This window comes from Lichenostomus cassidix, chromosome 1 (assembly GCF_008360975.1).
Source record: "Lichenostomus cassidix isolate B80296 chromosome 1, HeHo_3.0, whole genome shotgun sequence".
Taxonomy (NCBI): Eukaryota; Metazoa; Chordata; class Aves; order Passeriformes; family Meliphagidae; genus Lichenostomus; species Lichenostomus cassidix.
Genome location: NC_139479.1, coordinates 67,597,636 through 67,885,993, shown reverse-complemented (window position 1 = coordinate 67,885,993; position 288,358 = coordinate 67,597,636). Strand labels below are relative to the sequence as shown.

General features: G+C 44.0%; 4 protein-coding genes, 4 long non-coding RNA genes and 2 other non-coding genes across 18 annotated transcripts; 5 read left to right on the top strand and 5 right to left on the bottom strand.

The window, feature by feature from the left end:
- The first annotated feature begins 18,532 nt into the window (after positions 1 to 18,532).
- On the top strand, positions 18,533 to 24,451 carry LOC146444832 (uncharacterized). The gene is made up of 2 exons (XR_014852612.1): positions 18,533 to 19,095; positions 22,189 to 24,451. It is a non-coding gene; the product is annotated as an uncharacterized LOC146444832 (long non-coding RNA).
- A 6,180-nt stretch (positions 24,452 to 30,631) lies between these two features.
- LOC146444831 (uncharacterized) lies at positions 30,632 to 43,770 on the top strand. Its single transcript, XR_014850800.1, has 2 exons — positions 30,632 to 30,690; positions 43,032 to 43,770. It is a non-coding gene; the product is annotated as an uncharacterized LOC146444831 (long non-coding RNA).
- A 32,516-nt stretch (positions 43,771 to 76,286) lies between these two features.
- KATNAL1 (katanin catalytic subunit A1 like 1) lies at positions 76,287 to 117,662 on the bottom strand. Of its 3 annotated transcripts, XM_085062081.1 has the most exons (12): positions 117,564 to 117,649; positions 109,651 to 109,734; positions 108,590 to 108,765; positions 99,491 to 99,651; positions 97,360 to 97,528; positions 90,754 to 90,878; positions 90,144 to 90,249; positions 85,398 to 85,556; positions 84,456 to 84,582; positions 83,347 to 83,481; positions 80,893 to 81,019; positions 76,287 to 79,389 (listed from the first exon to the last, which is right to left on the bottom strand). In XM_085062081.1, the coding sequence occupies exons 3-12, from the start codon at positions 108,749 to 108,751 to the stop codon at positions 79,191 to 79,193; spliced, it is 1,470 nt and encodes a 489-aa protein (XP_084918207.1). In that variant the 5' UTR covers positions 108,752 to 108,765; positions 109,651 to 109,734; positions 117,564 to 117,649; the 3' UTR covers positions 76,287 to 79,190. The 3 variants fall into 3 exon arrangements, with proteins under 3 accessions (XP_084918207.1, XP_084918200.1, XP_084918217.1); XM_085062074.1 differs by lacking the exon at positions 109,651 to 109,734 and having other exon boundaries at positions 117,564 to 117,662; XM_085062091.1 differs by lacking the exons at positions 108,590 to 108,765; positions 109,651 to 109,734; positions 117,564 to 117,649 and adding an exon at positions 104,833 to 104,853.
- On the top strand, positions 117,372 to 173,120 carry LOC146444829 (uncharacterized). Of its 3 annotated transcripts, XR_014852610.1 has the most exons (6): positions 117,372 to 117,578; positions 146,611 to 146,678; positions 159,941 to 160,044; positions 162,698 to 162,825; positions 164,870 to 164,952; positions 171,946 to 173,120. It is a non-coding gene; the product is annotated as an uncharacterized LOC146444829 (long non-coding RNA). The 3 variants fall into 3 exon arrangements; XR_014852608.1 differs by lacking the exon at positions 164,870 to 164,952 and having other exon boundaries at positions 117,380 to 117,578; XR_014852609.1 differs by lacking the exons at positions 162,698 to 162,825; positions 164,870 to 164,952 and having other exon boundaries at positions 117,383 to 117,578.
- Positions 173,121 to 192,091: 18,971 nt separating this feature from the next.
- Positions 192,092 to 200,783, bottom strand: HMGB1 (high mobility group box 1). Its single transcript, XM_085062062.1, has 5 exons — positions 200,603 to 200,783; positions 197,614 to 197,776; positions 197,188 to 197,333; positions 196,040 to 196,214; positions 192,092 to 194,059 (listed from the first exon to the last, which is right to left on the bottom strand). Exons 2-5 carry the CDS (start codon positions 197,761 to 197,763, stop codon positions 193,883 to 193,885), a joined length of 648 nt encoding a protein of 215 aa, XP_084918188.1. The 5' UTR covers positions 197,764 to 197,776; positions 200,603 to 200,783; the 3' UTR covers positions 192,092 to 193,882.
- An 8,318-nt stretch (positions 200,784 to 209,101) lies between these two features.
- Positions 209,102 to 243,637, bottom strand: LOC146444827 (uncharacterized). 4 transcript variants are annotated; one of them, XR_014852600.1, is made up of 6 exons: positions 242,934 to 243,537; positions 232,473 to 232,656; positions 230,574 to 230,645; positions 230,180 to 230,246; positions 225,151 to 225,294; positions 209,102 to 211,594 (listed from the first exon to the last, which is right to left on the bottom strand). It is a non-coding gene; the product is annotated as an uncharacterized LOC146444827 (long non-coding RNA). The 4 variants fall into 4 exon arrangements; XR_014852601.1 differs by lacking the exon at positions 230,180 to 230,246 and adding an exon at positions 216,740 to 216,843; XR_014852596.1 differs by lacking the exons at positions 230,180 to 230,246; positions 242,934 to 243,537 and adding an exon at positions 243,563 to 243,637.
- A 1-nt stretch (position 243,638) lies between these two features.
- USPL1 (ubiquitin specific peptidase like 1) lies at positions 243,639 to 260,960 on the top strand. 2 transcript variants are annotated; one of them, XM_085062022.1, is made up of 9 exons: positions 243,639 to 243,788; positions 248,270 to 248,436; positions 248,962 to 249,090; positions 250,302 to 250,956; positions 253,103 to 253,189; positions 253,603 to 253,732; positions 254,986 to 255,111; positions 255,773 to 255,933; positions 257,486 to 260,960. In XM_085062022.1, the coding sequence occupies exons 2-9, from the start codon at positions 248,338 to 248,340 to the stop codon at positions 259,387 to 259,389; spliced, it is 3,291 nt and encodes a 1,096-aa protein (XP_084918148.1). In that variant the 5' UTR covers positions 243,639 to 243,788; positions 248,270 to 248,337; the 3' UTR covers positions 259,390 to 260,960. The 2 variants fall into 2 exon arrangements, with proteins under 2 accessions (XP_084918148.1, XP_084918157.1); XM_085062031.1 differs by lacking the exon at positions 243,639 to 243,788 and having other exon boundaries at positions 243,813 to 248,365.
- A 2,825-nt stretch (positions 260,961 to 263,785) lies between these two features.
- TRNAV-AAC (transfer RNA valine (anticodon AAC)) lies at positions 263,786 to 263,858 on the bottom strand. The gene has a single exon. It is a non-coding gene; the product is annotated as a tRNA-Val (tRNA).
- Positions 263,859 to 264,094: 236 nt separating this feature from the next.
- TRNAN-GUU (transfer RNA asparagine (anticodon GUU)) lies at positions 264,095 to 264,168 on the bottom strand. Its single transcript has one exon. It is a non-coding gene; the product is annotated as a tRNA-Asn (tRNA).
- A 7,445-nt stretch (positions 264,169 to 271,613) lies between these two features.
- On the top strand, positions 271,614 to 279,403 carry ALOX5AP (arachidonate 5-lipoxygenase activating protein). The gene is made up of 5 exons (XM_085062007.1): positions 271,614 to 271,801; positions 275,375 to 275,474; positions 276,462 to 276,532; positions 277,846 to 277,927; positions 278,534 to 279,403. The coding sequence occupies exons 1-5, from the start codon at positions 271,732 to 271,734 to the stop codon at positions 278,694 to 278,696; spliced, it is 486 nt and encodes a 161-aa protein (XP_084918133.1). The 5' UTR covers positions 271,614 to 271,731; the 3' UTR covers positions 278,697 to 279,403.
- Positions 279,404 to 288,358: the final 8,955 nt, after the last annotated feature.

Sequence of the window (288,358 nt, the reverse complement as noted above, 5' to 3'; positions counted from 1 at the left end):
ACCATGTTGAACCTACACCCCATGACTGACAGTAAAAGCTTTCAGCCCAGTACTGTCCTCCAGTGTTTGCCCTTTGAGGCAGGCTGTGAACAGGAACATCTTCAGGAGAAGTAGCACACCATCAGGAAATTTCTTTTAAGGCGATTTCTGATTTGTCTCTGCATTTTCAGAACACCCTGAGAAGGTGAAAGGCTCCCAAGACAAAGGGTTTAATTCTTTGGGGTTTGGCCGTGGGACAGATCAGGATTCTTTCACTCTCTGGCAGCCACAGTGGCAAGATATCCAGGGCAGCAAGGAACACACCGGGTTACTCAACAGGATACTTTTAATACCTTTGTAGAAACACGTGACTTTTTATTTCTTAACTCTTACAGAGCTGAGTTTGCATTCAACTTGGTATGATTAGGTCACACTGAATTCAGGCCCCTTACAAAGAAGTGCTCAGGCAAAAAGCTGCACTGGAAATGAGGGCTGGATCCCACAGAATGCTTGCCACCCTCTATCTGCTCCTATTCACTATTGGTTTCTCGTTCTGGCCTCTGGAAAAAAACTCGTATTTTGTGTGTTCAGATTATTTTTGATTTTTTTTTTGTACTAAACTGACTCCTTTCCCCTTGGAAGAACATTGATTTTTGCCTGTTTGCTCCTTCTGTGTTAAGCAAAACCAGCATGTGGGTTCTATCAGCCTCTCTGTCAATGCCAGCAGGCTTCTGGGAACAACATTCCTCAGGTCCTCACCTTTCTCTGAGCCAGCAGGAAGGCAACAGAAGTACCTCTGAGATTTTGTAGAGTTTAGAATACACACTGCCAGGTGGAATCATGGTTTATTTATTTAAGTTATTCATCAGATTGATCTTGTTAGAAAATAAGAACACACAGCCGTTTAAACCAACTCGCATTGTTCCTCTGAATGCCCCAATATGCTTTAAGGATTTATCTTCCCTCTTCACATCTGCAGTACCCATGTACAAACAGAAGATGATAGGACACAACTGAGTGCCCAAGGTTATTCCTGACCTTCCTGATGCAGCTGAACCAGGCAGGAACCATGCTCTGCCAATCTAATGGGTGTTGCAGAGGTATGGCATAGTGGTGTTACAGTCACTAATGTCACTGATTATGTCAGGTAACTACTAAGAGCAGGGGTGAAGACTGATAGAAGAGGGTAGATGAGTGAAATAAGGAGAAGGAAAGAATCATGCAATAAGAACAAGAAGTCCCCAGGCCTGTTTTAGAGAGCACTACAATCACCAGAGTTGTGGAGGTGGCTTGACTAGCTGTATGTGTAGGAATTAACTGATACATATGTCCAGTTCATACAGAAAAACAACCCTGAGAATAGTTTGAAGAAGTCCCATATTTTATAATATGTAAGAAACAGGAAGGAAGGAGAAATTTTAGCAGAAAGGCTTCCATCCTGGATCAGCTTCCTGACAACAAGGGGGAACTAGGGGGAGCATTGAGGTAATGCTCCAGCTCTGAACTTGAAACTTGAATTTAACAAACATAGCAGTAAAACACTCTTTAATACCAGGAAATCAAATATGTGGAAATGAAGAAGTCCTCTACAACTGGTTGTAAGGGTTATGGTGGCAAAAATTATTAAACTTTGCCAGAGAACACAGAGGTCAAAGATCATGAAAAGTGCCATATCAAATTAAACGACAGCTCTGCAGAAAAAGGAACAAGAATCTGTGGCTTTGGGGAATGACTGTTGCGAAACTCAATGCTGCAAAAGAAATTGTCTAGAAAAGGAATGGAGAAAAATGTATGGTTAATGTTCAAGAGAAAACAGTAGAAGAGCACCAGTAATGAGTCTCACACGGATGAAGGATGTAGATGGAAAATGGCTTTGTAAAACTGTTAAACATGAAAGCTAAATCTCAGATTGCTTGTTGGTGCTACCAGGATCCCAGCTATTGTTTATGCCTTACAGGAACCACTGCAGCCCAAGGCTGAGTGTAGCCTATTAGTTGTGCAGAGCCAGAATCGGCAGGGACCCTGGGGTACCAACTGTGTTTTATCATCCCTCTGTCCTGCTGACTGCAGCAGGTTATTTTTTACACTATTAGGCAGCTAAGTTCTTCTTCTTTTCTTTTTTTTTTTTTTTTTTTAACCATAAGGGTCTCTATTGGGCAGCTAAACATTAGTGAGCAACCATGATAGCTCACATTTACTATTTATAAAATTAGTACTAAAAATACTAAATTGAAGTAAGAAATCATTTTTGCTTCTTTGATTTTCATGTCTGTTATCTGTACTACATTTGAACTACTCAGATTTTTTTAATTTAAGGACCTTCATGTGTCTGTAATTTCAGGCTGTTACTTATATGCCTGTGTATATATAACTTAAACATGTGTTTATAAAGCTCTCAATCTATATGCACACATACATATTAATACTCTGAACACTTTTTAAATGAGCTGGAGCATTCAGATAGATTACATACAAATCTAATTGTATACTACTTGAACTTAAACGAAAACCCATCTCAGAATGTGCAGAGGAGTTAATTGTTGTTTACATATGTTACGCCAATGTACTATAACATTTTATTTGCCTAATTTTCTATCATTCATTAGTCTTGAGATCAGGAACAATATCTGAATGAATCTGTGTCTAAAAATGCTATTTTTGTTTGGCTAAAGAGATTGGTTGACCTCTGGTAACTGGTTACTGTTGTTGGGGAGACTCTCCATGAGTGGTGGTGCATTGTTTAAACATAACAGGACAATAGTCTCATGTCATCCATAGGATATGCAGACACCACAGTTTTGTGTTTCTTTTACTTTATTACTATACATGTGAGGCACAATCGACAAAGACTTCCTGAGCATGAATGTTGTCAGTATATGAAACACTGAATAACTGCTTTTTGTTTTGATGAATGGTCCCCTTTCTTTCAGATTTAAAGGGGAAAATACAGAGGAAAAAAAAAAAAAGTAGTTCTAGGGAATGGAGTCTTGCAGTTAGGCCTTTTTTTTTTTGCAGGATTTGAGTTGCATTAAGTTCTTACAATAATTTTATATGACTTTGACTCCATTGATATAATCTAAATGATTCCATCTTACAATACGATGTTAGGGACCGAGAAAATTATTAGGAACATGAATTCCGTGTTAGTTCCAAGCTCACAGTCACTTGGCCCCTGAATGCTGCCAGCATTGGGATTGATTTTTTGTTTCTCTATTTTCAATTTTGCTCATGAGCATGAAACCCAAGAGACCCTAATTTCATTCTAGCCTCCCTTTCTCATTCCAGTCCCAAGCCCAGTATGGACAGTAGTAGGTATTTGTGTTGCAGAGACAACTGCTCCCAAAATAGTCAGCACTACAAGTCTTCTAATTGGTTTACTGTCAGCAAAAAAGCAACAGAATCTGAAAGACTGACTGGACAGGTTTTGCCACATTTGAGTTTGTTCTATGTATGTGTAGTTGCTGTGAAAGAGCTTGATTAATTTTTATTAATCTCAATTTTATTAATTTATTTAAATTATTTTAATTAAAAGTTAAATAAAAGGAGACTTCGTCAGACATCAGTATCACTTCTTGCTTATGTTGTGTGTGTCATTGGCAGTGAGCTGGTGCCTTGGGTGCCAGCTGCAGACATAACAGATAGATGAGGAGCAATAGTGTCAATTTTTGTCCGTGTGCAAAAGCTTGGGCCACATTTTCAGATTCCCTTTATCATAACTCTAAAGGTGGGATTCAACGCATCTAGATCTAGTCCTCTAAATTATTGGATCTCTTATCTAAGCTACTTTTGTAGCCTCCATCTGTCATCAGTAGAGCAAAGTATGTCCATCAATTTGACCTCTTAGATAAGATTCTTGGCTTCCTTCTGTTAACCATTTTAAAAGCCTACACAATTAGTTTAGTCTAGATGCTTAATTTTTATACTGCTGGAGATAACCTTTGTGATTTCTCTCCAATCTCTCTCACTTCTCCCCACCAGCATGGTGTTTTCACCTCCTCCTCTGCTTAGTTGAAAAGTTAACCAGGATTTGATGCTCAGGACAGTTCCACACCAACCCACCCAGACCCTGGCATTGTTCATGCTCCAGAGTGCTGAGATCTAATGCCAGGGAGGCTGCAAAAATTTATGGAGGACCTTCAGCATGAAAGTAGTGCCAGCATGGATGGAGTCAATGGGCACGGGCTGAAGGAATTACCTAACAGCAAGCAAAACTGGTTACGAACTTAGGCAGGTGCATAAATTTTGGCAGGATCAGGGCTTAAATCACCTCGAGGCAAGAAAATTCTCTTCTTTTGTTTCCTTTACAGCACAAAACTTTCTGTTATCACTTAATTAACTTGGTTTTCAGTCTGATGAGTGATGAATAACTTTGGGAGCGCCTGGAACACCTGACTGCTCTCCCAGGAGAGGTGAGAAGGTTATGGGCTGCCTGCTCTGCTAAATGAGGCTACTCGGTGATCACAGTGTGGGCTCTGGAGTCTGTGACATCCAGACTTGGGGACAGCCTGGCTGCTGTTAAACTGTATGGGCAGAGTCCCATTACCCAGGAGCAAGTCAGGTCTGAAAAACCTTTCATTTTTTCCAGAAAGATCCTTATGTAGGACACCGAGGACACAGTTGGGGGGCTGATTGTTAAAGGCTTGTTGAAAAAGAACAAGAAGAAGACATGAAAGCTTGGAGAAAATATGCCTAGATCTCTTTTTCTTCGTAGCTTTATTATGGCATGTAATGTGTGTATGCTTCCTAGTTCACTGCTGCAGATTTCTCTGTAGATGCAGCAAGAGGCAGTTCTTCAGCAGAGACTGGTTACACAGAATATTAGAGTATTTCAAGGGTATTAAAAATGCCACCAAACAAAGATCTTGTTCACTCGCCCTGCCCTTTCTGTGACAAATGACTGCAGTAAAAGTGAACTCCTGCTTTTCCTTATTTATGAAACACCTCTTCCCTTTTGTATGAAAAACTAATATTCCTGTGCTTTAGAAAGTGTATAAGTGGCGGTTGAGAAAGCGGGTGAAAGCTGTACATTAGAGAGGTGGAACAAGGCAAGTACCAAAAAACAAAAAGCTATTCAGATTTCCTTTTTTCCCTAAAAGAAAAGGAATGAAAACTCTCATCAGACTGAATTGTTCCACTCCTGATTACTGTGTGTAGCATGATGAGACAAAAAATGCATTTCCATTTTAGCTTTTGCAGGCAATATATGCCTGTAAACCTTTTGATAAAGAACTGATTTTCAAAGCAGCACATTCCTGTAGGCTGTCAGTGATCCAGCAGAGCTCTCACACTGCTTTGACTTTTCCACCTACCAAGAGTATCAGACCTTTACAATTCTTTCTAGGATCCTAGAAAATTTAATAATATAGGCAAACTTCTCCACAGATTGATTTTGGATTTACAAGGCTCCTGGCTGTTTACTTGCATAGATGTAAGCATGAGGCAGAGCCCATACATCAGTCTTGAAAAAAACAACCTCATTTACACAAAATAGATTTTACACTTCAACCTCTTCACAATCAAGACTGGCAATGTATCACATTTGGCCATAAACATTTCTTCAGGAAGGAACTGGTCTCAAATAAGACAGTTTAAATAAGATCAACAAAACCATCTCCAGTAATACCATCTGGTAACTCTTAATCACATCCGAGTCTAGAATATTGCAAATATGAGTCAGGTTAAAAAGACATGAGAAAAACAGTGTGAGCAGGGAAGTGCAAGAGTATTAACTTATTGTAGCTTGCAGCCTCTAGGATGGAGAAGAGCAATAAAGAGGAACATGTAGCAAAGCATTTAATAAACTCAGGGACTAAGGCAATACATTCTCATTAAAATGCAGCCATTTACCAACAGTACCCTGCCCATTCTAGCATCTGGTTTTGGCTTAGTCCTTATGTACTGCCCAGGTACTAATACAGGTTGAAAGATACTGCACAGAGTGAAAGATCAGTGAGTTATTCAGAGCTGAAAGATCAGTGCAGAGTTGAACATTTTATGTTTGCCATGATCTCACCACCACCAGACTGTCCCTCCCCTGTCCAGTGAGCCATGGCAGTAGCGTGTGCCCTCTTGAAAGTACACAAGAACTCATGAGCCATCATTGTGTCTGCTTTATTTTCTAAGCCATTGGCAATGTTTTGTAGAATTTGAACTTTCATATGTGAAGTGGTAAGGTTTTATTTTGTTTTCCACATTTGTTTTTCCTTTTCTGCAGTTGAAAATCCTTAAACAAACAACAGCCTGTAGCAACTGTATCAAGAGTAACAAGAAGGTGGGTGACACCTGTACTGGTTTGAAGAAACAATTTAAACAGTTTGGTTATGAATTCTTCTGCAAAGCAATTTTTTTTTCTGCTGGCATGCATTGTTAGACTGAGTTTCATTTCACTGTCTGCAATGCCATTCCTTCTCCATAATAAGCATCCAAGTGATGCATCACAGGATTGTTGTATCAGGGAATGTTGACAAATAAATAAATGTGCTGATTTCTTTGACATTTAAGCCTTTTATTCAACCTTCTAAGCTAAAGACAGGTGATTTCTTAAAAATGGATTTACATGCTTGCACATATGAATAAGCACTTAAAGTGACAGTAGAGATGAGATCTCTATATATTTGGTTGTTAATAGAAAAAAAGATTTAAAAGGTGAGAGTAGTTTTCCCATTTTAAAAATACTTTCCAATTAGTTTAACAGGATTTGATACAATGTTTTACAGGTTGATGAACAAGTAGCTGAATAGTTTGGGCAGCATGTGACTAATCTTGTTCTGAATATTTTGTTCTCTTTAAGCAGCTAGCAGAGTGTGTATCTGTCTCCTCATCACTGAGCTCCATTCTCACACTCTTTCTTTTCCTTCTTCGGGCAAAATATTTTTGCACATGCTTAATCCCAAGAACATCATTAATCCCAGGATGTTTATGTGTGGAAACTAAGCCCAACTTTCAGTACTTTATTGGCCTGTGCTGATACACATAGGGACACATCCCATAGGAATCCATCTACTCCTGGGAAAGTCTGTGCTGTGTGCTCTGTGCATGGGGCTGACTTCTGCTGGCTGAGGGTGGGGAGATGACATCCTCTCCGTGTGGCCATAAGGCAGCCGTCAGGTCACACACAGCATGACCTTGAAAATCAGGCTTAAGTACCTGCTCTGACAACTACATTCAGGTAACTAGTGAACTATTCAGTTGGTCTGTTCTACATGTCAACCTTAAGTGGTTGGTTGAAGTCCATCTTAGATGTTTCAGCATGGTTTCTCCTTGTAAGGTCTGTAGTGTGGCAGGTCTGGATGCAGCTCTGGTGTTTTTTCCTCAGATTTCCAGACTGAGTCCTGGCTTTGCAGCTGTGGAGAACAGGGATTTTGAAACACCCCTTGCCCTTTTGTCACACAGTTGGTGACAGATCTGTCAGAAGTCCCATGGGTAGTCTCTTCCCATTTGTGACCTTGACTCACTATTGGAATTTGTATAAGGTGAAGCAATGTGTGATGGATGCTCTTGTCATGTATTGATCACTTAAATCCTCCTGAGAGAGTCTGGGTATCCACTTCCTCCTACTGGGAACAGCAGCTCTTCAGCTGTTCTAAAGCCAAAGAAAAATACTGATCAGAGATGTGAACATAAAAAACCACATATATCAAAATATGTATTTATGAAGGTATATATGTGTGTGCATGAGTAAAGCCAGTTGTTTCTTTTTCCCATATCTATCGCCTGCAAGTGCTACACCTGGTGCTTGGCCCTCTGGATATTTTGCATGGTTGTAGAACTAATTGGCATGTTTGGTGGGGTCTTCTAGTGATGGGCATTTGAGGTATTTTGGTTAAGAGTTAGTTAGTTTTGTGAGTATTCTCTCTCATACAGAATCAGATATACATGTGCAAGCAAATGCAAAAAACCCTTTATGATTAATTTGATTGACAAAGTATGGGAATAGATAATTTCCTTGTCCTTGTACAGGACTTTTTCATTGTTTTTCAAGCACTTTTGTGAGCAAATGAATAGTTTAAATTAGATTCTGTAGAGACTTGTTGGCAAGTGGCATAAGGAAGCTTGTTTCCAGCTCTGCAGGGATAACTTCTTTTGTGAATCTACCAAATTAAATATTGGGTAGACTTGTTTCACGAGCAAATGCCAGAGGACATTCCAAGAGCCCTATTCTTTTACCCTCTTGCTCTCAGGCCTGTGACCACCCTCTCTTCCCTGAGGGGAAACCAGAATTCTGAGTTCTGAGGGATGAGTACAAACCTTTTCTGACATTCAAGTCTGTCTTGGAAAATACTGACACATGTTAGAAAAAAACAAATCAAGCCAGAAAAAAAACCCATCTGTTCACTTCTTAACAGGTTTCACATTTGTTTCAAGCATGCTGGTCAGAAAAACCCACCCCAACAACATAATCTAATGGAGAAAATATCAGTTCCTTACCTCAGAGAGAAGTCTTCTACAGCAACTTTGAGCACTTCCGAGTAGATTCCCCTCAAAGCCATCTGAAAGGTTGGTATTCACCTTAAGATTCAAATTAACTACAAAGAAAAGAAAGGCAGGAGCAGAGGGCAAGCCATCCCATCTACACTGGCAGCTATCTTCAGAGGGGTGAACCATAATTTGGCAACTGATCTCTCCTCTGAGCAGACAGACAGCCAACATGACTGGCTTAGATTAGATGCCCAACTCCTGAAAAGCTAAATTTAGGTGGTAGGAATCCCAAGCTTAAATTTTTAATTTTAAGACAAAGAGTGGCTGTTGGTCCTTCAACAGGGTTTATTGTTCCTTTTCCAAAACTCCAAGCACTTCATGCCATGCTAGATCAATTTTAAAGACTGGTTGCCTTTCAGCTGAGATGTGGTACTGTGGTATTCCTGCTGCCAGAGCATTCCTGCTTTGCAGATGATGCAAAAAATGAATGTCCCCTCCAGCTGCAAGTTGAACAGTGAGGAGCCTTGGGCTGAGAACAACAGAGTGCTCAAGTGATTTTGACCAATACATCCAAATAAAATAACATTCACAATATTTGAAAAACAAACCACTTTACTGCTCTTAGAACAACAAACCACTTGGCACACAGTAGCAAAGTGAGTTATTACTGTTGCTAGAGCACGGTGATATCTCAACAAGGATCCATGTCTCACCTCTCCGGCATTAATCACTGGAAATTTGCACTGTACCAATAAGCTTTTACTCATACATTGCAAAAATAATGGTCTCACCTATACACACCAAAGTCAGAGAGAAGGCAAATGGTGCAGACCCACAGGTAGCTTGTATGTCCTGCTTGAAAATAAAGACAAAAACATTCAAAAGCCACTTCTGGTACCATTGTATTTACTGCTTCTCACTTTGAAACCAGAAAGTGCTTGTGCCTTTTAAAAATCTAAACACACAGAAAGCAGAAAATGTAATGACTTAATTCTGTAATAAGACCCAGGCACAGGAACCCATGAGGATTTTCTTCCCAATGTTGAACTTCACATCTCACACCCAGAGAGGCCACATGCATCCTTTGGCTCCCAGCACTGTCCCCAAATGCCTTCCGGCTTGGAGAGGAGAAAGCCTTCTCTGGTTACCTTCAGACTTGTCCTTGGACTGCAGGAAGAGAGGGAAAGGACAAATCTATGTTGGCATCAGGAAAATACTATTGTCTGAGCCCTTTGCTAGAAAGTGAGAGCACAGCAATACAGACAACGCTGGGGTTTCCTTTAGCCAAAATGTAAGTGTCTGCAAAACCATTCCTCTCTCTGGAGACAGCAGCAGAATGTCCATTGCTGTTCCTACGCTCCTTCAGGGATGCTCTATAAAGGAAACATCGGACAGAGTAAATATTACCCATCCCACTCATTGCTCCATGCACAATGAAAATCATCTGTTTCTGCTCATGGATGAAACAAAAGTCTCATGGATTTGATGAAGAGCAAAGAAAGAAAGAGTAGGAGTACCCAGAGACAGATCCCTGTAGACACAATGCTTCTGGAGACATGATCACAAAGCTGCTCTCCTCCCTGGTTATTTTCAGAGCACACAAAGTTCTGCTGCAGCCAGCTCAAAGCATGGTTATCTGTATCTGGATGGACTTACTAGTGTGCCAGTCTTCACACTTACAGTCACGAGCCTAGATACCCTCTTTGTTCCCCTAATTCTTCCCAGTACATCAGTGTCAGGGAGGGGAGAAACAAGTACTTTCAGAAGAATAATTGGGCTAAGCCCAAAGGTGAAGGCTGGCTTAATGTGAGCACTATTTCACACAGAGTCAAGAAGAAAATGATCCTGAAGGCCTACAAAATTCCTGGTGCAGAAATCTCAGCTGCTGGAAGCATCTGTATGTTTTGGAACAACTCCTTGCCTTGTCAGAGCTGGACTTCATTCAGGAAAAGAAATTACTTTTTTTATTCCAGCAACATTCCACCCTGATACTAAACCTTTGCGGAAAAATGCTCCTCTCTCGACTTTTGTCTTTGTGTGTGGTACAGCTTGTGCAGAGGCAAAGGACACAGCCATGAGGCAGAAAAACATCAAGGTACTGAGGTGCTGCATGAAAATACCCAATGTGCTTTTGCTCCATTACCCACACAGAGGAGGTTCCAGGCTGTCCTAGCTGCCAGAGCCAGGCAGGGTAGCCAGGGCAAGGACATGGAGGGGATTCAGACCAAAGCAAGGATAAATGTAAGCTTCAGCCATGCAAACAGAGGCAAGAATCACTTTGCTGAAAGTCATTTCCCCTCTTTCAGCATCACCAGCTCCTGACATGTCACCATAGGCCTTGTTTGCAACACTGGGGAAGGGAAGCTGGTGGAGGCGATTTCCTTACATTTCTGGATCCTTTCAAGCCTGAACAAAAGACTTACTACTTCTGACATTGGATTCCTGTGTCTGATGAACCCCTGGCTTCTCTTACTTGAATAAGTAGTTTAATTCATAGCAGAGCTGATTTCAGTTGGTGGTGTTGAAGTGTTGTCATCACAGCATCGTTCAACACAGGATAGGAAGGTGACCAGGAAAAACTGAAATTAATAGTGTTTTCATATGGCCCTCCTAGAAGAGTGTGAACAAAAAGAAGCCATAACTGTAGAGGAAAAATTGCAACGTCTGTATGGAAAGGATTCATGCTACCGTTTGCTCTCTGAATCATTATATTTGCTTTCCATCACCACCACCACCCCTTTACTGTAAGATAATAAATTTTCAGAAACCTATTCTCCATTGACATTTCACCTCTGTTTCATTGGCTCAGACAACTTGAAGTGACTTGGGTAACATTTAGTCAAAGAAAACAGCCTGAATCAGATCAAATATTATTTTCTTTGACAGAACACTTAAAAGCAAACCAACAAAAATATATGTGAAATACATGCTTAATACCATCATATGTTCTTAATTTTGTTGCACTACTAAATTACAGGGACTGCAAAAGGAGACATTATATAAATCCTGTGTGAACATATGGCATTTTTTTTCCCTTCCGAGATTGCAGGCTGAATCTATGCAATCCTGTTAACAAAATGAGCCTTGTTGTTTGAGAAGTAGTGCTTAAAGACAGTTGTCAGTCATCACTAGGTACCACACTCAAGGGACATCTTGATACGCCTGTGACAGACAGATTAGATATTGTCTGGAGAGGGTTGTGCGGCTTGTGGGGTTGTCTTTTGTAAGAAAGCCTAGTGGAGAGGAAATGAGGATAAAAAAAAGAGCGAGGAAATCAGATACAGGTTTTCCAGCCCCTGATCTCTGGAGCAGATGATTCTTCTGCTAAGGTATGAGCCGTGTGTGTCTGAAGCTAATGGCTGGATGGGAGATGGCTGCTGCTGTGGTTTGACTTCACTCACCCAGAATCTCAACCTTGCTGTGATCAAACCTGGACAGATGAAAACCCTCTCTTCCCCCCAGATAGTTTGCCATATAATTGGTTTTCCTTCCCATTCTTCATAGTCTTTTGCACTGAGGGCAAATGGAATCAGCACAGCTATGTCTGAGGCAGAAAGAGACTGAAATCATTCTGCAGTTGTGACTTTCATTGCCAGCAGCAGGAGGTAGTGGAGGGATGCTGCTACCCATCCTTGTGCCCTGGAGGGGACTTGTTCAGTGCCAGCAGAAGTTCAGGAGTTGGCACAGGACCCTGCTCTTGCTGCCTGAGACCCTGAGGGCACCCCCACGGCTCCCAACTCAGGTACGCCTGCAGGGAGTGCCTTCCAAACAGCTCTTTCCCTCTGTTGTCCTTGTTAATTTGCCATGTGCAAACCAAAGAGGTTCAGGCGTCAGCTCAGGAGTCTATGCACACACTGCTCTCATGAAGATGTGCCCTAAATCCATGAATGACCAGAGACTGAGCCTGTCAACCAGAGAAAAGGCTTTTCATGCATTTCTAGTAATAGCCCCAAGGTCACTCAACATGGATATGGGCAGCAGGAGATGGGATTTGGAGCCACTGCTGCAAAAGTCCTTAATCTTTTTTCCAGCCAGGTCAAGTGAGACTGCAGAGCAAGAAAGACAAATGGGACACCAGCCCCAGGAGACCTGATGCAGGAGGCCAGTGGAGGCTGCCGAGACAGCAGGTTGTAGCACACATAATGCTGCTCACATAAAGCTGAGCAGTGAAACTGCAGGGGCCTGTAAAACTGCTCCCTGCTGCCTCGCTGGGACAGCAGTGATGATGAATTACACTGGCTCTGCAGGATGCCCAGCCCTAGGAACACTGCTCCCTGCTCCTGGATACTGCGGATATCTCAGGAGGCTGCAGCCAGCATCTCCTACAGTGAGCTGTTCCCCAGGGACCATATCTCTGCTTACAGGAGCTTTCTTCTCTTGTGAAGTCAAGAAACTCCATGAGGATTCATAAAGTGCAACACACCCGACTAATACCTTCAGTCTTGATCTTCATGTCCAGAAACACAGATATGAACATATACACTACAGAACAATAAAAACTGTTTAAAAAAGAAAGCAAATAAGTGACCTTGAATTGTGGAGGAAGCAAGAGAAAATTCAATGTTTAAAGTTAATTAGCCCTTGGACTGCCAGGCCCAATTACTTCCAGCAGGCTCTGACATTTTGAAGATTAATTAGGGAGTTCGTTGTCATGTCTCACAAAGGACCACCATTATTCCAGAGAAAAACTACCTGCTTTCTGCACACAGTGTCTTGAAATTTTGTGAAAAACTAATTGGGGACCTTTGATAAAAGCTTTCTGATTGTTATATCCTTTTTGAGGAATACACTCTATTTATATGCTGAAATACATCTGACAGCTTTGAAGGGAAGGTTTAAGTCATTGGTTGATGACTTTAAATACTTGTAGCTCCTGGGCAAAAGGTCCTTATATTCCTCTGCTTGTGTCACAATACTCTTGTTGCATCCAGCGTAGATTATGCTGCAGTGCTGTTCCCAGTATATATAATTACTTAGCACATTTACTCCCAAACAGATCCCTGCATGTTACTGTGTACCTGCCACTGAAATCAGCCTCCTGAATGATTTCTGAGCAGCAGAAATCCAACCCCACAAATTTAAGTCAGCAGCAGCCTCCTGCAGCAGCAAAAGCAAGCCATCTCCTGGGCTGGACCAGCAAGGCCATTGCTGGCAGAGCAGGGGATGGAATTCTTATACTGTTCTGTGGAGTTCATGGGCCTGGTGCAATTTTCATGCCCCCCAGTTCAAAAGACAAATTGGAAAATGGGAGAAGATGCAGTGGGTGGCTATGATGGTGCTTAGCAGGTTGGAAAATCCAATCTAAGACCCGGTTTTCAAGGGAAAGTCACACACAGTCAAATCCTCAGAACCTCCTTCCAACCTGTCCTTTTCTGGTATGATATGTTTGTTAACCCTTTGCTCTTCACCAGGACAGACCAGCTCCCTGCAGAGCTGGAGGGAAAGGCTATGTGCTGAACTTTCTGCTCACCAGTGCAGTGAGCTCTGCAGCAGTGAACCAGGATTCTACCTGCAAGTCTGTCTGTCTCATACCATTTAAAATGTTGTTGTGAGCATCTTAGGAGACAAAAAGCCCTCCCTGGCTCGTAACAAACAAAGTTTAAATCTTCCATGTAGTGAATCATAGATTCGGTCCTTCAGAAAAATTGGAACAGAAAAAAAAACAAAAGAAAGGAAAAGGAAATGAAATCCCATTTTAGACACAAAATGGTTTCTGGCTTACAGCCATGCAGATATTTTTAACATGTTCATCAATATAGTCTCTGTGCACAGCAACTGACTGATCTGTGGCTCGCTATTCATGCTTCCATCACTCCCCCAATGACCACAGGATGTCTTTAAAAGAATTATTTGGTCATAACTATTTTTATTTTCCTTTATCATTAGGGGATACTTATGTGAAAGCTGAGCTGTAGAGAGGTGGGACCTCTTGCCAGAGAGGTGGTAGATGTCCCATCCCTGGAAACATTCAAAGTCAGGTTGGATGGGGCTCTGAGCAATGTGATCTAGCTGAAGATGTCCCTTCTCATTGCAGGAGGGTTTGGACTACATGCCCTTTAAAGGTCACTTCCAGCCCAAACTGTTCTATGATTTTCTCGGGAGGTGGTTATTTCCATGGTCCTTTTGATGTCCATTGGAAGGGAGGTTCCATGGCCATGGCAGAGCTGTGTGCAGCAGCCAGTGTCCTGCACAGGCCCCTTAGCCCCAGCACAGTGAGCTCAGGGCCTGCTGGGGAACACCTTGCCCAATCCGTGCCACCTAGATGAGAGTCACTGACAAGCTCTCTGCCCTCATCCAGCTGAGGTATATGCGTACAAGCCAGTGCAGCTGCCAGGCAAGGTTCTGAAGAGGTTAAGAGTAGGACTCATCCTAATCTCCTTCAGCCATCTTAATATTAGGCAGCTAAGCCAAGTTGAGAACCTCTTTTTTAAAATTTTTTTAGTAGGTTCTCCCAAAAATACACTTGATCTCATCCCAAGATCTATGGGATGATTCACTCTCCACCATTTGTAAGGGGTATTTGTGGTATTTGTAGGGTCTGGCTTCAGAAATCAGGGGATGACCCTGACTTAGGGTTTCTGTCTCTGGGAGTTGGACTTGAATTTTTAAAACCCTAAACCAGAAGTTCTTTGCTCTCCTAGTGACCCATTCAAGGTCACAGAACTGGCAACCAGACCAGGAATTATGTGCCCCAGCCACAAGCCTGTTTTTTTCTCATATGCTTTTCTAACCATTTTCAAACCTACCAGGAACAAATCACAAATCACAAAGCAAACAAACAAACAAACAACAACCAACCAAACAAAAAAAAACCAACAAACCACCGCCAAACCTGAGATTCCTAATGCCTTCTAATCTTTTGTACCATCAATGCTGTGGTCATAAATACCCACTGGAACCAACCCAACAACGCTTTTCCATTTTATCTTTCCAGGTCTGTTTTTTTAAAAGCCAAGAGAAAAACTAGTTCCTCTACAGACAACAGTTAATCATTAATAGTGCGTGCAAAACATAACATGCTTGACCCTTTGAGGTGGTAGGAGCAGCATGTAAGTGGAGATGACAGGATATATTGGCTTACACTTCTCCCAGACAAATCTGCCTCGCTGTGGGAAGGGAGGAATTGAAATCTTTATCACCTGGGCTTAGTAAGGATGTTGCTTTTGAAAGGGATAAATTGGTTATTTTAAGGCTGCTAGCTTGTAGCCACTTCAGTAATTCTGCCTAATAAATGCAAAGTCATTCATGCTTTGTGGTTGATGTTCAGCATCAGACAGGGAAGTGCTGAGTCAGCCTTATTTTGCTGACTCACTGACTCAGCTTTTGGAGGCACAGCCCGTCTTCCCTGGGCTGTGCTTTGCAGGGTGAAATGTAGGAGCTGGCAGGCAGGCAGGCTGGGATCAGCATCCAGCATGGTTCTCTGTCACCTCACCGGCACTCAGAGATGCTGCATAAGAGATGTGTTCCTGGATCCTCTTGGAGTCTGACCCAAGGCACTGAGTACCCTCAGCTCCTCAGGTTAGGAGGATGTAAGGATGCTTGGCAAATTGCACATCCAGCCATTTATTTCCTGGGAATAAATGGGGCAGCATTCCTTCATTAGGTTTTGCAAGAACAGACTTTTAGAGAAAATTAGTATTTCTAAATGTATTTTGGAAACTTACTCATCAAATGCTTTGCAGCTTCGGGCTCACCCACACCTGAAAAAGAAGTATCAAAAACTGAACAAGCAGAGAGGGAAAAAAAAAAAAAGAAAAGCAGAGGTTTTTCTCGGTTTCCCTGGCCAGGGCGTTGAGAGTGGCGATGCCATCTGCTGGCGACAGAAAGCCGGGACCCCTCGCGTCCCCGCAGCTTGCACTGCACAGCCTTCGGTGTCACTGTGGTGATTTTTACCAACGGGGTGTGCAGCCGTGGCACAGGGTGAGTGTCGCGGTGCGAGGCTGCAGAGTGGGATGATCAGTCGTCTGTGTCACAGGTGATCCCCATGGGAATGACTAACCCCTTGGGGAGCAGAGGTCTGTACACCTGCTGTCACAAGGTGTAAGAGGGTAATACTGTACGTCTGGGTTTGGGGGCAATGGGGAGATGCTGGGCAGGAGGATGCTCTCTGCTCAGGCATGGGTGATGTATTCCCAATTTCTTCCTCTGTGAGCCCCTAACACACGGCTTTGCATCAGTAGCAGCTGAGGTCCCCCTTGGTAATGCAGGGGCTCACAAGGAATGATACGAGGAGAAACTCAGAAACAAGCCCAGAAGAAGGGACTGGAAATCATGATCCTCCTGCCCCACCAGGTCTGCTGCCCACTCAGCAGCGTAGTCACACTCCTCTTATCCCTGCTCCTGTGTCTCTTAGCAGAGGGAAACAATTTCAACAGCCACATGGGCCCTTCCCTGACCTTACATAGCATGTCCAACCAGGTGAGAAACATCTCTGAGATGTTCACAGAAGCTGTAAAGCTCCTTATTCCTACACAGCTGCACCAGCCATGCTGGAAGGGAAGGTGGGCATCATGTCTGTGCCAGGGCCCTTCCTGTTTCATGGGCACACCTTCTCCTCCAATCTCCCAAAAACCATAGGAACCATACAACATTCTCTCTGGCCACCAGATCATTTTGGCCACAGGCAGCCAGTGCTGCTTAGGAGTTCATGTGCCTGTGTATTATTTTACCAAGCACACACATAGGGTCAGAGCTGGGACTGAACATGCTTCACTTCTCATCTTGCCCTGGGAGGGCTTGGTTGTGCCTCTCTCCCAAATGTTTTGAACAGAGTATGTTGCTAAAAAGTGGGGGGAGGTGTAAGAGGTAGGCTTGGAGAGGCAAATACAGTAATTCCAGAGCTAAAGAAGATTTGACCCTATTCAGTTTGCAATGCACCTTGGCACCTAGAGCCTTCCCGAACACCGTGCAGTGCCCTGTGAGGGGTGAGGCACACTCTGGCACAGTAAATGTGAGGCAGCTTCTTGTTCAGAACAAATAGTTCTGAAAGAAAGATTTGATGGTAAAGTACAATCTGCAAAGCTGCCAACCGCCAGGCAAGACTAGGAACTCTTGAGAGGGCTGTCCAGGGGCTCTCATCTGCGGTAGAAGCTGAAAAAATCCTGGGTCATACTTCCAGACTTCTCGGAAGTGACCTTCCCCTTGAAGGAATGCTTTGTGCTGAACACCGCAGAGCTGAATGAGAGGGAAGGAAAGAGTGGGGTGGCACAGCCAGGGGAGGAGGCAGCCCTGTGCAGCCAGTGGCCACAGTGCCACCATGCTCTTCTCCTGGGTCATAAATGGAACAGCAGGGAATCTGGAGCATGAAACTCCAGCACAGGGCAGGGGGCAGACACCCACCAAGTGACTCCCTCCTGCTGTGCTGGGTGACTGAAACTTCCCAGCAGGGCAATGCGTGCCCCTGCCCACCAGCCTGCTGCTTTTCACAATGGTCTTGAGACAGCTTGAGTATTCCGAGCTCCTGGGAAGCCCTGGGAGCTGAAAGCCTGGTTCTGCCCTCGCCACCACCTTCCTAGGATCAGGGTGGCACAGAGGAAAGGGAAGAGAAAAGCGATGCTTCATGCCTGGACAGAGACCGGCCAATCTCAAGAGGAAGCATAAAAAGTAGTTTCTGATTTAAAATACCCTTAAACAATTTCTTACTGCCCTGTCTCATTGGTATGGCTGTGATTAATGGCAACAGGCTCCTGCTTGGCAGCTGGGATAGCCACTCAGAAAAGTGAGAGGGAGTGTGTCAGGTGGAGACAGCTTCTTCCAGAGAAGCCAGGCTATGGCTTGGGCAGTCAGTGAACACAACCACTTAAGCTTTCTGTGAAACAGCAGCATCTCAGCTATGACTTCTGCAAAGAGCTCTGCTGAGGACTGGAGTGGGGTGACAGCCAGGCTGCTCCAGCACCATATACGCAGCACTGGAGCTGGGAGGGCAAGTCAGCTGCTCCAGAGATCACTATCAGTATCAGGCTGTTAATTCTGGTTGGAAGATACCCTGCATCAAGTCACAAGATAGGAAATGGGGACAGGAGAGGGGTCATGAACTGTTTAATTTCTTGCCTAACTCAGCTGAGGAAGCTGCAAAGAAGAACTTGCCATTCTTGTCCGTTTGCCCCAAGGCTGTGTGCAGCTGGGGAAAGAAGAAGTGAAAGGAACAACCTCCTGCTTGGGTACCAGAGGGGAGCATGGTGCTGATAGAATGCAAAGCTTAAGTCTGCAGCAACCAGGCCAAAAATGCACACATTAGGTAACAGCCCTGAGGCAGTCCTGCCTAACTGTACATGCAATGGGAACATGCAGTGCCAAGGGGATCTGAGCTAATTGCCCTTCCAGCCTGCACTCTGACCCTGGGCAAGTCTCTTCACCTCTGTGCTCTGTGTTGGTCTGCTCAGATTTCAAAACCTCCAGGCTCTCCCCACACGTTTCACACAGTGCCTCGGACTGCTGCAATCCCACTGGTAATAAACTGGCAGTGAGGTCTTTTGCAATGTCTGTCAGCCCTGACTGAGCAAGCCAAGCCCATTATAACCTTGCTCTCCTTCAAATGTTCTGTTTTGTACACTCTTCTTGAAATGTTTTGTTTTATACACCTCTTTCTGTGAAGTAACTCCTCATTGTGGCATCAGAGACCTGAAAAATCTGATTCCGGATAATCCTTCAAATCCTGATGATCTACTTTATGTCTTGGAAGCCAGGCCGTGTCTAGAGGTAAGTTGTTAATGGAAAAAAAGTCAGATCTCAGTTATTATTTAGTACCAATTGATTTAATTCCTCAATATTTTATCAGTTGTTTTCTCCTTTGTCATCTTAGTTTGCATAAATGAATGTCTGGAAGGACTCTCTCTCCCTCTTGATTAATGTTAGTTCCCTGTGCCTATTAGCTGCCCTCATCTTGCCTATTTTCTGAATGGTTATGAGTTAATTTAAAAAGAAAATGCAGAATTATTTTTGGTTCTGGTGGGTTGACCCTAGCTGGATGCCAGGTGTCCACCAAAGCCACTCTGTCATTCCCCTCCTCAACTGGGCTGGGAAGAGAAAATGTAATGAAAGGCTTGTGGGTTGAGGTAAGGGCAGGGAGAGATCACTCACTAATTACTGTCACAGGCCAAACAGGCTTGACTTGGGGATATGAGCTAAATTTATTACCAATAAAATCAGAGTAGGATAACGAGAAATAAATGCAAGTCTTAAAAACACCTTCCCACCGCACATTGCTGCTTCCCAGGCTTGACTTCACTCACAAATTCTCTGCCTCCTTCCCCCAGCAACGCGGTGGGACAGGGAATGGGGGCTGTGCTCCATTCATCACACATGGTTGCTGCTGCTCCTTCCTCCTCTGGGGGACTACTCTTCTTACTCTTCCTCTGCTCCAGTGTGGGGTCCCTCACACAGGAGACAGTCCTCCATGAACTTCTCCAATGTGAGTCCTTCCCACAAGCTGTAGTTCTTCACAAATTGCTCTAGCATGGGTGCAATCCTTCAGGATCTCACTGCTCCAGTGTGGGTCCCCACTAGGTCACAGGTCCTGTCAACAAACCTGCTCCAGTGTGAACTCCTCTCTCCATGGGTCCATAGTCCTGCCAGGAGTCTGCTCCAACATGGGCTTTGCACAGGGTCACAGCCTCCTATGGGCCTCCATCTGCACTGGAGTGGGGTCCTCCATGGAATCTGCTCCTTCATGGGCTGCTGGAGAATCTCTGCTCTGGCACCTGGAGCATCTCCTCTCCCTCCTTCTGCACAGACCTTGGTGTTTGCAGGGCTGTTCTTCTCACATATTCGCACTCCTGTCTGGCTGCAATTTCTGTTGTGCAGCTTTTTTCCACCACTTCTTTAACCTGCTACCCCAGAGGCACTACCACTCCCTCTGGCAGGCTTGGCTTTGGCCAGTGGCAGGTCTGTCTTGGATCTGGCTGTCATTGGCTCTGTTGGACATAGGGCATCTTCTCAGAGAAGCCCTGTAGCCCTCCTCTGTAGCTATGCAAACCCAATACATCAGTTTATAAATGTATCTAGTGGTATTATATATAATTACTCTGGACGCAAATAATGGCTCTTACACCACTTCATGACCAGATGAAGCATCCTCTGTTGGCACACTATAAAAGCTCTTACCCAGCCTAGCTCAGGCCCTGGTGTGCAGCACATTGTGCTTGGGAGAGGCACTGGCTGTCCTGAGACCTGGAGGCTCCTTCCACCTGGGCAGAGCTTAGTGGGCTCCAGCAGATGAGCTCCTGCAGCTCTGGCAGGCTCTTTCCCAGCAGAGCTGCCTATCTCCCTGCAGTGCTGCCATGCTCTGAGGCTGGAGCAGCCCTCAAAGGTCGGAGCAAACCCAGCACTGACATATAGTCAAAAACCAAGCAACTCCCCTCATGCAAACCAGGTGGAGGATGTGGAAAACCCATGGCCAAACTCTCTTGGGACTTTTTTCTTTCTAACCCAGCAATAACACCATAGAATTCAGTGAGGCTATCCCAGCTCTGAGAAGTCCTTCATTAGTGGGAAGGACAAATGAATATTTACATTCCTCCAGAGACAAAAATTATCGGCAGAGATGGATACAGCTGAATTGACATGGACATGCTATGCTTGCTTCTGCTAACCAGGGAATAAATGGGGTCACTGCAGTATCCTCCAAAAGCTTATCAGAAATGCTAGGGCCAGGGTGAGCAGGCTACCACACCTTTATACCAGTTGTCATTTAAATTGAGGATTTTTATTTAAATAGTGGGCAGTGACAGCTCCTCTTGGCTTTCCTTTGGGTACACCACAAACACCAGTTTTTTTCTTACAGCAACCTCCATTTCCTTGGTGAACTGGTTCTCCGGGTTCTGGTTCTTTGTGGGGCACTTTGCTCTCGTAACCAACAGCAGTGTTTGGGCAGCACCAGAGCACTGCCTGAGCTGCGCAGACACACAGAGAAGTGCCAAACAGTATTCACTTTATTGCTTGGTTTTCTCATGGGTTGGGCCTCATAATCCTGTAACTTGATCATTATTATTGGCAAATGGGCCTCTGGGCAGGCTTTCAAGTGAGGTGCTGACAACCAGAACCGCAAACCCTAAAATATTTATCTTTCCAGGACAAGCAAATACAGCCTGCCTTATTTCCAAACCATTTCCCTACACATCTCACTAAACCAGGTAAAAATGGATTTTGTTGACCGGCTTTATGTCGTCTTGGAAATTTACCCAGCAAATTGTTCTTACATCTGCTCCAGGACAAGCTCTGTTAAGTTACTCCAACTCTTTATTTTGGTGTAAATATTGGCATGCTTACCTCCAGGTCTGTGCCCTTTTCTCCCCTGAGTTTAGTTCAATTTGCCTTGTGTGTTGTGATCATATGGGAAAAGTGTTGAGGCAAAACCTAGGTTTCTGCCAAGTCTGTTAAACTGCTGTATTCCTGATGTTCCACAAGGAACCAGATCAGCCTTGGGCTGAGGGTCTCTGACACCTGCAACCCAGCCTGCTGGGAGGAAGCTGTGAGACCAACAAAAGCAGCTGTTAACCTCAGTGCTAAGTACAGTGCATCCAATGGAAACCCACTTCAAGAACCTTATTTACTGAGAAAGAGGTAAAATAAGCTCCCTTTTGTACCGCAGGGATTTGTTTGATTGCTAGAGAAAGAAACAAACCATGATTGCAGGTGAGAAGTGTCTTGGTCTGAGTGAAAGAGTATCAGATGGAGGTGGGAAAACCTTATTGAGAGAATTATCTCAGCTCATGAGAAGAGAGTAAAAGGATGTTAGAAAGAATCAGTGGCTCTGTTTTCTTTTCTTATTTATTCTTTTAAATTTTTTTACAGATAAGATCTGTGTCTCATCCCCAGTGCTAAACTCAGGGTATTGGACAAGACCTTCTCCATGCCTGTCACAGTGGGAGCTCTTGGAAGAGTTTTGCTTAGTGCAAAGTGAGTCCAGACCATCAGTGATCACTGGGCTCAGGGTCTTCTGCAGATGAAGGTGGAGCAGACAGAACCCCTTGCCAGGACGTGCTCAGCAGGCCACGGAAAGTAGCTCTGCTGTCATCTCTGCAGACCAAGATGCTTGTGGGGCCCTGGATCTGCTGGCTGGGGACCCTGATTCAATAAGGTGACACCTTCTTGCATTCAGCCAAAGAATCGCTTTCAGGGTATCATGAAGGAATATAATTTTGGGTTTGGCTTTGGAGTAATAGTCAAGGACTGGTTTAGGTGTAAATCTTCTGGAACAGCTGCATCTGAAAATTTTCACATTTGGGCAAGACTTGCACTGCTGTAAATCTCTATTACTCCATTGAGCAGGAGAGAATAGAACTAGATTTTACACTACAGATTTAACCAGGATGAGGGCCTGGCTGGATGATTAGTGTCTTTGCTCAACTCGCACTTTAATGGCACCAGATTTGCTGCTGAGTTATGTCACAGAGGCCAAGCACCTTGACCCCTCTCAACCTGAGCATCTGAAAATAGAGCAACCTCAGCTGAAATTCACCTCATGCAGCATCATCTCTCCTCTATAAGGCATCCTGTGTCTATCCATGATTAGCACAGAAAAACAGGCATGGGGAGAGCATTGGCTCAGTGACTGGACACTAATCCTGGCTGCACAAGAAACAAGATGTTCAGCTGAGGCTGAAAGAAACTTTCACGTGGTGCAAGTTAAAGTAACCCAAACTCAAGACCAGAGGTCATACTTGGAAATTGGGACTGTGGATTTTATCTCGGATGCCATTGCTGTGGCCACCAGGAACTCGATGGGAAGCATATGGACCATCAGACAGCAGACATGAAACCTAAGGGAAAGGAAACACTGATAAAAAAATGAACATAACTGATAATTTCTCAGTTAAGGAGTCACACTGATTACTCCAGCATCCTTGGCCTGCTGGTATTTTAATCAGAGGGTCCCACAAGCACATTGCACTTAATGTGCACTAAACACCCCAGCCAGGAATGCAGGCAGCAGAGACAGGAACACTCAAGGATGAAGTGCCTCTTAATGTGTTTTCCTGTTTAAACAAAACCATGTACTCGCTAAACACATCTACGGAAGGAGGCAGCAGCCCTTGGCAAGCCAGCCTACCTGCGGCACGCTCTTGGCGCATGTTTGCTCAGTGGGTTTGAGAAGTGTACCGAGTATATTGACATTATAAAGCCATGCTCACTGTGTGCCCTGAGAGGCAGGAGGGAGGGCTGCCCACCTAGTCGCTGGCCCCTGAGTTACTCCAAGCCAGCACATCATTATTTCTTTGCAAATAGCTGGTGCTTGGAAGAACTGGATTAATTCCCAGGCAAATTTAGAAAGAAATTAAGTTCTACCACTAATCAAAGATCCAATCACAAAGCAAACATGGGCAAAAGTACTCGAAGGATAGACAAAGACCTTGTGTGGCAGCTCACAAGCCCTGCCTGCTTGCAAAGAGACATCATTACCCAGGAGAGATTCTGTGGTTGATACGCAGCACCCAAAACAGTACCTGGTTCTCAGGGAAGTCACAAAGGTCTGCCTGAGGCAGAACAGATGCCCCACTACCTCTCTTCCTGCATGGAGGCCAAACCTTATTAACAGGCTTAAGAGTCTCATCCAACACATTCAATATCATCCTGCTTTTGGGACAAATCTAGGTAAAGGCAGGATGGCCAACTGTCAGCATCCATCCATTTCCTTCCCATTACAAAGCTGACATTTGAAGCTGACATTAAATCCTGCTATTTGGAAAAAAAAATCACGTACATGGCAATTTCTTTGTTTTTATTTTTGGTTATGGTACATGTCTCATGCTGACCAGTCCCAGATGCTCGCCCCGAAATCCTCATGCTGCTTTACTGAGGCTTTAAAACCACAGAAATTAGACATCTTTCACAAGCTCTTTGAAGCCTGATGTTCAGGACTTGGAGTTTCAAGTTTTCTTCTCTCACACAGAAGAGAGAAAGAAGAAGATGTAATGAAAACTTGCAATGCAGCTAAAGCTGCATGACTGCAGCATTTTGGTCCTTAACAAAAGCTCCAGATACTGGAATTCAAGATGAAATGAATGAGATTGACAACATTGTATTAAAAGCACAAAATACATTTTCACTCTTATTATTTTATTTCTCTCTGTGTGACTGTACTTGTGATGACAAATCCTCCCGTTTAGATAAGGAGCTGAGCTTTGAAGCCAGACCTAGAATTAGGTTTTGGTGTCTTTTCCTTCGTAGGGAACTCCACCTGTTTGGTTTGTCTCTTTCCACATTGAAAAGAAATATCCTCAAACCAGGCAAGTTCCACTTTTCCCCCAGATCTCTTTCAATTCCAGCTCGTTCTGGCTCAGTGCCTCTTTGTGCCATCCAAAGCTTTGCCTGCAATACAAAGAACAGAAAAAGAGAAATCCATTTAATTTAAAAATGACATAAAATAAAAAGTGCTTTGGAGGGCAGGTGTCAGAGCTGGGCACTGTTCTCACTGTCTGGCTCTTGTGAGTTTGTTAACCTTAAGGATTATTAACAGAAAATTCATTTCCTGTTCTTACACAGATTTCATCTGCCATTTGTGGAGGCTTGGGGTGGGTTTTTTTTCTATTTTGAAAATGTTTTCTCTTTTCTGTGTACCCTGATAAATTCCCATTACATCTCCTGAGAAAAAGTAATATCTCTATTAAAGGACAAGCTGTAGTGCTCTATGAAGCCTCACTAAGGCAGAGGGGCCCTTTCTCTGGGTTCTGCTCTCTATTCATCATGAGGATTCCCTGGCGGCTCTGGAGCTCCTAATTTTTGCTAAACCTGGTATAGTGTCTGTTGGAGGAATCAGTATGCATATGGGCATTTCTCCAAAGCTGCCTCCTTCAGCATAGAGCAAATTAAATTCAGTGTCAGTCCCAGGGCTCCTTCCCTCAGGGCCCTTTGAAAACCCCAGCTTTTAAGTCCTGCTTCAGCCTTGCAGCGGTTTACTGTAAAGCTTAACAAGCTTAATTTGTTTGGTTTTCTTTCTTTTTTTCCCTAGACTTAATTTGTCTCATAGCACTGTCTTCATCATATACCAAAAGCCTGTTTTGAGCAAAAAGTGTGGCAACATAATATGAACACACAGAGACCCCTAAAGTTGTCCTTCCTTAAGGTCTCCTAAAAATTATACATGTTTAGCAAAGGGAGGTAGGGGAAGTTTAATGAGCTGGCCTTTTAGGGATTTGAGCAGGGGGTGGTGAATAATAAAATTTAGGTGTGGGGTTATGGCTTTGGTGGTCTTAGGGTAACCAGTGAGAGAGGGGGGAAGAGGAACCTGCACATCTCCAGTGGAAGAGGGGGTGAGAAGTGAGCAAAGAGGGGGTGAAAGGGCACAAACCCTGTGCAGTGATGTGGCCACCACAGCAAAGGTGGGATTGGCCAGGGGCTTGGGATACTCATCACCTCACACTGGGCTTGTGTGCAGCAGCGCATGAGAAGTTTATGAATATAATTCCAGGGAGGATCTGTCTGAAGTGTAAGCACAGGCAATTTCCCTAATTAGGGGAAGTTCATTTAAACATGGAGATGAGCCAGAGCTAATCTCTGCATCCGGTTACCACTCTGCCTGGGAAATGCCGGCGCCTCCAGGCTCGAGCACTGCTGCACACTGAGCAGCCATCTGCCAGGGGCCCACGCTGCCGGACACAGCAGGGCACAGAGGAGAGGACAAGGTGTGAGGAGCAGGGCCGTGCTTTCCCCTCTGGCAGCTCTCAGCACACAGGTACTGATACAGAAACACCCACCCATTCCCCCAGAAAAATGGGATGGGTGGGTTACCCTCCCATTTTCACCACTGAAAGAGGGAAATGCAGGTCTGCAAGATCACTCCAGCTCCTTGTGCTGAAGGAGGATATGGAGAATTGAACCAGACTCCTACGTGCTGGGTGAGGAGGAGGAGGAGGGCTGGGGCTGAAAGAAGAGGTGACAGCCTCCCCACCAGCTGGCTCTTTCCAGCTGAAACACCTGACCTCTGATGGAAAAACTGAATTGACTCAGGGTGCTAAGAAAATTGCTGGTTAGTAGCGGAAGCAAGAAGCTCAGGTAAAGGGCTGATGAAGAACAACCTTTAATTTCAGATGGCTAAAAGACCTCCCAGGGAAAGCCCAAGGTACAGTACAGAGGAAGCCAGAAACAATTACAGAGACAAGAGCTGCAGACAAAGGCATGGGTATACCACCAGCTCTCAGATATTGCATCTGCAGAGCTCTTCTTTCACAGATCAATAAAAAAGATGCAGAGAAAAAGAAAAGAGAGGAAAAAATCCACATTTTGTGGTGAATACTTCCTGAAGCCTCAGCTCTTAGCTGTATTACCTGATGCCAGCTCTCTCTGAAATTACTCCCCTTCCATTCACTGCCAATCAGTCGCCACTGACCCAAGTTTAATTTTCTGTTATTTCATGTTATTTTTATTTTAGTAGTGTGAGGTGGCAGGATTGCCGCTGTGCCGTGCAGTGAGAGGCAGCCCATGAGTAGAGGACATTAGGGACCCTGGTGGGAAAGGGGTTGAGAGTCCCATTTCATAGACACCGACCACTATTTGTGTGCAGTAACAAAGTCTGGAAACAAATTAAAGGATGACTCCAGGCTTCCCCACAATGGCTCTTTTGCACTTTTGCTACCCCAGCCAGAGCAAAACTTTATTTTCTCTCTTCTTCCACACTGGCATCACTGCTAGTAGGAGCCTTTAAATCCTTTAAAGCTTTTAAAAGCCTTTGCACTTTAACTTTGGATTTGAAATCTATATAAGTATGTACATATGTGTAAGTGTGGGTGTGGGCATATACTTTAAGCAACTCCTAAACTAAAAGGCTGTCAAGATTAGGTGCTAAATAAGCATTTCCCTCCATCACCCCCAGGCTGGTTCCCTTTCCTGGGGGCTGATCCTGTGCCTGGCATGGTGATGCTCAGCACACTGTGCAGGCTGCTGGCCCCCAGGCTCAGCCCAGCACTGACAGCACATTCCCACTACGCAGTCCTTGCGGCTCAGGCAGAGTCTCTCTGCCTGGACTTCTCTAAGCCCTTTGACAAGATCCCTCACAACATTCTTGCCACTGCCTAGGAAAGATATGGGATGGACTCTTAGATGGATAAGGTATTGGCTGGATGCCTCTGTCCAACAAGTTATAGTTATGTCCAGATGGAAGCCAGTAAAGAGAGTTGTTGTCCCAAAGGTCTGTACTGGGACCAATACTATTTAGTATCTTCATCAATGACATGGACAGTGGGATTGAGTGCACCCTCAGAGAGTTTGCAGACCACCAAGCTGAGTGGTGTGGTTGAGACGTTGGAGGGAAGGGATGCCTGGAAGGGAAGGAGCCTGGACAGGCTTGAAGAGTGCACCTCTGAGAATCTCATGAGGTTCAACAAGATCAAGCACAAGGTGCTGCACCTGGGTCAGGGCAACCCCTGGTATCAACACAGGCTGGGGGATGAACAGATTGAGAGCAGCCCTGCAGAGGACTTGAGGATACTGGTGGGTAAAAACTGGACATGACTCAGGAATATTCACTCACAGCCCAGAAAGCCAATTGTGTCCTGGGCTGCATCCAAAGTAGTGTAAGCAGCAGCAGGAGGGAGGGGATCCTTCCCTTCTACTCCTCTCTGGTGAGACCCCGCCTGCAGTGCTGCATCCAGCTCTGGAACTCCCAGTACAAGAAATACATGGACCTATTTGAGTGAGTCCACAGTAGAGCCACAAAACATGATCAGAAGAATGGAATAGGTGAAGAAAGGCTGAGAGAGTTGAGGTTGTGCAGCCTGGAGAAGGGAAGGTTCTGGAGAGACCTAACTGTGGCCTTCCAGTACTTAAAAGGGTTTTATAAGAGTAACAGAGAGCAGCTTTTTACCATGGACAGGATGAGTGGTAACAGCTTTAAACTGAGAGAGGTTAAGTTTAGATTGGACAAGAGGAAGAGATTCTTTACTGTGAGAGTGGTGAGACACTGGTACAGGTTGCCCACAGGAGGTGTGAATGCCCACACACAGTAAGAGCAAGGGCTGTGGCACAAGGACCAGGAGAGGTTCTGTTTTGCCCCAGAGAGCCACCCTGGCAGCACTGCAGAGCCTGAGCTGTGCTGTACACTCAGGGCTGCTCTGGCCTCTGCAGGTTTGGAAAGCGGCTCCTGCCTCTAGCTTTATTAGGGAGATGTTCCTAATTTTATAGACTGTCAAGACTGACGTTTCTCTGACCATTTGTCAACAGCACCACAGCAAAAATAGTACCATTAAAAATGGATCTTACCTGTGACTTGAAACTTAAAGCCATTATGTGGGCTACCTCTAAAATTTATGCCTTAATATTGTGAGATGGGTTGATAAAGGAGCTCCATTTCAGGTTCCCATTTTCATCTCTTCATGCAGCCAGCACTGAATGATTACAAGCACTTTTCTGACAGGCTCTCTCTTTACACCATCTCTTACTCATCCCTAAAAATCACCAAGTGAGTTTTCCAATATCCCATTAGTCACCTAGGAACACTATTCAGGCTGAAGTTCATTGCTTCCAGTTTAAGGAAGATCTGTGGCACATGGTAACTAAAGTTTGATTAAAAATCCTTTATTTCCAAAGAAAAAATGCATCCCCCTAACAATATTTATTAACAATTTTTAACCATCACCCAAAAAATTTCTTTTTATCAGCTGGGTACACTCAGCACACTCAGGTTAAGGTCACTGGTGATGAATGACAGGCAGCTGGCCATAATCTGTGCACTCACAATTCCCCAAAGGCTCTGCATACACAACCAGCAAAACCAGAGGTTTTTATTCCCAAAGACACACACATCTGAACATGTAATGCTTCCAGGCCCCCCGGAGAGGGAGGATAGTCTGTCACCTCCCTTGATGAGCCAGCAGGGGAAGCTGGGCAGGGAGAGCCCTTTGCCCTGCACTGGTGCCTGTCTCCTGCCTTGGGATGCACTCACTGCAAAAGCCCCGTGACTCCTTCAGCGCCTGCATTTGACTATTCTTACATTTGATTGTTTCTAAATTATTAACATGCCTAGTACTCTATGCTGTGGCTTTGTCTGAAGCCTTTTCCTTTGATCTCCATCGCCTTTGAAACTCTGCCTGTGTGTGTGGGCAAGCCACACTGCTTTCTGCAAACCACCACCCTGCAGGGTGATATTTCTCTCAGTGCAAAAGGTCCTGCAAACCCTCTGGAACTCAGGACACAAAGTGATGCAGTGTTTTAATGTTAGGGTATTTTTTAAAGAGCCTGGACATTCCCTTATGTCTCACAAGGTGTGAGGCATCTCCTGCAGTCACCAGCAGCAGGTGAGAGCATCAACACATCCTCAGAGGCCCACAGCATTTCCAGTGCTAGATCCATCTGTTGCTGCTGCTGGTTTATACCCTTCAAATATAAATTCAAGTTGGTTTACACCCTTCAAGTGCCATGCAAGAAAGCTCAAGCATCATCACTGCACACATTTGTATTGCAAAAATGCACATCTTGTGCCAGACCAGCAGCTGGGTTACCCAAAAATCTGTCTGTGAAGGCATGTCTCCTTCTGGAGGAGTGTCAGAAAAGGGATATGCCAGAGCAATCTTACACATGGTGTGTAGTTGAAGCCTCCAACACAAAGCCATTTAAAGATATAAATTATGAGGCTGGAGTTTGAATGCAGGCTTTGGCATGCAGGATGGATAGATCATTACTTCCCAGCTTGACCTTAAATTCTGGAATGTGTCAAAGAGCAAAACACAGGCACAGGAAAGCATCTGCTATGACTCTTAGCATATCCAGTGGACCAGCTGATTACCTGTTGATGAGCAATTTAATTTGAGCTGAATTATATGCTCTGGAAGTCTGGTTCTCAGGGAGGTAATTAACCTGCATGTCTGCCCTCTGATGGGGCCCAGCACACTGGTGTATGTGTAGTGTCCATCCACAAGCATCCCACCAGCTGGCAGGCAGCAGGCTGGCAGCACAGGGTGCTGCACAGGAAATGTCCTGACTGCTGTGCAGGGAGGAAGAGAGTCCTGGCTGCAGAGCATGAGGAGGAGCCACACTACTCGTCTTCTTATGTCATGGCACTTTTCAAATACCAGTTAATATGGATTGTTTAAGAATGCTTTTAAATAAAAAGAAAACTCCTATGTTTCAGCCATGTGCTGAATTAATTTGATTTGAGGGGAAGCCAGGATAGCCAACACCCCCTAACATTAACATGAGCTGGCTGGGGCCCCAAGCTATCACAATTTTATTTACTGGAGACTTTATCTTTCATGTCCGGTTTATATTTAGGACTGATTGTGCAAGGCTTTCCCTTGCTGCTGGGCATGCACTCATTTCCTCTGACATTAATGGCAGCACTCACATGAGAGAGGACTCGCTGAGGTGAGCAAAGGGGGGCTTCTGGGAGAAAAAGCAAAACTCCCAAAAAGGCAAAGGCCTTCCTCACCTTGGATGTTTTGGCTGGGCTCACACTGCAGCAACCATAAGGTTTGGTGGGGGATCCATTTTAGGAGAATATTGTACAATTAAAGGAGGATGTAATTCTAGCTCTGGTGGGAAGCCCCATTTCTTTAAACTCTTAACACCTCAACACTTTCTTAAACGCTTCTGTGTGGTCTTTGGTAAAATGTCTGAACAGCTGGGGTTTTTTGCTGTATTTTGTGCCCTGATCTTGCTCTTCCATAGCAAAAGGAGGCGGCATGTGATAAACACAACTGCAACAAGAGTTACACTAATGAGATTGCTTAAAAATCAGTAGCACTGGGGCATGTGCAAGGAGCCAAGCAGTTGGTAATTCTGAAGTGAATGAGGCCTTATATTGTTTTTCTCCAGGATCTACAGGAGCAAATCAAGTTTATATAGATAAAGATCACATCCTAGCATGCTGTAAAGTGCAAACAGTATTTGCCGTGAAATAGCTGGCAGAGCTTTGTGGACACAAAGATGGATTGTTAATTAGGAAAGGATATTTCTGCTGTTATGAGATCATATTTTGGGGCTGAAGAGATGGTGCATAACAAAACCAGGGTCTGAGCTCACTTCCACCTTGTGCAGCAGTACAAGGTTTCAGCAGAGCTGAAGCCTTCTCCAGCTTCTGTCCATCAGCCATTCTGGAGCAGGTCTGCTCCCTGAGCATTACCCTTGTCTGCCAGTAAACACATGGCTGCTTGCAGCTTCAGTATCTGAAACCACCACTTGACTGCCAAGATTTCCCAATGCAGCTCCTCAGAGGCATGTCTAGCTGTGCAGCTTCCTTTACTTAATGCAACAAGAAAGAAAGGGTGGGGGAAAAAAGATGATTATCAGTCAGATCTACGTGTCCTACATCTCTATGGCAACCATGTGCAGTTGGGAAACGACATAGGTATATCCAGGAACTCTTGTAACAGCATCCACCTCAAACTAGCAGCCTGCAAACAGTGCTGGAAATCTGTCTGGCACCCTGGGAGTAAGGCACAGGAATTAGAGGGCGAGTACAGAATTACCCTCCCAGGGAATTCTGATGCCTTTACTAGAGGGCAGTCAGGCACGAATCACGATGTTCCTCGCACAGCACATGACATCAAAGCAGCCACATTCCCCTTTTAGGTGAAGAAACACACATGGTCAGAAGGCACTCAAGTGACTTAGTGAGCATGTACGAGCTTCGGGGTGACATGAGGGTTCCAATAAGCAAGGGAAGGTGGGGATATGAGGTGCAGGTTTTGCCACTCTCATGTTTTTATGTAACCAAGCAGGTATCAAAATGTGCCCAACTTTCCCTGATTCCCTCTTCCACAGTTTTGGTGGAAGCAGTTTTGGGAGTGCTAGGTGCATTGGGAGATCAAGAAGCCACATCAGTGGGCATGAGTTTGTTGTAGCTTGAGGAAGAAGCAAAGGGCAAAAAGGGGGTAAGTTTTTGAGCTGGCTGGTCAGGATATCCATCAGCTGCTTGTAGAGGCTGTACTCCCCAGCCAGCACAAGCCATGGCCAGGTTTCCAGCCCAGCCAGATTTCCAGCAGTGCCAGAGCACTGAAGATGGTGGCAAGCAATGGAGTAGTTTGAAGATGAGGGAGAGCTTCAAAGGGACAGACAGGGCTTTTAGCTCCCAAAATGAGGGGTTATGCACAGGGGGAGGTCTCCGAGACACTCCTGCCCCAACAGTGCCTTCTCTCTCTAACTCCTTCCACAGCTATCCCTCTCAGGATGCTGGGGAGCATCACCACTTCCCAGGCTGGCTCCTCTGGTGGTCCATGGGGCAGGAACCTGAATTTTTGGGCAAAAGCATATAGGGCAAATTTGGGCAAAATTTTTGGGCAAAACCCATCCTGATGGATTGGCCAGTTTTTTCCACTTAAGCCTTAGGAGATCCTTGACATGAATGGAACCTGAATTTGTTTAATGCCTCCAATGAATATTTGTCCATACTTTTCTCTGAGGCCGAATATCTTTACAAGATTATATCCCCTTCCTTCTTTCTCATTTCTCAAGTCATGCTTTTAGTTTTATTCTAAGCAAACACAGGTTTTAAACTTCTTGAGAAGTCAATATTTAACGAACTCTCTCACTGATGGTGCTTTCCCTCCAAACTCTGCAACTAACACATCATTGCTTGTTTAGAGCTCTGCTACGTGGGGGGTGAGGGCTGGCCACCCATGGGGCCACATCAGCAAGAGAGTATGCAGGACATGGAGGGAAATGAGAATTCCCCTCTACTCAGTACCATGGGGCTGCATCTAGGGGACTGTGGGAGGGGACAGTCCTAGTGCAGTCTGTGAAGAGTACCTAGTGCTGTTGTCCATTGCCTAAAGGGCATTATAAGGAAGAGAGAGGCAGGCTCTTTCCAGAGGTACACACTGAAAGGACCAAGGCAATAGTCACATGTTACAAAAGGGAAAATCTGGTTCGTTAAAAGGAAAGTATCTTGCCATGAGGTTGGTCAAACACTAGCACAGATTGCCCAGTGAGGCACTGGGGTCTCCATCCCCAGAAAAACTCATAACTGGAGTCCTGAGGACCTGGTCTAGTTTTGGAGCTAGCACAGCTTGGATGCCTTCTCCCTGAAATTATCCTGTGACTCTGTAATTCTATTTTACACACTAAAAAAAAAAAAAAAAAGAAATAAAAGAAAAGAGAAAATTAAAAAGAAGGGTAAAGAGAAAATTAAAAAGAAGGGTAAAGAGAAACAGTTGTTTCTGTTTAACTTTTGATGGCAATAAAGAATAAAGCAGCAGGCTTAAGCACAGCTCTGGAATTATTCAATTTGATTAGTCTGCTGATGGTTGTGCCCGAGAAATACACAAACTGCAAAACACAGCTAAACATTGTTTATTCTAAACCTAACACAGGATTTATCCTTTTTTTCCCCCCATATGAGTTTTCAAATTCTCGCTGGACTCTTCTGCTCCCCTAATGCACACAAATCAAATACGGATTTTGCCTTGCTGCGTGAGAGCAGAGAGCTGGAGCTGCCTGTTTTAAGGCTTTTAAAGCTCCCTCAGGATGGCAGGGTGGCCATTTTATTTCCTTCAGCTTGAAATAAGGCCCTCTTTTTAAAGCCTTCTTTAGATTTCCACACTTGATCTGGGGTATTCTCAAGAACCAGAGCCTTATCACTACAATCATAGTGCAGATAAAAGGCCTGAAACCCACCCTCCATGAGGCCTTTTTGCCAGGAGAGCCAGGGGCACAGCTCTCTGCAAAGCAGCTGTTTTATTCCTGCTGCTTTGCTGCAAACTCCCCCGGTGCTTTTTGTGCCCCAGGTCCTTGAGCTGCCTGCACTGGGTGGAAATTCCACTCACAGCAGCCTTTTGGCTCATTTTCTTTCTTGAAATCTCTCAGGTATCTGATTCAGATTAAAGTCTCTCTCTTCCACCCAGAGCTTATTGACTCCTGATTTCTTCAGGAAGGGGTGTTTCTGGCTGCTATGATCTCTTGGGAACCTCAAGTCTTTTTCAAGCAGAGAATATACTATTTTGCAGGCATAAGGTGCTCTCCCCCCAGGTGGGCAATCCCAGCCTGCAGCTCAATCATCATTAAACTCAGCAAAATCACCCATTTGGGCATGTCTGACTGAGGTTAGACAGAGGCACATCCATGGGTTCTTTTCTGTTGAACTGGCCAAGGAGGTGGCACAGGGCTGCACCAGCCACAGGGGAACAGACAGTCCGTGATGAGACAGAGTGAACCTGTCAGCTTTCAAATAATAAATTCCCACCAGCACAGTGTGTTCATTCTAGATAAACTTTCTGTATCAAGGGACTGTGGCAGTTCTGGTTTGTTGGAAAAGTTCCAGAGCTCCACTCAGCCTCCTGCCAGGCACAAACCCAGAGGGCCCTTTCTGTCCCACCACAAGAGATTCTCCCAATACCACATGCTCTGGCAGCCACGCTGAAGGCATTGGCACAGGCATGGCACGATTGCCAGCAGCTCCTTACCACAGTGTGAAAGGGGCAGGTCTGAGAGTAAGCTGGGGTTTAAAGTGGCAAAGAGGTTGAGAAGACTGAACCCCAGAACCACCTCCCAACAGATCCCACATCATGGATCTCTATGGAAATTGCAGATGGCAAGATGATGGCACGATGAGCTCGGCTGTGCCATGCCATGGGCATTTCACTCACAGCCTCTGGGATGGTGACCACAGCCAGACAGCCCAGAGACCACCTGAGGCAGCAGCTGGAGCCATGGACAATTAGGCATATCCTCTTGGAGCCTACAGCTTCTGTGGAAGATCAAACTGCACTTGTGGCAGCTCCCACTGGCTGGTCTCTGCTGCCAGGAGCTTTCCCCTGCTTCTCCAAAGCAGTGCTCAGCTCCTGCAAACTCCCATGGGATTTTAGGCACCAAACCTCCTGAAGAGTAGGAGAGAAAACTAAAAGGGAACTTGGAAGTCTTCTGTGTGATGCTAGAAAGACAAAACAGTGGGTTTAAGGAACGCAGCGTAAAACAAAGTAGCTCATGGCTGCCAAGATGAATCTCCTGCAGGTTGCCTGAAAGCAACTCTTTAGGTATGGCATTCTTCTGTCACAGGAAAGGAGTCACGCTCTCACACATGACCAACAACAGTGATGAGAGATTAGGAAGGAAGAGAGCTATCATGGTGACAAGCTGTATTCACATGACATATTGCAGCAGAGATCCAGATGAGGCAAAAATAGCATCATGATTGTCTGGACACGTCAAAGGATGATTAGGAACTTGGGGGGGTAGTTTTCAGGGCAATTAGAGAGGTCTCTCTGCACCACCCAAACCCTTGTTTCTGTGAAATGCAGGTGGTGCTGGCTCTCATAGCTGGTCACAGAGCATCCCCATGGAGCTTAGGGGCAAGGGCTGGCACAGGGCATCAGGAGGAACATTGCAGTGGTCCACAAGCCACTGTCCCATGCCAGACAGGATGCTCTTCAGGGGTCACTGGAACACCAGGGACCTGCCAAGGGGACACTTGCCCAAGGAGTGGGTCAGATAGCAGTGCATGTTGCAATGGCTACGACAGCTCAGGCAGAGCAGGTGCCCTGTGAGTCATGGCAGGGTGGGGAGCAAAGAGTTTCCACTCCTCACCTGACAGCCCTGCCTGGGCACAGGTGGGTGGGAGGCACACAGGGCACTGCCATCTCCATATCCAAGGCCCTGGCAGCTGCTCCATGACACTGTCTTGTTGCAAAGGGTTCAGATTAGAGGTGACTCCTGGTCCTGGGCTCTTCATGCAGGTGGGGTTTGCCTCCACCTTCTGTACTGAGGGTGATGTGCTGTGAAAAGCAGACCATTCCTACACTCCTGTTCTTTGTCTTCTACTGTTTTTACCCTCGCAAGCTGAGAACAAAGCCAGGACCAAGGTAAGGACACCAACATCTCCCCAGAGTGATGCACTGGGGAGAAACCTGAGAGGTATCCACAGTTTGCATGGGATTTATATATACACAGAGAGAGACCCAACCCAGGAGATTTCTCTGCAGGGGCCAGCAGCATGCAGGAAAAGGTGACCATGTCTTGTGTCCTGCTCCCACCAGCTGCAGCCTGGACTGCTGGCACAGCCCATGGCTGAGCTGCTGGGGCAGGGCCAGGGGAGTTGGTTTCACAAGGCCTCCAGGCACTCCAGGCACAGCCTTTATCAGAGCTTCTCCTGAATCCTCTAGCATGCCATGTCCTTTATAATCAACAGGCTAGAGCAAGCCCCTGGCCCAGGAAATCACCTGTGTATTACAAGAGGGATATTGAGCCCACATGGCTGGCTGTTCTCAAAACTCTATTGCACAGAAAAGCCACTCAGCTCATCTGTTTGGCATGTTTGAGCATTGCCTCAACATCTTTAGGAGAGGAGAGAGAGAGAGAGGAGACTTTACTGATCACTAGGCAGGTAATGAGGAGTGAATCTGCCCACCTTTTCCCCAGTGCCTCCCTTAAACACTAATTGCTCAGGGAACCTAAGCTATATTTCCATTTTTTTTCTGTTTGTCACGGACATACACACAGAGCAATTATGGCACCCAGGGAAACAGTAGTAAGGAGTATCTATAGCAAACCTGTCCTCTCTTCTCCTTGAATTCTATGTTTAGTTTTGATCACTGCAATATAAAAAAGATATTCAACTACTGTAGCTCGTCCAAAGTGGGGCATGGTGAAGGGCTGCCTTTGAGGGGATGCCTTATGAGGAGTGTCCAAGGTCACTTGGTCTGTCCAGTCTGGAGCAGAGGAGACTGAGGGGAGACCTCATTGCAGTCTGCAACTTCCTCATCAGGAGAAGAGGAGGGGCAGACACTGATCTCTTCTCTGTGGTGACCAGTGACAGGACCTGTCACAGCCTGATGTTGTGTCAGGGGAGTTTTAGGTTGGATATTAGAAAAAGGTTCTTCACTCAGAGGGTGGCTGGGCACTGGAACAGGCTCACCAGGGAAGTGACCACAGCACCAAGCCTGACAGAGTCCACAAAATGTTTAGACAATGCTCTCAGGCACATAGCGTGACTCTTGGGGATGGTGCTGTGCAGGGCTAAGAGTTGGACTTCAATGATCCTCATGGTTCCTTTCCAACTCAGCATATCCTGTGATTCCTTTTTTAACTACAGAGTTGTATTTTAAGCTGGGTATTACAAGGCTTACTTACCACCTTATTTTTGATGGTAAAGAGAGTGGAAGAGCCCAAATGACTCATCAGCCAGCAGAAAGCTGTACCACTGCTCCTCCCTCCTCAGCTCTGGGGGGCAGCCCTGGGTCCCTCAGACATGGTGCTGCTTAGGCTCCTTCTGCCAGGGACATGTGAGCTCAGCAAAATACCAGTGTCTGAGGAAAAAACATTCTCAGTGCCACCAGAGAAGGAGCACACATATGAGGGTGTGTTTGTGCGCATGCAGACACCCCTACCTATGATCAGAGACTTGTTTCTGTGGCATAACAGGCGATGATTTGGGTATCCAGCTCCAGTCCAATGATGAGCTTCCTGAGTGGCTTTCACAGAATTAGTCTTTCTCCAGCCAGCAAAAGACAGATACTGGGAAGAAGGCAAACCCCTACTGACAGGAACCCACCTGCCCTTGTCCTCTTATCCTGGAGTGATGCTGGGGTGAGGGGCTTGCCCAAACTCACACTGGAGGTAGGAACAATTCAGATTTTAGAAAGTGCAGCATTGTGCTTTTTGCTAAGAGGGGTTTAAGCTGTAATCTTCCTTTGCCAGCTCTCACATACAGATCAAAGGGCAGGATACCATTCTGGCTTTCTTGGATGAAAGATGCTTTAAAAAGTAGAGAAGATTTATTCCTGACCCTTTTCCACCCTGGTTTGAAATGAAGGATCATGCCAGACTCACTGGCAGCCAGGCTGGCAAGGCAGCTTCCCCCAGAGGGAGATTTTACCACATGACATGTGTCTGCAGGCATGGGAGGAACGGTGATAGCATCAGCTGAGATAACAGGAGGAAGCCGTTATCCTGGCAGCCTGGAGGTCAGGAGAAGAGGCAGCTGAACAAATTCCAGCTCCAAGGACCCAAAACTCCACAATGGTTAGGTAGTGGATTATTTTGGAATAAATATACACATGCCACTCCCTGCACTCAATTGCTTTCCATCATCAATCTAAAAGACAGTAGGTTTAGATTAGATATTATGAAAGAATTCTTTATTGTGAGGGTAGTGAGGCACTATCATAGGTTGCCAAGAGAAGCTGTGAATGCCCCATCCCTGTAAGTGTTTAGGCCAGGTTGGATGAAGATCTGAGAAATCTGGTCTAGTGCAAGGTGTCCCTGTCCATGGCAGGGGAGTTATCTGGGAACTAGATGATCTTCAAGGTCCCTTCCAACCCAAACCATTCCATGCTTCTATAATTCTATGATCCTTCCTGGAGCAGTGCAGGGGCCACTCAGATCCTCCATAGCAGTGGGGCTGTGCTAGGGCTGCTCCATGTGCATCTGCAGGTCAAACCCACACCACAAATCCCTCCTGGAGACAAGGACAGCCCAGCCTCTGTGGCATGCAGAATGGCCTCCTCTGATAAATAAACCAGTGCAGCCTCCTACAGGAAGAGTCACTCTCTGCCTCATCCCAAAGTAGCAGGAATAAGCATGACCCAAGGCAGGCAGGTGTCAGCAGCCTGAAAAGGCTCTGTGCTCAGATAAGCAGGCTGGGAGCAAAAACAGGAGCTGCTGTTGTGCAGCTGGGAAGGTTGCAGAAAGGGATGTGAATTTAGGTCCATACCAAGTACTTCCATCTGAAAGATTTGTTGCTCTGCCTGGCAGCCATGCCCACAGAAAGAAATAAAACACCATCACTGGGGAGATGAGTGCCCACTTTAAGCATAAACTGTGCCCAACTTGTCCTCTCTGCATTGCTCCAGATTTGCCTGGGGAGCTTACCAGAGGAAAAAACAAAAAGATTTTTCTGTCAAATGTACCTGTTGAGGCAATTTTTCCCACCTGATTTGGCTGCAAAGTTCTGGATGCAAAACCAGGTGGGATCAGGTCTCTGCTCATGCTCTCAGGGGCCTCTGCTGTGGGGACCCCCTGGTCTGCATCCCAGCATGTGACACCACACTCTGAGCTTCCAGCCTTCTTCCCTGTAGACATGTACATGCCTGGGCATCTTGCTGCTTCTCTGCTCTCTTTGGAGTAATTTTTTACCTTACTGGCCTACCTCAGCCAAACACAGCATGAGAGCAAAAGTGACCCAGGCAGCCAGATTTGTACAAGTCCAGTAAAGTCAGCCCCCAAGGTAAGGCAGGATGCCCTCTGCACTGAGGAAAGCAGATAAAAAGCTGGCACCAGTGCAACTTCAGGAAATCCAGGTGGACATGATTGCTTATGTAAGCAAAATATGATGGGGGAGGCTGTGGGCTGATCCTAACTTTCATGGAAAAGGTTTTCCTTGATAAACATGCTGAGAACTGCAAATCCCCATGCATACTGTGTTCCCAGCCTGTTTCAAGGCCAGGAATTAAGCCAGCTTTGCAGGCAAAGCCATGAGGACACTGGGGAGCTGTCAGCCCAGCAGATGATTTAATAGACCAGCAACACCACAAGAAGGGCTAGGGCCAGGCTGGGGCATAGCAGCCACTCTTGTGGCAGCCCAGAATCGCCCTGGCTCCGTGCTAAGCCTGGACCTCTGCAGCCCACGCGCAGCCATATGCCTGAACCACAGCAGCAGACAGAGCATCTGCCACTGCCCTGGCCAGCTTGTCAAGGACTGGGGGGCACAGATCCAATGGGAACAGTTTTATTTCCCTGTCTGGAGAGCTTTTTCTCCATTTGGAAGAGGACTATCAGCCTTTTCTGACCTTCTTCCAAGGGACAGATGTTTTTGCTCTATCACTCATTCACTACTAAGGCTTCAGGCTATAGCTACTGCTAATTCTTTTAGGTTTTGGATTCAGCTCCACAGCAGCGGTCCCTGGCTAAGTTAGGCTCTTTAATTAGTTATTAAAATGGAAACACTTTTTTTTTATCATATCTCCTACCATTCTGGAACAGGTCCACTAATAGTAGACGCTACTCAGACAAGCATTTATTACTCTGCCTTGAATAGACTAAATCGTTTTGGCAAGTCAACTTTTCTCCTTTGAATTTGCCAGGCATCTGACTCCCTCTCACATTTGCTTTCAGGAGGGTACAGCTGCCAAAGGCAATGCAGCTGGACCAGGCACAGTACTCCGTCACCCCGACAGTAGTATTCCCACCTGGCATTACAAGAGGATATAGGGTTGCTCCATCTCTTCGGGGTGATGGTTCACTCTGAAAGCTGATTAAGTGCTTGTTGGAGGTATCTTGTGGCAGGATTTCCTGTTTATGTTGCCCTACACCTTGTTATTATCATCACACCTCCGCTGAATGTGCACCCTCATCCTGCAGCTCCGCGGGAGGAGGTGGTTTGGGAAGGTGAGTCAGGAAAGCGCTGGGGGCAATGGCTCCGAGCTGGGTGACAGAAAGGAGGAGCCATGTGGGAAGAGCGGCACTGTGCTGTGAGGGGACAGACCACAGCACGCCTCCTCTCTCCCCGGTAAACTCACCAATTTACTTTCCAAAAACACCCCAGGTGGAGGTGAGGGCCCACCATGCATTCATGTGGGATTTGGCATGGGGTACCCACAAACCAGGAGATGCTGGGAGCACATACAGATACTTAAGGGTCTCAGGCTGCTTTCTTCAGCTGCTTTTTGTCCTTTCATGCATTTTACCCTTCCATCACACTCCTTTCCCCAGCAGGAAGGTACTGCAGGCTCTGCACCATGCACACAGCCTCAGCAGGGTCGTGTCACCCTGGCCCCACCATGCATTGTGCCATCATGTCCTACACCAAATTAAGCAGTGACTTATGAGTCAGCTTGACACCAAGGAACCAGCCCTGGGTGCCTGACAGAAACAAATCAGTATTTCAGTGGGGGATGCAAGTGTCACAGATGCTCCAAGGCAGCATGAGGGAAGCCAGAACAGACCACAGAGTGAGTACTTTGGTTTATTGGTTTTGTGGCAGGCTGGTGATTAGCTTGGCCTTTGCATCAAACTAATGAGATGTCTCTGCACAAAGTGACTCCCACATCCCGCTCTGAGGGTGTGTGGGGCAGTGCTTCACATCACCCAGGCACAACTTTAAGCCCTTCTCCTTTAGAGGAAGAGTGATGATTTCTGAGTGCTCAACATCCATCTAACACTGTTCCCTTCCTTGGCAAGAGGTATTTCCATAGTATGGGATTTTTTCCTGGCAGGCAAAATGTGGAAGTACCCTTCCAGGATGTGCCAACCCCAACTATGCAGTGTTCCCACCACTGACATGCATGGTGGATGTTAGGATTAGCTTTTCCAAGGCACTTCAGAAAAGCTGAGGGTTTGCTGTAAAAAAAAAAAGAACAACAAAAAAAACCCCAAAAAAAACTATTAAAAGAAAGATTTTCTTGTCAGACATGAATATTTGCTACTGCAAAGAAAATAAGGAGTGCCTCAGGGCTACACCAAGCACCCAAGATTACCCAGTTGGTAGTATTTGCATGTTTGGCTGAGGCAAGGGATAAGAACACCATCTCTGTCTCCGTGCATCCTGCCACACCACCCTGGCAGCAAAATTAGCCATTTATCAGATCTGAAGACTGTCCCTGCTAAATGGATTAGTTTGTGCCTCTGCTGAGAGGGGCAGTCACAGGGCACATCACCCTGCCACTGCCACAGACATAACCCTTTGGAGGTGACATTTCATCAGGTGACAGAGCTGTGGACTGTGTTAAAGGGGTGGTGGGACTCACTATCTGCGGAAATTGAAACTCTGAGTCTGTCATGTACACCCTCAAAGCTGCAAAGGCAGCTTGGGAAGAGGGGCCATCTGGTCCCTTGATCCTTAAAATGCTCATGGCTGTAGTGCTCGTGGGTGTGCACCTCTGTGGGTGCTGTGATGCTCCCCTGTCATGGGTTCTGGGAGATGGGAAGTTTTACTGGGCCCAGCGCCACTGCCGTGCCCCAGGGCTGAGCACTGCCTCTGCCCTGGCTGGGGTTGCAGGTGTGTAACCCCAGAAGACTGGGGTGGTGCCTCCCCTGGGTACTGCTCCTGGCCCCCTGGTCCCCTCCTCAGGCTATGCCAGCAGAAGCCAGCCCAAGATGTGGGACTGGAGCTGCTGCGGTGGGTAGGGAGGAGGCGCAGGGGACACCCTGGTGAGTGCTGGTCAAGGTGAGGCAGGTGGGGAATCTCCATCCCCAGCCACAAGCAAGGCACTGTCACATCCCAGATTTACTGCAGGATGTGGGGCACGTGCTATCTCGGCTGCCTAGCAGCTGGCAGGGATGGGGACCAAGCCCTGTGCTGGATTGCACACCATGACATGTGGCATGTGCCCAGGCAGGGCAAGTGACACAAGCTAAGTCAGGAGGACGATTCCTCACTCACCACGGCCTCCACTCCCCCCATTACCTGTGAGCTGGGCTGGAGCCCCTCAGGCCCAGCTAGGCTGTGGCAGTGCTGCCAAATGCCTCCTATGCTGGAAGGGGCTGCAGGCAGCTCCACAGATGGACAGACCGCTGCTTCACGGCAGAGCTAACCCAAGAATGCTCCCACCAGGCAGCCCTGCAGCCCTGAAAAGCACCCATTTGTTTGCCTTGCACAGCACACAGTTCAGGGCTGTCACGCCCTGCAAAAACATAAAAATAAAATACGCCTGGGTTTCACCAGTTCTCCCTTGGTTGTGCTATCAGAAAAAGGGCATTCAAGGTAACAATGGAGTCTCTGGGCAGCTCGGCACTGCACAGGGAGCTGCACACTAAGCTCTCCCTCCTCCAATTTCCAGGCCAGATGGAGCTCAGGCAGGATGTGACACACCAAGCACCCACTGCAAGACTTTTCCTGGCTCGCTTCGGAAGGGATTACATGGTTGTGGCAGCAGGAAGAGAGCCAACAGAGGCCTGTGGCCAGACCATATGGGGCACCAGGCTGTGGTGTCCCTGCTCTCTGCAAGCCCAGAGCTGTCAACAGCTCCCTGCTAAGGAGGGCTCTGCTGACCCTGCAGCCAGCTGTGGACACCCTGATCCCAGCAGCGCACGGGTGGCCTCAGCTCATCCGCAGTGCTGATCCTGCCATAGGGAGCTGTAAGGAAAGCTGCTTAGTGGAGGCAATGCTCAGCTGTCTCTGGAGCTGGGCCCTGGCACCAGCCCCGGCTGACTTCACGTGGCAGGATGGCAGCAGCAGAGCAAGCAGCAGTGACAGCTGCTCTCTTCGCTTTGGGGATGCTGTGTTGCTCTGCCTCTGGGCTTGCCACCTCACTGTTTCTAATGGATTAAGTGCATCTCCCTAAACTGAAGCCCTGGCAGGACCAAGTGGACTCCCGTTGGTCTGCTTCACCACTGAGCAAGAGGAATCTGGCTTACCACCACTTGGTGGACCACCAAGTCACTGCACTCCAGGCATAGCAGTGCTCCTGTGGGGCCACCAAAGCTTTCCACCATGGCAAAAAAGTTATTTTTAAGCTTTTAATTTCAAGAAATAAAGTGTGCGTGTGGAGTATGCCAAGTCTCCACGTTACGCTCTCACCATGGTTTTTTCTGCATTGCAAAGGGCTGCCATTGCAGGGAACACTGCCTCACTCCTCCTCATAGCTCTGTCCTCACCTGCCTCTCCAGGGAAGGGCTCCTTGCAGCCAGCAGGATAGTCAGGCTGACCCCAATATCCCTGTCATCCTAATGTGGGCAATTACTGTCGTGACTGGGCTCAGTCCAGCCCCAGGACTGTCTCAATAACTGCAAATAGAGAACAGCTGCTAGTTTACTCATCCAAAAGCTGAATTTATGGAGAAGCTCCACAGTCCATTGCTGCCAGCATCAGGTCAGCACGGTGCAGGGTCACTTGGGGGAGCACACTGGGTAGGTGAGGATGCCTATGAATTGGAGGATGCTTTTATACCACTACAAGAAAGCATAAAAGGACTCCTGTCACAAGGCTGGAAGGTGTCATTACACAGCAGATAATTCAGTTAAAATGGTGGTTTGCTGTGGTGTATTATGAAATCACTACCATGGAAGAGCTGGGGATGGGGAACATGCTTCAGTGTTTCTCCTTGCTTTGGGAGGACTGATGAAGGTCAGCATCATGGCTGGATGGTGAGGGTCACCTGTAGTCTTTCCCTCATAGCAGCCATGCTTCTGAAGAACATTTTGAAAGGTTGGATCTCCCTAAAAATGGGGCTTGTTTGCAGTTTTTGCTGTTTAAGACCTGAAGGAAAGCTGAATTTAGATGGTGCTGTTCAAACAGAAAATAAGAGCTAATCAAAGTACTCAGAAACACTGATAGGTCAGCATTTTAAACCACTAGTTTCATCCTTCAGAACATGTTTCTACTAGCAAGGCACATGATATAATAAATAGTAGGTCTAGGGTACATAAATACAATATATTATCACTCTTGCTTACATGCACTTTAGTAGCATCCAAGTAAAGTTGCTTGTGCAGCTTTCACTTAACCTGTGGATTACGAAAATTAATTTCATGGTCACATACTGGAGATCAGCTGGAACACATGCTCCTATCTGTGACAGGAGAGACAATGCTCTGGGAACTTGTCTGGGCTGTGCACAGGAAAGGCTTCTGCCTTAAATATCACTGCCCATGTGATGCAGTTGGTAAGGAAAGAAGGGAAAGAGGAACAGTGACTTTTTAAAGTGACAGGCTGAAGGAGCTGATGGTCCTGCCAGAGAATGGGGATCTACCCTTGCTGAACTTGTGGCATTTCTATTTCTGCCATGAGTCCATCAACCCACAGGTCATCTGACTTCCCTACCTCCCAGAGACCCAGTGAGCAGGGAGAGGGATGTGTGATTTTGGGGTGGGCTAGGCATGCACAACTGCACCAAAATGTGCTCTGCACACTGAAATCATCCTGCCCTGAGCATCCCAGATGAGAGGGACAGACTGACCCCAGCCCCCTCACTGCACAACTGAGAGGCTTGCCTGTGCCTGCAAGGGAAGAGGAGACAGCAGCAGCAGCAGCTGCAAATTGCTGCCACACTGACACCATTCAGAAGGACCTGTGAGGAAATAAACCATTGAAAAGCCTGTACAGGGAATACCTGGGTGCACACAACCAAGCCACGTACTGGAGGCAGATAGTAAAGGCAAAAATGGGGTAAGTGAAGTGAATGAAGGTCCCAGACCCATAGCTGATGCAGGAGAAGATGCTGGGATATAGGAGGGACCTGGGGTGACCAGCACTGCCAGCCATGCTCATCTTCCTTCTCTCCTGCCACCTCCCTCCTCCTGAAAACCCTCATCCCAGTCCTGTGAACAAACTGGTGTGTCATGGTGCAATTACAGGCTGTCAACCTCTGCTATCCAGAGGTGGATGGGAATTAAGGCTCCACTGACATCGAGCATTTTTCTCATTTTTGACAGTCTGACTAATTTCAGTGTAATTTGGTGTCTTGTTGCATTCTGTCGTTTGGGTTTGGGTTTTATCCTTATTACTATAATTACATTACATTTATGCATGTTTCTGTTTGATTAAGCATCAAACAGTAAATATTCACATGTAGTAGTCACAACAATAAGAAATCCAGGGATCTTCTGTCTCTAGCTGGCCCTGGAGCAAACAGCACGTGACCCAGGACCTTCACCTTAGAGGAATGCATGAATTCTGGATATGATGCGCAGAGATTTGCCTCTGGGCAAAGCCAGAAAAAACAGTTTGCTCCCTGGCTCCACTGACCTTTAGGTTCCTACAGCAATCAAGCATCTTCCTTCCTCTCTTTACTCACCTTCTGTTTGTAGCTTAACAGTTGTGTTTACTTGTGAGGCATGAGTATGGTCTAGAATATGTATTTATACAATATCTTAGACATTTTAGAATGTTTCAGAGGCAGTAAGATACATGAGCACCACCAGCAATGCACGCTAAGGCATTACTTGACAATGGTCAAGATTTCTCTTTTTTGGGCAAGTTAGAATTCTTCATCCTGGGTAATAGTGGCACCTTGATTTAGGAAGTTAGTTGCACCGGCCAGCTGTGCTGCAGCAATTCTGTGTTCAGCAGAGAGTTTAAATTGAAGCATTTTCGGGTGCAGGAAGGGAAGCCAAGGGCACATGTGTAGTTCAGTGTCAATGGTATAAGCTGGTGGTGATGACATGGCTTTTGGTGGTGAGTGCCCACTTCTGGGTGCAGGGAGACAAGGAGCAAAGGCACAAGGGTGAGAATGCCAAAGTTCCCTCCATGCTGCAAATAGGCCACTGGGAAGCCCCTGGTCCTGGGGAATGAGCCCACCTAGTGGGAATTGCAAGCTGTTCCATGTGGACCAGGGGGCAGGTGCAGTGAGGGAGGGCACAAAGGAAGGAAGTAGTTAAAGACACAGGAGGTGTCTCACTGTGATTGCTGCTGGGGTGGGAGTCATCCTGGGACACAGTGCACACCCATGAGCTGTCCCAGCCTCAGCAGCTGGGTCCTGAGCACTGCTTCATCTTTTGGTTGGTTTACATTTCTCCCAAACCACTGAGGTGGCAGAACAAGACTCCAAAACCTCAGCTTACCACAAGTGAGATCTCCAATGCAAGGCTACCCTGACAAGGGCAAGGGGTGGATGTCATCACCAGGAGGCACCACGAGGGCAGGAGGGTTTGGGTGGACCTGGCTACTTGTGAAATGGCAGGCCTGAGGTCTGAGGTCTGTGATAGCAAACTGGCTTTACCAGGCAGGGACAGCTCTGGCTTGGCACAATTTCAGCTCTTCCAGAACAGCTCCCCAGAGGAGAAAATGTATTCCTCTTCCTTGTGACCTCAGATGTGATTTTCCTGCCCTCTCCAGAGCAGAGGATTTGCAAGAGGAAGGTCTCCAGACCTGAGATCCACAGGAGCTATTCTGGTTGGTTAAATGGGGGCTAAAGCATGCTCTCCCCCTGGGGTGGCTTTCTACTCTGCTTGTTGCCCCAGCACATCCCAGGGCTGTTTTGTCTTCCAGAACCAGCAGGCATTTCCTAGGGGTTTGACCCAGGAAGCATTTAACATGCTAAATCTGAAGTACATCAACAGGCTTAGTCAAACCCTGAGGTGCCTGGGTCAGGGCCTGTTTGTATGTGATACACGCAGTCTTCTTCCGTAGCTGTCACAGGAAGAGAATAATTTCACATCACTTATTATTTGAACATCAATTTGTGGCATAACAGGAAGAGCCAAAGAGGGGCATCTCGTGCCAGCTGCTCCGAGGAGGAATTTGAAGCAAACATGCCCATTTTGTGCCAACATGATGGCTCAGGGGTGATGTGAAGCTGCTTTGCTCTGTGTGGCAGTGTGCAGCTGCTGCTTGCAGGGCTCAGGGAGGGACACTGGTGACCATCCGTGCACACGTGCAGGCAGCAAATACAGGAGCTCACCTACAAGAAAATATGCAGAGACATTAAACCCGGGAGCTTTTCATCACCCCGGTCAGACCAGTCCCAGCCTGACTAACAGGAGGCCAAGCCTATATTTACTGCAATTTATATAAATCAAGAGAGATCCCATGAAAGACAGCCAACCAACCTAATTGCTCTAGGGACAAATTCCTTCTGACACATACATCTGATAACATCAATTACTTCCCAAACAGACTGATTCAAATGCTGTGGGTGTTTTCAGAGGTGATAAACATTATGGGAGGAGGCTGGACTGAGTCTGAAACACACTGGCAAAGGCATTGCCAGTGGACCTGTAAGGAACAACATCCATCAGACACTGTACACTCATGGGCAAGAGACCCCAGGATGACCCATTCATATCTTCCCACACACCACAGGCTAAAGAAAGCTTCCAGCACCTTATAACAAAATTCAGACTTATTGTTAAAAAACACAAATTGAAGCTAGACTGTGCAAAGGCACACTGCTGCAGCAAAACCTCCTGCAACAGCAGGAGAATGAAAAATGCATAATACTGTGTGGAGACAGCTCCCTGACAGCCCTCCTCAACAGATCCATCCTGCTCTCCAGCCGGGTGCCTGGTGCTCAGGTGATGGCAGGCTGGGCAGGTCAGCAGCAGGCCAGGCAGTGCCGGAGGAGAAGAGGATGACACTGCACCTATTACTATTCATTGCCACACACAGGGCGAATCTCCCTGCTGCTACAGATTCCTCTGCACCTCCACCTGCCCCTGAGGAGCTGTGGCTACCTGGGGGAAATTCTGCAGCAGGAGCTGGTGCAGGTTAGCTCAGACAACTGGAGCAGCACATGTGAGCACCCTGCAGTCTCAGGTGACTTTGTGCCTGAGCTGCTCAAGCCCTCACTGCTGGTTTTGCTTAGCAGGACTGAGCTCTGTGGCTGTGCAACACAGGCACCTCTCCATCTGATGGCAGCCACTTCAATCTCCTCCCTGAGCCAGGGACAGCATCCCCATCTCTGTGGGCAGGCAGTGGCTTGCTGTGCCCAGCTTGCTGGAAGGTGGCCTGGCCTCTCAGAGCTGGCCCAGGCTTGGAGTCCTGCACTGTGCCCCCACAGTCATTAAATGTAATTATTGTTTTTCCATGGTGTTCCAGTTCCAAGGGTCTGAAATAACAGCAGGACCATGTCATAGCCTGCCAGCATGGTGTCCTTTCATAGCAATGGGTGCCAAGGGTGTGTTTTGTGTGCCCTGGGGTGCAGCAGAAGGGCTTTGGGAGGCATCCAAGGGCAAGAATGGCTGCAGGAGTACAGCACTGGAGCACCATCAGGATAACTGGGAGCTGTTTGCAGCAGGCTCAGGAGGCAAATTTCCTGTTAGCTGGGTTAAACGGGGGGCACTAGGATGTTAGCCCTCATTTATGGTTGCATTTTAGGGCTAAGAACAGCTTCCACTCTCTGTGGACCTCTGCAGCTGCTGCCCACCCCAGTGAGTGTCTCACTCCTGGGAGGAAAAAGAGGTGTGAAAGGGGAGGAGGAGAAAGACTGGGCAGGAGTTCAGAGGACTTAATTGCAAGGTGAGAAAGAATGAGGCAGGACAAAAGTGAAAAGTAAATAAAGTCAATTGAAAGCAGTAACTGCAGAACACTTAAAGGAATTTGTAAATCTTGGAAATAAAGAGGGAGAATCACAGAGCAGAAAGGAAGCCTGAGACCTACAAAAGCTCTCCTGTGTCTGTGAGAAGTTGAGATCAAAGCAAATACAATACTGATCCTGTTCCTACACTTGGAAATGCTGCAGGAAACTGCCTCACTGTGAGAAGCAGCTGTAACTGAGAATGGACAAACTTCAGGTGGGAAGGACCTGTTGGTCTCCAGTTTTTCCCAGGAGCTGAAGAACCTACAGTCAGCCACAGCAACAGAGGGAGAGGCATCTAAAGCTAATTGGTTGTGATTTGAAAGAACTAAATATAAATCCTGGGGGAAGACCTCAGCAAGCGGCATGTCTCCAGGGGACGCTGACTCAAGCAGAAGTGGCATGACGCAGATGAACAGAGAGGCAAGACTGTCCTGAGAAGAAATCTCATTACAGCTACTTAGCTATTCCTGCTAAACTGCCTCCTATTTACTGCCCCAAGGGCTTAAGCAAAGAACATTAAGAATGAGATTAAGAAAGCAGAAATGTAGGCTGAATGTCTGAAAAAATTTCCCTGACACAGCAGGATGTGCCAAGCATGTCCACAGAGATCTCTGCCTGGCTGGGACAGAGTGGAAGCAGGCACAGTCCTGCAGCAGTGACTTCTCCAGCCCCAGTCAAAACTGCCTGGGGATGCTTTCCACCTGCAGGGCACCTCCGGGCTCCTGGCTGACAGGAGAGCTGAGGATGCAAGCTCCCCCAGGGCATCCTGTGGGCAGGATCCTGTGTTACATCCTGTGGGCAGAATCCCTGTGTCACTGCCCCCCAGCTGGGTCAGTTCCCCACTTGCCACTTGCCCTTGCTAGGGGTGGGGAGCAACCCACACACCTTGGGGCTCGGGTGGAGATTCCACAGGAAGGAGGGAACAGCTCTCTGTCCTGCATCCCACCACCTGGCAGAGGATGTGCGATATCTTGCAAGGCTCTGAGCGGAGGGGTGAGCCTGAAACACTTTTATATTTTTATTTGTGTAGCACCTCAGCTGCTCCCACAGCCCCCAAGAGCACTGAATCTCACACAGGACTGCATTGTAGCAGTGAAACTTGAGCATGTGCTCACCCAGCGAGCAGTTCACCATCTCTCACTCAACTCTGCTTTTGGTCCTCTTTCAAAGAGACAAACTAATTAGAAAATGAAGAAACACTGGGGCCCAAGCCTCTCTAATGCACAGCAAAGCCTTGCTCCCTCTCCTGTCCCTATTGCCACCCTCTCCAGCAGCAGAACCTGCCCTGACTGCAGGAAGCCTTTGTTGCTGGCAGTGCAATTAGAGGTTGGCATATGCTATCTGTCCTGGGAATTATGCACGTAGTGGGATCCACAGCGTTACCCACAGTCACTAGCCCCAGCAAAGGGCCAGCAGAGCAAGAGCACAGCTGGGTGAGGAGTCTGGCACCCACAGAAAATGTCACACAATGTGGATCAGAGCCTCCCTATGGAGGGGCTAGTGGGAAGTGGCTACAAATACTTGCCTTTATAAACAAGAGTTGAGTAACAAGTGCATAAATAATAGCATCTTTGTTCATCTTTCCCTCACTACTGCTTTTGCAGTGTAGCCATCTAGGCAGAAGTGGTGTCAGAAGGCCAGTTATCTCTGGGATGGGAAGTGCAGCTTCCAGGACAAGGACTTTTTTCTGAAATCCAAGGGAACAGAGCAGCAGCTGCTGCCAGGTTTAGGTGGATAAAAGTCCCACGCAATGTGAATAACTCTAGGCCAGAGAAGGCTGAATGTCTGTGAGGTCTGAACAAGAGAGAAAATCTCCAGCTCTCATTTAGACATCCTCGCATTCACGCTTTTAAGCAGATGCTCAGGTTCAGTCATGAGCTCAGGTTCCAGAACAGCAAAAAACACCTGTGGTTCACAATCATGGCAAGACCCCAGACCAGCTGCCACCAAACACCAGCCCCAGAGGTTGTCAGGAATTGATGGAGCTTCACCAGGCAGGAGATAGCAGTAATTCTCTCTTCTCAAAAGAATTTTGTCCTGAAGACATGTTTTCAACAGTTGATATATGTCTCTTCTGACAGGACCCGAGCCTTGGGACCCAGATCTCCACTGCCAAGGACCTTCTAACACACAGCAAGGAAAAACTGCCTTGGCAATGGAAATCCTGGTTCTGCAGCATCTCTCAAAATTGCCAGACTGGAACACCCTGGCCTCAAAGCCCAGGAGCTGGAATAGGGACATCATTCTCTTTCAGGCTCTACACTTATTGCTGTATTGTCTTGGGCAAAACAATAATCCGATGTCCTCTTACCACTGCAGACTCAGAATAACAACTGAAATTCTTCAGAAAAGAAAAGATCATCCTTTAACAGTGTCCTGCTTTACAAAAGGGTGAGAACCTAATTTTTAGCTCCTGTTTAAATTGCTAAAATAATTACTTACTTCTAGGCACTTTTAATTAAAACTGCTGTATTGCTAGTTATGTTTAAAACACTTAACACTGAATCACTCCATCTACAATTTCCTGAAAGCAGCAGCCACTGCTGCCTCTAGTATTCCAATCCGAAACCATCTTGGAAGAGTTATTTTTATTTGTACACTTCAGTGACCACTGGTAATTCTGCAGCTCAGATCAACATAATGCTTTTTCCATTCCCCAAAATGACACCAAAGTATTTGTGAGAATTGTAGTTGTCCAACTAAATTATCATCAATCACATTAAATTAGAAAGCATGAGTGGGACGGTTTCGCTTTAAGTCATCTTTTTTGTTCCAAGTAGAGCAAGAGAAATACAGTTTCTATTCTTCCCTGCTGGCATTCCCAGACTGCACTCCTCATTCTCTCTATTCCTGCTGCTGATGCTCTGCAGGCACCACCAGGTGTGGGAACTTTCCTTTGAGGATGACAAGAATTTGGAGATGTCATGGCATTGCCCATCCAGCATCCAGTGGAGCAGGCTGGGACACCCAGGAAGCTTCAGTGGGAGCTGAGCCCACTGGAGACTGCAATGGAGAGAAAACAGAAGAAAAAAAAAGTTCAGTAGAAGGAAGTTGCCTGCACAGAGATGCCACCACATGCCATAGCAGATCTGAGATCTCCATGGGATGCTGTGGTTAAATATTTCACCCAGGCATCTCTGTGCATCCTGGCTCAGCAGTGCTTCTGCCGCTCTGCTCTTCCACAGCCCACAGGCACCATGGCAGGGGCTGCCTTTTTCTGTTCCTGGCCTTCCTGGTTTGACTCATCGTTTATGACAAGTGAAAACTGCATTCCCAGAGCTCTCCCTCTATGGCCATTTCTTGGAACTGTGCACAGCTGGAGATTATACCCACCTGGACACTAAAAAGCCAGTTATCTTTCACCTGGTATCTCATTCCAGCCTCTGTCTGACATTTGCATGGAAAGAGGCTTTACAGAAAACCTGGAGTAACACTGCATCCTTGTGTCAGGTGAAGCTAAATAGCACTGCAACTTCAAAACTCAGTTTGTAGTCACAGCTGTCTCCTCCATTCCCCATTTGTCTTCACAGCTTGGGATGGATGGATATAGCATCACTCACAGCATCCTTGAGAAATCCCTTGGGAAGGCCTAGCAGTCTTCAGGAAGCTAGGAAAAAAAACAGATAGAGCTGGGACTTTGTCCTTCTGCTTTTTGGCCGGAGGGAGTAAAATAACCCAGGTTCTGGAGCACCCAAGCAAGGCATGAGCTATCAAGACCAGCTCTGCCAACTCAGCCAGCTGCCTTCAGGGCAGACAAACAGGAGACAACAGCATTGTCACCTGCGTGGTCACACCCAGGTTGGCTGCTCTGCCACCTGCCTGCAGTTGCTGTAGTTCTGCACTGCGCCTCCAGAACCCAAAATGCCAACAATGATGTTGGGTAAGTGGGAAGGAATTGACCACCTCTGCTTTCTCTGGTGCTCACCTGCAATGAAACACTGACTGCTGAATGCATCAGCATGACATCCCCAGTTCCCCTCTGGGGCAAAGGATGAGATTTGCTTTCAAAACTAGGATTTAGATATGCTTTTTAAATTCTATTCCAGGCACTTTGGACTTAGATCTGATTAAGCCAGATCTCCTCTGCCAGGAGCAGAAATGGCTGGGGATGACATAGACATATCAGAAAACCCAGAAGCGTAAGGAGCATCCAGGGACACAGAAGAATCTGAAAAATAGCACCAAGCGCCTCTCCACAAAATGCAGGTGCCCCAGCACCTACGGCTACAGTTTAATTTTCCCTGCTCATCGCACAATGGACGACTGAACCTGCGGAAAGGCAGGCAGAAACACGAATTCCGAACACTTCCACGGGCACATGTGGCATCGCACGGCAGCGTGGCTCGTTGCCAAGGAGCCCTGGTGGCCGCGGAGCACATCCAGCGGTGTTTTCCAAGGCGCTGTGCGGCGGGAGGCCGGCAGAGGGCAGCTGCACCCTGCCAAACGCTGGGAATGCTGTGCCAGGAGCGGCTGGCCGCGCTCTCCCCGCCGGGCTCGGGCACAGGGGTCGCGCCCCGAGACCGCCAAAGGAGCACGGGTGATGGCGGCAGAGCCTCTGCTGCCCTCAGCGCCTCTGTGCAGTGCGGAGCCCGCCTGCTCTCCCTGCCGGGAACCTTGGGATCTGAGGGACAAAAATGCTGCAGCCCTCCGTGTCTTCCGGGGCCGCTGCAGACCCAGCGTGGTCCAGCTGCCCGGCGAGGGATCGGTTTGGTCCTTGAGATGCCCCTGCTGAAGCTACTGCCCTTCTGCAGGGAAGGTTGGGTTGGGCAAATATCAACGCCTGTGCCTCTGTGAGGTCCCAGACTGAGGGTGGGTGACAGGGCAGCAGGGATGCGTCCTCATCCTGGCCCTGACGGGGATGGTTTGAGCGTTTCCTGCAAAAACTCCATGCAGCCCATGCTAGAAATTGGGTGAACGCATTTCACCTTCCCCAGTGTGGTGTGTTCACCCCCTGGGCAGAGGAGGCTGCCCCACTGTTCCCCTTTCCAAGCACTCACTGCCACATGGAAGTGAAGTGGTGAGCTGGGACAGGAACACACCATGCATCACAGAGACATAAGGAAGGGCACAACCTTGTTAGAGATGCATTTTCCACAAGTCATTCCTCAATAAATAGATCAGAGGAGCCCCAGCTCTAACATAAACATCAGTGAAGAGGGTGAGTGGGAGGAATTTTAGCCCAGAAATAATTTATAGCCATTCTTTCCCAATACCTGTGACCCAGGCAGTTTGTTAGGTGATCCACGTCCATGTGTGGCAAACAAACTTGGATTGGAAACTCTTGCTGGCTTCAGCAGTAATTTTATTATCTTCCAAAAGGCTAAGGTGTACTGCTGGAGCCCATCTTCTGTGTCAAATGTTCTCTTTCTCCTCTTTCTTAAAGTCCATTCCAGGATTTACATCCTGGCTTTTGTCACGCTTAATCTGCATGTAGGATACTTTCCCAGAAGGTTTGACCCTAAAAACAATAACACAGCCAACAGCAACCACAATCATCATGTTTCCATCTGCCACAAACAGTGCTGACGGAGGCTGGTGGAGACAGCCCATGTTTCCAAACTGAAAAGTCATCAGGTAAGAGGTCCCTGGGAAAAATAATTAACTATGACAATTAGTTAGGCAAACGCCATGGCAATTTAACACCTCCAGGATAGAAAACACACCTGCAGCTCATTTCACTGGTATTTGGTCATGTTCCTATGAAAATATGAGTGAAGGAGACAGTGCTCATCCCAAAGGTGTTGTGCACACCAGTGGGACCAGAGGCATGTCACACACATATTCCTGATCCGAGCTGTGCCAGAGCAGCACGGCCACAAGAAATTCCAGGTGCATCACAGCATGAGGAGCCTGGTGCACTCCCCTCTTCAGCCACAGAACCAGAGACTTCCTAACCCCTACAAGGACACTGACATCAAGTTAAGCAATCAAAAATAACACCAGCTCTTGGCACCAACCTACTGGTGTGGTGGCTGTGCCAGAGCAGGCAGTTGCCTGATGGTGGCTTGCGACACCATGGGATGAGTGTTTCCTGTCTGCTAGGGAGATGTGGGTCTGACACCTGGGGCCTGAGGCTGGGAAAACCCTGGGAAGGGGCTGGCCATGGTGAGCCAAGGTGGCTGCTTCCTTTGGTTGTTGACATTATCTTGTATTTTGAAGCCACAGACAGGGATGGGCACAGGCCATGGCACATCCCTGTGTTTGGCAGCACAGCCAGAAATTCACTGCCTTCTACAAGAAAAATGTGTGTTTGTGGCACTTGGGAAAATGGCTTTGTGGTGAAAGTGGCAGTGCTGGACTCCATGATCTTAGAGGTCTTTTCCAACTTTAACAATTCTATGATACTATGATTCTATAACACAATAGTCTCAGTGTTCATTTATGTGACACTACTCGTTGACTGTGACACAAATTCATATTCAGCTCAGCTTCTCTGATTTTCAACAAATAAACTATTGATGAATAAAATGTAACCTATCATATATACAATGAATTTTCCTGGCACAAACACCCACTTTGCAGTTGCCTCTTAAGCAAGCATTTCCTTAAATGACAACTTGGAATTATGTATAAAAGAATCCAAAATTTTACAGTGCAAGTCACCACTGTAGCTGTAATTATTTTTCACCAACACAGTAATGTCATTACAACATGATGCTTTCAGAACAAAGTGATGCCCAGCTAAGACTCTATCACAGGATGGTCAGGGACATTTTTAGCAATGAAAGCATGACAAGTTGCATTCTAATTTCTTTTTCCACTTCAGTTTGTTCTCATTTTCTCTTACAGTATTTAAAACTGTTTAACTTTTTGTGGTTTAAAATGAAATTAGGATATAATAATGTAATATTTTGTTATCTTGTTTATTCTGGACTAACTTGAGAAATCAAGGCTCTTATCATGTGTAGAGCATTGTAACTAAATCAACTATTTACAAACTAATTCTTATCAGAAATACAGATTCTACAGCTCTCAGGACAATCAATGCCGATGCTCGGTCACCCACATAGTGCAAAACTGTTTCCTGATGTTCAGACAGAGCCTCCTGTATCTGTTTGTGCCCATCACCTCCAATTCCGGGGCAAGGAATAGGCTGGCTTCTGCTGAGCAGTGCTGCCAGGATGTCTCACACACGGTATCACACACGTGTTAGTTACTCACAAAGTAAACCAGGAAGGGAAGCAGGAGTCCTCCTTGGCAGAACAAGGCCTGGAGGGGTGAAATGTTATAATTCCATCCCTGAGGCTGGGGGAGCTCTGGAGCCTCTTGGAGACTTGTTACACATCCTTGAAGCAAAACCAAGGAAGCCAATGATGCTCCCTCAGCCATGACAAACCCACTGAGCCTGAGCACCTGCCCACTGTTGCCATCTAGAACACATTTTTATTTCACTGTCTTTGAGCTTTTCTGCTCATGCATTTGCCATAGGGCCCCGAATCAAAGACCTCTGCAGTTTTAGAGGGACTCTACTCCACAGGAGCCAAGCTGCTTCTGCACGGACATCACAGCCCACAGGCTGAGTGAGGAGCAGATCTCCGTGAGTCATCGAGCTCTTCTCCCACAGAGAAGCAGCTCGTTCTTAGTTATGTGCCGGAGGTGCCTGTCTGCGTCTCCAGCAGAAGGTGGGAAAAGGAAGTTTTTAGCTCTCAAGTGTAAAACAAATGTTCAATAAATAGAATCACTTTTCAGCCATGAAAAAGCAGTCTTCAAGTCACCAGTACCCTGGAGCTATTTACTTGGCTACAAAACTGGCGGGTGTAGAACATAGCAGCTCCTGAGTTCTGTTATGCACACGGAAGGTTTTTGCTTGAGCACTTTGGGCATCTGTCTGGATTGCTTTTAAATAAGCATGAGGTGCAGGCAATGTTGTGGGGACACGGTGAATGGGGCAGCTCAAATTCAGACCTTCCTTCAGAGAAAAAGATCTGCTGGTGAAGTAAGGCAGAGAAATAGGTAAAGTTTGTTGGCACCATCACCTGTCCAGTGCTATCTCCCCCCATTTCTCTAAATTACTTTCCACAAATTAATTAACACATTTGAAGCCTCAGCCCCTTCCAGTTCCCATCCCCTGCCACCCTCTGGACCAATGTGTTGCTGAGAAGGCAGCAGTCAGTCGTGCTTTCTGAGACAAGAACTGCACAGGGAATCATAGGATCACTAGTGCTTCTGGTTTTCACAGGAACAAGTCAAAATGCACCTACATTGGACAGAAATTTGGAATATTGCTTCACATATCCTGTCAGCTGGATACTCTCTAGCTCCATCCCTGTTAGCACTGTGAGCATGGTAGGCAGTGTTCTGTGGGACTATACCTCAGAGGCCCACTATGGCTCATCCATGCTGACCATGATTCTTCCAAATCCTTCCAGGGGACACCCCAGCATTTCCCCTCAATGGGATGATGCCAGATCCTTGCCCAGAGATGCAGAGATCTGCATTTGGGTAGCATTTGCCCACAGGCCACCTCCCATGCCCTCCTGGGGAATTCCCCACTTGCCTTTGAGTCCCTGTAGGGTCTCTGCCCAAGGCAGCAGAGCATCCACAACCTTTCCCACATGATCATCCCAGTGCAGGAGTTTTGGGCCACATGCCATGGCTGGGCCATGGCAGGGACAATTTGGACTTATTCTGAATATAATTCTGGTGCATTTGAGTGGCTGTTTGGTATGCATCTCTCTCCACAGCTGAGCACAGCCAACAGGATACACCTTCTTCCTCCACTCCACGCCTGTCTAGTCTGAAACCTCATTAGCTTAATTTAAGAGGCTACTTTGTGAGAAAGACTGACCCATGCCAAAACTAACACAGGGAAAGAACCATCATCTGTTTCCTCTTTATGAAACACTATTACTATGCCAAAACCATGCCTCAAACCCCTAATGTTTGATCCAAGACACTGTCCAACAATGAAATCACTTATGGTTGTGTAAACCACCTAGTGCTTGGGAGGCATTCTCTTGGGAGACACTACTTAGGGAGACCTCATGCTTGTGAATAATTTGTTGTGCAAAACCCAAATGTTCCAGAGGAGACCATTTCATGGTGCCAGCATCACTATTCAGTAAATTGCACATGCATCCAGTATCTTCATGGAAAACCAGGCTGAAATAACCACGTCTGAAGAAGCCATCCCAGAGCAGCTGGCTGATTAAGTAAAGCAAAAATGGTTTTAGTCCTAAACTTATTTATTCAGAATTAAACGCTTTCACTTCAGAATGGAGTCCATGTGGGAGTTGCTTAGGTATAGGTATGCCCAGCCCCCAGTGGGAGGGAGCCAACAATTTCAACATGAGATTAAAACCCAAAATAAACGTAACAAACACAACATTAAAAAAAACAATAAATTAAAAATAAGAAATCAAAGCCAGTGGAAAAAACACCAAACAACAACTCCTGGAGCAGGTCCAGGAGCTGTGATATTGAACCAAGGTATCACAGCTAAGTCCCCAGCACCTACTGCAGGATGCTGCCCAATGTGGTCTGAGAACCCAGGGAGCAGGTGGGGCAAAGGCAATGGCAACCTGGCCAAGGTGCTCGTGGGGTTTGCTGCATCTGACCATGCACTTGCAAGCAGGCAGGGTGGTACCTGCAAGGGAGAAAAATGACACCTACAAGAAACTGTGACTCTGTCAAAGGCACCCTGTGTCTGTGGATAATTCTGACCTGCCTGGGCTGTCCCACCCAAAAGCAGCCCTGCTCTGGTTTGCGGTCTTTGGCAAAGAGACAGGACTCACACACAGTGTTTCCACTGCGTTGGCAGGAGGCACCCAGCTGAGCAGGTGGGGCAGCTTCTTCAGCCAAACAAATGAAATTGCTTCATCAGGCAACAGCCTCTGGATCCAGCCCATGCCTGCCTGGCTAGGCTCACTCAGGGCATGGCAGGGCAAACCAGCAGGGGTAAACAGGAAAACTACACGGGCCAAATGAGGATGCCCAGAGTCCTGCCCATGCCCAGCCCAGCCACAGCCTCCAGACTGCTCTGCAGGCTGTCATCAGTGAGCTGAGCTGAGCTGTAGCAGGGCTCAGGGATGCTGCAGGCAGAGAGGTTGTGCATCCCAGTGTCCAAAGGGCCACATGTGGCTGAGGCCTGAGCAGTGCCTGCTGCAAAGAGTCACGGTGGAGTGGGACGAGACAAGAGGGAAGTGGGGTCTGGTGCCAGCAGGGCATGGTGGGAAGGTTTATTCCTGAAGGCTTCGCCACAGGCACCAGAGCATCATCCCTGGTTATGAGAAAGATGTGTTAGGAGCAAAGAGATCAACTCTGAGCAGCCTGTGCCATGGAAGATGTCAGGGCTCATGGATAATATCTGGATTTTTGAGCTTCATAACTAAATGAAGTTCCTCTAATTTACTACCACATTAAAAACATAAACCAGCAACTTATTGTTTCATAATCTCTCCCAGGGGAACTTCAGCTGTTGCAGGATCCTGCAAGAGCTGCAGCGAATGTCAGAGGTTCGTCCAGCAATCTCACTGTGAGAGGTCTTCGTGAGATGCGACTCCAGTAACAACCACTGCTCCCCAGGAAATGCAGCTTCACACTGGCATGGTTACCTGAAGAGGAAATGATGTGCTGGATGGAAAATGCAGTCCAGGAGCAACATACCCATGAAGCCTGCAGCTCTGCTGGTCCTGCAGCTTCCTGGATAAGAGCCACAATAAAGCAAAGCTTGGAGCCACACAGCCACATTTTTTCTATGTCCATAGTGAACTCTCCTTGGCCAACAATCTCTTCTTGGCCTCTCTGTTCCCTTGATTCTCATTCCACAGAAATGCCTCCATTTCTCAGAAACTCTCCCTTTGCCCAGCAGTTTTCAAAGGAACTTTGGGACATTTTTCATCTCTTTTGTTTTCCCGTTCAATCCCATTTCTTCAGCAATTGTGTGATACTTAATGCAAATATCTTCATAGGTCAAGTCACTTCAGGTGCTGAGTTGCTGGAGATGAGAGAAGTAATAAGTTGTTAAGTCTGTTCAGTTTCTATGGCAGCGAGAAGAGAGGTTTTTCATTAGGCTCTGCTTTCAAGCCACCGTTTCCAGAGCAGTTCCCAGGCTCTGGCAATCAGCGGTCCCTGTCTGACCTGTGGCTTCAGGACCTGCCAGACCCAAGGACATGCTGCTGATGGAGCTGGCTGGCAGTTTGCATCTCAGAAGATCAGTATGGAGCAGAAGCCCCAGGGCTGAAGTGCTGTTGAGTAGCAATTCAGGGGGAGAATAAGAAAACTTGGTGAAGACAGTCCAGTGGCTGAGCTAAATGAACTAACATGTGTCCTCCCTAAAGCAGTCTTATGGGCAGAGGACACTGGCTCCATCCATAGGATCTAAAGCCGAAAGACTGACTTTTTACAAAGATACGAGACACTCAAAAAGGGATGAAACATTGTAATTCTTCATGACATTACACAGGGCTGAAAGTGCATGATCAGAAATTTAAAATCCAAGAAGAGCTTTGCAATGGTGGAACAATTTCTGTAAGTAACATTCCATTTAATGTACCCTGTGGAGCAAGCTCAAATCTGCTTTTCCATCAGTGCTGTTTACAATGAATGAAAGCGTGTTAGGTGTCAGGGTCACCAGCATTGCTGCTTTGTTATGAGTCCTGAGGGACACAGAGCCTTGCCTGCAAACTGCCTTCTCCTGCACAGTGGTTTGTCTGGACACTTGCAGGTATCCTCCAAAATGTTCTTTTGGGATTTCCACAGACGCAAAACCTCACATTTGTGCTGACAGAACACACCTTTTCTAGATGTAGCTCAACATTCTTGGCTTTATTCTCAGTCTTACTGCACTGATAGGCCAGAATAGGTTTTTTCTTGACCAAAACACAGGTTGCCTTTAAGAATCAAATAGCAATATGCTCTTCACTCTTCGAATAGCAGGGAAAGCTTTTCTGAAGTCTTGGGAGGCAGTCTCTGCAGTACATCATATGGTAGGATGGGCCTGGACAAGGAAGAGGCACTGCTAGCACAGGAGGAAGAGTCAGCAAACAAAATTATGGATACCATTTAGGAGAGATGCAAGGGACATTGGGGAGGTGTCTGGAATCAGAGAATGGAAGAAGGAATGGGGAGAGAATGATGCACATGGATGCCTTTGGTAGCTTGGCCAGGGCAAAGCAAGCTGAGGTGTTGTTTTTCCACTAAAGGTGAATACCTTTTTTTCAAGAAGAAACATAGCTCTTCAGCTCCCCAGTATGAGAAAATAGACTCTGAAAGAGAATTTCAGGATACTGGCATATGGCATCAGGAATTGGACTTCCCTCTCTATCTTTAGCCATATAACTCTGATACCATGAAGGCAATATATTGCCTCAGTGCTGAGATTGGCTCTCACAGGCACTTGGTCCCATCCCGGAAATGCTGAGCCATATGCAGTCTTAAGGTACACCTGTAATCAAACCCCAAAATGGGTTGTTTCCACTGGCCAAGTCTAAGGTGGTTGCCCCTCTAACCTCCAGATTAGACTCCCACTCTGTAGCCAATAAAGAAAGACAGTAAACTCCAAATACCATAACCAACACTATCAACTCAGCGGTCTTAGACACACACTTCAGGATGAGCTGAATCCTCCCAGGAGAGCACACCTCCTTCCACTGATGGAAGAGAGAGCCCAGTGAGCCAGCTGGGCTCCAGCCCTGCCTCTAAAACCTGAAGTGAGGTGACTTCAGGTCATGACTCCCACCTCACACAGCCTCTCACATCACCCGCGTCTGGCCAAATGATGCTCATTAATCTCCTCTTCATCAATGCCAGTGACCTGAGCATTAATTAGGATCACAGGCCAAGAGGTCACAACCATGGAATTCCCAGGTCTGTCCAGGTCTGTCTCCAGGGCCTTGGTGCAGCTGCTGCTTCTATGAGAGCTCCCAGCAGTGCTTGTAGGACACCTGGGGCATCTCTGCTCCAAGAGCCATTACCAGTACAGCTCCCTTGCCCCTTTGTGCATTGCCCTTGTCCAAGGTGAAATGCTGCTCCATAGGCTAGGATTACACTGCTTTCTTTAATAAAAGTGGTGCTGCATGAAGATTAAATTTTATCCTATTCCTACACCAATAAGCCATCTGCATAGCCTGGATTTCAAGGGATCATGGCTGTTGTCTCCTTGCTGCCATTGCCCTGCAGGTTACTTCAAGTGTGTCAGAATGACAGAATAACTGAGCTTGGAAGGGACCTCTGGAAGTCCTCAGGTGCCAGCACAGCTCTAAGTAGGTCCCTCCCACATGTGTCCTACAAGAAGCACATGCAGCAAGCACAGGACTGACAGTGCCCTCGGTGTCCAGCTTCCTGGAGCACCCAAACACCAGGGGTCAAAACACCAAACCAGCAGGTCAGCAAGGAAGAAGGAGATACCTTGTCACCCTCATTTTGAGGACAGAAACAGTGCAACAGGGTTTGCAGCAAGACAAACAAAAAAACTTAGGATGGGATCTGAGCATCTCATCAGCCCCTAAGATTGTTAAACCTATTTTACAGGTATAGAAACGAGGATGAAGGAGACTAAGGAACCATCTCACAGAAAGCCTTCAAAGACCGGGAGACTTGACCACTAGCACAAGGCACATTACCCTTGAGATGCCTCGGGGAATCCCTCAAGGGTTTTAGAACAATTGGGGTCAGGTCACTGTCTCTAATACAGGAAGGTGAGGCTTATGCTGAGGATGTGTATTGAAAACATATCTGCAAATGACACAGTGACTCTGCATTCGGCAAGTATCACCAGGCATGGGAACTAAGGAAACACCCTCCTGCCTGTGAAAGATTTTGAATGCAGAAGACAGAGAGCACAGAGGGTTGCGGGTGCTTTCCTTTATGCAGAGCCCCGATGGTATCACACAGTTTGCAGGGCAGCTCTATCCACACACAGCTGTGGGCTGAGCCTGGAAAAGATCAGAGTTTGCCTCACATCTCCACGGAGCCTGGAGGCACAATTTAGCAAGGGTCTCCAAGCACAGCCATGCGATTCTGGAGTCACTCATCCTCCCCGGGGCTGCCCTGGCACTTTGCGGCGCTGGGAGCACAGCCTGCCCACCACACAGCAGCCTTCACAGCAGCACAGCCTTGCAATAGGCTCTGAAGGGGAAGAAACTGTTTTCTCAGCATTTTATTTCAACTAATGTGTTCAGGCTAGTATCACAGTGTGCTATTAATCCTGCCCCGGTTTGTAATTCTGCTTTCATGTTGGCTCCATTTTTCTCTTTTTAATACCACTATCTGGCCTTCTGGTTCTCAAATGTGGGATCTAATTTTTTTTTTTTTTGTCTGCTGCAGCAGAATGAGCTAATTTGGTCCTTCAGTGCATAAGCAACGGGACTGTGAAGTGAACTAGAAGGTGATTTTATCTCTGTGTTTGTCCTTGGTCAGGTTGATACTAGAATACTGCATCCTGCTGAGATGCCATATTTAAAAGAGCACATCAAAAAATTGGAGCGGGTAAAGAAAAGAGACATAAAAAATGGTTTGAGAGCTGAAGAAAATCACTTCCAGGGAGAGACTTCTAGAGGTCAGCCTCTGTAACTTGTCAGAAAGAAAACTGAGAAGTGATCTGATGATGTGTATAAGTACATGTGTGGAGAGAAAATATGGGATGCTAAGGGGGTACTAAAAATTTAGTCTGAGAAAGGCCCACAGAGAGACAGTGATGGGCACTGGAGAACACACCGAGCTGAATTAGAAATCAGGCACAATTTTTAACCATAAGGACATTAACCTTCTGCAGAAATTGGCACAGTGAGTGATGGATACTGCACTTCTCGAGGTGTTTGAGATAAGATTAGATGCTAATTCCACAAGTCAGGATAAAGCCAGGGATTCCTAGGGGATGGAAATTGAGGTGACTTTGCCCAAATACAACCTGGGAGGTGACAGAATTCAGCTTCATAAAAACTAGAATTCCACATTTTGTTTTATATGCCCTTTTTTCCTGTTACCCATCGTGTTCTTGGACAAAATCCTGGGGGGAGGGGGGGGCAACTCAGTCCCTAAAGTATTAACAAACTATAAGCAAGCTAAGTGGTCACTTTTAAGGCTAGGGGGGATATAGTGAGGGAGAGCTGGGGTGTGAGGATGCGTGCTGTGAGGCTGCTGCCATGTGAACACCCTCAGGACTGCGGAGCACAGGAGTGAATGCCAGCACCCCAGAAGGCCCCAGTATTAACACAATGGCCAGCATGGTCCTACGCAGAGATACCCATCCAGTTGGGTGTGAAAAATTGTCACCAAGCCCCTGAAACTGAACTTCTCCCACTGCCTCTGCTGTAGGGTGCCAGCAGCAACTCCATGAAGCTGTGCTTATAAACTCTTGTATTCAGTGTACAAGAAAAGGGGAAAAATTGTAGCAGAACTCATCAGAACTAGATCCAGATAATCACTTAGTCCACTCTCCTGCTCACAGGCAGGATGGCTGCTCCAGTGTTGTTTGTGGGGGACAATTTTTAGTTCAGACACACCTCACTGGGATGGTATTCCCACAGTACTTCCAATTTTTGCTGTAGGAATGTTTTTATTTTTTCCCTTGATGTTTAACACAAATATCCCATACGTTAACTTGAGCCTGTTTCCCTCTGCCTTCCTCACAGTGGACATGAAGAATGGTATATTCTCTCCCTCTTCAAAAATATTTAGATTTTTAAAGATTTTTTGAAACTAGATTTAAAATTAGACATTTTAGAAAAATGTCAAGTTAACCTCCCTTAAAGTTTTCTTTTAAAAATTTAGTGACCCTCATTCTGAGCACCTTTCTGCACAAACTGTTTCTTTTTACCTCTTCTGTTTTTTCTTACTGGCTTTCTGTGGAGGCACTCAGATCTTGCATGTTCTCTTAACTGCACTGCCAGCACTGGCAACAGATGTCCAGGGAATAAGGACAAGAAACCCTTTCTTCCACCCAGAGAACAGGATGCTGTTCCCTTCACACCCAGCTGGTGATGCCCTGAGACACCCAGACCCTTCCCTGGGTCCACAGCACCCAGCTGTGGCTGCTCAGGTCATTTCCCTATCCTGCACATGTACAGTTCATAAATATATCTCCAATTATGCAACTCCTCTTTAGTAAACATGGGCCTTTTTAAAGACTCCTACACGTCTGCATCAGAAAAATAACACGTCAGAAAGCCGCAAAGAGAAACTTCCAATTAAGCTCACTTTGTAAATCATCTGCGGTTTCTAAACAAGCCTGGTGCATCACATTCCTCTTGGTTTTCCTCGTGATGGATGTTTGCAGTCAGCACTTGGTACACAAACCTTTGCAGTGGCTTTAAAGCTGAAGCTGCTCTGAGCAAGAGGCGCGTGCCTGAGCCCTGCCCCAAGGCCGGGAGCTGCAACCAGCCCCCAGCTCTGGCTGCTAGATGCACAAACAGAAAGCTGCTGGGCATGCAAAGCAACTGCTGAGCTGTTCCAGCTCTTAAAACTTCCTCAAAGGGCTTATGAATCTTGAAAGCAGTTTGAGTCCTTTCTTTCCTAAACAATTTCTTGCTCTCTTAAAGGACACATTTCTGCAGATGGCTGAATTAGGGAGGTTTCTGTTGGATCAAGGAGTCAAGTGGTCTTCAAGAATTCAGAGCTCAGCAGGACTCTCAATCCCTTCCAGCTGAGCTCTTATGCTTTGCAGCCTCTGTGCTTCTTAAGATTTCAGTATTTATCAATCCAGTGTGAGCACCACATCCCAAGAACCCTAATTCAAAGGGGTTAAAAACTCCATGTACATGGCATATAAAACACTCTTTGAGGGATTTTTGCTGGATTTTTGCTGGCTGAGCAAGTGTGTTTTGCACACTCAATACCTGCACATTCCTCTCTGTACAGGAAAATTACACTGAAAACTCCAAGGCTTAAATAAAAAACAAGTTTTAAATGTAAATTTGTAATGAGTCCTAAGAGACTGGAGGAGATACTGGAACATTTATTTCATGGCATGCTAAATCCATTCTTCAGGAAAAAAAAATTTGTTTCAAGGTAAAACTGAATGTGAAGAGCAGAGCTTCCTGGAGACACAAATGGTCCAGCTCTGTGCCATGTAGCAACAGCAGCTGGAAATCCTGGTGGGACCAGAAATCCTTCAGGAAGCTGAGCCAGGAGACGTTGTGCCATCTCTCTTTGGGAGCAGATGGAAACAGTCCCAATGTCATCTTCACAAAGAGCAGGCTGCCTGTGCTCCCAGCTGCCCATGACCCACAGTGCCCCAGCTGGGTCTGGGAGCTGCCCTGCCAAACTGCAAACCATCCCAGTGGTCCCAGGGGTCTGGAAAGTTTCCTTAAGCAAAGGCTGTGTTTAATCTCAGCCCTTGGAAGACACCATCTGCTAACAAGCATCAGGGACAGCAACAAGCGATCAGTACACCCTGGCTGCATCCATGATGGATCTCCCACCGCTGCTCTTGCCTCTTCTCTTACCCATCTTGGCTTGTCCCACTGGTGTCCCCAGTTTCTTGTTCAGGCTGGGGTTTTCATTCCTCTGTGCCTGCCCAGCACCTTACACAACACAGGTCTCTGAGGAGATGCAGTGCTCACAGAAACATCAATGGCTTTAGCAATACCCCTTTCATGGGACCCTCTGTCCCCCTCCCTTGAGAAGAGTGTTAGCAAAACTCACAGTTATGAGAAATCACAATTTAACCACCAAAGCCATATAAACTATGAGTCTCTTCCAAACTCATACTCCTGAGGCATCCATGGATCCTCACTTGGGCAGTTGCATCATCATCCCAGGACTAGCTCCAGCAGCAGGAATTTCTACCACTTATGTCTTCCTCATCCTATCTCCTGGTCCTCCCCTGATTGTGTTCAACACCATCTCAAGGAAGTGTGACTCCCATTTGGGAAGCTGTGTGGTGGGCTCTGTCAGGTGGGTTCAGACACAACCTTGTTCTCATCCTTTACCAAATCTGGCCATTTTTTTCTTAGGTGTGACAGTTTTTTTGTCTTCTTAAAACTACCCTGTACCATTAAACGAAAATACTGGCCAGGCATCCTGCAGGTAACTTCTGTCAGAAGGACTGAGAGTTGAAACACGGTGTAAAATACCTCTGGTTGGAAGAAGTCTTTGAGAAGCAGAGCTGCTGGGTCTCTAATGGGAGACAAAGCCTTTGCACTTCCAGGGCCCTCAAGCCCTCTGCAGCAAAGCTATGGTTGTCTACGCAGCCACTGCGGGCTGCTGGAAAACCCACACAGTCCCAGCAGAGCAGCACAACAGAAAAACCACAAAACAGCCCTGTCACTGAGGAGCAGAAGAGCAATAGTTTTATTCCCACCTTGGCTGTAAGAGCTACCACCAGATATGATGGGAATCTGTTGAACAGACTCAGTCTAAGTGGGTTCATTTTTTGCATAATAGGGTTTCTGGTGCCAAATGCTTAACAGCTCCCTTTGGGAGGCTGCAGTTTGGTTTTGCATCTGACAGCTCAAGAGCAAGGAGCATGAGTGCATGCAGAGTCCTGTAGCAGCAGGGTCCTGCACAGAGTGACTGGGTACTCATGGCAGTGGCGCCCTTCAGTGTGAACTCCTGGGCTCCAGGAGAAATGCAGAGGCAGGGAGACTGGCAGAAGGCAATTGCTATCCATCCTGTCCCTCCATACTCACATTCATTCTTGGCTACTGGTGGCTGTGCTACCCCTGGAGTGCGTTAGCTGGTCCCATATCTTTTCTTCCCCTTTGTCTGGGCAGCATCCACAAAAATGCTGTGGTCTCAAACCGTGTGGGTGCATGTAGCTGCATCCCCTGCAAACAGAACACCCACATCTTTTCTCTAGCCACTGTCTGGAGAGCTCCTGCATCTTCCACCACTTCCCTGAATACCCTGTAAACGTCTCAGTTATCTAATGAGCCCTGTTTGCTGTGCAATAACAATATACCCAAATCTTCAGCCCTCCTACAGGTCAAACCCAAATACTTGGTTAATTTGCTTGATTACAGGAATGCACCATGAGAGCATTTTTTTTTCTTTGCCTTACTGGGTAACTTGCTGTGTGTGGCTCATGGACCTACCATGTATGCTCCCGGTGATCTGTGTTAAATAAACAACAGGCTCAGTTGGAAGGAAAGGGTGCTGAGGAGGATCCAGCTTATACAAGAGCCTGAAGGAGCTTATACAGTACAACAAAGCACAAGGTGTTGCTTTATATGGTAAATATCAGGGAGTAAGAAATGCTTGTTAGACAGCACTATCAGCACAAGATCAGATGGATACAAATCAAGTGAGAACTTAGATTGGAAACAAGTTCCAAATCATCTGTGAGAAAACAAAACATCTGGATATGCCAAAGAGATGGAAAAGGCCTCCTGGGCTACAGGCTCCACTCCATCTTAAAACTGATGAGTTTGTAATTTTTTCCTTTGTTTTAAAGTAAATTTCCTGCTCTTCTCCCATCCACATCTATATTGCATGCCTGAGGGAATGCTGTTCTCTCTCCTCATGACTGAGTTCCCTGCCTGGGCTGGGTGGGCACCCAGGGCTGCAGCCCAGCATCCCATCCTACCCCAGCACTGCCTGAGCTCCTCTGCAAGCACCTCCCCAGCCTTTTGCTCACAGTGGCTCCCACAGGCTCCACTCGGGATTGTGTTTTACAAAAGCACAGCTACCTTGGAGGGTGAAGGAGGGGAGCCTGGACAGAGTGTCAAACATTTCCTTAAGCTGGCCAGTTCCCAGTTTAAATAAATCTGAATTCCCTGGGTTTAGAGAGGGAGACTGACCTGGCAGTGCCACTGGTGTGTGGCTGGCAGTCCCACGAGGGAAGGGGCTGATTGCCTGCCTTGTTCCCCCTGAGCTGAGGCACACAGATCCCTCAGGCAGAGGAGGAGCACAGGCACCACAGCTCTTGGCCCCTCAGCAAGAGGGAAGGAGTCTGGTCCCCCAGCACCACGGTAGAAATGTCTAATTAGATTCAACAGAGGAATAGATATGCATACTCAGGGACCTTTCTACATAAGCATAATTTAAAGAAAGCCAAATATTTATTTTAAATGGCTGTGCCATATGCTGATGAAATGCTGATCTGCACAGCAAAAAACACACTGTAAATAAACTCCCCAGAAGCACCTCACATTCACTGAGATTCATCTTTCTGAACAAACAAGTAGAAAATAAAATCAACAGCATCCATTATAGACTTTCTTCCATAAGAATTTCAGGCAAGTTTAGGATGACATGGGCCACTGCTTTTTGAACCATCATCTGTAGCCCACAGGAGCATTTTTTAAGGGTCTGCAGAAGGTATTTAAGAAAAACAAACTTGCTCTATTTAATTCACAATAAAGGGATCTTCAGCATCAGTGTAAAAAATGCTAGGGGGCTGCAAATCAAAAGCAACTGAAAAATGCTACTACCTGCTTTAGGGTTGGGAACTGGGAGTCAGAGGGACAGTTTTGTCTCCTCCACTGATCCCAGGACCTTCCACCCCCCTGCCCATCCTTCTACTGTCTCAACTCCCCATAAGCACTTGAAGCATCTCTTCTTGCACACCCAAATGGTACTCAGGACAACAAAGCCCCAGGACCCTAGAGAAAGACACCACTATTAACATTTCCTTATTCTTCCAGCCCTCCAACCACAACTCCAGTCCCACCACATGCCAAAGTCTGAAGACATTTAAAGATGAGCAGCAAGCTTTTAGGAAGTCAAATTTGATTATCTAAAAGGCAGCTTTTGTAGCAGCAGTAACAAACTGGCCCCTGGACATTGGCATGTTTTAAAGCAGCAAGGCTGGGTGATGAAACCTGTTGGCAGTGCCTGCAATTGGCTTCCTTTGAGCCACTTCCACACTCTTACATCCATTCTCATCACTGGTGAAGATGTAAAGACCCACATTTTTATCAATATGCATATTGTGGTGTTGTCAGCATCTCCTTGAGGTTATTCCCTTTTTCTTCCTGGTGGTATTTATAAACCCTGTGCAGAGTTGCTATGGTTTCTGTTCCCGCCAGTCCAATTGGTATTCAGAGCAGTTCCTCTCACCTTCACCATTTGGGTGACCTTTCCTTCACAAGGAAGATCTCATGCCATCAGCCTGTTCAGTCAGATGTCACACAACACGCTGTGCCAGAACACCAACCGCTAGGCAAAAGAGGGCTCTGTGGAACTGAAGCATCTGCAGAGGCTGTCTGAGAGACGGATAAACAATGGTAATTATTTCAAAACAAATTGGAAACAGAAAGCACAGCCCAGCAGTGCAACTGCTAGAAAAAAGGAAAGCCACAAAAAGAAAAATTGCAGCTCTCAATGACTTGAGTACTCTTGCGTCTTCCTCTAGGCAAATATTTTTCTACCTTTCTTGCTCTCCAGAGTCAAGTTCAAAAACTCTTAATTCCAAGACATTTTCTTTCACCTCAGTTAAACAGCATATGCAAGGGGCTGCTTACAAATGATAGCAACATAGTTGAAAGCTGGCAGTAAGAATTTCTTTGTCAAACAAATATTCTAAATATAATATTCAAGTGAGTTTGCAGTAAGCTATACTGCTTACTGTACAGCCAGACAGTCAGGCAGGATGCATGACAAGTTTCTCCAAAAGTAAGCCCGCTGGGAATGGGCTCAGCAGCTTCATGTAACATCCAGATCATGGGACCTCCAACTCAGACACTGAACAAATACCCCACGGCTTCCCCCTAACTCTGGGAAAGATGTTCCTGTACAACAAAGAAATCACAAATACACAAAAGCCAGAAAACAGGCCGTGGTCACAATATAACCCTAGCTCTGCCTGTGCAGGAGGAATGGGAACATTCCCACATTTTGCCACTTCGTAACAAAGCCAGAACTTTCCTTGTGGCACCTCCTTGGCTGCTGAGATAAGTTTTCTTGCATTGGGCAACCAGGCTAGCCAAGACATTTCATCCCATCTGCTTTTAATGCTAATTGGGGCCTTCTTAAGAAGAGGAGAATTGCCTGAATGTGTAGCATGTGCAGACGTGTAGAAGCATGGCACTTCAGCTGATCAAACAACAGTTCTGTATTGCACAAAATAAGCTCCTCTATTAGAGGTACTGAACCACCATGTCTGCAGTAAGTGGGTCACAGGAACAGGTCACAAAACAGCACACAAACCAGGCAGGCTCAGAAGGCAGAGAGGGTCAAGCATCTCTGTGCAGTGGGATGCAGCAGCTTCAGTTGCTGCTGCAGCTCTGTTAGCTATGGCTTGTGTGGCAGCTGGGCTCTGAACACTGGTCACAGGCATGCACAGCGATGGCCAAGCTTTTGCACAATGCTCTAGCGAAATCCCTAACGTGAGCAGGGAAATGACCATGTGCCACAAAAAAAACAACCACCACCCAACCACACCCACCAACACAACCACCACAACACCAAACCCACCCCAACACAACCACAACCCACCACCAACACCACCCAACCAAAACCACCCACAAAACCCCAACCCACCCCCACCCCAAACAACACACACCACAAAACCCACAACACCCCAACACACCAACCACACCACCCACAAACACCACCCAACACAACACACACCCACCAAACCAACACAACCCCAACCACACCAAAACCAAAACCACACCAACCACACAAACACCCCCAACCCAAAAACACCCCACCCCACCAAACCAAAACCAAACCACAACCACAAACACCACAAAACCACCCCCCAACCACCCCACCCCCACAACCACCCACCCTAGGAGAGAGAGCGGTTTCTTCCAACATTTCAGGTCAGGCACAGCCGTCCTTGACAATATTGAGTTCTCTCTGGATGCTAGGGATGGCATAATGCACCCACCACACCACCCACAAACAAACAACCAAAAACAAACAAACAAACACCAACCACACCCCCCCAAAAAAAAACAAAACAAACACCCAACACAAACACAACCACCACCAACAAAAACAACCAAACACCCCCACCCACCACCACAAACACCCACAAACCACAACCCCCCACACCCCACAAACACCACACAAACCACAACACCCCCCAACAACCAAAAAAACCCAAAACCCACCCCCACCAAACACAAACCCCAAAAAACCCCAACACCAAAAAAAAACACAAAAACAAACCACCAAACCCAAACACCACAACAAACCCCAAACCCAAAACCACACCACAAACAAACCCCCACCAAAACCCACCCAACACCAAAACAAACCACACAAACAAACAAAAAACACCACCCCCACACCACCACCACAAAACAAACCCCACAACCACAAAAAACAAAACAAAAAACCAAAAAACCACCACACCAAACCAACACAAACCCCCCCACCAAAAAACAACCAACACAACCACCACCCAACACCCAACCCAACCAAAAAAACACAACCCCAAAACACACCACCACACCACCACAAACCAACAACCAACACAAACACCAAACCAACCCCCACCCCACAACACCCCCACCAACAACACAACCACCCCAAACACACCCACCACCCAACACCACCACAAAAGGGTGAGGCTCCAGAACATCTGCAGTATATTGATGACATCATTGTGTGGGGGACACAGCAACGAAGTATTTGGGAAAGGAGAGAAAATCATCAAATTCTCCTGGAAGCCGTTTGCCATCAAGAAGAGAAAGTCAAGGGACCTGCCCGAGAGATCCAGTTCCTGGGAGTAAAGTGGCAAGAGGACGGCGTCAGATTCCTTCTGAGGTCATCAATAAGATCATCGCATGTCTCCACCAACCAACAAGAAGGAACGCAAGCTTCCTAGGCGCCATAGGCTTTTGGAGAATGCACATCCCTGAGTACAGCCAGATCGTGAGTCCTCTCTACCTCATAACCCGCAAGAAGAACGATTTCCACTGGGGCCCTGAACAGCAGCAAGCCTTCACCCAGATCAAACAGGAGATCGCTCATGCGGTAGCCCTTGGACCAGTCAGGACAGGACCAGAGGTAAAGAATGTGCTTTACTCTGCAGCCGGGAGCCATGGTCTGTCCTGGAGCCTTTGGCAGAAGGTGCCTGGGAGACCCGAGGCGACCACTGGGATTCTGGAGTCGAAGTTACAGAGGGTCTGAAGTCAACTACACTCCCACCGAGAAAGAAATCTTGGCAGCTTACGAAGGAGTCCAAGCCGCCTCAGAGGTGATCGGCACAGAAACACAACTTCTCCTTGCACCCCGATTGCCAGTGCTGGGGTGGATGTTCAAGGGAAGGGTTCCCTCTACTCACCATGCCACTGATGCCACGTGGAGCAAATGGATTGCCTCATCACACAGCGCGCCCGTATTGGAAACCCGAATCGCCCTGGGATTCTGGAAATCATAACAAACTGGCCTGAAGGTGAGACTTTTAAATTATCTTCAGAAGAAGAAGAGGAGAAAGTAGCACGTGCCGAGGAAGCACCCCCGTATAACGAGCTGCCAGAGAGTGAAAGACGCTATGCCCTCTTCACCGATGGTTCCTGCCGAATTGTAGGCACAGATCGGAAATGGAAAGCTGCAGTATGGAGCCCCACACGACAAGCTGTACAGGCTACCGAGGGACAAGGTGGATCGAGTCAGGTCGCAGAGCTTAAAGCCATCCAACTGGCTTTGGATATTGCCGACGAGAGAAATGGCCAAGGCTCTATCTCTACACTGACTCCTGGATGGTAGCCAACGCCTTGGGGATGGTTAGATCGCTGGAGAAAGGCTAACTGGCAGCGCAGAGGAAAACCCATCTGGGCCGCTGAGATTTGGCAGGACATCGCCCCCGGGCAGAAAAGCTGACCGTGAAAGTTCGACACGTGGATGCACATGTACCCAAGAGTCGGGCTAATGAAGAGCATCGTAACAAGAGCAGGTGGACCGAGCTGCCAAGGTGGAAGTGTCACAGGTGGATCTGGACTGGCAGCACAAAGGAGAATTATTTCTAGCTCGTTGGGCCCATGATGCCTCTGGTCATCAAGGAAGAGATGCGACATACAGGTGGGCTCGTGACCGAGGGGTGGACTTGACCATGGAAAACATCTCACAGGTCATCCACAGCTGTGAGACTTGCGCTGCAATCAAACAGGCCAAGCGGGTGAAGCCTCTGTGGTATGGGGACGATGGTCAAAGTACAGGTATGGGGAAGTATGGCAAGTTGACTACATCACACTTCCCCAAACCCCAAAACCACACCAAACAACCACAAAACCACCCCCCACACCCCAACACCACCAAAACAACCAACAACCCCAAAAACACAAAACCCACAAAACCCAAACACCCAAAACAAAAAAAACCACACCCCACACACCACCCAAAAACCAACACACAAACAACAACACCAACCAAAAAAACAACACAAACCACCAAACACAACACAACACCCCCCACCAACCCACAAAAAAAACCCACACAAAAAAAAACAACCCACCTCAGGCAAAGGCAAGCCCATCCGTGGGGTTGTTTTTGCCCAAGGACCTGGTATACTTGGTGGGTGATGAGGCAGATGGGGAAACCCTTGTGTCCCACAAGGAACCTTATCTTAAGTGAGAACTGTGTAGATGGTAATAGAATAAGGGGTGGATAATGTCCTAGGTTGCAATATGATGTAGTTAAGTATTCTATTACCACCAGCTGTGGGCCTTAGCTGCATCACCCACTCCGGATGACAGACAATGGGCCATCCGTAGCTTACATGCTAAGACCACCCCGCATGACAGGCAATGGGCCATCAGGGACCCACCGTGTGACCAGGACTTATCTCATCCCATTGTGGATGCTCTGCCAGGAGGGAGACCAGTGTTCCCACCTGGATATAACCTGGCCTGGAACTGCCTGAGCAGCCCTGTCTACTGGGTTCCCAGAGGACAGAGCTACACTGGATCTTCAGCTGGAGACGACCTTCACAGGATCACACTTCAACTGGACTACTTCAGTTGGACTGCTACTACCACCCTAACAGGGTGTTAGGTTGTATCTGACTTTGTCAGTGCTTTTCCTTGTATTATTTCACTTATTTTTTTTTTATTTCAGTCTTGACTTGTGATCTCTCACTGGTTTGTTTTCAAACCAACACACCATGTGAGACATTCTCTGCGCTGCATCATCTCCCTGCCTTTGCTATCACCAGCAGTCTGCTTTATTCCATCACAGCACTACTGAGATTACTCCTGTCCATCTTGGCTCCACTCTGCACCACAGTGCTGTTTGGTGGGCAGTTCACACAGGGGGGGTTTGCTGCCAACATGGTGCTGACACCCACTTCACACCAGCGCATAGCTCTGGCATTCCCAGGCTCCCTGCCTGCTCCCCAGCAGCACAGGGTCACCTGCGTGTTCATCCCATACCGGTCACTACAGCTCTGAAAAAATACCTCAATTCACAATCTGATTCAGGGTGGCTCTCAATAACAAACCAAAAAAAGGTCACTGTTTCTTCATCTGCTTCCAGCTCCTCATGCCTGGATTGTACCATGAAGCCTTTGCTCCTTTGATGGAGGACTTCTTTACAGCACACAAGCTCTTTCATCTTTCCCATGATCAGAACAAGTCAGTGCACCTTTGCTATTTCAGTCTCTTTAAAACTGGGGTGAGCTGAACTTTCTATGCAAAGATTTGACCTCTCCTGAAATCCCCTGATCAGCATTTCCCTTGCTCTTTCATGTTTGAGGCATTATGAAACACTGGAAACTCCGTTCTTTCATAAGGAAGTTAGTGAGAAATTCAAACAATCAACTCAGTCCCAGGAGACGTGGGTTGTCTTTCCAAGTTTGAAAGCTCCTTCCTAATAGAAGTTTTACTCTTGAAAGTCTCCTGGTTAGCAGGCAGCTGATGATATAGCTTCTCTGGAGCCTGATTATACTTCCAGCCCAACAGCAAGTAATAAAAAAGGCTGCCTGGCTCTGTGAGGTCTGAATCAGGTGCTAACATGGAACATCTGCTGGGGCCTCCACTCTCTTCTCCCCCACCCTCCTTCCATGTGCTGGGCATCAGAGTGTTCTCCATTTTATAGCTTGTGGCAACAAAAGGCCAATTTAGAGAGAAAGCATTGCTGACAGCTTTTATCCAAAACACCCAGACTCTGCTTTAACTGCTCTCCATCCAGGACCTTGATGAGTTCAAAAGCACCATGACATGCTGAAGAGATGTGCATTGTATGGCAGCCTTTGGAAGCAGTTAACAGCAAAGCACTCGTAGCCCCACTCGAGCAAGACGGACAGACTCTACATGCACATTTATTACTTCATACAACCAGACTGTGTATTATACAAAAATTAACAGTGCCACCCAAGAGGGCCTTCACAGATGTTTAGAAAACACGTAAACCCAGCTTTAAAACATGGTTTCTATGTAACCTAGGTACAACTACTGAAGCACCACCCACCATGTGCGTGTACCTCCACGTGTGCGCATGATCTCCACACAAACAGGAGCAGACTGAACATGTTGTTGCAGCAGGCTGTGACGTGCCTGTACACTGCTCTCCAAGGAATCCAATATCCTTACTCAAGGGTTTCCACCAGTGGGACATGAACTGGTCTTACTTTGGTATTTGGCAAGCTCATCCTGTGGACCTTGAGCTGCTGCCACTGTTGGCTGCCCTTCCTTCCTGGGCTGCTCCTTGCTGCATCCAATGCTGGCTCCCCTGGAGTTAATAATTCAGTCTCCAAGCCCACTACCCTGATATAGCAGGGCCCAACTCATGGCAGTAATCCTGGGGCACAACCATCATAAACATCTACTGCCTGAAAACTTTCACTTTTCTGTTCTGCAGCTGTAAAGGATGAATGATCCTGTACAGTAAAAACATTTCTGGGGTAGAAACCATGACCTTTAGAGAAAAAGACTGCAGCACCTGAATAATTCTGACTAAAGGGAATGCCCAGTACAGTGAGTTTTGCTTAACAGCCAAGAAGGAAGTTTAATGCCTTAAGGTTGAAGGTTCATCAAAGAGCTAAGGACTGACATTTTCACCAAGTGCTGTGCTTTCATCAGTAGGAAGGTCACTGCTGCTTGCTATGTGAAACTGAGCAAACTGGTACTTAGACCCTACTAAGCAGCAACTGCTAAATCCCAGCACTGCTCTTGGCCAGCTGAGCAGGGTTGTTACTGGCATTCATGTCTATTCCCTTGTACATCTTGGTTGCATAGGCTCAGATCCTTGAGCAGCAATGGTCTCTTTAGTGAGAGACCCTGTAGTGCTAATCTGGCATTGGCCACAGATTTGTGTAGCTTTACTAATTTCTACTGCAGTAAACCAAATAAACAAACAAAGAATAACTGCTGCAGCTTCAATAAGGAACAAATGACAGACCATAGCAATATTTTCAAAGCTTTCTCTCTATAAAGGTCATTTCCCGGGAGGAATCATAGAATCACTATGGTTGGAAAAGACCTCTAAGATCATCAAATCTGACCATTAACCCAGCACTGATGTGTTCACTACTAAACCATGTCCCCAAGTGCCACATCTACACATTTTTTAAACATTTCCAGGGACGGTAATTCTCCCTGCATTTTGCCCTGAGCAAAATAAGTATGTGATTTAAGGTTTTCGCCTTAGTGGTTAACATGTCATGGCCCAAGAGACCAGTGTCCTCAATTACTGACATTACTGGGAATTTCCAATAACTAATAAAAAGGAGCAAATAAAGATATATTCCCATTCAAGAGGAGGTGCTGTGTGTTTCTTACTCCAGTTCATCACATCTGTCTTCATCACTAGGAGTATCAGCAGAGAGCTGAAAGGCTGAACACCTACCAAACTGCATGGCAATTCACATCCACCAAGATACTTAAGGCATAGCTCACAAAATCACCAAAAACTTGAGAGCTTACATATTTATCTCTAAATCTGGTCCTTTGACCACTCCTTCACATTCCTACAAGAGGAAACCTTCATATGCCAGACTCACAGCCTGAGTCTGTGAAAAGCTCATAGTTAGTGTGACAGATATACGCTAGAGAGAATTTCTCATGTTAAGAGTTTAGAACTCAACCCTTCTCATCACTGTACTTGTACAAGGGAAAGGAAGAAACACTTAAGAACATAAATGAGATCATACAGATTATTTTCTAAATATTACTAAACCAGTAATATTTATACATTTTTAAGAAATCTTCATGAAAAAAAAAATTAAGCATGAACAGTTCTACAACATAAACAGGTACAAGTCCCATTGCCTAGTAGTGCCAGGGAAAAAATATCTTAACAGAAGTGGAAGTTCACAGCCATTTGTTTTAAGGACAGTCTTCTGTTTTAAATACAGCCTTGATATTAGTGTCTTCACTGTATTAAACTCTTAGTACTAAAATAATAATAATAGTAATAACAATCACATTTAGATAGCACAGACAAAGCATAGGATGATATATAAGCATAAAAGTGCAAGTTATAACCTAAGTCAAAGTGCCTACTGGTCAAACAGGTTCAAACTATATTCAGAGAACAAGCATAAACCAGACTGAGAACAATCCATGCCTTTTTCTTTCCCTCTCATTTCCATCAGAAGTCATTGCAGGTAACACTGATAACAGTCTGAAGTGACATCAATTCCAAATGTGTGTATATGAGAGGAGAGTCAGGCCCCTGTCTTGATGGAAAATTGATCCTCATTTCCTCTGTGTAATGCCAATTAATCCACAGGCTTTGCTCTGAATATCTGAGCACAGAGAGAAAGAATAATAACTTGGATGCCACATTCAAGGGAGGCAGAAGCAGCATTTAAGAGCAGGGGGTACAGTGAGCCCTTGTCTGTTCCTCTGGAGTCACATGCCCCAGCTGATTTATTGACTTCAGCCATGAAAAATGACTAGGAGGAAGTTAAGTAACACTGCTCTTCATTTGAAAAATAAAAAAAGACTACCCTCAGAAGTATGATTTTTCCCTTCCTGTTCGTCTTATTTTTCTATTTCAGAGATAAAGTATCTTTTACAATATCAGCTCGTGATTGTGTTCATTCCCTTTAAAGGCAAATAGCTTAAAAGAGCCTGTCACCAGACAGGGGTGGGATGAGGGCAGAGGCAGACCTTTTATTAAACCTTTAAAAAGACTTCTAACTCATTTTGCAAGTGAGAACAACAAAAACCATAAAACTCCAGCAAAGGAAAGCTGTCACTGAGATTAAGCAGATCCAAACTCCGCCATCCATTTTTCATACTTCTCCAGGTCAGCAGCAGAAACAGATTTGGAGATTTTCTTCAGAGCCAGCTCAAAGTCCCCCTTGGTAACCGGCATCTGAAGCTCCTCTTTAGAAAGTGCACGAATCTCTTCTGGAGTTAAGCCATTAATACGTCGTCTCATTGCCATTAAAGATGCATCCCTGGAAATACAGGACAACGCATGGGAGCTAATTGCTAGCAGAATGTGCCGTAAGCCTATGAATTTTGATTGTATTCTCTTGCTAGAAACCACTGTCAGGAACACTTAAGAGAGCATTTATTTACCATAGAAGATGCAGTTCACATCTTTCGTAGCTTACATGTTCCCAGATCACTACATTAATTCAACATAAAGAATGTATTGGCACCAAAACCCATCTAAGCATATGGTAAATGTGCAGAGATAATTAAAACTATAAAACTGAAAACCTTTTACAATGATTCATAGAGATGAAATTTTACAACTTTAGAGCAGGAAAGGGCAGGGTGGGAGACGAACCACACTCAAAGACTTTTTTTTTAAAGTAGTCTGGATTTTTACACCCCATTCCTTTTAGACTTTCTCCCTGCAGCGTAGCCCCAAAGGACAGTCAGCAAGGGTTCAGAGTGCAGCCCAGCTTGGCTACCTGCCTGCCTGCCCACAGCACCTGGATCTATGAAGAGCAGAGCAAGAGGCATCAGACACAGCATCATGTGGCTCTGCAGTGCTGAGGCCATCGGTGCCTGTGGCTCCTCATGCTCTGCCTTCTCTGTGACTCCTCATGCTCTGCCTTCTCTGTGACTCCTCCTCAGCTCAGATCCTGCTAGTGTGGCTCATTGGCACAAAGAACACTGCTCATTTTCTCACACTGTGACCCACAGGCAGTCTGAAATTACATTTTCTCTTTCCCCAGGTTTTTCCCAGCAAGGGATAACACAAGCCTTAGGGAGAACAGGTAATTTCACTACCACATGACACATGCCAACTTTTCAAATCCACTGAGTGATTTCACCTTTTCAGAAAAGCAGCACGGGGAGGAAAAAAAGATTCCCAAGCCATGTTCTTACAGAATCATTTCTCTTGACAGGATTCTTCAGGGACATAAACTTCCTTCAGATAAGTTTTTTCAAATACTATCCTTCACCAGAAAAGCCTCATTTGTCGAAAATGAAACAAATTGTGGGAACGGGACGGAAACAAATTCAATACTAATATTATAAATTATCTATATCCCTCTTGCACCTAGAAGATTCAGGTAGATACCAAGACTCTGCTGCACTGGGGACTGTCCAAACACTCAGTATACAAAAACCCCAGAAAAGTATTCTGTGAAAGGAATTTTTTGTATTATGGAGTTCTAGCTCTTAAACTAATGAGAAAAAAAAAAATCTATTTTGCACTCCATTAAAAAATGCAGACAACTCCAGTAAATGTAGCCAATTGTAACATGAGATTTGCTCAGATAATTTTTTTCACCTCAGATCCCAGAAAACCACATCTCACAGAAAGACTCCACAGTCTTTAGATCACTCCATATTTACTGTACTACATGATTATAGTAAATAGATTTGGGCCTCAAACACAGCCGTGTTAGCACAGCTGTAGTGGGTATTGCCTTTTATTGTATAATGCAAATTTTGACTTTCCATGCAGTTCTATTTGCAAATTAAGGAGAATGAGATACCTGCAAACATTAGTGATGTCAGCACCCGAATAGCCTTCAATCTTCTCAGCAATTTCTTCAAGGCTGATATCGGGATCTAGTTCTACTTCCCGAAGATTAATCTTAAGTAGTTCTGCTCTGCCTTTTGCTAGAACATAAAAATACTTGTTTGAAGACTTGTAAGAGTTACATTTAAAAAGGATATAAACGTTACTTAGATTTTTCAGTGAAAAGTATGAACAAAAGAGTTCAATGTAAGAAAAGAGAGAGAATAAGTCATAGTGAAGTGTGCAATCAAATACAGTAAAATATTTGGTTAAATGCAGTATATTAAAACAGCATGTTCAGAAGATGTTTGACAAAGTGGTATGTCATTAAAAATGTCTGTTATGTCTCAGGTGATAAAGCATTTAGTCGCACATTACCCAAGGGCACAAAAGCACAATCCTACGAATGTCTGTTTCATTTCACATCCCTTTGGATCCACTCACTGTTCAAGGGCTTGACTGCATATTATTCATACAGTTTCATTAAAACTACAATAAGGATTCTATTAAAAGAGCTTCAGACAGCACAAACCCTTTAACAACAGGCTGAATTTTAAGCATATGTTTAAGCAGTTTATTCAATTGGGACCCAAGAAATCTGCTGAAGCCTGATAGAAAACAGACACATTAATGCAATAAACATATACTAATATATTTACAATACCAACATCCTGGTATCCCACTTTCATACCCAGATGCAGTATGCACACAGTGATAACCAGCTGTGTAAATGAGCACTTATGCAGTCAATTAACCATTTCTCTTGCAGAGGGCATGTGCACATATGCACTTGAGTACGTATGTTAAGCAGCCTAAGCTTACAAGAGGGAATTCACATTTGATAGCTTAGGCCTCCATGTCACTCTGCACAAGGGTGGTAAGGAAGAGGATGACTGGCTTCCTGGCTTTCACTGTACAGAAAAAAATATGCCAGCTCAGCATCTTTATTCCCCAATAATCAATTTTTATGATCTATAAAAAGGACAACCACAATAGAAAAAGTAGCAGTAGGAAAGGCTAAAAGTCTTAAAGAAATATCCAGTAAAACACATTATGTTTTATTTATTGATGTCCCTAATTATTATTTCTTTTAACTTTTGGGGAAAGGGAAATAGAAAAGAAAACAGAAATCTTGTCTAAAGCTGCTGGTTTTGTGTGCTTTGCACAACTGTCAAGAGCACAGAGGTATTCATCACACACAACTGGCACTAGCTATAAAATGGGGATTTATTATTTAGAGAGCACAGCATACACACAGCATACCTGCAGAGTGTCCTGCATCAGAGAACATTCTTCTAATTGTTGCTGTGGGGCTAAGAAAGTCTGTGCAGCATTTTGAAAATTAAACACTACAGAATATATGCTTGCATCAAATTCCACAACATGCAGGTGTATGTATGCTACCATACCACTTTTTCAGTGAGAATGCCTGACTACATCAAATCACACAGCATAGTTATAAATGCATCACTCAGACTTGCCCAGAATACCGCGAGAGAACTTGCAGAATAGATACAACAGAACCTAAGATTGGAAATAACACCACATCACATCTCCTATGTTGTCCAGGGTGAATACACTGTGTTAAAAAACAATCTGGTTTAATTAGAGACAAGAGAAGAGCTGATAGGATTTTAAACTAATTGGTCATAAAGACAGGCATCCTGTTAGGAGCTGTTACTGCCTGTAAGCTGCAAAGACAAGCTGTAGAACTATTAAGTGTCCTTAGACTTGCTAAACTCAATCAAAACCGCTGTCACCACGGACACACATCTTGTTATCTTGAGTGCTCATGCAGGGAGATGAAGCATCCACTGTACCAAGAAGAAACGAAGCTATGCAAACTTCAGGTGATAGGAATCTCAAAACTAATAGGACAGGTGAATGACAGCTAGGAAAGACAATACAAGCTGAAATGTCTTAGGGCAGGAAAGCAATCAGCCTGCTGCATTCTGAGTGACTCAAAGCACGGTAATAAAGGCAAGCAAGCAGTGATTTGCAATGAACTAAGCCTGTAAGTGAAAATTCATGGATCCGCTTCTTTGCATTTGTCTGCAAGGGCGCGGAGTGCATTTGCAATATTTGTGAACATGTCCAAAGGCTGCCTTTGATGATCACTCAAGGACTGACTGTTAAACATTTAAAATAATTCCAGGCTCATTAAAACTAACTCTCTTTCAAAATATAAGAACCCATCAAGGGCTTGCAATGAAATGCCACAGCTCTTTGTTTTTAAGCCCCCAAGCAAGTAGTATTTCTCTTTCTCTCACTCTCTTTGAAAATAAAGCGATCCAGACAAATTATTAACCCCTGAATTTCACTGCTCATCACAAAACCATCAGGATTTCTCACAAACACAACAGTCCAGCAGAAATCCTAAAAACTCATCTTGTAAAGAAGGAAAGGAAAATGGTCTTCTCAAACATACCCGTGGGCAAAGGTATATAAATCCTCTTCTCCAGTCTCCGTCGGAGAGCTTCGTCAATATCCCAGGGAAAATTTGTAGCAGATAATACCATAACCATCTTGGAAGGGTCATCATTTTCCAGAGCACCACCTACCCCTGTAAGCACAACAGTTCAGAGCAATTTTACTCCGCAGCTCTTGTTGATTGAGATGCTTGCTGAGAAACATTGCACAGACAAACACAGATTAGACAAAGCTAAGCAACAGCTCTCTACAGTCCTGTGTCCCTTTCCAAAGTTCCCATAGCTTAGGTGTCATAAGACCATCACTATCACAGAGAGAGGGACAGTTTGTTCTTTTGCTGAGTCAGGGAATGGCTTTTTTTGACAGTGCTAATAACACAACCATATGTCAGTGTAGCCCTACTCGTCTCACTGACAGCATTACCTCTGTCGAGTCTGGTCAAAGAATAGGAATCACTCAGCTTACCAAGTGAGGACTGCAAAGAAATTAACATTTTGGATCAAAAGGTTTCCTATCCTGAGCTTATCACAATGACCCTGCAAATTTGAGAACATTTTAAACAGTAGTTTATATACAGTAGTTTATATAGCAGTTTATAACAGCTGCAATATAAAGGTGGTTATCAAACCTCTGCACCATACAACATTCCTCATATGGTCAGGCTTGTTGTGTGCACCTGCACAGCACAGGCACTAAATCTCACTGAAAAGGGTAATATTAGCTGCCACCACAGGATACAGCAAAAGTAGATCTCACAATGGGGTTCCATAGTTGGAGACTCTAGCAAAGGCCAGAATTTTGTTTAAATTGAATACAAATTAAATACCTGCCTTAAACTGCATAAATCTCCAATATCTGCTTCTCCTAGAGTCTGTACCTCTTTGAGTTTTTAAGTCACCCTAAAAATAGCCATTTTAGAAAAAATAAAGCAAAACACCCCTTTTCAGTTCTCTGCCATTGAACACTCCAAAAATACCCTAGTCTAAAGTTCTACTTCATTTTTCCCCTATCCATAGAGCCAGGTTTTCCAGATGGCTCAAGTTCTTACATTCTCATCTGCAAAGAAAGAGCATCCCAGCCCCAAACCCAGATCTAAGCCCTTGTTACCATCCATTTGCACGAGCAGCTCTGACTTGACTCTGCGACTGGCCTCGTGTTCGTCAGACGTGCCTCTGCGGCTGCAGATGGAATCTATCTCGTCAATGAAGATTGTTGTTGGCGCATAAAACCGTGCCTTTATTCAAATGAAAACATCACTATTAAGGCTGCTCAGCAAGCACAGGCCCTCATCAGACCACAACCCAGCCCTGCTAGACATACTACATACATATCTTCCCTGCATGTCACAAAGGAAGAATTCAAGACCTTGATTTATGAACTGTCTGTCATATGCCGAAGTTTATACACTTTAAATTGTACTCCTTGGGTCAGTGTTGGTTGGCTTTCCCCAGCAATGGTGTTGCAAAGGGGAAAAGATACACTACCACAACAGGATAGTGATTGTGAAACAATACAGGCAGTTTTCATGTCCAGGTCTTCTGCTGGTGAGGGTTAAGCACAAGGGACAGAAGGGAGCTCAGTGGATCTCAAGAGACACAGGTATAGCCCACATGGACATGTCCTTCACATACCCCACATGACTGCACCCACAGCTTCATTGAGAGGCTTGTGACCATCATTCAGAAGAGAAACAGAACTAAAACATGTACTGCTTCTAGAATAACTGTTCCAAACCCCTACCAATTTCAAATCTACTTCATATGGGATTGTTATCCCAATAACCAAACAAGTACTGAATTTCTGTTGAGGTCACAACTCTCTATTTAGTCTGGAAAATGCTATCCTAAACATGGGTGATGAACCATTTCCTTCTGAATCCTCAATAACATACCGTATGTGGAATCACAGAGATTATGTTTTTCTAATTGGTTGAGCGAGTGTCATTTCAATGAACTCCATGCTTCCAACATGCTACTGGAAGGGCAGGAAACCAAGAGTGATGTCCTTTCCCACCTTAATAAACTTCAGATCACATCATCGAGGACATACCATTTCAAACAAGAGGCGCACCAGCTTCTCAGACTCGCCTCTGTATTTCGATGTCAGTGTGGAGGAAGATACATTGAAGAAGGTCGTTCCACATTCTGTAGCAACAGCTTTTGCTAGCATTGTTTTGCCAGTGCCGGGAGGACCAACCATCAGCACACCCTGAAAGGTGAGAACAAAGTTAATGAACAACAAATAAAGAAAACTTTGCCATTGGTACTCTACACACATCCCAACATGAGACAAGATCTGGATTTAAATTAATAAGATAATTCTCATCAGTGGAAAACAGAAGACAAGTATCCTGCCTTCAAGGACAGTGTGAAAGTGTTCTGCCATTTCTTCTTACAACTCCACTCAAGCTAGAACCACAAAAGCCAGTAACTGGTGCTGCACCTAGCACCTAGGAAATGGACAAGAGATTTATAGCCTTGCTCAGAATCAAACAGAGTCTAGACTTGAACTTAGGCCTTCCCCAGCTCACAAGGGGCTGCACAAGCAGATGAAGACAGTAAATTCTCTTTTTGGAACAAAGGCCCTGGCACGAAGAAAGTTTTACAGAAACCAAAATACTTTTGCAGTAAGCTGTGTTCGCCCAGTAGAGCAATTTTCTGCAGGAAAACATTTTCCCAAAACATCTTGAAAATATGTATGAATTTGGTTGGTGTTTATGTGATGATGCACAAGAGCATTCACTGAATACATCAGTTTGTTATATTCCTTAATCATCCCATCTCAATATTCCTATGACCACATTACTGCATCTCAGCAATTCCTGGATGAAACACCATCCTCATCATGCTGCTGGATGACTGGACTGCACTGCTATTCCTATTTTACAGATAAGCCATCGTGGCTCATGTGGACTACTGCTTAGTTCCACAAAAGTCTAATCTGAACTTCAGTGATTATTCAGAAAGCTTTAAACCAGAAACAATTGTTAAGTCCCAGGTTGGTATTCACATCATTAGACTATCTTTCCATCTGTGGTCTCTCAAAGAAAGGAGCACACATGTCTGCAGCTCAGCACATTTACCCATCACTACACAAACAGGTTTTTTGCTCTACACAGAGTGCTCTCAGAACCCTGTGATCCCTACAGCATAGGGATCCCTAGATCATCAGAACCCTATGAACCCTAAGATCATATCACTGAGATGGGTTAATCACTCTTGATAACACTTCTAAATACAGCCATTTTTATGGGTAGTCTTTTCAACCCTTTCAGGAGCAGTGTTGAAGAAGGACAAAACACTGTTCCATGTCCTGCATAGCAGTAGAATAGGGCCCTGGGATTTTAAGTAAATCAGTGAAAATGTAGTGCTCAAGCAGCTTGGGGTATTTTTTCCCCTCCCAACGGCAAGATCTTATTACATGCTAACAAGAGTTTCCTAAAATTGTACTGTATTGCAAGGGTAATCAAATTAGCTAGAGTTAGAATTGCACATCATAATGTGCTTTGCAATTAATAACTTACATAAAATGCCACAGCAATAAAATATCTGTTAAATGCAAGCCATATAGCAAATTAGATTTCATCTGTTCCTCACAAAAATTTACTTCAAAAAGCATGAAGAATGACATGGAAGAGATCTATAAAAACAAATCAACCGGGAACACAATTATTCAAAAATGTACCATTCAAAAGCAATAGCCTCTCTGTACTCCATTTTCCATTAACTCTTAATACCTTTATTGCCATTTAATACTTAGCTAATGCAAGCTCAACATACATTCATCGCTAAATTAAGTCAGAAATGCTCACACACCATCTCTACAGCTAACAGTCCAAAGTCACTCCTCAGGCTGCCCAAGGTTTCCTAAGCTTCAGAGCAGCAAGCATAAAAAGTAAATGGACTCCCTTTTCTGCCCGTGAACACTTAGACATTCAGATTTGAGATGCTGCACAGTTATATTATAACAATATTGCAAATACAACCCTGGAGTGACTGGGTGAAAATTACTCAGCCTGTAATATGCAGGTCAGAGATGACTTACTGTTGTCTCTGATTTTCAAATGTGTTAGTATTTTAAAACAAGCTTCACCTCAATTCAAACTCCTCTCAAAGCATGTGTTTGATAAATGGTGTTTAGTGCAGGACCTGGTGATATAGGGAACTAATGACAATTTTTGGATATTGCTTCAGTTCTCCATCATTCTGGAAGGTCACATCCTGGCTTCAGGATTTTGAAGGATGCTGTTCAGTGCCAAAATCAAAGCCCATCATTTTACCCCTCCTGCAAAGTATTACAGGAAGTGTTACCTTGCACGTGGTACTGGTGGCATTCTACATGTGCATAACACAGGTGCAAAACAGCCACACCAGGGGTAAAGCCAAGAGAAAATCAAGCTCTCTGAGGATAGAGACAATAGAAATACCAGTTTAAAAATAAAAAAGAACTTGAGTTTGCAGCAAAACAAGACGTGCATGGCTGCAAACAGAAACACATAGGCTCAAGTTGCTCTTTTTGCAAACTAGGAGGCTGCCACTTACTATTTAAAATCCTTGACAAACACAAAGACTTCTTTATTCTTCCTCTAAGGCTCTGTTAATCCAAAGTATTCCAATAAGAAGCTGAAATGCACCGCAGGGAGTAAGTGTTCTGATGAAATCACTGCAGGGTTACTTCTTGTTGTTGTAACAATCACTAGCAGAGCAGTGGGAAGCACAGTGAGCAACCAGGCTTTCTTGGCACAAAACAGTTCAGAGAAAAAGAAAGAGCAAACCCCTGGACACTCAGAAACCCCTGGCTGCAACTACACAGCACCTGTGTTGAATCAGGGAAGACAGCTGGCTCCTTCAGACAAGGCACTGTCCTCTCAATACAGGCACAGACTGTGAGCTCTGTCTTGGGAATTGTTCTCAGGGGAGTCTGAACATCCAAAACCAGCTTTGGCTGCCTTTTCCCCTGAATTATTGTCCTGAATTCCTAGGCTCAACAAATGCCTGCTGCTACACTGATTACTGCAAGAAACAGCCTTCCCTTCAATACTTCTCATCCTTATAGCACAGTCAGAGGTCAACAGTAGGGAAAATACATGCTGTTCTGTGTGAAAAATAAATTCATGAGAGTTACAGCTTCACAAGTCACCAGGGAAAAGGCTAACAATGAAGCCTCTTCATAGCCTTGTCAGAAATCAATTTGCATTTCAGACTGAAGAGAGAAAATAATAATAGATTTTTTTTGTCCACATCTACAACCACCTGGTTTTCAGAGGTGACACTGCTTAGTAGGAAAAGGTAGTCTCAGGCAAAGAGGTGGAGATTGTCTTTAAAGGATGAAGCTGTTGCTCCTTTATCCACCGCCACAATACTTGGAGACAAGGCCAGTGGCATTTTTCACATTTCCTGCAGTCTGCTGAGATACCTGTCTTAAAGACAGATGGCTGCTACATCCTCTATGCATGCTAACAGGTGAAAAGAAAGCAGAGCAGATCTTTACTCCATTAGAAGTTTTTGAAGACTAGACAGATAGGGCCCCCATAGTCTATAATAAGGATGTGGATCACCTTCCTCTAAACCAAGAAAAGAAGAGATTCAGGAGTCCAAAATATACTAAAATGTCACCCTGCATATGTAACCCACAAAATCTAGGCTTGTCCAAGATGATAGCTCAGTTAGCCTTAAGGTTAACCTCAAAGCTGAGGTTACTGACCACAAGCCCTCTAAACTCCAAAGGCCCTATAGCATGGGGCTAGGTTTGAGCTGACTATATGTTTGGGCTCCCTGCCTCCAACTCACTAAAACCTTCATGAACAGCTCTCAAGCGGCAATCTCCCAGCTCCTGCTGGTTCTGACCTAAGTATAAGGCAGGGAAGCATGAGGACCAACCAGGAAAAGACAGAAGAAGTGTTGGTAGAGCAAGATCCAGCACACCAAACAAACTACTCACGTACACAGCATTCCCTACAGATGCCACTGCTTTCCAGACTCAGAATAACAGATAATTTGCAATAGTCTCTTTTCCCCAGTAATGCTTCTCAGTAACGAAAAAGGCCTTGTGTTGTGACTAGCTGTTCCCCCAACAAGCATCAATCCATCCCATATCAGAAGCAGGATAAGTTTGTTTGCTGTTTACAGAAATGCTTGTCAAACTCCCCCCTCCTCTTTCTTCTCAGCTCTAAGCAAGGCCCAGATTAGGCTCACTTCTAGTCAATCAGCCTAGTTCACTCCTGTATCCTTCCTGTTGCCCCACTTGCAATTCCTTCTCCTACTCTGACTTTCTCACTCCAGCTGCAACGATGCCCAGCTGCAAATGTACCTACAAAGCCAAATCGCCAGATTAGCCCCCTCTTTCCTTGCTTCCTTATACCATCCAGACTGCAGTTTGCAGTCTGAGCAAGAGATAGTTGAAACATTTGGAACAAAATAGTCCAAGGACTACTTTCTTCTGGGAAGTGATGACAACTGGCTACCATAATCCTGTGTGGAGCTGTCTATTAAGCATTTCTGCTTCAGTCAATACAACCTGCATGCCTACAGGTTGGCATATAGAAAGTATTATAATATCAACAAGCTGTAAGTGAGTAAATAAACAAAAAATACTGTTTATTGTAAGGGCCACATACAGTTCCAGCTGTTTCTTTCGGTGCATTTTACATGAATCATTATGAGAGGATTTAATGAACAAATTAATGATCTTTTCCACTTACTTTTTTAGCCTTCTGCTACAGGCATCCTCACATCACAGCAGGAGACACACACAGCTACAGCTTGCCATTTACTAAAACACCAAATAAATTCTCACCTTCCAAGGTCTCCTGATCCCTTTGAAAAAATCAGGCATCCACATTGGAAGAACAACAGCTTCTCTTAATAATTTCTTGGCTTCTTCCAAATCTGCTATGTCATCCCTGCACAAGACGAAGAAACTTGTATAAGACTCTCATACAACCATATTTCTTCTATTTTTATAAAAGAAAAATAGAAAAGCTATTCACTTAGTACAATTTCTTTTGGCATGCAAGCACAAGCCTCATGAGACCACTCCTATCATACTGTGACCTAAAATTGAATCCACTTTTGGAAGACAGGGAAAAAATTATTTTCAACTCAAGTTACCCAGAGCTGCTTAATTAAAAATTGTTTTGGACAATATGAACACCAAAGCAGTATCTTAAAAATCTCTGGAGTGTATGTTCATTTCAGCAGTTCCTGTAATGGATGCACTGCACATAATATCAATTAGCAACAAAAGCTTAACTTTAATCAAATTAATAAACTGTAAAAACAAAAGATCTTGGTTTTGCCTATCTGTAGAAGATTATGTTGTTTCCCTATTTTAAGAGTTTGAAGATGAGTAATTTCTCTCCTTTTCCACACTAGCAAAAACGCTTGAATTGAGAAAATCCTCATACCAATGAATGCTTGGATTCCTTGATACAATGTCTCTTTCGAGAGCTTCGATCAGGTCTTTGTCATAACCCGCTCCATCAAATTTTGGAATCTCCCCATCACCAAATTCCTGGGCCATTTTCTTTCCCTAGAAGTGAAAATCATACAGGCTTATAAGAACATTACACAACTGACACACTTCCTGGCCAACTGGAGGCATGAATACAGGAACAGCCTCACAAAGGGGGCTGGGTCATGACTTAAAGCTACGTTAAGTCCTAGCTGAGGACCAGAGCATCCAAAGCATATCTTGAAGATGCTACACTTGCCACATTACCTATCTGAGGTAAACACCTGACACTATCATCACTGAAAAGGAACAGGGAAGCTGTTACACACACTGTCTTTGATGGAGGAAAACTGAGATTCTCTCCCCTCCTTTCATTAAAGCCTTCCTGCCCAGCAATATCTGCTTTCCTCAGCTACAAACTGTTTATGTCTGGCCTCTCATTCGCAGGCCAGCTCCATAAACAATTAAAATGCTTTTAAAAGGTCGTATTTATTTAAGGGCTGCACCCAAAGCCCTACAGAAGCTCCAAATACACCCAGGCTTCTTAGACTACAATAATTTCTGCAGCACACCAATGCTAATTCAGTGATCAAGCCACACTGCCTCTGCCCCAAATGGCCCAGAGTTTCTGGTTAATATTTCCACAGTGCCGTTCAGCTTATGGGGGTGAAGTAACATTTTCCCTTTGAAGCATCAGGGCTCACGCTCCTCCTCTCTCAGTTCAGAAAGAAATCACTTCCCATCCAGGCGTTCACGGTGCCTGAAAAGCAGCTGCGCTGGTTTAACGGAGGGGGCTGAGTAGGGAGCTACTTTAGGACTCTTAACTCAGCTTCTAAACACTATCAGCAGCAAGTTAAAGAATCCCAGCTGGCTGGACAAAAGCATCCTAGACGAAGGCGGGCTGAGAGGCAGCTGGAGACACACAAATAACCTCGCAGTGGAAAAACAAAAAGGTAGCTATTACACCCCTCCCAGTTGCCGTTTGCCCACGATGACTGTGAGGGAGTAGTTTATCTTCCCACTACTTCTATTTCTCCCTTCCAAGAGAACTCTTGTGTTGTTTAGTACTCCTAGCTCAGCTTTTTGCAATGGCAACGAAGCTACAAGTTGTGTTTAAGCAAAAAGCTGATGTAAAAAATGTAATAGTCTGGTGTAAAAAGGAAACGGAGAAAGACGCCCTGTAGAGTTTTCAAGACTTCAGGAGAGATAAAACGGAATCCAAACGTAACCATTAAAAAAAAAAGAAAATAGAACATTAAAATGAAAAGTATTTGCTGTCTGTTGCATACTCCTCTTGTTCTGCAATGGACTGGCTTTCCTAGCAGAAATTTTTTTCTGCACATCACAAAACAATTGGCTCGTTTTGTTTGTTTTTCCTGAGCGAAACCGAGTTAAGGCAGGACTCAGCGAGCAGGAGCAGGCAGGGCGGCTGGCTGCAGCACGGCGGGGCGCAGGCAGGCAGGCAGGCAGGCAGGCAGGCAGGCAGGCAGGCAGGCAGGCAGGCAGGCAGGCAGTCCCTGCAGCCCCGCAGCCCAGCCCGGCCGGCACATCCCGCACCGCCCCTCGCCGGGCCGTGACGCAGCTCGGCCGAGCGCAGCAAAACAGGAATCAAAGCGGGAAGGAAGGAAGGAAGGAAGGCCCGGGGCCGGCAGGGAGCCCACAGCCCACCGCCCCGGCGCAGCCGCGGGGAGGCAGCACAGCTCCGAGCCCGGCCCTGCCGCCTGCTCCGGGGATGAGCTGTGCCACGGAGCGCTGCTGCTCCTGCCCCTGCCTTGGCAGGAAGGATGGAGAAGGGCGGCCAGCGGGGGGACGTGCGCTCAGCATCACCTCGGCTCTCACTCTAGTGACACTGACTAGGCAGCAGGAGTAAGCATAGTTTTTCCAGTCACCTTTTCTTCTGGTATTACTTTCAAAAAACAGCTTTAAATAAAGTTGTTGTGATGGGTTCTCTGTAAGAAGGTATGCCAAATGACAGGTATACAGGGGTGCAAAAGACTACTCCCACCCCTTGGCAATCCCGTCACGTAATTTCAGGCAATGAATTTCTGTCTTAAACATTTAGAAATCTGCTGTGCTTTCCATCAGGAAGAGCTATCAGACCTGCACTAACCCACTGGAACAAAAACCTTATTTCCAAAATTGATGTTATTTCTACTCTGGTACTAAATTTTTGCATTAGTTTTAGCAGTTTGCTCCTCTGTGTGTCCACCACTGTGATGTACTTGCATCATACTTTGTGTTCTCCCTCCTTTTACCAAACCAAGTGAGTCTCCTTTTGGAACACAAGCTGGACATAATTACACTTTGGCAACTCTTTTTTTCCCTCTCCCTCCTAATGTTAACATATCTGTTTTGAGCATGGTTGTACACAAAATACTCCAGCTGTTTTCTCACCAGATTCTTCTATAATGGCACGGGTATCTCTTCTCTCTGCTTTTAACACCTCACCAAACTGGGCCTGGGATTTTGTTTACATTCACATCCACAGCATTATCATTCTCCCCCCTTGAAGGCAACCTCAGAGAGATTAATCACACAGAACAACCCTGAGGGCTGTAATGACCAGAACTGGGCACTGAAGACACCTTGCTTTCGTGCAGGTGCTTCCCGCTGCACACAAATGCCGTGTAACAACCACCACATGCACTCTTCACTCCTCACTGCCAAAGCCAAGGGTGGCACCTGACTGTGCCTCAACCCGGCAGCCAGCCCTTCCCATCACCACCAGGAAAAGGTAATGTGCCAAATGAAAGTTCAGCCTGATCCAATTTCTGCTGATATATCCAAATCTGTCTTCTCGTCCTCTCCTGAGCTCCCAGCTTCTACCACAAATTCTTGTTATAGTCTCCAAGTACACAGCCTGCTGCTCCACGCCACTGAACATTATCCCATTTCCATGACTCCAGCACAGAGTCATCCAATTCTTCCTGTACAACAGCCTCATTTGCCTCTTCTGCTGATGGTGCTTCACAACTTGGTATCATCAGCAAATTCCTTTAATGCCTCCTTTTTGTGCCAAGTTAAATTGGCACAAAAATATTAATTTAAATATAAAACAAGAGTCAAAAATGATTTGCCAGTTGACTGCTACTTTTTCTTTCAGTACTGCTTGTTTACTTTTCCCCTGCTGCCTAATCCCACTTTACAATTCCTCTGCACCACACACTAGGTTAACAAATTGCTTCCCATGTGGTATTCACGTATACTAATTTCTCTCTATAAGACATTAGCTAGAACTCTAAAGAAATTCCTGGCAGAGGCAACACTTTTGCTTAAGAAACTGTATTTCACTCTATTCTACTTTTAAGTTAGCTCCAAGTCTTTAGCTTTTCATCCACTCCAAATTTGTTGTAAAACTCTTCAGATAAAATTAACAACTCCTGGATCACTTTTCCTTTCCCCTTCTCAATAGAGGCACTGCCAATATAACTTACCATTCACATGAGACAGCATCAGACCAAGTAAATTTTACTGTAAATGTGTGCTCCCAGCCCTGGAGCCCAATTTCACCTACCAGTTCTTTCAGTGTTTTCAGATGGAGATTATGCAGCCTTCCAGTCCCAATGCATGGAGGTCTATGCTTTCACTGAAATGCAACTATCTCATCTCATCTTACATTTGATGATACACAGGAGAATAACCAAGCAAAACTAATTTTTTTTTAAGTCATACCTTCATTGATTTTAATATTCACTTCACTTATTGGACTGTACAGTCCTTGGCTGTTTTATGTCCTTCAAAATATTTACTGTCATTATCCACTGACAATGTAAAACAGTCTAAAGAGTACTCGTAAAAAAGCATTCCAGTGCTTAGATATGGTATTATGCAATTTCTAAAAGACCTATAGGTAGCATTCATGCTGTCTCTTTAAGCTGAACTATTAAATAGAAGCTAAAACTCTTGGTAATTCTAATAATTTCCAGTGGAAATAAGATGGAAGAAACACTTGAAAGCAGTATTCTAGAAAAAAAAGACATGTAAATATAAGGATTTAGTGGATAGACACCATCTGGTGGGTGTAGCTCAAAATTATTTTATATAACACTAAAAATGGTAATTTTATTGGCCTAGTCAGGTTAAAATTACTTGTTCCAAGATGGTTACTGTCAGAATGAAAAGATGTTATGGTCTGGAGAGGAGAAACAGTGAAACAAGGCTTTTGTTTCAAGTGAAGCAAAGCACTTCCAAAACATACATACTATAATTATATTTACCTTGAAAAAAAATACATTTCATTTGGTACTATAGCCAAGACAGCATGCAACCTATTACACTGCAGTCAACATCTTAGGAAATGGATCGTTCATTACATGTTCTTAGTAGTCCTAATCAAGCACCCAAACCCCAAAACTACGGAGCTGAAACCTTTAGTATGAGAAAAGATACCTGGTTACTTAATTTGAAGCTTCAGTTTTGCCCTGTTAGTTTTAACTGAACATTAAGAGTTACCAAATCTCTTTGATTCAACATACCAGGCTGCTTGATGATTCAAACTCAGAAACTGAAGAACAAACACTTGTAAACTAAGAAAGGATAAAACTGAAAGGGAAGGTAAACCTATTTTTATGCGTGTGTGCAAAATATAGAAAGTTGCATCAACTTCTTTCACTTCCCACACCTGGCTACTTCTTTCATTCAAAAATCTATCTCAAAGGCAAATCATGGATCCCTTACAAGAATCATTATATCACACATGAGAATTTGTAACCTGGGGTGATTTTCACTTACATACCCCAGACAAAGGAACTAAAATAACCACCAAGTAGCTAGACAAAGGGGAATACAATAGCACATGTACTGGAATTTTTTGAGGAGTAGACATATTTTCCTTCTGCCACCTAGTGACCAATTTATTCAGATAAGAGCAGTGTTTAAAATGTACCATATTAAATGGAACACCTTCATGACTTTTCCTGCACCTCACAGCAGTAGTATTGCTAATTACATTATTCCCAGAGACAAGTATTATACCAGTCATGTTGTTGTAGGCTCCTTATAGTAAAGCCTTATAATGCTCATCACCGGAAAGCTTGGAGAGCAGAGTTCACCCTCATTAGAGCTAAGACTTTGAAGGCTGCCTTACACAAGCACATCTGGTGAACCTGTCACACACCATGACTCCAATTCCCCATATAGCTGGCAAAACTTTAAATAATTTCACAGATCTTCACGAGATTTTTATAGCTTGCGGGAGGCACACTTGTTATTTTAAATCTTACTGATCCAGGGTAGAGATTTCTAAAATGCTTGATCTGTACAGTCACTCAGTGGCACTGCTGAAAATGTGCCTGGTCCTACCTTCTGATGGTAATAAGGGCTAGGATTACTTAATATTTTTCCATCAGAAAACAATTTATGATGGAAAACCCATATATCTGAGTTATCCCTAAGCTGTCAAGTGTAATAGAAAGGTCATGAAGGGACTAACCAAATCTATTTGGATGAAAACTGGTCTAAATATTTTCTTATTCATCTATCAAGATCTGTACAATATTGTGTGCCCTCACAGGAAGGCGTGTCTTGTATCTTTGTCTCTCAGGAAAGTAATGCCACTTCAGTACACTCTCAACTTGTATAATTAATAACACAGAGTTCTTGGTTTCCTGGCACTGAGTGCACAGTTAAATTTAAAAAATACGAGTGTCTCAGAAACAGTGATTTGCACAATGACATTTTTCCAGCCTCAAAACAGTCCTGTCTTTGACATCACCACTTTGTAGTGAATCACTGTTTCTCCTATTCTTTCACTTCAGCACTGCTTCTTTTTCATGGATCTCCAGAAGAAAGCATCTCAAATTTAGTCTAATTTAATTAATTGCTTTTACTTTTAAAACAAAACAGTTTCAAGAAGCTTCTTTCTAATCATGATAATAAATACAAAACCCTTTTCATAAACCAAAGATGATGAAAGTTGCTATGAGTTTGCTTTTAATACATTTCTCTCATATAATTTTCAAATATGTAACTTCAAATAATTGGGCACAGATTTACCTAGCATCAATGCATTTATGGAACTGTTCTGGACTCTTAGGCACACTGAAATTATGCTATGGTATGGCAGAGGCAATGGTATTGTGGAACTCCATTCATAATGCCTGAAGTCTAGAGAAGGGCACTGGTCTCACTTTTGCACTTTTTATATTAGTATCCTTACAAAAGACCTGAATTGGACTCCTTTAAGGAAAAAACCCCACCAAACATGGGGGAAAAGGAGAAGGGACTTTATGCCTAAATGACACTTAGAAATTGGAGACCAGCCCATGGTCTTCACTCAAAGAGTAAGAAACCCTCAGCAACAGGATACTATGCTTCCCTCCATCAAAAAATCTCGCACCAAGACAGAGCAAACATGACAGAACTTCTCTTATTTTGGTGTCATTATTAATAAATATCAGCACAATACATGCTTTAGTCATGGGGGAAAAAGAAAACACAAAGCTTTCCTGCATTGGATTATTGTGGCTTTTTATTATCTGTGTTAAACTACTAAGAGTGGTTCCCTTTGCCACCTGCTGTATCCCAACACCTCCCTGCCAAGTTCTTTCCCACCTCTTACCTTGTCATCTCTTCCTCTAGCTCTGGATTCCCTTTCACGGCTGCCTGAAGACTTCTCCCCCTTGGACACCAGGTGTGCTCTGCCCGTGGGGCCACGGGGCTGCAGTCCTGGGGAGTCTTTCTTCAAAGATTTTCCATCTCGGTTGGGACGTTTTATCTGAGGTGGAGCCCTAACAACAAGCAACCACAACAAAAACATGCTAAAAACAGCGAAGAAAAGAGCAATGTTAAGAAGGAAGGACTCTAATATTTAGTAATCGCCTTAGTATATTATTATTAAAGCTGCCAAGACCCTAAGCCTTATTTCCCAATATCTGCAAATCCAACACCGTATTTCTGGTTCTGTCTGACAACCAAAGTAAGAAGAAAAAACACAAAAGAAAAAGTTAACATTATCAGATCAGTACTCCTAATCAATCTTACAACAAACCAACACCCATGTAACAAAAGAGGAAACAATTTAGTAGAAGTCTTCAAACTGTAAATTTCCTCTGACTCCAAACCAGGAGATTATTTTAGGCTACATTCACATGCAGAAATTCTACACAAACAAATTACATTCCTGGTAAAATAAAAATTTTAAAAATAGAGAAATAAAAAAAGAAAAGTGGCTAAAAGCTGTGACAGGCCCCAAACAAAAGAGGGAGGATTTTAAACAATCCGCCTACCTCTGACTTCATTCCCCTGTGTGAAAATGTCAAAACACAAAAATTGCCTTGAAAGCAAAAGCAAACAGAGCCAAACTGCAACGACCTATATTTGTGTACATCACCCACAATGTCAAAGAGTACTCAACAGTAGAATGAGGAGACAGAATCTGGTTTTAAGACAAGGTGTCATCATCATTTTTCTCTGAGGGATTTGATTTGAAATACAGAAGTAAAATAAACAGCCAGGAATGTCACCCAAATTTAATAAGTGTCTACTATTAAATCTTGTACTGATTCTTGTTTTGAGTAACTCAGAATTTGTTAACTCCAAAATGATTTTTCTGGAATATGCTTTAAAAAGAGCACGTTCTTAAACACACTGCTGGATACAACAGCAACATTTTGCTTTTCATGGATTTTCTTCAAATTTAGCAGCATAGAACAGTGGCTAAGTTTCCTTACTTATTTGCAAAAGATTTAAATTTCAACTTAAAAAATAAAAGCAGAAGAACTATAGGGGCTTAACCACTAAGTAAAATACGAGAATACATACATCTTAAACTTTATAGAACATTACCATAGAAAATCTGAGTTATTTCTACCTCTCACAAAAGTTATCAGCATTAATATTATTTTGCATTTACATTCTTAGGGGTTTGGGGCTTTTTTGAAAAGCAAGTATCTTTTTGATAATCATAAAGCACAGAAAGTTATAAATAAACTTGGCATTTCTTTCCATTAACCAAGATATCCCATTTCACTTTGCTCCTTTGCTTATATGAGTACACACACGTTAAAATTCTGTGCTCTTATGCTAGAAAAATGTTGGCCTGATAAATGTTATTCTTGTCTGTAAACTGGATCTGTTTCCAACAAGCTCTGTTAGGTTGAAAATAGGGATTTCAGAAAATGCACAAGCATCTATTTTAAGAAGTCTATTAGCTAAGTGAAGTTACCTCAAATATGGTTACAGAAGAGATATACCATGTGTAACAGAACATATTTAGCAATTAAACTAACCAATGGATTAAACACAGGTTGAATTATCTGCAGGTAGGCAGTGATTTCTGACTGCTATGTCCTTCAAGATCCTTCTAGTTCCAGATCCTTACAGACTCCCAGTCATCAATTAATTCTTTTGCTTAAATAAACTGAAATGGAAAAGTTTTCTCCTTGCAGATGAGAACATCAGCTTTCATCAAAAGCCCACTTACCTCTGCAGCAGATTCTAGTTCCAGGCACTTAGTTACTCCTACCAGAATAAAGGAGTGACTCTCTTTAGAATGTCAGCAATAAATCTGACTGTAGTTTAAATACTTTTTCCCAATTAATTATATTTACTCTTTATTACAAGTGACTAAATTAAATGTAGTAAATGTGTAAATTAAATGTGATTTTCACGTTACAAAAGGATTCAAAAACAAATATAAAACTTTGGTAACCCAACTTTATTCCACCCACTCTGCTTGAGCCTCTGATTACCTGTGTTCAGCTGGAACAGGAGGAGGCCAAACAGCTGGATCTCTAAAAGGCTCATCTTGATAGGATACAGAGATATCTGGAGGTCTGTCCATTTTAAAACTCTCTAAAGTGTTGACAATGCCCTTAACTTGTTCATATTCTTCAACTAGTTCTTGTCGGACCTTGAGAAATACATACATTATTTAAAAATTGTTACAATTCAAACTTTAAAAAGAACCAAACAAACATAGAAAGTTACCTCAAAAACATATGCTACCCTCAAAAGCAGGGACTCCCAAGCCTTTCTATTCACAAACCCTAGACCTATCAGGCTGATAATAGACCTTTAACAGCAACATAAACAATTGAATCTCTGTTGAGTTCATTTTCCTGCTTGTTAATGTCCCAACCAGACATGACTGCTAACACATGGATCACTCTTCTACAACGTGTGCTGATGCTTGGATTTATGTGTGCATGTTGACAAGTATGCACAAATGATCTCATACTAATAAAGGCATTGTTGGCAAATCTATAGTATATCTGCTACTATTCTGGCATAAAAGATCTCTGATTACAGTCTCTGATCTCCTAGTTATAAAACTGGCCAAATCATTAAAATGTAATATTACAAAATTAACTCTGTGAGGAGCACAACATGACCATACAGTTAAAAAATAGACCAACTCCTTGGTGGATTGAAAAGATAGGTGCAGAAAATGGTAACACCCTGTAGGATACTGTGATGTTCAAATGATAAGTAAGAAAAATAAAAATGAGAAGAAATTATTTCTCAGAAAGAAATCAGGTTGCAGAATTATGTAGCTTAATTTTATGTTTGAAGTTTCTATTGGCAGTAATCAGGGAATTAGAAATACTGCAATAAGTTCAAGATCACTTACTTGATATTTGTTCATTTCAATTTTCTTCCATGAAGCCTAGGAAAAGTAAAATCTGTATAGAAATTTGCTGGTTTAAGTGACATAGCTTGTTACAAGCTCAAATTTTGGATGCTAAGGTCACTGGTTCTTAGTATACACGAGCAGCCTTAAACTGCATTGTACATTCTTGTTCAGAAGCATAAGCTTTCTGTGCACTATCTTAGGATGTACCAAGATTCACCTGAGTGCATCTTACCCATCTTCAACCTATCACTCAATGATGCTTTCTATCCTGTGGGACCAACCTCCATGCTTACTTTGGTTTTTATCCACTTGACAGTCATTAATACCCAGATGTCATCTCTTTGCTGAAGTGTTGGTGCACAGCTAAAATGAATTCATGCACTGCTATGCACACCTGGAAAGCAGTATTGGCACTTAGCAGTTAGGATTACCTTAGACCAGTGTGAATCTTGCCTGCTACAGGCCCACAGATCCATCTGCAGAGACATCCTGAACCTTTCCTTCCACTGGGAAGGCACATAGGCTCTAGAAGTTCTCATGAAGAAACACTATGTTGAGGGTATTTCCAGGCTGCACATTTCCAGGCACACTACTTAGCTAGCATACCCTGCAAGGCTGAATCCAAGTGCAAGATCTGAAGTAAGCTTACAAGAAAGCCAAAGAAAGATACCAGGCATCCCACTGTGTTCATGTCACGCAACCATGTGCAAAAGAGCTGGGAAAAACATTGCCTGGGAATCCTGCAACCAGACTTCACCTTGTGGCAAACAGAAGGCAGCAACTGAGGACTATCAACAGATGTTAACAAAGTTGCCTGAAATCCAGACTCACTTTACTGTGCAGATTCTCAGTAATCAAGAGGATGAGGAGAATGGAGGTCTGCAAATACAGCCTGTCTGCTGAGGTTATAACACCAGCAAATCAGGCAACTCATATTAAACAGCATCACACCTTACGGCTATTCTTTCTAATGGTGTTTACTGGTGAAAAGATGTCCCCTCTAGCCTGAGATCTTCCCTCTCCCTGTGTGCTTGGAAATGAACTACGCTGGGCACATGGCAGGGTGCTCTGTGTTTCTGCATACTTTTAGAAGCATGCTTGTGGGATGACATTTAGGGGCTCGCGTTGATGGCAAGATGAACGTGAGTCAGCAGTGCCCTGGCAGCCAGGATGGTCAAGCATGTTCTGGGCTGCATCACGAACAGCATTGCAGCCAGGCAAGGGAAAGGATTGTCCTGCTCTGTTCTGCACTGGGGCAGCCTCACCTTGAGTGCTGGGGGCAGCTTTGGGTGTCACAGTATAAGGATGTCAGACTATTAGATGTGTCCAAAGGAAAGCAATTATGATGGTGAAAGGGCAAGGGCAAGACATAAGGAGCAGCTGAGGTCACTTGGCTTGTTCAGCTTGGAGAAGGCTGAGGAGTGACCTCACAGTGGTCTACAACTTCCTCAAGGCAGGCAGCAGAGAGGGAGCTGCTGATGTCCTCTTCCTGGGGACCAGAGACAGGACATGAGGAGATGGAATAAAGCTGCATCAGGGCAAGTTCAGATTGGACATTAGGTTCTTCACTGGGAGGGTGGTCAGTCACCGGAACAGGCTCCCCAGGAAAGGAGTCAAGGAACCAAATCTGCCAGAGTTGAAAGTGTGTCTAGACAATGCTCTTAGACATGTGGTTTAGTTTTAGGTAGTGCTGTGAGGAGCAGGGAATTGGACTCAGTGATCCTTATGAGTTCCTTCCAACTTGAGAGTTTCTATGATTTTATTAATATATGTGACTGTCATCAGCAAGATACTGGTATGGACAGAGGCAAAGAGAAGGGTAAATCACCAAGGCCCTGCACAGATCTTGCAACACTACATTTACTTTATCAGAAGCTTTATGTATGAGAGATAAGGACAGGAAGATCTTGATCATTTCATAGGGCAAAGCAGTGTTCCTGCTTATTTCAGATGGGGTAACTATATCTTTCCAAAGACACCAGGCATCCAGCTCAGGCAGGATTATTCCTGCCCTGCTTTGCTCTCTTTGCTTTCTCATCACACAATCAGTGGACACATTCCCCAAGGCGAGAGCTTCCAGCTGAGTTACAAATGTGATTGATTACTAACTTGGTTCCTTCAAACTGTCTTAACACACATCCCTCCTGTCCAAAAATAAATCCAGCCAAACAGCTGCTGTGAGGTACAAAGGAATGATACAGCATAAATCCTCCAGGGCACCACTCCAGAAGAGACAGCCACTTCCTATTCCAGTGCCCCGAGAGTACTGACAGGATTCCTTCTATCAGCCTTCCAACACATGCAGAGAAATTGGTGGAAAACAACTTTCTAGCACTGACAGCCAGCATGCTGTCATTTACCTCACTTGATCAGCAAGGAGGGTGGTGTCTGAAAACTGAGCGAAAATGACTATTTGATGCTTTGGAAGACAAAACCAGATTAAAATCTGCCATCCATCTCTTAGTCAGTCCTGAGCAGACCAAACTCTGAAATACACATCCTATTTCTCAGTCAGTAGCTAGCAAATCAACCAACAAGGAAACCTCAATGTGTGGACCACAAAGGAAAACCAGCGATAAACTCCTAGAGGCCTTAAAGAAACCAAATCATATGAAACAGGTGCAGAAAGACTTTCAGTTGAGAAAGAAAGCCAAACATGAGCCAAAAACGGCTGTGCCATAATTATGGAGTTGACTAAGCAGCGTCTTTGAGTAATCTATGCTACTCCAAAGCAACCTAGGAAGGCTGCAAACACGAAAATCACTGGTTTAGACTCACTCAGTCTCTTTGCCCCCCATCACACACCCCTATGTGCCAGGACCCTCAAGAGACTCCAGCTCAGGTTTTAGAAAGCTTGAAGAAAGCTTTCAGGTTATTTATGTTTAAGCAGTTTCAAGAGATAGTGTGGGCCAAATTAGCAGCTCACCACTGCCAAACAGGAAGAACTCACTTCACTACTTCTCCCCAACCCCACTCTGCCACTGCTCTTCTACATTCAATTTTGGCATCTCAATACAGTATGACAGGTTGGTAAAACTGCAAAAAAATTGGCCTAGGAGCACAAAAAGAAATTAAAGGACACTTCTCCTGGGCTAGCAAGCTGCACACGCACACTATCCTGTGATCAGGTGAATCCCAGGAAAAAAGAAAATGAGAGGGGGCAGAGGAGGGAGAGAAGCTGGTGCAGATGGAGGGAAGACAAGACAGGGAAGAGCTTTGCCTCTCTAGGTATGGCAGGATGCTAGCTGGACTCAGCTACCATGTGAAGCTGTGGGGTCCCCAGAGCCAGGCTCTGGTACACCAGTGTGCCCTACCAGCCACATCACCTCTTCCACAGAAGCAGCATCATGGGCACTGGGTGATGTTGGAAGGCCCAGTAAAAAGCCTTTCAGCGCAGGGGATGGCCCCACAGCTTTGTTTTGACATTCCAACCCCAAGAATTTCCAGTAACCAAGCAGAAAACACATCCTAACATATGGGTATAAAACACAGTGACCAAGAATTGAGCTCATTCTTTCTAGTGGTAGTTACAAAACCCATTTCAGGGAGTCCCTCTGTATTTAATTATCTGGCAACTGTTGTATCTTTTACATTACCAGCTTTTATTTCCTATGCTAAAGCTTTTATTTCTACACCCATTGCAATAAGTGTGAGAATTTATACCTCGGTAAATACAAAAAATGTGTGGGTTTTTTTTTTTTAATTCTATCACGTTGCAGAAAAACTGATCAAAGTTCATTTGAAAGTGTTTTCCAAACCTGAAATTACTGCCTGCAATTAGTGTTAGATATTCAACAAGTTCCATTTTTTAAAAAGTGAAAATAACAAGTCCATATACCATATCAAAAACAGATGCTCTGCAACACTGTCTGGTCCCATGGAGGGAAGGTATAGCTCCTATAATCACAGCTATTCATGAGTTACCCACAGAATGTTTCTTAATTAATCATGAAGTAACCTACTACATGTTAATTAAACAGTCATGAAACAAAAACAATAAAAGCACAGATTGACTGAAATGTGTTTGAAATAATTAAAAGAAGAATTCATCCTTTATTCTTTAAGCAGGAATACAGTGCACCTAGTAACCTGCACCAGTGACCATAGTCAGTCAGGATGCCTTGCTGGCTGCTCCAAGCATTCAGGGAATCCTTAGCTCCTGCCTGAGCTCCAGCAGAGGCCCCTGTGCTCTCAGCTCTTGTGCAACACCGAGCACATGGTTCTAACACGCAGCAGGTTGTGCTCGACAGCCGCCGGCCTTGTCGTAAGCCAGTGCTATCTCCCGGGGGCACGCTCTGCTGTCATTCTGCAGCTGCTGAACTGTCACTGAAGCAGCTCTTTCCTACAAGCCAGCTGTCTAGTAAAAACACTGCAACAGCCAAGAAACTCTCTCAGAATAAACAGGGAGAATGTCAACACAAGTAAAGTTCACAGCAGCGGTCATGAGACTAAACCTACCTTTTAGTTTTGGTAAGCATGAGTTGCTTCCGGTTTTGAATCTTTCCAGTCCCAGCCTGCATTCACGTGAATGAATATGCCCAGCTGCCAGCCAAACCTCAAAGCACAACAAAGTAACTTTTTCAAATGAGTTGACCAGGCCTAGGAGTGAAGATAAGAATGGAGCTACACTCAGCCAACCCAAGAGCCAGCTGGGAACTCCCTGGACGCAAAACAAGGAAGGGTCTCAAGAGCAGGTCACCCTTGATATCCCTAAGACAAGCCAGTCAAGAGATGATCAATGGCTGTGAATTTTCCATGGAGTCAGAGGAATTCTTATGCTGTCATGTCTCTGCTTTGGTGGATCCTCAGCATGCATCTTTTGCCCTGTTAAAGTTCTGCAGGGTGTGCCAGACTGAGTAACAAAATCCCTCTCCCCTGGTCAGCACTGATTTTGAATTCCCAGACGCAGTATTGTATCAAGTGTAACTGAGCCAGTCAGTTTTTCCTAAGGGAGAAGATGTTAACATGGTCCTATTCCTCTTCATCCCATCTATCAGCAACAAGTGAGAGGAATCCTTGTATCAAAGTGCCCAGTGGCAGAAGTTATCTGTGTGACGTGAAATACAGCCCAACAAATACTTGCACAGAACATCATTCTGTCCAGATCAACCTGTAGAAATTTGAAAATAATGACACCTAAGCAAAGAAAGATTGATCAAGAGCATTTGGGAATCTGACCCAAAGTCTCAACTACTTCTGGTTCACCCCTGCCTCTACATTGCTTAATAAACTGCTGGAAAAATCCACTGTCATAGAAAAGGCAACAAAACAGATCCAGCAGGCATGAGGTACCTATTCAGGATGGAGCACTCACTGTTGAGAAGAGACCAAATAGGAAGAACCTTGGTGCATGTAAGAGATGTGAGTTGGTCAGCTGCACAGCCACAGCTGGAACTGTTCTTTGAGATGTTCCTCAAATTAACATTTTTGTTTTACAAGGGAACATGTCCACAAACACACGAAACTTAGTTCACTGCTCAGAAGTACCCGCAGGACAAACACCCTGTTAGTGAGCTGCACACACGCATACAGAAAGGAAGGGGATGGTCCGTAACATCACTCAGCATCCCATGAACCCTTCAGAAGGTTCAAGATTGTGAATGTGTATGCAGACAGTACATCCCAGAGAAGAACTGGTTTAAGTAACAATCTTCTCCTTCGAGCACTTACTTACATGGATATTCAAGAGTAAAAGCTCTACCCACACAGAGTTAGTGACTGCTAAACTCCACCACTGAAAGTTACCAGTGGTATTAACCTCTCCAGATTCCTCAGATGATGGAGAAGCTGAAGAACCTGAAGAACAGGGTAGTTCCACATGCTAGAGGAGACAGAATTTCAGAGTAAATTGAACTGCATTAACCCCCTTAACCATGACCTAAGGGTTGCTTTGCTTCTCAACACACTTGCAAGAACCACACTGGTATGGGAATCTTTGGCTTCTGCATATTACTGGTACCAAGTAGGTTGGACCTGAACTTTTCTACATTTACATAATGTGTATGGCATAACTCTTTCACAAGAAAGATCTAAAAATAATATCTAGATATTACTTTAATATTGTGAGTGAATGTTACTTGTGATCCAACTTCTGGGTTAATTTTTTTCTGAACGGATTGTCTGTCAAGACAGCTACTTGTATGTGACTGACAGTTTGGATGTCGCTGCTGTTGGAGCTGGAAAGTAATGCTAAAATCCACATGATCAGACTCCCTCTTAGCCTGTGTCAAGGAGTGAAAAAGCACAAAAATTATTTATAAAAAGTGGGTAAGAAAGCAGGTCTATCTCTATAGGTCTCACCAAAACATTCAGGTTCTGGTATGGAAAAGCTAGTAGTTCCAGGCTACATTGTTTGCTCTTGGGCTGTATAATTTTATTCCCATAAACAAATGAGAGGGCAAACAAATTAGGGATGAAGTCCTTAATTTTTTTTTTTTCAGTCACACTTCTTACTTTTTGGTGTTTGTCACTGAGCCAAGACTGGCAACAATAACAACAAAGCAATATTCTGACAAAGCTCATCTGCCACTACTGTGTTGGGAAGTTTCAGAATTAGCATGAGTGCACAGTGTGACAGACGTTACCCCACCTGCTGCAGATCTTCCTTGGGATAGTTCTCTAAAGAATTTATGTGACATGGTCAGGGGCCATTCTTCTTTTGTCTAAAAGGGATAATTTCTGAGAAGGTGCCAACTTCAGATCCTCTGCTAGAGAGCCACCTGCCTTCCCCAAGGAATAATCCTGGAAACTGTGTTAATGGTCCTTTTGTACTTGAGGTTTGTCTCCAGTGTGCAGCACACACTCCATGGTGCACAGGCTTCTCCGAAGGAGTTCAAACAATACACAGTAACACGACTTGAGTGACCTTCACAACACAAGAGCTGTTAAAAGTTTATTGGAAGAATCAATGTCATCAGAGGAAACACTAAATACTAGATGTGAAGACAATGCAGTGGTTCAGCTGCAGAATGAGGAAATCCTCGTGCTCTACCTTCACATCAGCTACAAGTTTGGCAGGAACTAAGGACATGCAGTGGGCATGAACACCTTGTATCAGCACGTCCTGAGGTAGGAAAAAGCTTGAATACAAGTACTTGAATGTGAGTATCTCCTATAAAACATTCAGCTTACTACATTACTGGGAAAGCTAGGCACTATCTCTGCTGCATGTACATGCACATGCTTCACAGACAAGCTCTTCATAAACAGACTTCTACAGTTCTATGACAAACACCCATGAATAGTACTGATATTACAAGCGATTATTAACGGTGTTGTACCTATCAGTACACAAAATACTCTGTTAGTGTCAGATGTTTCAAACACAAACCCATAAACAAATCATCTGCTACAATAAAAAGGAAAATTTCCTTCTGTTTTTGAGTGATATAATTTAAGCATAGGATATTTAGAAAACCTCTTATTGAAATCATCTCTTTAGCTACCTACTGCAAAATTATATCTTTTATAGGAGCTTGTTACTCTTTCAAAACATAATATTTATGCAGCACAAATTCTTTATTCTAGAAACATCTTTTTATGGTTTTCCTCCTTTTTTATGTTTGTGAACACATTTTGTACCATGAAAAATGGGACCAAAAAATGTAAGGAAGACTTAAATACTAAAGTGCTAAATGGGGTTCTTACACTGGGAGTTCTTACATTTCACCTGCAGATTACTTCCATGGCTTCAACAGTACTCTGTCTAGCAGGGACATGGATGTGTGAAAGACTCAGGCTAACAGTATTGCTTGCAGTTTTAGAAACCAGATCCAAATTTGTACACTATAGTCTTAAAGTTAGCTGCTACTCAGACAACTGTTCTAGTGATGGTAACCCACCCACTCACATTTTAGTTTACTGGACATTAGATGGCCAAAAGATAAAAGGGGAAAAGAAAGTCCTCAGATTTTCAAAAGTATGAAATCGCAGAGAGTATGCACAGAAACAGATCAGGAATTAGACAGACATCCCAACTGAAAGCAACAAATGAATTGATTCAGTTAGAACAATAGAATTCCTTTAGAACACACCTCAAAAGTTATTTTCCCATGAATATCAACAAAATATTGTAAAAAAAATGTTGCAAACATCACTCAAAAAACATCAAAACATAAAAAAAATGTAAGTCCTCTACATCTTACAAGGTTTGTGAAGTATAGCATGGTTTTCAAATATCAAGTAATAGAATATAGGCAATGTTATTTTATCCTACCTGTTGCCATTTACCCTTAATTGCTGGATCTCTGATTGACTGGCAATGTCTCTGGATTTGCTGGATGACACCCTGGTAATACACCATAGAAGAGTCATAATTCCCAAGGAGTGCATATTCTCTTCCTTTTTTGGCATTATCACAAATCTCTGCTAAATTCATCTTCACTCGGAAATCTAAAAAAGAATATAATCACCAGAAAAATGAATTTTACATGCTGTAGAATAATTCAGACAGTGACACTTCAGTTTTGTTATTTCTCTCATAGCTGATTTGTGTCTTTCCAACCCCATTCCCATCCAGCCCTGCTCTTCTACAACTATTTACATCTGGAGTATCTCTTTACTAGCCTAAGGTTTCAGATCATGAACCATAACTCTTTTATAGTGATAAAAACCACAACTTCATTGCTGCCCTTGGCCCTAGTCCTGTTAAATTAATGCAAGAAAATTAAATGCCCTGCCCACACTGAACCTAACAAACTAAACTTTAATTTGTAGATCACCACAATATATTAGCAGCCATCAACCCATGAATCACAAACCCCACGAGGCATTAAATTGCTTTTTATACTGTTGTATTACATACATGCCTAAATGTGCCAACCAGCATCAGGGATGTCTGCACTTCACACTTTCAAGAGCCCTCACCCTAATGAGATTATGATATGGTTGAATGACTGCTCTACTATAGATGAAGTTGAGAGCCTCATTCTGTTTAAATATTCTTTCAAAGTACTCCAACATCATCATGCTGACTTGAATTTTTTCATTAAATTTAACATGTCACTTTGGAATTTATGGCAGAGTTAGTAATCCAAATTTAACATGCCTTAGAACAGTGATTCCCAAATTACAACCCTGCCCTAGCCCTAAAATTGCAGCATGACTTTAAGGCAAACCCATAGCCCAGCTTTTCCCAGTAACCATTCAGGAAAGCCATAAACCAGACATTCAGAATTAAGCTCTGTTGTACAGTGAAGTTTGTATTTAAAGTTCAAGACTGAAGCAGTGCTTGCCCTTTTATATGAATCTCCTGGGACACAAAGTTTAGGTCCTTACCACACTAAAAGAGAATCAGTTCCTTTCCCTTGTTCTCTGACTCAGTGTATGTGGAGTCCCTGACATTCACTCAGCTATAAACCTCTGGAAATGAAAAATAAAAAATTGCAATTCATAGCTATGCAATGCAGAGTGGTATTGACCAAGAGGGAGCAAGCCATCTCCGGAGGGCTGCCCACTAGCTGAATGAAGGGATTGACAAAACCAAGGAGGTGGAGAAGAAAGAGGGAAGGAGTGATACAGACAGTTCAGGCTGCACAGCTGAAATCTGCCAGTGGTACAGGGGTGCACACAGAAGGAACAGGTGACAGAAGCCATCCTAGTGCGTTATAAAAATATTAATAGGTTTTATATATATAGGTTTTATAAACAGACAAGAGCAAGATGGCATTAAGGAGGATGTGTCTTATGCTTTTGTATTCCCTCGTGCTGAGCAAAATTCAACCCCAAGGCAATTTAAACAGATGTCCACATGACATTCGTTCTGCCCTGAGCAAAGACACACTCCACCTCCCAGCGGTGCCACACTGATGGTCCTCACTGCTGCCTGCAGCTGCACACCAGGTCTGCTCCACCACCTCGTCACTCTTGCTCCCTGCAACAAAGCCATGGAAACCTGCCACCCTCACTTAAACCCACAGGTCACACAGCTTCCATGTGGCTGAATACTTTGATGGCAAGAACATGCTGCTGCCTCATGCCTAACACTCCACCAAGCACAGCAGGACATGCTGGGGCTTTACCTGTCCTCATGTTGTGCTGCACATTTCAGCTTGCATGTGATTCCCACCAGCTGTTGTAAACTCCTGGACAGGAGAAAATCTAAGGAAAGGGCGACAACCCAAATTTTGTTTCCTAACATAGCCATCATTACTGAGATCTAGATCTGAGGCAACTAAGACCATTTAATTTTTAAATACAGAAGATCAAAACTAATAGGAAAAAAACAGTGATGTCACTCACATTGCACTGGAAATGGATAAAATGGTAGGAACTGAAGATAGGTTATAACCCATTCAGATCTCACGAGTCAACTTATAAATGAACAGATCACCATTTGAGGCAGAATCCATTGACCTGTCTTCACACACATCCAGGTTAGGATCTGCTTCACAATTAGCCTGTTGCCGTTAAGGAAAATATTCCTCAAATCTCTGGAGGTTTTCCCCACACGTATTGAAAGAGAGAGAGTAAATAAAGCATTTCTAAGGAACTGCTGAATTCAGTTCCTAGAAATCCATTAAACAGAACACCTACTTGCTTTACAACCTCTCATGCCTCTTTATTACAGCTAGTTCCCACTCTCTGGGCATATTTAACTCCCTTCAGCCTTAAGAAGGCTGACACATCTACCTCCACTTAATTCCAGAAGAGTACCCTGTTCACAAGAGGAGACAACCTCCTCATCTCTCTCGGTGATGGACGCTGGGTCAATCCACAGGCAGGAGGCAAGCCATAGGAGCCATGTAAACATGTGCCCACTTCAGGACAGTGGTTAGACAACGAAGATGAGAAGCAGGACACAGAAAAATTTACATGGTTTTAAACCTGCAGAAGCAAATCAAACAAGATTCTCCCATTTCCTCCAGCTACCAAGAATCTGTAGGTTTCTAGCCTCATGCTGGTGATGCCAAAGCTTAAGCTTGAACTTGATGCCTGGTATGTCTCCTGGTGGAGAACTTATAAAACATTGGCAGGCACTGAAACTTGGAGCATGGAGAGAGGCTGGTGGATGTACACCTGTGTACCCACTGAGTGGTCAATACCTTCATAGCTAAGCTGACAAAAGCCTCTGGATCTTTCTTATGAATTCAGGCACTTTCATTTTTATTTATCACCTACCCTAGACACCAAAGCAGGTCATATAGCTTGAAAAGATGAACATAATATCACCCATGCACCTGAGCCATATTTGAAACAGCAGCTGTAGGCCTCAGTCCTAAAACAGTGTTTTCCTGGAATCCCAAGCAGTTCTCTGAGATTCTACTGCTATTTAAAACTAATGCTAAAAATGGTTTAAACAAACTACAAGCCTCTTATGCACACCAGTGATGGTAATATTACTTCAGAATAACCAAAGCAAATCAAAACAAGTAAGTCCAAAATCAAGGAAAAAATATTTTTAGGAAGGAATTACCTCCTGTGTTGTTTTCTGGACATCCCACTCTTCAGTGTCAGGGATGGGGAGGGGAGAAGTAACTAGAACTAGGTGGAGGCTTTGTCATGTTATGTACTCAGTCTTTATTATCTGTTCTACATATATCACAGAATTCATACAACATCAGAAACGTCCAAGGAACCAGAAATACAGAAATCGTAAATAGAGCATTTTGTTGTTTGTTACTTGAGGCTTTGTTTAGCTACTTAATTTTCCTACCACACCACAGCCATATCTTTTAAGAAAATATACAGCCAGGGACAACTGTTGTCAAGTACATTTAGAACAATTTACACATTACTTGTGACATCAGCTTTTCATTCCATCATTGTGTGTTTCTCTCCTGCGCTAGACCAAAACAGCTCCACTGCATGTCAAGATATCCTCGGAGATTCCTTAGTTCACGGATCATTGACAAGAAGAGACATTACAGACATTCATGTCGGCATAGCTGCCACACATGGGGTCTTAAGCCCACTTGTTAAAAACCCTGCAGCAGCCAGGCTAAAAGGTCACAGGGGATATTAATCTCTATTCTTTGGAGCATAAGCTGAGCTGATCCTTATCTGGGGTCAGAAAAGAATTTTTCTCCCAGAACTAAAGCAACGCACAATTGAGCAAGATCCAAAAGACAGTCTCTATTTTAACATTAAAGCTTTATACACACAGAAACCTATCCATGGGCAGATACAGTGACTGTGTGAATGACAGGCAAAGAGGGACAGCTTGCTTAGCACAGTACTCCAAACTTGCGTGCAACACCAGTGGGAATGGATACAGGACTGACCCCTTTCAACCCATCTCCCTCAGCATTATCTCACCACAATGCTACCAGAGGCAGTAAATGCCCTCCTCTACAGAGGAGGCGGAGCCCTGCACCTCTGCAGCAGGGCTTTCCCTCTTGCTTGATCCTGAACATTCACTCTGCAAGTGCCAAAATGGAAGGCATCTTCTACCGTTACATGTCTCATGTGTTTTGGCACAACCACTGACACAACTGCATCTCATTGTCTCCACAAGCCCTTGACTCTTGCCGAGGATGTATGACTCTAATTAAATGAGCCATTACTCACTTTTGCTTTACTCTCACTGCTTCAATAGTCACATCAAGCCTTATTTAATACCTACTAATCAGACTCGTCTCCAAATCAACTGTTAATTCCTCACTGAGAGAGCTATACCATACCTGGCTTTTTCTGGACGTGTGTTTCTCTGACCAAAATTTTACCCAGGCAAAACAAAAACATTCCACAGCTCCCTGAGATTGCTGGACATATGCTCTCACGTCATAGCAGCCCTTCAGTACTGCTGACTGGACAGCTGAACATCTGGAAAGGCCTGGACATATGCTGATGAATATTGGTTACTAATTCTGTTCCTCATTTTCTGTAAACCAGCCATGCATGATATTGGGCATCCCGAAATGCAATGTAAGAGTTACCACTAATGTCACAAGACAGAGAGTCACACTGTTAGGCACCATCTTCTGAATACAGTGCTGAGGTATGACTGTACATTTTCCACTTCTACAAGGCAGAGCCAGGATGACTCTCTGCCACCACACAATTCCAGAACAGGTCAATTGCCACACAGAACAAAGCAAAGCAGAGAATTCCGGCATTAAGAGGTTTTGATTTTTGGATTCATCCACTTTTCACGTGTACCCATTTCCATTACCAGAGTCTAACCAAGACACTGAAGTTGTTCTTTGCTCAAACTCCTCTTACTGCTTGGAAGCCTTTTGTTACAGTTAATTGAAACCTGCCCTTCTTAGGTTAAGGCCATATTGGTTTTGTAAGTCAGCTTTGACCAGTTTCAAACAGCTTCCTCTCCCTCAATTATGTCTTCCCTTGAAATAGCACAATGATCTGATTTTCAGTCTTCTCTTCAAACTTAAAAGTTGTTAAAAAAAAGACGTAACAATATGACCATGCTCTACCTGAAAGTGCATAAACAGCAACACTAACTGAAACATGGCCAGAGGTTAAAAAAAAGTGGTTTTCCTCACATGACATGTGATTCCTACTAGAAGCCTACAGAAATCAATTTCTGACTGAAATAGACTATATCTTTCATGTGCTTGATGCATTTTATTTTTTAAGAATAAGTTATTAAAAATTGCAATAATATTTAAAAATTATAAGTATTTCCTGCTTTATCATAAAGATTATCTCTTTTGTTTTGGTCTTGGGTGCAGAACAACTGATCTTCATTTCTAATAATTAACTGTCCCTGTTCAGAAGCAATCGCTGATGCTGCAGACAGTTATCAGGCATTACTTTTGCATGACAAAAACAACATTTTAACTGATCATTGTCAGATAAAATACAAACAAACAAAAGGCTTGCCAAGTTCCATAGCCAAATCCATCTTTCCCTGTTAACATGGCTTTGTTTAAACATGCAGCTGTGGTCCCATGGTCTGGTGTGGAAACTAACGATCATGACCTCACAGGATCACAACTCCTGTTAAAAACATCTATAAGTAAGGACATGGCTCAGTTGAATTTAAACTATATGTAAATGAATCAAAGATGAGAAATGTGCTATGCCAGTGCTGTTTTTTCCTTCTGCTGTGTGCATTAGCAATGACACGACTGGCTAGAATGGCAGCAGCAGCATCAGGGTTGCAGCAGGTGATGTCATTCTTCAAAGCAGCACACAGGCCAGGTAAAACACACACACACATACCATAGTCCAGGAAACCAAGCACCAAGGGATCTCTCAGTTCAGCCAACTGCTTTCTGCTAACTGGTTTTTGGCCTTTGTGCACTGAAACTCTGCTTGCAATAGCAGACATGGAGTTAATGGGGAAACGTGTATGGAAGTGGGAAGGAGAAGAAGCATGCATGCAGGCCTCAAACTATTTTTGTGTGCATTCTTCTGAGACTTAACTTGAAACAGAGAGTTACTCTGAATACAAGTGAAAAAAAACAATCTTCAAATGAAGTAAAGACATGCACCACAAGTTAAAAGCAAACATAAGAAAACACTAAATAGGTGGTCAGTGTTTTAATTAATTTAGAGACTTAAATTAGAGATTTCATTAGTTTGGTGAACCAAACAGAAAGCATCCTGGAGAATGAAATGGCCATTTGCAGAGCCTTTGAATTACAGTTTTCTGAAGTTGCAGAAAGAGGAGAATCAGAGACGGCTGTGCTATTCCTAAAACTGATTGTGAACTGTATCCTTCTCCAGGCACCTCATACAACAGCTTCAGACACATCCATATGGTCACATCACCATTATTTGGGGTGATGAGGTGTTCATCAGCAAGGCTGGATAACAAAAAGAGCTAAAACAAATGCTGTGGGGCACTCTGGGGAGCATAACTCCATACACACACTGGTCAGGCAGAGGGAGGGTTGCCAGCTTCTGTTGCATCTTAGCCCTGCTGGACCCAGGCTGGCTCCACACATCTCTCTCCTCTCCAGCACAGCCTCCAGGGCTCCTGGCATTAGTATCACATCAAATCCAAGCCTGTGTTCAGGTGGAACCAGCCCTGAGGTGGATTGGTCAACACCTCCTCTGACAGGATGCAGGGCCCTGAAGGACTCTGCAGGGCCTGTCTGGAGCTCAGCAAAGTGGAACTTGGCCCAAATCAATAATGCCTCTGGTCCTTTGTGGAGCCACTTCCTTCTCTGCATATCATGTGTGTAAGCACTTCTGGTAGAGCAAACATGCCATCAAAGGCTCCCAGGATGGGTCTGCGCAGAGCCAGCCAGTTCAGAGTGTTTCACAGGTCAGGCTCTGTGCCAAGAAAGGCAGTGAAACTGTTCCTGCACCTGGCCCTGGAGACAGCACACCCATGTTCCCCCCGTGCTGCAGCCCAGGAGCCTGCCAGACCACAGTCAGCTCCGCAAAGTCTCAGTGCTGCTGCTACATTCCCAGCTCAGCCAGTCTGCAACCCAGATAAGCTTCCCATGAATAATTGCAGGATTAATAGACTCACACATGTGTTTATAACCCTGACAGTAAGGTCAGAATTTTGGTAAGAATACTTTTCCACCTTTTGAACCCTACTCTGAATTTCAAAGAATTGGCTCTTTAGGACTAAGGATATGTATTACTTAAGTAGAATAGTATATATATTTTTATATACATTTATATGCATATTGCTGTTAGTGCTGCAGACATCAAGTCTTCAGATTTCTCAGCTTATCCCCAGAAGAATCAGCTTTTTTTTTTTCTAAATTAATTACACAGAAAACCAGATAAAGGCCTATTATTTTCTTGTCTTCCATTTACTTTTCTGTCTTTTGATTAGGATTAGGTCAGGCCAGGATCCATGTCTCCCCATTAGCTGCTCAAAAGCCCAAACATCCAAAAGCCAAGCACCCTGGAAGCATGCTGCAGTTGCAATGCTGACTTCTGCAGTCTGGCAAGTACCAGGAGCTGCAAGAAGCTGAAGCCTGATTAGGATATAGCTGACACAGGGGTGGGGGGAAAAGGAAGAAAAAAGAAACTGCTCAACAATCTGCAACTGCAATAAAAATCCAGCATCCATTGGAAAGAAACCTGTCTCTGTGAAATATGAAACTGTGGTAGGAATAGACATTCAATATTCATATACAAGGGAGTACTAATGCACTGATGCTTTTAAGATACAGGAAGAAAAAATGACACTCCCTTATATACTAATCATAAACGTGTATTTTAAGTATGATATGTAGAGAAACTGTAATTTTATTCCCCCTCATGGTTGCTGGAGAATAAAAGGTAAAGAATAACACTAGAACTGACATCAGAGGAAATGGAGACAGAAAAAGGACAAATGCCAATACTGACATCATGACAGAAATTTCTGGGGAAAAAATAGAAATGTAGCAAAATAATTTCTGAAAAGTAACAGTGTGTCTAGACCACCTAGTGCAACACGCTCAACAGAGCCTAAGCGTGGTGAAAGGCATGAAACTGGAAACTAGAAACACAAACTGGTTGGGTTAACTTCCCAGGGCTCCCTCAGACCACTGCCTCCTTTGTACCCATTCTCAGCCCCCGGTCTGCTCTGCCTTCTGCACGGCCCTCCCCGTCCATCTGCTCCATCGCTCCTCCTCGAGCACATCTCTCCCCTTCCATCCATCCATCCATCCATCCATCCATCCATCCATCCATCCATCCATCCATCCCCCTATGGCCCCATGCGCCCCTTTCCTTGTATTCTTTCTCTCCCCCACTGGCATCCACACGTCCCCTCACCGCAGGCATCCCCCGTGTTTCTCCCGCACGCACCCCCCGTTCCCTGCCCTGCCTCTCGCCTCCCCTCCGCAGCCGCACACGCAGCGCGCACCCCTCCGCCTCCCTCCCGCACCGCCCCTGCGCCCACTCCCCCCAGCCGGCCCTGCCGCACCGCCCCTCCCTCCAGCCCCTCCCGCCCCGCAGCGACACAGGGGCTTCTCTCCCTCGCTGTTCCGGAGGGAAGAGCCGCCTCAGTGTCCTCATTCAGAATGAGCCTCCCGTCCCCACAGGGGTCTCCTCCGCAGCACCCATCTCCCCCCTCTCCGTCGAGGGCGCTGGGGGCTGTAGTTCCCTCCCACCGCCTCTCCCGGCAGCGCCCAGCGCCCGGCGGGGGGGCGCGGACTACACTTCCCGGCACGCTCCGCGAGAGCTGGCCGCCCCCCCGCCCTCTGCCAGCCTCTACCGCTGGTTCCCCCCCCATCCCCGCCGCCTCTCTCAGCGTGGCGGGGTCCGAGCCGCCGCCCGCCGGGGGCAGCAGCGCCGTGAGGGGCTGCCCCGTTCCCGGGCCCTGCCGTTACCTGGGAGAGCCGGGGGTGCGTGTCCGCGGGCGGGAGCGGCGCGGGGAGGGGGCGCAGCGCTGCTGCTCTGTCAGAGCGGGGCCGGGGGGGGGAGAGGCGCGGGGGGGCGGGCGGGGAAGGGGGTGCGCGCGCGCGGCGACGGGCGGTTGCCATGGCGGCGGCGGCGGGCGCGGGGAGGGGACGGCACCGCCACTCAGGCCTCCGGAGCGCCTCCGCCTTGTCCTGGCGGCGGGGGAAAGGGATTTTCCTAAAGGAAAACCCCGCGGCACCGCCGGCGATGGCTGCGGACACCGCCGCCCAGCCCGCGCGTTGCAGCCCTCGGCAGAGCTGCGCGCTGAGCATCCCGGGCGGAGGCGGGCGGAGAGCGTCCCGCTCGCTGCGGGAGCTGGAGCAGCGCAGTGGCCGGCGGGGCAGGAGGGAGGGAGAGCCGGAGCAAAGCAGGCTGGCTGCTGGGTCACGGCCGTGCTCTGCGCTGTGCTGCGTCAGTGCTCGGGCTGGGGAGGCTGAAAAGAGAGTCACAAGGATGCGTCGGGCTGGACGGGACCACAGGGGGTCATCTGGTCCAAACTCCCTGCTCAAGCAGGGTCATCCTGGAACGCATGGCACAGGATTGCGTCCAGATCTTTCTTGAATCGCTCCAGTAAGGGAGACTCCACACCCTCTCTGGATAATCTGTTCCAGTGCTCGGTCACTCCACAGTAAAGAAGTTCTTCCTCATGTTCAGCTGGAACTTCCTGTGCATCAGTTTCTGCCCTTGCGTCGTGTCCTTGTAGCTGGAACCACCCAGAAGAGCTCTGAATTCACATTAGAGCTCATTCACACTCTGAATGCAAACTTCATCTGCCTCCATCTCGGCTGTGGGAGTGTCTAGGAAATGCAGAACATACGTTTGTCCTGCATGGGCACACAGAAGGGCACTGGACCATCTTTCCTATAGCACTTTAAGATGCTTTTATAGTACAGTAAAGGAACAGATTTAGGGATTTGCCCTGTTCCTGGACCAAAGTGGTATTTGGTGATCACAGGCAGCCTCATAGGGCGGCACCACCCAGTTTGTGTCTCCTGAGGGTGAATGTTACCTAGCGTTTCTGAATCATGCAGCTCACAGTTCAAACGAGCCGCCTGGTGTCCTGCGAGGGGAGCCATGCAGTTATAAACCTTTCTAAAGACGTAATTTCACAGTTAATGCAAGCCAGCCTGTATCCGTATTGCCACCAAAAGGGGCAGTCCTGCATTCCTCTCTGATCATGGCCATGCCTTCCTGTTTGTTATTTACACCGCAGTAACACTGATGATGCCATCTGGCAAGGCAAGCCTGGGATCTGATCTGGTGGAGAGCCAGTTATGCTCCTCCAAAAAATTAACCGAGTTCAGCTGGACAAAGATCCCAAATTAGCTGAGTCTGTAGAGCTGCTGCAGGCACAATAAAGGCAGCAGAGATGTGGAGGCAGGAGCAGCCCATTGAGATCCCAGCGGATCTGAGTTGTGTTTCTGTGTGCAGCTGCACCACTGCAGTGAGCCTTTACTGCTGGAACTGCCTTGTGACAGCTCTAAGAGTGTCCCAGTGATGATGATCTTGTGATCACACCCGATAGTAGTACGTGAAATTTCTGTGGAAATTTCTCTGGGAAATTTCTATTGTAGTTACTTTAAGGTAGCAGCATGAGGTTGTATCTTACAATATGGTTCTGCGAAATGCTAACTGACTCAAGTGAAAGAGCAGGGATTGAAACTAAAAGCCCAGTATGCCTCTTAAACAATACAGCATGCGTGAATGTGTCACTCATATATCTACAGACCTTGCCTCCCTCAAAATCATGTGGAGATTCTTATGTCTTTGTGAGGATTTTGGAACTGGAGCCAAAATCGTGATGAATTCATAACAGCTGCAACTCTGGCTTCCCCCTCTTCCAGATTTCTTCAAACTTGCCTACCCATGACATCAATTCCTGCTGGTTTTTCACATACCCAAAAGCATAGATGCTGTGCAGACCTTACAGAGTTCAGTGCTTCTAGGGGAGAACAGATGATTAGCAGCCTCATCCCAGCACTTCCATAATACTCCTTCCCACGAGACAACGTACCTCTTATCACATTAGGCAGCACGTTAACTGCTTTGTCTGAGGATTGTATACCCCAGCTAGGAAATTGTGACACAGAGAAGGTTGGTTGTTTGGTCGTAATCTCTGTTTGTCTGGTTGGGGATTTTCCCCCCATTGCTGTTTTTAGCAGTGATTGGCTCAACTGGGGCTGCTTCCTAGTGGCAGAGGGTCCCCATACTGCAGCTGACTTCCCCTTTGAAAAGCAGTTGCTCAACACCAGAACAACACCAGTGTCAACCTGCTTTGACCCCTCTGAGGGAAAGTTTGGTGAGCATGGATCTCCACAGTTTGCCAAGATATGCTGACTGGGTCAGCAGGAAGAACCATGTCTTCATGTTCCTAGCCATGCATGCCAGGTATATAGGGTAATTCATGTTGGAGAGGACCTCAGAAGGTCAGCTCATGGAGCCAGACAATCAGAAGTTCACAAACCAGTTAGTGAGGCATAAGAATGATAGCTCTAAGTGTGAAGTTTCATTGTCTTTCCTATTGCTGGGTCAAATTCGAGCAAATCTGGCTGGTGTGCTGCAAAAAATACTGCTTCCCTGACCTTACTGAAGGTTCCTGCCTGCACAACTGGATTGGAAAACATTAATGTTTCTAATCCTTTCTGATGCAGAATATGATGTTGAAGTCATTTTATGCACAGTTCAGGCTAATTTGCTGGACTTTGTGTTGAAGCAGCTGGGACTAGTGCTTGTTTCATGCCACCGCTTCTGCCAAGAGGCAGTAATCTCAGGCAAATAGAAGGTAAGAAATTGCTGGGAGAGGCGGTGACACCTTAAGCTACTGAAGCTTGTTCTATTCTGAGTATATTCTCATGGTTTACAACTTTTTATTTTTTGATAGAGGCTATAAACCTAGCAGTTCTGGATAAGACATGATGTTGGTGGCTGTCAGCAACTGTGGCTAGGCAGGATCCAGCTGTGCTGGTGGAGGAGAGCATTACTCACAGCCAGACCCCAGAGACTTATTGTGTCCCTTTCCAGCAATCTGCAAATCTGCCAGCAGAGCTGATTGTGTACCCGCTCACTGTGATTTATTCTAGTCAGTTCGATCAGAAGCTGATATAAATTAATGTAACTCTTTTGCCATGAACATTAGATTTGGTTCAGAAGTGTCTGTTCAGCTAGAGTAATTGCAGACGCTGTCAGAGAAGTTTAAAGCTGTGCACTCTTAGGGTCTCTGTCAGATTAACAAAACTGGTTTCTGAATTTATTTGGTTATCATTATATAAATTTCATTGACTAGAAGGCTGGCACAGGCTTTTAGCACAAAGTAGCAGAGAGCTTCATCTGTAACATCCTCCCACCTACAAAGTTCTGCAAGGAGAAGGTTGAAATCATGTGAGAAGTATGAATTATGAACTGCCCTTTGCTTCTGTCTTCCCTTCCCCTGGCAATTATATCTAACTAGACTACAGGAATTATTGTGCTTTCATAATAATCTTTAATGCTCACATGCAAACATAACTCTTTACTAAAGGTCTTAGAGGCCGTAAGGAGAAATGCTGTAATAATGAAAAGTGAAGAACAATCAGGAAGCAGCAGGGAGAAGAAGGTGCATGTTACATATTCATGGGCATTAACCTTCCAAGGGAAGTTATGCACAAGTCAGTAAAGGCATCAGTAGATTGTTAATTTTCATACACACATAGTAATTGCTCTTCTGCCTAGATATTTTTATGGAATGATATTTACCAGTATGACACATCCACCAATTTCTCTCCTAGAAAAGAACCTCAGAGTCTGAGCCTTGAGAAGGATTTAGTTAACATCCTTCCCACAAGGCACATCTCAAAGTACTGTGAATTGTTAATAGAGAACAGCGTAAAGAAAAGCAGTTAATTTTCAAATGGGATTTCAATTAAGCCAGAAGGTGAGAGTACGAATAGACAAGGATGTTTTCATTTATCTGGTCAATGTAATCTGTCTTGCAATGTACATCTGTCTTGTAAACCCTTCCCTCTGAATGAAGACTTTAGGGATAGAATTCCTGCTTAGACCAAGGTGGATTGTGCCCTGAATGTGCTTAATTTTTTCCAGTGCTTATAGCAGACCTAGCTGATCAGTGTAAGTGTTTGCACTGTAAATGCCTAAAGTAGGTGAGAGTAGTCCCACCCAATGCGTTGCATTGTTAGAGGCATGGAGTGGGAAAGCTGTCACGACAGTTTTGAGTAGGTTGATTAAAATGATGAAGAACAGACCAGTGTCACACTAATGGACAGCACAGGTGGAAGAGAAGAAAGATCTTTGAGATGGGTTGAAAAAAGCCCACAGCACACTGAAAAAAACCCCACCTGTTCTGCTTTGAGCCTGTGGACAGAAATTAGAAAAATAAACAGGAACTGGGATATTGTGTCTCTTTTATGTATAAACTTAACATGCAGAAGCATTTTGCATATGTTGGAATATTACTCTGGAGAAGGAGTAAGAAAGTAGTTTACAGCAGTCAAAACAAAGAGAGAGAGGATGACTTGGACAGAAACCTTAGTGAAAGTAGAGTCAGTCCAGGGAGCTGTGTGTCAGCAACTGTTACATGAAAACCTGGGCCAGGAAAGAAAGTTTATTCACAGCATCTCAGTCTTGTGGCAGACCACTAGACAGTATCAAGTGGCAAAGTTCCCTTAATCTGTCTGCTGGGGCTGACAGCTGAGAGAAAATCTCTCATGATGTGCTTTTGTTTGGTGGTACAATTCTTTCATGGTAGAGTGTGAATTTTAAGCTGTTTTTCTAAAGATGTGACACTTCTGGAGTTGCAATGTCTGTCCCACTGCAATAAGTTTGAAGCTCACTGGCCAGTTTCTACTACGTTTGCAAAAGGATGGAGGTCTAACCAAGTTCCTTTTAGTTTTGTAATAAGTAGCACAGTAGAAAAGATGGACTCAGCTGGTGCTTCTGCTGAGCACAAGGCAGGCAGAACTGGGCTGTTCTAGATGTCATCTGGCAGCACTGCCCAGTCTGCCCACATAAAATGACTGACAGCTCCCCACTTAAGGATACTTGAAGCACCTACTTCTCTGCACAAGTTGCAATACCATGTATGATCCATTGATAGGTTTCTTGCAGGGATGAGGGTAAGTGAAAATGGATACAAAACCATAGGATAGTAGGCTTTGATGTGTGAACCAGTTACATCAGATGAGCCCACTAACTTGGGCACAGCCATTAATTTTAAGTCATGCTTGTATATATTATTCCCCCATAGATTTTTTTTTTTTTTACATAGCAGTGGTGGTTTCAAATAAAGGAGCTGTTGGGCAGCTTTTTGCACACACTGTTTAGATGCTGAAACCACTAGAATAAACAAGGCACAGTCTAATACATATTAATGGCTTGCCCAGCATTTTTGATTTCTTAGGCATGTTAGTTCCAGTTCTGCAGCGTGAGACACTAGAAAATGAATTGGTTTCAACAATCCACTCCTGTAAACATATTCATCCAGGAGAGAAGATAACTACATTTAAAGAGCATTCCTTCCACAACTGTCTCAAACAGTCCTTTGAGTATTGCTGTGATCAATGCCAGTCAGGGTGTTTACACTGGAGAAAGATGCACTGAAAATTGGTGTTCAGGTGTGTGCCTAAGTATCAGGATTTTGCAGGGCAGGAGGTAAGCCATGCATCTGCACTGAAAGAACAACTTCACAACTTCTGTTGTTTATTGATAACTTCTGAGCCCCCATCACTGAATATGTAAAAAGTTCTGAGTAGATAGGAGCAATGTAGTCAAGATGTAATTACAGATCAATGTTCCTAATGGAAAAATTTAAAAAAAAACTTTGAGGAGAGCAATAAAGTTAAATATATGCTGGTGATCATTGTGAAGAATCTCTTTTCCCTTTCTGGTCCCCTAACACAGTTACTACTGGGAATTTGCAGTGGTTTCCATGTGAACAACTTAATCTGGTTCGTATTTTGGGAGTAAAAATGGGAATCTTTTTTTAACTTCAGAATTTGGACCATCGTTGAACAATGTGCATTTTGTTAATGTTGTTCATTTATCTAATAAATGAGAAACATGGTTCTGTCAGTACAGAATCGGTGGCACAAAGAACAGTATCTTATAAAAGAACAGACATTGGTATCACAGCTCTGGTGAAACATGTTTTAAACTATTAAAACATCCCATTCACATTCTCAAGGGGAATATTCACTGCCTACGTTTAAACATCTAACTTAGATGCCTAAATTAGGAGGCTTGTCTCCCTAGATGCCTTACATAGTTGAAGGAGGGAGAGAGGCTCCTCCAGAGAGCAGTTCAGACTGTTAGTTAGTCTTCTGCTCTGAATTATCATCTAGAGGAGCCTCTTCAACTTTGAATGCCTTTCTGTGCTATTCTTTGCATCTTTTCCTTGGCAACTAAACTGACTTAAATGTTCCCCACCCCTCAGCACTTGTTCTTGTCTTCTACTTTATGTATCGCTCTGTCTCTTGGGCTAGTACAGGGGTTGATGTGGTGGCTTTGCCAACTAGGTTGGTGAAATCATCTGGGTTAAAAGGAACCCTGCGAAAGAAGGTGTAACTTTTAACCGAGGTCATGTCTCTGGTTTTCTTTATTGCATGACCTAGTAAACAGGCCTGAGGAAGGGATGAGCTTTAGCAAGGGACAGCAATGCACTGTTGACCTCAGGAACCTGTTTGCCAAGTGTGCCACCAAGAAGAAGATGTGTTTATCTTTGAGATGTAACTTAAGGAGACTGAGTCTTGTAACTAAGCATCATTCTGTTCTAGCACATGATTTTTATACCATTACAGTTTCTAAAATGTCATGGAAGTTTATTAGTATTTGCATCACTGTAAGAAAGATATAATCTAGCCATGTATCTCTGTTATCTGTGTAAAAAGTGGCCATAATTTAAACAGAATTATTTATAGGATTTACAAATGTACCATGGAAAGGTATGCCAGACTTTATAAATAAGCCTGGAAGCATGGTGTTGGCACTAGCATAGAGTAGCTGCAGTCAAGTTTAAGTAGCTTAAGTTCCCCACCCATCAGCCAAGGGCTGCCAATGTTTCAGCAGACATGCTGGATGCAATGTATCTACCTTGAATGGTTTACAGTGCAGGCATCTGCTCATAAACTAGTCTTAAATTTTTTTCAAAATCAATAGAAAATCTGGCCTTTTAGACGATGTTTTATATGACCTGTATAAGATACTCACATGTGTAATACCTATGTTTGGCCAGCTGAATCCCACTTCCAGCCTGAGCAGCTGCTCCTTGTACATAGAGCACTGCTGACTACAAGGAGCGAGGTTCAACTACCTTGTATGCTGACCTCTAAAACTACCCAGGATCAGCTGCTAGTATATCATGAGAGCTTCATTTTCAGATTATTAAAACTCATTCCAGTTCAGACAGACTTAATGCTACTGGTGTCCACCACTGGGACACTTTCCCAGTCTCTTGCAGTTAAGGTATTTCATGTTGTTACAGAATTAACCATCGTATTATAAAACAGTGTTCTTTTAAAACAAGCATGTATTAGGAATGCTAGCCACAAACCCAGTGAGGTGAGAGAACTGTTGGTAGTTTTTAATAGTTTTGCATGGCATCTTGAGCTGCTTTCTAAAGTTCAGTAGTCATCAGGTAGGCATCTTAATAACCTGTGAAGAGATTTTTTAATTATATTTATCTGTGACCCTCCATAGCTTGACCTACCTAATTGCTTCTTTTAGCTGAAGTACTCACCTCTTTCTGGTCCTTCTCCATGCAAGTAAGAATGAAAACATTCCTAAAGAATCAAGTCAGGAAGAAGCTAAAATCCACAAGGAAGCACAGCTGAATTACAGGTTACAAAAAAAGAACAAAAGGTTATTAAAAGAAGTTGTCCCAAGTGCACAGGAGAATAATATTCTTCAGATTTCTCAGGATGGGGAAGGTGATCCTGTGCTCTTTCTCCTTGTCACATTTACCATTTTTTTTCTGGGTTTCTGTTTTGCTGAGATACCAAAACATCCCCCTCCTACTGAGATAGTTCTTGGGACTTTTCTACCTGATGAAAGCAGTCTCCAACACCACTGTTCAGTGCAGTGCTGCCTGATATGGGCAGACAACCTATGCCATTATTTTCAAGTGTCTCCAAAGTCTGTATCCACGCAAGAGAGAGTAGTTTTCCATCCCAAGGCTCAGTGGTGTGTGCTGATGCACACCCAGGGTACTTCAGGATACTCCAGACTGCTCTGTTCATGCCACACAGCCCTGTACCCTAGAGCTCATATGTATATATCCTGTGGTGTTCCTCTCTGCCCTTCTCTGCAGGAATAGTGTTGGAAGACAACATGGGTCTGGGGGAGCGAAATATAATGTTATTGGGCCTGTTGCCATTTGGGGGGAATCTCAAGATCGAACTACTCAAGATTCATGCCTTATCCTGAATGCATGGGATGTAACTGAACAGGTCCCCAAGGAGAGAGCTAACAATTCAGCAGAGGAGACAGCTGGGTGCTCAGGCTTTCTCCCATGACCTCAGTGTGGGACATAGTGGTGATATGTCCTAAGTGCCCAGTTTTAGTCCTGTGGAGGGCTGAGTCCAATATAAACACACGCATTCATATAGATTAGCTGAGCACATGTGTTGTATGCAGATTTTGGAAACACAAGTGGGTGATACCAAATATCGGAAGCACCTTATTCTTTCATACATACTGCTGAAATTAAACCACTTACATTCCTATTTATTAGCTCTACCTGCAACTCAGCAGAGCTTTGCCTGGGTCTTAGATCTAAAAATAATATTTTCCTTCCTGAGATAGCCTACACTTCAGTGATATTCTTAGTAGAAATGCAGTGCAAAAGAGGAATAGATAATATTAATTGTTGTCTAGGAGCTTTCTATCCACTGCATAGGAAGACTTCATTATATTTTTCATCAGGCCATATGGCATCTAAATATAATGTGCTAAATTACTAATGCAGGACAATAAATAACATTATGATTATGTGTTATGGGTGCCACCTCATATGTGCACAACAAGTAATTATAGTTGGAATGAGTAATGGAGATTTGAGTATTATATCTAGGAATATATTAGGAAGGACACAATTTGTCATTAAGGATGGTAATTGTCTCATCTCACTTTGAAGATTCAATAAGTAGGTGTCCATACTAAGCCAGTCATCTGTGACTGCATCTGTGATCAGTGGAGAGGAACAGAGACTTCAGAAGATAAATGGTCCCTCCTCTCTTAGACAAATATTTTCAGAGGACAGCATCTCAAAATCTCACACAAACAGAAAATCTCCAACAACAGCTTTCTGGGGGGAAAAAGAGAACACATCCAGGAAGACCTGGTCACACATTGTAACCTTTCTCAGATGAATCTCCAAATCTTCTCTGCTTCAGTGAATGATCATCCATAGTGAAACTTTTGTTGATGTTTATTTAAGCCTTTTTTTTTATGTTCCAGTGATGAAAGTTTCACGTTTTTCTAAGCAGTATATACCAATGCTTAATTTTCCTTAATACTGGACTGTTGTCTAGTGGTTTAATGTAAATCTCCTTTGCTGCAATTTATCCCTATTGCTTCTTGTTCTAATAGACACAAACAAGTTTATTTTATCCTTTTTCACAAGTACTTTTCACATATTTAAAGATTCCCCCACCCCCAGTTTTCTTTGTTCTTGACATCATTTGTGTCTTGACACTGAACTAAAGTACTAGTAAAGTGATATTAGTAGGATTTATGTACACTTACACCTTCCCTCCGCTACCCCTTCATGGCCCCAGTAACCTCAGTGGTGCACAGACTCCATGATGGCACTGATATGTCTTGCTGCACTCACAGTTGTGACACCACCATCCTGTTGGTCTCTCAGCCCTGGCTGATTTCAAGTGAGCACTCTCAGCTCCTTCCTGGTAAATCAGGGAGGGGAGAGGGTCATGTGTTTGGTTGTCGCTCTTTTATGGACATTAGCTGGTTCACAGCTTTCCAAGGCATGATGTCCACGCTCAAAAGTGACAGTCTGGAGGCTTGTTAGCCAGGATTTACAAGCTTAATGTAGTTTTTCACTCGTATCTGCCTTTTTCTTTTCTTTTGACTATTTTCACCAGCCTTCCATGCTTTCTAATTTCTTTACAGTGATACTTTCAGAATTTCCACAAACTATGCAACAGATATCCAGCCATTTTGTTTGAGTGTGCTGAAATATGCTTAAGGATCTTGTGAGTTACGCTTCACACAGAACATTTCACAGAACTGTACATTATACCACAAAATTGTTCTTAACATGCTAATTTAAAACATATTTTTCTTTAGATTAGTTCATAAAGAGAGAGGAAGGAAGATATTTAGCTCCAGACAGCACTTGCAATAGAAATCAGTTATTTCTGTACAGCATCTTTCCTTTGAAATATCACTAAATGGTTTCCAGAGAGAGGAAGAATGTAATTTAATGATCCCTTGCACAGCTCAAACACCTTTCATCAGAGCATCTCAAAGCATTTCAGACAAGCCTCAAAGCTTGTCTGTTTTTCCCCAACTATTTCGGTTGGCCTAATAAAAGATACTGTCTTCCTACACACATTGTATTGTTTAGCACTCAAAGCATTATCATACTTGTTTTACAGAAAACTAAAAGGGGCACAAAGAATCCACATAGTTTTATTTGAGACAGTGAATCTAAGGTGAACTCTGTGGGGTCCAGTTTTCACTGAGTCTCCAGGATGTGCAGAATACATGTTCTCAGATTACAAGCAGACATGTAGAGCGGAGTCTTCATTCCACTGACATCGGTGGCTAAGTTCCCATTGATCTGAATAAGGGTGAAATTTTGTCCTAGCTTTTCAAGCTGTTGCCTGCCAGAGTCGGCTTCAGACCTGTGCATCCTTCCTGTCTTCTGTGTCACTGTTAGTAAGGTTCTGTCACACCATGCCTGCCACACCATGCCTGCCATTTCCCCCTTAAGAATTGATCAAGACAAGTCTAAATGAGGAATGAGAGACCCCAGCAACAGGAGGGGGTCTCTGCACAGTGATTGTGTGGTTAACAGTCTCCCTGCAGTCACTGCAGATCCCTCCATCTGCCTGCATGTTCACTATGCTGACAAAAGGAGCCCTATCAAGAGCCTCTTGGACAGGCTTGCCCCGACCTGGATGTGTGCTGTCCTTGCTCATGAGTGTCCCAGGTTGCAAATGTGCTGCTGACACCACCACAAAGACCATGTCAGGTCTCTGTTGTCATGTCTGACCTTTTTAATTAAAGGACAGACTAAGCATTTTGAGAAAATCTAACAATCTCTTTCAGCTTCATTTTTGCTTAATTAAGACTGCGGATTTGGGCATGCAGCACCAAATGCATCCAAAGAAACTGTTGTCTTAAGGAATTAGAATCTCAAAACAGTTATCATTAAGTCTTTTTATATAATGTCTGTGTAGTATGTACTTTCATCAGAGCCATATTGTACAACAGAAATATAAACACTTTAAAATATAGGTTGTAAAAAGGAACACAAAGAGACAAAATGCTGTATACTTGGATGTCTTCTGCTATTGAGGATAGATGAATATGGTCCTGATGCAAAAAAGAGTATATGTTCATTCTCACTCCCTGTACTGACCATTTGTCCCTTGCTGCAGGGGTCTGCTCAGGCTTGATGGAGGTGCAGCTACCCAGTCTTAGTATATTCTTGTTTATTTTCAAGCAAAATGATCACTAAGTCCTCTTGCTGTTGTGCTAGACTGAGAACAGAAAGCTCTTGCCCATCTGGTATTTGTTATCTTCAGCTGCCTTTCCTCTTTCATAGGTATTTCAGGTCATGGATAAGTTAGAGGAAAAAAGAAAGTTTTTCATACCACCAGTTTCAATTTGAATGTAGAGAACACCAACAGACCAGGTCTGAGAGTAACTTCTAGGCTCACAGAAACATTTTCATGTCTTTTTGGTGAAATTAAATGTTGGTGGTTTTATACACATCTTGTATTACAAGCCACTTGCAAATCTTTATATCTGATCATTCTCTCATTGTGTTGGAAAACAATATGTGGGAGTTTCTTTCCATACTAGATCTTTGTGGGTAACTTGCTAGTAAACTAATTTTACATGACTCAGATTTAAATAATAAAAAGGCTTAACTCCAGTCTGAGAAGAGTTTATTGTCCACAACTGTAGCCTAGAGACAAACTCCAGCACCTTTGGGACTCGGCTGAGGCAGCAATTAGGCAGCATTTTATTGTGATGCAGTGAGTGCGCAAAAGATGAAGCTGGACTATTCTCAAGAGCTTAGAAACAAAATTGGCTTCCTGGAGAGAGAACATAAGAAATCTGGCAACCTAAAAATATTTAAAGAGCTTAGGGCTCCCAGGGGAGAATTTCAAGCTATTGAAGTGGAAAAGACTGAGCATTTGCTAAGACTGAAAAAAAAAAAAAAAAGGGAGGGGGGTTACATGAAAAACGACAAAGTGAGGTTTTTTTTACTGTAGCATTTTTCAAAGGGGAAAATATAATAAACCTGAAATCAATCAGTAGTACAGACTTCAATGCAGCGTTCCAAATCAAACAGCCCTGCCTTGAAAACAGGAGTCAAAAGAGATTTTTTTTTCCATTTCAGAATTATAAGGGATTGAGGCCAAAAAACCATTAAATGAGGTGAAAGGTCTAGGCTAGAGGGCATCTTGAGCAAGTATAATGAAGTCATGGTTGCTTCAGCAGCCACGTTCCCAGAGGGTTTTGCTGTGTCTGTCACTGTGTCTCTGTTCCTCTGAATCTGGCTTCCTGGCCTCTGCAGTTACGTGCCAGAGTGTGCTCTTCCAGGCACCCTGTAAAGCCCCTTTCTGCAGCCCCATAACACGAAGCATCTCTGTGTCAAAACACGGCCATACAAAATGTGATTTATCTTGCCTGTCATTTGGTGTGTGTCGTGCAGACATTTACCTGGGAGCTGGCTATGCCTGACTCCATGTGTTCTCAGAGGGAAGCAGCAGGAGCTCATGAGGGACAATTGAACTCAACTGAGTGTAAATTTCTATCTTATGCCAAAAGTGTCTATTTCTTTCTGACTTAAAACAGCATCCTAAGGTGACTAACTCACAAATGGACACCTACTGCTTAAACATCTACATATGTTCAATGAACTCTACCCACACAACTGACATTACCCCAGTGCAAACTGTGTATTAGAGGTTTTTCTGCTGTTTTCAGTCCCTGCTTTCATGTAACATGTATCTAGGACTAAGATGAATTAGTTGGAAGAGTCCAGTTAATGTCCCAACAGTAACAAGAGGGCTAGAGTGTGCAGAGTGTTTACCTTGTCATAGCCTCTTCTCTTTCATGCCACCGTTCCTCTGCATTATGCTGACAGCCATGTGTTATATCACCCCTCCAATCAGGTTTGGGGGCTGAAGAATGGCTATCAATAAAGAGGGAGGGATGGGGGACACCACAGAATGGAAATGAAGGAGGCTGGTGGAGGGAAGGAAGCAATGCAGTGTAAGGAAGGGCCAGGATGCTTTATATGCAGAGTAATGGCAGCCCAGTCTATCTCTTGGGCATCTTCAGGGCAGTGCAGTTTGCAGTCCTGAGCTCTGCGTGTGTAAGGCAGCTGAGGAGTAGATCACCCAAGTTCTCCACCTGGATCCTGGGCTGCACTGCAGGTAGAGGGAGCATGCTGTGTGTTATGTCTCTGGCATGAAATGAGCCCTGCCACACACATCCTACCTGCATCTGGTAATACCACCCTGCCTCAGCCATACAGCTCCACTCATATGTCAGAGGCAAACCAATCAAAAGAAACCCCAAGAGATCTCTGATGGATTTCTGCCCCAAGGGCAGAGCCAGGCAACTAATCAAAAAGGAACGTCTTGCTCTGCTCTTCTACTGAGTAAACTTCACCTGCACAAATTTCTCACGTCTCTGTTGACTGACAAAGCTATGTGTAGGCATAATGAGTCAATGAGTTTTAAACAGTCCTCTGAGGATTACCCATTCTGTGCTGAAGGTACTCAATTTCTTCTCATAGTCCCAAGGCATCCCTTTCATGTATTTAATGTCATAGGCTTCCCATGCTGTTGTGTTGCTAGTTTGGAAGTTTTATTATCTCTGGCTGCAATTAGCAGGGCAGACAAAGTTTGCTGCTGTTATCACTAAGCATCAGTCTTAAGGGCCTGGTGCAAGTGAGCTACCCAGTATTGGAGGACTTTGTTGAGCCCTATTTACAGGGCTATAGATATTGTAAAGCCATCTTGCTCACACTGCACTTGATTATTGGTAAATTGCCCAGAATTTGCCTCTTTTGTTTGTCAGAAATTAGGGTTACAATAAACAGCAGGGAAAAGGACAGCATTATCTTCCCTGAAATGCACCAGTGTAGCAGCCAATTTCTGGACAAACCATTCATAAACCAGGAAGCAAAATGCTGGCTGGTGTGCAAATGTAACAGCAAACACAGCATTCCCTGGAGAGGCTGGGCTGTAATGTGCAGAGACAGCATGGGGCAGTTCTGGATGAGCAGAGGATATATGTATCTCTATGTGCTGCAGACAGCTGTGGCTCTGCTATTGCGTGGTGCAAGGCCAGATATATATTTAAGGCATTTCCTGCTTCAGCATTGTCTGCTAGGATCAGTATACACACTTTCTATATATCTTGAAGACCTAGGATAAATGCAGTCACATCTGCAGGAGAAGGGGAATTGGATCCTATGCCCAGGACCCCACATGTGTGAGGACTTGTATGGAAGTTCTCCATGGTCACTGCCATGTCAGCGATAAGGATCAGTGCACACTGCATGGCACCCCATGATGCTATAGAGCAGATAGTGCTGAAGACCTGTGCAAATACACCCATCCCAGGCCTGACCTGCTTTGTGATGGAGATCCTGTCACTTTGCTGAAGTGATGCAGCGGAGAAAGAGCATGATAGAGGTTGGGTTCAGCAAAACATGGGAATGCACAGCCTGGACTATGAAGGGAGGTGGGTATACCTTAAATGAGTTTGTTTCTGACAGCAACAATCTGCAGCCCCAGAGTCAGGGTCTTATGGTAGGAATCCAGAGCCATGTACCCTTCTGCAGTACAGCCTTTGTGGCTGGATGAGCATCCACAGACAAAACACGTATTGCAGCAAGGCTTGCAAGAAGCAGGTATAATCTGTTGTCATATTGCTAGGTGACAAGAAAATAAATGCTTTTATGCCTACCAAGATGTGACTAGCTCGTCAGTTATGTAACCAACTTGTTCATGCTGTTGTCAGGATCAAAAGACCTTTCACAGCTTATTGGCCTGCAGAAACCCTAAAGATCTAGGCTATATTGCATTAGCATGATGCATACCTATAGAAGGGTTGGAGCATCTTTTATGAACTCTTCTTGTGGCCATATATTTGCTTTTCTCAAGTTAGCTCAAATCTGCAATATGCAGTTTTTTAAAAACAAGCACTCTCTTGAAAGTCTTTTAAAGTTGCATATTTCATAAACAATTCACCCAAATTATAGCTTATTTTATAGTAGAGATGTGATAGGGGATCTGATGTATGGCAATCAGGAAGGGTTAGTTTAGGACACACATCACACACTTTAGAAACACCAGCGGCACTTTTTACTCCTGTTGAGATCTCACCATCTCAAAGTGTTCTACAAACAAGCAGTTGTACCTCTGCCGTAAGAGATTTCAGTATTACTCCCACTACAGACAGGAAAAATTAAAACAAAAGGGACATGGATTTTTCTCCTGTCAGTGGCAGAGCTAGGACTGGATTCACTTGTCCTGATTTTTTGCTCTAAGCACCAGCATTGTTTCTCAGGTGTTATCTCAGCCAACACTTCACTGATGAACAGTGGGGCAGGAAGCAAAGTAAAGCCTAACACCACCAATGTTCATCTCAAATTAGATCAATACTAATGGAACTGGAGTGGCTGCTTGGAAATTACTACAGGTTGATACCTCAATAATGTCAGGAAGATCAAGACCTGTGCATTTTGGTGAGGAAACAGGTCCTCAGGGCAAAACTCACACAAAATAAAATCAGACTAATAGGTAGAAGACTAACTTCTGATTTTGGTATCTATTTATCTGCTCTTTGTGGTATAGCTGAGTTTGATAAACATCATTACTTCCCTTGGTTTACAGTTATTTTATTTTGTACTTGGAAATGTCAGCTAATCCCAGTGAACTGTTGCTCACTAGGTGCTCTGAACACACAGTTTAGGACCCCATGACCTTCCTGACCAACAGATGCATTAAACCCAGGCAAGGACATGGCAGAGGCAAGGGGACTTGCCTCAAGGTACAGAAATGAGATAGCATGGCATGAAACACAGCCATCAGGGTCTCTGTAGACATTAACTCACTTTCAGAATTACAAGTATGGAGTAGAGGGGGATAGAAGCTAAGTGAGATCCCTTCCCAGGCAGAGAAGAGCTCAGATTAAATCCTTTGAGTGCCATTCTGGTGGGGAATGCTTTTTTAGTTCCTGTCATGTGCATGAGTGACTTCCTTGAAAAATCCCTCTCTGCCATTCTTCTCATCCTTCACTACCCTCACTCCCGGGCAGATGCCGATACTGTCTGGACATGTCTTGTGGAAATGAGCTTCTCTCCGGGATGGAGGACTGCATGCTGCTTTTGGAGAAAGAGAGGGCCATGATTATTGCTCCCAGAAGAACTGAAATAGCTATTTATCCACAGCAAGAAAATGTTATTTTTGGGGCAAAAGGGAGCTGTAATGTTTTCCTGTTACAGTAGTTGGCAGCATTTCTCTATAGCCCAAACAGTTAGTTCTTATGAGGATCTTTACTCTTAGCTGTAAGTTTACTAGAGGGAGAGATGTAAATGAACATCTCTCTCTGTAATTCAAACGCAAGATACCGACAGTAGGACAGGTTTAAACCCTGGGAGACTATAGGGACTGAGTGAAGGAATAGCAGAGTGGAACCCTGAACTGGGAGCCTGAGCTGAGAGGATACTGGTGGCTATGTGCAGAGAAGTGTTGCATGTACAGTGATTTTCAAGGCACAGGCTATTTGGAATAGATAAAGTAAGGATAGCTCTTGCAGCTTTTTCTGGGTTCATCCAGATGTTTCAACTTACTAAATGTGAGTGATGGCATGGGAAAATGTGAACCAAATGAGTTAGCTAAGACAACTGCACTTGGAGGCTGAGGTAGCTGAGTGAGGTGATCTAAGACAGGAGGTGCATTTCATGGAAATACAGAAGAAAGTTGAATAGTGACTTGCCTCTCCTACAGAACTGATTATAAACCATCCATCCAGTGGCCCTGGTTTTCCTCTCCCATTAACAACTTAAATCTCTTTTTTTTCACGGGAAGGCTAGTGGAGAGGCTGCAGTGGCTTAACCCTGGCAGAACTTGTCTTACTGTGCAGCTTCATCTTACAGAGGCCACACAAACCTGATTCACAAAGGAAGTATGAATTCTGTCCTCAGGGAATGCCGAGGGGCCTCTTGTTCAGCTGGTTGTCAGTGTTTGCCCCATCTCCCCTAGTCAGTGTGAGGACTAGGTCCTTTTCTGCACAGCTCCCCACACAGCTGCAGCACTGGCATTTCACCAGATGCTCTCCCCCAAGCCAGGCACCTACCAAATAGACTCTCCCATCAGCAACAGCCACCAGCCATAACCAACAAAGAAAGACACTTGATTTTGGATGTAATTTTGTTCTTTGGAGGGTGTGTTGCCCATGATGTGGCATTGGTGGCTGATTCAGCCAGGGCATAGGCCGCTGTTGTATTTATAACCATAGTGCAGGAGTTGTTAAATCTAGTGCATGGGTTGCACTGAACGCATTTGCAGCTTGGCTGCATAGCTGGATGGTAAATCAGTAAACACCTCAGGCATAAATACCACAGGAAAACCCCACACTTGCATGTATATCAGATGTGTTTTCCTCATGGCACCATTCTTTAACAGATGGTTTTTAATCCCCTTTTCTCTGTGTGCAAAGGAGCAGAGGAATGTTTGCATCCCATCCTAAGGCAGTGGTCTGCCCTGATCTCCCACAGCATTTGGGGCAGTTTGTGGGCACGGCAGGAGCTGTGGTGCACAGCCCTCTGACTTCTGGTGGCTCAGGCCACACTGATGGCAGAACGGCCAGTCTTGCACTTTCCTCCTCGGCACCCCTGACCATCTCCTTGTGCCAGCCCCAGTGTCTACCCAACCAGTCGGCCAATTCAGCAAACCGAGCCAAGTGAAAAATAACCCTACCAAAAGGGAAAAATCAGGAGGGGAGGATTGCACCGAGACCAATCAGCCCCTGGCACCACAGACCCTACAGCCAAAGGAGCACAAGAGTCAGCAGAGGGGGAGAGCTGCCTTTTGGCAGGAGCCCAGCTGTAGGTCAGCTTAGGCCAGTTGTGAAACTGCACAGCCCCCGTGCTGCCGAGAGAGCAGGCGTGCTCACCAACAAACCTCGCCGTGAAGAGTTTTGCTGTCAGTGTTTGTGTTAGGGAGCCTGGAATATCCCTAATGGATCCAGCCACTTCCGCGATTCATGTCTGAGGCCTTGAAGATTTAATGCCTATCTTCCCAAGAAAGAAAAGAGCAGATTCTTACTGCACGTGCACTGTGAGTGCCCTTTGAGGGTGATTTCTTCCTGTTATCCCGCTAGAGGAAGTGCCTCAGGGCAGAGCTGGGTCTCATTCTTTTGCAAAGAGGGAGGCATAAATAGGTAATAGAAGAACAAAAGACGACAGCTACGCCAGGGTATACACCAGGGAAAGTGAGAGCACAAATTAACCTTATGGCTTGCCTTTTGAAGAACCACACAAAGTTTTGGACATTTTTACAGTAGTGTAGCAGTAGTGATGGTGTGAGGCTATAAGCATGACAGAATTTATAGAAAGAGATAAGGTCTACCAGCTGACCATGTTGTAGTAAGCAGACACATAAGCACTTCTTCAGGCCTGTTTTAGATTTGAAGAACTTATATCTCTGAAAGCATGTTTTGCATAGGAAATAAGTTGGTCTAATAAACCTCTTTTCCACTGGTCTTGCCGCACTGCTGATTTAAGGGTACTCTTCAGGCTGGAAATTTCAGCTGGAAATTCAGTTCTCACCCTTGAAACATTAACTCATAGACCCACACTGTTAAAGGCACATCAGAGGCAGGAGTGCAGCACAGCCAGTTACACACTGAATTAATTCTTCTCCCTTCTCTCCCCCCTGCCAGGCACCATCACACGCCATCTAGTGAAGTAACAAAGAATGCTGCCAGACATATCGAGCACATGTAGGCTACAATTATCATATTAAGCCATGAAACGATGCCTACTGGAGAGAACAGGCTCTTTTTTTCAAACTCCAGTTATTTGTTTTAAGGTACCTACCCTAAGGAAAGGGTCTTTCCTAGCCTTTGATGTTGTGTAACCTTGGTACTTATCAACTAGTACTGTGATGGGATTCATATGAGCAGAAGACAAAATTTACACAAAAGTTGCATAATACATATTCAGTAAGCTTAAAGAGGCCTATAAGGTATCTGTTGCCTAAAATACTTCCTGGCTCAAAGGTAGATGCTGTTTCAAAACTAATTTTATCACTGTGTAACTGCAGCCCAGAGTGAACTGAACTCCTTGCCCCTTGAAAGCCACATTCCTCCCACTGGTGTGGCTGCAGCCTGCGCTTCGGAGCTGAGGAATCCCTGTGTCCTTCCTGCTTCGGACTGTCGTGCTGTAGCTGTAGCCAATGCTACAGGAAGTAATGCTGAGCACACACCCTCCCTTTGTGCTTTAGGAACCTTATGAAAGCAGCAAACACTTGTCTTTCGTCAGCGAATAAAGCACAGAGCATAAGACACAGAAGATTTATAAGTGTACTGTCCCAGCACTGCGTGCTTGGATTTACCCTCACTCAGATCCCATTTACTTTAATACGGATGTTGCTGCTAAAACATGGCACAATGTTTAAAATATTTACCCCATAGAAAGCAGATAATCTGGGAAGTAACAAGGTGTCATTTCCTACCAAATGTGCTCTCTGACTATAACCACATGTTAATGGTACTATTTAGGGCCATGCTAGAGTGAAGAGCCAATTCACTACTTACCAGCACAGTTAAGCTGCACCTCCATGTGAACTAGGAGAGTTCTGTTTGCCGTCATGCTGATATTTGTCAGATAGGAAAAAGAAAAAAATTATAATACCAAAGCTGGAACATAAGGCTTCCTTGTGTGTGGCTTGCTTTTCTTACTTTTTCTTTTAATCCTCAGGACAAAATAATATTTTTCTTGCAGTCCAACTCCAAAGTTTATTAGATTTCTCTGAGTGCTTCAATGGTGCTCCTCACAAGTGACCACTACAGATGCCATGGTGGTTCTAGAGACCATACTTAGCGTGATCTCTAGATGTCAGGATGCTTTGTGTCAGGAATTCTGCCTTCCTTTTCAAGAATGACAAAATGCTGCCTAGCCTTTCATTTTGCCAGGATTTTGCCTGTTCTGATGTGGACATCAGTATCTGTCGCTTCATTTTGTAAGTATATGTTGCTTCATTTTGCAACATGAAGCAAAGACAGGAGCTGAGTTCTCCCATCACATCACCTACCCCTTGCTCAGTTCTGAATGAAGGCACATCAGCACAGCACAGCACAGCTCGAAACCTCCAAAGAAGCCATAAAACCCAGTAGTCCCCATGAAACTGTAGCCTTTCTTCTGCCCAGACTAAAGTGGTGCTTGATTGACTCTCCTTGCCGGTGGACAAGGAGACTTGTTATGAGATGTATTAATGAGTGTGTTGGGAGGGATTAACCACTGTCCCTCACCTTGAAATGGCTTCAGCTTGATTTCTTATGGAAATGAGGGCAGCTGTATACATATATCTCAGTCTCTGCTTTTCTGCATATCTGCCCTTCCCCCAGTAACTTCTGAATTCACTGACCAATGCCAGCAATCTGTAACAGAGGAGTAGCAGTCTTAAAGATAATTAAGTTGCTACATGTTCATTAAAGTTGGCCGTGAACTACAAGAGAAAGAACCTATTGTCATTTAAAATAACAATGTGGCTCAAAGCTAACTTGTCCCAAAGAATCCCTGCCGGGGAGGATATTATGCAAACCCTTTTTTCCCTCCCTACACACCTGTTTAGTAGAGCAGGATGCAGCCCTAGTAACTGCAGGTTTTTTCCTAGATTGTTTCTAAGGTGGAATCCCAGATACATTGTTGCATAGATAATTAACCATCAAACACAAATTATTTCCTTCAAATATGGTACAAGGCATTACAGAGAGTGTGCTGTAACATCCTGCCAAATGAAGCAGTCTATTCAAAACTGTGATGGGATCACTATCAGTGCTGCCCAAAACACTAGAAATAATCTAGTGGGATTAGAAAAGCTCACTTTGATGTGGGGTACATGGTAGCATCCAAACGGTTTTCATCAGGTGTTTACATGGAGCTTGGGCTTGTTGATCTTGCGCACATGTTGCTGTTCACCCATTTTGTACTCTAACCCCATCCATTTTGTGTGCGCTGGTGCAGCAGCAGCAGCAGCAGCAGCAGCAGCAGATCTCTGTCTCAAGCAGTTTGGAGGGGGGAATTCCCTCACTTTGCAGATCTGCCCCACAAATACAAGAGAGCAGAGTCTCGAAGCACAGATTGAGCAAGGAGGTGACATGGCTTCATCAGGAGCCCAAACCCCCTTGTGCTGTGACACAGAGAATGGCTGGGAGTGGCAGGTGTTCCCTGCTCATCCTCGAGCCCAGAGCTACCACTTAAAACAGATGTCTGTGTAAAAAAGGCCTCACACCTGCCAAACCACCAGCCTCAAGCTTCCTTCCTTGTTTCTTCAGGCCTCAGAATAATAACAGCATTTGTGCAACATGTACTGTGGCCTGTGGTTTTCTCTTGTCCCTGTACACATGCTGTTGAACCTCCCTGGAGCAAAACATCACACGGCAAAGCCTTAAAAGACAGCAGAAAAGAGGTGAACACTGAAGCAATGTGCACTCTGCTCAGCTGGGTTCACTTTTCAACACCAATAAAAAAGGAGGAAAAGCATGGGTCAGTGTTGCAAACCTCGCTGGAGAGACATTTGAATCTGATAAATACTACAAGCACCTCATTTGCACATCTACTGCAGAGCACTAAACTAGAAAAATAATCAGTTGACAGAAAAGTCATCTTGAATCAGAAACTTTCAAGATTTCATTTTTAACTGCAGTGAGAATTTAGCATTTTATTGCTGGTTTGCTTTTGGTTCCTGTTTTTGCTAGCATTGAGAAACAAGGTGCCTTAGGAAGCCACATGGTGTGTGACAGGCAGGAGCAGCCTGTATACAAAGGAAGGAAGATGATGTGGCAGAACATTGTTGAGGAAAGATCCTGTTTGTACAGGGAGCTGGAGTACAGTAAGCCAGAACAGAGTAGCAATGCAAAATTGAAAGGAAATCAACCCAAAATGCTCCTGAATCCTGTTTGCATGCAAGAGCCCACTAGATCCACAGAAATGAATCAAAAATCAGGCTTATTTATCTTTTCTCTGATTTCTTATTCTGTAATAGAGAAGAGAGGAGAAGAGAGGAGAAGAGAGGCCAGACGTCCTAGATTGAATTCCCCTGCCAGTCTTTGCTCCTACTGCAGTCCTGCAGCAGTGTCTCCAGCAGCAGTCAGGTTTGCATCAAAACTGCCAGAGCTGACCAAAAGTTTCTCAAGAGTAATTCCTGGCCATGTTTTATCTCAGGGACGCTTATTTCAGGAAGAACATCTGAAAAAGACCATGACTACCTCTGTAATTTTTTGAAATATATTTTTAAAAATCTGTTAGTTTATTTTTAAAAAAACTTAACTGATTTTATGAGCTTCAGTTCCTGGTAAGTTCTGCAGGTGCTGTGTGTGTAGCAGAGGGAAGTGACTTCCCTGCAATATATGCCGATTTCAGGTTACATTCTCTTTTGTTAGCCCTTTTAAAGCACAGCCACATAAGGTCATTGCATTCTCTAAATAGGTCTCTCATACGATTTTCAATAAACTCATCTTTTCAAAGTCATATCAAACATCTTGACAACAGAGCATCTTGTCCCTGCAACAGGAGGATTAGCCTGTGAGTAATCTGGGTGGTGCTGCAGCAACTGTTTGGGTTTTTTTTTAATCGATTCAAGCAATTTATGGTCAAATTTAGAGATCAATACAACGCAAACCCAACCATATGTAGTTACTTTTTGCTTGTATATAACCTTCTTGCGTTGGTGTGAGCAAGTTTGATCTTTGATACATTGACCAGCTTCCTGCAGTAGGCGGAAGAGACATTCTTAACTGTGTCTGCAAGCTGCGTCAAAAGTTTATCAAAGTTGCTGACTCCTAAAATTCAGGCAAGCAGTGCCACAGCACATGCTATAAATGACCTTTTTCTCCTGGCCTGCTGGCTGTAAACAAGCTTGATACAAACATAGGCAAGGAAAGCACCATGCTAAAGTGTTTATTGATTTCTTTGTGTTGTTGATATGGTGGTTTGGGTGGACCCTGCTGAAGTCCCCTGTAAAAAGGCAACACAGGAAAATGCCTCTCCCATGATTTGGAATAATTTTAATTGTAACAAGCCAGAGATATTCTAGCACATATCAGAGGCATCCTGGACGTGAGCAAAGAATAACGTGATTCTTATCCCAAGGCATGAAAAATGCAGTCAGCCAGTGCTGAGTAGGGAGTGAATCACTGATTCGATGAGCTTCAGCTCCTGATAAAATGCCTGGGAGAGAAGTAACCGGTCAGAGATGTTCTTCTAGGCATTGAGAGCCTAGAAAGCCTGTTTCCTCAGAAAAATTCCATGGGGAATTTGCCTGGTTTGCACTTTTCTGTGGGTGGTGAATGATGTCACCGGATAATTTTGGCCATTCTAGTGGCAGGTGCAATATGGGTGGGACCAAGGGAAAGCAAATGGGGGTTAAAGTCCCTCCCTTGTTTTAGATACCTCATCTCCCGCTCCCCACAATGTGCACCTCACTTCACTCTCTGTGTGGATGGGGTGAGATGAAGAGACATTGGGGACAACCAAAGCTCTTGTGCATAGCTGTAGCAGGGTGGGAGAGTGCCATGGGCTCTACCAGCTCCCTGCCAGATACGGTGAGGTTCTGTATGGCTAGGAGGTCCCCAGACATAGTTAGGTGCCATGTGGCATGGGGGTCTCAGGACTGGGGCGCTTGTGGGCAGGTATGGACTCCAGGCACCAAGTCCTGCCTTCCCATATGGCCTACATATGTAATCAGGGATATGTTTGGTATATCTATACCCAAGTGATCTCTCCTAGAGTTCCCATCCCATGCTGAGGACACAGGGGATGTAGGCCACCCCAGCATGCACACAGTCCCTTTCACCACTAGCAGTAAATGACCCAACTCTCTATGAAGCAGCAATGATGCTGCAAGTTTTAAGTAAAAAAAAATACCCCAGCAGCCTTCCCAGTCCCTAAGTTCTGATGTCTGAGTATGCTGGCTGGCATCCCAGGTGGGATGGGAGCTGCGGACATGGGCTTCAGGTAGCCATCAGCATCAAGGTATGCATCTGCAGGATGTGGGTATGTGTAATGCCTGCCCAGGTTTGCCTCTGCTGCTTCAGTGTTGACTAGGCACGCTAAAAGCTTCATTGTGGTAAGGAATGTCCTCTCTTCTCACCGTTCTGGTACATTCATGCAGCCTCTCTGGGTTTGTATGATGCATGTCTGAAAAGGAAACAGGAAGGAGCTGCAAATGGAAATTTAAGCTGTCAGCAACAGAGCAAACCCCAACCAACTGCCCATAGCATGGGCGTAAAACCCAGGCAGTGCACTTCAGCTTCAAGTGACAGAAGATGCTGAATTTTAGTTTTCTGAAATCATCAAGTGCTGGAGATAGAGTGAAAGAAATGGCTTTGTCTTGGTTGTACCTGCCCCAGGAGAGGGTCCAGGTTCCAGCATCCCTTGGCATAGCTCTGCCTGTTGCCTCTGAGCCCTCCCTGAGATGCTGTTCCTTAGGCTACCCTTTTTTGTTTGAAGGTGGCTGTGGGAGAGGAGCCTGCTGTACGTAAAAGCTCTGCTGTGCTACTTGCTGATAGGGGAGACAACACACCCTGGTCTGTCTTGTTCACAACATAAATCACAGTGTCACATTTGTCTTTAGCTTCACTAGAGATGTACCAGGCAGAGTTTTAGTCCATAACTGTATAATGCATGTCCAGCTGCCATGAAAATGAATATGAATAGATCAGGGGAAAAGATACATGATATGAGAACCTATTATCTGTATTGTCAAATATTTCTGTGTATATATGATCACCCCAGTCCAGAATTGGGCACTACAAACAGTGCATGGAAGAGTACAGAATTTCTCTGTATCTTCACTTAATTAGTTCTGATGCTGATCTCCACTTAATTAGTTTCTCACTCAAGGACTGATGAGTGTGTGATTTCTTCCTAGGAAAGAGCCATTCCCACCAGCCATATAATTTCCCAAATCCACATAACAAACAAGTTGCCATCCTGCAAAACCCTCATACCTGTGGAATTCTCATTTCCTGCAAGGTGTGGTTTTCAGGTGGGCAGTGTTGGATTCTTGGATTACTTTGCTAGGCTTAAGGAGCATACGCAATACATGTGAATCTGTGACTTGATATAAAGCCATCTGAGAATAAAAGAATTAGCAGTGAAAGTGTGCAAGTTTTGCAGACATACAGTCTCCCACGCAAGTGGTTGCTGTGCTGGTCTGCATTCTTATGGGGAAAGGCTTCCTTCTGTGCATGTGTGAGGATGAGTAAAAATGTGATTGTCCCATAGTATTGACAGTTTGAAAACATAGTTTTCCATAGTTTTCCAGAGCCACAAACTCTAGACTTGGGAGAATGGACAGAGAGAGAGGATCATTTTCCTCAAAAAGACTGGGTAGCTGAATAGGGGTTCTTTTAAACAGGGTAAAAGTAAGAGAGCAAGGGGTGCTGATCATCAGGGTGCTTCACAGTTGGAAAAAGAAGTGTGAGTATTTTCAGTCCATGGGGAGATGAATGGAGACAGAGATCAAGTCCAGAATATGAGACGGTAGAATCTTCATACGGCCTTGCTGCAGGGCTTGTTTTCTATGCTAGTGGTTTGGGGAACTGGTAAAACTGGACTGGGACAGTAAAGGCTGTAATCCCAATTCATCATTTTTAGCTTGCTCGTGTCAAAGCAGACATATCCATCCCAGCCTTCTCAGATACAGTGAACTGCTGCATTTCACAACCATGGGAAGGGCTTCCCAGCTGCACGATCCAAACGTTTTGAAGTGACACATGGTGCATTATATTAACTTGGTTCAGACAATCAGCTTTAAACATCTGAATCTGATTTCTTGATGCTAATTCCTCTTGCTCAATCTTTATTTCAGCTGTGTGGAATTCTCAGACCCTTCTGACCCTGACTTATCGTTTCCTGATGTTTTATTGCTAAGTCATTGAGGTTTCAGGGAGGCTGATGTTTCTAAAACGTGCACACCTTTGATTGTACGCATGGCTGGCATGTCAGACCGAACTTCTCATATGCTCTGTATATATCACTGTCTGCAGTGCTGTGTGCTCTGCAGTTGCACCATTTGGCGCGCTTATCTGCATGCCCCATTAGTGCAGTCCTCCTTAAAATGTGGTTGTTATTTAAGGCTTTTTCAAAAGCTCAGCCTCTGCACAGTACAAAACTTGATCTGAGCCTACGTCCGCTCTTGTCACTCATGTACAGGTTCCATCTGTTCCCCTTTTCCTCTCCCGTTGCTGCTTGCCACATCCAGACCACATGCTGCTTATACATTGTACAATAGACATTTCTGCACATACACTTTTGAAAATGTGGCTCTTCGTGCTTTATTGTTCACATGTGTCTTGTTGCTTAAGGCAAGTTTTATCAGTAACAATTTTGTTGTTTACTGACACGTAGAATAAAATAGGGTACTGTTAAAATGTGACTGGAGGAGACTAAAAAGACCTTTGGTACACCAATTACACAATTTCTGCCAGCTTTCTGATCATTCTCCCCTGCCACCACTTCCCCAAATTCTGTAGTTGCCCAAGGATAAAGCAAGATCCTAACATCACTTACAGCAATGTAAGGGCCACTCCACTCCACTCCACATGAAGCTTCTCTATGTTGCTAAAGATTCACCAGCACCTCCCATGCTCCTGTGTCTGCTGAGAATGAGGGGATGGAATCTTCCAGCACTCCCTTCCAGCAAGGCAGCCCAGGCTTCTGCTTTAGATCTCCTTTACAGGTCCCCAGTGGCACCTTTGCAAAATGGCTATATTCTTCCATTTGGGGAAAGAAAATTCCCTACAGAAACTAGTTCCGGAAGTGGAGTCAATACTAGGAAAGTCTGTGAAGAGGCTTCTCTTGCAGGAGCTGAGCTGAGCTCTAGCAGCTGCCCCAGTGTGCAGACTGGAGCAGACATAGAGGTATGCAATGACAAGGCAATTAATGCAGGCAGATTCCCTGGACGTCTTCTCAGGCTTTTCCCATCACACCTTGCTCCATACCTGTGGTGAGACTAGAGTATCTGCAAACAGATCACATCAGGTGCAACTCCCAGTAATATTCCTGGGTGTCTGCAGCAGGGATGGCACACAGCCCAATTACTGCCACCCAGGGATTTCCCACACCAGGAAAATCCCCAACTACCCAAAACCTCTGGTTTCCCACCTGGAGAAACCCAAGACCTGGCTATGGTTATGTTAACTTCTCTTATTGGAGAAAGCCACAAATGGTAGGAATAGACCCGGTTTCTATCAGAGACTTGTTCTGATAGAAGCAGGAAGCTCCCATGCCAAAGGTGGTGTGTGCTTCTGAGACACAGTCCACTACTCACTTTCCAAAAAGAGAGGTGAGCAGCCACACAGCTTCACTTGCATCCTGCATGTGCAACCAGATGCTGAAAAGAGCACCTCAGAATAGGAACAGAAAGACCCTTCCATTTCTGCACATGGACTACAGCCATCGCTCACAGGGTATCTCACAGCTACTGTTCCACCCTGTGGCTCCCATCCCACTCAGTCCTCTCTGCAGGTCAGCAAAAGTGGTGTGGAGACCCAAGGTCTCTTTTCCCTGAGAAGAGGTGGGCAGGATGAGGCAGCTGTGGTTTGCATCAAAATACTCATCATATTCAGGTACAAGTTGCTGAATATTTTGTGTACTGCCCTGTAATAAATTTGTGGCCATTCATTGGTGAGAGGGGAGGCATGAAGGATACAAAAGAAGAGAATGGAGCAGAGCTCTTGGCAAGCTGTTGTAGATTAGAAACGAGGCAGGTAGGAACAAAGATGAAGCAAATGCTTAAAAGAGTTATTCAGGAGAAACAAGGGTTTTAAGTGACATTTGAGTATGGGAAAGAAATCAGTATCCGTGGCTTCTACTGGTGTTGGGAGCGCTAAAAACAGAAGTGATTGCTGAAGTCTGAGCAGGAATGTGAGGCTGAGCTCTCAGTTTCCTCCCAAATTGTATGATTTGCCGGCTCACTTGATTTACAGGCTCATGTGCAGAAGAAGTCTTATTTTATAGATTTTCAGGCCTTTTTGAAACAAATTGCTTTGTGAGAAGTGGAACAAATGGCTCTTGGTTTCCTGTGGGTCTCTGACCCCTCCTTCATAGTCACCTCCCTTCTCTCCCCTCCTTCTAAAATAAAATGGCTGCAACAAGCCCCACTCTTCCCTCACTACATGCTCTAAGACCCCTTCCTGGGCTGCATATTTCAGGTCCATATATGCTGGCTGACCAGCTAATGTGTATATGGCCAGCCAGCATGCACATACTCACTAGCCAGGTGACTGCTAGCTGCACTTCTTTAATTGAGGTCCCTACCCCTCACAAAGCCATCAGTTTGCACAAAATTTAGAGAGGAAATCGGTAGCTTTTGAAATTTCTACCTTTCAGTCCTGTGTGAAATCAGGTACAAATTATTGATGCAGCTGGACAGATGGATGGAATCTGAGCTAAAAAGGTTCTGTTGTATTGGCTTTGGATATACATATAGGACATTAGTCCAGGTTCTGGAATTCATTTCCCCCTCTCTCTCTCTTTTCCAGCTATTTTTAACCTGGATGTGTTCTGTGATTTGTTTCCCACACAGCACAGAAACTGGCACAGATGAGGGGTGAGTGAGTGGTGGGAGAGGGGAAGGGGAAATCAGGGAATGCTTATGTTGGTGCTGCTGCTGCTTAAAGAAGTGCTCATCAAATGATAGCCTCTCAGATCTATATAATGCGGAGTTCCACACCACCCCACGGAAAAATTGTGACTATAAATATATTCACAGTCTAAAAGTGCTCAGATACAGGGCAAAAAGAGCTAGAGAAATTAAGGGAAACTGTAAAAATAGCCAGCAGAAAGAGCAGCCAGTTTTGAAATGTATTGTATTCTGTCATGTTTCAGCATCTTGGTACTGCTGACATTCTTGTGTGTACATCTCAAGACATCCCTCTGCACAGGATCTCATAAGGAAAATCTTGTTTATAGCAGCTCAGTCTCTGCACAGAATGCACATCAACTCAGAACCCCTTTATCTGACTTACTGTATGTACAAACCTTGAGATTGAAAAAACAGAGTTTTTATCTGGAATAACATGGGAAAAATCTTCTTGAGCATTAATTTACAAAATGAGACCTCTAATTGTGAACCATTTCTTCAGTTAAGTATACATAATTATAATGTGTGAGATCTGCTTTTCCCCCCTGTGTTCTGTTTAACACTGTTTGTTAGACATGAAAGGAAAAGAGGATTAAAAGGGAGAGATGGTATTGTAAACAACCCTTCAGGGGAGGTGGGAAAACAACAGTAACTCTCTCAAACACAAAGATGCCCTTAGGAAAAGGTTTTCAGTGTCCTGCATTTGAAAGTTAATGAGTAAATTGATGTCAAATATTGCTTTAAGGACTGACAGTGTCATCCTTAAGATCTCAAGCATCTCACAACTGAGAAGAGACAAAAAGAATTTTTAGTGGGCAATAAATGGACTAATAATTTTGGATGCAAAGCTACAAGCAGGCTAGTTCTCATGGGATGTCAGTTTGGTCTGTATTTCCTGGCACTGTGACTTTATTTTGTCCATTTGCTTTACACTGTCTTTTGATGAAGCACCAATTTTTCTTTTAAAAGGAAAAAAAAAAAGGTGGTCTTCATCAATAATCCTCCTTTGAGTTACAGTAAGTCCCTTGAGGAGTATAGACCTGGCTAATTTGGGGGTTGTGTAGGCATGTGCCAGACCACCTCCCCACTATCCTGTTATGCCCCTCTTCACATCAACCTCAGATTGCTTGGTCATCTCTGCCCCTGCAGTATTGCAAGACCACCTTGCACAGATGCCTCCTTCACCCAGAGCTACCTGCCAGGAATCATTCAAAACTCCATTGATGTCCTCCCAACCTTCTACCCACCCAGGGATCCCCAAACCATAACACCTGTTCCCAGATGCCTCTTACTTATCCTCACACCTCAGAAATGGATGGGCCACTTCAGAAACCTCTTTCCTACTCCCCATTTCTCAGAAAACTCATCTGCCACCCTTACAACATTGAGACAGATGTTACAACATTGACACCAGCACAAGTTGCCAGCCTTAAAAAACCAAGAGAGAATCAGCTCCCTAAGTTTAGACACACAGACACAAGGGAGCATGTGTCCAGCCTTGAGAGAGTGCATCAACAGCACCTCCACTCCCTTATCACAGCTGCTCTCTGGCTCACCTACCCTATTCCCAAGGGTCAGCCCCCACCTTCCAGGACTTTCTCGGTGGATAAAAACCACTTAGTTTTCTGCTCAGCTGTTTTGTTCTAGCTCTTCCAGAGCAACTAAAACCCCAGTCTGCTCACTTTCATGCCAGACCCTGCCTCTCAGAGCTAGGGGTTGTACTGCTCCTTGAAAACTTCCCATCCTTCTCCCAGCAGTCAGCCTCTCTCCATGAGACATTCTGACCTAGTGCAGCATCTGCCCTCTCTGCAGGAGAGGTGCCTGTACTCCAGCACAGATCACATGACTCCCTGTCCTTGCAAGCTTGAGTACTTCAGTACTTGGACAGAGAGACAGGCTTGGCTCTTCTGTGTCATCTGCCTCTCCTCTCAGAGCATTTTTCAATACATTCCCAGTCTCCTCCCTCTCATTAGCTTCTGGGTTAGTCTTGAGCTTATCCCTATCTAAATGACAGGCTGCCAAACAGACACATAACCTTTCACTTGGCTTCCACCAGGGAATGCAGCTTTGAGCTGCTAACAGTATAACTGAGGCCAGTTCTCCTGCCCCATCTGTGATGACATCGTGTGGCATCAGCTCTGCTGTGCCTTCTCTTTACCCTTTGGAAGTTACCACCGGCAAAAATGCTAGCTTTACACCATCCAAAAGCAAGAACTGGGCTTAGCCCACCTTTCATACGCAGGTACCTACACAGAAATACATATATACTGGCTCTACTGAATCCTGTCTCATTCCTGGCATCATTCTGAGCAACTGGAGCATGAAAGTAGAGAAACAAGAAGATACTGAGGTGCTGCATGTGTTTATGAGAGAGAGAGACTGCTTGAACCAGTGGCTGTGTTCTGTGCTTGTTGTGACCCTCTTTGGAAAAACTGGAGTTGAGCTTTCATCTGGCTGATAAAGTTGGTATTGTGAAGAAACCAGAAATACAAGTCCTGCTCAAGAGCTGTGCTACACCCCAGGCAAGAATATGAACACAGCCCTCTCCCTCCAAATTACCGTGAAACAATCAAGTATTCTCAGAGCAGCCCCAGGTGGCAAAGCCCTGCTCACTGAGGTACATGAAGTGTGTGCCTCCAAGGACAACACTGTGAGACTGGGGACAGCTGAAGCAGGGGAACATATCCTCATTTGGATTAAGGGTTTCCCCATGATGCAAAATGAAAGAAAAGTTTCAGCACCATGCTTTCCCAAGGTCATCTCATCTCAAGGTCAGATCATCTCAATGCCTCATTGGATTTGACTCACTAAGAACAGCATCAGGTTCAGCACAAGGCGAAGCACAGAGAAGTTGCATGGGCAGGTGTTTGCAGAGCAGGTGGAAAAGGTGGGTGCTTCAATACTATCATGGCAAGCATTGAAGAAAGAGGAAGAGTTTGAAGAGGGCTAGAAAAAAATCCTCAAAATTCTCCTTATCACGCATGAGATCAATTGTACAGCAAGGTGAAGTCTGGGTCTTTTCAGTGGGAGGAGGAAACTTCCCAAGCTAAAAACTGTGCTCCTGTTTCCTGTCCTCATCCAATGCCCAAAGACTCATGGCAAGCATCAATATAATGCAAAACATCAACCCTAGTAGATATCCATATAACAATTCTTAAATTCTAGCAAATGACAAATTCTATCACAGTCCAGGGGATGTCCAGTTTCCAAGCTGGTTTCCTGCTCCTTCCGTGCCTTGATTCATGCTAGATGTGGATTTATTCTTCAAAAAAAAGACACTTGTACTGAACTAAACAGTCCTGTTACCACTCCTGAAAAACCGCAATCCGATATCCCTTCCCTCCCATTCCCTTGCTGCAAGTGCAGTGCTGGGCATAAGTCATCTCTCCAAATGCAGGTGTCAAACACAGAATAAAAAACCCAATCTCCCAGGACTCCAGTTAGTGAATTTACTGAGTCTCCACTGACTGTACAGGGCAAACTACACTCCAGAACTCACTGATACCTCCCAGAAACTCTGAGGATGCACAGTTGGAGACCCAAAGCCAGACCTATAACGTGCTGTAAGAAAATGAACAGCTGCTGTGAGGTCCCATGTCCTACCATAGCAAGGACTCTTTGGCAGGTATTTCAGAGTATTTCATCTAGACCCCTAACGCTATTCCCATCCAGAACTGGTGTGTATTTTAACTTGGACAGTGCCCAATCTGCACAGTTAGTGTTTTCCACACAAAAATGCCTGGTTGGTAAACTTCCAAGAAGTTCTATTTTAGATTCAATGAAGAATGGCAGCTTTCCATGGAACTTACTTTTCTTCTTTCATCCTCTCTTTCCACTCACCCCAAATAAGATTCCTAAAAATCCCATAAATTTTCATTTGGGAATGCTATCTGGGGTGCCTCATGGATTTCAGAGTTCAATTGTTCTGTCCTTCAGGTGGTGGGATAGTTTCATTAGAAGTCCTTTTGTACCTTGAAAAAATACTTGGGGGGACAAGGAGGATTAGGGAGTGTCCCATCTTTTCACTGAACTGCTTCTCCCTCATCCTGAAGAGAGTGCAGCAGAGGTTCTGCTGTAGAGTTCTGAACCATTTTTAATACTGTGCTGCTGCTCCTGAGGCTGTATGGTCACTCCTGACTGTGAAGGATGAGGAGCAGAATCACAGCCATGGAGAAGCCACCCCTCCATGATCAGAATACAGATCTGCTGATGTGCGATTGCCTCAAAGTGGGATATACACACAGATAGAAAACCTTTTATTCGCCTGCATCCAGGTTCACCTAGTTCTCCCTAAGAGTTGTCCCATAGCCTGCATACCATGTCCTAAACAGCTGAAATTTGCAGGAGCATGCCATCTCCTTATCAGCTCCCACACTGTGATACATTTCTCTACTTGTTTTGTCCCATTCTATGTCTCCAGAGTTCTCATTGAGCAAGAACTGAGCTCCTTCCAAGTTGTAATGATCCTCACTTGTTCACTCCCTCACAAACAGAAATCACTTTGGCCAAAAGCCAGGACTGCAATAAGGGCCAGACACATACACGGGCAGCTTTAAAGCACCTCAGCTTTGGGAAATCCTGCTGGGCTGTATAAGCTGCCACAAACCCAAATCATATCAAGCAAGGCCTATCTGATAATTCTTTGGCACAATCCCCAAACTGGCTGAACTGCTTTTCCATACAAAGTATTTCCAGGTGGGTTATTAGGTCCTGTATCCCTTCCAGCTTGTATCACTTCATCGTTGAAAAAGACATTCCTAAGAACAAGCTATTTTTAAAAGAAAAGCAAATATTCTCCTTTATATTTCTGGCTCCTCTAAACCAGAAGGATACTTTGCAAGACACAAACTGTTCCCACTGAGTAGCACATGGGTCTTATCTTCCCACAGCATCTGTGCCTGTGCAGGACTTTAAGCTGGGGATGTAATTTACATTTTCACAAGGAGATTGATGCTGGTACAACTACCAGTGTGAACAGTTATGCAAGTATGAAGGGTCATGCTCTGTTAAACCTAGTTTCCCTTCCTGTATTTTTATAGCAGCATCACTGCAGCCACACTTGAGTCTATGCTGCTTTAATTGTACCAGAGGAGTTAGAAGGAAAGAACTGAGCCAAGCATGTCCCACAGCCGGTTGCTGGTCGAGCTGCATGAGCAGCAGTGTGAGGAGGCAGAAGCCTGGCTCCATGCAGCTCTCTCAGCATCAGGTAGGCACCCTTGGGCTGTTTTACATACGTGCACACGAGATTCATCGGTAAAGCTTTGCCAAAATAGCTGCACCTACATAAAGCCCTCATGGAGTAAGACAGCAAAGCTTTGGGAAAGCTGTTTTGCTGCGCTCCCTGAGATGGATGGCGCGGGTAGACCATTGACCCACCTGCTGTTACTTTGGCCTATTGCAATAATCTGTTCCCAATGGGAACAGGATTGTTGGAAAGGGACCACAAGTGTGAGACCTGCAGATCTGTAACTAGATATTGCATGACAGAAGTAGGTAAAGAAAAGACAGGATTTTCATTTGAAAACTGTAAAGGAAAAAAAAGTGGTTTGTTGGTTGATTTGAGTCTCTGGGGTCTCTGAAGAGAGGTGGAGACAGAACAGTATGAAACCCAGTGGTTTCTGTGAGTTAAAACAAACTGTTTCACTTTGAGACACTTTCAGACAAGATGATTTTGACATGTGTCTTTGGAGAAAAAATAACCCCCAGTGCCCAGTAAAATCGGCCCAGGCGGTGTCTGGGTATGAGGCAGAGCTGTGTGTGAGAGAGAGGCCTGTCTCCAGAGAGGCCTGCCTGCCTGCGGCACACGCCTGCCAGCCAGGATTGCTTTCCTAGCGCTGCTGGGAAGGGGCAGGTGTTGATGGGAGCCCTGGGAGCTGTGTGCCGCCTCACCAGGCCCGTGTTCCCGGCCGCAGCCAGGTCCGGAGAGCTGCCCCGCTGCACAGGCGCGCTGATCCTCATGACTCAGCTGCCCTGCACAGCCTCCTCCCCGCGTCCCTCCCCAGGCCGCGATCCTGACATCGCCCACTCTGGATACCGTCATCTTGTTCCAAAGACAGCGCTGCCAAGCGCTGCTGCCAGCCGCTCACGGCTGTGCCAGGCACTCCGCCAAAGCTCCTGCCCTTAGCCCACGCCAGCTCAGCTCAGTCGATGAGTCCTAGTGAGACAGTATCAGGGCTCCTCTGGGCTGCAGAACAACCTGGGGTCTCCGAGTCCTGGAAAAACTGCGTTATTACCAGCCCGGCAGAGCCGGCAGAGCCCCGTGCTCTTGAGGGAGAGCAAAACAAGGCAGGAGCTGTTGCAAACACGTTCTATTTCCTCCCAGTGAATAGTAGAAAGCCCCACCCAAATCTCACTCCTCACTCCCACTTCATGTTAAAAAACAAACTCAAAAGAACCAGAGAAAAAAAGTCAGCATTTGCTCCTGCCTGTTGTCCTTGCTTCCATGTGACCCAGGCATGTGATTAAGTTGTTGATACTTGTTTTTTTATAGGATCAAATTCATAGCTGCTGTAGAAGCCTGTGTAACTTGTCAGAGCAATTCTCTACCCTGGCAAGTTACACAAGCTGAGGAGCTTCTCTCTGCCACAGGCTATCCTGCATATATCAGCCTTCTCCCTGCACATGTGGCTCCTCCTCTCCGTCCTTTTGCAAAGGCACCAGTTGTGCACATTTTTAGGAAAACAGGCAAAATCCCTCTTAGCTGCACTGCAGACCTTAGTGAGAGGCCCCTGTGATGAAGCTGTAGTTTCTTCCAGCCTTTCTTCCTCTTGGAAGTGTTGCTTAAATACAAGAGAAGGATAAGACTCCACAAAGAAAAAAAAAAAAAAAGAAGAAAAAAGAAAAAAGGCCCAGCTTGCCAGCCCACTGCATGCTCTGTGTTTGGTTTCCGCTCACAGCCTGCACAGCCCTGCCTGTGTGGATCTGTTGAGTCATGTTGTGTGGCTGGATAGGATGAGGCTGTTTGCTTCAAGCCTGGTTTTTGCTCCCAGCTCTCCTGAACAATCAAATGTTACCCATGCTAGGGAGCCATTGTGTTGTCATCAGGCCCCTTTCCATCCTTGGCAGGCAGGAACTCTGAGGGATTGAGGGGGCCATGCAGAGCCAGTGTAAGGAAAGCATGGGGACACCCTTTTCCTGAGGGAGTAGAAATAACCATGGCCCTGCTTGTGGTGTCTCTCTGTCACCAGTGTGCAATGCATTGGGCCACCTTGCAGCACTTCTCAGGTCTCAGTAGCTCCTGTGGATAATGAGGGGAGCCTCTGCATCAGTGACTGCCTTTGAGAAAGACTTTGAGACACCTATGCAGCTCTCTGCTGCTAGAGTTGGCCAGGGACCAGGCCAGCACCTGAGCTCAGGTGTTGTATTTACAAACCTGGAGTCCAGCCACGAGTCCAAGGTTACACAGACGCATGTGTGGGAACCAGTGCTGCACCACTTGTCCTCAGCATCCTGCCGAGGAAGCACAGGGGTGTGAAATGCCTGTGTCTACCTCAGTGGTAATTCCTGAGTACCACAGGATCACAGAATCGCAGGATGGGAGAGGTTGGAATAGACCACAGTGGGTCATCTGGGCCAACCTCCCTGCTCAAGCAGGGCCATCCCAGAGCACATGGCACAGGACGGTGTTTAGACACCTCTCTGGTATATTGAGGCAGGCGACACAAGATACGAGTGTTAACATTAGAGATCTCCCCAGTTTGCCCCAAATCCATGTGTGCTTCCAGTTGATGCAACACATTCATCTTGGGATTTGCTTTTAATTACAGATGAGCTTTTTGTTCACAGTAGTAGGTACAACATTCCTCATGGGCTTTAACTGCTCACACAGTTGTTCCTGCAGCCTGGGGTTTCACCTCCACTTTTTCCTCAGGACTCACTGGTGTTAAATTGCTGTAGATGTTTCTACCTGCAGCCATGCAGTGGAGACACTGCATGGGTTTTGAAGTAGGAATCAGGTGTAACAGTCATAGAATCTCCCCCACACAGAAAAATATTCTCTTTTCCTATAGGAAAATAGTTGTTGTTTGTTTCTTGTTATTTTATTTCTGTCAAACATAAAGCCTGAAGGCAACACTGGACACATGCTTGCTTTTCCCCTCCCCCAGTGCTTCCCATCTTCTGTACTTTGCCACTTATCTTCCCTCTTGTTGGAAAGGTAAATCTTTGAACATGACAATTTATCATGCCCTCTTTTTGTATTGCCTGGATTTGAATAAGAAAGTCACAATCTCTAAAACTCATGGCAAACTCCCTGAGTTCCCCCATTCTTTGGTAAAAAAATAATGATGTTAGTGCTCTTCTGTTTGAAAAAAAATGATATTTGGAAAAAGCACATTCTTTTTAATGGAAGTTCAGACTGTCAGAACCAGAAAATGTTAGGCTTTCTGTGCTGAAGTGAGAAATCATAAAAATGATAATTTTGTTTGGGTTGGAAGAGACCTTCAAAGATCATCTGGTCCACCTCTACTGCTATGGACAGGAACATCTTTCACTGCATCATCCAACCTGACTTTTAACATTTCCGGTGATGGGACATCCGCTTCTATGGGCAAGCTGTTTCAGTGTTTGGGTGTCAGTCAGCCTACATCATACCCCCAAAATACGTCTATTTCTAGCTTGTTTAGTTTTTCTGTATTCTGGCCCTTTTGGTCATGGCCTGTGTGAGCACCCAGTTGCTTCTCTGGGCTCTAAACTCCTTCTATGGCTCTCTCCTATGGCATGCTATTCTATTCATGCTAGTCTGAAATTCCTTCTTCTCTCCCAAAGATCTTAGGCAGTGCACATCTGGTTTGCATCAGAGCTCTTGTGTCTCTGACACAGGTTGAGGTTTTTGTGCACCACTTGTTTCTTTTTGCTGAAGAGGAACCTGTTATTTATTTTTTTAAATTTTATTCCCATGCTTTGAGAATCTTCTCTTTTACTGGATCACCAAACCATCAGCCAGTTATCCATAGGTCCCTAAGCAATTAGTTGGATAGGGTTCAACGTGTGGTATTCAGGAGTATGCAGTATCATATTTTGGTCTTCTCAGATCAGTATAGCTTCTTGTTTCTTGTTGAAAATTACTTTCTGCTATTAACAACCACCTCTCTTCTCAAAACTCTTTTTTTTTCCTTAGTGATGCCAGCAGGAAGCACATTTCCAATGGCAGATATTTATAGGAATGATAGATCTTCAGTTTTCCAGATGTCAACTAAAATGTCTACTTTTCTCATTAAAAAAAAAAAAAGTCTGAAATATATTGAGGTGGTCTGTCATTTTCTGAGATACTCTGCTGAAAAATCATTTTCAGTTCCTTCCTTTTCTCCCTGCCCAGTATTCTCTGGCAGGTGGGTGTTTTTTCTGGCCAAGAGGGCTGCCCACACACACTTATTTTCTTCTTAGCCTGGCAAGGCCTATAGGTCAGGGATTGCCCCAGTACTTGTTCAGCTGCTGAGGGCAATAGGCTGAAGCTCTTCACACAAACCAGTTCAGCTGATTTCATTTTCCCAACTCAACAACCACTCAGAAAAACAGAGAAGAGTACTTTTGCCAGTCTCAGATCTCTCTCATTTCCCCATGAAAAGTTACACAGACTTCTATGCCAGCCAAGAGAAAAGCATTAAGACTCTCCTCAGTCATCACATTTAACCTGAAGCTGTGAGCCAGAGCTACATTTCATGAGCCCCGAGCTTTGCCATGCAGGAACTTTAGCTGCAGTGCCACATTAGAGATGAGCTTCCAGACTCTCAACAGCAAGTCTGTTGCAATAACTCTGTTGATCAAACAAAGTTTCTGTTCACAGCACAGAGCCAAAAACTGTTTATGATTGCAGCCTTGAGGGGTATTTCTTGGCATGTAGTCAATGTTTAAAGCAATGTGCTTCTCTACAAGTCATTACCAACGTTTGAAATCTCTTCCTTCTTACTATTATCCTCAGAGATGTGGAATGAAGACTATTTACCTTCCCGTCATAGTTCATTATGATTATTAAGCCAGGTATGAGGACATGTCCATGAGAATTGAATATAGCAGGCCTGTTCTGGCTGTGTCAACATTATTTTCAGAAGAAGAGTATATTTAGAAATATGGCCAAGTTTTCCTTTTTTTCTTCTCCTGACTATATTTGTGTACAAAGATTTCAACATTTCACAGTACCATGCTACATATGCACTCTTTGCTGAAAGCAGTAATAACAAGGTTTCTCACTGCCACATTACCAAGACACTTAAACAAGCCTCTTCATTCATAATCTGCTGCCTATACCTTCCGATTCCAGTGTCTGGTCTCACCACTGCTCCGTCTCTCAGCTGCCTTTGTCTCCTCACTGGATTTAAAGCTATTTTGGGTGCCCCACCTGCCCCTTGGGTCCTGCCAGCTCCTATGAAACAGATACTGAGGCCATCTCTGAGAAGTGAGGAGTGACCAAGGTCCCAGCATTGACAGAGGGACATGAGCACTTGCAGATGTGTCCACCCCCCACCCACAGCAGCTGCTCCCAGCTGGTATCACCATGTGCTGCTGTGCAATGCCATGCAGGGGTGTTGTGAGGGTAGGAATGGGAGTATATCTGTATTAGCACTGGGTTACATGGCAGCAAAAGAGCAAAGCTTGTTCAGCCAGGCCATGGCCAACCTGGCTACGCTGATTCTAGCCCTGGGGGCACCTTGGGCTCTGCAGACCACCTTCACTTGGTGCAGTGGAGATATATCCTGAAGTCCTTCATGGCTTTCTAGCTACATGGTTGAGCCCTGTTTTCAAAACAGACTCATTTACCTGAGACAGCCACACATTTACAATTACACTTAGGCTCCTCCATGCCAAGATCTCTTTGGAAAATACAGGTTGCTGTTATAAATCATTGCAGACAGTGGGTGGATTTACTGGATTTACATCTGAGGTCTGCAAGTATTAGTTCTCTTAGCCCTTTTTCCAAGGATGGGGAGATGGCAGTGGTGAAGATCGTGTTGTTGATGGAAGCGGGAACACAGAGAGAAAGTTTCGATGGGTACAGAGCCCTCTTCTTCCCAGATCCTTTTAAATTTAGGCTTGGCAGATCACTGTGGAAGTACCTGATACATTTGTTCTCTAGAAGAAGAAGACTGAAATTTCTCAGACTTTTTATTTGTCTCATTTCATAAGCACTACACCCACCCTTAAATATAAATGACATGTCTGCATAGCCCATGTTAATGCTGTACAATTTTTCTCCTGAAAAGCAAAATTTTTCCTACTCTGACAAATGTGCTTTTTTGCTGGACACATCAATTTGCAAATTCTCCCCACTGGCTATGTCCTTTATCCTCTGCTTCCAGGTCACTGTGGCAGTACATTGGAGTCTGCAGGAGCAGGGACTGTCTCACAACTTGTTCACGTAGCACCTACAGAAATGAGGTTTTAATCTAAACACACATCCCTAGTACATAAATACAATAAATTGGCATCATGAAAATGGATAAACTGGGAATGCAGTTTATTGTGGAAATAGTACCTAATATGGGAATAATTCCTAACTCCTCAGGGTTCCAGTGCTCCTTTCTGCTTTGCTTTGAGCACTCAAAAGCATGCTCACCACAAGATGTTTTTTGTTAGGAATGATGACATTTGCTTAATTAAATTTCAAAAATATCTAAGTGGCAGCCCTACTGGGCCAGAGTCAAGAACTTTTCCGTGTTGTCTGGTGCTCAGGCAATGTTGCAGGTTGGTGACTAGGTGAGTTTTCAGTTTATACTTTTAGCAACACATTGCTGATGGCAAATATAATCTAACTCTGTTCTGGAAACCTTATCAATGCAAACCTGTCTTTATAACCTAGCTATGCTACACTAGCCAAAGAGAGAGCAACATGAACTAATAATTCCATAGATACATGGTTGGCTTTTATTAACAATATAACCAGGTATTATGTCACAGCTCCTGAGAGCCAATGCTTATAACCAGGATCATGCTACATCGGACTCTCAACAAGGAGCAAGACATACATGCTCCAAAGCAGTTGACTGCAAGAAAAAGTGGATGGATACAGGCAGGATCATGTAGAGCCATGAGCAGATGTGGGTACAAAGCTCTGCAAGTGGAACTGAGCAATAGTGAGGACAGTGGCTCATCTTGCATGGAGCTGTCACTGAGGTTAAGTCAGCCTGTGTCAAGACTGCTTCCATGGAGAAAAGACAGATCACTGCCATGGGAAATTCCCTTCTGAAGGGAGCAGAAGGCCCAATATGCTGGCTGAAACCACTTTTTAGGGAAGTCTGCTGCCTCCCTGGGGCCTGGGTAAAAGAAGAGAAGAGAAAGCTTCTTCCTGTATACAGCCCTCAGATTATTCTCCATTATTGATTTTCAGGTAGGCAGCAATGAAATTGCATCAAGAAATCCAAGGGCAATCGGGAAAGACTTCAGGGCTTTGGGACAACTGGTTAAGGGATCAGGACCACAGGCAGTGTTCTCTCTTATCCTTCCAATTGCAGGGAATGATGAGGAAAGAAGTAGGAATAGCCAGTAGATACCTGGCTTTGAGCCTAGCGTCACCCACAAAATTTGGGTGGTTTTGATCATGGATCAGTTTACATGGCAGCAGGTGACAGGGCTGCTGGTGACAGATGGAGCATACCTGTCTCAGAAGGAGAAACAGATCTTTGCACTGAATCTTAGGAAAATTTTTTCACTGAAGCATTTGTCAAGCACTGGAACAGACTGACCAGGGAAGCAGTGGAGTACTATCCCTGGAGGTATTTAAGAGACATGTAGGTGTGGCACTGAGGGACATGGTTTAGTGGTGGACTTGGTGCTGCTGGGCTAATAGTTGGACTCAATGTTCTTATAACTCTTTTCCAACATAAATTATTCTATTGCTGCATTCTGGCCTATGCACGTGCCTTTAAAATCAATACCCAAGACTCTCTCTTTAGGTAGGTCAGAACTGTTTTATCTTTTGAGCAGTTGCAAATGTTCAGATATCAATAAGACCATGTAAAGTTGTGTGTACATATAAAATGTCTGTTTCTAGCACTTACTGGGTACTCCTCCAGCTTCAGACAATGCATACAGCCCCACATAAGTAGACCTTGTGCCAGTCTCCCTGAAACTTGAAAATGTGGTACAATGCAGGTGGACTTTCTAGTGGCAGCACATTTCAGCAAGGTCCAGTGTTTGGTGCTAGTGCAGCTCTGAGGGAACTGTAACTGAGGTAACTGTAACTGTGATGCCATCTTTGCCTTTGCTTCTGTCTCCATTCAATTTGTTTTAATTAGGTTCATCCTAGTACCACAATACTGCTGCTGAGGAGCTCCCCAGGATGACTGGCCCTGTTTGTACCTGGCACATGAGCAGAGGTTGTGGGGCTGCTGCCTGCCAGGTGAGGAGAACTAACGGAGCTGCTGGGAGCAAGTCATTGTGGGCTGAATACAGTTTGGGGTGAAAAGGCTAGCACAGGCACTCGGCTGCCAGAACACTCGTGGGTGGAGAGAATCCCTGAGGCAGCACTTTTGTGCCATATCTTCAGTTAGAGGTTTGGATCTGGCCTTGAGGGCATCTCAGAGCCCTAGGAGGCATTGAGGGTGGTATTGGAGCTGTGTATGTGTATGCTGTTGATTCATTATGGAATTCAGAAGGCAAAAGTAAAGCTTGGTCAAAGAAGCAGCAATTAGTGAGGAGGTGCTTAAAACTGAAGAGAACAGACAAAGCAAGTAACCCAGATGTATCCAACTGGACAAAACAAGTTGTATATAAATAGTCTCTAGAACTGTTTACAAAGTCCAAAAGAAAGAGAAATACAAAATATTTCTTTTATGTCTGAGAGCAGAGGACACAGATGCTGGTTCTTTGTCCCTTCCACCAGTGTTGGCCAGCTTGCTGCTGGTGATGACACAGTCTGTGCCTGCAGTGTTTTGGGGTATGGGGATCCCCATATTACACAAGCACTTCCATTAGTCACACAGCCATTTCTGCAGTCTCTGCCAGGTGCATCAGGAGAAGCATAACAACTACAGGCATCCACTCATTTGACTGCTTTCTCTTCTGCTCTTCTCCCTGTATCAGAGCACCAAATCATTCCCTGCCCTGGTCATTAACGAGAACCTTGCAACTGCCAGGGGCGTTCTCAAGCCACTGCATTGAAGATTACTTCTGGGAAAGAGAAAGCAAGTTATATTTTTCATCTGTGGCAAAAAGGAAAGAATGACCATTTTAAAACCCTATGTTTTTATTTTTACCCACTACCCATGGCTTGTCAGAAGTTTGTCTGCCATGATGAGTAAATAAAACCTCAGAAAATAACTCCCCTTTTCCCAAGAGATGGGAATTTGGAAGAGGACATCCAGAGGATGCAAAGGGCTAGCAAACATTGCGAAGATTGGGGCACGGAGTTGTGGATTGCTGGCTAGAGAGAGAAGTTGCTTCAGGTGGCCAGAAGATGCTTCATACTCCTGTTAGCAGAAAAGGAGCCTGCTGGAGTGTCTGTGGTGTGCTTGGATGGAAGCAGCAGTAAAGTAACTATGCCAGGATCCTCAAGTGAACAGAATCTGCTGCAAGGAGATGTAGTCTGGGTTAGTTGATGACAAGCAGAAATCCCAGCAGCAATTCCCTCCTGCCCTGGAATATCTCTTCTTCTACCATTCAATCCTGAGTGAAGCAACTGGACTTTAAACACTCATGGCTAGACCATGTTCACAGGACCACAAGCCATGTTTCTGCAGCAAAGTGGAGACTGGAGGAGGGCACAACACAGTGCTGGCTGTGGGAGAAGGAGGTAACATGGTGGAGAAGGCTAGGGCTCCTCAGCCTTTACTGTTAACTTCTTGGAAGAAAGACTGCAGGACCAGCTCCTTAGTTAGCATAAAAAGACACATATCCATGGAGCTGAAGAGTGTTCATTTCCTTCACTAGGAAAAGCAAAGCAACACAGTTGGTTGGATGAGTCCTCTGAAGGCCCAAGGTCATCCAGGCTCCTGCTTAGCACAGGACTATCACTCTAAGTCAGGTCAGCTTTGGCATTGTCTAGCCAAGCCTTGAAAGCCTCCAAGGATGGAGAGTGGAGAGTCTCCCTTCTCTGGGACATGTTTTTCTTTTATATCCATTCTCTTCTCCCAAGCTCCACCCTGGGTTTGTTGCCCTTCATTTGTCTACCTGTTGCTTGCAGGAGGGATTGGTGTCTGTCAGTCTTCTCTTGAGGGAGGTGTGATTTGCAATAGGCTCCTGCTGGATCACACCTCCACCTCTCTGTCCCTGGACTAAACCCACCCAGCTGCCTCAGCCTCTGCTGTCAGCTCATACACTCTGCCCCAGCCATCTCAGTACCCCTCTAACTGGCCCTGCTCACACTGAGGGGTCCAAAGCAACATGGTACGTCACTAGTGGCCTCTGCAGAACAGAGGCTTCCCTCTCCCTGCCAGCTACGTGACTCCTCCTGTAGTCTGCCAGGCTCTTTGTCCTGCTGACGATGCCAGCACACGCTGGGCTCAAACAAGGTGTGACCTGTAATTATAGCAATGTGAAAAGCAGCAGAGGTCTCATTCACTGCACTGGAGATAGTACAGTAAGCAAACAGTTTCAAAATCCAATTTCATAGACACAGAGATTACATTAATCTCTTTTAATAGCTAAACAATTCAGTTTTCAAGATAGGACAAAGCATGGGATATTCTTGACAAAACTGGTGCTTCAAAGGTGCCTACATCAGATTTAAAAACCTAACTCCTAAGCTTCTAATGATAGAACCGATTGTATCTTTTCATACAGTAGTGCTACAAAACTTGCGTTTAATCTCCTCTTTTTATAACAAGCTCTAGCTGCCTGGGCTTGCCTGTGGGAAGCAAATGTAGATTGCCTTCAAATACCATATGAGGAAACTCACTCAGCCCTCACCAACTGATCTTGGGGGCCCGTGGAATGATAAAAGCTCAAGTTATCAAAGTATCTGTAAACTGCCTTCTGATTTCTAGCTGGAGTACCTCCCTGAATCTGGACCCTTTGATTTAAGGTAGCTGCTTTCTTTCACCATGTCTCAACAGGCAGGAAAGGGCATAGCTTTAATTCCTGTTGGCTCAGTTGCATTAGCTCAACATGATTGAAAACCCCTCTTCACCTCCAGAAATGCAAAAGTGAATGTGGATCTATATTGGAAGCTTCTGCCCTTGTAGTAAGTACTGTGTAATATACAGGCATGTTACTGTACTGCCAAAAATATTGGTGTTAAATGCTTTTCTACACTGTTTGGCTTGGAGAACCCAAAATTGTCTCTCCTGAGGAAGTTACTATTAATTGAGCTAGATTGTACGTTTTTAGAGAATTTTCAGGTCTTGTGGTCTAGTCATATCCATTTTGGGATGATTTCTAGTGTTTGTGTTGTGATTTAGGACTCTGACAAATGAGCTCTAACAAATGATGGTGAGGTGACTGAAGAGCTGACCCACCCAGCTGCTTTTTACTGCTCTGCTGGCAAAGATTACAGTCCCTGCAGTGGAGTTGGCAGAAGACAACATATACTCAGGGTAGAGCCACTCCAAATGGCATCGAGTTGAAATTTTCAAGGAAGTGGGATTAAACTAAACAGAAGACTGTGAACTAGAGATACTGAGATGTTGCCCTTAATGGTTTATGCCCACCTAGAACAGTTCTGCCCCATGTTTCTGTCCCCTTCTTTACACTAGAACTGACAGTCTTCTGATCTTAATACAAAATGTTATAGGGACTTCAAGCCAGCCAAATTTTCTTCTTACTTAGCTCAAGATGTGGAGGTGACTGAAACACCACCAACTTCTATCAGATTAATCATGATACCTATCTCTCAGGTAATGGTAAAAGTGTCATTGTGTCTCATTGCCACTCTAGCCTGTGATGGTAGTGTGGTATCAAGCAACAGCAGGTGACAGTGTCTTCATCTGCTCATTTGTTTCCAACCAAACAATAATCTGGGGCCAGAGCTTTCCCCTGATGCTCCTGTGTGGCCAGCTAGCATGGCTCTGCTGTCAGAGAAGTCCTTTATCTTTCAGCTAGAACCTCTGTTCTGCTACAGGGGTAACCTGCTGTAGTGGTGGTCCAGCTGTCAGGAATGGAGCTGGCATGTGCGTTTGTCTCTTTCCTCTCCTGGCTCAGAGGGGGTCTGGCCAGAGACTGCCCTTGCACCCTGGTGCAGCAGCAAGCAGGAACCACAGCAGGAGAGAGTTAGGACTGACTCACCTGAGCAATATTTCCCAGCTAAAACACATGAAAGTTTTCCTCTCCCATGCCCATGACTAATATGGCAAAAATCAGTGGGAAAATGCCTGGGCCTTAAATATACAATGAGCCTTTCCCCACCCATTACCGCCTAACTGATAAGCTGCTCCAGGCTAGCTTGTTTATATTCATGAGTGTTTAATACCTCTTAGCATTTGTGTTTGCCTTGAAGCTACAGGCAGCTATGTGCTGTAGTGTGCTGAATATTCGTGCTATAAGTGCAAACAGATGTTTGAAGGTCTGCTTTGAAGCAAATCTATGCTGTCTACATTCTCTCCCAAGGCTCCTCAGGAACAGCATGCATCTCTACATTCAGAGCAAAGCTTTGAAGGGCAGTGAGAGAGGACACACATAGGAATAGTTAATAGTGGAACAGGAACACATAGTCAATTGCATAAATCCTTCACAGCAATTCCTACAAAGCGGCCTCTGCTGCATGCCCACCCTTTCAGTTTGCCTGGCCTAAGGACAGACTCACTAGCCAGATCCTTGTTGCCCTCAATAGCTATCTCCTGCAGCCTAAATAATTGCCCTGATACCAAAAATCTCAGAATGAGCAGAAATGGTAAAACCTGAGAGATATGCACAGATGGCTCTTGCTCACTTCCACTGCTTCTGCCAGCTGCTCCTAGGTGTGGAAAAGCTTCAGAAGGCAGACCCAAGTGACATTAAGTAATTTGACTCTCTCTCAAAAAATTCAGATTCACAACTTGTGAGATAACCCATGATACTTCATGCTACATGCAAAATAAAGGGGAAACTTAAACAGCTTCTGCCTCAGGCAGCTCCCAGTTTATGTCAGAATGCAACAGAAAGCCTGAGAAGGAAAGGTAAGATGGTAGTGGTGAAAGGAGCCAGGATTGTGTGGTGATCGCTGTGTGGGAGGTTGCAGCCAGGACTCTCAAATGACTCATACCACTGTGGTGTGGTTTTGTTTCTTCTTTTCTCACATTTTGGACGAGAAGAGGGTGTGTCTGGAAGTTCAGATGCTAGCTTGGGACTTGGATGATCTGCATCCAGTTTTCTGCCTTGCCAGCGACTCCCTTGGGTAAGCTGCTCCCATCCTTCTGCCTTTCTCCCCTCATTCTCTAAGGAAGAACGTGCTTCCATACCCCTGAGGTGTAGGAGATTAATACCTGTGAGGAAATCAGGTACAGTATGAGAGAGAGTCCCATCAGACCCTGAAGTGGTTTGGTCTGCATTACATTTTTACTGTAGGCAATGGACAGCAAAGGGGATCCTTCCGAGCCCTTGGTGTAGGTGACCTTCAAATGCAAAGCAATGTTTGACCTGAGCTGCACAGGGAACTGATGTAGTGCTATAAATCTCTCTGCTTCACTCTGCAGAAATCTTTCTCTTAATTCTGCTTCATTTCATACCTCTCACATTTCTTGCTTAAACATGAAAACTATTCATATCTTTATTTATAGAATTATTTTTCTTTTGCTAGTAACCACTCTTTTGTCTTGTCTAGTTCCATTTCATCTGATACTGTGCTTCCTCCCTTCCTCCTCCTCCTCATCCATGAGCTCAGGAGATCACAAAAGTACCTGTCTGGAAGCCTGGCAGCTGCTTGTTGTACCCCTCTTTACCCAGCACCCCCTAAAGTGGCCTGAGTGAAGAAAAGAGGCCTTTTTTGGGGGACAGCTGACTGCTGGGCCTTCCCCTGAGGATTACACTGTGTACACCAGTACTGTGGGTAACAAGTCTTGTCAGAGGTAGTAGTTCTTGCAAGTTATGTACAGCAGATCTCCTTTAGACAGCAATGAAATTTGTGATGTTTTTAGTTTGACATCTGCAACCTTGATGGAAGGAAAGCGTGAGTCTTGCCTTGTGTTTGCAACTGAAACCTTATCAAGGACAGAAAAAAAGATGCACCTCTATTTTTTTAATCTTCTGCAGGTACAAACTGTGTTTTTCTAGTGTAAATTGAGAGGTGTTAGGCTCTGTGGGAGTGATCTCTTTCTAGGAATTTATTTCATGTGGCTGTGAGTGGCTCAGCAAGATAGGATGGGAAGAAAAGAAAGAGGCCCAAACTTCAAGATAACTGAAAGAGTGAAAGCACCCAGTGAACAAGTCCTCACATGAAATCTCCTGTTTCTCCAAAAGAAAGGAAACCTTTCCCAGGGAGCTGACACCTACTTACAGTGTTTTGTGTTTTTTTTTTTAGAGAACAGCCAAGTTACACTAGGAAGTACGACCTGCCCAATCATAAGTCAAAACAAATAAATATTCGTGGGGTTTACTTTTTGCCTGCTCAGTGCCAGTTTTTGTCTGCCCAACACGAGTCTTTTCATAAATTCTCTGCAAATATGAAGGCCAAGGAGGCAGCTCCTGGCCCTGTTACCTCCACAGTGGATGACAAAGCACGTAAGAGCGCAGACAACCGATGACTCCACATCCCAACAGGTTGGCACTCCATTTTTGACCTTGCTAGCTGTTCTCAGTGCAGGGTTTCCTGCTCAATATTGTCTTTAAAGGAGGGACTGTGTCCAGTTGCCTTTTAGAAAGGGCGATTTTTAAAATTGTCCTTGTTTGAAAGAAAATACCGTGGTGGGCAGCAGAGAAAATAGAGAGCTAAATGCAGTCTGGTATGTGCTGTGCTGTTGAGATGGAGCTGGGCTACGAGTCCAGCAAGTTTTTATCTTTTCGGCATTGTCTGGTGGTAAGCTGCTGTGTACAGTATTTTTCCTTTACCCAGGAGCTTCCACCCAGGACCCTGCCAGTAATTTGATCTTTCTTTGATAAACCATCATGCAGACACGACATGGAACTGTAGTTCTAATGACCTGTGTTATTTAAAAAATCAAATGACACTTTCTCAAGAGAAAGTTCTTTAGTTCCAGTGTTTTCTTAAGATAATTATACCAAGGCAGCCTATTAACCTCCCCTGTAGTTTCATTTATTGCTCACTTTGTCTAAACTCCTGCATGCCATTGCACTGCATTATTTTGTCATGTTCCACCCCATCATTTCAAAATAGGTTCTCTGTTTGTTTAAAAGTACGGCAAAAGCTTTAAAGACTTGAGGAAAGTGATGCCATATATTTACTGTAATGATGTACAGCCTGCTGGTTCAATTTCACTGCCTTGTAGCACCAAATTAAGAAACTCTTTGCCTCTTCATCTCCCCTGTCTTCTGAGCTTGCAAGAGATAAACAGGAAAAAGGGGAGACACCTTCTGTTTGATATTGTTTGACTCTCAAGTCAGTTTGGGCTCTGATATTAATAACTTCCTGTTTTTCTCTAAGTCTTCTGATAAGTGAAAAGATTCCTTTTCAGCCTGCCTTTTCAGCCTGAACTTAGGCAACTACATGGCTAGTCTGTTCCCAGGCTCTGGGCTACCAATACCAGTTTGCTGCTTATCTCCAGGCCAGAATTTTAGAATTGGAATTCAAATCACTGAAAATCAGACATCTAAATGCACAGTTGGTTGCCAAAATACAAATGACCTGACAGCTGAACACCTGCTGACCCTGTAAGTGCCTTGGGACTTGAAAGGGCAGAATCTACTCAAATCAGACTACTTTTGTGTAGGAACTCAAATAAGGATCCTAATTTGAAATGTTAGGCTGCTGTTCATTGCTCAGGATGTGCTCCGAAGCTAGAAACAGAAAAGAGGATCTGGAAAATAATGTGGAGAAAGGTGCGTTTGTGTAATATCCCTTGTGCAAGATGCTTGTGAAATGTAGTATGTGTTGCATTGCATATTTTTTCACACATGCTTAAAATAGTAAGACACTTTTTTTCCAGCTATCCAAATAACTTTCTTGTGAATTGAACTACTTTCTCTGGATAATATACTGTTTTGCTACCTGCTGCAGAGGTAGGGTGCCCCTCAATGCCTAATGCCTGTGTACTGCTGCTCTGCATGACTGGGAACTGTCTCCTGATCACAGTGTGAGACAGGACAGCTTGGACTTAGCAGTTCTATGAGATTTACAAATCATACCAGCTAACCAAGATTTAAAACAGCTCTGAATTGAAAAGGCAAGCAAGTGGTCCAGCTGTGAGTTAATTCATTAGTTGCAGTAAATATCACTGGAAGAGCTTGTCAAAAGGAAAATGTGAGGCAACTGAAAAGAATCATCCTTAAAGCGAATGTCAGAGGCTTTTGCAGCTGTCATCCAGTGGACTGGAGACTCCAGGCACTGGAGAGAAAATGAGGGTGAAAGACATAAAAATTTGAGTACAGAGGATAAAGTACCAGTTCCCACTGAGTGATTATAAAGGAAGCAGTCTCACCACTACAGGGACCTAATTAGAGACTGAATCTCACAAGCAGCTAACGTCTCCTCCAGGATTCTGAGAAACCCAAACCAGTGAACACAGTCCGCTCAGAGCAGCAGCAGGAGAAGACTCTTCTGCTTCAGTGATAGAGTACCAAATTTATGTTGCTGGGGGCATTTCTAGTGTTCTTGTTTCCTGCTCAGCACTCACTTAGATCCAGAGAAGTCACATCATTTTCTTGCCTGCCAGCACAGCATCATCCTGGTCCTACAGAAGGCAACAATGGGCTTCCAGTGCTGCATATCTGAGCATCCCAGAGGAAAGGCACCAGAGCCCATTTTCCCAGGCAAATACAAGAGTAAATTGTCAACATTAACAGGAGAGAAATTCACATTTCTATGACTGATCTGATGAATCACTACTTTGCTTGCTCTCCTAAATGTGCAGATCAGTGTGAGTCCTCAGACCTCACTGGAGACACCAGTGCTGCCAGGGGTTGCATGCACTGGGTTCACTCAAGCCTTGGTGCAGGGCTCAGCTCCACCTCACTCCAGCTATTGCCAATCAGAGACGCTGTCACCCTTCTCTCCATCCTTGTGGAAATGTGGAAACACTGGCCATAGCTTGAGGCTTACCTTTGTAAGCAATGCCCACCCCTGCTCTAGCTGCTCCCTCCTACCTCTGAGCAGCAGCCTCAGCATTGGTGTGCCAAGCAGGGAATTCCATGAGTTGGGTTTTTTCTTTGTTTGGTGACTTTACTAAGCAGCAACAAGGTTTTGCTGGATTTTGTTTATGACTGGCTCATTCTGGGTGCTGATCCTTGTCACTTCCCTCCTGGTGCCAGGAAGGGCTGTGCCAGCAGGAGCCATGCTCTCTGGGGTGGGTGAACAGCAGGGTCAGCAAGAAGGAATTATTGTAGCTGGTATTGCCATGAAAGGCACTTTTAATGTAACTTGTCCCCACTGAGTGATTCTGTTTGGGTGAGGCTTCAGGGAACTACAGGAATGTCTTCCAGTGACACTGCTACTAGCAGTCACATTTTTCTCTAGCAGGTTTTTAAGGCATAGAGAAGGAAGGTCTGTGCCTTCTGAGATCACTCGGGCAGCTCAGTGCTCCTAAGAAGAGGAGGATTAACTGCTCAGGATGCACAGATGCATTGTGTTTGGGGGGCAGTGGTTTATGGGTCTCCTCTGAGGCTGGGAGGAGGTAAGTGAACTGCCCAGAGAGACCTCAGCTAACATCTGACAAGGACATTTTCACAGCCAAGATAAACAGCTGCCTTTTTTTTTCCTTGCTCTAGGAAGAGCAGATTACCAGCCTGAGACCTGGCTAGCCTATAGCTTTACCATATGAAAAAAGCCTAAACCACTTCATTTGAGGTTGTTACTTATTTGGGTCAATATGAAATATTTCTAGCATTCATTTTCCATTTTTTGGCCTTCACATGCCTGAAGGAGTCTTCACTCCTGTGTATATATTTTCTTCTCTAACATTTCAGATCTCCTCTCTTTTAATATTTTAAATCCTTATTTGACTGATGCTGCAGATGGAGAGTATTAGTTACCTTCCATGACCATTCTGGCCACAATGAATTCCTTTGCTTGACAAGCTGATTACTTTGTCAAGGTGAATGTTAAGCCTGTCTGGAGTATCTGTGTTTTGTGCAAGATTGCAGTTGCTAGCTGGTTTCTTATTGCACATGCTGTTTTCCAGACACAGAATAACTTTGAGGGCTTTTCCCCCCCACTTTCCTACTGAGAGTGGTGTTGCTGCAGTTTATACCAATAATATTTAGATGGCATTATCTCTGAATTTGACAAGCTAATGGATGGTAAGCAAACCCAGCTGATGAAATTCCATTGATAAAGAAAATTCTCATCCTGGCCACTACCCAAAAAAGTCTTCAAGTAGAGGTCAGGAGTTAATAACAACTGCACCACATCTGCCAAAGCTGCTGGGGATGTGACCAACAGACACTTCTGTGGAGCCAAAGAATTGCTGCAGTGCCTTCTCCTTCCTGCTCTTCATCAGCAGGTTTGGAAGAACTGCATCTTGAGACAGCGATGGGGCTGATGGGCTCCCCAAAGTTACAGGCAGTAGGGATCAGACAGCAAACTTTGTGAAAGCTTTGCAAAACAATGGCTTAGCACTGCATAGACTCATTAAAATAGGAAAGAAACTTCCTGTCCATTGTCACTGGGGTTGGTGTCTCAGATTGCCACTAACATGTGAGTCCATAGCTCTGCTTCACAGAGCCAACGCACAGTGCAGGACCCAAGTGTGTCGCTGCTTGCCAAAGTGGCTGTAGACAGAACTAAACCTTGCCACCTTATGCCATGCACAAGCCACCCAGGCCTCCAGAGACCTTCAAATGGTTGTAGCCTGCATGATCCCTAAAAGAGACCAGAGAGCAATTGCAGCAGAGAAGCTGTAGCATCAGTAGTCCCTTCAGAGTGTCCACTAGATGTAGTTGAGAAAAAATAGCAAAACTCAATTACATTAAATGCATTTCTTAGCAGTTCCTGAGAGAGAACAGGTTGTGCTGTTTGTGAGCTGCAAGCCAGGTCAGGTAGGCTGGATCTTCCACAGAGAATTTGCTGCCTTTGGCCCCAAAATAACATTAAGATGAGAAAAACATCCAAATATCTCTTAAATCTTTGTAGTTGGTACATTACCTGCAAGTGGCAGTCAGACCACTATAGATATTAAAAATTCAGGAAACATCACTAAGCAACACAAAGAACAGACAACAGTGTGTATTTGCTAGAAGATTGGGAAACTGAGTCCTGTGCCACTGGACTGAATGCTTCAGGAGAATAAGTCCTAATAGCTACAGTAGCCAAATGTCACCTGGGACGAGAGCATAAACAATTCTTTTGTAATATTATTTGGTGAATGTCTCAACATCTTGAGTTTATTGCAGAATAGAAAAGAAAAAGCTGGCCAGTGTTATTTTCTGGTGGTACAGGAATATTAATTTCTTTAACCTTGTATGGTGGTGTGTGACCATCTTGGGTATCTGAGGGGGCAGGCCAAAGGAAAGCAATGTGCAGACATGGTTCCCAAAGACACCTATTTCCAGTGAGTCTGAACGTCATTTACTGTTAGGAATAATTTTTTTCCTGGCATATGGTAACAGAAATACTAAAATAAAAGCATGGTATACTTTGTAAGATGAGGTAAGCATTTGTTAGAGGTACCTTTGTAAGACGAACCTCAGGGCTGTCCCACCCTCAGGCAAACCAGCTCTGGGTGTGATGTGAGTGCTGAGGGCAAATGCTGGGCTGCTCTTCTCCCTAGCAGAGACTGTCCTGCGGCTTCTCTCCTTGCAGGAGGAAGGAGAAAAAGCACCTGTTGCCATGGAAGTGTATGATATTCCTTCTCCCCCGGGTGGATAGGAGAGGGAGCTCTTCTCCCCCTCCTTCTGTGAGGGAAGCACTGACTGTTGGTGTGTTGGGCAAGAAGCTGTCTCAGGGCAGACCTTGTTCTCCGCAGGGACCTGCACCCCAGCCATTCCCTTCCCTAGAATTGTATGGTGCGGTGCCCTGGCCTGCCCCTCCCAAGCACTCCCTCTATTCTGTAGCTCCGAGCTCTGCCACTTTCTGTCCTTGGAAAGACAGAGGTGGGGGAGCAGGCTCCCAGCTGCTCCCGAGCAGCAGGGCGTATCTCCTCGTAGGAGATGAAGAAGGCATCTCTGCCGTAGGGCCTGCAGGCAGGAGCAGTCACTCGCCTCCCTCTGCAGCCGGCAGCACTCGGCTTTTTCCCGTCCCTTATTATAAGTCTGACGTCTGTTTTTGTGTGTTTCCCTCCAGGCTGCTGCCGGCGCTTGGGACACCTCCTCCTGGTGGGCTGCCAAGGACGGTGGCAGTGTCCTCCCGCCGAGGGCGGTGTCCCCGGCCCTGGGCACACGGCATCTGTCCCCGCTGCTCGCCTGACCCTCCCCTCGAGACCTACTTCTGCTGGGAGAGGCAAGGTAACCTCGCCACTGAAAATAGCTGGGATGGCGGCCAGCGGAGATTAATGGCATCATTAACGTCCCCAGTTTATTTATAGGCTTAAAAATGCCTCGGACCTGCAAACTGAGCAGAGTTCCTCCGTGTAAGGCAGGGACTCACAGGTCTCCTGCTTCTGCCGTTTCCCTTCCTGGTCTTTCGTTTTGATTTCTGTAAAACCTTCGGAGCAGGCACTGTCTCTCATTGTGAAGCTACTTTGTAAACCTTCCTGACTGGGGGGTTACACACTGATACTATTTTTTTCATGAATGCTGTATTTGTCTCGTCTGCTTCCTCTACCAACTTTTTCTGGGCACACTGTGTCCTGTGGCCCTCTTAGAGAAAATTCTCTTTTTGATGAATTCCTGAGGCAAAGGCTTAGCAGCCGTCGAAGGAATTAGTGATTTCCCACCTTGGGTTTTAAACTGTGAGCTCTGTTGGGAGGAAGACTGAGATTCTTACAGCTGTGGAGAGCACCTAGGACATGTAGGGCCCTGGTGAGACATGCAGATGCAATTAGTGACCATGGAGGTCTTCCAACAAAAACCAGAAGAGCTAGTCCAGCTCAGAGGTCCTTCAGGAACCTCACAGGACTGGTGAGAAAGGAAAAAACCACCCTGAGTGTGTTGGCCCCAGAAGAGGAGCTTTTTGCTCATGATCTGTATCCACAGTGCCTGGTCTGTTTCCCAGAGGTCAGTGAAAGGTAAGTGAGAAAGGAGACTTTTTGTCAGCAAGCACAAATCCAAGGGATAAGCTGTGTGACAGGGAAATAGATGGCTCCATGGGTAGGAGAAAAAAGTAAAAATGCTTGTCTTCCCACCAGAAGCATGGATCACCAGCATGGCAGCTCATGGAAATAAGTCATTTCAGAGGGCAGCCACCCTTCACTTCACTGTTGCTTTTTTGTTGTATCAATCTGAGATAAACCCCTGTGTCAGTCTCTCCTTGGCCCTCATCTTCTAGGGATGAAATAAAGAACCAGCCGAGAACCACTCAAAAAACTGTTGTCTTTTTTTTTCTCTCTGGGCAATGAGAATACTTGAGGGCAGAGTGAAGGAGCCCAAAATGGTAGAGGGAGGATTTCTCTGTCATGGCCACCACAGGTGAAGCCACAGCGTGGGGTGCCCTCACCCTGCTAACACCTGGTGGATTTGAGGTATCTCGGGGCCTTACTTTCCCCTTCCTCTCTTTCCCAGTTGGGTTCTTGGCTCCAGATCTCCTCCTGCCCATCTTGGCAAGGCCCCAGCTCTCCTAGGATGGGGCTGTGATAGGGATGGGAATGCCTGCTCGGCATCTCACTTTCCACGTCTGTTACATGGCACCATAACACTCAATCAACTTTATACGGAGGTCTTCAAGGCCAGGTTGGATGGGGCTCTGAGCAGCCTGGCATGATGAAAGGTGTCTTTGCCCATGGCAGGGGGATTGGAACTGGATGATCTTAAGGGCCCTTCCCAACGCAACTCATTTTGTGATTTGATATAGTCCTTTGAAGGACAAAAGCATGCATGCAATTATTCAGCCATCCAAAGATCATAACTGGGAGAGTATTTCCCTGCCTGATCTACATGAGATCCTGTATAATTTTAAAGGCTTCAAGGAAAAGGCAAGTCATATGCAGTACCTGAGACAAAGGCAGGAAGGGGGAAAGGGTAATGTTTAACTGTACTCTATTCTAGGAAAGAGGCACATTTTATATAGTTGTGTCTCATCTAAATTCCTGAACATCTAACCAGAAAAGTCAGTGCAACTTTCTCACTAGATGGATGCCAGACTAGGGGAGTCTTGTGACAAAAGAGGCCATCTGCATCTCAAATTGATTACCTGCTTTGAAAAGTGAATATAAAAAGCAGGTGGTTTTTTTTTTAAACAAGATGGCTAAGCTTCATTTCAGCTCTGGGGGACCTATCTCCTGAATGCTGGTGCTGCCCAGCTTCTGTGACATTACTCACCTCTGATACAGAAAGCAAGAGCTGTTTTTTTTTCCTGTTTCACTGGGCTACACCCAGTTGTAACCATATTTAACCTTCCTTTTTCTAGCTGCCAACACTGGGTGGCACTAAGTAACTCCTTCTGGCATTTTACAAAATTGACTCTAAAAACTTGATTCACACTGACTTGGCTCCTCTCTGTCCTGACATCAAATGGTTTTGTTTGAGAAACTTTCAACCGTATGGTTGTTGCATAGAAACATCTGACTCGCATGGCACACTTCATACTTCTTTGGTTTGTTAGGTTGTTAAAACTCTCGTGAAACTCTGGCCTTACAGTCTGGTAAAGGTTCAATGTGCTGTTGGATTTGAAAGCCAGATTTCCTATACAAAGCTGAGAATTTATTGAATACTTGAATATATATACCTGAATATCCAATTTGTGCTTTATGCCAGAGGTTTAAATAAGTCTCACTGACAGATTGAGGTTGGAAGGCGCCTCTGGAGATTGCCAAAGCCAAGTCCTCTGCTTGAGCAGGGTCAGCCAAAGCAGGGTTAGCCAGGTGGTCCCCAAAGGATTCCAGGAGCTCATTGCCGGCCCTGGAGTTTCCTTCTCAGTCTCTAACCAGAGTCTGGACACAGGTCTGCTGGATACCACTGCCAGCTACTGTAAAAGTCCTGCCAAAATAAATCAGCTTTCAGAGAAGCACCTCCACAAACACATCTGTCACCCCTACAGGCTGTGCTCGCCCTACAGGTGCCACAGCTGCCCTTTTGTCAGCCTGTAATGGCTCCAGTGGGCTCTGGGAGATGCTGGTGGGTATGGTGATGGACACAGCAAAAAATCAGGGCTGAGTGGTTTGTCCTCAGAGGACATCCCAGGTCTATGAGCAGCCTGGTCTAGTGGGTGGCATCCATGGCCACAATGTGGGGTTGGAACTAGATGGTCTTTAAGGTCCCTTCCAACTCAAGCAGTTCTATGATGCTGTGACTTGTGGCCATTCTCAGCTACGTCACCTGTGGAGCCCCACTGCCATGTCCTGATAGCAAACAGAATCACTGTGTGTGTACCTGTCCCTAAGAAGGTGTTTAAATTGTAACAGAAAACAGATGGCATAACCTGATGGGATCATAAAGATTTGCGTCTGGAAAGGAGGACATAGAAACACCAATTATAGTAGCCAAAAATCCTCAATATGGAAATTTAGTAAGCAACTCTTGACATGGCCATTCTGACAGCAGTGGGAAAGGTGCAGCTGAGGAAGAAGCTGCCCAGAGCAAGAGAAGGAAACTGCTGAAGATCCTTAATGTCTCCAAGCAGAAGAACAGGCAGAGGGTGAGACCATCTGGTAGCTACATTAGAGCCAGAGCAGAGATGATCATACATGAAGCAGTATCTGCACCATCTCTTCCCTCTCCTGTGGTAATGGGAAGGGAGTACAAGATGAGCCAATGATTTCTGAAGAACAGCTTATCCACTGAAAAGCACATTTTCTGGTTGACCAAAGCAATCTGCCAATTGATGTGCAACCATTCATCAGAATTAACTGCAAAAATTAGAAACATCAAAATGGCTTAATTTGTTAGTTTGATTTTTTTTTTTTTACTTTTTTTGAAACTGATCTCAAAAGGAAGCATCAGCTGGAGCGAGGATTAACCCAATGTCTTGTATCTTCAGAGTGTGGCCAAACCACAGGCTATGGGACGGCCTGCAATGGGGCTGTCTTAATCCTCTTGCTCGGAGGATAATTATTTACACTATTTATTGGACCAGATAGAGAAGGAGTATCTGCAAGACTAAACTGCCTGCCCCAAAAAACTGGCCTGGGATCTGGTAGGTAGTGGATGAGAGCAGGTGTTTCAGAGCAGGGCCAGCCAACAAAAAGGAGATTGGTCTTGACTGCATGCCGTGGCACTTGACCCCAGCTTAGCTTGGCCCTGTGTGTTGTGCCTATGGACCTAAGAGCAAACTAGTATTTTTGTAGGTTTTGAGGTTTTTTTAACCCCAGCATCAAATGCCCAGGATAACGAAGACGATGCTGTAGCTCACCAGTGCTGGGATTCCATAGTGTGTGTGACATGCCTTGTACTGAGGCATGAGAGTGTTCAGGAGAGCTGAAGGATGGAAAGGCTGGTGGGACCATGCTGGACGAGCATCACAAGGGAAGGGAAACAGAGCTTGTCCATGTGGCTCTTGAAAGTTGTCCCAGGAGTATCCATGCCCAGAGCAGCACAGCTTGGCAGCCAGAGGGAGCTGCTTGTGCCGGTCCAAAGAACATTCTCTGCTGGGCTCTCCACTAACTCTGAAGCTCTGGTTTGGATCACTCCAAGTAGCTGTTTCCAAGATAAATGTTCTCCTTGTGAAGCGAGCTCTAGGCACAGTGCCTGTGAGCCCAGCAGTGCCACTCTGCCCTGGCCTTTGTTTTGAGCAGGGTAGGCACAGCCAGGTGTAGCATGTCTCCTGCCTCACTGTGCTCCATCTCAACGTGCCTCTGGTGCTGCCTGGCACACTGGATGTGGTGCTGCTTCTAGGAAACCTTTTTAAAAATATTTTTCTCTATGAGAAACAGAAGGGGTTTGAACTTGCATCTTGTGTGCCCTGAGGCTGTGTTATAGCCAGTGGATTATAGTGGGTGACACCTTCTCTTCATAGGCCTTGTGGCTGAGGACAAAGTCTCCTTGGGAATCTCCCTTTCCATTCTTTTGAGGGTTTGGGGATTGACCTGTATCATGCTTTTTTAGCCTATAGTTTGACTGCCAAATAGAAAATCAACTATTGGAAGATCTGCCTTGTCAAACAGACAAAGGCCTGGAGAGGCAGAAGCTCTTTGGAAAGAGGCCTTGGTTTTGTATGGATCATGAGGATTTGGGCAGAATTCAGGCAGAGGATAAACCCCACTATCCAAGAGGATAACACGAGGAAAGGGAGTTGCACAGGATTTTTCCACTGCTGTAGGAACCTTTACTGTAATTCAGCTCGTGTTGATTAACCCTGCATGCTGGATTCTTAAAAAGTGATTAGTGAGATCACCCTGGAAATAGAAACAGATGTGCCATCTGTTACGCAGTGTATGGGGCTTAGAGGGAGGTTTTGCTGAAGCACAGTTGATCCCAACATTGAAATGAGACTTCACTCCTGTCACCTTCCCATTTACCTCCTCAGAAGCTAGACACCCCTGTGAATATATGAAGTGAACTGGTGGGATTTGCTGTTGGTGGACAAGTGCTGTAGTTCTGGCCAGTGACTGGGTTGAGAGATGAGCTATGGTGGCATCTCAGCCTTTAGGGCAAGACATGGTATAAAGCTTTGTGTCAAGGACTTTTTCCAAACATCTGAAATCCCAGAGCAGGAAGTCTGGGTTTCAGTCTGAACTGATGCTTGTTCTGCCTCAGAGCACCTTTACCCTCAGTGAAATGTAAACTAGAGGTGGTTTTTTTCCAGTCCTTCTGCAGAGTTGTTCCTATGCTGTATCCCTGCTCCAAAATGCTCTCCCTTCATCCTGTAGTCACTCACTGAAGGCCTCAAGGATTATCAGAAGCACTAAGCAGCTCTCAAACAGCAATTGCAATTATGCCTCTACAGCTGTGATCATCCACAGCTGCACTTTCTGTCTTCTTCCAGAGCAACAGAGGATTTCAAGGAATGGTGCAAGGCTGAAGAAGGCAATACATCCATATGTGCTTTCCTAAATCTAATCTGGCATCCTTCTGGCTCCCATAACCTCTGGAGAGCAAAGTGCACATTTGTGCTGTTCATAGCACTGCTGCCTGATAACCAATATCTGCTCTAATAGGGAAAACCCTGCAGCACCTGGGGAGAACAGGAGCGGGTTTCCTTTGATCTGCAGGGCACCTCTCTCAGCACAGCTGCACAGCCAGGTAGAAAGCTGCCAGGATTCTTGTTTTCCTATTCCTTTTTTTCAGACTAAATCTCAAGTCTCATGCTAAAAAAAAAAAAAAAAAAAAGCCTCTGGCAAGCCTCCATGTAAAAATATAATATAACTACAATTCTACTATTATTCATACAGGAACAAAGAAGGGCCATTACTTGATGATTGTGTAATAAAACAGGTCACTGCTCCCTGCATGCTTTGAAGCCCAGAACTTGATCCAGTGGAGGTAGAAAATGGAACTCCAGGCACGTAAAGGGGATTGCTGTAGTGGATCCCTTCGCAAAGGCCGGATTTAAATACACAGCACACCTACAAAGCACAGGTAGAGTTTCTCAGTGGAAAAGGAGCCCAGCATGCAGGTGCCTCTCTCAAACAGAGCTGTTGCAGGGGAAGCTGAGCACTGCTCTACCAACACCCTTGGAGATCTGCTGAATGTGGGGCCTGCTGGCATTGCACTGGTTTTACCTGGGTAAAGCCAGGTGCCCCTTAAAATAAATTACTTAACTGTCCTCCTGTTGCTCCCTTTGTCCTACTTCTACCCACTATTACCTGCCCTCGTCCTTGGAATCTCCACTGGGACCAAGGTGGGGCAGGTGATATACCATGAGGAGGAGGGCAACCAGATGGATTCAGCAAACAGTTGTTCTTCACATTTCCAGAATGTTATCTCAACCCCCACTGCCACCCCCAGCTTCGACATTTCATGGCCATCCCCATGGCTTGTTCCCCAGGATGCTGGGAGGAGCTCAGTTTGGAATGCAGGAGGGTAGAGGGGACAAGGCCTGGAGAAGGCGTCTTGGTAACTCCCCTCCTGGAGGCCAGAGCATATCTAGGGTCAGGTAGAGACTTCAAGAGCTGAGCCACCATCTCCTCTCAACACTACCTCTATGGCAGGAAACCTGGGTGCACCCCACCAGCTTCATTCACTCCAACAGGGATATGGGGACACAAAAATGTGTGGTGAGCAAGAAGGGCTCAGGTTTGCTCTCTGGTTCCCTAGAGAGGCTGTTTGACACTAGAGTTAGGGGAGTTGGGGGACAGGTAAGCACAGCACAGGGGGAAATCAGGGTGCTGTCGAAGCCTGTGGAGCAGCCAGCAACCCCAAAACATCTCCTTCCCCCCAGCAGTGGCAGCAACCCTCTGCCTCCCATCCCAAATGGAGTTGCCCCCCAGCAAGCCCAGCTGTCCTCAAGGATGACACGGCTCTTCTGGGCTCTCACTTGTTCACGCAGGGCTGATTCAAAAAAGATGTTGGCAGAAGATGTTACAGACCTTTCAAAATCTCTCTTCATACTCTGGCACTTCCTCCTCTCCATCCTCAGACAGGAATTGCACAGGTCTGGACCTCATTCCCCAGCCCTGGAGCCCCAGCAAGCAGAAGCTGGTGTCCAGCAGCAAGCTGTCTTTTTAAAAACACTTTCACCAAATAGTTGATTAAAACTAGAAAATGCCCTCCCTGAGCACCATGTGTCATGCACAAGGATCATGCACCACTGCCCAGGGAGAGGATGGGGCCCAGGCTCCTCCTGCAAGCCCCAACAGGTGAGGGGAGAAGGGATGTTATCCGGAAGGGCAATGGTTATCCTCAGGAAAAAAGTGGCATAAATTTTCTTCTCTCTAGAGTCCTCATATGCAAGCCACAGAAACAAAGACATCCATACTCTCTATTTCAAAAAGACATCCTTACTCTCTATTTCCCTGGAACTTACATCAGAAAAATGGAAAGCATGTTAAAGAAAAAGGAAGAAGGATGTGGGCAGTATCACCCACATTTCAGTGTCTGAAATCTCTGAGCACACCTGCCCAGCTGTGTTAGCACTGCTGTTCCCTGTGCCCTGGAGCTCAGTGATGCTCAGGACACCAGGCAGCTGCACCCATGGGGGATTTTTCTCCAGTCAGCATTCACACAGCTGGAGCAAGGACACAGGAGAAAGTCCTGGTGGTCCTGAATTCTTTGTTTGAGCAGCTGAAAGGAGAGATGTTTTCTCCCACAGTTTATTGGAAAAGCAGAGTAGCGTAGCTGCCAACACAGTCACAAAGTCCCCACTCGGTGATGAAGGTCTGCACCCAAGGGCGTGTTGGAGCACACTCTGACATGGCAGCCCAGCCTCCTCTGGGACAGAAACCACTCAGTGCTGGGCCTACAACCACCCACGACAACCCTGAAGCTGCCCCTTGGGCCTGCCTGCCTGTCCAAATAACTCAGTAACAACTCCCCCCTCCACACACCCAAGTATAACCACACGTTTTTCCCAAGTGTTTAGCAAATGTAACCTCTGTGTTTTATACCTTTCACTCATTGATCAAGCTGATGTGTTTCTCTTTCGGACAAATAGTCATTACATCTGAAAGTTTATGGCTAGGCTTTGAAGTTAATGTTCTCTGAGATGAAGGAGAAAGTTCACACTTCTTCTATTGCTTCCAGCCCTTCTGGCTGCAGACCAGATAAGAGAGTGATGCCTTCAATTTACAAGTGATGACTATTTTTGCAGGCAGAAAAGCCAAAAACTTCTTAATGTAATAATGGCTGGAATATTGCTATAGTGCTCATCAAAATGCAGGAAAAGGGGGGCTGACTCTGAGTCCAGGAAACCTATGGATGCCTCAAACTGGTTATTTCTCTTTTTACTGTCTCAGTTTCATCTGAGGCTGCATTTTCCTTCCTCCACTTTTGCTGCTGTTGCAGCCACTCTGACTTGGTTTGTCCACAAGCCGTTATTTTCTGCCAGCAACCTTCCTGTGGGGAAGAACAGCCTTCACAGCCAAAAAAGGTTTCTCCTGGATATTCACAGGTCTCTCCCACTAATTCTCCTTGAATAGGTAAAGAAAATGCAGTTTTATGGCACACTCCAGTAACAGCCCAGACTGAGTGTTTAAGTTGGAGGGTGTTAAAGCATCCAGTTCCTTCACACTCATTTGGAAATTGCAGCCTTTATGTGACCTTTTCAAGCCTCCTACTTACCCTCCTTCCTACTGCAGCATCACCTCCTCCAGCCTTTACTGGGAGAAAGGTTTTAGAAGCTTTTAGGGACAATGCTCAGAGAATGCTAGAGGCAGAGTGTCACTGCCTGCAAGCTCCAGGGGGAGTGAGCAAGGCTAAAAGGACTTTGGAGAGAGATGGGGTTTTCCAGAGCTTCATCAAGCCAGCTTTGGGAAATCTCCAAAGATGGCAGAGCCACCATCTGAGTAGAGGTGCCCGTGCTTGCCAACATTCTGCTCCCCTGCCCAACATTCTGCTCCCCTGCACACCATATCCCTTCTAGGCCTCTTCACTCTGAAGTGGCTTTTCCATTTGACTTCACCAGTCATAGGACTGGACAGAAAAAGAGCTGCCAAGAAGACCTATGTGTACCCCTCAGCTGGGGTTATTTGAGCCCATGCTAGGGAGATGTGAAATGTAGTTCTGACAGGAACTCCTGCAGAGTGTGCACAGGTACTGTCAGCATTTTGATACTGCTAATTGACTGGATGTTTGTATAAATAAAATACAATACCTGCTGATATGGGATTTACAAAACATCAAGATTTTCAATAATTTAAGATTGAATAACACGTGGTAGTAGCACATAAGAGGAAGGATTGGGGTACTGCAGCTCACAGCTGGGCTGTTGAATTGTCTGCCTTCGACTTGTTTCTCCTAAATATTCAGCTGAAATTCAGCTGAAGGGCATCAGCCATGTTCAGATCAGCAAGGTATCACTGGATGAATGTTTGTGCTCTTTGTAAAGTGAAATTTGGTACCTGACTGGAGGGACCACAAAACCCCCAGCAAATTCCTGATCCTTCCCTGTTGTGGGGCCCAGTGCTGCTGAGGATTGACAGCCAAGCAGCACAAGGTTCTCAAACCTCCCTGGCACAACCACCAAGGACCAGTCAGAAAACCCCTTGAAGGAGGTGATGAAAAACCCCAGGGTGCCAACAGCATCCCCCACACCAGCCAACAAAGTCCCTCCATCATTATAGACCTGCAGCATCCTTTGCCAAATGGAGTAGTTCTCTTTCATTGACAACTGTGCTGCTCATTTGCCTCTGTCAGCATGACCAACTGACAGGATGGGCTCTGCAGGATTTCTGTTGATCCTCCTCCATGTCTTGGCATTGGGATCTGGCTCGCTGACCACTCATGAAACTTCCATTTTCTTTATTTCATTCCATTTTATCTTTTGCTGTAATGCTAAATAAAATCTACTTATTGTTAACCACACCTCACAACAGCAGTAGTTATGTTTGCTGCTGGTTTTGTTTCCAAGTAATTTAAATAAACAACTGAGCCATGAGGAGAAACTATTAAACATCCTTTTCCCCTGGACATCATGACATGCCAGACCATTAATTTTTCTTTAGCACAGCAAACTTTGAGGGTTGAAATCCACACCTTGGTTTGTTAAATGGGATAATTATTAACGTTTTCAACTATCCAGCTAATGAGTTCCTGTGTTGCAGTGAATGGGATGTTGTGTGATGATTTCTTGGGAAATTTGGGCCTGCAATTTGGTGCAGTCCTCACAGCAGGGATGTGTTTCATCTTCTAAGGTGACGTCAGCCACTCTTGTCCCAGCATTAAAAGTCAGCCAATGTCTCTTCCAGCTCTCCCAGGCAATCAGCAGCCAGAAAATCAGTGTTGTGCTTGGGAACATCAGCGTCAGGAAGTGTGAAGGTGGTTGTCCTGCCACTGGTGTCGGGGCTACCCTCTGGGAAGCAGCCCCAGCACAAAGCTCCCTCTATTTCAGTGAATGTCCAGTCTTTCCTCCAGGAGCACCTACAAGCACTCGGCAGTGCCACACCGAGTGGATAGATCGGTGTGGATAGATCTCCCCACCAGGGGAACTTGGGAGTTGGAAGTAATTTTAGGGGCTTTGATGCTTTTCTCTCTTTCCTCTGGAGAAGGCAGTGTCAGTGGGAGGGGGGGCAGGGTACCAGCGGCACTGGAGCAGCCCTGGGGGTGCTAGGGGCACCAGGACATCCTGTGCTGTGGTTCTGCTTTGCTTTTACAGTGCTGCCTGCTCACCCCATTTTCAGAGGGTGGCACAGCTGAAAGTGAAGCTGTGCACCACTCGGGGCAGATGTTCTGGAGAACACCAGCCAGTTCCCCAGCTGCACCGCAGAGCAATATTGTTTCACCACAAAAAAATCTCACTGGCCAACACATAGCAGGTTTGGAGCAGCCCCTGAGAAGCACCAGGCTCTGCATCCCATTAGGGCTGCCCGGAGGAAGCTGGACAGAGTTTTTATTAAATCAAGCTCAGTCGATGCTTAAAGAAGGGCTTTTTTGAACTAGGAGCTGAACCTCATGTTTGGTGCCCTGCCAAGCTCAGGATAGTGTGAGGAAGAAAAGGAGATGTATTTTCGGACTGCATGTCTGCTAACAGGCTGTTAGATAAAATTAAAGAGGCTGTTTATAAAGAATCCGCTGGTGCTGAAGCAGATGTGGAGGCCCGAGTTTATGACAAGATATATTTCTGGTGTTGGCACGAACAATCAATTTCATTCAGGACTTTCCTCATGCTGTAATGATTTGTTGGTTTGGGGTTGATTTCTTTTTTATTTATTTCATTATTTTAACTGAAACTGGCACAATGCCCTCATTACTTGTGACAAACTTGTTTGTTTACTTATGTCGTGGTAACCAGAGAGCTGGACTCAGGCTCTGCTTCCTTGGATGCTGGTTGTTTCCTACCAGACCACTTGGAGCTGTCTGACACTGGCACTGTGTTTTAAAAATACACTGCTTTCTTCAGCCTTGTGCTCTTACAAGAAAAATCAAGAGCAGACGTGAAGGCACATTGTCATTAATTATATATGGTTTGGGTTTTTCCTGTCTTGCCCCTCCTCCTTGGACCCTACACTGAGTCCTGACTTCCTTATGGCACAGATAAAAACTTGAAAGAAAGAAGCCCAACACAATTGCAGTGATCCATATCTACAGCAGGGCATTCCATATGGAAGGCATAATATTTTGTGGTAAATTTTTGTTTGGCATTATAGTAGAAGTTAAGGGAAAAGGTGTCATCCTTGGCCTAAAGTTTCATAAGTGCCACAGGCAGATGGGCCCTTTTAAACCTTCTCCTCCTCTTCCAAAAAGAGAAACTCACAATCTGGATTCAAGTGAACCTTAAAGTCATAAAATTCCAGGTTCCAATAAATCTTTGTTTTATAAAAACACATCCAGCATATATCAAAACAGAAACTATAAAAGAAATTAAACTTGTGTGGGTCACATACTCTGCTGGACGCTCCTTAATAGTTTTGCAAAATCAGTGGAATAAGGAGGTGCAGTTTTGCTCTATGAAGTTTTGGCACCTCCCTGCAGCTCTGTTGGGCTGCCCAGGGTGCCCACCCGGAACACAAGCAATGGGAAGGGGTGGTAGCTCCACTCCCACATCCTCTCTCTTCTTTCCCAGGGAAGATAAGCTGTGCTGTAACTGCATCACCATGAGCCCAGGGCTTTGGGTGCTGGAGCCATGGGCTGTGCCATGTGGCCCATGGGCATCCCAGCATCTTCCCTTTGGGAGCCCAGCAAAGTGCACACTTGCTCCTCCAGCCCCTGGGAGTGGCTAGGCCAAGGCAAAAAAAAGGGCTGTAAATCAAAGAGAGGGAACAGTAAAGTGATATCTGGGGGGAGGATTTGCCTGCCTGTCCCTGTAAAGTGGAAGTGCAAAGCAAAAACGAAAGGAGCTGGGATCACACTGCAGGGACACAGATTTTAACAAGCTCCTTTTCAGGGCTTTACAAGATTATGCATGTGATGTAATCTTGACATTTCCTGGCTCACTGGCGATTTCCTCGGATCAAATACCCGGAATGCTGGGGGCTTGTCACCACCTCGTGCAGCTCCTATTACTTGCAGCACCCCAGGGGACACAAGAGGAGAGAGGCACAGGGGTCTGGGGCAGGGGATAGCACCCTGCAGCCCTCTCCCTGTGCTCCTCCTCGCCGTGGCTGGGTGAGACATGGAGCACACACCTTTCCTTTTAGAAATTTCCCTTAATTTTGAGGGTTGAGATTTAAGGCTCCTGGCCATGGACCCTGCACCCAAAAGCCTTGGCAGAGAGACTAAAGCCTGAGAGGAACCTGGCAGGGATGGACCCTGGCAAGGACAGGCCCTCAGACCTTGTAACAATATATAATCTATTTATTTCAATCTGTTGTAGAGTGGCAATTTTATAAAATTCCAGGTGACTTGCTGGAGTAGTCAAAACCAAGTCCAAAAGCAAGCAGAGCCCTATAAACTTTGGGAATCTTCTTATCATGAAGATTCATTGAGTTTCTGTTAGTAGAGTGCTGAAAATAGAAAGTTATGGGGAAAGAGAAAAAATTTCAGCAAACCATTTATTAGCATTTTGTCAAGCAGTGGGACAGGCTTCCCAGGGAAGTGGTAGAGTTGCCAACCCTGGAAGCTGCAACTGGAGAGGGGACCCAGCAGGGCAGAGTGGCAAACCCCCATCCTGGCTTGAGATCCTCCAACCTCTGCTGTAGCAGGTAGAAGGACAAAAAACACAGACTCTTCCCAGAATTTTTTTATCTGAATTTCCAAAGACTATCTAGATTTGGGTTGCTCAGGAGCTCTCTATTATTAATTACCCTAAAATAGTTAAAACCGAAGGTAAGCAAAGAAGCACCTGTCTGGGAAGCACTCGTACCGTGACCAAAGACCCCAGGCAGCTCTTCCCCACCTCCTCTTCCTCACCAGGCAACCACTGGCAAATAATGTCACCTGGAGGCTGCAAGTGCCAGGGGATGAGGGTGGTGGGACCCACAGAAGTCACCCTTCTCCTCCTGACAAGGCAGGTTCGGGCTGGCAGTCCTTCTGCCGTGTGTAAACAAGCAAGCTGCAGCTGAGAGGTTAATGCAATTCCCCTCTTAAAAAGTATTCAGAAAGGGCATTTAAGAGTATCACTGACTAGTTTAATGCAGCACCATCATGGCTTTAGTAGTTTTAAGAAAAAGATAATCCTAATATTAAAAGGAGTATATATTTTGTCATGATTTCCATGCTAACAGTGTAAATAATCTACAGACGATGTAGCAACCCTTCCAGGGCAGCCCTGCACAGCAGAAAGAGAAAGTGAAACCAAGTGCAAGCTGGAAAGCCACCGGCGGGCAGGGAGACCAGGCCAGGAGGAGCGTCTGGCAGGGCTCCTGCCTGCCCAGTGCCTGCCCCAGCCTCCCTGGCCCAGGCAAAGGCTGGGCAGAAGCTTACAGCAGGGATTATTTAAGATGCACCACCTCTTTGGCCACCTATACTTGCATTCACATAATCCTCCAAGTCTTGTGTTAGCACACATGGGTTGGGTTTGGCTTTTAGCTTAAATATATCCCATACTCTGGCTTTTTATACTCACTTTGAGACATATGGTGGTATTTTCAGACTTGGGTCACTTGAATTTTATTATTGCAGGTGGCCCAAATAAACTTTCATTTGGTTTTTCATGTGTATTTTCTAAAGAGAACTGTAAAATGAACAGTTAAGAGGTCTGTGGGAGCTTTTGAATAAGGATGCGGAGGGAGCAGCTTCCCTATCAGTTTTACAACTACCTACTCCACTTTGCCTCAACCCTCACATTAAATGCATCATCTCAATGCCAAAAAAATCAACAGTACTTACCTGTCAGATGCAGATATTCAGATACACAAACCAACTATTTATTACAGGCATTTCAGGCAATTTGAATTGTGTTATGCATCCCTGTTTCCACCTTTCTTTCCTATGTTTTGCTCCACTAAAAACCTTCACAAAGTTGCATGCACGTAACCTGCCTCACACAAACCACCTCCCAAGATTAATTTATTACCAATTAACTTGAGGAACTCAACACCTTTGCACAGGCTGGTGTGAATGATCAAAATCTATAGCTGGAAATCAAATACAGGTAAATATCTGATTAAAAAAAATAAATAAGGAACATGATTAGTAATCCTTTGGTGTCTGGATACCAACCCAAAAGCAAGTCAAAAAAGGAGCAAGGCTAATGACCACATCCCCCTTTTAGGAGCAGAGTTACACACTGTGCAGCACAGTAGGTTCTCTGAAGCATTTTTAAAAGTCTTCTGTGGGACAAAGGAGTTGTCCTGAACTTTTATTGTTTTAAAATTAATGTAGAAAAAAAGGAAAATAGGGAGTTTCCGCTGCAAAAGTCACGGACCAGTGATTAAGCACAGGGGATATCAACTTGAACTCAAATTTTGAGAGCACTGAACAGAGAAAAGTCCATGTAAAGTTCTCAGTTTGCAAGTTTACTTTTGAAAAACCACACATGGAGCCTCCTCTGCCTTTTGCCCTTTTTCATAAAATCCTGGAGATCACAGAGATGAGATTTCTGCAAGCTGCAGGCACGAGCCACTGCTTGGAGCAGCGCTCCTTGTTTATATTTCAGTGCTACGCATGATTAATCCTCCATTTCATTCATTGTCTTTTTACTTCTCTGCTACTGGGAACAGTAAATAAGAGGGAAGTTGTAACAAGAGCCTCCCTTTTATTCAGAGACCTTCTGTTTCCTGCAGGCTGGCGGCTTCGAAAAAAATCACAGCTCCATTGTGCTCCAAAGTCATATTGAATGATTCAGATGAAAAGAAAAACCCACGTCAGTAGGAACAGGGGACTCAAAGATGAGTGTTGAGGCTAGCAAAGCAGGGACATCGATCCCAGGCAGCAGCACATACTGAGAATGTTGCACCCTGTGACAGCAGCAACAAACATTAAGGTTTATCCCTCTGTGCTGTGGGTCTGTAGAAAGCAAGTGCTGCTCCTGGTATTCGGGGTGTCCCTGAGCACCCCTGGCACCACGGGAATGGCATCGATTGTCTGGGAGTAGTGAGGCAGCAGGACAACCCTTCTGTCCTACCTGGGGGGCGCAGATCCAGGGGGATCCTGGGGGGAGGTGAACTCACTGCTTCCTGCCGGAGCAGGGCTGCCAGCCCTGGATGTCATGCGGGGCGGGAGGAAGAGGCAGGGAGGCAGAGCGCGGGTGCTCCTGTGCAGAGGCAGAGCACGCAGTGATAGAGACACTGTTGCCATCACTGAACACCTCGTACAAATGCTCCCCAAAACCAGATAATTTCCTTTTTCCATCTCAGACACAGCAGGGCTGGTGCAAGGAGGGGTCTCTTTCACTGGCAGCCTCCCACTGGGAGCCACTCACGCATTCTGGGGTGTGACTCTGGAACCGGCCATCAGTCCCAGGCAGCATCCAAAGGATTAGTCCTGCGAAACGCCCCGACAACCCACGTGGGTGCCGTGCCTCTCAGCGCCCCTGAGCAGAAACCCACCGGCACTTTGCACCGGTGGCTGATATAGCAAAACCAACTCCTCTGTCCCCAAAAGCTGCTCTGTGCCGGGGGGGCTCAGGCTGTGATCAGCCCTACCCTACGTTTTCCAGTGTGTTTTACATTACAGTGCTGGTTCACAGCATCTTCCTCATTGGCAGGCGTCAGGAGAAATGTGTGTCAACAAATCTGAAGCGAGCGTAAGCACCGCTACAGTCAAGTCTGATAATAAAACATGAGTCACTGTTATTCAATCATTTACCAGCGCACATTTTGCAAGAAAAGTTATATCTTCTAAGAGTCACCACCACACAAATTTGAGAGTTTTTTAAAAGAGCACCCTGATTTTAACACTGCGGCTGTCTTCAGATGGCCGGTTTCTGCTATCCCTACTTGCAGCCCACTGCACTCCCTCTCCATCTGTGTTTCAAAGCCAGGCATGAGGCACTCAGCCCTGGCATGATCCATGACCTGACACTCCTCCCAGCAGTTTTCACGACCAGTGTCTCCCCAGTGCCAGGGGTGAGCTGGCAGCAAGGAGAGGGCTGCCAGGACTGACCCCCCAGTTGCCATCAGTGCCCTCATGCCATCTGTAGTGCTGCAGGCCAGTGTTAGTTTAGGGGATGGGCATTTTTCCCCATGGCCAGGATGAGGAAGAGTGTGGTCAACCCCAGCATTTTGGCAAGGGAGACTTTTTCCCAAAAAGGTGCTATTTTCATTGTTTTCTTATGTTTCAGTTTGGGAAGGAGCGGGAGGGGTCAGGGATGTCTTCCCAGACATTTCTTCCAAACTGTTTTCATTCTTGGTAACAAATGCCCCCGCCAAACACAGCAGCACACGTCCTCGGTTTCCCCTCCGTAAGCCTGATTTTTTTGAATGGCTTCTTGGAAAAAACATTTAAATGGTGACCTCTTGCTGCTGTAAGATGTGCAGGGAGATGGGTCCTTTCCAGGCATTCAAGCTGTAGTGCTTGGTCTTTCCTGTTTTTACTGAGGAACTTTTGGGAGGTCAGAAATACATGAATTGAGCTTTTGCTGCCTTAATAGGTGAAAGGCTGCTGGAAGCACGGGGATAAACTTCCTCTGTGCCAAACGACCATCATTTAAGTCCAACACTTTTGAACAATAGAAGCAAAATTTTAGAAGGTGCAGTAAAAAACCCCACATTTGCCTGTCTGTCCTCCCTGATCCATGGTGCTGTGCCTCTTGCTGCTTAGCTTGATCTCGAGCACTCCTGCTGCAGGGAAAGCTTGAGCTTCTGATGTGGCAAACAGGTAAACTAAGCTAATTTATCGCTCAAGTCTTTTATTCCATCACAGAGTGGCAAAAGGGAAGGCTCGTCTCTCTCGCGGGTCACCTCTAATAGCAATTGCTTCAGCAAGATGGATTTCAAAATTAGGTGCTCTCGAAGCAGAAGCCACACTGTATTTTTCAATAGCACAAAGCAGCCGTAAGAGGAGTCTGACCTTCATTCTTCATAATAAATTCACTGGGGAAAAAAATCCATCTTTGTTTTTCAGCTTGAAGTACTGTCAAAAGAAAAGCCAGGGCACAACATATACAAAATAAAAATACAAGACAACTTCAGCAAAATTATAAAAAACTCTACTTTTCCTGCTTTTTCTTACTCAAACATTGGAATAAACTATGACAGCTTGTCTGCAAGTACATTGTTTTGGAATAAAGGCTGGTGTTAATTTAAAGTGGATCTATTCTAGACTAAATTAAGACCACCTCAAAGCGGTTTTCAGATGTAGATTGCAATCCAGTAGCAAAGTCTGGGGAAAAGTTTATCAATATACATCCACATTTAGGCACTCCGTTGGATTTAGCACTTTGTAAAATGTCCCTTAATATATTTCAGGTGCTAAAATAATGTCTGCTGCAGCCTGCCAAAGGAAAATGTCACACACTGTTATTTTCTGCTAAAGCAGCCTCAAAATGATGTGATCTGTAGTCAAATAGAGACTCATAAACTAAAGAATATAACAGAAGAATGTTTGAAAATATTTGGCATTTTACTGTTATTAATGAAATAATTGATACATTTGAGTCCTTTTAGGACTCAAATGTGTTGCATTAAACACTATCTTTGTATTTTGCCATGTCTCCGTTACAGGCTGTGTATTGAATAACGCATTATAACCCAACGCAGCACATTGCCTTTATTCCTTTAATCTCCTGTCAGGCATAGCTGGGAAGGCAGAATGGGAATGTTTATTCTAGCTAGCAGGTCTAACCCTTAGGCTAGCAAGATTTAGGAGAGGTTTTTTCCAAGTTCGGCTTGTCACCCATCTAGAGAACCTAACGCTGTGGCTGCAGTCCGCCTGGCGCCTCTTCTGGAGTTACACAAATGCATCTTCCCACTTTCTAGCAAGCCTAGTCCCAGCTATTACTCAGCCTTTCCTCCTCCAGGATGGGCTGGTTACACTGATAAAAGCAGCTGTAAAGAGGCTGTCAGCAGAGCCCTAATTAAGCTGCAGAAATCGGCCTCTTCACACCCGTTAGTTCGAGTTTCTAGGGGCCTGTTTGCCTGGACAGAAACATTTTGTTAAATAAGCTCAACTTTTCGCTAGAGCTGGTGTGATCACTGAAAGCTCAGCTGAGCGGATGAATGCTGTCCATACATTTAGTTAAACCAGCTTAAAATTACAGAGCATACTGAGCACATCGAGGTGGCTGCAACTGCAGCTCCTTTCAGGACCAACTTGAGATACACAACCATAAAATCAGTCTGGCTTCATTTGGCATCCAAGGTATTATAACTACCACATATCAACATTCAAGCTCTCTCCAGACCAAACAATCTTTTGTTGTTTAGAACAGGAAAAGTCTTTTTTAACCTCAACAACAAGCATTTATGTGAAGGTTAAAGCCCTAGGAGGTGCTTTTTGATAGTGATGCCAATGCTGTCAGTTCCCTTGTAGGGAACCACTAGCTAAACTTGCTATTTCACCTCTCATTATCCCTCTTTTAAAGCAAGCATCCACTTTTAAAGATCAAGGGGAGGCAGATTCAAGCTGAAGTGTCAGCAGTAACTGACCTCAGATCAAGTAATCTTGGAGTGGTCAAGTCAGACCCATCAGTGCAGACAATTTTGACCAAGAGGATTATTTAACTGCTGGAGCTTGCCGGGGAGCACAGCTGCGGAACACGGAGGTCCTTTCCAGCAACAACCCTCAGCAGCTCTTCTTTTAAAAAAGGGGAATTAATCTACCTATGGTACTCCTCTTCATCAAAGAACACTCTAGTTTCAAAACAGTTTTATTGCAGACACATACCAAGTGCTCCTGAGAAAACCATGGCCACTCTGGAGAGCTGGGGAAGCTTTGGTGCATCCCCCACCCAACACCAGCCTCTGCAGTGAGATACAGAGGGTTCTTTTCCTCAGTAAGCAGCACTGATAATTACATTACCTACCCTCTGTTTGTTACCAATGTGCTAAAGTCAAAGGCAAGGCAAAGGCCGTGCCTGGCTGCCAGGGAAGCGCTCGCTACTCATCTTTTAAGTTCAGCTGAATCCTCTAGGTTACTTCTGTCAACATCAAGCACCAAGAACAAAGGCACAAGATTAGAGGGATCTCATTTAGCATGCTTGTTCCAAGAACAAGAAATGGGTCTACTTTCCTCTGATGACCTGGGGAAACAAAAAAACCCTTCAGCACAGAAAATTTGTCATCAGTTATGAGCATTTGAATGTGTAATATCCAGTTTAAGGAGAAAAATAAGTCTGCCTGTCCTAAGCTTTCTAAATCCAGACCTTGCAAACAGCATCATTCTTCTGCTTGAAACAGAAAGCAGGGATGTATGTATCTGAGAACACCAACACACACAAAAACCCCCAAATCCTTAGGGTATTAAGTGAATCATTTAACTAAGTATTTAAAACCTCTGCAATTATTAGTTTATTAGTATCATCCAGGATTTCAGATGTTCAATATTTCTCCTGAAGTTATACATAAATGCAAATTGAAATAAGAATCTGAAAGTCAAAATTGTATAACAAAACAATACTCCATCACAAAAGCGTGTAAAATTACAAGAATGCTTTTTTTTTGTTTTTAAACACTGGCACTTAAGAGAACCATAATTTTGTAACCACAAAATTGCCGAATTGTCCCCCAAACTGGTAAGCAGGTATATGTGAAAATAGTTACAGCTGCCAGCACTTGAAGTTTTACTAAATATGCAAAAAACCCCTTAGCTTTGGTTTTGGAAGAGAACTGTATTTGACCAAATTAGACATTGTTGGTATACCATAAACATTTAACTTTTTAATGCAAAATTTAATAAAATGTACTTTTCCATACAACTATATTTAACTTAAAAATGGGCAAACATCAAGAGTGCGGTATAAAACCTAACAGGAAAAATACATCTTATCTCATTTTCAATTTGAGACAATATACAACTTTGTTTAAAGGGCTAAAACTAGAATTTCAAGAATACAAATATGAATTTACATAGATTTAACAAATAATAATGGTACCATTTATAGAAATCTTAGAAAGAAAAATCATTTCTTGTGGGCCCTTTGCTACCAGGAGTCTCATGGTATAAAGCCCGTGGCCATCACCAGACCTGTCACCAAAAAATAATATGGTCATTTCATGCTTTTAACTTTACACATTTTAGGTGCGCTCATCGCTCCCAGGTGTTCAGAGATTTACAAATATAACTTCCATTACATGGTAACGGAGTCACACGTGTAAATTTCTCTACACCGGATGGACATACACTCTTCCTATGGGTCCTTCTAGGACAGAATTTAACATTCCCTCCCTCCCCACCCCCCAAAGTATTTAGTTTCTGTAAAATTGAACTCTATACTTCTCAACTCTCCAAGACTGGTAAACTCATGCAACTCATTAGAATATTACATTTCACAAGAATCTGAACAAGTATCCGTTTGTTGAGATTGAATTTTTCATTTTGTTTCCAGTTATGGAAGAATATTTTCATCATATGCCTATATATTTCTTTTCTTACCCTATCATGATAATGCAGGGTATGCAGATCAAAGCTTTGTTTATCAGCTGGTTATATGAAAGATGAAAACTGTAATATTCCCGTGATCCCATACGGGCATTCAATAAAGCAAAAGATGAGTTCCCCTCAAAAGAAAAAAAAAAAAAAAGAAAAAAAAAAAGAGAAAAGAAAAAAAAGTATGATTCTCAAGGGCACCTATTAAAAGGACAACAATACTAATAAAAAAAATTGTATTTACTTAGAAGCATTCAGAATGTCAACAAAACAGCTGCAACTTTTTTTCTTCCTTTTTGCAATTACAGAGTGGTATTCAGTTAACAGAACAACAATTATTTTTATGATGCATCAGAGACAACTGAAGATGAGAAATGAACTACATCCCCAAATTATAACTAAATTTGTGCTGTGCACCAACAAGAACCTGCTTTATAACTCCCATGCCAATTTACAACCCCCACACTGTACCAGGCAAGGTTAGTGGCCATTGAAATACCACTAAGGACAGGGCTATCTAAAGACACATTCGGTAGTGTGTTAACTATACAAAAAAAGAGACACTGTACAGTTTAAAAACAAATCTTACACAGCCTTACATTTCAATTTTTTTTTCTTTAAAAGGAGTGAGTTGTGTACAGGGGGGTTAAATGCTTTATAGACAAGAAAGAAATTGCTCTAAAAGAGACTTATTCATCATCATCATCATCTTCATCCTCCTCCTCTTCCTCCTCTTCATCATCTTCATCCTCTTCATCTTCGTCCTCATCCTCCTCCTCTTCCTTCTTCTTCTTGCTCTTCTCAGCCTTGGCAACTACTTTTTTGCCTCCATCAACCTTCCCTTTGGCCCGGTATGCAGCAATATCCTTGGAGAAGAAAGCAGGAAGAATCTCTCAAAGATTTAACCAGCCAAGAGGTCTGAGCAGCTCCCAAACAGCACTTGTGAAAGCAGTCGCCCACATACCTGCCCTTTCTCCACAAGCACTGGGGTAGGACCAGGAGCTGCGGCTTCAGCTCCATGGTGAACTGAAGCCCAGTGCCAAAGAAAGGGGAACCCTCTAACACAGAAAGTACACTGGCAAGCTAGAACACACTGCTTATGGCTGCTAAGCAATCTCCACTGTTAGGCTTCTGGGAACAGGCTGGAAAAGCTGCTGCCTCTGACAGTAAAGGCACAGCTGAGCCCACTATCCCATAAGGAAATGAAGTAGGGAGACCTCTTAAGGTCCCTTTCTAACCCTACCTCCTACAACGCCTGAAGAAATGCACAAGAAAACCCTTGTTTGAGGCACAAAACTGTGATCAGCCACCCAAAACGACCCAACCCAACAGCTGCAATGTTATGCCTCAGCAAAGTGCAGTTATACTGAACTCTGCCTAACTCAAGTTTACAAAATAAAAGGTATTAGAACTTGATTAAAGGGTAGACAGTGCCACCTTCTGCATACAGTAAATTTGTTCTAGTCGTTTGAAATGCACAAAATTCAGTTCCTGTTACGGGGAAGTCAAAACTTCACCTGGAAGGCGAAGTCATAAAAGCAGTTAAGACTTCCCAACTTTGTGTCAAAACAATAAAACAATTAGGTAGGAGAATTGATCTACAAAATGTACACATACCAGCTACGGAGAAACATCAACACATTTACACAGATGGTCCAAATCTTCAAATATTCCCCACCTAATAAACACTACACTACTAAATCTTAGTGTTCACTTGGACTTCTTAAAGCTGAGCAGGAAATGTCGAGAAGAAATGATATGTACTAAGTCAAAGGCCAGGCAGCAAAATACTGAAAATTACTACACCTTAAAACCCCATTTGTAAGTGCAAGAAATAAAGACATTACCAGTGAAAATTCAAATAATATCTGCAAATAAAGATTAATAATTTTACCATTTAAAAGAAGTCTGACTTGCCTTGGCTGTGTGTGCAAGCAATTACTAAGAAGCTGTACAGAGAGCACCATGGGGGAAATCTCCCAGACCTGCAACTCCTCTCCAGCACATAAACAAGGCTCAAAGGTTCCACCTCGCACACTACAATGTAGAAAACTTTGAAGTGGATTTGTTTGCCACCAGGAGAAATACCCAGAGGAAGGTGACAGCACACTACTGACACAGGTACTATGTGTCAGCTATAGGTGGTCGCTGAGCCCTTGTGAAGTATTATCACTACTATGTGCATCCCTCTCTTCCCTTGATTTCCTGAAATAAAATCACATGTGGTACAATCCTGTGTACACATCAGAATGCTACAACTCAAATTATGACAGCAGGATTTAGCCTTAATAATTTAAAAAATTGTATGACAAGATGCTTCTTATGCATAATTAAACAAGTTAATTACTAGAAAGGAGATGGACACAAAGAAGGTCCAGGAAAAACACATGCCTGAAACGAGCATCTCCTTTGTGTTTTGTCATTATCCCAAGAATAAATTTTAAAAATCATCTATGTGTATCAATTACCCTAACATTCATGGATGCTCATCAGTATGCCCGAATTAGAGAACAAATTCATTCTTTAATAGCATTATTTAGTGCTGCCAACTCAGCTCAAATACTGCTGTGACCTGTGGATTTAGTAATGATACAGAACCCATGGTATTTATTAAACCACCAGCAACAGCCCAAAAAATGCAAACAGTTCAACATAAAGGACTCCAATTTAGTGTTATGGCAATGAACCATTTGCCCTTCTAGGCAACATTTTTTCAACAAATATAATGAATTATGTCATTAGCGTATTATAATTTTCAACATCAGGTGTTAGAGTACACAATAAGGAAAAAATATCTAAACTGAGGCTTGACCTCCACAAAGCATCTCCCTAAATGTCACTGTTACCTTTTCATACTTCTCCTTCAGCTTAGCAGCCTTCTTTTCATAAGGCTGTTTATCGTCTGCAGCGGTGTTGTTCCACATCTCTCCCAATTTCTTTGCAACATCTCCAATGGACAGACCAGGATGTTCTCCTTTGATTTTTGGACGAAACTCAGAGCAAAACAAGAAAAAAGCCGAACTACGGAGGAAAAGTAAAAGAAGATTACTTAAATTTTAGACTTCACTGCAGCAGCAACTTTTGTGACCTTTACTGTTACTGTTCCTTAACAGCATTTTGGGAAAAGCACCTAAAAGTGAAACAGACAATGATTACAAAGGAAGGTATCAGAACTGAACGAGCCACTTTGCAAACTCAGTGCACCCTTGTCTCCTACATAATGCTGCACATCTGGTCCCATTTTTGGCAGGATCCCCAGAAAGGCAGATTTTATATACCATACACAGAGAAGATCTTTAGAAAATAAGAATAAGGGAATGATACTAGGGTAGCAAATGTTGCATCACAACTGTTAAGAGGTGGGAGGCTGCAATATTTGTTATGAAAGTAGGATTTCCATACAACAGCACCAGCACAAACAAGAACACTAGATTATAAAGGAACTTCCCTGCTCCTTTCAGTATTAGCTCCATTTAAAACACACATAATAAAGTACTGGTGTCTAATAGCAGATGAACTTGAAGCCAGTTGTCATTATGCAGTGGCTTAAGTTTTAATTTTCCAAGCTGGTTTTGAGCAAGATCATCCCTCTAATATGTTCTGAGCAAAAGCCTCTGACTTTAAACTGACTGCCAATCAAAAATTCTGCTCAGGCCAACAGGTGATGAGAGCAGGGCCTGCAGTACTTTACTGCCATATTACACTGGAATTACCCTCTTAACAGAAATTTAAAAAATCAGTCAGAATCACACATAGTAAGTTTCTGCATCTACTTTGAAAGGCTGCCATTACTCCAACTTTGATAGTGGGACAGCCTGTCTGAAAATAAAAGCTTACCATTCTCAACTAAAATTTCAACCTATCTTCACACCACTTGTCACGAAAATCACATAGTCTTGTCTTTCTGAAGCTCCTGGGTAAGATTATCATTTTATAGATACACACCAGCGTGATGGAACTGAAGAAGACAACCTGAAACTAGGAATCTACTTACGGAGGCCTCTTCGGTGCATTTGGATCCTTGAACTTCTTTTTTGTTTCACCCTTAGGTGGTACATAGTTTTTCATTTCTTTTTCGTAACGAAGCTTGTCAGCCTTTGCCATATCTTCAAACTTCCCTTTCTCCTTAGAAGACATAGTCTGGAAGGCAATTAGAATCACAGAATACCTCAGAAGGGACACATAAGGATTGAAACAGTATTTTAAGATTCTGAAACATACTAAAGTCCATTCCAAAATTTCAGCTGGGGAAGCTAAAGGTAAGACAAGGAGAATGAATAGTTACCACTTATTTTACAAATGCACTTCATACTTACCCAAAATATGAACTTCTAAAGAAATAATTTATAATCTCAAATGGTATTTCACACCAAGCAGTCATTTCAGGTTTTGTAAGGGTTTTAAAAGCAGGTATTCCTACCTTCCATCGTTCTGAGCATTTTTTTGAGAACTCTGAGAAGTTCACTGATGCATCTGGATGTTTCTTCTTGTGCTCCTCCCGACAGGTTTGCACAAAGAAGGCGTATGAAGACATTTTACCTCTCGGCTTCTTAGGATCACCTTTGCCCATTTTTGCTGATTTTCTGTAATAAAGCAAAAGAGATACCTTTAAAACTTGTACTTTCAACAAGCCAAGGCAAGAAGTAAGTCACAACCAAGGATCATGCCAAACAAGACCTGCTGGAGCAGTATTCTGAAATCACACAATGGGAAGAAAATTCCCTTCTGGAAAATTTACTGAAGATTACTGTCATCCCTGTCTGAGGTGACCTGGATGTAAGCAATCTGAAATCTCAAAAGGCCTTCAAAATGTGCAATTATGGTCTCCTGCAAGTAAGAACTATCCTTCCAAGCAATCTGAAGGCAAGTACTGCAGCGGAGACTACACACCATGATTATTACTGGTGTATTAATCATGTGCTTGGGAGAAATAAATTCTGTTAAAAGGAGAGCAGAAGCATTCAAGTATCCTATCTCAGTGGCCTTCTGGATTACTGCATTCTTTCCTTTTGCAGCCTGTGTTTCTACTTCTTCCCCTATAGGCCCTGGGTGCTCATTTACAAAACATATTTTTTATTATTTTCTATGCCATATATTAGCACTCTTCTTTAAGTGTACTGCAAAAACCTACTCCCTCTTTGCCAGTGTACCTAGAAATATAGGAATGAAACACCTCACTTGGTCAAACATGTCATGACCTACACAGGGAGAAGTACATTTACATATGGCCAGCAGAACCGTGCTCACCAAGAGCACTATCTGATACTTTTAGGGACTGAAAAATACCTTCCTGGAACTTTCACACCCAAGTCAGACATTCAGAGTATTTCTCCATAGCTCCCTGGAAAAAGTCACTCGCAGCCTGACAAGCTCTGCTTTTCAGCACAAATTAAAAGAAAGGAGAAAAAAAAAAAAAAGTGTGAAAGGGAAAAAAAAAGGGGCCGGCAGTGCCTGCCCGTATTGCCACAGAAGCTGAATTTCCTATCGGTTTGGCGGATAGACAGAAACAGATTTCTGCTCTGTGACTAAACACGTCCGGTTTGAAGTTTCTATCAAGTAAACAAGAGGGCTGAAGAGCCCGGAGCCGCTCCTGCCTGCCATGGAGACGCTGGCAGCGCCAGACGGGCGGGGGGCTCGGCCGGGCCGGGGCAGTGCCCGCTGCGGCAGGGCAGGCGGCTCTGGGGACAGGGGGCTCCGGGGACACGGGGTGGCGGCGGGCACCACTCGGCACTGCGACCCGAGGGCTGGCGTTTAAAAGCCTCCTCCTTCCCGCCATTTTGGACGCTTCCCCTGCGAGGGGAGCAGAGGGAAACTTCAGAAGTCCCTCAAGAGACCTGCTGGGGGTGAGAGAAAAAGGAAAAAAAAAAAGAAAAAAAAGGGGATGGGGGAATAAAAATTTTCTTTTTTAAAAAGGAGTCCCGTTATTAGGGAGAACATGTGTGAGTTTTATTCGGCTTTCAGGCTACGGCTCGCAGGGGCGAGCACATGCCCGGGAGCCCGACACCCTCCGGGGTGCGGCTGCCCGCAGGCGGCGACCCCCGCCCCGGCGGGACAAAGCGCTCTCCCGCCGCCGCCCCCGTCCCCCCGCGGCGGGGGGAGGGCGTCCCCGTGCCCAGCCCTGCCCGCTCCGGCCGCCATGAGGCGAGGCAGCCCCGGCCTGCGCTCGCTCCCTCCCTCCCTGCCGGCCGCGCCGCCGCAGCGGCGGTGTCGGCGGGAGCGGCCGCCATGGCGCAGGCTCCTGGCGGAGGAGGTCACCCGCCGCCGAGCCTCCTTCCATTTTGTGCGCTGAGGAGCAGAGCCGGCCGCTCCCCACCCCCCCGCCGCCACCACACCCCCCGCGGCCGGGCGGGGCGGCGAGCCGGGCGGCGGGACCCCCGCCGAGAGGGGCCGCGGCAGGGCCGGGCGGCGACCCCCGCCCGCGGGGGCGGCGGTGGCAGCGCAGCCCGAGCGGCGCGGAATGGCCGCTGTGGCGTCGCCCGCTGCTGCCGCCGCGCAGAGAACATGGCTCCTTCCTCCCTTCCCTTTGTGTGAGCGCGCCGCTACCCTGGCGCACACGCTCAGCCATTGCAGCCGGGGGAGGGCGGGCGGGAGACGGGGGGAGGTGGGTGGGAGCGGGGGGGAAGAAGATGGGGGGAACTAGCACGCTTTCAGCGCCTGCCCGAGCCTCGGCAGCGCGGACGAAGCCCCGGCGGGCACCCCCCGCTCGCCCCCGCGCCCCGCCGAGCTGTGCGGCCCCGGGGCCGCGGGCCCCGCGCCTGGGCGAGCGGCGGCTGCTGGAGAAAAAAGTTCCCCCGAACTGCGCCCCCGCCCGCCCGAGCGCCTCCTCTGCTGCTCCGCGCCGCTCGCCTTGTTTTCTCGCTCGCGGCTCCCGTCAGCCATGTTACAGCCGGGCGGCCGCGGGGCCAGCGGCGCCCCGGCCCGTGCCCCGTTTCCCCGCGCTCCCCACCGCCCCGGCGGTGCGGCACGGCCCGCCCGGAGCCCTCGCCGCCCCGCCGCCTATCCCGCCGTCACGGCGATGGCTACGGCGAGGCACCGTGTAAGCGGCTTACGGCGGGGCACAGCGCGGCCCTCGCCCCCCGCGGCGGGCGACCCCCGGCCGCTCGCCCGGCTCCTTTCGCCCGCCTGTCGCTCCCCACCTCGCTCCTCGCCTCCCGCCGCCCCGCTTCCCCGAAGTCGCCCGCCGCCCCCGCCCCGCCCCGGCCGGGGGGCTCACCGCCCGGGAAAGGGTTTCTCGGGCACAGCCCCGCTCGCCTTTGTGTGCGGGCGTCCGAGCCGGCGCTGCCCCGCGCTCCGCGGTCATGCAGCGGCGGCGGCACGACGGCCACCGCCGGCTCACCACCCGGCTGCGAGCGGGCGGGCGGGCAGGCGAGCGCGCCCGGCCGGCCCAGCGGCCCCCGGCGCGTACTCACCCGTGTCAGACAGAGTCGGCACGCAGCCCTCGCTCGGCCCCGAGCCCCAGAGACGCTCCCGCGGCCGCCCGCCCGGCCCCAGCGCTGGCTGGGTCGCTGTGCAGCCCGGTGCACCGCAATGGCTGAGCGCGGGATCGATACGCAGCCTCCTCACACTCGCGGCGCTGGTAACATTACTCTCTGCACAGCCCCGCGCCCATTGGCCGCCGCCAAGCCGAGCGCCGCGCCGATTGGCCCAGTCGCTCCCATTGTCCTGACCAGAGCGCGCCGCGGGTTGGGCGCGCCGCGGGACACGTCACCGAGCATGGAAAGGGCGCGCAAATATAAAAGTGAGCGCAGGGAGCCGGGCGGCGGCAGGGCCCGGAGAGCGGCGGTGGCCGCTCGGCGCTACGCTGCCGCCTGCGAGGGGTGCGGGCCCCGCCGCCCCCGCAGCCGCCCCCGCCGCCCCGGGGGGACCGTCGCGGCCGCCTTGCGGGAGGCAGTTGGCGCCGCCGCACCCCCGCCCCTGCGGCCGCACCGCCCAGGCGCGGAAACCGGGGCTCAGCAGGGAGCCCAGCCGAGCCCGCGTGTCTCGGCTCCTCTCGCCCAGCTCCAGCCGGCGCACAGGGCTCCGCTCCGCTGCCGCGGCTGCGTGCGCGGCTCTGCTCCTTCCCCGAGGTTGGGGGGCCTTTGCTTTGCTTTGTTATTTCGTAGGGTTTGGGGTTTTTTTTTTCTTTTTCTAGAAATGGCTTCATCACCTGTATGAACAACAGTCAGAAGGTGCTGGCTTTCTCCGTAACCTGCCGGGTGACAAGGAGCAGTCCGCAGTGGTCAGGCAGCTCCCCCCAGGGTCTCAGCAACCGTGCAGCGGTGGCCCGGCGCTGTCCCGCGCATCCCGGTGCCGGGGGCGCGCTGAGCCACATCTCACCTGTCCTTCGCTGCCGCTCGTCTCTCTGCTTTTTTACTGTCACTTGCACTGCACGAGGCAGCTGTGCAGGACTAGCGAACAGGAGAAATACCCCTTAACAGCAACTTCGCTGTTTACATCTACTTTATTGGTGCAAACAACGCTGGGAGGAGCGCTGCTGTGAAAAATCCAAAACCACTGCTCTGCCTCGAAAGGCAATGTCAGCGCACGTACTGTAGTAACAGAAACTTGAGTGAAGAGAGGTGTGCATTGGCCGCAAATATTCGTGTGTAAATAGCTGATTTTGATAATTGCTTAATTACTATGCTCTCTCAAAATCGATCCATGAAGTTTTGGATCGGTCTGTGGTCCAAGGGATAGCAAGGACCCTGTGACACAAGGGATAGCAAGTGTTGGGCAAGGCATGGAAGTCAAAGATCCTTCTAAATAATAATCCTAATTCTAAAACTGCCTCATTTGCGAAGAAGCGCTGGGGGACGTATGAAGATAGTGATTCTGGTACCTGAAATAATGCAAAAATACATTAATAGGAAGGAATAATAGTGTTTCTGTCACAAGAAAAGTTTTTGTGGTTTGAGGGGATTTTCTCTGATTTGCATCTTAAAGTTTATACCTTTATATGGAACAGAAGAAAACTGTAAAAATCACCAGTTTTTATGTGGTCTAGTGTGCAGAAGCTGACAGCTTTGCACATACTGAACTTTTAAAGATTTTTTCTGTGAAAACCAGACCTGAAAGGAAGGCTAAAGAAACCTTTTATTCCTTGCTATTGTCTAGAGCCAAAACTTTAGTAAAATGCAAGTGATGAGGAGGATTTGATTACATTACATACTCCTGTAATGGTTTTCCTTCATCTCTGCTAGTTATATGCTCAGGCTTGTACAGGTTTGCATATTCCAGTGGGTTTCTTCTGCAACCCATGATGACAAAAATACGTAAGAATTTACTCATCAGTTGCAGACAGTAGTGTTTTTTTACAGAAGCAGTATATGTTTCTTGTCTTGTTCATGCTGTGCCACATCCCTTCTGATACTTCACAAACATGCCTTCTTCTGCAAACTTCATTGAAGTTCAAATCTGTTTTAAATTACACTCCACTAGACAGGTGCAGTCACTGTGATCACCTGGATAACACAAGACACCTTTGATTTCTTGCACAGCAGCTTTGCCCACAGAACATTTGGGTCACAACAGCCCAGTATGACTGCTCCAGGGGGAAAAAAAGAAGATGTAGCTGCAGAGGAAGTTTCAAAACCCCTGTTTAGTAATTTTGGTGTTTTGCAAACTAGAGTATACTTTAGGAAAAGACACAGGGATTGGATGTCATATTGCAAAGCAAGAGTAAAACTATGATTTCTATTAGATATGTGTTTTCAAATACTTCACGTTTTACTATACTCTTTGTAGCTACTTACTTGGAAACTAGTAGGAATGTTTGTAGGGAGCCTTTTGGTTCAACTCCTTTTCCATGTAAGGCAAGCTGAACTTGAATGGAAACATCAGCTATACATTATCCATCTTTTTTTAAAGCATCCTTTTGTTTTCCAGTTTTCTTTAGAGATAAGAGAGAAAGGCCTCTCCAAAACCAGAATTGTTCTTAACAATGTATTGCTGAGTAGGAACAGAAAAGTTCTAACTGAATAATGAGAAAAGTTCTACTAAAATTTTCTTCTCACTTCATATCATCCCCTATGTAAGCTCACAACCAAACACTTTAGCAAACAAAAACAAGGATGGAGAATCCCAAGAAGCACAGACTACCCGGCTGGCAGTGGAGCCTGACTGAGAGAGAGATGCAGAGGTATCATTCTCCCCAACTCCCAAAATAACTGTGAAGCATCTTGGTGAGACTACTCCAGCAGAATTTTTCATGAAGTCACAGTATATGAAGAACCTTGGAAAGTTTCTGTCCACTTTAGTGCTGTGGTTGCTGACAACCAGAGGTGGGAAAACACACTTGCATCAATTCCAGAAGTCACAGGGTATGGGGCAGCACACCTCCCAGGGGGCAAGAAGGTAGTTCTTCCATGCCCCCATGTTCTCCTGCTAAATGTGTGTTCTGTGAAGGACACTGCTTACTCCCCGGTGGGTTTGGCTGGAAAGCAGATAATTTCATAGCTTATTTTGACAGTGAAGAGATTCAGTGTCGTCACAGGACCTCCAGATTTTGTCACTGTCCTCCCTCTCAAGGAATGAGATAATTGTTTCTTTGGGTCAAAATTATGATACTCTTACAGTGAAAATGGTAGAGTAACAACTAGCTTGTCAGTCAAATTTAAACCTACTATTAGGCTATTTTTAACGAGATCTGAAAGCCTTTCTCAACAAAAATGTTACATTTTCAGCTCAAAACGAGAGCAAAACATCTGCAGAGACAGGGCACCTGGGCACATGAACTTCTCATGGAGCTGCTGGTAATGTAGATTGTCACTGTTGCTTTCAAACACTTCCAGCCCTACAGCGGGGAAGGTTTTCACAGTGTATTTGAAAAAAAGCCCTGGCCATATTTGCCTTTTTCCTGAGGCTGCAGTGCCAGGCTGTGCACAGCCCAGATGAACACAATTCTCAGTTGCTTATCAGATGCAGATTTGCAGCCAATCTTTTCCTCTGGTGTCTTATTTGAAATCATCAGGAGATACTTTAAATACTTCCTTAAAATCATTTCTGGAAGAGAAGGATTTCATTCAAAGGAATGAGACTTAGCATGTCTGCAAACAGTACCAATGCATGGAACCTGCTTTGCTTTACCTTTCTGTCTGGATTTTCCCACATTGTGTTGAGTAACCTGCATATGTTGCTGTCCCTCTTCTATCAGTGAGTAGGGTTTCAGAAGGCTGTTTGTCCACTCCCCAAGGATAAGTGGCTGGATCACCCAGGTATGTAAGTAAGTGGTAACTGTGGAAGAGTGGCAGACAGGCAAGGTAACCTCGGCTGTCTAAAGGCAGTGGTCTGGGAGAGGCAGGCATGGAGCAGGGATGACATCGGTACTGCTGCAGTGATTTCCTCGCCAAGCTTCATGTGTGAACCAGCTGATTTTTGTTGACATGCGAGCCCTGAAGACAATTCCATCATTTCTAGAGCAAATACATTCTTAAATCAGGGTCAGTACTTACACAGTGCTTTCACCCACAAAATGAATAATATGAAAATTTCCACACTTTTTGTGGAATTAACAGATATATGGCAAAGTATCCAAGTAAACAGATTTTCATATAGCAAAAGCATATACCATTCAGCTCAGAAAGTGGGCAAAAATGGTGAAGATACATCAATATGGACTTCTGATTATCAGTATACTGTGAAAAATTTTTACAGTGATTATGTGTATAGAAAATAATCATTTTATGGTAAGGTTAATAGATTTACTCTTATGAAATATGATTCCTTTAGCATCTTATTCCTTAGGCAGAAGTACATAACTTTTTTAAGTGCCTCTGTGAAGCTCTCAATGTGCAGTTTCAGACAGATGGAACTGTGTTCAGCTTCAACAGCAAAAAGGAGTTCAAAAAATGTTCTTTCAGGACTGCACTATTTCTGAAATCGCTGACCTGCTGAGATGCTTGCTTTGCTGAGAACACAACATGCAGTGCAACATCCATTTATCTCTTCAACTTTCTGGAAACATGGCATCAAGTATTCAGTCCCCTCCAAAATCTCCAGATTATTTATATATTGTACACTGAAGCCTACCACCGAGATAAGAGTTACCAGCTGCTTCTAATAAACCCAGAATGCTGCTGTCCACCTTTACAGACACTGCTCTAAAGGTGTTAGTACTCAGTCTCCCTCGCTCCAGTCTAGAGGCAGGTAAGCTTCTGATGCTGACATCAGTGTTAGACTTCTACACCTGAACAGGCAGAATCCAACCAGGCCTAAGCTGATAAAAAATACCTGAGATTTCCTTCCTTCCTATTTTATCCAGCCCAGGAGACTGAACAAGATATGCTGTCTCACAGCTAGGACTCCATTAGACAGACCTCAATGCTACATGTCCAATTGGAAAGATTCCCAGAGCTAAGTATAGTGCTGGGACAGAGTGACTATTCCCTTATCTACATGTTTTCTGAAAATTCACAATATATAAACATCACGTGACCTGTACTCTGATCCTTTATACCGGACTGCAAGACAGACTAAACCATCTGCTTCTGGATATGAAGATGACCTCTTAACACCCACACAGTCCCTGATACTAGAAATCCTAGCACAGTCTTATTTCCAGAAACCAGGAAAATAATGTGAATTTATGGAATGCTGATGTCTAAAGAAACGGGATGCAGCACACATCACTTTATCTAGTAACTACACAGGACCTGCTGTGATGTAAAGTGCATACAAGCAGTTACAGGAACTGCTAGAGGAATCAACCATTTGCTCACAACTTCAGAAAGGGAACTTGCATAGTTTGACAGGACTTTGTCAGTCTTACCCTTTTGCTGAATACAGCCAAGTGCACATGGGTGTCACTGAGTAGTGTCTGTCTCATCCCTTACAACACATTGGAGTGCTTCTCATTCATTTGAGGAATTGTCCACATACTCAGGGAACTACATAAACTTGAGAACGTCTCAAAGAGATATGGTGCTCAAGTACTCAAGTTATCAGCATACACCACTCACTATGGAGAGCAAAGAACATATCCTGGAACAGCAGAAGCAGCCCACAAAAACCTGTTATCTTTCTCCATCTCTCCTTTCTGTCCTCTTTTTCTTCTCTTCTTTTGTCCACTCTACTGTGCAAAGATAAGCTGAAAAATGCATTCATGACTATTTGGTGAGCAGCTTTACCTGCTCACCAAATAGTCATTAGTAGCATTATTTAATGGGAAAGTAATTTTCTAGCCAGATCCCCCCTCCCCCACAACCAGAATGCTTTTCCAGTATGTACTGCACTGCACTGCGTGCTGCATTGGTCAAACACCTACCATTACATGCAGCCATCCCAATTTATTACTGGATCAGGAAGGAGGATCACTTCTTAAATGGCTGTTCAGAGAAATGAAGTCACGCAAGCATTCTCACAGAGACTGTTTCCAGCTTCTATCATAATCATCCTGTTTCTTCTACAATCTTCTTCCCCAGTGATGTCATCTCCTTTTATTTAATGTTCTATTCCAGGATTTCTGAGACTCGGGAGAAGAAACTGAGGCAACCTAGGATGTAAGAAATCACATACTTTACACTTGACTAAGCCTGTGATACCGAAAAACATTCAAGGGAATGCCCACTTTTCTTGTCTTTTGCAACAGCAGGTAGTTGTTTTGAAAAGGACTCTGAGAACTCATCATTGCAGGGGAACAACTTCTACCCCAAGTCACCAAGTATTACCAAAATATTAGTAATAACTTTTTCATTAACACACACAAATGTATAGCCTAAATCTATTTAGCTTAGTACTTTCTTAACTAGACGCCACTTGTCTTTCTATTCAGTTCTTGTTTGCCTTTACTTTTTTCCAGGAGTTTGAGAGGATTCTAAGTCTTTTGCATTACTTTAAATCTCATTTCTTCCTCATTTACCATGTTTCCATGAACTTACCATTGCTGAAACAAATAAAGACCCTTATGGAATATGCCCCAAATTTCACATTGCTGCCACAATGGAAAGACACTTTATTTTTAAAGTCAAAACTCAAGTCAGTTTAGACAGAAAGTCAACGTGGTGACCTCAAAGTTTTGTCAGACGCAACATTAGACAAACTTGCATTAAACTAATGTGCAGCACCAAGAGTTTAAACAGTCTGTAGTTGAATTTAATGAAAATCTGATGGTTTCCGGGAGGGGCAGGTGTGGGGCTGGGAGTGCAGATTCAATTCAGATGCTGATATGCATGACATGCATAAAAGTCATTGGGTAGACTGAGATGTTTTGACCAGACAGGCATAAGACTAGTCTCCTTCATGTAAATTTAACTTAACCTTGTCCTAAAGTATGAATGCGAATCAAAATAAATAGCCACTCCTTTGGAAAGAAATACTGAAGCAGGACAACTTTCAAGAGCTTCTGTGAAGCTGTGGATTTTGATTGTTTGAACTTTTCTATGACTTAACAGTGACAACTTTTATAACAAACAGAATTCTTAATACTGTGTTATTTCTTCTAGTACAGCATAACAGATCATATAACTGTTCTTGGGTTTCCAAATATAAGCAAGAGGCTACTTATAGGATTAAATGGATGTAAGGGATATATATATTCACATCCACTCACTGTCTCTTATTTCCAGTTGCCCCCAACAGTGTGTTAATAGCAAACATTTTTCATTCAATCCTACAAAATTTCTGCAAGTATGTATTACTATGCTAAACACGGCACTTAAGTTTTGATGTATTATTGTTACTCTACATTAAAATTATTATTTTTATTTTCACATCTAGCTCCTTAAAAACCTCAACACAAATATTTTTGCATCCCTCCTGCACACCCACTCTTGCTGATTTGTGGATCACTTAAAAACTTTTAAATGTTTTTAAAATCATCCATTCTTTTCTGTCCTCTAATAACTACACTCAGATGTGTAGAAGTCATATTAGGTAGAGCTTTTTTTATCTGACCTTGCAAAAACATAAATTTCTAACTATATTAACACAAGAGTAACTAGAGAAGTAATTTTACTTCTGTGTATGTGACTAGTAACATACAGTTTTATGGATAGAAAAGAGCCACAAAAATCATCCAAGAATGTGAAAAAATAATGAAAACCCTAAAAAGCTCAATCTGTTTAGCTGTTTCTTAAAACAAACAACAACAACAACAAAAGAAGAGAGAAGTAACTTGATTACAGGGTAAAAGCACCTTCCTGGGGAGAAAATAGTGAGTCCTAAAGAGCTCTTTAATCCAACAGAGAAGGCATAACAAGAATCAATGACTGGAAGCTGAAGGCAAACAAATGCAAATGAAATAAGGGAGAAAATTTTTAGCAGCAGGCATGATTACTACTTGTATTATCCTAGTACCTAGAAGCCAAGTCATGGATCAGGGCAATATTAGGTGCTGGTAAAAAAAAAACCCAACAAAAATCCAAAAACACCCAACCCCCCCAAACAACAACAACAACTAAAACAAAACAAACAAACAAAAAAAACCACCCCAAAAAACCCCACCACCTAAAAAAGAAACAAATAAAACCCAAACCCGAAACCAAAAGAAGACACCTAAAACACAGGAAAAAGCCCTGATCCCTGCCAAAAGGTTACAAAAAACAGTAAGATGAAGTAACAAAATAAATCAGTGATAATATTATCTGATATGACAGGCAGCAGTTTCAGGCCATGGTTTCACGATACAAAGTGTTGAGTTGAGATACAGACTTAAGGTGATTCTGCATATCAAGATGGTTTCATCCAGTTCCCATAATGTTGAAAATTGATCTTTATTTAAAAAAAAAACCAAAAAAATAATGTTAAAATCAGGTTTTTCTTTTTTTCTTTGCAATGAAATGACAGCAAAATTGTATTTTTGCAAGTATTTTGATTTTTATGAATTTCACTGAATGGGTTGACCAAATTTTCTCTAACAGTATTCCCACTGATTCTTTTTCATAAGAACTTGCTGCTTTACTTGTGGGAAGAGACTGCATATCCCAGAGAAAATATGCAAAAGCAAAGTATGAGATTGTTTTATTTTCCTCATAACAAATCACCACGCTTGGTGATCAAATCTCAAGAACCATCCATAGATAGAGTAGACATTAAAAGCAACTGAAACCTAGACCCTGGTCTGGCAAGATTTCTCCGAAAAAAACCTAATATCCAACCAAATTCTAACATAAAAGATAACAAGATGAGCTTGTGTTTGCAACAAAATCACTCTGGCACTGGAGCCCACACACCACCCTTGGTAGCTTACAAACACAGCAGGCCACTACGGTTTGACCAGGAAGATTAAACGGGTAAGCCAAAAGCAGCATTTTCTATTATTGAAGTTTTTGCCATCTATTTGCGAGATCATGGATCAGAAGGATAGCCTCTGAAATTCATTGTGGAGAGAGCTGGGAGCATCTTCTCGTATTTTCCAACAGAAAAACAAGAGAAAACCCCACCTTTGATTTCTGTTTCTTCATTTAAATTATTAGCACATTACAGCAACACCTGCAATGTCTATTGCACTGAGAAGCTCTGGAGGAGCTAATTTTTTTGGGTGGGAATGCTGAAGAGAAAACAAAAACTAAAGAGCTGGGGTCAACACTACACAAATAGTCCCTGAGACTTGGAAGCAAACTGGGTATACCCATGGTGTTAAGTCCCCAGCCTTCTTCCTTCCCTTCCTCCCTGGAGGTGGCCAGCCTCCTCCTGCCGGCTGATGCTCTGTGTTTCACTGAGCTGGATATTCACGTCCACATGCTAGACAGGGAATCGCTTACAACCAGCTCTAAAAGCCTTCATTTTTCTCTTGTTCCTTGATAAAAATACTTCAAGCTATAGCTATAACAAGCGACAAAAAAAGAATTCCATTTCATTGCAAAGTTTAAACACTTAACAGTCTTAATATTTGGCCTCGTGCATTCTGCTGAATTTTTCCATGGGACTGTGGCTGCCCTGTGTGTGCAGGACACAGCTCAGGAAGTGAATCAGGGCTGTGCATCAAATTAGATTATTTATAGGTTGGTAATATGTGTTGTCTCTAGGAGTTTTGGCAAGAACAGGACAGACAACTACAGGAAGAGAGTGATGGGCATGTGGTTAAGGCAGTTGAATGCCACACAACACTCAGTTCTGCCTCTGCCTTCGCCTACAGCCCCTCTGAGCGAGGAGCGAGTCAGACCATGCACTTTGGCAGGTGGCCACCAACCTTGTCTTCCTCGTTTTCTGGGAGTCCAAACAGAAACACCTTGGGCCTTTTATGTAGGAATGCAAAGCAGATGATGATAATGGAAGGTTTGGCTCTTGAGGGAAAAATGGAGCTGGAGGCACAAGGTTAAAAGGCAGGAGAATCCAATTTATATCATTGACTTTACTACTGCCTAAATGAGTGGCTCAGTTTTCTCCTTGGTCAAACAGGACAGTGGTGCTTTTCTGTCGTTCTGGGAATAAGCAAAAATTCATCGAATACTGTGAAGCTCTTAAATATCATTGTAATAAGCCTACAAAAACAAAAAAAAGTTTTTCTGATTCTCTATATACAAAGGAAGTTTTGGATCTTTTAATCTGTTAATTATCATATACAGCTTCAAAAAATATACACTATAAATACTAACATACATAGAGATAGAAGAACATATTTGTTTTTCCAGTCAAACTCTATTTTTAATGTGATTTTGCAAAATCCTTTCCAGTTTCTACCAGGGCTGTAACTTTAGTATTCAGTAAACCTGCAATGTGGTCATATGGAATAGGACAGGGAACAGCACTAATTGTCAACAAAAGATATTCACTGGCTCACAAAAAATAAACTCTCAGTTGTATGTTGTGTAACCACAGCCACAGAAATAGACAAGCAACAGGAGAGCTAGTAAAAGGTAATGTATTTTCCTACTTATTTTATTATATCAGAGTATCATCATATTGAAAGCTTTCAGTAATAGTAGGCTACCAGGTTTGCAAAATAAAATATTATACTTTGTGTCCAGTGAGAAACAAACAAATCTACCTACAGCTTTAAAAATAACCTGGATAGTTTCAGGTTATAGACTTTCAGGATAGATAGACTTTACTTAGACCACTTACTCTGACTTAAAAATCTGAGTTAAGAGAAATACCACAATGATTGAAAACATAGATGATGATCTCTTCCATTTTAGGTGGAAAGCCACTAAATGTAAAAATATAACACAATAATCAGAGCAATCATGAGGTTTAGACACATGACAGAACAAAAATATTTTAACAGTGTCTGACAACATCCCAAGCACATGGTGTCTGAACGCTACTACAGTGGATGTACATGAGACTCAAAGACAGCACCACTTAAAAGGGTAATTTTCATTATTTAGAAGCAAATAGGCAGTGGAACAGAATAGAAATTTAGGTTCAGGCCTACAATCAGATCTTCAGAGTGAGAACTTGCAGTCATCTGGAGTCCCATGGATTTCGTCAGGCCCCCAGGCTATCGAGGTCCATTTGAACAAATTCAGTTGCAGGATTAGGACCTAAATATGTAAGGAGAAAAAGGATGAAATCAGGTAACACAGCACACAGCTTTAATTAAAGAGACACCAAACTAATCACAGAAAAGTAATCTGAGTGCCGAGACCATGACAAAATCTATATTTTTACCATAAAATGCTGCAGCTACAGAAAAGGCTACAGTGATATCTCACAACAAGAGATTTATAGAGCATTAATTGATCACAGCACATTCCCCTTCAGGCAAACACAAGTATCTGCAGTGTGTTTGCTCACCTCCTGTGTGCTGCTACTTTTTCGTAGTTCTATGTAATTTGTTTTATTATTTTTAATAAAATAGAGTGGTCTAAAATCAATAAAGGTGATATATTTATCTTCATCAACTCTTCATTTCTAGACATGTAGATTTTCAGCCTCTTAGTAACATGGTGGCCAAAATTAAAATGAGATAATCTCCTCATATTTTAAAACACTGTAAAACTGACAGAAAGTAATAATATTTCTATAAGAAGTGTCATTGTGATGCCTATCTGAAGGTTGTGAGAAGTTCTAGCTTGGCAGTGTGTCTCCCTAAGGTTTCAGTGAAACCCCCAGGTAGCATGTACCTATCATCATATAACTGCTAATGAAAAAATAGACTGTAGTCTATTTTTTTACTATGTAGTAGTAAAAAAATGCCTACCTCATAATGAGGTTTACCCACTGAAATACAGCCTGTAATACAACAGGTGTGACAGCAGCAGCGAAGACGCTGCAGGACATGTATCTTCTACCTCTCTACCTATGACATTCCCATGGCTATCTCTCAGTTTGGGAGGCTGTAAGGGCCACCTCAGCCGTAAATGTTACTGCACCTTGCACCTTCTCTAGCATGACCTCTAGCATGACAGCAATGAGGTGGTCTAATACTAGGATATCATTCTTCCTATTACTATAGCAGAGTTATGCCTTCAGACATCAACATGTAACCGGACAAATCAATATAAATACACCTTCTACCCAAAAAACCGTTCAAGACAATCAACTATCTCTGATTATTTTTGTATCTCCTACAGGATGGCTTAAGCTGCAGCACGATCCTTTATATTAAAAAAAAATAGTAATTTAAAAAAATACCTTAATATACATGAGGACATGAACACCTTAAAGTCACTGAAACATTGATTTGCCTATAGCACTGATGGAGAGATAAGGGCTCAAACTGTTATTATTTCTAGATGGGGAAAAAATAATATTATATACAAACTTTTCCATGCACATGGACACCAAGAAGCCCTTTTTGCTGAGATGAGACACTGACTTTACTTAGACCACTTAATGTATCAAGCAACTTATAGATATGCAAGGTAGATGAGATTTCCCAAATTTGTGAAGAAAGGAAATAGCTCTGTCTTTTTAGAGTTGGTATTAGCTCAAGATAGATATCAACATCCCTACTGCCATTTTAATGTTGAATTCCCAGTAATATACCACATGTATGTCTGAAACTGGCTCATGGTAAAGAATGTGTAACACTGGATTTCAAATACAGTGTCAGATTTTGGTTATTTTATCTCGAGAGTTACAGCCTCCGACCTGGGGGTCACTCTGTAGGCACACTGGAGTTTGGGGGGAAAATGCATCCAGCAGGGCTCAGCCTTACTCTGTGCAGGCAGAGGACCCAGTCCCAGGGCCCAGTGTAACAGTGGAGCACGTTTGCTCATGAATTTATGATTTCACAAATTTTAGTAAGCAAAGAGTAATTTACTGCCTTATCTGGCTATCACTGTTTCTCTGAATAACCTGAAACTATTGATGGGCTATTAATATTGAAATCATTGCCAGAGTTACATTTCTGAGGAAAGGCAGATTTTAATTTCCCTTCCTGAAGCATACTACAAGCTTTATCTTATTAATCTGGACACATAACTACTCGACACCTAAGACAACCTTTCTTCTTGCTCTTGCAAACATACATTAGTTTAGATTTCCATACCTGCTGGAAATAAGAAGAAAAAAAAAAGCTGTTTGGATTTTTTTCTTCAGGTTATGTCTCCTTGATACTAAAGTTGCCTCATCTCTGGTTTAAGGGAGAAAAGCCTAGAAACAATTCTAATTCACACCTGTTGGCTACCATGCCCACACAACTACACACCCATTGGAAAATTAGCCAAGACACATTATTTCCTCTGTCCATTCTCAGGCTGTGAGTTATGGTACATGCTGAAGGGGGAAGAAAAGATGACTGTGGCTGGTATGGGACCTGGCTAAATTATTCTCAAGCAAACTGAAAGCTTCCTCTTCCTGGGGGAAATTCTTATATCATCAGGCAGAATCAGAAAATGGAATGGAACCAATTAATTATTACTGAAGTGCTATGGAGGATAGTTATTAGAAGACTTGGTTTCATAATTTAATTGTAAAGAAATTAGTGTATCTGTGTTCACTATTACTATAAACCAAATGAAAAGAACAGTGCCTTCCCACCAAATGAAAATACATCTTTTCACGCTAGGCATTCCACTGTGACATTACAAATCAAACATTACAATTAATGCCCAGACTTTTGTGGCAGGTGGGGAAATATTCTAAGCAATATTATGTGGGAAGCAGTAGCAGGAGTGAAGAACTTCAAAAAACAAATAATGTAATTCTATCTGAGGACAGATCTTTACGGTTTTCCTATGAATTACTTAACTGTTGGTGACATACACAAAGCTGTACAGCTACACCATCATCCTGACTATTTTTCAGACATATAACTCTAGCATCACCTCAGATCCCAAAGACACTCCAAATCCCAAGATTCATATTCATAATTTGCAGATTCTTTCAATGCAACATTTCCAAGATGGTATTTTTCTTAATCCTCCCAATCAGCTAAAGTATTCAATCAGGTTAATCATCATCATCATGTTTTGATTCAGCAAGATTTTGCTCTCTGCTTTTTGATTCAGCAACATTTTCTCTTTGCTTTTGAGAAGCACAGCCTAATATCACACACATTCACTCAGAAAACTGCTGCAAAGACCCTTTATTTAGTCAATCACTTGGAGAACACATCACTCTCTCCACAGTTATCCCCGACTACTTCTGCAACATCTATTGTCTTCCCTTTCAAGGCCCATCCTTGTTAATCACCATCACACCTATTGCTCCTTAATCACTGTCAGGAAGACAGCTGTGGTTTGCCCAGGTTTGAAGCTGGACCAATTTTCATAAACACAAAGCTGAAAAGACCATTAGATCATACTGTCTAATTTGATTATCATGTTGTATTTGGCTAAAACACTTTCAAAACCCTCCACTTTTTACTGAGAAAAAAGTAAAATTCAGGGATGCTTCTTGTATATCTTCCCTTCCTATCTCTTACCTGCCATTCGGTGACAGGAGTCCAGTTTCCAGCTCCTCTCATACCCACATGGTGTATTTTCCAACGAACCTCTTGTGCCTTTTCCTGTCTTACACCTTACACTTTACAGAACCTCCCTTAAATATTTGAAAACGTATTGCATTGCTGTTGTTCAAAGCTTTCTCTGAAATTCAGCTAACTAACATGCCCCTACAGCCCTATGAGCAAAATGTGTGGTAAGTAGTTATACACACCTCACCTGTTTTCAAATGTCCAAAGTAAGCAAGAGCAGGATGTAGGAGACAGATCCTACCTACGGTAAACAGAGAGAGGCTCCTTGAGAGCGATTTGGTGGAAGGAACTCCTGAAACACTGCAAAAGATTATCTGAAGGAGTCTGCATAAGATGTGGAAATGGCCTAAGGATATCAGTCTTTTGATTTAGTTTACATGAGTTGGATCCCTAAAGTATGAATGTTCCCCCTGACTACTTGCATTTCCCTTCTCATCTGTGTATATTTTCCACTTTTAACTGTATTATATTTACACTGCTAAGATTTAAAATTGCAGATAATCTTTCCAGCCCATGTCTGCGTAGTGTCTAGCATCATAGGAACTAGGTATTTTAAAATTATACAAAAACAGTCTAACAATGCTATACACTATTTTATTAAACAGAACCTCATCATAGTTAGTTATCATAGCATTATACACATGCCTGGTAGATGATGCACAGCTCTATGCACCAACTTCAACTCTGATATTTACTAAATTCCTCAATCCTATAACAAAGACCTGGAATGTGCTCATGGCTGGCACCAGCTTTTTTCTCCCCAGTGTGAATCATGGGCAAATCCTCAAGACAAATCAACATAGCAAAGTAAGAAGAGAGCGGAGAATAGAAACATTAGGAAGAATTAGGATATCAGGAAGAACTTCTTCACAGAAAGGGTGATTAGATAGTAGAATGGGCTGCATAAACAATAATCAAAAGTCATACCAGGGACCATGTAAAAAAGAAACAGAATAGAACAACTGCTACTGTGATGATCTAGTTGTTGCTCCACATAACAGAAAATAAGTTCTTTCAAAGTCCAAAGTAAGAGAAAAATTTGCCTCCTAAAGCAAACAAACCAAAAAATGAGGACACAGTCAGCCATAGATGAAAATCTGATCAAAATCTAACCAGGGAAAAATACTGAATTAAATGATTTGATTTCATTATAATAAATTTCATTAATAGCAAAAAGTTAACCACAAAATTCACAAAAGGACACATTTGGTCCTGTGTTTTTGTACAGTCGTTAATAATTCAGAAACTGGGGTGAGTACCATGGCATAAAATCTGCAGTTATTTCAGTTACTCACAATCAACGAAAATTATTAATCTAACCAAAATTAGTAAGTGGACCCCAGAAACACTAAATCAGGTTTAAATGATGATAGATAACAGACACAAATGAAAATAAACATATATATATATATATATATATATAGTTTATATACACACACACATACACGATATATATATATATATATATATATAGTTCCAACTGTAAGAAACTAATGCCATAAAATTCAATGTGTTAGGCAAGAGGAAGGTAATAGTTACCTACAAAATCTCCAGATAAATTGATGTTAGTCACTGACATTTATTCTACCATAGATTTAATTCACTCACAGTCTTACTCACAAGCACCGACCATCAGCTATGACGGCCTCACCCCATTTCAGGAGTTGTTTTAATTATCAATAGTTTTTTGAACAGATTCTTTAAGGTATCCTTCACGAATCTTCAGCTGGGACAAGGTATTTCTTTGCCCCCAGGTCTGGCTTACCTCACTTTCCATAAATCTTAAGTCATGTTGCTGCCTATTGTCTGTTTTTTCTTGTTCGGAATACAGGTCTGGAATATGTGTTTGCAGTCGCTTCTCCTGTTTGGCTAAGGGGAAAAAAGAACTGTGTAAGTGATGTACTACAACCTTGTTGCCATCCTCCTGCTGTTAGGATGCAAGATCTGCTGGAAAGTCATTTGTCCTGTGGCACAGAGGTACTGTTGGGAATGGAGTCCCGGAAATTGTGTCCTATCAGTCGAGGTAATTCCTTTAACCCTTTGTTTCACTCTTTCACCTTCTGCTTACACAAACATTTTCATCCATCCTGCATTTATACCAATCTTAATACCTATGTTACAATTCTGCATAGTTCTATGCTAGATAAAATAGTATCTGATGCAGATTGCTATGGAAAGTACACCTTCCACGCTTTTACCTCCTCCCGCCCTTGTCATATGCTCCTCTCCGTTCTCCTTGCAACAACGGCAACAGCCATCACTGCTAAGCTCAGGGAGAAACCAAGAGAAAAATCCACCCCAAATCACTTGGGCAGACAAGTAATGGAATCATACAATGGTTTGGTTTGGAAGGGACCTTAAAGATCACCTGGTTCCAATCCCCCCTGCCATGGACAGGAACACCTTCCACTGGACCAGGTGCTCAAAGCCCCACCCAACCCGGCCTTGAACGCCTCCAGGGATGGGGCATCCACAGCTTCTCTGGGAAACCTCTTGCAGTGCCTCACCACCCTCACAGTAAAGAATTACTTCCTAACATCTAATCCAACTATATCTCCTTTCACTTTGAAGCCATTAACCCTTGTCCTATCACTACATGCCAGTGTCAGGTGCAAGGGGGTGGTAGGATTGCATCTGTTTAATGGAAGTCAATCATTAGATCAGTTAGCCCGTAATGGGAAAGCATGCCAGTTGCTTTGGCCTCAGGAAGGAATAAGGGCCCACTTCAGCAGTTCAGTGAAAAATCTCTGCTCAACACACTACTACAATCAATATAAAAATAATAAAACAGCTTAAATAAGGGAAGACAATTAGAAGAAAACCAGTGTAATAGGATTATAAAAATCAGGGCTGTGACCTCACCAGAAAAAAAAAATCCCATATGAGGAACAGGTCACTCCTTCTCCAAAAGGATACTAAAGATACAGATAGGGTTCAAATGGGAACAATAATAAACATAGAAAATATCCTATGAAGAGAAATAATGAAGTTTCAAACTGAGAATATTATGCACAGACATGCAAAGTAATTGCTGTAGAGAGGTCAGATCAGATAATTCTATGCTTGCTATGTTACAACACAAAGAAGCACTGAAAGTGTGGAAAATTCAAAACTGAGCAGAAGAAATGTTTTTTCACATCATATGTAATCCATTCATATTGATTATAATGGAAATTCAGTTATTAATCTAACACATAATATCCCTATCAATCAATGATAGTACAGATGAAACCAGTTACTACATAAAGAAATCAGGAAGCAATTTATTTGGGGTTAACATCAACTGAAGCATTAGAAGATATTTACTAATGAAATGGGAAACTGTATTATGGTTTAAGCAAATATGATAATCCCTATGTAAAAACATCAATTAAAAAAAAGGAATAGCAACTTGATTTCATTATTGAAATTTTATTCACCATCTCACAGTAACTTTTCCTACAGTTTGCATTAAATACTATTAATAGCTCATTAACAACAGGAGTTGTCGTTAGAGGATTTTGAAACAACTGAAGTTTGGACACATTAAGCTTTTATGTAAGCAGTAAATGCAAATGCATGAAAAATTAAAACTAGCATGATTATAAACTTGTTTTCTCCATCACTGCAGGTTCTACCTAAAATATATTTTTCCCTGATTTCCAATCACAGCCCATTTCTTAGGACTTGTCTATTTTTCAAAGACCTGATATTGAACAGTTTTCCTTTTACCACTTTTTTAAAGGATTATTTTAACAAGTATTCTTATCACAGATCTTGCTAACAAGCACCCAAAACCTGACTACTTACTGTTCACCCACAGACAAGCAAGCTAGAATTAGCTTAAGCACTGAATCCTTAGTATGCCACAACTATACTGCTTGGTTATCTTGATTAGATAATCCTGGTTTAGTTTGAAATGCACATTGTCACTGCATGTACTAAGATCCACATTGTCCTGCTGTATTAGCAATTACAAAAACATATATAACATTATAATCTATATAATATAAATAACAAATAAAATATATAACATTTTTTTCTCGAAGAGCAGAGTCTTCATTTTATTAAGATAAGCATGGTAAAAATGAAAGAGATCATAAGGATGTGGCTTCATATATTTTGATTTTTTCCCATCATATCTGGGAAGGTAAAGACAATATTATATTGTCTGGAGGTGGGGGAGCAGGAGAGGCTGCCAGCACTGTCAAGGCAATGTTGGGACTTCATGGCTTAGGCAGGGGCTGGGTCAGGTAAACAGGGCAGAAGTAAAAGGCTGAAGCATCACACAGTACAATAGACTGTGCAAGTGAAGACTCAAAATGTCAATACTATAGAGAGCATAAAGAACCAGAAAGATTGCCTGAGAACTCCTCGGATAGAGAGAATACAGCTTGTACTAGGACACAAGAAACTGAGAGATTTAAAGAGCTACAAAAACTTCATGTGGTGATACTTGAGTGTAAGCTTGGATACTGGTTCTGGTAGAGAAGGGAATTTCAGACCATGGGCAGCCGTGGGTCTGAGAAGACCTTACTGCCTGCAATGGCAGGAAAGCTGTCTGGAATAAAAGCAAAGCAACAGGTTGGAGAAAGGCAGTATAAAAATTCGGAACCCAAAAGCAACATCATCTATGTTCTGAAAGCAGCAGACCATTCATCACCAGGATATTACAGGAACATAAAAAATATTCTCCTTGGGTAACTTACTCTGTTTTGCTGTTTTCACAGGCTGTGTATTTGAGTGAAAGAACTGTCACTTGGAAGATTTACCTTTCAGTTGTACAGTTCCTGCCTGTGATCATTTTAATAACACAACCCACTGACAAATATTGTCACTTTCTAAAATAAAAGGTATATTTTTGTTTTCTAAAGCTATTACATGCTTGATAGTATGTTCCGAATGTACGTAGCTTGAAATGTACCTCACTGGACCTTTACCTGCAAAGTTGCCCCATGCTTTTTTCCTTTTAAGTAGAAGGTGGGCAATAGCAATAAACTAAACTCATGGGAGAAAAGGTGTAAACTTCATTTAGATGTAAAGGAATTTCTTTTTAAGAATGTCTCTTTGCTCATTGCAACAGTACCAAAGCTATTTATTTGGTAATAAGAGTTTCTGGACTGAAACAGACATTTCTGAACTTGTTGTTGATGATTAATGTACAGTTTAAGAGAGCCATTACTCTGTGACAGGCACTACAGAAGCCAAGTGTCAGATAATATATCAACTTCTGCTCCACTCTAATTCTAATTTAATGCTCAGAACTCTTATTCTTAACGTCTGGTTTCAAATATTATACTACAAAGAGTTCAGCAGGATACACAGTAGTTGCCATAAGAGTCTTGTAGTGTGAATATCATGTATGCATTAAATTCGATGTATTTTAACATTAGCCAATGTGAACATGCAACGTGAACACACGCCACGAACCCCTGTATAACCACCGAACGAAGATGTAAGTTTCTGCTGTAAATGAACACAAGAAACCTGACAAAAAGCCAGCGTGGAGCAGCGGCTGGGCCGGCGGGCAAAGGTCCCTCCAGCCGCGGCCTCGGCTGGCTGCAGGCGGCTGCTGCTCCCCGGGACTGCCCGAGGGACCTAGGGAGGGAGGAGGGAGAGACGGAGGCAGAACCCGCCGGGTCCTAACGCCGCCGAGCCCGGGCAGGAGCCTCTCGCCTGGCGCCCGCAGTGCTCAGCCCCCAAGGCGATGCCCACACCATCCCAATGGTTTAGAAAGTTCTGGCCGCGCTGGCTCGATGGCAGATCTCACCGAGAATGTGCAACACGGTCCGTGTGCCGGTAACCGGCAGAGCTGAGCACAGCCACGGGTGAAAGAAACCAGCGCCCCGAGAGAAAAGCACTGAAGGATTCCAAGGGAAGAGGATGGTGCCAGCAGCCCCTGACATCGATGCACCTTCTGTGCTTATAAGAAACCCTGATTTGTTCGTCAAAACTCAGCCCCCAAACTTTATCTGAGAGCTGCTCATCTTCATCACACATGACAAGAACAGAAAAAATGCTCTGAAACACGTGGGAAAGTGAGAGAGCAGGACTAAAACTGTACATGCTGTAACAGACACAATTCCAGGACCTCTCCTGGCAAACAAAGGAAGGTTCTTGACAAGCCAAAGACTAGGAACAGAGGAGATTGCAAGAAGTCCAGTGAGGCAGCTTTTACACCTGTAAATGTGGAATACACCAGCATGCCTGCTTTCTGCCTTGCTGTTGTTACCATGGACTATTATGGGCAAACGCAGCTGTACAAGATTACCACCCTCTGCACCTACACACAGTTCTTTCAAACACATCAGCCTGGCCAGAGCAGTAATTTCTGATGTACTTTCACTTTGCTACCTCCTTCTTCTTTGCCTATACATCAACACCACTTGAAGATTAAATAGTAGAATTGTTATAACTTTATATGTTTCATACCATTTTAGTGAGACATCCTTAAATGACCTGAGATGGCTTGGTCTGGGGGTGCTAGAACTGCAAACAGGATTGCAACAGTTGCTTTTATTGCTTTCCAGTGTTTCTTGTGGAAATGGTGATCAAGTTTGTTAACAGTTGCACATAGTTTTCATTTATGTGCCTAGTCTTGCTGCCAAACCTGACAAGGGATGGGACAGACAAGCTCCACATCAGTGAAAGTAGAGTTAGGCGAGCAGTGACAACCTCCTCCCAAATAGGAGCAGGGACATAGAAAAAGTTGTACCCAATGTAGAGCCATGAGTAGTGTTAAGTGAAAAATTTATATTAAAGAGTGGTCTTCCTGTAAATGTATCTGTTCACTTTGGCGTAAACTCCTCCACTACGTGCTATGCATGACAGAACAGGACCATTATTTAAAAGCCAAAATACCTGGCTTGTGATATGTTGTATCTATCCTGTCACAACAATCTGTCTTGCTCCTATCAAAACCACAAGACAACCACAGAGCAAAAATTCTGGAGCCATACACATACTGTCAATATATGAATCAATGCAGGCTTAGAATTAACACCACTATATGGCACATGAAAAAAAGCCTAAAGATCTTAAAGATCTTTTGAGTACTAAAACAGTATCAGAGAAGTTTTACTTCATATACTTTTCCAAGCCTTTCCTCTCACTGCTGTGAGTGCACATCTCTCTCCCTATTACAGATACTAAAGGACCTGCTTCTTGAGACATTTTGGTGTGAAGTTTCTGTAATGTAAGTGATCATTTGTGTGATTTTATCAATAGGTAAATCTATCTTGTCTTTCACATTCTTATTAAAAAATGAAAAATTAAATGGGTAAGAATGCCAAAATTCGAGCGCTAAGATAACCAGAGGCCAGCTGGTTCAATCTAGTACTAATTAGCATTTTCACAATGTGGAGAGCATTAGATCTGTGCTATCATCTTCCCAAATAAAACAATTTCTGAATCTGTCTAAATACTTGGAAAAATACACAGGTGACAATGCAAATCAGATACTTCTAGTCTCTCATCAAATAGTCTAGAAATTATTACAGTGAAACTGTATCACCTTGTTAAAAAAAGAAACCAAAACAACAAATAAAAATCACTATTTCTCAGTTCCAACTTAGGCTCACAAGACAGATGTAATTTACAAACTCAGCAAATCAACAGTGTGAAAAAGAGCAATCAGACACGGTAAAACAGCATTTTTAAAGAATGTATGCTGAGTAATTGCTAGCACACACGTCCAAAGTGCACAAAACTTCCCAAGGATTCAAACGGATATGAGTGTCTTCCACATTTTTATGTGCAATGGCATCAAGTTTCACTGTGGGCTGCAAGGGCATGCCTTGAGGCTGGCATGTTCATTTAACATATGAGTCATTCAGTGTGGAAACAACATAACAAAAATATCCACAAACTAATGAATTGTGAAAGAACTATAACATTCTTCCCTCCAGGCCTGCACCTACTAAAGTGTCACAAATAAAGTTAATATCACAGAAATGATTCAGCCAAAGAGGAATTATGCAGTAAATGACAGTCAACTCTTTTACAAGTCAATCACTTAACTGTTTTAATTTGAAACCATACCAGTCATTACGGTCATCTTAGAACTAAGATCAACAGAAAAAGACACCCAATACTTGACTTTTATAACTACTGCAATTATAGATAAGATACCTCTATGACATGGAATTGCAAACTAGGTTTTTCTTCATTGATATCCTCCTTCAGAATTTGTGGGAATTTAAAACTAAGAACTTATCAGTGCTCCCTTAACCCCCTCTTCCCCCTGCCAAAAAAAGGTCAGTTTAAAATGGAAAAAGATAAAATAATTAACCAAACACTTGCCATGCAATGAACCTGAGTGAAAGATTAGCCTGACTTCCTCTACATTAGTTTCTTACTACATTAGCTCACAGAATCACAGCAGTTAAGAAAAACATTTATAAGTACATCGAAGCAGGTATCTAAGCTTACATTCATATATCTAACGTGCATATTTGTCCAGTGCAGTTAAGGGAACTCAGTATGCCCCTAAATCCCTGAATTAAAGCTGCTGATTTGTATTTCGTATTTTGGCACTGGAAAGAGTACATAGTACTTTGAGGGTCAGATTTTATCTCCCTCCCACCTCGAAAGCAAAAATGAAAAACTGAGTGTAACAGAAAGGTATATTAAATAACTGTCACTATTAGTCACCTTCGTTGCCAATCTAATTTCAAATAAGGAGACTGCTTACGTTAATCCTTTTAGGTCTAACTTACATACTTATATCAAACCTTTGGAGTGCAGCCACAGACCTCTCAGGAGCTCACCTACCAGGCATTCTCTGTTCCTCCTCTCCCAGTATCTTAGTGAGGATGCTCTGTTTTAATTAATGCTGCCCTGGGTACCTGTTATGATGTACATCTGTACTGTGCCACTGACTCCAGTGCAACTGGGTTCTGTCAGCTTGGCTGGTACTCACCCCCATGAGGATACACCCCTGTTTTCCTGCTCTCACTGTGTGCTCATGGGATGTTTCTATGTTAGCAGAAAGATGTGTCTGAGCTCCTTATCCTTGCCTTTCGACAGGGCTAAGGCCTCTGACAGGCAGTTACCACTCTCAGACATTAACCACTACCCCTCTGACCAACACAGTCTATCCGATTAAAGCCTAATCTGCTTGTGAATCAGCTCCTGAGCCACCGCTGCTTTCTGCATGGCATGACAAAATTAAGAGCTCCTGAGGTGTGTCAAAACCCTAATTTCACTGGAAGTAGCACACTCTGGAACAGCTATCTTAGCTATGCAACTGGTTCATCAGAAGAATGCTCAGTGTCTGTGCTGCTCTTCACAACAGAGCATATATACATCCAGCACCTCAAAATACCCTTACCACGAAGCTTTAAGAACTGCCAGCTGCTACCACAACAGTTCCACTGCAGTATCAACCACCAGTGGGATTCAAAGAGCAGGAAAGAAAGAGACACAAAGTCTTTGTTAATTTCATCAAGACAGTATATACACAGCTAAGAACATACTTGGCTTTGTGAAAACAAGCATTTTCGCTTAGGCAATTGTTAGCCTAAATTATTGCAAATACTAAATTTAAAGGAACCACTTGTACTATACCATAGTTAAAGTAGAAGTTTCATTTGCGTTTTTACTTGAATTTTCTACTTGTGTACATTATTTAAATAGCGTGAAACTTCCAAAGTAGTACCAGTATAGTAACTTAGCATGCTGCCGTATTTTTTTGACCAATACAAGGATTGAAACTTTCCAGCTATGATTAGTTTGTCAACAACTACAGGTTTCATATCCCCTGCAAAGTTGGATGCAATGCCTGGTAGAACATTCACATGCGTAGTGGTGAAATATGCCATGAGAGATTAGTTATACTCTGAGTGAAAAAAAGTTGGGTTTTTTTTTAAATGACAGTTTAAAAATATTCAGTTCTAAATATTCAGAGAAACAGGCTCACAAACAGTGAACCATAAATGGCCACTAACTGCCTCTCTAAAATAACTTACTTTTCTAAAAAGATGCTTTCACTGTTTTTATATGCAAGAAGTCACTGCTAAGTAAAGTTGTTGTACACTGCTTCAGAATTTAAAATACTGCATGATACAGAGCGATCCTCCTACTTTTCACATCTCAGAAGAAAATTTCATCAGACAAATCTTCAGAGAGAGAGAGACACAAACACATTTTACTGAGAACTATCACGTAGTGTTTAATAAATTACATGTAAATTCTTACCAGAATGCCACTGCTTTTGAAGATGCCATATCCATTGTTATCCTCAAGACATCCATTCTTATTCATCGTTAGTACCCTGCTTCCTTTGCACTCAGGCTTCAGAATGGATTTCTGACAAGCAACCCACACCTACCAAAATGGTTTCTAGAAAGCAAATTATATAGCTGTAAGACATGGAAAACAAACCAGCAATTTGCAAACCACTGCAAGTACAATGCAAACACAGTCAATAGCAAATTCATTCTCAAACGTTCATCCTATTATGCTGGACACTAATATAACCACAGTTGTAACATTATACTTTTAAATCACTGGTTCACCTATTAAAAAACCGCAAGAGCAAAATTCCTTTTTATCCCATGGAATCTCATATCTCATCTCATTAAGGGTGGTTATTTGCCTATAAATGATTTCTGTAAAAGAATAGGATAAAGGAACATTATTCTAAACCATATTTAGGGTCTTTTAAGGACTTAAAAAAATTGAAGTTCCATAATGCTGGATAGAGCAAATACACAGAACAGTTAAAGGTCCCTGACCACACAAAAAACGAGTCTAAACAGCTAAGACAGCACAAGGGAAAAGTCCACACACAGCACAAACAGCAGGACTGTAGTAAATGCAACGGTATTTCTACTTTGCAAGTGGCTTTTACTTGCAAAGAACACAGAAGGAGGTACAGGTAAGGAGGGCACATTGGGTGGGGGGAAGCATAGGTAGTAAGCAGAAAGGAAGCAGAAGTGAAGAGGTAGAATGGACAGCAAGAGGATGGAAGCAAGAGTCAGTAAGCATGTCAGTAAGGGAACAGCTAATCAAAGCCAGTGAATGTTCTCTGAATGGTCAAAGGTCCCTGGGCTTTTGGCTCTTTCTGTTCCTGTGAGTTAGTCTCTGGTGAGATCCTTTCTTTACTGCTCCCAGGCTTACAGTGATATACTTATTTTATACTTATTTTCAGTCTTTTTGCCAACACAATCCCCTCCCCACCTTTTAAGATGGGATTGAAGATCTCGCCCTCACTCATGGCTTTAAAACAAAGATGATCTGAATCTGCTCAACAGTATCTGTATAGAAGAAGCACATGCAGATCAGCCCTATTTGCAAGTGATCCAAGTTCTGATATTCTGATTTCAACCTTCCAAATTCTTTCTTAGGTAACACACACTGGACAGCAGAAAAGTGATGCAAGACACTGATCTATAAAACAGTAGTTGAAAATTGATAAGAGTACATAAAACATTGTACTTCATGTTGAGTAACAGAGTTGTTAGGATTGAGGATGGGGACAGCTGCTTTATAAGCTCTGGTGCATACAGCCAGATGGAAATATTCTAACCTTCACAGTAAACCATACTTGTTCTAACATTAACTGAATAGATTAGGTTTATATCAGAATCGAAGATGCATTTACATTGTCAAAACATTCGTTGTTGACATTCTTTAGCATAAACGGAGATAACTCAGTGTAAAGAGCAAGTTTGCCTACAAAGGCAAATTGAACCTATGAAACTGAAGTGGTGTAATTTTTTATGGGGCTGCATGGATAAGGGCAAATAAACTAGACTGAAGTAACTTTCATCTGGTGCAAGATCTCCAACAGAAATAGTTTATACAGGCATAGCAACTGCAATATAATTAAAAACAATTTCTGGAACTGGGCCAGCCCTCCTAGGTTGTTTCCTTCGATGCGGAAATAAGCTACCAACAGATACAGTTTTGTACTGATACAGCTCTATTCACACTGGGGAAAGGTGGCTGATACTTTAATTATGCCAGTACAGATAAAGTAGAGAAATGTCTGATAAAAAACTGTCTCAGATATAGTCCATTTACCTATTGCAAGATAGCAACAATATTTCTAGTGCAGGCAACACTTCAGAGTACTAATTCCTAACTTTAAAAATAATCCCTCCTGTGTAATTCCCTGAACATCACCAACCTTTGAAATGCTAATGAAATTACTAGAGACAAACCAGACTTTGAATTTCTGCCAGATTCTGTCAGGAGTTCATCTGACAAAAGTTTTCTCTGTGCCACTCAGGTGTCACTATTCTTTTCATATCACTTTTTCTATTAAAATGAACTAGGGGTTTTTTCAGTAACAATGTTGTGGTAGTTTTGAATCTTTGTAAAAACACTGGTAAAAGCAAAGTGTGTCTCTTGGCTTGAAAATACACATAAAAGCAATTACTCCTCTGCCAGACTACAGTTTTGGAAATTACCTCTGGCTTGCCAATGACAATAACATGCAAGCAGCTATTCAGCAAAATACCTTTAGTTCAGCTGCACAATAGTACTTCCACACTACCTGTACTTTATTTGGTTGTTTGAAACAGCATCTGCCAATTCAAGCTGTGCTGTTAAACAACAAAAAGCAAACTAACTTTTTTTGTTCTAAAGGAACAAAATTTAATTATTTATCCAAGTCTTCTTTAAAGGAGAAAACAAATCAAAGAAGATGTTTTAACCATTGTGTTGTCCCCGGGACTATGAATGTTAACTCCCAGACACCTGAGTTGAGACACCAGCATCACCTGACAAAACAAAAATGTGTTTTCCTCTTTACTTGTGACTTCTTTACAACAGCATCCAAACCAGACTCAAGAGAGATGCATATATGCATTGTTTTTGTCTCCCTATGTCCACTTCCCCCTAAAATAAGACCTCTGCTCTTAGGAATCTTTGGATAAAGTGAAATATCTGTAATTGTAACTTACTTATCAAAGGTAAACTGTATGGGCTTCATTAAGAATAAGAACTGCAGCAATCATAATGTAGAACATATACTGATACATATACTAGTTACTAAAAAAAAATGTTTACTTTTTATAGCATAAATGTTCTCATCTTAGAGATGGATCTGTGTTGAAGAGCGAGGTGCTTAAAAGTTCGGGATTTTTGCTTGCTACCTGATCAATCTCAGTAAAAAGAAGGAAAAAAAAGAAAATAAAAATCAACACTACAATTGTTACATAACATCCTATCATAAATTAATGGGAAGGGCATACTTATATAGAAAATCTTGTTAAACAAACATGATATGTCTATTTAGAAAAATTATCTCACTGCAAATAGTTAACAGAGCACTTTAAGGACCTGCCAGTGAATGTAGTCTATCATATACAGAAAATATAATTTCTCAATACTATGAAATTCTGCAAAAAACTTAATTAATCTAAAATACTTTTAACTTACAGAAAGTGTCTTGAAGGATGCAATACTGAAATCTACTACTTATAAATTAACTGCACTGCTCTTTTTGATGGGCCTGGGCCTGCTCTCAAAAGAATGTCATGATGCTGGGACCCAAAATCAGTGTAGCATTTTGGGTGGTATCCAGTCCTGCCATTGTTGTTAAGCCCTAAGGTAAGCTATACATCAGCTACCACATGAGCCCTCTCTCAGACATTCCTGGAGCACAAGTCCCAAGAACAAGTTAAGATACGTCTTTCTAAAGGGGCAGGATACTAATTGTGTTCCAAAGAACAGTGGAACACAGATATTCCATAAAACCAACACATCAAGGGGTTACCTGCAGAGAGAGGTATGTGCACAGCTTATGTATTGCTCAGACGCTCCTCTCTTAAAGTGCTAATGGCACAAACTTACCTACAGTGGTATGAACTGTCTCTTAAAATGCCTCAGTTCTCTAAGATTGAATGTGCTATGTGCTACATGATTGGGTTTTTTAATTATACAGAATCTTTAGTAACTGTTGCTCAGATTTTCTATAACTTTACAAGTTCAAAAGATGCAGAAATTTGCCCCCTGTTGTTTAGTATTTCCTGTGGCAAGAATTACAGGGATTACTCATTTCTTATAGGGGAAAAAACCCCAAATCCTGTATTCTTCACCACTTGTGAACACACAACTTATTACAAGCATGTGATACTCCTTCTTCTTACTTAAATTAATTAGGAAGCTACTATAAAACCACTTGGATTTTACTACGTTTTTTTTTAACCAATTGCTTGGCAGGAATAGGTGCTTCCTTTCATAAAAGATGATCTACTTCAGATCCAGCTGTTTCTCTCACATTCTATACTGCCTATAGAACTGAACATAGAAACCCCTAAATATATCTCATTGATGTTATCAGTCCATTGAACTTAAATATCTTAAAAGGTAATACATGCATTTCTTTGATTTGTTGTAATCTTTTATCTTAAAATACTTTCAATTTTTATTCTTGATCTTGATCTCACAATACTGATCCTTTTATATTACCCTTCTGGTTTTGAAGGTGGCAAGGAAGTGAGTCTATAGTTGAAATTGGATAAGTCTTAAAAACAAATACCTAAATCTGTAATGTTTTCTCTTTGAAACACTATGACAGAAGAAAAACTTTTTCGTTTTTAACCAGGAAAATTTATTGTTTTTTTCTAACAATTACGGTAATATTTTCCACCTTTTCCTCTGCATCCCTCCAAAAAGCAGAGTGAAAGAGGACCCTGGATGATAAACTAGGACAAGTTACTGGAGATGGCCATAACAGTTCCTGCTGCCATTGCTGGGTGACTTAAAGGCTCTCTGTTACAAACTATACTGAGCTGTAACAACACAAACAACTGAGCTACCCTATCCTCAGACAAAGTGGGGACCAGCTGAAGCAGGAAACAAACTAAGTTAGTACCATGATCTGAACAGAGTGCCTATCACTTACTCTATTATGGAAGCTGTTACTTCTAAATTATACATTCATTAACAAAAGACATCTCTGTCTTCGCAAAACGGAGACCACAGGAGTTGGACCAGCCACACACAGGTACATGTTGGAAAACGGGATTAGAACTAGACATTCATGTTCTGTGTCAGTACAGAAGTCCTCTTTAGAAACAGTACTGCTGAAATGTTAGATAATTATATAAGGCTCAAACTGCAACTAACTCTCTCTCAAATATAGACATGTCTATTTTAAATTAAATGTTAAGTGGAAAATATTTATAGTTTAAGTTGCACATTTTGCTACTTAATTATCATAATTTTAAAAAGAAGACACCTTTAATTTCCTCCTCCAAAGAAGCTATTTTACCTGATCTGTAACTTGGGAGTCCCCAGTAGTCAGTTCCGAGATTCTCATCCCACTGAATGTCAAGGACCTAGCATTTCAAGGATGGGATTCCAACATCAGTTATTGACAACTTAACTGTCTCACCAAAGATAAACCAACCTTTATTCCCACTCAGGTCAACTCATTGATTTCACAGAAAACGCATTTAGAAAGCAGAGCTAAATACTTTCAGAAATTCCACCCATGAGATAAAAAGGGGGAAAAAAAACCCAACCAGCAAAAAGGAACTGATATAAAATGTTTGAGTCTTCTTGAAGCATGATGAATCGTGTATTTTTGTATAGTTGTGTGCATTACAAGTAACTGAAATTATTGTTAACTGCTTGCTGAAATGATGCAATCTCAAGTAGCTTACCTTCTCACTCTTCATTTACAGGACTCTGTTCTTTGAAGGAAACCCAATTTTATCCTTGTATCAGGGCTTGTGCTAGGAAAATAACAGTTCTGATGAAAGAGTCTGAGAAAAAATACACTTGCTGCTCTCAATATCCACATTAGAGACATCATAGGCATTACTATAAATAATACTGAACTTGGCTTCTGTTTTACTCTTGTCCTGTTTTGGGTTCAATGGAACTGTGTTCCATCGAAGTTTGACTTCATGTGCAGCCAGAACTGATTCTCACCAACAGGAAAACCTAATAGACTTAAGAATAAATATTGTTCTTCAACTATTTCAACCACATTAAAAATAAAGTTGGATACACCAAAGCCCTCAGTTTTTATAATTGTTGCATTTTTTAAAAAATATTTTAAAATTGTATCTGGTGGACACTATTCATAGCATTCATACTGAAAAAATAAGACCAGAAAATATAAGCACTATCTCCAGAATGAATTCTGTTTTGTGACAATTTTATTGAAATGCATTTCAATTTTTAGAGGTTCACTGAAGCAACAGCTTCACTACTGCTGTTCCTGTTTGGAGTACGCTAACAGTTTAAAAGCTTTTCTTAACTTGTTTCTGATTCTTAATTATCCATTACATTTATAAAGCATTTATTTAAAACGATACCTTCATGTTTCCTACAAGTATGAGGGGACTAAACTAAAGGCTTACACAAAAAAAGTGATGCTCTTTCTACGTCACTGAAGTTCTTAGCATCAGTACTCTAACAGGAAGGCACTGATAAAAAGTCAAATATGTGCACAAAAACATGCAGAACAGGAGCCTCTGTTGAGACCCAAAAGATACCATAGGAATGCATTTGAGAAATCAAGTACATTTAATTCTGTAGGATTTTTAGCAAGACAAATGGTATTATTAAGGCTTCTCAGATCATATATGCATCTATAAAGATGCAAGCGATCCAGTAATTTAGTTAGTAATTTATCCAACAATGTAGACAGGTATCATTAAAATAGTCTTGATTTGTGTACCACTGAAAAGGCTGACAAACCATACTCTGGCTGAAAAGAAGCATTTGGCTGTTTGGGGTTTTCTTCCAAATTATCATTTATTTGGCTGCTGGTTGGAACACCAAACTCATTGCCAGTTAGAGAATCCCTGTAGTTTGCAATGAGAACACAAGAAATTCAAGCATGTATTTAAACAGTCACAATTATTTTATTAATCTAGTGCTAATACTTATTATTGAATGTTATATAAATTTCCCATACAGAATATGACTAGAAACCAACTCGTGCTGTGAAGTCATTAATAAGTTATAAAAAGAATTGGATGTCTTGAGAAAATTAAACACTAGGTACAGTAACCATTCATCTAAAATTAAATCCTGATTCAGTGTTACAATGCCAAGATTTACGGATCCACTTTAGAAAATAATATAAAATCTGACTGGCAGAAAATTCCAAAGATGATTTTAAGTAGAAAATTTTCCAAGTTATGAAAATCTAGCTGTGACTTTCTTTTTACTTCATCTGAATGACTTGAGACTTAACAACTAACATTTTGACCCAAAACAACTCTGGCTCAGCAAAATATTGAATTTATATAATAAACACATAAGAAAATTTTGAAAAAGCACACAGCAAAAGGGAATTGTGTTATTATGATCATAACCTCCATCAACAGCTTCTCCTGAGATAATAAATGGTGCTAAACTTATTTTCCAGACAATTTCCATCCACTCATCTCATAATTATGTGTACTCCTACCTGTGCCTTTTAATTTCAAGATACTTCATATGTCAGATGACCAACACAAAGCCTCTGACAGGACACAGCATATATGCTAATTTAAATGAAATGCCAGCGTACCAAATTCAAGTAACTATGATTTAAGAAAACTTACCTTGACTTTAAAAAGCACTTCTGAGTTGTATCAGAATGAGTTGTATCAGTTCCCAAATGACGACTCTTCCTTGCAAATAAGTGAGCTTTCTTCAGATCATTATTCTGTGGCACAGGCTCCTCCAAATGGCAGAATGAATGTATTGCCATTATTGAAAATTTACAGATCATATGAAGGAATTGAACTGAAAGCAAGAAATACAGTGACTTTATGTTGTGTAAACCTACTGAAAATATTTTACTTAGTTTTCAAGAACTTGTTACTTATCAATAGCATTTAAAACACATAAAGGATACGTATATGCAGTGATTGATAAAGTATAAATGAATTTATCAAACTGGATGGACAGTTCATCTGAGCAGATATGCTCAGATAAGGAACTTCCATTTAATTCTACTGCAGAGCACCATTTCAATACATTTTAGGGCTGTTTCTTGTACATTTCTTCTCTGCAAAGAAGCTTTCACCTTTCACATGTATCTGTAATGACACATGTATTTTTGCAGAACATTTGCTTGTAATATAGAATTATCTTCAAGTAGTTCAAGTTACTCCTTCCAGCATGAATTATTTTGTAGCTACAAACACCAAATGTCATCTACCACCATCATGCTAATGCAGCCAGCTTTAGAAGGCTGCCCTCAAGTTTCTCACAACTTCCTCTGATTTTACAGAATGTATGCAGTATTTTTCTTGGGGTGCTAATTTGAGGGAAAGACAAGTCACATCTAAGACAGATTCTAGAGGCATAATCTGATGAGCATCTATTCTGGTAAAAGGCCAGTTCAAAGAGAGAGGACCCTCCTGCTGCTTGTTCTCATCCTTGTGTCATGATCCCATCTCCTGGTGGAGCCACCCACTAGACCACAGTGAGGAACTAGCTTGGGTTAGAAATTGCTGCTTGCCACAGATTCCTCTTGAAGTCAGTACCAATTCTCTGATTCAAGTTACTGCATGATGGCACAAATCACTGTGCTAATACAACAGGAGGGAAAGTGAGGGAACAAGACCAAATAGCTAATTGCAGCTACAAATGTCAGCACTTAAGAAACTGCTGTTGTCACCTGAGTGTAAATTACAAGGTAAATCACAGCTTTGCCACTGAAAGCAGTATAGTATACCATTGGACTGCTTTAACTTTCAGTTCCATCTCCGCATCACCTTTCATCATCCCCACAATGGCACCAAAAATGATTACTTGTAGAGCCACACCAAAATTGCCTGGGGTACAATTTACTGCCAAAGGCCATAAACTCCAAGTTCAAGGTGGGATGAACTACACAGAGTGCATGAGTGTATGAATATGTGCGTCCATCTCTCTTCTACTACCAACAGGAACAACTTAGATAATTGTTTCGATTGCTAAACACAGAAGACATTAATGCTGTTTAACATGTCTGCTTAGATTAGACCTGGCCTTTTGTAGCTTTTGAATCCACTATCTGATTTCAAACTTTATCAAAAAGGAAAATTTGACAGTCATTTGCAGTTTAATAAGAATTCAGAGGTTTCCAAAATCCAAGTACTGGACAAGTGGATATAGAAGACCAACCCACAAACTAACCAAGCTGAAGTACAGACTGCAGCCTATGCCTGTGTTATTAGGGAACAAACACATAAGCAAGAGACACATTACAAGTACCCCAGATGCAGCTGGTATTTTTTCATTACCTCTAAGATACAACTACATAGAAAGCTGTTGTATCTTGTGCTCACATAACTACTTGACTATCCATGCAGAATTCAAATCTACTTAAGTGGCATTAAAATTAGAGTCCTTGGTCTGCAAATTCCAGCTCTGCTCCATGTATTCAGTTTAAAAGTACGGTATGTACAACACTTGACAGCTTCCGGTCTTTGGCACAGCATCTCATCCTAACGAGATGCATTCTTCTTAGCAGATCAGCCACTTCATCCTTTAGAACCACTAAATGAATGAATAGCATCGAGTCCTTGTGACTTAGGAGTCTTTAGCACTTTATTCTAGCATTCAGTCTTTTGCTTCTCTAATCCCATAATCAGATAACATCCAATCAACATTATTTGAAAAGAATAAAATGCCCACAACATCCTTATGGTGATGAGTAGCACAAAGAATTAACTCCATTCCTTCCTAGCACCTCTTATTCCTTTTAATTGTTTTCTATACTCCCTAAAAGGCCAAGAGACTTGCCAGGTCCTTAACACATTACTTATGATGTTACCATCCTCCTTGCGTTTTTAAATAAAAGCATACAATCAAGTGTTTCCCTAAAATACACTGCTACTAATAAGACATGACAACAACTATACGCTGTTACTGAGATTAATTCACATATTGGGAGGGTTAAAATGTTACATAAAAACATTTTTAATTGCGTGAATGTGAAAGTGATTGGCCTTTTACAGGCTGTAATTTGGAGATTTCCTCTCTTATCACCAACTTCTTGCTTGAAAGTAAGTAATTAACAATACTAAATGAGAACAGTTATAAAGTATCCATGGGTACAAATTTTATCCAAACACAGGAAGAAAATCGATGTGACTCCCTGCACATGAGAAGGATCATACTATTGTTTATTAAACTCAACCAGATGTGTCTCAATATCTACCTTCATTCAGAATCTACATAGTATATTCTAACAGTGGGCAGGTTTGCTGGGGTGGTAGTGTGTTGCGGTGGGTTTGTGATTTTTAAAAAAAATATAGTAATGCCCTCTCACATTCTGAGTCCTTGCTTCAGAAAGTTTTTAGGGCTTCAAGCCTTTCTAAGGCTGCTAACCTGCCTTTGTCACTGTAGTCTCAGCACTATTGGTATCTGAATTAGGCAGAGTAAGCTTAAATCCATTCACACACCTTAACTGCACATAAGGTATCAAATTTTCAGGCACTCTACACTGGCCTAGTTCCAGAACGGGAAACAAGTCAACTATATGCTAGGAAGGAATTCCTATACAAAGAATTCAATCTGATACAAAACTTAACAAGGAATTTGAAACAATACACAAAAAGGGCATGGGTGAATTTCTCTTACTGTTTTAAATCTTAAACTTCGGTCAAATTTGCACCTCCATGCCACAACATGATGCGATAGGTAAAATAACAGTGCATTACTAGAGTTTAGGTTATCCAACTAATGGATTTTTTATAAGTGAAGTATCTATTTGCATAATACAAGTGTGGTAATCAAAAAATCATTCTAGTTGGAACTGGCCTCAGAGGTCATCTAGTTCAATCTCTGCTCAAAGCAGCATTAATATGTGAATACTCATTAATGACACAAGTTGTACTCTTAACCTTGCAGACCACTAATCGCATGTAATCCTTAATCAAATGCACTCAACTGCCTTTGATAGGATTACTTATCTGCAGAAGGGTTTGTGGGACCAGTTACTTCCCACACATTATTCCTAAGCATGAAACATTATAGCACTTAAATGCATGTAACACTTGCATTTCACTTTAAATTAGTACTGTTATGAGAGCAGTTTTCCAAGGGGACCTGCTGTGCCAGGGTAGATTTTGACAGATGGAAAAATGATGGAGTGAAGTAGGGGGGAATGAACCCCTAAGTGAGGCAGAAGCACAGACAGGGCTGGGTAATGGTTTCAGGTGCTTCACAGGCTGACGGATGTAGGGTAGAGGTCCTGCTCAGAGAGATACCTACAAAACCAGAGAAATTAACACCACTGGCACCAATAGTCCTTTAGATATCAATGTCAGTGACCAAATTTCAGCAGAGTAAATTTGGGAACCTCTGCTTTAGGACTGCCATTTTGCTTTTTTCCTCTAGTTCTGCTCTGATAGGGACCTCCATTTTGGATTTGTATTTAAGTTTGCATCTTTATTTCATGCATGATATATGGTAGAGCACTGTTAATTAAAAAGAAAAAAACAAAAAAAACAAACCCTCAGTGAAACAAGCCACAGGAAATAAGCAAAAAAAAACTTGAAATGTTTTACAAAACCAATAATTACCCAAGGAAACAAGCTGAATTGCAAAATAAATTTGCCTTATTTTAGTTCAGTAACGTCCTCTGTTTTGAAGCATGAAATACAGTAACAGTTTATCTATGTGGTGTGGCAATACACAAACCCTGCCACACAAACTAAATAAAAAAAAGCTCATCTTCTAACTAATGATTTAATACCTACTACTGCAAGTAACTTCAAATATTAATACTGTGGACACTACTGTAAACAATATAGGCACTATTTTAGTGGTACCAACAGCATATGAAATAAATAGCAGCAGGATATGTATAAAAAATATACTTTAGCAGCTTTGTTAATCTTGGTCTTAGAACTATCCTAAAGGCCTTTTAAAACACTAAGTTCTGGCATATTTTTAAATACACTGAAAACCTTTTAAATTCTACCATTCCAGACATTATTTACATGCCTTCCCCTAACAGCCACTGCTGTTTGCTAGGTTGCATAGACAGCCTGTCCCTATTTGACCTGACACACTAGCTCTTAAAGTACAGGGTACTCCAACAATTTTCTCTTAAATATCCACAAAAATAGTCGAATTTCCCACCAGTGTTTAAGTGGCAGAAGTTAGGGCACAGAATGGTACACATGCATCAACCACAATCATGAAAGAAAGGGACATGGTTGAAAGACACAGGTAGGAAGCAGCAAAAGACAGTAATCAAGCCAGCAATTCTAAAGCCAAAAATGAGAGGTCAGTCAGATGCTCAAACTGACAGATCATCTTCACCAGCAAATTTCTACCTCAGACAACTTTATTTCATACTCACGTCAAGACACTTCAATATTTTTTCTGATTAATAAAGGTAATTGATTCTAATAAATATTTAAGTTCCCTTTCAACAACAAACTACATTGCATTTGTACTTTAGAAAGAAAAAATTTACTAAAGGATATTTGTTTGTGACAAAACTAACTGCATTTCCATGTTTGCAAGCTTTTATAGGAGTGTAGTGGATAGCATTCTAGCTGAGAAAAGAAGTTCAAGACTACCAAGAAACAAGTCCATGCCCTGGCACCCTGTCTGAGGGAAGAGCAAACAAATTGCAAGGAGATGCTCTAGTGATGTGTTACCAAGACAGATATGCCCACACCTTGCTAGGTGCTGCTGCTGTAAAAAGCAGATGATTGGGTTTGAGTTTTGGCCAAGGTGCTAAATTACCTTCCCGAAAACTTTAACTAGAAAACAAGCAAAATTTAAAAAAAAATCCTGCCAACACAGGATTAAAGAATTATAGAAAAACGCTCGAAATACAGTTTGGGGATTTAAAAAAATAATTTATTTAGAAAAGGGTAGTGGTCTCCAGGCCTGAAATGCCTCCTTTTTGAGGGTGAAGAACCACATGCATTCTTACAGCAACCAGCATAACAAAACTCAATCATGATGTGATTTTTCAGCACCATCAGCAAGTAAAAACTGTCATATAAAAATATCTGGGTCCTACACTTTAATAAAAATCAATTATTTTCTTGCATTAGCCCTGCCTAATGAATTATTTAATTTAGAAATACATTTTTCAGAAATTAAAAAAAAAAAAAACTAACAAAAAACCCAAAGGATAATTCAGAAACAGGAAAGATTTTGCAAAGGCTTTAAGTTCACCCAGAATTAGTCCTACCAACTTTAACAAACCCATGTAATTCTGTGAAAAATCAGGGAAGTATGCAATATGCTGATAATTTCAGAAAGAGGAGATGGGACAGGTATTTTAAACTCTTCAGAATAAGCATCAGTCTTTGCATTTACACAGCACTTACTAGAAAGAGATGCCAGAAGCTGGAGCCTCTGTTCATGCATAGTGCAAAGGGGCTGTAACAGCACCAGCATCCTTACACAGAATGTTTTACCAAATGGGAGTGCAGAAAGCAAAAACCTCCAAGAGTAAATAAAAAAAGAACCACAAGATAATGGTGATAAAATGTAGCTCAACTGCTTCAAGGACCAGAGGGGAAAGTCTCTAATGGACAGGTAACGCTACAGCAGTATAAGTTTAAATAAATAAGTAAGAATGGAGAGTTTGTCCCTTTTAAACTTCACAAAATGGATCATCGCTCCTTTTTCCTTTCTCAGTATGGATTGACATCTTACAAACTTAGAATCACTTTACTTGAAAAAACTCTTTCCTTTTGAAAGTACTGGAAGACACAAAAAACGTCTTGAAGCACATTATGGAGTGCAAAAAGAACAGGCCAATTTCTTGGACAGTGAGTGCGTTATTTAATATTTTCTGCTCTGCAGAACCAGGTTCTGCAGGCAAGATACTTAGAATTTTTGTCCACGATTCACAAGGGTTCACCTTTAACTAATATGTTTGATTAACACTTTTTTCAAGATGACAAAACAGCCTTCAAAGTTTTGAAAACAGAATGAAACAATTAAGAGTCTTTTTAGAAGTGTCATGGTCTATATCAACTATTGTTTACTTGCATAGATATATTTTGGTATTAATTCCCCTTTTATAAATATTTTTACACCATCCCAATTTTCATAAGTCCTGTAAAATACTGTCTTCAGCTGCTATTGCTGAAAATCACTATTCTCAGAACGAATGAAACCTTACTGATAACACATTTTTGAATTCTGCCATAAGTCAATCAGTTAAACCTGAAAGTTTAACTTAGAAATCCAAGACTTTCATACAGAGGAAGAGAAAACCAGTATAAAGGCCAAACAAAAAGGAGATTCAAATATAACCTGCCTTAAAAGGGCAACACCAATTCATGTATGAAACCAGAAACCAACATATCACATCTGGGAAAATACTATGTATTTGTTCACTTAATTTCTAAACACTCAGCTTGCTGTAATCCTTCTTACTTTGTGAGTCTCTTAACCACTGCCACTCCAAACTTTGCCATCAGTTTTTCAAGTCCTTAACATCAAGCTAGCCAATATCTTTGCCACTACAGAGACACAAATTTTGTTTGACTGTTGTTCTATTACTCCATGCTGAGTCCCATCTTAAACTGTATTTTCTATTTTTGCTGACTTTCACAAGAGTAGCAATGCAACACCCAATGCCACAGGAATATAACCTAAGTAATGGAAGAATTCTAAGGACACAAATGCACGACACAACCACCATGATCACACCAGACTTCACCCATCTTTGTATATGGGTTTCTGAGGCAACATTTCATCATTGATACTTTCCCACTAGAAACACTCCCAAAAATAATTCATTTCTGAAAACACAAGAGATACTATGTTAAGTATTGGTTATTGTTCCCTACTAGAATGGGGTCAGAAACCTACAGGCTTTAGGAAATGGAAGTTAAATAACTTTAAGAACAGAATGAAAATTCAGGAAGTTTTTTGAAGGCCAGCTGCAATTCCCAAATTGAACTCTTTGCAAGGATTTCAGAGAGCACTGCATCAGGTCTAAAGTGTTCAGCTTCTCTCTTTCTGCACAGCAAAGAACACACTCCTGTTAAGGACAAAAAAAATAAGAGGCACTCAAATAAGATCCAGGAAGAAAAAAGAAGTCTATCTCAGCGCAATATATAGATTTCTCCTGTTCTGTCAAGGCGACAGGCACCATAGAAGGGAAAGAATGCAGCACTCCTTTTTTCTTTCCTGTACTTTTGAAAAGGAGTCGTAAAAATATGAGGTTTTTACTCTAGAAAAAAAAGGGTTTAAACAGGTAATAGTGGACAAAAACACCTGGTCTCTTATTTTAGCTATTGATTTTAGAACCTGTCTTAAAATTATCTTTCTCCCTTTGGTTAAAATACTGCAATGCAGTAGCCAAAGGATACTACATATACATATTAAAATCAGTAATGTTACTAATTTCTGGGCTTAAAAATAGTTGAGGAATGCAAGAAAGGTTACAACCACAGTCACCATGACTTTATAGACAAAAAAAAAATCTAAGTGAGACAATGGCTTTCTTGCGGCCTGTACTTGAAAAACAGAACACAATGAACATATTTAAGCATTAAACAGAGAAAAAGAGGTACATATATAATTAGTTACTTTATTATTCTTACATTTAAATTTAAACTTGCAAAGTGCTGTTTTGGAAATAATCTTACGTTAGGTTCTGGAAAAAGAAGAAGGAAAGTCAAGCAAATGTAAAACCCAAGGAAAATCTTCAGAGCAAAAGTTTTCAGCTGGTACCTCCCACTCCATACTCAGTTTCTCAGGGACCATCATGCAGCAACAACACAGTTAGAACTAAGCAGCCAGCGGGTGTGTAATTTGCATGTGAAAATATTTTTAGAAGACACACATGAATAGCATATGCTCTCAGCCTGAGTACAATTTTCTAAATATATGCCCTGAATATTGTTTCCCTGACATTCTTAAGTATACTCCAGATTATGGTTTCTTCTACAGATATGTTACTCTTTGAAAGCACCATATATATCAAGCCTTAAACAACACTCATTTCAAGAGTTCATCTTGGGGTTTGGGAGGAGACTCTGAGTCTTCACTATCAGTGTAATCACAAAGTTGGCAAATTATGCTTGAAAAGAGTGCAACAAGAGGATGATTCCCTGATTCAGACATGTTCATGCACTTGTCTGAACCAAAGGAGCTTCAAAAAACTGTATCTTAAAACCCTCCTAATTCTTTTTATATTATGAAAAAAGTTTCAAAAGGTAGATGGAAATCAATAAAATGAGAAATAAGCCATGTGCTCATACACTGTTAGCTAAATGGAAACCAAATCTAGTCAAATTGACACAACATGCAAGAGAAGAACTTCATTTGAGCAAACAGCAGTCTAACTAGATCCCAAAGTCATTACCAGTCCACATCTGGAAGACTCAAATTCCTAGTGACTGTGGATTTGGCATGATGTAGTAACTATTACTTTGGAACTGTTCTGTTCAGGAAAAATGAAGTTCTGTTGCATTGTGAGATGAAAAACGTCAGTTTCTTTGCCAATACACAAAATTTCTTCCTCAAGCGTATGAAAAAAGTCAGGTTCTGGATTCTGTCTTTGGCACAAGCTTTCCGTTATTCAACTTGAATGTCAGGGAGGAAAAAAGAAAGGATACCAGTAAATCCTAGTGTGGTACTTAACAGTATATAGAAAATACCTGAAATCATAGAATACTTTGGGTTGGAAAGGACCTTTAATGCTTATCTAGTTCAACCTCGTGCGATGAGCAGCAACATCTTCAACAAGACCAGGTTGCTCAGAGCCCTGACCAAAAGTACCTTGAATGTTTCCAGGGATGAGGCATCTACCACCTCTCTGGCAACCTGTCAGCGTTTTGCCACCCTCATTGTAAAGTATTCCTTCCTAGACCCTGCTAAAATGTCTGTCCCCAAATATAAGTTCATTTACCAAAGAAGGTGGAAGGTAGGAGGGAGAGAAGGAGGAGACAAAGCAGAGAATGGAGGCGTTAGCTAGCTTACAAAACCTTAACAATATCGAGGCATGAATTCTAACTTATCAGAGAACTGGGGTCTAGTACTAGAGCTTTTTCAAAATCAGCCCATGCTAACAAGCAAGAAAGATATCTACTTAATCCTTCCAGAGCACAAACACACACAAGCAAGCACCTTTCACATTATCTCGCCTGCTGTACACTTGAAACAAGTTTGCGGAAGGCCAAAACAAAACAGCAAACCTTAGTCACCCCTGGGAAAAATAAGAACTTACACTACAATGACAATAAGCTAAAAAATAGTTATTGATATTAATAAACAGACCTTATACTAATTTTCATACTAATAAACAAAACATATTAATTTGCATACATCCAAACACTGTATCTTAAGTATTATTAGGGCTAAAACCACAATACTCTGAGAGTCCCAAAACGCCAGGAGAAAAATCACTGCATAAGTACAATTCCCCAGTGAAACCACGATACAATATTATTGAGCAGATTGCATTATTTGACCAATTTTAGCAGTTCAACAGAGCCACTGGAAAAGAGATTAAATACATATCGAATGCAGTGCTTGTATGTAGGAACACCCATCTCAATGATAGTAGAGCAACTGAGTTCCTTCTCCTACTCAACGTACCCAAAAGGGCTTTACAGTCCTGATGAACATACACAGAAAAAAACTCTCCACAATGAAAGCACTAATGAAACACACTCCAAGAACAATCTGAAAAAAAAAGTACTCCTGACAAAATTCTTAGCAAATTTCATTACAGTATTTCTCCAGTCAGGCAAAAAACTTCCTCCAATACCCTCAAACATTAATTCAACCTTCAAAACACTGCTGCACAAATTAGAGTAACTACAGCAAACAATTAGATTACGGGTGTTACAACGGACCTGTCACAGTAATGTATCATTTCACAATGCAAATCGCACAGCGCTAAACGCTTTTTAAAAACGCAGCCAGGAGTAAGGTGTCAGGAAAGCCGAGGCAGGCAGTAAGAAAGAAGGTATTTTCTGTGCTATCACTAGAACAATCTCCTGACTCACTCCCTCCCTCCTGCAGCCCCGGGGAGCAGGCTGGCTGGGGCCGCACTGACAGCTTTCCTGACGCAAGAGAAGCGGAGCACTGACCTAAATGCCGTAGCTGCTGAGCTCCTTGCGGCTCAGCTCGAGGAAAAGGGGCCAGCATGGATTCCAGCGCCAGCCACAAGCACTCGAGCAACTGCAGCCCGAGGCTGCTGGCGCAGACCCGCCCGCCGAGATCCCCGCATCACCTCGACCTCTTCAGCCTGAAACCTCCAAAACCGACTGCGAGGCGAGCGCTAGGCTGAGATTTAGAGCAGAGATTTTCAACAGGGAACCGCGCATCCCCGCAGCGCTCCGGCGGCAGCAGCGCAACTGGCCGCCGCAAGGTCTCGGGCAGTCACACGCGAGGTACCGAGCCTGGGACAAGGTTAAACCCCACCCTGGGCGCCACTTTAGGCAGGTATTCACTGGGCCGCAGGTTAATCATCAACTCCCTGCCCCGGGCACCGCGCGGAGCTGGGGCCCCTCCCGCCACCGGGGCAGCTCTGCGGGGCCGCAGCCTCCCGCCCCGCGGCTGCGGCGGGCGGGGGGAGCAGGTGCGGCAGCCTCGCCGCTCGGGCGGCCCGGGGAGGCGCCGCAGGACCGGCCCCGCCGCCGTGCCCTCCCACCGCACCGCCTGAGTGACGGCGCAGGGCGGAAGGGCGCGGGGGTGAGAGGGAGGGAGCGGGAAATACCTCGGGCGCCGCTGGCCCCGCTCGGCGCAGCCCAGAGCCCGCCCGGCGGCAGCTCCGCCTCCGCTGCCTGTCGGGAGCTGGGCGGGGCGGGGCGGAGCGGAGCGGGCCCGCATGCCGGCGGGAGCGCGCCGGAAGCTGCGCAGCGGCGGAGGCCACGCGCGGCGGAGTGCGGGGCAGCGCCGGGAGCCGGGAGCGGCGGCCGCAGGTGAGAGCGGGGCCGCTGCAGGTGAGAGCGCGGCCGCTGAGCCCGGCGGGCCGGGGGGCGGCTGGCGCCGGGAGCGGCGGGCCCGGCCCGTCCCGGACCCTTCGGTGCGGCCGGGCGGAGAGCGGGGCGGTCTCGGGGTTCCGAAATGCCGACTGAGTATTTCATGTCAGTAGCAGCGCGGTGCAGGGTGCGGGCCCTTGGCGCGTCGCCGGGCAGGGGCGCTCCGGGCAGGTACCGCGTGTGTGTGTGTGTGTGTCTGTGTGTGTGTGTGGGTGTTCGCACACATCCGGCCCTGGCGCGGCTCTCTCGCGGTGAGCATTAACTCCGTGAACGCTTCTTTCTTCTGCAGTCTTAGCGTAGCGTGTGGATCGCTCTGGATGTGGAAAAACAACTCAGGAGGCAGTTTAACCATAGGTTTATCTGGGAGGGAGGGCAGCAGCCCTGGGCCGGCCCAGCCCTGCTTTGGTAGCATCCCCACCCCTGTGCCTCTCATTTATACTGCCTTGGGACACAGATCGCCTGCCTTCCTGAAATCTTGCATCTCTTAGCTGCGGCGATAATAAACTGACCTAGTTTAGGCTGTGTTTTTCCCACACTAATTCGCATTTTTGTTTCAGAGAAACGGAATGATTTGTCCGCAACACGTAGTCCCCATCCCTTGTCATACACCCATGAAAGCATTTGATGTGTGGAGGTCTCAAAAAAGTCTGACTTTAGAAGAAACTTTTAGAACAGTGTAGTAGTGATGTTGCACGCTGGTTTGTCCAGCAATGTCATCATTTTTATCTTTATTTGTTTAGTCTATGCTAGGCTATTTTCAGGAAAGGATTTTGTGTTTGTTCCCACACCATGGACATTTCTGCCCAGTACTTACAGCCTGTGCTGTAGAGAGGGTTGCTGTCTCACAGGAATGATGTTACTGCTGCATGTAATGAAATACATTTTGTGGCCAAAACTCAGCTTTTGAGGAAGGGACTGTGATTTGGGTATTTGTTTTTATGACCTCAGATAAAGAAAAAAACCTTAATACTCTCATTTCTTGTGTAAAGAATGGAAAGCTAACCAACGACACTTTTTTTTCATCACTTTTGTTTCTTTTAATCTTTTCAATATCTCCTTGATGAAGGAAACAAGACTTGTAAAGTGATTTGCAAAAGGTCATTTTAAAGTGTCCTTTTTAGCCTTTAAACAAAGAGATGTTCTCTTCACTGTAGTGTAATCAGTGTTGCTTTTTTGCAGTTTGTAACTGATTTTAATTCATAAAGTACCGTTTCACAAGGTACAGCTATTCACAAAAGGCCCAGGTCCCAGCCATGGTTTGGGCTGGAATGGACCTTTAAAGATATTTTAGTTCCAACCCCCCCGCTGTGGGCAGGGATACCTTCCACTAGACCAGGTTCCTCTAAGCTCTGTCCAACCTGACCTTGAACATTTCCAATGATGAGACATCCACAGCTTCCTTGAGCAACCTTTCCCATGTGTCTCACCATCCTGATTGTAAAGAATTTCTTCCTTTCATGCTATCTAAACCTGCCCTCTTTAAATTTAAAACCACTGCACCTTGTACTATCACTACAGATCCCGGTAGAAGGTCTCTATCTCTTTCTTGTAAGCCTTTTTTAAGTACTGAAAGGCTGCAGTAAGGTGTCCCCAGAGCCTTCTCTTCTCCAGGCTGAACAATCCCAATTCTCTCAGCCTTTCTCCATAGGAGAGGTGCTCCTGCCCTCTGATACCTTTGTCAGAGGCCCAGCTCTGGACTCACTCCAGTGGGTCCACATCATCACTCAGTTCCCAGCACTTCAGGCAGGTTCTCACCAGACCAGAGTGGAGGGGAAAAATCCCCTCCCTTGCCATGCCAGCCACACTGCTCTTGATGCAGCCCAGGATATAGTTGGCTTTCTGGGCTGTAATTACATGTTGCTGGGTCATGGCCAGCTTTTCATCCACCAGTATCCTCAAGTCTTTTGCAGGCCTGCTCTCAGTCCAGCCTGTGTTGATACTGGGGGTTGCCCCAAGTCAGGTGCAGCACCTTGCACTTGGCTTTGTTGAACTTCATGTGATTGGCACAGGCCTCCCTGTCCAAATCCCTCTGAATATCTTCTCCTCCCTCCGGTCTATCAGCTGCACCACTCGGCTTCATGTCATCCACAAACTCACTGAGGGCCACCTGATCCCACAGTGTGTCTCATTGCTAAAGATAATAAGTACTATTGGTCCCAATATGGGCCCCTGAGGGACACCACTCATTACTGGTTTGTGCTTTGAGCATTGAGCTCCAGCTCTTTGGATGTGGCCATCCAGCCAATTCCTTTGCCATTTAAGAGTTTGATTTCAAACCCGTATCTCTCCAGTCCTTCATATTTTCCTTATTTTCTGTCTTCTGCCTTCCTAGGTCATTGGAATTTTCATAGGCCAGTTTAACTCTCTGGAATAACAGAAAAACATGTGCTTTTACATTTTGTGAGTTCATTTAGCTCATGGAAAGTCTGATGAGGGTCAGGGAGCTGTCAGGGAAGGTTGCAGGGGAGGAAAATAAAAGAGAAAAGAGAAGCCCCTATTGTGCAGCAGTGAGCTGATAGATCAACTCATCTACTCAAGGAAGCATAGCTACAGATAATTATAACTATGCCACATGCTTACTATATTTTGCATTACATTTTTCAATATTCAGACTTGGAGAAGGAAAGTAGCATTAATTGTTTCAAATACAACCCAGTAAGTTTGAAAGTGCATTCCTGTGTACTTTCCCATCTGTAATGCAGTTCTTGCACATGACTACAATGAGTTGTTGCAGTACCCGATGCAGCAGGTATGCTGCATTGACTTGGCTGTTTTTCTTGGCAGTGTTGATCTGATGCCCAATTTTGGTACATTGTGCAAAGATCACCAATAGCTTCCTGTAATGTTAGAAACTCTGAAGAGTACTGGCAGAGTCATTTTATTTGCTTGTTGTGCTTGTCTTTGAACTAAAAGGATAATTAATTTAAAAAAAATGTTGTTATATTCATAAGAGCAATAAAAGTCTTTACTCCAGTACTGTGATTCTATTGGCTGGGTGATTATAGCTGGGGGAGGTGTTGTACATCTCAGAACATCTTTTACATCTCAGTATTTAAGCTTTAAAAAGACCAGCAGAAGTAACAGAAAGTGAACATAACCAGAAAAAAAAACCAACTTGCTTTCCTTTTGAGACAGCTGACAGAGTAAACAGGGCCTTGCAAAGAAATAAATATGTTTTATAAAACTAAGGCATTCTTAAAAAGGAATAACCTGCAGGTTGTTAGTGTTACTAACCTTTGGAGTGTGTGTTGAATTTTTATGGCGAGAAATTTCTTACAAGTTTTTGTCATGGGATCTGTTTTTTATTTATTCTGGAAAGCTGAGACTGCTTCAGGCCAAGGAATTGAGTAAAAGTCCCTTGAAGAGTAAAGCTTTGTGTTTTAGTATGATATCTGATATAACCTGTGATATTGGTTGGTATCTGTACAACCTGTAATTGTATCCAAAAGTCAACTTCCTGGCTAGACTAAATATATGATAATAGAGTTGAGTTGCAGTGTGATAGTGCTGTTGCCACTGTGTGAAAAGTTAGGGTGCTTGTCTTTCCTTCATATGCCAACAAGCTTGTATACCTTGAGCTAATTAATTAATTTTCACCTTACATGCTGTTTCAGGACCATGCTGTTTCTTGTGCACCCTTCAACATTACTTCGAAAACTAAACATGCTCTAAGGCACATGGATTGATATTTTTATGTTCTTGCCTTCTATTACAACCATTAGTTTCGTAAGTCAGGGAATACTGTCTCTACATGCTGCAGCCTGGTAAATGTGAAAAGTGCTGCTGGACACATTGGAAGTGTGAAGGACATAATCTCACTTTGACCCCCTCTTAACTTGCCATTGGGGTCTGATTTGAGATGGGTGGTTGTGTTTTTCTACTGTGCTTTTTAAATTCATGCTTTGTTGGTTTTTAGCATTCCATGTAGTTCTGTAGGGTCTTTCCTTGCCAAGTATTATAAATAGATTTAGGTTGAACTAGTATTTACACTAGTCTCAATACCTGGAGATTTTTTTTTTTTTGGTAAGGCATTGTACCTGTACTGTATGAAAGGGTTGAAAGGACATCATGGTGTGGGAGAGAATGCTTTTCAATGAACTAAAGAAAAGGGAACAGTTGTGGCTGAAGGAAAGATACTACATCAATCACTTTGCAATTCAACTTACCTTAACTACCTCATGGCTCTTGAAGAGATACATATTTATTCTAGTTAGTTTCATTGGAAGTCAAAAGGAGCAGAATTGGGTCCCTGTAGTTCTTAATTTATAGTTTTGAGTTCACAGTGTGTACTAGAACAAAAAAAAAGTGTTTTCAGTTTAGGAAATACTCTTCTGAATTAATTTCCACAAATTATGCAAGATGCATTGTTGTTGGTACTTTTTTTCCCCCCAAACTTCATTCTAATTTTTCTTTAATTGTTTTATTCACTTCTTATTTTTCAGGAGTCTTTGAAAAATCCTTAGTGGTCATGACATTGTTACAAGTGACATAAATTAGCCAGTGGCTCAGAATGATGGATACCCAGAAGACTACAAATGGTTTGCAAGTGATTGGAGAAGGGACTGGTATAGGGAAATCGACACTCCACATGGTGGGGTATTTGGGAAAAGTCAGTTGAAACTTGTTTTACATTTGTGCAAAGTTCATATTTTTCTCTGTTTTGAGAGATTTTTAATTGGTCTTAATTTTACAAAAAAAAAAAAAACCTCAACATTATTTTCCACGGAAATCTATAACAATGGCGAAAGATTATTCTAAGTAAATATGTGCCTATTATTTTTTTTTACTGGCACTATTTTTACAACTGTTTGCATTCCTATGAAGGGTCATTTGTCTTTCAAAGATCTGAGCTTGTGTTCCCTGGCAATAAGGGTCCTGTGGTTTAGTTCAAGTAGAATACAATGTGCATAATTGTGTTGTTAAAGACACCTAATTTGAATATTTAAATTTAAATATAAATTTATTTAAAACATGCTACCATACAAATATATTAAAATAATAAAAAAGAAACCAATGTAGTTTGCTTTTTTGTATTGTATTATATCTAGAATTTTCACATTGATTTTGTATCTTGATATGTATGAAGTACATAAATTAATGCTGCTTTATCTTTCTTGGTTTGTTTTTATTTTAGAACCCTAATCCTGTGGAAACAACTGCACATGAGTATTGTCCAGTCTGCAAAGAGAAGGGTCAGATCCAAGGTTTACGGACTTACCGCCTTAATTTTGAAGAGTCCATTTTTCTTTGTGAAAATCCTCAGGTATTACACTAATAGAGTTTTATTGATCATGCAGAGGCCTTTACCTTCAGCAGTTACACCTCACTAAGTTCATGATTTTGTTGGTGGTAAGCAGACTGTTGAAATAGGACCCCTTTGAGTCTGTATGCTATAGGATATTTGCTTGCATATAGGGAAAAATATAACTAACCTTTGTATATGCAGTGTTTAGGCATAGGTAGCAACCCTAAAGGATTAAAAGGAGTAAATTAAAATGAAGTAAAGGAGAGGATTTTTTATGTAACAAGGGACTGCAAGTGGTGCTAAATAAATTTTTGTACAAGTCAGAATAGAAGGTAAATGTTTCATGATCCATGTAACTAGTGTACAACTCTAACAGATGTGAGTCCCCCATTTTGCTTTCTTTAAGTTTGGGTAACGCAAATAGGTTTATAATTGCAATTACAATGTTTTTCTTTATTTTTTTTTCCTTTTTAACCTTAGCTGGATTTCTGTGCTTCTTAATATTTGAGTTGTGATTTTACTGCCTTTCCCTTCACTACTCTGTGTTATGTGGGGAGGGTATAGCAATCCCAAACAGACTGGTACCCTTAAATTAGTAGAAACTAGACTAGGTATGGGTCTCCAAGTTGCTTTTCCCATTCTTTCCTGCTTTTAACTAATCATAGTATACATCTGGAGATTGGTAATAGGGATTTGTCTATATTCTGGTTACCACCTGGTCATTGAGCTAGCCTGAAAGATACCCTGCCAGTCTGGGCACCAGTAGTCTCAGGCATGAGATGATCAAATCTGTACCCTAAAGGAATGGATTTAGCAAAATAGGACAAGATGACTCTCCGTAGCAAAATTAGGTTGTTTGCAGAGGTTGAAACAATTTACTGGAAAAGTAGTGTTATTCACAGTTGGTTATAAGACAGTGGTGGGGTACAATACCCTTCCTGTCATACATATGTTGAATATATGTAGTGATTTAATTAAAACATCACTTTACAGAAGTTCCTAAGGCTGGGTTGGATGGGGCTCTAAGCAACCTGGTCTAGTGGAAGGTGTCCCTGCCCTTGGCAGGGGGTTTGGAACTGGATGGTCTGTAAAGTCCTTTCCAAACCAAGCCATTTTATGATTCTATGATTCAACATTCAATTTTAAAAGTATGTTTTGTACTTTCTTTAGCACTTGTTCACCTGAAATTGCTTTGCAGATTTCACTGTAACCTTCTTTCTCTCCCTTAGTGTATCTACCCACTTGGTTATAAACCATTAAACAGCATTATTACTTCTGCTGGTTCAGAAAGTCATCAAGTTCCACCTACTCACAAGAAAAGGAAATTGGGTGATACCAGTGACTTTTCTGCTGTTGAATCAGATCCCAAAAAAGCAAGAACTAACAATGTGCTAAATGTTAAGGGCACTCTTAATACAAACTCCGTTGTGAAATGCTACCAGAATAGTTTGTGTATTCCCAAGGCAAACCTACCTGATGTATTACAAAATGACCAGCAAAACTCTGGAAACAGTGTGGGGTCCTGCATGCAGAAGGTGGATTTTGAAACAACCACCAAGAAAAACAACCAAGAAAGTCCACCAAAGACTTCTAGTCCTAAAACACAACTCTTGGCAAATTCTGAACTTTTATCAACAGCATCTGAGATTTCACTCAAAGAGGATAAAGGCTCCTCTAATAACAGAGATTTGTGTCTTCAGTGGAGAAACAAACATAATCTTTGTTGGTTAGATTGTATTTTGTCAGCACTGGTACACTTAGAAACATTAAAATTTGCTCTAGCAGAAGAATATAATGATGGAAAATGTTTAGTCCAGAAACTCTTAAAAAAATATAACCAAGCATCTCTTCTCCTGAATACCTGTAAAAGGAGTAAAGTAAAAGGTGAGTAAATTTAGCTGCTGTTTTCTCATAGGCAGACCGATCTGCTAAAAATATGTGTAATTTAGTATAGCACACTTATATATGCCTCCGTTCTATTTCAAGATCACAAAAGAATGGGTTACAGCCTGAATTGAATTTGCAGAGTAGCGTGCTTTATCTAGCAGAATTCTGGTAAACATGCACTCTTTGAAGGCATAAAATACCAAGCATCTCTTAAATCTTTTTGGTCATATCCAACATAAAGGTATTATGAATTATTTATGTAATTCATCCTTACTTTGTTTCCTTCCCTTCTGTTGGTTAACATATTAGGATACTGTTCTAATCTTGATCTTCACAATAATTTCTGTTGTGGTTTATAACCTTGTGTAAATGGACAGTTGCCTTGTCACTCTAAAAATAGTAAAGCTGGGAGCATAAGTTCTTTTGTGGCTCCAGCTGTGCTCACTGAAGGAATGCTTCCCCTGAGATTTGCAAGCTCTGCTGTAGATGACAGTGCTTCCTAACCTGCTTCAGTCAGAAGTAGTCAAACACGTTAACCTGGATCATACGGTCTGGAAAGGGCTAGTGAGTGCTCAGTAACCCTTAACAGGGGGTTAACAGGTCAGCTCAGCTTAACAGGTTTGAGGCCTGTGACCTCCCAGCTCAGGGCTGTGATGGGCAGCTGGGGGAGCCTTTGAGGCAGCACAGCTGTCCTCGGGAGGATGTGTCACTATACTGGTGTGCCCTTTGATCATTTTCTGTTCTGTGGATTCTGTTTAAGGTTCTTAAGTTAAGGTCATGGTTTTTAAGTTCTCTTGAACTGGACCACTGGTGTCATAAGTCTAAACTTCTAAGACATCATCTGTTACAGAAGTAATAAAGTTCTCTGGCTAGCCAGTACCTCTTATGAATTTCAATAGATATTCTGTTGGACTATGTGTGTTTGAATATATAAACCACAGTCACAGAACAGGTAACTTGAAGAATATCATATCTTTAATGGGAAAAATAATGTGTATCAAAAGTGGTTTAATACATTACAAAGCGGGGGGGAAAAACCCAAAATACTCTGAACTAGTTCATTTACTGTGCTTGCCAGAAAGTCAGGCTGCTTGAGTTTAGGTGTTCAGTTGTTACTGGGAAGCCCTCTGCCATCCTAGAACCTGTCTGAGATGTTTGTCTTTGCTGGGCTGTGTTTGCAAAGGGGCTCTGGTGTGCAGTAACAGGGTAAGTGGTGGTATACAGTGTTGTTTGAGAGAACTTAAACCTTTCAATTTCAATTGCTGCAAAGCAAATTAGTTTATTTGGGTAGCAGTGGAGAGGGGATTGGATGAAGAGTATTGCTGTGGAGAATAGGTGTAGAATTTATTCTGCTCTTCTGTGCAGTTTTACAGTGTCTTTTGCATACAGCTGTTTTTAAAAAATCAAAAGCTATATAGCTGCAAGAAACTTTTTTTTTCTACACACAGAGTTTATATGTAATAGACAGTTTCAATAGCTATTCTATATATTTCCTTTAACTTCTGCAGGTTATGATCATGATTGTGTAGTAGAAATTATGTTCATGCTTGTGCTTAAAGAGTGTGCTTGTGTTGAAACAACGTAACTTGTAGAATGAAAATACTAAGATATGTAAAGTAAAAAATGTTTTTCAATTTAAAATTATTTTTACTATTTTAAAGGCTCACTTAGGAAATTGGTATTTAATCTGAAACAGTGCATTTAAATGTTTTATTATTTTAATTGTATAACATTAGAAAGCATGTAAGCAAATTTTCAGTCTTGATCTTTGTAGATTTTAAAGTTTTCTTTTAATCTCTGAATATTCAGGATTTCTAATGTGTGGTCACACTGTCCTTAAAAATTGTTACTATGTAGCTTTTGGTGCACTGCTCTTAGTCATAATTTAAGTCAGAACAAGTAGTTTTTGCTCAGAAGACTGCAGTAAAATGTGAGTAACTTGTGTAAATTGTTCTCTAATTTTCAAATCAATTAATACCAAGAACTGGCTGTTCTGCCAACAAGTCTTAGGCAAGTATGGGTCAATGTGAAAGGCATTCATTTGCAAAGAGGGAATGCATGTTAGGGGTACAAGTGTGAGAGAAAAGACATGGGGGCATAAATACACATAAATACATGAAGTCGTATGTATTCTTTCCTTTAGATGTTCTTCCAAAAGCAGAATCTCATCTCAATGAAATCAGAAACGTAATGTTTACACAACTTCAGCCTCAGCTTAGGTGTGAATTGGGTAAGTAATTAGTGCAGCATCTCAGTAATTACTTTCAGGAAACCCTAGATGAAAAGCCTTTTATGTCATACATGAAAGTATGTGTGTATCTATGCATAAAAGAAAGTTTGAAAATACATATGTTTCTATTGGTGATGTAAACATACTTTACAGTATGATCAGCTGCTTTATCCTTTGCCCATTTTGACTTTAGAGAGCAGATAATCTTTGTAATTATGCTGTAGTCATGAAATTGTCATTGATAACAACCTAATAACATGGATCAATCCCTTTGCTGTGAGAATCAGAAATAGAGCCGTGAAATAATAACTGAAATTTAAATCATAGTAATAAGCTTATCTTCTTCCTTTTTGAGGTACTGAAAGGTGATTTCAAATATTCAGTGACCATTTCTTTCTGCCCCATTTTTGAAGGTAATACGGAGAATGCAGTTTTTGCACTTCAGCTACTCTTACAACTGGATCAGCAAGCTGAGAAACTATTCTTGCATTCATTTTCATGGAAGTTTGAATGTGTATGTTGTGGCCACAAATACCAGGACCGGTGAGATTTTTATTTAAGTAGCTTCTATATAACTGTTCTGCCTTACATTTTAAAATCTGTATGTAATAGTTGGTTTTCTTCTGATTTCCAGGTTTTAGACAGTTTAAGCTTGTTGGTGAAGTTTTACATGGTCTGCTTTTTCATTTGCAAATAGTTTACTGCTATTCTATGTCTTAGGAAACCTTGCTAGCAATTAATTAAGAAAGAAGCAAGAGGTAACACTGTGTGTCTCTGGCCATGTTCACTCTGATATTTTGCTGAGTGTATACAAATTGTTTTAGTTTGAAAGAATATGTGCCTAATACACTTTTGCTATTGAAGAATAGCTGTAATATGCATCTGGATTATAAAGAACAAGAGATCCTCTAATATAGTTTATCTATTTTAAATTAGTATTACAGGGAAGTAATTTCTTGAAAATTGATTTAGTTCTGTGTAGCTGCAGGTACAAGCTAGTAATTTAAGTTCCTTTTAGAGTCAGCTAGGAGATACACCTTTAGAAGACAGCTCATTTAATTTGAAAAACATCTGTTTCTCTTCACTATCTTAGGTTTGTATAATAAAATTCTAGATCCCCAAGTGAAATGAGATTAATGCTCTATGTTACTCTTGAAAGTTAATACGTAGCCCTAGTTAATAGGATGGCTTCAAGAGCCTTTGTTGCATACTGGGCTTTTTTAAAATTTGAAAAAATTAGTTTAGGCTGAATATAGAGGAAGTCCTTTCTATGGCTGTTGAATGAGTAAACTATGTTACTTCTCTTTAATATCCCGTACATTGTATTTTCCTATAATGTAACCTCTGTGTAATCTCCGCGATGAATGCATGGGTTTTTAAAAACAAGACCTTGTATAACATGTATTCTCAGGTAATTTGTTGCTGCTTTCTTCTCTTCTTGAGATTCTATATTAGCTAGTAAATTATGCAGATCCTGGTACAAGCTGTGTCTTATGTTGGAAAGGAAACAGAGATAACTTGAAAAAGGAGAAAAAGCAAATAATCAAATAATGTGAAACTGAAGGCCACAGGGCTGCTGAAAACAATTTTGACTGATGCTGTTGGGCAGAACTGAATTCAGGGCTGACTTGGATGTGATGCTGTCACAGTGAATTCCACACAAATAGCATGTACACAAATAGAATTTAGGTTTGCCATAATGTTTTTATAACTTCTTTTCTCCTGCTAAAGTATATGTATTTATTGTTTTCTGATCACCAATTCAGCTTACTCTTTTTGTGTGTGTGTGTGTCCAGAGTGAAGAAAACACTAACAACATTTACAAATATAATCCCTGATTGGCATCCACGTAATGCTATTCATATTGGACCATGTAATAACTGTGGTAATACATCTCAAAGACGACAGATGATTTTGGAAAAGTAAGTTTGAATATGTGAATTTGAAAATAAAATACATAAAGTTCTGAGACTTCATTTATTGAACGTATGACTTTTGAAACTAGCTATTACCGTGGCTTTGCAGAGATTCTAAACCTTAAACTCTGACACATAGTCACTTTTAAAGATTTTAGATCATTCTTAAAAGCTGAAATGGCAAATTGTGTTTATTAAACATGAAACAGAGCAGTGTTTAACATGCTGCCCAGCACATGTATTTGAGCTAGGTCATAAATACTTAACTATCAGGTAGTAAATACAGATAACTGATGCCCAGTGACAGCCTTTCCACAGCACCTGCTGTGGATAAAACTGTTGTTTGATCATTTGTTTACTTATTTGACTTGGGGATAATGTCCCTTGCTACTGTGTTAATGGCACAGGAGTGTTTTTTTCCAACTTTTCCCACTCCCCGAATCCCTTACTTGATGCTGTTTTTTTTCTCCTTCATCTATAATGAAATGGAATATTTAGTTGTGATATTTTTTTCCCTTTGCACTTGCTGTGCAATCTGAAGAGTCCTGTGAGGAAGTAGAATAGTAAGGGCAGAACCACATACTCTTACAGATGCCTTACTTTTTAATTAGAATCTTTTGCTACTGTTTTATTGTAATAAACTAGTTCTTTATTGTTTCTTTGTCAGAGTACCCTCAATATTAATGTTACATTTTGTGGAAGGCTTGCCACATAACAACCCGGAGAAATATTCATTTCAGTTGGAGGAAGACACCTACCAAATAACATCTGTTATTCAGTATCAAACAGATAAGAAGCACTTCATAAGCTGGTCTTTGAATCCTGATGGTAAGAATCACAGAATGGATCAGGTTGGAAGGGACCACATGGGGTCATCTCGTCCAACTTCCCTGCTCAAGCAAGGCCATCCTAGAGCACAAGGCACAGGATTGTGTCCAGATGGTTCTTAAATATCTCTGGTGAGGGAAATTCCACACCCTCTCTGGGCAACCTGTTCCCGTGTATGGTCACTGCATAATTAAGTTCTTCCTCATGTTCAGGTGGAACTTCCTGTGCATCAGTTTCTGCCCATTGCCTCTTGTCCTAGTGCTCAGCACCACCGAGCACAGCCTGGCTCCATCCTCTGACACCTCCCTTCAGATACTGACAGGCATTGACGAGGTCTCCTCTCAGTTGTCTTTTCTCAAGGCTGAACAGGCCCAAGTCTCTCAGCCTTTCCTCATAAAAGAGAGAGATAAGATAGAGTTTATGGTTCTTATCTACCATAAGATGTCATGAGTCTGCATGAAAATCTGTATTATGGGTTACTGCAGTAGTCTTAACCATTGATATATAATAACAAAGATTTATTTTGTCTGCATTCTAAACTTCATATTAAAATGTTGCGAATAACTGGGGTAACTTCTTTCTCACAGTGAAGGGTTTGGTTTAACTGATTTGTTCAGCAGTGTGCTGTCCTACAGTGCATTTACTGGAAAAAGCAATTTGGCTATAAAGTTTTTTCCCTTCATAACTTAGTAAAAGTTAAGAAATGCAGTCTGACCCTAACTGTTGAACAAATAATATTGTTTATTTTTAAACCAGTGATTTATCCATTGTTGGCTGGAAGAGAGGTAACCTATGGTACTATGAGCAATTAATGAAGTTATTTTTTATTTCTGAACTTTATGGCACCTCAGGGGTGGGAGGCACAAATCCATGTTAGAAACATTACTAATGGTAAGATGGTTGTACCACTGATGAAAGATCCGTAATCAGATAAGGTGAAAAGGTGATATTTTGATATTCATGCCCCTGTGTAGAGCATGGAGTGCAGTCTTACAAAGTGTTGTGACAACATTAATTGTCTAAGTCATACTGCTAGAGATTAAAAAGAAATGGGAAGAGGAAGCAGCTGGGAAATGAGTAGTTAAGAACCTCCTATACATCATATATATCTATTTTTAAATTCTTAAAGCTGTAAAATATTCTTTCATGATCTATGAACAGTTTGCAGGGGATTAGACAATAGTATTAAAATGAACAGTTTCTTTTTACCCTCTGTGCTTCCCACACAGGCAATGAAAAGGTCTACAGAGAAACTTAATTTGAGAGGTGGTTACCTCAGACCTGTGAGAGTATTTTCAGACAAGATGTTTCAGCCAAAAAACCCCTTAGCTTTGTTTTATGGTTGACCTGCTCTGACCTGTAATAATATTGCTGCAAGTTCTGGTTGTGTTTGATCTTTTTACAGTGGAAGTCTCCCAGTTCTCTCTGGAAAAAAAACCCTCTATTTTCTGCTTGTCAGGGGAATGGGTTAATGAAAATACTTGACAAGTGTGAGGATAGTGACTTCAATTTTAAAAGTCTCTGAGTCTCTGCACTGGTTGCTGTTTTTCAGGAACTTGGCTTGAGTGTGATGATTTAAAGGGGCCGTATTGCAAGAGACGTAAAAGATTTGAAGTTCCTCCTTCAGAGATTCATATTGTTATCTGGGAAAAGAAAGCATCCCATGTGCCAGAAGAACTGAGTTCCCAGTTCCAGAGTAAAAATACTGAAGATTTTCCTCTTAATAGTGTACAGTCAAATTCCGTGGTGTTGCTCTGTGGTTCTGATAACACTGTAGGCAAAACACCTGCAGAACACCACAAAGAGGATTCTGTGAGAACTCCAGAGAAGAAACAGCAGCAAGTAGCTGAGGATGAAAGTATTGTTCCTCATGGTTTAGAAAATCTGGCAGATGGTGATCTTGTAACACTGGTGCTTGAAGAAGTTCTAGTTGACTCAGATGATAAATCACTGGTGAATGGGCGGATGGTGGGAAATAACCTCATTGATGAAAGGGGCACACCACAACAGCAGGAACCTGCTTTTTCACTTAGCACTCCATATGCAGAAGAGTTTGCTGGAACTAGTCTAGCTATGAACAATAAATCCATGTTTTATGAAAATTCCAGTATTTGCTTACCTCTAGAAGAGCTGAACCCAGTAAATATTTCTCCTGGTGTGCCCAAAAAACATGACCCTGATTCATCTGCCTCATCACCTTCTCAGACAAATGACAGAACTAATTTAGCTAAAAGAGAATATGGATTAAATTCAGAACTACTGCTAAACAACAAGTTGTTAGGAGTAGAAAATACTATACAAAAATCACCTGACTTGAAAGATGCAAGCAAAACTGTAGTTACTTCTCAAGTTGGCAGTTCTTCTGCTGCCAATAATTCAGTTCAGCCTTCACACAAAGACCAAAAAGGAGGATTTGTAGGAAACTGGGTAAAGAAATTATCGGGCAAGAATACTTCTTTTATGCCTTCAAGTGCCTCAGCTCTCAAGAATGAGAGAAGTTGCAAAACTCCCTCAATGCAAAAAATAAGTGAAATACGGCTGCCAATTAAGGGTGCAAGTAACTTTGATGGATTTCAAAGCAGAGGTACAAAGAAAAAAACTGAGACCCCAAAGTTACTGGCTCCTCAGAGTAATAATAATCATCCTTTATCAAATTTCAAAGGCTTTTCTCAAAGCAGTTGTCTTCCAACAGCAAATCATACAACTATTGTAGGTCCAACTTGGAATAAGTCAGGAAGTACGTTGGGGGTGTCGGGTAAAGTGACTCAGTTACCTTCAACTGGCTATAACTCCGGGAAGGCAGAGGAGTCAGATAGTGACAAAACAAAAAAGCTTCGCCTAAAATTGTTAAAAAAACTTAATGCTAAAAAGAAGAAATTAGCTTCACTGGATAGATTAGCAGTGGAACTGACGAAACAGGAAAAGCCTGTGAGTGGAGATGTAAGCACTCCATTGCAGACTGAATCTCAAAATGACAGTAAATTATTGCAGAGCTTTTTAAGGGAGCTGCAGTATCAGATTGATGTCACACGTAATGAATCTGAATTTAATACAAACTCTGTGCCAGGGTGCACTGGCCATAATAACACCGATGAAATACTGGCAGAGTTACTGTCCCCTGCTTCAACTGTCGCTTCCTTGGAGGCTCCAAAGAGTGAAGAGGAGTGTATGTACATGGAAATGGTGGACAGCAGCGTGGCAACAACTGTGTCTGATGAGAATTCCAGTGTGCCACAGGCAGGAGTGACAAGTGAGGACCACAATTATTACAGTCCTGTAAAGGATGCTAATTTGGAGCTTGATGCAATAAGCAAAAACAGTGTGAAAAAACTTTCTTTTGAAAGTCCTACAAGTGATGATATCCTTGAAGACCTGTTCTCCATTTCAGCACCAAGTTCAATGGCAGGTGACATAGATTTACCTCATTTTGATGAAACTCTGTTTGAAACTTGGTAAATACTCGGTTTCTTCGGTTTAAGTATTTTCTCAGTATTATGTATATTTTGAAACAAAGCACTACTAAATTATATTTTATAACTAGTTTAATTGCACACTGGCTGTACTTGAACAATTTACATTTGAGGTATTTTTTCCTTAACATTTTATTGTAACAAGCAAATCAGGGTTTAATGAATTTTATTTTTCTGAGAAGCAGTTATTTTAGCTGTCAGATATGATGATGATTTTAAATTAAAAGCTCCTGTGAGTCTTAATTTTTGCTGCTTTTAATATGAAAAACATCCATACTCTAATGAGTTTGAGAAATAATTCTGTAATCTTGATGATGTCATAGTGTAAGAAATACTATTTATGTAGTAGTGGTTTATTTTACAGGATCACTCAATTCCTGAAGTTATTTTGTCCAATATTAAAAAAAAAAAAAGTACCTTCTGCAATTAGAGAATTTTGCATCCTCTGATATGAAGATAATTTGTAACATTGTAAACTTGCAGCTGGCATTCTGTTAGGCTGGCATTCCACTCCATACAGAATTACTGTTCTACAGGCTCATACTGATGTATACACCCATTGGATCCAAGAAAAGATGGATATATGGTAGAAATTTTCCTATTTAAAGTTACAGCACATACTGAGTTTTCATCCTGGGCAACTGCGGATATAATTTGGCAGAATACTCTTCTGCACCAAGTTGTTTTTTTAAGTAGAATTAGTAAGATTCGGTCCAGAGTTTGCATCACTAAGAAAGAATACCAGATGTACCTTTTAGTTATTCATAGCTGCAAAACCATTTCATAAAAGAAAGGTTTCTCAGAATTAATTTAACTGTAAGTTAATGCTTATTACTGTTGTCACTTGGAGTTTTTCATGACTCAAGCAGTGCACCCCCGTCCGTATGTGAGATGCCAAGGAGAGGCAAGGTCAGTAGGAAGAAAGTAATGGAAAAATGTGGCAAGACTGCAGTGAGTAAGCAGAGGGATTCACACCTTGGTGTTTCTGCATTTCTATAGCTTTCATTTTGTTAGCTGGGAGTCTTTTTAAAATGCATAGACACAAATCTGAGGGTATTATATGCCAAGTTAGATTAGCTGTAATCAGAAATAAAAAGGACTTTATCAGCAAGTCTATCAGGCATTTTTAGAGGTGGTGTGCATTTTTTCATTGTTTTAGATCCCAAGTTCAAAACATTAAGTGCTCAGTCTTACTTTTCCAGTAGATGCAGTTGAACATAATATTATTACAAGGCATGGCTACAGATTTTAATGGTCTTGGATTGTTTGAACTAGTTTTTAAAAGTGTTTGAAAAACTATCAGTGGCCCTGAATTCAACTTATATCTGCTGCCATTGGGCACATTGTTACCAAAGTGGTACTTCAGGCAGTGAATGGTTTCATTCTTGAAATACAAGTTTTTGTGAAGACTTGAGGTTCTTCTTTGTTTATAATACTGTAATTGGTAATGTTACAATAGAAAATGAATGGATTTTGAATGTTAAGGGCTGGTGTGCTGCTGGTGAAATGTTTGCCCATTTGTGAATTCCCTAATTAAAACAAACAAACAAAAAAAAACCCTGATCAAAATGAGATTTTGATTTATCCATGAATGGGTTGCAGTGACCTGCAGCTGTGACATGGAAGCTCCTTCACTACTGTCTTGGGACACAACACAGACCCAGGGGTGCATACAGCAGCGTGCCCAGGGTTGGTGATTCAGAATGCACAAGGCAACAGGAGGAAGAGACCCTGCTAGAAGATGAGGAGGTCCTAGTGAAAAGGTTTTTAATAAGGTTAATAGCAGAGGAGGGAGGGTGCAGGGGCACACCTGCTGTGCAGATACACCTAGACAGAAGCAAGGACCTCTGGTCACCACTGCCACCCCCTCCACAAACTGAAGTTGGGAGTCCTTGGTCTGCAGCTGCGTGGGATTTAGTGTGGGTGCAGGTATATATAGAAGCTCCAAGAGCAAACAAGTAGCACTTAAGATTAAACTAGGTATGAAAATAAATCTGTTGGTGCTGCATGTCCCTGGCTGCCTTTTCTTCTGAAATAGAAAACTGAAGATGATGAGGTGCAGATTTGTTTGTTTCCATAAATGTTTTACTGCTTCTGATCCAAGTGAGAATTCAGCTGAGGTTGAATGAAAACCCCATGACCAAAGAAACTGGTTGGAATTAGGAATGTTACTGGACATTTTTATATTAAGACTAGTTTTAAAATGCAGGTTTTTATTTGCCGTGAAGAGAATACAAAGGACTGCAGTAGTTTTCTGTCAATCACAAATGCACTAGGTGGGCATATAGCAAGTACAGGTAGTGATCAGAAGCTGGGTATTGTATTATGGAGGTTTTATCAGTGTTCTAGGGTGGATTTCCCAAAGTCTAATGGCTTTGAGCACTGTCACCTTCACCACTAAACCATGTCCCCACATGCCACATATGTGTTTTTTGAACATTTCCAGGGATGGTGACTTTACCACTTCTTCAGGCAGCCTGTTCCAGTACCTAGCCATCCTTCTAGAGAGGAGATTTTTCCTAACATCCAATCTAACCTCCCACTGCACAACTTGAAACCATTTCCTCCCATCCTGTCGCTTATTACCTGGGAGAAGAAGCCAACCCCCACCTGGCGACACTCTTTTCAAGTAGTTGTAGAGAGCAATAAAGTCCCTCTGAGCCTCCTTTTCTCCAGCCTAAACACTTCCAGTTTCCTCAGTCACTCCTAATCAGCCTTGTGCTTCAGACCCTTCCCCAGCTCCACTGCCCTTCTCTGGACACACTCCAGCAGCTTGGTGTCTGTGTAGTGAGGAGCCCAAAACTGAACACAGGATTTGCGGTGTGGCCTCACCAGTGTCCAGTACAGAGGGACAATCACTGCCCTGGTACTGCTGGCTGCACTATTGCTGATCCAGGCCAGGATGCCACTGGCCTTCTTGGCCACCTGGGCACAGCTGGCTCAAGTTCAGTTGCTGTTCACCAGCACCCTCAGGTCCTTTTCTGCCAGGCAGCTCTCCAGACACTGGACCCAGCCTGTAGCACTCCATGGGGTTGTTGTGACCCAAGTGCAAGACTCAGAACTTGGCCTTGTTGAGCCTCATACAATTGGCCTTGGCCCATCAATCCAGCCTGTCCACATCCACATCACATGCAGAGCCTTGTGAGTGTGCATCTTCTGATTTGGCAAAAGCATAATTGTGGCACTTAGAGTTCAGAGTCAGCACTGTGGAGATGGTACTGTGATTCAGATCTTACTACTCAATGATACAGTCAAACAATTCTTATAACAGCGTAAAGGGTGAAAAAAGGGCTGCCTTCTCACATCGTGCCTACAAGAAACCAACACATCTGCAAAGGAGCTGCCTGGATGGATTTTTAGCTGTATACCTGTTGGAGCACTGTTCTAGAAAGCTACTGTAGTGCTGGTTACAAATCTGATTTTGATCTTAATGTTTTTCATGGCTGGTTATTGCCATTTAGTCTTCTGTAACTTTTTTTTACCTTAAATAATTATTCCCTTTCTGACAATAAATCAGTGAGAGCAATTGTCTTGTGTTCCTTTTGCAAAGCTAAACAGCTGCTCTTGATGTGAGCCCTTTCATGCTCTGAGCAAAGCATATTACCTTTCGAGCAGTTTATGCAGCCCTTAGAGGTGTGCTGTGCTTTAAAGTCCACCAGGATTCGGCTTTAGAGTGGAAGAACTTACAAAGCAGCAAAGATCTAAGACAGGGTACAGACAAAGCAAGAGAGGTTACTGGGATAACAAGGCTGATGGAATGTGAAGTATGCTTAGTTTTACACAGCTGTGTACAAACAGCGTTCTAGGTGTGGGTTGTTTGGGAGAGGGATGCTGGAGCTGCACAACCCAGGAGAACGCGGTGGAGACAAGGGGCTCACAAAGGAGAAGAAATGCTGGGAAAGGAGTGTAAAGAAGCAGGAGCCAGATGTCTCCAGCTTATGTTTTCAAGAGAGGCTGAAGAAATACCCAGGACATGCTTCTCCCTGGACACGTGTCTATATTACCCTTTCTACGTAGGTTACTGTCTAGAGGGGTTTCTGTAATGCCCAAAGCAGGGGGTTGTAGTTTTTGTCCCAAGTTTTCTGATGATGTTCAGACCGTTTCAGCTGGGGCTCGTTCCCCCTCCTCGCGGCCATCTTTCCAGGGAAAAAATGCTTTTGCCGAGGGGCTCGTGCATGGGAATGCAGCATAGCTTCAGCCAACCCCCAGCCCAGCCGTACCGTTGCTCTTTCCTCCCGGCCCCGCCGCAGCTCAGGAGGCTGCTCTCCCTCTCCCACTCCCGAGCGGGGAATGTGCCCCACGCGGCAGCTGGCGCGTTCTAGAAGAGGAACCAGGAAGAGTGACGTCCGCGGTGACCCGGGAAGGGGGGGAAAAAAACGTGGTGTTTCCGCCCGGTTTCGAACCGGGGACCTTTCGCGTGTTAGGCGAACGTGATAACCACTACACTACGGAAACTCCCGCTGAAATAAGCCGCTCCCGCAGTCCCACTTGACCGATCAAACGGAGCCCCACCGTGAATATGTTATGGGTGGAACTCCTCTTAGCGAGGCAGGAAGAGCGAGCTCCCGGAATTAAAAGCGGGTCTCCGGCAGTTCTCAGCGGTATAAAGGCGGTGCCGGCCGGTTACAGCCGGTTACAGTCTGGCAGAGGGCAGGAAAAAGACACCCGCGCACCACAAAAGAATTGCGCTTCGTCCCTGGGTGGGCTCGAACCACCAACCTTTCGGTTAACAGCCGAACGCGCTAACCGATTGCGCCACAGAGACGCGCTGGAAACGTGTACCGCCGAGCCACACCTGATTCCCGCGGCGGCTGGCGTGGGCTTTGTGATCCTTTGCGTCCCTGCAGCTCCTCGCCTCTTCGGGGGGCTGCGGGTGCGTGGGTTGAGGTTTTTAATCGCCAGCTTTGGTGCCTGTTGGCTTTTTTAATCTGAAGAACGATCCTTCCTTTTCTTTTCTTTGTTTTCTCTGTTGTTTCTGTGGCATTTTTTGTTTGTTTTGCTGAGGGATTGGGAAACAGTAGACAAGCAGAAAAAGATAGTGGTTTAAGTTCTGCCTGTTGGTGGGACAGTTGCAGATAGGAGCCTGAAAGCTGCTCTCTGAGACAGACCAGCTGGCAAGAGGAAGCTCTGAGAGTACGTGCCAAGGACAAGGAAGGCAGAAATTAGCATCACCCTATCATTAACACGGTCAAAGGATCCAACATCTTTCCTTCCAAAAGAACTAGTTGTGACCAGGGACTTGAAGAACAGAACATGAAATTCACCCCAGAGTGACCTTTGATTCAAAGACCTTTGATAATTATTTGCAAGAGCTAATGGAAAGTGGGAGCACTGACAGAAACGAGACGGTGCAAAAGGGACTTCTCAAAGCAGAGTGGAGAGGAAGACCTGGGAATGTACTGCCCAGGGAGCCTCATCTCAGCTCTAAACGGTCTGTAAAATGAATTATTAATGAAATTGCAGCACCTCAAAGGTAATAAGGTGAAAATGGCAGCAAACATGACTTGTAGAAACCAAATCAGCAAGTAAGATATACCCTAGATGAATGAGGGTCAAGTCCAGGAATACTTAAGCAACCTGCATGTACATAAGTACATTTGCCCTGGCAGGATATACCCGCAGGTGCTGAGGGAGATGGCAGATCCATTGCAAGCTCTATCAGCTTTGATCAGTCATGGCAGTGAGGGGAAATGCCCAAGGATGGGAGTAAAGCAGTATCACCCCCATCTTCCAGAAGGGCAGGAAGGATGACCAGAGGAACTATAGGCTAGTTAGCTTCACCTCAGTCCCTGGGAGGGTGATGGATCAGCTAATTCTGGAAACCATCTTCAGGCACATCAAAGACACAGAAATCATCAGCAGTGGTCAGTATGGCTAGAAAAAGGGGAAGTCATGCTTGATAATTTGGTAGACTCCCATGGTGAAGTGACTGGCCTGGTAGAAGAGAGGAGGTCAGTGGCTATTGTCTACCTGGACTTCAGTGAGGCCTTTGACACTGTTTCCTGTGAGATCCTTGCAGAGAAGCTGTTGATGTATGAGTTGGATAAACAGCCAGCGAGGTGGATTGAAAAGTGGCTGAGCAGTTGTGTCCATAGGGTGGTGACCAGTGGCATGATGTAGCTGGATGCCAGTAACTAACAGTGTGCCTCAGGGATCAATACTGAGCAACATTCCATTAATGATCTGGACGATAGGCCAGAGATGACCCTCAGCAAGTTTGTAGACAGCACCAAACTTAGAGGAGTGGCAGACAGAGCAGAGGGTGATGCTGCTATCCAGAGGGACCTTGACAGGTTGGAGAAATGAGCTGGTGGGTACCTCATGAAGTTCAGCAAGGAGAAGTGCAAAGTCCTGCAGCTGTAGACAAAAAAAACTGCCATGCACCAGGACATGCTGGGGGCACCCATCTAGAAATCAACCTGGCAGAAAGGAATTTGGGGGTCCTGGTGGACAGAGGTTGAACATGAGCTAGCAATGGGTTTTTGTGGCCAAGAAGGTGAATGGTACCCTGGGTCACATTAGACAAAGCATTGCCAGCAGGTCAAGAGAAGTGATTCTGCTCCTCTGCTCAGCTCTGGTGAGGTCACATCTGATATACTGTGGGTAGAGTTAATTTTCTTCCCAGAGGCTGGCAAGTGGCTGTGTTCTGGATTTGTGCTGGAAACGGTATTGATCATAAAGGGATGTTTTAGTCACTGCTGAGCCGGGCTTATGCAAAATCGAGGCCTTTTCTACCTCTCACTTCACCCCACTAGCAAGTAGGCTGAGGGTGCACAGAGAGCAGTGAGGGGACGCAGCTTGGACAGCTGACCCCAGCAGGTCCAAGGATCACCCCATACCATTTGGCCTCCTGCTCAGCATATAAAGCTGGGGGATGAAGGAGAAAGAGGGGAATGTTTGAAGTGATAGTGTTGTCTTCCACAGTAACCATTATATGTGATGGAGCCTGGCTTTCCTGGAAATGGCTGAACACCTGTCTGCCTGTGGGAAGCAGTGAATGCATTTTTTGTTTTTCTTTGCTTGCATGTGGGGCTTTTCCTAACCCTTTTCTCACTTTTATCCTTCTGAGTCTCTCCCCCATTTCACTGGTGGGGAGTGAGGGAGCAGCTGCGTGGGGCTGAGTTGCCAACTGGGATTAAACCTTGACAATGAGACACAGAGGGTGAGGAGGAGGAGGCTGTGCCAGGGGGCCCAGAGGGACTACAGGTTCTGTCTTTCAGCTCTGTGTTTTGAGCTGAATTTGTACAAATGGAATACAAGGTCAGTAAGTGAAAGGGAGAAGCCTGTGAAATGTGGAGAAGGAGGGGTTTTTGAGGCAGTCCTCTGTCTGCTCCCGCAATGTCATTCTCTTGGCTGTGCAAAATGAAGACAGTGTTTTAAAAACTGCAGCATTGCCCTTTTCTTCGTGCTGCACTTCACGTTTCCAGCTCTGTTCATAGGCACTGCTGGGATTTTGTCAGGGTTCAGCAAGGATGCAATGCTGAGGCAGGCAGATGTGACGGCAGGTATTCACCCACACGTGTGTGTGCACTACATTTGACGGTGCTGTGGCGCTTTGAGTTTGCAAAGCAGAGGGCTAATATTAACCAGCCAGTCCAAGGGGCTTGTGTCCCATTGCATTTGTGATAAAGCATGACAGCTGGGTGTCACCTGGCATTTATATATGGGAGCTTCACATGAGCAGCTTTTATTTTATCAAGAGACACACTTTCATTGGAGTCCTTGCTGCTGAGCACTGATCAGAGTGCATGAGAGGAGAGGAGAGATGAACATCCCAAAAGATATTTATAGATCTGTGTTCCCAGTCCTTTCCTCTTCACTATGAAAGCAATTCTACAAAAGGATTATTTTGACTGGCTGTTCAAGATTCCAGAGGAGGAGATTAATGTGCAGGAAGCCTCGCAGCACAACTGGAAAAGCTCGCTGGCTTTGCACATTTTTGTGAGCTTCATGGCTCACTGTGTCAAGGTTATCTCCCTCACACAGGACGATGTGGATGTCAAATAGCCATGCAGCAAGCAAAAGGGCTGGGGTCTGACAGCAGCTGCTGAAGCACAGAATTGCCAATGCCTGAAGAGGTCTGACCACAGCTGGGGGTTACAGAGGATGCAGGCACTGCTCCCCAAGGTGTGTGTCCCTCCCCCCCCACTTTTCTTTTTTTTGTCTGCTTGGATAAATCCCTTATTTCAAACAGCCAATTGAGATATGATGGAGGTGCCTTACACTGATTTTTCTCCCAGGTGGATGGGGTTTTCCACTGGTGCCAACTTTGCCTTATCCAGACAGTGATCCAGTTTCAGTGAAAGGGAACAATTTACTGTGTAGATATGGAAGAAACTGTTTGCAGAGTCATTTTAGCCCCATCTTTGCCCTCCCTTGCCAAGGTAAATTGCAAAATATTGCCAGAATCACCTTGTACTCTGCTGCTGTTATGGTGCCAAGGGGTATAAAAAGGTAATATATCTCCACACAAAGGGTTTCTGCACTATCTGGCTATACAACAGTGTTGCCTTGCCATGGTAAAGGGACTTTTCCATGTCTCACATGCCATCTTGATTTCCTCATTTTTCCTCTAGCAGAGCCCTCAGAGTGATGCTGCACTTAAAACAAACAAACAAACCAACAAAACAAAACAAAGACAAACAAACAAAAAAACCAGCGAAACAAAACCCTGCAGTTCATTTCTTAAGGTAGCTATAGCAAAGAATTTCTTGCTGGCAAAGCTTTTTTTCCCCTGCACACCAAGAAATCATTTTAACAAGCCCTGGAGTTGATGTCATGGTTTTTTTACTGCAGGGAGGAGTGTGAAACCCAGCTTTCCTCCACGCACAAATGTGGGATGGCTGTGGAGCAAACCTGTGTCAGAGGAGGGAACAGACTGGGTTTCCAGAAAAGCGCTGGGGATGTCAAGTGCCAAAATGGCAAAGCAATGCCAGGGGACAGGGGAAATCAGAAGGGGCAGAGCAGAAGAGGAAAGTGGGGATGAGTGTGTGGTGAGAGGCACTGAGCAGCAGCAAAGCTAAGAGCTGGAAAACAAAGAGCAGGACAAGGAAAAGAACAGGCATCAACAGCTCAGCTCTCACGACCTGGCCAGCACACAGGGCGAGAGATGGGAGCTTGGGTCAGCCAGCTGGAAAGCCTGCTGGCATAAACTCCTCCTGTGTTGTGGGTTTTTTTGCATTATGGCAACTTTACACCTCAGAAGCCTGATTTCTACATTTTATATGAGAGTTCTTCTGCATAGAAGCCACCTCTGGGAAGTCTTTGATAGCAGGGAAGTGTGTGTGTTTTCTTGGCAAGATGGAGCAGGCTCATGTGCTTGTACTGCCACTTGTAAATCAAAAGCAAGCTGCAGGCTGCCTGGTAGGTTTGCACCGGCATAAAACAGGCAGCAGAAGGAGAAGGCTCATGCCTGCTGCAGGAGGATAACTGGGAATCCTCCTACCACAGATGCCCCGAGGACATGTACTGTCCCTTTTGCCCTCTCCTGTCAGCAACTCCCTCCTGCTTGCCCATGGCCATGCACAGCTCCTTTCTTTACAGTCATAACACTGGTCTCTGCTTAGACAATATTCCTCTTTTGACTTAATTCCATAACGGCTTTTAGGTGATGGGTTTTTCTTCTCAGAAGATTAGTAGATGCTTAGCATTAAATACCATCCCTAAATACCAGCTACAATCCTGTGCTCAATAAATCACAAAACATAAACATTGATGTTCAAATAAGAAAATATCATATTCTGGGGAAAAAGAGACCTTTAGCCTGAATAAAATCATTCTCAAAGAGCTGATGTGCTTCTCTATTTGTTCTTGGATTTGGGTTTTTTCCTAAAGCAAATCTGGCAAAAAGTTAAAAATCTGAAGAAAATATCACAGGCCAAATCTAAACCTAGATACTCTTTATGGCCTTGCTTCTTGTAGTCATATCGCTGTGGACTGTAGGGAAGGTATACCAGAAAGACAGCCTTTTCCTATTAAGATAACAGTATGTCACAGCTCACAGTGGTAATCACCTACCTCTCAGCCAGTTCATTTCCGTGTATTTGTTTATACCCAAAGTATATGACCGTTTTCCATATCTAATAGCACAGATTATAAAAATTTTCATGATAGAGAGACTGGATAAAAACACCGTTGTAGGTAAATATGTCCCCATTGTAAAAGATGGGTTTTGCAGGTTGGCTCCTGCTGGGAACTCCTGCCTTGCTGTGTTCCATCCAGAGGGAGGTAATCAGTTTTCTGGCCATGTTTTGGGTGTTGGGCAGCACTCAGAGCTCTTGAGTAGCACCTGATGGAGACAGACAGAGAGATGGGGCAGAAGTTTTACAGGGCGAAGTCCAGTGGAAATACTACTTTTTATTAGTATTAAATTCCTGCTAAATGGAAGCATTCTCCTTAAGGCTTTTCCCCATCAGATAAGGGCAAAAGTAAACAGAGAAGTTAGGGTCAGCAAGAGATGTGCATTTTGCTTGAGGATGCTTTCCAGCCATCTGACAGAAGCTGTGGGACTTTCTGCAGCTGTCTGTGTTGAGTTTGCATGGCAAGGTTTTAGTAGTGGAGGGCCACAGGAGGGTGGCTTCTGTGAACATCTGTCAGAAGCTTCCCACATGTCCAGCAGAGCCAATGCCAGCTGGCTCCAAGCAGCCCCACTGCTGGTCAGGCCTGAGCCCATCAGTGATGGTGGTAGCACCTCTGGGACGAGATTTAAGAAGGGGAAAATCATTGCGCTGGAGAAAATTGCAACTGGAAAGAGGAGTGAGGATATATGAGAGCAACAGCTCTACAGACACCAAGAAGAAGGAAGAGGAGGAGGTGCTCCAGGCATAGGAACAGATGGATGCCCAAAGGAGGCTGTGGCTCCATGGAAAGCTCATGCGAGGGAGAGCTCCTCTCAGGACCTGTGGCCCCATGGAGAGAGGAGCCTACACTGGAGCATGTTTGCTGGCAGGATTTGTGACCCCATAAGGGATTCACACTGGAGAAGTTCAGGAAGAACTGCAGTTCATGGGAAGGATTCTTGTTGGAGAAGTTCATGGAGGTCTCTCTCTCGTGGGAGGCACCCCCCGCTGGACCAGTGGAAGAGTGCAAGAAGTCCTCTTGCTGAAGATGAAGGATGGGCAGAGACAATGTGTGATGAACTGACCATAATCCCCATTCCTCATTTCCTGTGCTGCTGGAGGAAGGAGGGAGATAAATTGCAAATTAAGTTAAACCATGGAAGAGGAAGGGAGTGGGGGTGGGGGGATGTGGGTGGGTAAGGTGTTTAAAGATACAGTTTTACTTCTCATCATCCCGCTCTGATTTCATTGGCAATAAATTAAATTAATTTCCCCAAGTCGAGTCTGATTTGCCTGTGACAGTAACTGGTGAGTGATCACTCCCTGCCCTTATCTTGGCCCCTTAGCCTTCTTTTCCCTATCCAGCTGAGGAGGGGAGAGATAGAGTGGCTTTGGTGGGCACCTGATGTTCAGCCAAAGTCAACCCAGTACTCTGTCCAACACCACAGCTTGTGCTTCTGTGTCACTTTCATCAAGCTCGGGTCTGAGCTGTGAGCATGCTGCATCAATTGTGCTCAGCTATATTGGGCTTCAAGCACTAAATTGGGGCACAACTCTGAAGTCTGAGCCTGTAAAATACTGAATGTTCATAGCTGTCACTGACTGCCAAGGACTTATTTGTAGGGGGAAGGATGCAGGATCCATGCCTGGTAATGAAAGACATGTTTCTGTGCTTACCAGCAATTCTCACAGCATTACTGCCTTTTCCAATATGCCAGGGGGATCAGGAGCTTTGGCTTGTGGTGTGCAGGCCTGGGGTCTCCTCACTGGTGAGACTGCTGGAGATGTGACCAGGGAGAGCATCTGCCTGAGAGCAACAGCATTACTGAGTCTCTCCAACATTATTTCTCCTCTCAGCTACTTGTAGAGTGGTCAGGCACTTGCCAACAATGCCATGATAGCCTGACTGGTTTCTTCCAGTCTTCTGCTCTTCCACACAGCTGGCCAAATGCTCAGACCTACTTCAGATATCCAGGTTGCTATTTTGCTCCTGTGTAGGAAGGACAACAGATATCTTTCCACATTATGTATCCTCTCAGATCACAGACATGTAATCTCTTGTTTCCCTGGGCTTCATCTGTATACAACGAGTAAGTGAGCCTGCAGTTATTGGTCTTACAGGCACCAGAGCAGAGGGTGCTGCCACTCTCCTGTGAAGCCATAGGAAGTGTTTCATGATTCAAGATAAGACCTTCACTTCCTCCTTCTGTGCTCGTAGCACTGAGCTGCCACTGAGGCTGCACCGTCCACCCTGACAGCCCCCTCTCAAAATGGACCAGGAGACCCTGGGAAGCATTGTCCTGCTTGCCATCGTCACCCTGATAAGTGTTGTCCAGAACGGTAAGAGAAACTAAACATTTGTTTAAGGGATAAAAGGGAACTGAGGAAAGTTCAGGATGACATATGCTGAGCTGATCTTTGGAGAGATAATCTTTGGTTTTAAGTGCATGCGTGCTTAGGTATGTCTTTGGCTTTAGAAATAGTCTTCTAAGCATGGAATTTTGTGCCCTTGTGGCAGTAGCCTGACAGTCACACGGTCCTACTCTGTGATATTCAAGAGTGAGTTTTTTATACATTTCAGCTAATGCAAGGACTAACATGCTGGGGTACCCCGTGGCAATACGCATTTTGATTTGATGACTAAGACCTCCTTTCCTGACCTAGGTCCCTGCTGTGGTCAGCCAGGGGTGCTCTCAAGCTGGAGCCCTGTTGCCATGGGCATGGACAGAGTCCCTGGTGGGCTGCAATGGGTCAGACCTTTGCATGGAGCTGGGTGAAGGGGACAGAATTGGAGGGGTCTGTGTGGGCTATTTGTGGGCAGGCAGCTCTCCTGCCTTCCTGCATCTCCAAGTCTTGCAGTATAACTAATCTCAATTAACTGTGGTCCCAAGAACACTGCACTTTTCTGAGATGGTGAAGTTTCCTTCTCTAGCTCTTATTCAGACCTTGTATAATCCTTATTATTCTTCAGGATTTTTAAAATAAAACAAGTTTCTCTCTTGTGCAAATTTGATTTCAACTTCATCATCCTCTCTTACAAATACTTACTTTAGCAGGAAATTCTGCCCAGAATACAAAGAAAGGAATGAGTTTTGCCTCAGCTGCACTAAGCTTTCCCAGGTTCAAAGAGATTCAGCAGTGGCATGGGAGGCTGGTGAAAATTCCAGAAATCTTTAGTGAAGTCTTCTTATTACAAATGGGAGATTCCCACTGAACACAAAGTCCTAGGAAATGGGCTATTCTTGGGCTGCTGCAGAGAGGGGAAGTGGTGGGAGCGTAGCTGCCAAGGAGCAAAAAAAAAAAAAAAAAAAAAAAGGAGATGCAGACTGGTTTAGTTTCAACATAGGCACTAAATGCCACATCATTTAACCCAATGTTATTCTCTGGTAACTGCACAGCATGTGACATCACCTGAATATAGCAGGTTAAGATCAGAGCACATACCATAATTAAGAAAATGTGTCAAATACACATTTCTTGCTATTTAATCACATGACTTTATATACACGTTTTTACTCTCTCTCAGACACATCAGACCTCCATCCATGTCCTTTTACCTCATGGACTGTGAGGTCTGTGAGATTATTGACCCAACTTCTGCAAAGGGGAAGCAGGATGCTTGGCAGAGTGTGCCAAGCACGTGAGGCAGACAGGCCTAAACCATGATTTCAAGCCTTGCATCATCTGATTTCCTCTTCCCAGGCTTTCTGTCTAGAAAGACCAGACCTGATATGCAGTCTTGCAGTGAATGTAATAATTAAGGCAGCAGAAATGTTTGTCAAGGGCTATCAGTTGTACTGAGTTCTTGCTGTGGCTCTCATTCAGCAAAGGCCTTGGGCATCTACTTGACTGTCTCTAAGTGCATGAAGTCAATACCATGTAAATTTGTGATTACGTGCTTCTCTGCTTAGGGTGCAGGATTAGAAAACAGCCTGGGTGAATGCTGTTCTTCCTAAAGATGGAGGTAGGCTATGGTGCTGCCCCAGTCTGATGTCCATTTACTGTCTTCTTGTTCATGATGGAAATCTCCTCATCCTACAGAATGACTCATGGCTACATACTACTGAGTGACGCACGCAGCCTAAAGTTTTGTTCTTTTGTCAAGAGATGTTGCAATCCAGCAGCTTTCCGGGTAAATCATTGCTGAGCAGATCAGGATGGAGGAAGCAAAGTAGAGAGAAAAAAGAGGCATATTTGCAAACACTGGCTAAGTTGGATCATCAGCTCCCAGTTTCTCTTGGCATGGACTTGTGAAACAACCAGGCTTACACTGGACTTTTGCACATTACCTTGACCAGAGTGGGACTGCCACAGTTCAGGCTCTGCGCAGTCTGTGCAGCCTTGGAGCCTCAGGGCATTATCTCCTGGAACAGCTGAGCAGAATTAAATCTCTCCACTCCAGCTTTGCTCTGCTCACTCGTCTCAAGCTGGCTTGTGAAACCACCTTCTCGCCTCCCTGCATCGTGGAGCCTCTCTGCAGCAGCATGCTGATATTTGGGAAGTGGCAGCACCTGCAGCAGTGGAGAGGGAAATAAATAGCTTGCTTGCCTTCCTCGGAAGCTGTGGCATTTTCTAGTGGTTTCACATGCATGCTAAAAGAAAGGGAGGAGGTATGCTAGCAGTGAGCCCATGCAGTCCCAGACCTGCAGACAGGGGATTCCCATCACTGCAGCTTAGCATTGGACAAAAAAGTGCTGATCAACCCTGTCCTCTTCAATTATGTCCTCATAGTCACTGTAGGCAGGGTAATAACCTCTTGCCAAAGGCTGGGCTGGTAGGTGGATGGAGGTGCTGAGAACTCCTGGTGGCTGTGCCACTGGATGGTGTCTGGTCTGGGTCCCTCAGGGGCTGGCCAGTGTGCTGTGCTGGTGGCAGTGGCAGAGTCTGCAGTCTGGCTTGCAGCAGGGATGCTGGCTTAAAACACCATAGGTTTTTCTGCAGAAGGGCTGTATGTACCCAGGGGACCACACAATACTGGAAAGCAAAAAACTCTGTAGTTTTTATTAGAGACAATGGAAGTACAAAACACCTATTTGGAGCATCAATGAAGGGGGAAAAAGGAGGCAACTCTTCAGATTGCAGGGATGAAATCCTGCAGCTTATCTAGTTAAATTTTAATTGTTATCATAGTGTATTTCCTGATGGACTATCTTTTATGTGTATATTCGGTTAATATTCCAAGCCACAGAATGATTTGGATGTACTTGAGATGGGGTGCACAACAACAGAAAGCTTGCAGCTTGTAGCCTGCCAGAGCTCTCTCTGGTGTATTTAGACATATGATTGATGGTCTCTGGTTTAGTGTCATCAGATAAAACGTGTTTGTCAAGAGCATGATACATTATCTTGAGGTGCCGCATTTTTGCAGCAGCTAACACTCTGACACAACTCTGTTCCTTGAAAGGAGGATATACACAGATCAGCCATTAAGACCAGGCTTTCTATGGGCCTTTCTGGGAAAAGGACCAGCCCTGCAGGATGCTCTTGGTTTGGCAAGTGGGTTTCACTAAAAGAGAATAGACTCCCTTGTCTCCCTGCTCTGTTGGAGAGCAAGGTTTGGGGTTGGCAGCTCTGACTGGAAAGCTCTTTTCCCACTGGGAACTCAAAGGATGAGGTCAGGGCTGTGCTTCTGCAGCAGGCTGCCTGAAGCACAATGTTGGGATGAAGCAGGCATTGGAGGTGAGAGTCTGCCACTGGTCACATACAGACATGTGGGGATGCACAGAGAGTTGGGTTAAACCTGGGTGACAGAGTGAGCGTGCTGCCACATCCTGCACCTCCATGCACCTGTGTCTTCTCCTGACATCTGTCCAGCATGGATGCCCGTGGGAACAGAGCTGACCCCACAAAGCCAAGCTTCTGCAATATCTCCAGATGACATCTCAGACCGAACACTCTGTGTTTTTTTAACAGCTTTTTTTGCTAACAAAGTGGAGCATGAAAGTAGACACTGCAACGGCAAGGGGTTGCAGCGGCAGGGATCCTCCTCCTTCGACCGTGTCTACACTGCCAAGTGAGTAGGCAAGAACTGAGGAGCTGGTGAGGGCAGACTGGGGTTCATCGTGCTCGTCATTAACAATAAATCCAAACCCTTTGCGGGGCCAGAGGTGGGTTCCAAATGCCCTCAGATGAAGGCTTTGTACATAAGCCCTTGCTGTGCTCAGTGTTCAGACCTGTGGTTTTCTGATGCATTTGCTGGGTGAATCCAGCACCCTCCTGGACACCATGTGCTGCATCTATATAGGTCTTGCAGCCATTATGAGCAATGTGTCCCTTTGTTTGGGAACCAGTTCACCCTTCCCTGCTGCAAGTGTGACACAAGGACAGCCAGAGTCCCAAGAGCACCGTGGCTCAATAGGAAAGAGCCAGCAGAGAGATGTTAGCCTGCTGAGGAGCAGGTAGGTGGCAGAGCTTGTACAAACCCCTCGGTCTCTGGCACCTCCCTTGGCACACAGCTCTCCACTTCTTTGCCACATAGAATCATTCTCAACTTCTTCACTTCTCCACTTCAGAAAGCATTCCCAGTTGAAGGAGGCAGCTGGAAACCATTCCTGTTCCCCTGCAAAGACATGTGTTAACTCTGTGAGACGCTCTTATTTGTGATGCAATTCTACATTAATTGGTTTCATCCAATAGCTTGATTAATACGACTCAGTTAAAAGGACGTTAAACCAATAAAGCTCACAGCATCTGTCATGATCAAACAGATTAGGGAGAAAGTGGTTTTCACAGGTGCCAGACATGCACAGGGTAGTTTGCTTTCCTCATCAGGAAGCACAAAGGCATCCATTGTCTGAGTGGGGAAACAGGGAAGCATATGTGGCTGAGGAGCCCAGGTCCTGGCAGGTCAGGGCCCTCCCACTGCTCTGGGGTAAAAGTCTACTCTTAATGGCACTAGTGCAGCCCAAATTCACCTGCCACCATTCTCTGCTGGTGAAACATATTGATTTTGTTTCTATTTCCCCATGTTCTGATTTCTCTCCTATAAATTCCATTCTAGCCAGAACTGTGGACATGCGTACCCTACGTTTCTTGCTGTGCTTTGGTGTGCTGGCCTTCTCTGCAGCCAAGGTAACACTCCTTTGTTTGTTTTTTTTTTCCCTCAACCATGTGCCACATTCAGCAAGGGATGGAGAGCATTTTTGAGGTTACATTTCCAGTGACCAACACTCCTGCAGCAGGGAAACCTCTCTTACCCTCCTATCCTGCATCTAAGTGTGCTGTTTGAGTAGCACACTCCTGGCATGGCTTATGCCAACAGATGTGTTCCCAGATGTGATTCAAAGTAGTCCAGGCCAGGGGCATCTCCCATACTGGCATTATGGATGAGTTCCCTTCGTTTTGGGTGAAGGGGTTGGTACTTGGTTGCATGATGCCTCAATATTCACTTTTGGGACAGTAAATGGGGTCAATTTACTAAATTGCCAGAAATACCAGCTCTCCCCTGTGCTGAGGGCAACCAAGGACTACTGACCTGCATTTCTAATTGTGATCCCCTTCAATGCAATGTGAGTTTATCTAACATTAAGGGAGTACTTGCCTGGGGTCTATGGCTGTTCTTTCTGGAAAAAAAGGAAGAGTTTCCTGACCATGAGACTAAAGGGTTTTGTCTGCAGTTGTGGGAAAAGCTAGAATTATGGGAGAAAGCCCCTTTGTATATACTCAGTAGTTAGTATTGGACCATAGAGTATCCTGCACCTCCTCCTAGTGAAGTACATCTACTGACTGCCTTCTGTTTCTGATGAAGACAGTGCCTCCTTCCTAGGGCTGGTATGTCCCACACTGCATTTCACAAAATCATGGAAAGGTGTGGGTTGGAAAAGATCTCAAAGACCATCTTGTTCCAGCTCCCTTGCCAGGGGCAGAGACACCTTCCACTAGACCAGGTTGCTTGAAGCCCCATCCAGGCTGGCCTTGACCATTTTCAGGGATAGGGCATCCACAACTTCTCTGTGAAACCTGTGCCAGTGCCTCATGACTCTCACAGTGAAGAAATTCTTCCTTATATATAAACTAAACCTGCTCTCTTTCAGGTTAAAGCCATTTCCCCTTGTCCTGTGAGTCCATATCCTTGTAAAAAGTCCCTCTTGAGCTTTTTTGTAGGTTCCCTTTAGGTACTGGAAGGATGGTGGTGAGTGTGTGCTCTGCAGTGGGCACAGTTATGGGCAGGGTTACAGCCAGAAAGTCTGCAGAAAAGCTGGAGTGAAGGCAAGGCAAATGCTCTGTTTTCCACACAGAGGTCTCCATCCCAGTTCCAGTGCTTGTCCCGTAACCCAAGACTGCAGATTCCCATTTCCTGTTCCAGCCCAGGTAGCAGATGGGGGCAGTACATACAGTGAGACCTGGGCTGGTGTTTTTAATGCCCTGTTTTGTCCTTTACCCAGCTCCTGCTGCCTTTGCTGGCCTGATGTACTTGTTCGTGAGGCAGAAGTACTTTGTGGGCTACCTCGGGGAGAGGACTCAGAGGTAAGGACTTGCAGAGCCTCTACAAAACCCAGAATGTGGTAGCAGCACAGCCAGATGCTGCCATTTCCACAGCCATAGCTGCTGGCATTGGGTAGTGCAGAAAAACCCCTCTCTTTTGGATTGAATGGGGGTAGCTGTGGGAGATTTCAGATGTGCAGCAGCACTGAGGTCAGGGGGGCTGCAGCTTCTGCTCACAGGACTCTCTGCAAACACAGATTTGCATGTTTGTGCCGCTATTTGCACAAGATTGTCCTTTTAGATTAATATTTATACTTTATTTATATTAATAAAGCTAATTACACACATGCGGAACAGAGTTTTCCCACAGCCCATGGTGGCTGAGAACACATTCAAGTCCCTCTGAACAGACACTTTTGTAAGCAGCAGCCTACACTGAGAACAGAAGGCCAAATCCAGACCCAAATGGATCATGAAAATGACATTTAAGTCCTTGCAACTGCCTGGCAATGCAAGACAGAAAAGAAATTTGCCCCCTCTCTCTGAGCCCCTTTCAACTGGTCTCAACAGCAGAGTCCAAAGTCTGAGGGTTCTTGTGTGAGGTGATGCACATTAACAAATTGCTTTCCCCCATTTCTGTCTCCTCAGCATTCCTGGTTACTTGTTTGGAAAGCGCATCATTTTGTTCCTGTTCCTCATGTCTGTGGCTGGAATACTCAACTACTATCTTGTCTTCTTTTTCGGAAGTGACTTTGAAATACACATTAAGACGATAACCAGTGCGATCTCTCCATTGCTGCTCATACCCTAACTCCCCACAGCACTGAGGGGGTCAGCATGCTTCATATATCTCTGCCCAGAAGCTGCCATAATTCAACTGTTTAAGAAATGAACCCGTAACTCAGTGAGATTTCTGTAAATCTCATGCTTGACGGGCTCTATAGTTTGATTTAACATTGCTTTCTTCTTCAGGAAAAAGATTTGTCATGAGCACTTGGCACGCCCAAGGAATGGTAACAACTTCCAGTTAATTCTTTAGAATCTTTTCCCTAAAATGCAGCTTGCAAGCTGATTGCATGACTGGAAGGGACATGCTTGCTTCATAACTGTGTTGTACTTAGCTTTTGTCCCCAAACCCAGGATCATCTCAGTGAGGTTCCTGACTGATGGTTCCCACAGTTACCCTCAGACACAAGAACAGCCTTTCACCAGCATCCCACATGCCCCTGCCCGCACAAAGGCATGGACCAGCCTCTTCACCTACCCTTTCCCTCTGACTTGTTGATGACCAAGCTCTCGCTGTTACAGGACAGTGGCAAATTGGCCCCTCTCTGGTCTTCCTTGATAAATATTCATGTGTGTAACACTCACCACACTGATCTCGTTTACACTGCAGCCTCTTTGCTCTCCCAGAGCTGGGGAAAGGAGTGGTGTGTAAATGAGGATCTGGTGTGTTGCAAGTGGGGTTGGGTTTGTTTTGATTGGCTGTGTTTAATAAAACACTCTAAAGCTGTGAAATCTGTTTGCTGCTATCTTCTTTGCCCGGTGCATGATCCTAGTGCTCCATGGCTCAGCAGCTGGCTGGTGATGGAGCAAAGGCAGGAGCACCAGGCTCTCTGTGCAAGCTGCTGATCACCCTGGGCACGGCCCTGGAAAGACTGAGCTTAACAACTCCCCCTCTGTGAGCACATTTGGTGTTCTGCTTCCAGTGTTCCCCACAAGTCCATGCTGAGGAGTGCTTTGATTAGTAGTGCAGACCAAGGTAGGCAAACAGGTCAGCGCAATCTTTTTAAACATTGCTACCCTGTGAGTGCTTAAGCTCTTAGGCCTGTCTGATTGCAGCATGCAGGATGGATAAAGCTGTATTTTATGACTCCTTCAGGAAGGAATAAGAGTCCTTGCCATGTGAGAAGAGGGTTTGCAGAGCTGTTCACAAAAGCAGGTGCAGATAGCCATCTGCCTTGGTACTGCATGAGGGCTGAAGGGTTTTGGTGTTGTCTGATGGGGCAGAGGTGCTTATGCATGGCTTCTCTCCTCTGCAGCTGGCCATTCACATGCATCTTTTTCTTTTTGTTTGTCTTCTACAGGAATCTTAGATGACAAGGATTAGTAATAGACACATTTATTGCATGATGATTATAAATGTCCTCACTGGTTAGAATAGGTAATTTAAAAAGTTTAATCTAGCCTTCCAACCTATGGGTGCTGAGACACCTAATTCCCAGGTAGGGCACTCATGTTCCTTCCCTCCCATCCTTCTCATAACACACTCCAAACACTCCTCACACCACATATAGCTCTCTCCTCAGCTCATGCCAGCTGCCTATCTTTGGTGGAGACCAACTGCCCTTCTGCCCCATGGTGTCAACCCAGCAGGAGATGGCAGTACTCCAGGAGGAGAGGGGTAACCCCTGTGGTCTGGAGCGACAGAGCTCTTCTGCACTGCTGGGATCAGCAAAGGCTCATGCTGTCACCACCTTTAGCCAGCTCAGAGCAAGAAAACCTTCACCAGCACCAGTCCCTGCTCTCCAGCCTGTTTGGTCTCCCTGAGGTCTGAGACTTGTTTATGGAAACCGTCACTTGTGGGAGCTGACTCTCCCAACTCTATGTATTCACCTTGCAGGTCTCCCCAGATGGCTGAGTCTCTCCTGGTAGCTTTTTGTCCTCTATATCAAGAAGCAGCTCCCTTGACCTCCTTATTTCCCCTGTTAGCATGAGAAGAGGCTCTCCACCAGCCAGCTTAAAAGGGCAGGGGATTCAAATATCTATTTTGGGTCAGACAACCTATCATAGCACTCTATGGCCTCTCCCTTGGACACGATGGTCCTTGTGGGTCCCTTCCAACTCAAGATATTCTATGATCCTCTATTGATTGGATGGTTGGTTTTTACATGGCTGTACTTAGGTGTGATTAGGTCATCTTCCAGAGGCACTAAAGCCCATTTTTTGCCTTAATGCTTTATTTTGCAAGAATATCTCCTACTTGCTTCCTCAAAACATTTCTGATAAAAAAAGAGATTAAAATGTAGGCAAAATCCATTTTCCATCTATCTGTAAATGGAAATAGTGGTAGTATCAGACAAACAGGTGGTACATAAATTGATCACTATGTAAATTTTTGGTGAATGTCACACTGTGTTTTCCATGTTACAGACAAGCCTTGTGGTTCCATTTGCCTTCCCACTCTTTCTGTGAAAGGAAGGCAATGTCAGTGATATTTGGGCTTTTCCCACAGTGTTAGTCAGCTCCAATTTTTGTTTTCAGCAGCAAAACCCCCCTGATCTTTTTGGTACAATTGTTAGCACTTAGCACACCAGCTACTCAGAAAGCTGCACACACAGGCTTTTAGCAGGGGGGTGGACTAGATGACCTTTAAAGGTCCTTTCCATCCCAAACCAGTCTATGATTTTGTGATTCTACAGATAAACATGCAAAAATACAAACACCACTGTAAAAGATGTACAAATGTGTGCTGGGGTCACATACACAAGAACCGATGGGGATCTTCTGAGCTGGACTTGATGTGGAGATGTGGTTGGTGGCAGAAGTGGCAGTCCCCTCTGATGGCTCCTGCTTAAGGCTGGCTTGCAAGCTCCAGGGGCCAGCACCTGTGTTTGGTGCAATACATGGCATGGCAGCTCCTGACGTGGAGCCACAGCTATGTATGAACAGCTAACGCTTCCCAGTTCTGCTGAAGTGTGTGAACAGTGTGGCCAGCAGGACTAGGGAAGTGATCATCCTCCTGCACTCAGCACAGATGAGGCACTGGAGACCTTAGTGCTTTCTACAGCTACCTGAAAGCTCTCTTCTCCACAACAGCAAGCAATAGGACAAGAGGAAATAGTCTCAAGTTGCACCAGATAAGATTTAGATTGGATATTAGGTAAAATTTCTTCACTGAGAGGGTGATCAGGCATTGGAACAGTATGCCCAGGGAAGTGGTGGAGTCATCATCCCTGGAGGCATTTAAAAGCTGTGTAGATGTGGCACAGAAAGACATGGTTTAGTTGTGGACTTGGAAGTCCTGGGATAACGGTCGGACTCGATGACCTTTTAAGTCTTTTCCAGCCTAAATGATTCTGATCCTATCATTGTGCTGATGCTGCTAATTGTCCCATTCTCCATGTTCCCAAGCTGTTGGCTCTGCTTCACCAGCGGTGCCCTGGCTAGTTGCCACGATGTGCCACTGCCACGCTTCGTGGCTGCTTGTGCATCAAAAATCCTGGTGCACAAACAAATATTCTGCCCGTGTGTTCAAAAGCTTAGTCACAGTGAGTTTATTTACTATCTGTCTATCATCTATCTATCTATCTATCTATCTATCTATCTATCTATCTATCTATCTATCATCTATCTATCTATCTCTATCTGCCTATCTATGTCTCTATCTGTATTGTAGGTGCTGAGTCATGTGAATGCTGGAGGCTGTTCAGGGAAGGCAGGGAAGCAGGTTGCTCAGGCACCAGCCCTCTCACAGCTTGCAGGCTGTGTACATCAGAGACTGCAGAGACTGCTGGAAGCCGGGATATCGCAGGTTGCTTTTGATCTGCTGACAAAGGCCTGGAGTACATGCAATATTTCTGCCACAGTAACCGCATCTGCTTCCGTACAGCACTACAACCCTCTAGTGGAAACTCGGCCCCATCAGCACGCCAGTGCTGCTGGCCATGGCACAAGCTGTTCCCTCAAGGTTTGAAGCCTGACGGCGGTGCAACAGCATCCACATTTCTGAGCAGGTGTATTGTTACTATTGAATGCTATTTTTTATTATTCTGGTAAATATCAGGCCCAGTCCTGAAGCAGGACCCGTCCCCTACCCATGCTGAAGCAAGCAGTCCTGCTTAGCACAGGATCCAAGTAAGCAGGTAACATCTGAGTGAAATAAGAAATCTGTGTGCACCAGCCACAAGAATTTCCTGCAGTATTTCCCAAATTCCCAGTTTCCCAGAGCTTGAAAAATCATCCTGTGTGATATCAGCTTGGTCTAAATCACGTCTCTGCCAAGCCAGGTTTCTGAATGTGTTTCTGAGGATTGGGAAAGTGATTTTACTGGCATGGAGAAAAGACTGGCCCTAGACACCTTCTTCAGCTCTCACCTGCTCTGAGATTACTTTCTTCTAGCACGGTAGCAGGTTTAATATTCTCATAAACCTTTCCAATGCCCTGTTTGGATGGGATACTGCAAGGCACTGACCACTGGCCCAAGGCAATGGTGTGCCACTGGGATGGCACTGGGAGCAAGACTAGGCCGTGCTTGGAAATAGTCTACCCTTGATAAGTGGAAGGGCAGTAAAAACTGAGAACAGTGGTAAAACCATTCACTGTGTGATTCTAAATTGGTCTCATGGTCCAGCTGGAGTAAGCAGGATGAGCATTCCCATGAAAACGCCACTTATTGAGGGGTTCTTGCCCAGCAGAGCCCGGCAGCATCCTTGCAGAGGACATGCTGACTCCTGGGAGAGGGAAGGACATTGTGTGCCTTTGGAGCACCTGGTGGACAGGTACAAGCTTGCATTCCCTTTGAGTAATGAAGAATGCTACCCCTGGAGCTGCCAGGGAGCATGCAGGATGTCTCAGCTGTGGTTCCTATCAAGGCAGCTCAGTGCCTAAAGAGGTGAGGGTGGAGAATCAACCATTGCATTGCTGACCGACTGCAGTGGAGCAATAGGTGCTCTTAGCAGCACTGTTGTGATCCTTGTGTCCCATGGAGAGGACTAGCTCAGCCCAGTGCCTGAACTCTGCCCCTTGGTGTACCTGCCCTGGCAGAGGGAGGCTGTGGGAAGGAGAGCATCAGCTCTGCTCCATCCTGCTTGCCAGAGCATCTCACTGCTCCCAGCCAGCATGTAGAGACACAGAAGCTGGCAAAAGTGAGATTCCTGCCCCAAAGGACAAACAGCCTTCACAGTGAGACATTTTTCCCCTTTAGAGGAGAAATAAATAACTTTTCAATTTCAGCTGCAAGGATCTTCACACTGTGAGATGATTTCATCAGACAGAGGAGCTCCTGGGGCTTGGTGCTGGCTGCCTACTGCGCTGCTCAGACGCTGTCCTCTGGGAGCTTCCTGCTCATCCTCAGGGGAAGGGAACCATACACCAAAGGGGCAGCTGTGATGTGGGGTGTAGAGAGGAAATGGGATATGTTTTGCACCTACAAAAATAAAGGTGGGATGACACAGCAGCGGAGTTAAACTCGCAGTTATGGCAGTGCTGTTTCTACCATTTGGGAACTGGCAGGGACTTGCTTGTGTGCCGTGACCTCTCGCAAGGCCAGGGGATGCTTTGGGAGGCTGCAGAGCAGCAGGCTGCTGCCTGCTGTGCTGCTATTTGCCACCACTCGTACAAGCGTTCAATTGATTTATTGTTCCTGTGTTTCCCCAAGAGAGTGCCACTGCTGCCTTCATCCCCAAACAATGTTTTCTGTGCTTTTGGCACAGCACTTCAGAGGGCGTCAGTCTGATCCAGCAAGAGCCCCCTTGGTGCTCTGGGATTAAACAGAACAGCATGATATCTCCTGGCCAGCTGCTTCTTGCTATTTGTTCTGCTCCAGCAAAGGAATTTCTTTTCAAAAGACAGTGCCAGCCTTGCCACTGCCCTCAGCAGACGGGAGGGGATGGTGGAGGTCCCTGCCAGCAGCCATAGGGCTGCAGTCCTGTGTCCCTGTGCTCTCCCACTGCCATGGGGACCACACACCTTTGCTGGTGGACAGATTTACCTCCTTCTCCCAGTCCAGGCAGCTTCAGACATAAACCAAAGGAAGCAGTTATTTATCACAGTTCAAGTTGCAGCTCAGTCCTGAGCTATGTTTAAAAATACTGAGGTTTTTTGGAGTGTATCTCGCTCCACAGAGGCATTGCTGAAGAGCAGAAAATCATAGTTTTCAGGGCAGGACCCCACTGCTTGGTTCAGCTCTGTCCTCATTCCCCAAATCTCACATCCCCACTCTTCCTGCTCCCTTCAGGATGCTCTCCAAGCACTCCCTTCAGTGCCAGCCTCACTCATTCATCCCTCTCCACGCTTGTTGCCCCCTCCATATCCCTCCTTGTGATCAATGTGCCTCCTGGAAGAGCCACCTGGTAAGACATACAGGGACCCGATCTGGCTGAAAGCAGCCTTTCCCCCTCCTTTGCTTGCTTGTTTTTAACCCACCTCAACTCCCTGATCCCCATTGCTGTACATGGGGACCTTATCAGACATCCTTGTGAGGATCACAGTGTGTCCTCTTTGTGTGGTGCAAATGCTGTGTTGATGAATCAATCTTGAGCTGTTCCTATGGGGCTTAGGTCTCCTTCCCCTAGTTCACTCTGCCTCATCACAGAGTCACCTAGAGGGCAACCCTACATTCTCTCCCCTCATACTGTCCATGGGATTGACACAGCATCCCATGAAGCACAGAAGGCATGACTGACCCTGGCTTCTCACCCAGCTTGCAACCTCTAGCTGCAGATCTCTGACAATGCAGACCCTATCCATGACATACCAGTGACACTGCTCACAGATGTAAAATAGCAGCAAGAAGCTGCCCAAGCATGTTATGGGGACCAAAAACCCTGCAGGTCATTGCTCATCCCAGACACAGTTGTCTTTGTTCCTGGACTGCTATAATTCAGAAGAGTACTTTCATTTCCCAAACAGAGTCTTTGGTTTGTAGGTTTGTGGGTTTTTTTCTGACTGAAATAGAAGGATGTAGCCCTTCTGACAGGGCTGGAAGCAACACAGACTTGGCTCAAATTTAAAGAGGTTGCTAATAACATATTATCTCCAACTCCTTGGCAAAAGTCAGCCAAACTTTTCCTGTTCACACACAATTCACGCTGCCTTGGAAACTGTCTTTCATAGCAGAAGTGAAAATCAGAAAGGTGAATTAACATTGATAGAATCCTACTTCTTCACAGCCCAGCCATCCCAGTGAGGTGCCCTGAGACAGCAGGCTGTTTGCTCCCATGAGGTGCCAAGTCCCCATTCCACCGGAGCCACCACTTCCCTCTGGGATTGCATGCACCTCCCCAAGCCTGACATCTCTCAGATGCTGCAAGCCCAGAGCTCAAGACTTATCACATTCACACCTCAGTAATAGCTGCCCTCAATATTTCACTGTAAAATCTGTTTGGAAGAGGCTGACCTGGTTTCCAAGGTGTTGAGTGTCCTGCATCACCACTCATTCTGTGATGGGCTGATTTGGCAGGCTGAATCAGCCCTTGCTTCTCTTCCCTCTGCTCTCCCAGATCCCCTGTGACACATTCTGGTTTCCCCTGCCCTGTGTGGTCTGAGGAGCTTTCAGATGACAGCATACTCTATGTGCTAATTTGAAACAGCAGGATCCCACCAGGGCTGCATTCCCAGCACTCATCAGGCCCTGGGCACAATGTGCTGGGTGTTTGCTTACTGTGGGAAGCAGAGATGCTCATCTGTGGCCATGGGCATTCCAGACCCACCGACAGCTGTGTGATATGCAGGACTGCCCCAGGATGACCTTTTGCACTGCTGAGTGGGTGTGAGGGGAGCTGGATGGGTCTCCCACGTGCTGCCACCATGCAAATTATGAGTGGTGAGTAAGGTTGAGTTGTGAGGTTGCCACATCACATGAAAACACTGTGGCTTCACACACCACCAAGCACATTTTATATCTTGCAGGCACTCGAAGGAGATGGTTCATAACTTTGTGTGCTTATCCAAACCCTTGCTTTCCCAGTCCTGGTTCCAGTGTCTCATAGCCACCTTTGCTTCAGCACCAGCACTCAGCAAATCTCTCCCTGAACCACTCCATCCCCTCAAATGGCAGAAGACCTCTCATTTCTGTGGGTTACAGCTGTCTGCAGAAAGAGCCTGAAAGGCCAGATCTTCTGCGAGATTAATTGCAGGGTGGGAAGTTGTGTTCATCTCCGTCTGTGTGATGTGCTTGGCTTGGTGTAGCTGAGGTTGCACTTGAAGATGGCTGGCCAATTGTGGTGTTGAACTTGGGATAAGTGCAGGCTCACCCTGTGCAGGCTCAAATGCTGCTTTTAAATACAGCCAGAAGTAATAGGAGGCTTGGGGAGTAGCACTCTGTTTGCCTTGTGCTTACACTTAATCCCAGCTATCTCACTCAGCCACCATCAGAGGTAAGATCATGTCGGTGAGCATTTTTTGGGTTGACTCAGTGCAGCTGATCTTATGTTATGATGAATTTCTGCTCCCAGCCAATTTTGCAAAGTACACCATGGCTGTCCAGCAAGGCGAGGGGAACAGAGTGGTGATGCATGCTGCAAATCAATTAAGAGACACCCTGCCAGATTTATCCCTTTGTCAAACAATTCAGGATGGTACAAATGGCTTTTATTAGTGTAGCATGAAAAATTCAGCACTGTAAATGAAAGAAAGATTAGTCCACGGGCCCTAAAGACCATAGCTGGGCAGGGCTTGTTCTCTCCCTTCACCAATCTGATGACCATGAGTCACACAGAAACCTCAAGCCTGGACAGCACCAGCCTGCTCCAGGGCTTGCAAATGGATAAGTAGCCACCTCCTAACATTTCCCAGGGGAGGAGACTTCTCTGCTGGCCTGGGGCATGGCACAGTTCTTGAGCAGGAGCTCCACACAGCCACAGCCCCAAGGGCAGTAACAGCATCGAGGTGGGTGTAAACACTCTCCTCAAGGCTTGGGTGAGGGGATATGTCCTGGGATTTCTGGTGATGCTGAGCAACAGCCCACAGAGTAAAGCATCCCATTGTCATCCCCAGTCCATCCGGGGAAGCTCACACAAACCTGCACTGTCACACTGCCTGCATCCTGTGCTCAGCCTCCTCAGCAAAAATGCCACCAAATGCAGGCAAGCTCAGGGCAGACCCAGGTCAGATATGTGCCTCCAGAAGAGCCAGAACAAATCCAGTGCCAGCAGCTGTAAAATTGTGGCTCTGGACAACATTTGGCAAGATCCTTAATGCTTCCTCCCCTCCCTTCTGGGCTGAGAGAACACAGAGGGTGATGCAGCAATCATTTCTTCAGCACAGCCTGTGTTGCAGCTCTTTGTTATAGTGGAGCTGTACCAAGCCTAAGAAGGCTGCACATCCCAGGAAGGTTTTGTATATGGACAGCTTCCTAACCCTAGTTCAGACCAGTATGCGCTGGGCTTTGGCAAGTGTCAGCTGGGTAACTTTTCCTAAAAGTTTCATTCCAAAGATGTCAGTGTTTTTTACTGTCGCTTTGTGGGGTTTTCTAACCCAGATGGCAAATTCTTAATTAGCTTTTTCCTATGTTTGACTACTGCAATATGTGTAATATAGTGTAATAGGTTTTACACTAACAAGAGATCTAATGGCTATTATTATTGAAAGACCAGTTTCTTGGTCTTTCCTTATAAAACACAGTAGAAATTTGTGGGAGGTTTGCTTAAAATATCCATCCCTACCATAAGTGCACAGATATGGGATATACTTGTGGAAACTATACAAAGGGTTCATAACTCATTTTTCATACTCACCATATATGTGAGTAAA

Coding starts and splice junctions, on each gene's coding strand:
- KATNAL1 (XM_085062074.1), bottom strand. CDS start 108,751: ATGAATTTAGCAGAGATTTGTGATAATGCCAAAAAAGGAAGAGAATAT. Junction 85,557..90,143: donor GGATCAGGAGACCTTGGAAG/GTGAGAATTTAT, acceptor CTCACCTTTCAG/GGTGTGCTGATGGTTGGTCC. Junction 81,020..83,346: donor TTATATACCTTTGCCCACGG/GTATGTTTGAGA, acceptor TTTATGTTCTAG/CAAAAGGCAGAGCAGAACTA.
- HMGB1 (XM_085062062.1), bottom strand. CDS start 197,763: ATGGGCAAAGGTGATCCTAAGAAGCCGAGAGGTAAAATGTCTTCATAC. Junction 197,334..197,613: donor AATGCTCAGAACGATGGAAG/GTAGGAATACCT, acceptor ATTGCCTTCCAG/ACTATGTCTTCTAAGGAGAA. Junction 196,215..197,187: donor AATGCACCGAAGAGGCCTCC/GTAAGTAGATTC, acceptor TTTCCTCCGTAG/TTCGGCTTTTTTCTTGTTTT.
- USPL1 (XM_085062022.1), top strand. CDS start 248,338: ATGATGGATACCCAGAAGACTACAAATGGTTTGCAAGTGATTGGAGAA. Junction 248,437..248,961: donor TGGTGGGGTATTTGGGAAAA/GTCAGTTGAAAC, acceptor TTTTTATTTTAG/AACCCTAATCCTGTGGAAAC. Junction 255,934..257,485: donor CTGGTCTTTGAATCCTGATG/GTAAGAATCACA, acceptor GCTGTTTTTCAG/GAACTTGGCTTGAGTGTGAT.
- ALOX5AP (XM_085062007.1), top strand. CDS start 271,732: ATGGACCAGGAGACCCTGGGAAGCATTGTCCTGCTTGCCATCGTCACC. Junction 275,475..276,461: donor GACCGTGTCTACACTGCCAA/GTGAGTAGGCAA, acceptor ATTCCATTCTAG/CCAGAACTGTGGACATGCGT. Junction 276,533..277,845: donor TGGCCTTCTCTGCAGCCAAG/GTAACACTCCTT, acceptor TCCTTTACCCAG/CTCCTGCTGCCTTTGCTGGC.